The following is a 285,189-nucleotide window of genomic DNA, read 5'->3' as shown; positions in this document are numbered from 1 at the left end:
TTTCTAGTGGTCCTTGAAACTCTCCATGTACGACGTGAACATCAAACACCAAAAGGGCATTGACAACATTGAAGCTGATGCACTATCTCGAAGCCCGGTAGTTCAACTCCTATCTGCTGAGCAACTGCCAGAACATGACGACGACAAACCACCCGGAAAGCATACCATTGAGAACGGACTGAGTATAGTGACACGCAGGGGAATACGAAAAGTCTATGTGCCTTTTGCCCTCCCGTCTTCTCTTCTCCAAAAAGCTCATGACGCTTTCGGTCATGCCGGGGTAAAGAAGACGCTGCGGCTTCTCTCTCCACAGTACTATCGGCCCGACATCATCACCGACGTGAGCGAGTACATACGCCGCTGCGATACCTGCCAGCGCTGCAAGAAACCGAAGAACAAACGATTTGGTTCCTTGGAGTCTTTGCCACCAGCGGAACAACCGTTTGATCTTCTGGCCATGGACACTATCGGAGGTTTTGGCAACTACGGCTCATCCAAAAGATTCATTCACTTAGCCGTTGATCACGCCACCCGTTATGTCTGGGCTTTCGCACACAAGAATGAGACTTGCGACGCGTACATCTCTTGCCTGAAGAGTATTTTCGCTGCTGGAAAGCCGCGGAAGTTCCTTTCCGACCGCGGCACAGGATTCACTGCCGGCAAATTTAAGCAGTTCCTCAAGCACAACAAAATTCATCAGCTGTTAACAAGCTCACAACACCCGCAGTGTAATGGCCTAAACGAGCGCACTAATCAGACGATCGTTACTCGCCTCCGATGCAAGATCAACGATGAACCCCGAAAACCGTGGCCGCGTCTTCTCTCAGACGTTGCCGACAAGTACAATAGAACGCCTCACGAAGTCACAGGCTACCCACCCTGCTTTCTTATGTATGGCACACCATCGTATCCCTATCTTCTTTCAGGCGTTACCGAAAATCTGCAGGAAGCTCGTACAAACGCAGTCCGCAATTCAGTAGCATATCACGAGAAAAACAAGATCATATATGACAACAAGTTCCTTCCATTAGAGCTTCAAGTGGGAGACTTTGTTCTATATGAAACACCCTGGCACCCGAACCGCGGCAAACTCAGCGCAATCATGGAAGGACCCTTACGATCATACGCAAGATTTCGGCAGTTAACTACGAGATCGACCGCAGCGTGGCTCCACTCGGTCGCCAGACTGACATCGTTCATGTCGTGAGACTTAAACGATATCATCCGCCCCTGCACCTACACCTCTCTCGGGAGGGGGGGGGGGGGAGCGTGTGACGAACCACACGAGAACGGTGTGGTGGAATGGTAGAGAAGGAGGAAGACGAACACAAATGAATGGTTCATCGTACAGCCATCACGCCTCCTGCGCCATATATATATATATATATATATATATATATACTGGTGAAGGCGTATACCAGTGAGACTATCTCTTAGTGTGAGAAGCGCGAGCGGTGTACTTGAGCCGTGGATGCTGTACTCTTTGAGCATTTCTGTCTGTACCAGCTGTCTGACAACTACCTGGCGTCGTTATAAACTCCCTTGAAAAGTGGCAGAAGTGTGCTGGCTATACAAATCTGAAGCTTCGAAGCCGGAAGCTGTCCGCTACAATGCCTGATCAGACGACTGACCAAGGCGCCGCCCAGGAAAGCACGGCCCAACCTCAACTGGTCATCGTGCCTACCACCCTGCGCCAACAGGATACCTCCTTCTTCAGCGGCACCGAGGACCAAGATGTGGACGACTGGCTGCATCTGTTTGAAAAGGTGAGCGCTCCCAACAAGTTGGATGAACCCTCGAAATTTGAGCACGAGCCATTTTACCTCAAAGACATCGCCAGCCTATGGTTCACAGACAACCATGCTGAATTTACCATTTGGGCTGCTTTCAAGGCCACCCTTGCAGCTCTCTTTTATCAACCCGCATTGCGCAAGCTGCGTGCTGAACAGCACCTACGCCGACGTGCGCAAAGGCAGGGCGAAAGCTTCATAATCTATATCGAAGATGTGATCAATTTATGCTGGTGCTTGAACCTTGAGATGACCGAACAAGACAAGATCAAGCATACCTTGAAAGACAGAGACCATGATAGCTTTCAAATGTTGCTGGCAAAGGGCCCAAGTACCATGTCCGAACTTGTGACCTAGTACCAGAGCTTGTAAGAACTTACAAATTAACGTGCATCAGTTCGTAGGTCGACAACAGCAGACGGCTCTCTCACTGCCCTGACCGTCTGTGGTGAACAAGTTTACCAGAATTAACTCAGTTTGAAAGCTCTGCCAGAGAGGCGGGCCGCGTGGCAGTCACGAGAACTAGTGGCGCTGCAGTACGATATTGCTTTTGCTTAGGGTTCCTCGATGCGGCGCCCCCTTGGAGGGTGGAACCACTCTTGAAGGGGCGACGCCTCCTAAAAAAATTATGCCTAGAACGTGAGTCACGAACGCGCTGCCCGGCCCTCTGATTTTAGCCTCCTCCTTCGGTACAAAGGCGAGCGTCTCCGACAGCCGCTCCCTGCGAACACAGCAGTGCGCTCACAGTTGCCTTCGAGCCGCCGTGATGTCCCGTGACAGAGCGGTACGGTTATGTCAAGTGACTGAGAGGTACGGAGGCGAACGGTCTCACGCGGCTGCCGGTCGCAACACAAGGCAGGAGGCATGGCCTCCGAGATTAAAGGCTGGCAAGAGGCTCCCAATTGAAAAAGAGAGCGACGTTCCAGGCATAGTTTTTTCTAGGCATTAGTGCCACCTTCAGATCGGCGGCCACCATTCGGCCCCCCCCCCCCCGTCTCGTGGCGGCTGGTTGAGTGAGACACATGCGCGGCGCTTTCTCGGGCAAAATGCACAGGGGTTGCGTGCCACAGTGCACAAACCCCTCGCGAAATGGCTACAGGTACTCCGCTTATCTGCTCATTTATATGTATGCCTGCCCTTCAGTGAACTTCAATAAACTTCAAACTTCAGGTTGTTCAGTTTCTCAAAAGATCCGAAAAGGCGACTCTTGTGGCTTCTAAAGATCAAGCGCGAGAAGTGGCAACCCATGGAACGTTCATGTTTGTGCAGCGTAAGTTTTGTCATTTTAACATTTCGCGAGTTATAATTTAAAGCGCTGTCACACGGGCACTTTGAATCGCAATCCAGCCTGATGTGATTGACTCTCTTACGCCAGCTGCATAAGGTCGCCTATCACTGCTGAGAAGTTTGATTCCGATCGGGCTTCTTTGCAATCACCAGTACACCAGGTGCGACGCACGTTCATTTGCATGCTGTGTACATGCGTATTTACCTCGTTCATTTTGGAGCGCACAAAATGCGTTGTTCTCAATCGCTTCTTGTACACAAGCTGCAAATGCGCGAAGATGTGCGCCTACGTTGTGCGCTTGTTGCTGCCGGCGCCTTGAATTATTTCTTTTAAGGACAAAGCCCCTTACGCCGTGAGTCGTATGCCCCGCGTCATCGTAGTCATAGTAGTCGTAGTAGCCAGTTGCATTGCATTGCATGTCAAAAAAACGGTGTCACATCATATCCACGGAGTTAATGATGATGAGTGCGGCGAAGCATCCATCAATTCGTCCGTGCATTACGTGCGTCCATCCTTCCGTCCGTTCGTGCGTCCATCTGCTGTCCGTCCCTGCGTTACTTCGTGCGTCTGTCCATCCATGCGTGCATCTGTGCGTCCGTCCATTCGTCCGTCCCTGCGTTCGTCCGCACGTCAGTCCGTCTGTGCGTCTATCCGTGCGCCGGTTCCTAACGCCTACGACATGAAATGTGCTTTAAAGCTTGTATGCGTCAGCCAGTTTGTGCACATGCCGGCGAACTCTAGTTATGAAAATGATGACTCACAGTACCTGATTGACATAATTTCTCAAGGAAAAATACAGTATCGTGGAGATGCTGAAGAGGAAATTGATGATGGGAAAAATATTTTTATTGAAGCATTGACTTCAATAGAATGCAGCATTTTACACCATATAGGGGAATTTCTTGTGTAAGGAATCTTGAAAAAAACGTATTGTGGGCAGTGCAGGACTGAAATAAAGGGGTCGGTGAGACATGAACACGCATATTTAACTGCACTGAAGGAGTATGTTCAGGATGGCGAGAACTTTTGTTATGAGAGCGGTGGGGTAATAAGCTCGCACATATCTTGTAAAGAGGACTTATGAATCACATTCTGAGCAGACAACCTGTTCACCCTGATGTCCCCTCTCAAAGCTGTAACTAAATGTTTAATCAAGAGGGCGAAGGGCAGCGTGCCAGCATGCCAACAATAGCAGGGTTCGCTGGAAAAAAAATGTTCATATCAAGTTATGCACGAGTAAACCTGTGCACTCACCCGCGCCAGCTCGAAACAACGAGAATCAGGAAAAGTGGAAGCAAGACATGCACTGCGGTTAACTTGCAGTCAGTTATAACGCTTGTTTTTGAAGTATAATCAAAGTATATAACTTTGACTCTCAACTTTCATGGTCTTCCCACATAACTTCCATTTGTTCCAAGGCATCCAAAACACTAGGTTATTTACGTCGAAATCTCCATTGCTCCACATTGAGCGTCCGCAAATTAGCCTATTTAACATTCGTACGTCCACAGTTAGAATATGCCTCACAAGTTTGGTCACCTTATCAAAACTATTTAATACAGATGATCGAAGCCATTCAAAACAGGGCAGCCCGCTTCATCACTCAGAACTACCAATGTCACAGCAGTGTATCTCAAATTAAACGTGAGATCGGTTTACAACCATTGGATATCCGCCGCAAGATAGCCCTCCTTGTATTGTTTCACAAGTACATTAATAGCAGAAATCAATGCGCTTTCCCTCTACACACACCGGATCGCATGTCTGCACGCATGCGAAATCAGCGTAGCTTTAAGCGTATTTTTGGCAGAACACGCGCGTTCAACTTATCTGCTTTGCCACAGGCAATCTCACTGTGGAATGATCTTCCCGACGAGATAGTTTCAGTCACTAACAACAACGCGTTCCGCGAGAAACTACTCTCTCATTACATCTAGCATCATTTCATAGACATTTGTATGGAGGTGCATATACTTGGTGACTATATTTTCATTGTTCTATTACTGTGATTAGTGTCGCTGTTATGTTGCATTTATTTGTATATTTGAACTGTATACGTTCTCATTTTTCTTTCTTTTTTTCTGTAAGCCCCCCTTACCCTATGCTCTAACGAGAGCCTGTAAGGTATGTTAAATAAATAAATAAAAATAAATAAATAATAATGTTATCAATCAAACAAAGCTATAGCATCGAAAATTGCTGTATAATAAATGCAACTTGCTTGCTCATTGTTGTAAAGCCATGTGGTCACTTCATTTTAATGATTTCAATAAACGCTTAAAAAATTCATAATTTACCATATGTTCCTATAGAAAACACGCTAAACATGATTTGACAGTCAATGTCTGTGTGCAAGCCATGATTTAATGTCATAAAAGCCATATGTAGATCACCAAAAATAAGATATATTTTCATCCATTTTTTTTGCCAATCTGTTGTTTCCAGTAAGGCATAAGAGATGAAAACCACGTATAATATACTGCGCGTTGCAGGGTGTGTTCTGTAAATGAGGTAGCTATTGAATAATTCGAAAACAATATATGAAAATACGGTACGCAATCACAATTTCAGGGGCGAAACTTCTGAAGTCGTGAGTTAGTCCATGCATGTTTGTGACCGGTTCGTAACCACATTGTTGTATGACTAACTCACCATGTGGCGCATTGTGAGTGACAGACAGATGGACAGACACACAGACAGATACACGGACGGACGGAAGCAAGAACAGACAGACGGATGGACGCTTAGCCTTACTCATCATGCATGATGATGAGTGGAACGAAGCGTTCGTCCATCCGTGGTATGCTGTGCTCCGTGGATATGCTGGACGGACGGACGTATAAATGGACGTACGGATGAACGGACGCATGAACGTACGCACGGAAAGCACGGACGGAAGCACGGATAAACGCTTCACCCTACACATCATCATTCACTCCGTGGATATGCTGTAATTTTTCTCTTCTCTCTCAAGAGCACGTATTTTTTATGCTTTATTTTTCCAGCCAGCTGGCAAATAGCAAAGTGTTTTCACACTATTGTGGAATGCACACAGCACACAAACACATTGAAAGGTTATGTGACTTAGGTGCGCGTGTTTCAGATCTTTAAACTATATAAATAGTTAGCGACTAGTCCAAAAAACGCTAATTTAAGGTGCTAATGCAGCTTGCGTCGACGGTATTTTTATGCTGCGAGCTACCCCAGCTACTAACGTCACTTAAAAAATGAAAACTAGACACTCGATACCTAACACACTCCCGGTGTAAAAACTTTGTATTTCTCCAATGTTGTTTGAGTATCACACGTTCTGACGCAACAAGCTCTGTATGCAGCCGCGCAACACTCGTTCGCTGGCCGTCCTGGCTGTAGGTGGCTTGCGGAGAGTTCTCGTAATGGTGGACTCCATAGCAGACGACGCGGTTGTCTCCATTCTCCACAGGGGCGGAGGAGGGCGCGCGCATAGAGGAACCCTAATCTTGCTCTGGGACCACGGAGGAAGGAAAGGTAGGAGAGGGTATGCCCAGCCGGCGCAGGGCGTAAAAAATGTGGCGGAAATGACGTCACAGCGGCCATATTCACTGGGCACAATAGCGGTGTTTTGTTATTGATGTAGTGCGGTGCGGCACCGTTCAGGTGGTCCAGCGGCGGTGTGCGCGTTTTCATGGGCCTAGCACCTAACCGTGGCGTACTGCAGGTGTTCGACAGCATTCATTCTTTGTGCCGCATTGTTAGCTAGGCGATTTTCCTCCGGTGGTGGTTGTAACCAAGTGTCTGAACTAGAAACCACGAAACAAGCGCGCGTATACGTGCTCCAAATTTGGAGCGTCTGTCAAAACTATGTCAAGCCCACAGCCTGACCGAAAATTTCATAAAGCCTAAAAAGAAGCGAAAAAGGGAGAAAAAGTGATCTGAAAGAAGCTGTACAAATTTCGGTGCCCGGTTCGTCACGCGGCAGTGTCCGAAATATCATCTTTATCTTCACAAAGAACACATCAAATAAAGAAAAGCTTAACGCGCCACTTGCCGTGTTTATCGTAAACGCCGGCAGTGCAACAGTACAACACCCATACGCAGAGATTTCGTCAACCGTATCGCGGCAGGACAGCGTGTTGAAATCCGTTCCGTAGGTTTCGGGTAGCACGGGCACACGCGGCGCGCAGGCCACGTGCTTTTTGAGACAGAGTGGGAGTCACGCTTTCTGCTTCGCATTCATATGTAAACAAGAGAGGAGAATTTGCCCAGTCAATATGGCCGACTTCTGGCTTTATCGCGGCTTCACAACGAGTGACGTTAGGGCATCTCCTACCTTTTTTTCTTCCGTGTCTGGGACAGTTTTTTCGCATTTCGAGAAGTTTCGCCCACGTGACCCTTCCGGTGACGTCTCCGAAACGTCACGGCTGCCATGGCGCTCTTTTCTTTCTTTTTTTTCCCCTTCGCAGTCTGTTTCAAGTTGAGACACAGAACACCGTCAAGACAAGCCGGGGCGAGGTGAAAAAACTGTGATCTCACGCTGAAGAGATGCCATGAAGTGACTGAAAAAGCCTTGGATGTGAAGGTTCTTTCCTTCGTGGAACAAACGAACGTCGGCAAAAGGCACGTTCCGTGCCAGTGGTAGTAGTAGTACAAAACGTTATTATATACATAATCCAGACAGGCTTGAACTCCAGTGCCCCGAAGAATATACGGGGTGGAGAGCGAAGTCTGTCCGGCAGGGTGATGCCCCTATTCCAGGGCCCCACTGGTGCGAGCCATCCGTTCAGCGCTTTAGATCAGTCGCAGCTGATCCACTAGGGCTGAGCTAGACAGCAGCGCCTCCCATTCCTCCCACGTGCCGGTGGTGTCGTGCTCTTCGTCGTGCTCTTCACAGACCCACGTGATGTGAAAGAGTGTTGGGGTGGCTCCACACCACGGGCACATATCTCTGTACGCCGTGGGGTGGATAAGGTGAAGAGTGTGCAGATTTATGTAAGTGTCAGCCTGTATTTTTCTTAGCGCTGTTGCCTCCGCAGCGCTGAGCTTGCTGTGAGGACGTGGATACAGCTGCCTATTTTCTCTGTAGTACTTTGAAATTGTTGCGAAGCAAGGGTCCAGGGGTGTAGGGTCCTCACTTGCATTAGCTTGAGTAGCTCGGTGATTTGTGAAGCCTCGAGCCGCCTCGTCCGCGCGCAGGTTCCCTATCACGCCCTCGTGCCCCGGTGCCCAAGTCACAGTCTGTACGTATTTCACTGTGGAGTCCCATCCTGTCCCAACCAATATACGGAGCACTTGTGCTCCAATTTTGCTCTTTAGATAGTTTCTGCAAGCTTTTTACGAATCTGAAATGATTGTTAATGGAGCGTTTCGCGTCCATCCGTCTTTTATTGCGAGTGCTATGGCAACTTCTTCTGCTTGTGTTGTCGACGCCTGATCTATTGAAGCACAGACTGTAATTTCCCCTCTATGATCGGTGGCTACACACACATATCTCTTTGCATTGGTCTGATAAGGTGCGGCGTCAGTGAATCTGGCCGTGTTCAAAAATCTTGTCTTTTTGTCTATGTAGTCAGCCCTTGCCTTTCTTCTTCCTGCATGCAGAGTAGGATCCATGTTGCTTGGTATTGGCAATACGGGGTACCATTCTGTGAATTCGCTTGGTACTTCTTTAGTTTCTTGGTGTGTTTGTAATAAAGTATCGCGCCCTAGTTTTGCTAGGACTGCTCTGCCCGTTGGGGTCTGGAGAAGGCGATTTTCTTGCGCTAGTAACTGGGCCTCGGATAATTTTTCAATTGTGTTATGAAGACCAAGCGCCAGCAGCTTGTTGTTTGAAGTATTCCGCGGTAATCTCAGGGCTGTCTGGTAGGCCATTCTAATTATTTGGTTTGCTTTTTCCTTCTCTTCCCTGTTCATAATTTGATACGGAAGCGAGTATGTAATGCGACTGATGACGAGGCTTTTGACCAATTTTAGGGTATCTTGTTCTCCCATGCCTTCATGGTTGCTTGTTATTCGCGAGATCATGCGTGAGATCTGCTGTACTGATGTTATGAGTTGATTTAGTGTGTGCAGACATCTCTGATTAGCTTGAAGACACATTCCTAGGATGCGTACGGTATCTTTCTCCGGAATGACATTTCTGTCGAGCTTGACTTCCAGCTTTAGATTCGGGTCGATCCTCCGTGCTTTTCTCTTCATGAAGCGAATGAGCTCTGACTTTTCGGCTGAGCACTGAAGACCCCGTATCCTTGCGTACTCTTGTATGGTGTTAGCTGCCTGTTGTAACCTATCTTCTTTCTCTGCCAGGCTGCCTGTGGTTGTCCATACCGTAATATCGTCTGCATATATCGCATGTTGTAGACCAGCAATATCTTTGAGTTTTCCTGCAAGGCCTGTCATGGCGACATTGAAAAGTGTCGGTGAAAAGACCGCTCTTTGGGGTGTTCCTTTGTTTGGAGGTTTAATGACGTCGGATTTGTAATCTCCCAGCTTGATTGTTGCAGTCGTGTTACTAAGAAAACTTTTGACGTAGTCGAACATTCGTTCTCCACAGTTAGCTTCCTCCAGACCTTCTAGTATTGCTTTGTGACTGATGTTGTCAAAAGCTTTCTTCATGTCAACTGCCATAACGACGTTTTCCCCAACCTTAGAGATGTCCATTGATACTTGTTCTTTCAAAAGTAGCAGAACATCTTGCGTAGAAAGGTGTGAGCGAGAGCCAAACATAGTTTCGGGCATGAGGTTGTTCTTCTCGAGATGGTTGAGGAGCCTGGTGTTCGCCGGTTTTTCAAAGATTTTTTCTAAGCAGGACGTGAGGGAGATAGGTCTCATGTTCTCAATGGCAAGTTTTTTTCCTGGTTTTGGCACCTTGACCACAATCGCATGTTTCCATTTTGGTGGGACAGTTCCAGCCAGCCATTGTTTATGTATTTAGTGAGAGCTTCAAAGGCTTCGTCATTTAGGTTCCTGATCATACCATTGGTGATTTTATCTGCACCCGCGGCTGTGTTCTTCTTGTTACTAAATATGGCTGCTCTTATCTCAGCGTCCGTAAAAGGATTGTCTAAATCAGGTTGCGGTGATCCTTTATACCTTCCTTGATATGAAGGCGTCGCTCCATCTTCCCCAAAGCATTTTTATGCATGGCTTGAATGAGGTCCTCTTTTGTACCTGGATATGAGTACAGCAATCGTTCAACGGCTTTACTGTTTTCATTTTTTGTCTTCGTGGGGTCTATCATGGCTTTCAGTATGTTCCATGTTTTGGCCGTACTCAGCGTTCCATTGAGTGAATCACAGAAATTGGCCCAATTAGTTGCAGCTAGTTGATTGGCGTAATCCTCTGCGCGCTGGGTCATATCTTTGATTTTTTCTTTCAATTCACGGTTACGTTTCTGTCTTTTCCATCTTTTCGTAAGGCTTCTTCTTGCTTCCCAAAGATGTAGTAGGTGTGAGTCGACCTCAGGGGCATTGCTTGATCGCGTTATTTCTTTACCGTACCTTTTTTTTGACGCCTTATTTCGTCACACCAATCACTCAAGTTTGTTATATCTGAGGCAGTCAACCTTTGTTCCAGTGATTTTCTGAACGCGTGCAAATTAGTTATTTTGGCAACGCCAATCTTTTTACGTATCTGACCTGTGTGTATAGTGGTGCATAATATGTAATAATCACTGCCTAGATTTTCTAAGGTGTTGTGACATTCCACCTCTTGACAATTTTCGCACATAGTTAGATCCGGTGTCGTGTCTCTGCAGTTACTGTTTCCTAGTTTTCTTGGCATTGCTGGATCCGTCAGGAGTGTCATACCTGTAATTTCAATTTGCTGGGCTATGTTTCTGCCTTTGGCATCCTGAGTGAGGTATCCCCAACTTGGGTCTTTTGCATTGAAGTCCCCCACCACTATGAGCGTGTTCTGCTTCGCTAGTTTTGCTGAATCTTCAAATAGTTTGTCGAAAGTTGCCTTTTTTTGTCGAGGTGGGCTATAAATGTTCAGGATGAAAATGCTTTTCTTTTTCTTCTCTTTATATAGGATTTCCGTAATGATATGTGGGATTTCAATTCCTTCTATTGGTTTATGCTGTATTGCGGTTATAGATTTGTGGACTAATGTCGCCACTCTCCATTCGTTGTTAATATTCACAGCTTCACCATGAGTGTCATAGCACTGCATGCTTGGCCTTATTCCCACCTCTTGGAGAGCTATCACAGCAGGTGGCCTCGGCCGCATGGTCACCAGCTGTGAAAGCTGTTCCTTTTTTCGTCGGAATACCCGGCAGTTCCACTGCCATATGTCACACTCTTCCGTAGTTTTTCTTAGTCGCTTATGCATTGTCAGTATCTTCTTGTGTCATATTAAGTAGGGCCGGCCTTTTGTATGCCTTATCTGCTTTTTCCCTTATGTGGCGGCCATTGGTATGCTTTCTCAACGCCTTCGTGACTTCTATCTGTTGCGCTTGAATTTTTCTTTCCAACACGTCGAGTTTTCTGTCTACCTGCCCCATGACCTGTTCAACAATAGAAAGAACTATTTCTTTTACGGCTTCTTTCAGAATAGCTATCGTCACCACAGTGTCGCCGTTCAATATTGATACGCTTTGTTGCTGTTGCTGCTGCTGTCCTGCCAAGGAAGATTGAGTGGGTTTCTCTTGTGGTTGTTGCTGCTGCTGCTTTTGTTGGCTTCTAAGTTGCCTATTTTCTCTTTCTAAATCCCCCATTCTTACACGCATTAACTCTAGTTCTCGCTCGAGTCGCGCGATCTGTGTGTGTGTTCATTGCGCTTGGTTTGGAGGAGGTTGGGAGGCTGCTTGCTGCTGCTTGCTGCTGCTTGCTGCTGCTGCTTGCTGCTGCTTGCTGCTTGCTGCTGCTGCTTGCTGCTGCTGCTTGCTGCTGCTTGCTGCTTGCTGCTGCTTGCTGCTTGCTGCTTGCTGCTGCTGCTTGCTGCAGCTTGCTGCTGATGCTTGCTACTTGCTGCTGCTGCTTGCTGCTGCTGCTTGCTGCTGATGCTTGCTGCTTGCTGCTGCTGCTTGCTGCTGCTGCTTGCTGCTGCTGCTTGCTGCTGCTTGCTGCTTGCTGCTGCTGCAGCTTGCTGCTGATGCTTGCTACTTGCTGCTGCTGCTTGCTGCTGCTGCTTGCTGCTTGCTGCTTGCTGCTGCTTGCTGCTGATGCTTGGTGCTTGGTGCTTGCTGCTGCTTGCTGCTTGCTGCTGCTGCTTGCTGCTGCTTGCTGCTGCTGCTTGCTGCTGCTGCTTGCGGCTGCTGCTTGCTGCTTGCTGCTTGCTGCTGCTTGTCGCTACTTGCTGCTTCTTGCTGCTTCTTGCTGCTTGCTTCTTGCTGCTGCTGCTTGCTTCTTGCTGCTGCTGCTTGCTGCTGCTGCTTGCTGCTGCTTGCTGCTGCTTGCTTGCTGCTGCTGCTTGCTGCTGCTTGCTTGCTTGCTGCTTGCTTGCTTGCTGCTGCTGCTGCTGCTGCTGCTGCTGCTGCTGCTGCCGCCGCCGCCGCTGCCACCACTGCCGCCGCCGCCGCCGCCGCCGCCGCCGCCGCCGCCGCTGCTGCTGCTGCTGCTGCTGCTGCTGCTGCTGCTGCTGCTGCTGCTGCTGGAATTCGATCTGGACCTTGATCTCGAGCGGGAACTGGATCGAGATCCGAAGCGTGATCCCGCGTGGGACCCCTCCGTTAAATCCATATCCTGCCTTTCGGTGCTGAACCACCGACGCTTCAGTATTCCTGGAGATAGTTGTCCATTTTCGTGTCTAAGCTGCTGTACCTGTTCTTTTCCCCGTTGGGGGACTTTCTTAGGCAATTTAGTGCATTCTTTTGCCGCCGTTGGATGATCCCCGCCACATAGTGCACACTTGGGAACGCACTCGTGGTCGTTTGGAGGGTCTTTAAGCCTGCAGCCACCACACACATTCACAGTGGGTGTTGGACAGACGTCCGTTCTGTGGCCTTGGCTTTTACACAGTTTACAGTACTGTCTTGTGGGTTGGTATGGTAGACATGGCATCTCACCGCCAAAGTACTACACAAAACGCGGCACAATGGGTCTATCAAATGTTATCATTGCCGTCTCAGATTTTCCCAACATGCGTGCTTGCACGATTGTGACGCCCTGTGTGCGTACTCTAAGGTTGTTGAGAAGTTCTTCTTCCGGTGTTTCACGTTCCAGTCCAGGCACAACTCCCTTGAGAAACCCCTCGAGTGTAGAAGTGTAGGTATTCACGAGATGTCTGGTGTTCTTGAGGTCGAGCGCCTTGATTTTCAAAATTTGCTCGGCGACGTGCTCCTGCGGAGTACTTGCAATGATAATGTTGGATCCATTCCGGAGGCGCCGCAGGAATTTGTCACCTCCGCATATTTCCGCGTCTCCACATGCACGTGCAATCGCTCGTGCCACTTCATATGTTTTTAAGTCTCTCACCACGAGCCCTGGTTTGGGTCGTATAATAATTTTCCTATCATTCTTGGGTAGAGGCGTCGCACGTGAGTGTCGGCGGCCTCTCATGGCACCCGACGCGTCGCGTCTACTGCCGTGCGCCTGCTCAGGCGTTCCGTAACTGCCGCCCGCGTTCCTCTCGCTGTCTCTGAAGCTGCTGTCTGCCAGAGACGCTAGGTCATTAGTTGTTCTTTTTGTAAGATTTAGTGATAAAGTTTGCTGAAAATCACCAATTCGCCTGGGATCTTCCATGGCCCGCGCTTGCTTCCTTAGTCTCTTACGTTCGCGTAATGAAAGAGCAAGCTGCCACTGACCGTCTTTCGCCTCGTCGTCAGCTCCCTTTGATGCTTCATGGTGTTGGCGGGCGTCGCCGCTGGCTGACTCCACTTGTATTGCCTCGTCAGACGATGGGGAGTATTTGACGAAATCTTCTGCAGAGCCCAGTTCTGTGCTCAAATCTTGATCGTCCGTGTCCATGGCTTCCTTTGCCGTTAGCTCGTCGTCGTCCGTTGGTTTATTGGCTGCTGCATTGGCACGCCCAGGAGAGTTGCTGGTAGTCGATGCACTGCTCCCGCGTCCGCCACTAGTCCTAGCCTGGCGGCCGGGCATGCCAGGTCCTTGGTCACTTCAGAAGGGAAGAAAGCGGTGTTGTTGTCCCAATAACTTGGTGTCGAAATGATCACGTCATACTTCCCGACACACTCTACGTTTGCTTTAAAGAAGCCACGAAGTTTAACGCAAAAACAGGCAAAATTTTGAGGAGCCGAGACGAACGCGTCCGATCCGCTCGACGCCACCTAGCGTCTCCGTTCCGTGCCAGATTCGTCGTCATCCAGGTTTTCGCGTGCTGAGAAGTGTTTTCAATTTCTTTCGCACCGGTCTTCCGCGCGCACAAACATGCCACTTCGGTGCAAAGTGGCTTGTGCTTCTTCTTTTGTGAACTCTCATTGCTGTGAGATAGCCGGCCAGTGCCGTAATGTCCAGTGTTGCGACTTCTTATTGTCAACGTTTGCCGTTGCCGTTAACAAACGACTGCATCCGCTGCTTCCAATTTGTACGGACAAGCGCGAAGACACTCGGCTTATGTAAGCAAAATATGTTGAGGTAATTTGTGGTGAATTGGTGCAAATGTCTTATCATGCCGCTCGTTTTCTTGCCTGTCACGACGTGTCATTGCGCCGATGCAGCAAAGCATTCGCGCATGTTCAATTAGTTTGACCTGGCAAGCCAGTGCGAATGCTTTGTGCGCTGTTTTGTTGAACTCTCATCTTCATCAGTAAACTGGCCTGTGTATGCCTTGATCACTGTGTATCTGCTTGTTCTCGCTGTTATTTTGTTATCTCTTTGGTCCTTTCTAAGAATGAGCAAACGAATTATTTGATCGCGAAGACAGAACGATAAAGTTCCCTGTGTACGTTTTCCCGAGTCATGTTCATATTATGGTGCCCGTAACAGCCTATTCGCTGTCCCATATGACAGTGTATGGCAGTTTAAACTGGGATGCAACCACACGTATATTTTCTGTAGTGTCCCCTATTTCTGATGCGCTGTGATACAAAAACAGACTTTCAAAAAATACTTCAGTGATAAACCAGCGCGAGACTGGCTCTGAAATCTGTTTAGCGGCAGTGAACGAGGAGACGCACAGGAAAGTTCACGTCAGGGAGCCATGTACTATTATCCCCCGAAAAAAATTCAGGAATGCCAGAGGGCTCCAAATTTCGCCTGATATCACCTCTGGTATCAACTGTATTTATTTTGAATGGCCATTATTTAGTCTGAGAAATCTTTTTCATTTTTGAGTTGCCAGATTAGGAAATGTGTCGTTCAGGATGCCAGTTATACAGCACTAAATTTGGTGTGGAACTGTGAGAAACTTATTTTGAAGGTAGTCTGAATCGCTATATCTCACATGACTCCCTTTTCCCTTCACCATTAAACAAGCTTAGCCAAGGCAGTTTGAGAGCGCAGCTTTTAGGTGCCCGTTCCTGCGCTGAACGACGTCACCACCAGGAGGGTAACCGCACAGACTAGTGCGGTTACCCTCCTGGCGCGATGCCACAGGATGCAATGCCACAGAAATTGACCAAGCGCCACTGCCGTGTATATAGCTGGTGCAAGTGTCCAATGAAAGTGGGAGTATGTGCCACATTTATTGGGCAAGCAAAAAAAACATTGGTATAGCACTGGGTCATGCTAACAACATCAACAGGTATCATAGTCCCACCGCTGTAGACAATGAACTTATACCCTGCCTCGGGAAACTCGATTCATACAGAACGCAAGCTGATGAGTTTTGTCGGTTGCTGTCTCATAAACACGAAACTGCTAAGTGCTACGCCATGATTGAGTAGCACACTTCTTATTGACCTATGTTTGCTCTCTCGCCACTCATATCAAGGACATACATCACAATCCCTTTCTTTATCATTGCTCTGTACTTTGCCTCTCTGCTGAAACATGCATTGATTCCGAACAACCTGTCAATGTCGTAGACTATTAGTACTGTTGTTGTGCTCCCAGAGACCACAACAAAGTTGGGGGAATGGCTATATACTTGGGTTTAGAAATCTGTGCTGTGCCCATTGAAATATTTGGTACCTCAGATGTAGTTGGTGAAGTAAGGGCCGCAAAGTTGGACAAAGACTTGCTGCCCACTGCGCTTACGAAAGACATCGTGGACTTCCTGCGTCTCACATTAACCAGACATCAACCCATACCAATGTTCTATGGTTGACTGGACTCAAGTATAGACACAGAGACAAACGAGACCTCCCTGACACTCCATCGTAAATCATTCCACTGTTGTGATGACCTGGCGAAACACTTGTAAAGACCTCGTCTTTGAGAACCAGGCAATGGTGTGCAAGCTGAACATATCTCCAACCACAAAGCTTCCTTCATCAATAAAATACCGGCAGACATGCATTCCCTAGCAAGATAGTTGTGAAAAATAAATAGCGGTATGCAAGTGTACATACATAAATGACTGTCGCATTTTTTTGTTTAAATTGATCGCAATATAAAAAACTTAAACAGCTGCACTCGGAATTCGCAATATTGCCACATGGTTTGCTTGGGTGAGATCGAGGAATGAAAGAGGACAAAAGCTTGGCTAGCCAACTCAACGAGCCCATTGTATCAAGTTTGTCGTGAGTAACGTGACAAGACTGGTGGAGTTGCTGGGTACAACGTATCACGATCCGCCCGATGCCCAAGACTCCACCCAGCAGCCGGAACACAAGCCCTGCACCCGTGGACACTCCTGTTCATACAGTAAGCCGCCGCCAACGAGGCCTACCGCCTGAGACCCCAACCACTGACGCAGTGACTATGAGTTCGACACAAGATCCCGTGCAAGCTCCGACACCTTGCACGCCGATCTACTCCACTGTCCAGAACCCGCTCATGCCTAGCTCCTTTCACGGGGAGCAGCATGAAGATGTTGACGACTGGCTGAGTGAGTTCGAACGTGTCGCAGCGATCAATTACTGGCATGATGCCGCGAAGCTCCAGAACGTGTACACTTGCCTAAAAGACGGTGCTAAGACGTGGTTTTTGAACAGGGATGATGTTCTGACATCTTGGCGCAAGTTCCAGCGTCGCCTCCTGGAAACCTACAGGAGTCCTGACCGCCGCGAACGGGTGGAGCGTGCACTACAATCACGCATCCAGATGCCCAATGAGACCGTCTCGATGTACGTCGAGGACAAGACACGGCTTTTCGAGCAAGCGGATCCTGCTATGGCAGAACGAAAAAAGTTTCGCCACCTCATGCGTGGTATGAAGGAACAACTTTTTGCTGGTTTGGTGCGTAGTCCCCCCAAAAGGGTTGCTGAGTTTCTTACTGAAGCGGCAACAATGGAGCGAGTACTGCACCAATGGGCTGCCCTGTTTGAACGTCAAGTGAATGCTGCCTCAACTCCCGAAATTTTCACCACACCTGGGAGCAAGTGCCCCGAATGGACTCGCGAGATCATCCGATCTGTCGTCCGGGAAGAAATAGAAAAGATGTACGGTACGAGGCAAATCGATGTTGGTTCTATCACCAGTGTCATCAGTGACGAGGTCCAGCAGGTGCTGCACGCCCATCATTTTCCCCAATGTCGGTTAATCCGGAAACGGCTCCTGTGTCTACTGACAGTCGCCGTCGTACGTACGCGGAAGCCTTGTGATCTGCCACTCCTCTTTCTGGTCAAAGAGTCCCGACCCAGCCAGTGCCACACGTCCCAATCCATACAGTGCCTCACGTCCCGATCCAGACAATGCCATACGTCCCGATCCAGACAATGATGCCGTCAGTCGCGATTCAGGCAGCGCACGCTGATTTGGACATCGATAGTCGCCGTGCACCAACGCGCAAGTCTGATCTCTGGCGTACGCCAGACAGACGACCCCTCTGCTATCATTGCGGTGAGGCTGGTCACATTTATCGCGAATGCCCATACCGGCAACTTGGACTGCGCGGATTTTCCGTCAATTCCCCTCGTCGCCGAATTGGTCAAAGGCCAAGGGATATCGAAGAGTGTCTCGCGCAACAGCGTGCACCCTTTACACGACAGCAATCGCGGTCGCCATCTCCGAGGAGACCCGCAGCCACTGGGCCACGTTTCGGGGTGACGGCATGGGAACGCTCCCTGAGCCCTCGTCGGGAAAACTGAAGGCAGTGGCCTTCGGGGGCAAGATCGCTGGGACTCAAAGTGTGGAAGACCTCCCATTGACGCTTGCACGCAACGCCGAGGGCATTTCGTCAGAATAATCGCAGTACCGAAGAAACGCCGACATCCACCCACATCTGAACCTAGTTACCGCGTGTCATCGACATACCTGTGCTGAATGACAGTCTTCAGGTCAGTGCATTGGTAGACACTGGTGCAGACTATTCGATTATCAGCTGTAGGCTAGCGAAAGATCTCAAGAAAGTGATCCCGTCATGGAATGGAACGCGAATTCGAACAGCTGGAGGACACGTTATAACACCGCTGGGTCGTTGTACCGCAAAAGTGAAAATTCGTGCGTCAACGTTTGTGCTCAGCTGCCTCGTTCTTCGCGACTGTTCGCGTCAGCTGATTATCGGCATGGACTTCCTTCGGGAATACGGTGCCATCATAAATCTCCGTGAGCGCATCGTGGCCTTCTCGACTCAAGGCGCAACAGATCGAGACGCTGATAACTGCCGTAGACCTGCGCTGCGTGTTGCTGACGACAGTGTGACGCTGCCACCTCGAGCAACTGTTCCCATCGAAGTCACTTGTGAAGACTTCCAAGACTGCGACGTGGTGGCCGAAAGCAACCTATCATTTCTGCTGCTCCAAGGTGTATGCGCCGCCCGAAGTGTTGTGCGCATCTGTGACGGACAGTCAACGATACTAGTTACGAACTTCAATTACGAGCACCGGCATCTTTTCCGCGGAACCACCCTAGCTTATGGAGACCCTGTTGCCGACGTCACGGAATGCTTCGCGTCCGAGGAAACGCATGAGGATGAGGAATTTCTAGACCACATCGACATTAATTCGACGCTTTCAGACGAGAGAAAGCTGCTCTCCATGACCTTTTAAGGGAGTTTCGATCTTGCTTCGCCTCTTCTTCTAAAGTCCGTCAAACACACCTCTCGAAGCATCGAATTATTACCGACGATGACGACCGCCCCATCCGGCAGCAGCCTTATCGCGTTTCTGCCAAAGAACGCGAGGCTATTCAGACACGAGTAAAAGAGATGCTCGATGACGGGATTATTCAACCATCCAGCAGCGCTTGGTCCTCGCCAGTCATTCTAGTAAAGAAAAAAGGCAGAACGCTGCGATTCTGTATTGACTACAGGAAGCTTAATAGCGTCACAAAAAAGACATCTACCCACTTCCACAGGTTGACTGACTCCCTCGGCAGGTTGCGACGCGCGAAGTATCTTTCGTCCATCGATCTAAAAAGTGGCTATTGGCAAATTGAAGTGGATGAACGAAATTGAGAAAAAACCGCGTTTGTGACTCCAGACGGACTTTACGAATTCCGAGTTCTTCCCTTCGGCCTCTGTTCTGCACCAGCCACTTTTCAGAGGATGATGGACACTGTTTTCGCTGGCTTGAAGTGGCAAAGCTGGCATGTCTACCTCGATGATGTGGTCATCTTTTCCGAGAGCTTTGAAGAACATCTGAAGCGTCTGAGAAAGGTTCTGGAAGCCATTCGCACAGCTGAACTCACGCTGAAACCTCAGAAATGCGCGGCTATGACGAGCTGAAATTTCTGGAACATGTCATTAGTGCGGATGGAGTGCGACCTGATCTAGACAAAACTGCTGCTGTCGCCGCCTTCCCTGTTCCATCAGATAAAAGAGCAGTACGCCGTTTCCTCGGCTTATGCGCGTATTATCGCCGATTCATCACCAACTTCTCGAAGATAGCTGAGCCTCTTACGCGACTCACCCGAGATGACGTGCGCTTTACTTGGGGCGCAGAACAAGATACAGCGTTCACAGAGTTACGACAGAGAATGCAAACAGCCCCTGTTCTTGTCCATTTTGATGAGGACGCTGCTACGGAAATTCATACAGATGCCAGTAACGTCGGACTTGGCACTGTCCTTGTATAATGACACGGCGGCATTGAGCATGTGATAGCTTACGCCAGTCGTACTCTTTCTCGAGCCGAGACCAACTATTCTACGTCAGAAAAAGAATGCCTCGCAGTCGTGTGGGCGACGACCAATCTACGGTCGTCCCTTCAAAGTGGTGACTGACCACCACTCGCTATGCTGGCTGGCAAATCTCAGAGATCCATCCGGCCGTCTCGCACGGTGGAGGTCAGGGCGCAAGCACGAAGACGCCGACGCGCTTTCTCGAGCGCCTGTGGGGAACGCTGTCAGGGGCTCCGAAGATGAAGATGTCTTTCTCGGAGCAGTTAGCGACTCCGAATTTATGTCAAAGCAGCGGGCAGACGACGAATTACGCCCAGTCATTGATTCCGTGGAAGGCCACAACTCTCAGGTCCCTCAACACATTGCTCGTGAACTCTCTTCTTTTTGTCTAAGAAGAGGCATTCTTTACAAGAAAAACGCCCGTGGTAGCGACAAAACCTTCCTACTCGTTGTTCCTACCGACATGCGTGATGAGATCCTCCTTGCGTGCCCACGACGAGCCCACGTAAGGACATTTGGGCTATTCGCGAACTCTCGCCAGAGTACGCGAACAGTATTACTGGCCACGACTATCGACTAGTGTACATCGATATGTGAAAGGCTGCCGTGAGTGCCAGCGCCGCAATACTCCGCCTGTGAGACCCGCGGGCCTGCTCCAGCCGATTGCCCCACCACGGACATCGTTTGACCTCGTGGGAATGGACCTTCTCGGGCCCTTCCCTTTGTCGTCCTCTGGGAACAAATTGATTATAGTTGCGACAGATTATCTTACTCGTTATGCTGAAACAAAAGCGTTACCCCGTGGCACGGCCTCTGAAGTCGCGCAGTTCTTTGAGCACCAAATCGCCTTACGGCATGGTGCCCCGTCATGCATGATTACGGACAGAGGGACGTCGTTTACAGAACGAATGATCGAGGACATTTTTAAACTGAGCTGCACAAGTCATCGAAAAACAACGGCTTATCACCCGCAGTCCAATGTACTGACAGAGAGGCTTAACAAGACCATAGCGGACATGCTGTCAATGCACGTGGACGTACAACACAAAACCTGGGACGAGATTCTTCCATACATCACGTTTGCTTACAATACGGCAACGCAAGAAACAACACGAGTTCCGCCTTTCCTACTTGTTTACGGACGCAACGTTCGAACCATGCTCGATGCTATGCTTCCGTGCGACCAAAGCAATGAACTTGCTCAAGACGCTGAGCAATACGCTCAACACGCCGAAGAAGCTCGTCAGATAGCTCGCATAAACACCCGTCACCAACAAGATGCAGATGCACGACGTTACAACCTCCGCCATCGAAATGTAACCTACCACCCTGGGGACCAAGTGTGGGTGTGGATCCCTGTCCGGCGACCAGGCTTATCCGAAAAACTCCTAAGCCGTTATTTTGGACCATACAACGTTCTTAGACGAGTCACAGATGTTACCTATGAAGTATTTCCGGACGGCGCAGCGTCTTCTCGTCGACAGCTTCGGCCCGAAACCGTGCATGTCGTTCGGCTGAAGCCCCATTCACACAGTAGCCCTTGTGGTTTCACGTGCTACAACATGCCGAGACTTTGCGTTGCTGCTGCTGTTTGTGTTCTCCTGTGTTTTTATGCCTTTTCTTTTTGCGCTTGGCGCAAGCGTTGACGAAACTTCCTCATTTGCGCTGCGAGTACTGGCACTCTCCCTCTTTCGGTTCTCTATATCTGCGTGTGTATGCCTTCATTTTTTTTATTTACGAGCATCGAGTCGATGCCTTCAAAAGGGGGGGGGGGGGATAATTGCCACATGGTTTGCTTGGGTGAGATCGAAGAGTGAAAGAGGACAAAGACGATCTCTCTGAGCCGCTGCTTGGCTAGTCGACTTAACGAGCCCATTGTATCAAGTTTGTCGCAACTAACGTGACAATATAAAGTATTGTGATCGTCAGTGATATATGTTTCTTACTGTGGCACTGGGGCTGTACATGGGTATGCTGCCAATGCAGTTTGATATCTTTACCGCATGAGTCATGCTCAAGTGGTAGGGTAATTTTTTACACAGCGGCTGATATGCCTGAAGTCAAGGAACATTAGTTTCTGGTGCAGTAATCTATTTACTTATTTTCAGTACTGCCAGTCTCATATGGAGACCAAGACAGGTGGGCATACGGATAACAATGTGAGCACGAAAAAAATGCACACATTGCAGACTACATAGCATTTTGTACAACGAAGTGTGTCCTATCTAATACAACATTAGTGTTGATACTGAAACAATTGAGGTTAATAAAATTCAACATAAAGTCATGCAAACAACAAAACAAGTTGCCTTATTATGAAACTTTTTTTTTCTTTTCATGGTTGGGGCTTAATTTTTACCGCATCACAAAAGATGATTGAATGCTTTATAAGGCTGAGTCAAGGCGGGTCTATTCCCTAACTGCAGTAGGAAAATGAGTATTTAAATGTGTTGAGCTGTAAAAGTGTTCAGCTAACTGAATAATTTGTTAGAGTTGCAAAAGTATTCACTCTAAAAATTTTGCCTTGTGAAAACTTTAAACCTTCCTGGTTTGATTTTTGTTATCCAAGCACGTTGTTTCAGAACTTGTACAATTCACTGTATTTATGATGATATTATATACATGCAAAATGTACAAGACATCTGTGTTCTTCGAAACACGTACAAAATAAGTACAATAGTTATGACGTATAAAAGGCATCAAGGAAATCATGCTGAATTCATGTCAAAATTGTGCTAGGAAATGGAAAAATTATACCAACATATGCATATTTCTGTGCTTCCAAACCTCTCAAAGCCTACAGTACTTGATGAGAACAATACACTAAATTGCGAAGTTGACAAAGCGACCTCGGTAACCTGCTGCCAGCTTAAGGCTCATGAAAGCTACCTTTAGCATTATATGTTACAAGCGTTTTTCATGGCCTCCCTACCCAGCTGTGACTGATCTTCATCGCACTGCAATCAATCTACGTACACAGCAAGAGGCAAAGTAAGTCTGCTTGCAGCTAGATTTCCACTGTATGGCAAGTGTTTGAAAATATGCATTGGATTAAGCTTGAATATGAGCCGTTTTGGGCTCACCACCGTTCGGCCCATCCTCGTCCGCTGGCCGCGGAGATACAGATCTTTGAAACTGAGTTTATTCTGGTTACGTTGGGTGGTGACAACACCCTGCTAGTGCAGATAAAAGAATATGTACGCGAAGAGGTCGCTCAACAGCGTTCGTGTCTCTCGTATGTGCCGACCACCGAAGTACAAACAAACCACCTAACGCTGACCATCAGCTATTCAGGAGCAGGTCTCCGAGGCGTTGCAATTGCCGACGTCTGCCTCTCAACCGACACCTGTTACCTGTGGCCGTCGTGGTAACGCCCCCGCGTCGTCTGCCATTTTATACCCCACAACCTGTGCGACCGTCCACCGTGACGTTTCCAGCTACACAGCAGCATTCTGGAAATTCCTGGCGCACTGTTGACAACCGGTCCATCTGCTAGTCTTGCGGAATAACAGGTCACGTTGCACGTATATGTCGTCGGCGTTTCGCAGTGAACCCGGAGGCACCAAGATGTCCTGGCTACTCGCTGTGGTCTCCACACCACGTGCCTCACGTGCCACGTGAAGTTTACGAACGCGACGCGCAAACTGTTTCCGGTCCCCAGACTTCGACTTCTCGACGTTCTGCTTCCCGCTCGCCTTCCCCTTCAACAAGTCGTTATCCTGTGTCGCCTATGCGTCGACGACCAACCTCCATTGAGACGGAAATGAAACTGCCGCAGCTCCGGAGGCACGACTGCGTCATCGTCTAACCATTCAAGCCCCTGCAAATCTTATTGATTTCATCGTCGAAGGTGCACGAACACTTGCGCTCATCGATACTGGTGCCGCGAAATCTGTGATAAGTTAAAGACTCTGCCGCTATTTTCGTAAAGTGATGATGCTTTCTCCCGTGGTTTCCCTAGTAGGAATTGAGGCTAGCCCGCTGCCTTTGCGCGGGCTTTGCCGCCTTTTCTGCCATTCTCACGTCCCGACATGTCTCTCCTCCTCCGCTGTCTGCCGTGCTGGGAGAGTGTAGTGACGTTTAATTCCCTCCCCCGGTAGTGGATGTTGACTGTGGCACTGCGCGTGGAGTCTCCTGAGAGGTTTTGCGCGCGTGTGTCGTGAGCAGGCCAGATAAGTAGTAGTGTATAGGTGTTTTGTGGCTAGATACTTTTCGGGACAGATGACGGTGAGCCACGCAATTTTTTCTGTCCGTCGACTCCCATAGCTCGGGGCTCGTCGGACTTCGCTGACGGCGCCTCGCGCCCGATGCGAACGCTCACCTTTTGTTGCTCCTCTGCGTATGCTCGGCCGAAGGGTGGTACGGTGTCCTAGTGCGTGGCCAGGCTACGCCGACCCGTCTCCCTCCGAAGCCCACGCGAGCGCCTTTACACTCGCTCGAGCAACCAGGCCTTGGTCCAAATGTCTCCGCGAATCACCTTTACCACGAAGACGTGCTCGTGGCACCTTGTGTAGTACTTTTATGCCCGTGGCGTGGATAAGCCCATTTGCTTTCCCGCTGCACCTTTGCAACGGGCTGTACTACCTTTGGTGTTGCCACAGACAATAAAGTGTTGCGACCTTGAGCAGTAACGCGAGCCCTGTGGCTCGCTAAGACCGGACCTACGCTAGTGGCCGCACTCCTTCGTGATGCGTGTACACTACACCCTTAGCACTCCGCGCGCCCGACAAATTGATCCCGTTGCGGCATGTACAGCAAAAGTGATAATTCGAGATGTGTTATACGCCATTGTATTTCTCGTGTTGGCTTCATGTTTCCAGGATGTTATCCTAGGGTGGGATTTCTTATCACGGCATCGTCAACTGCGCTCAGGCCGAAGTGGAGCTGTTACCGTAGCGTGACGCGCCATCGGTTGATGCGGCCGTATTTAGTGTGGCTGACGTTGTCGTCGCGACGGACATAGACCTTCCTCCTTTTAGCGACTAGTTTGCTCCTGCCTTCTGTGCTTCACTTTCTTACGCTACCGTCCTATTCACGCCATCTGACATCTTCGGTAGCCGCCACCACACATCACTGCCATTCGCCATTCTAGCGCTTTGTCAACACGCTACCGGAATATTTATTTCCAATCTCAACTCATGCCCCCTCAGTTTGCACCGCAACGAGACGTTCAGCCAGATTCAGCTTATTGATGAAGGCCTTCATTATCGTGCCTGCCGATTTCTTTGACACCAAGCCGAATATAGAGCTGAAGGCGTGGTTCCTCCCCTTGCTTCGAACAGCGTGTGTTCCGAAGCATTTCACCATTCTATGACAGCCATCTCTGACACAATCAACACGGGGAAGAGTACTCCTTTGCGCCAGCGACCCTATCGTGTGTCGCCGGTGGAGCGTTGCGTAATTACAGAACAAGTAGACGACCTGCTACAGCGTAGAGTCATAAAGATTTCTTGTATTTCTTGGTCTTCCCCAGTTGTACTTGACAAAAAAAAAGTGGTTCCATTCGGTTCTGCGTAGACTACAGGCGCCTAAAGAACATTACGAGGGAATATGTGTACTCTCTTCCCCGCACAGACGACGCTCTCGATTGTCTCTAGGGTGCAGAACTCTTTACCTCGCTTGCCCAGCGCTAAGGCTATTGGCAGGTCCCAGTGACTGAGTCTGATCGTCTGAAAACAGCGTTCGTCACACCGGATAGCCTCTATGAATTCACCGTAATGCCATTCGGAATCTGCAATGAACCCGCCATATTTGAGCGAAATATGGACAGCTCTTTACGCGGTTGATTGACTGATATGTGAGATTTAACGTCCCAAAACCACCAAATGATTGAGAGACGCGCTAGTGGAGGGCTCCGGAAATTTCGACCACCTGGGGTTTTTAACATGCACCAGAATCTCAGCCCATGGACCTACAGCATTTTTGCCTCTGTCGAAAATGCCGCCGCAACAGCCGGGATTCGATCCCGCGACTTGCGTGTCAGCAGCCGAGTACCTTAGCCACTAGGCCACCGCGGCAGGGCCACCCTTTGCGCGGTCTCAAATAGAACACATACTTGTGCTATCTTGGCGACGTTGTGGTCTTTTCAGCCGATTTCACTTCACACCTCACTCGTCTTCGTAAAAGCTCATTCACACCGAAGGCGGCGCGGCAAAGCGGCGAAGCGGGATTTCCAAAGCGGCGAGGCAGCGAGTTCGTGCACCTGTTCAGACCGCATGCCTCCTTCGTCTGGCCGCGTGGCAGAAGAGGCAGGCATCTCGCGATTTTGTGTGCTTTTCCCAAACGTACACCCGCGCCACCACCGCGCCTCCACTGCATGGCGTTCTGATTGGCTGCGGCAAAGTGGCAAGACTCGGCAGGCGGCAAAAAGTTGCTCTGAGAGCGATCGGCCTTGCCGCCCTGACCACCGCCGAGTCCCAAGGGATTCCGGCCGATGGTTATGGGGATGATTGGGGGCAGAGGCCGAAGCCTCCTCCCCCGTCATTTTAGACGGGTGCAATAAACGTTATTTCTCTCTCTCTCGCTCTCCCGCTTTTGCCGCCTGGAGAGGTGGTTTTTCCCGCTTCCCGCGCTGCCGCTTCGCCACTTTGGCCGCCCCGCTTTCGTTGTGAACGAGCCTTAAGATTCTACAGTGCCTTACATACGCAAGGCTTCGGCTGAACCTGAAGAAATATCCCTTCGGGCCTCAACAACTCACCAAACTTTGTCATGTCGTCTGCAAACACGGCATTCTCTCCGACCCTTACAAACTTCGTGCTGCTGCCGAATTCTCTACGCAGACTACAGTTAAACAACTACGAAACTTTGTGAGCCTGTGCTCTTATTTTCCATGGTTTGTCCTGAACTTTGCTTCCATCATCGCTCCACTCACCAAACTCCTTGCTGGCCCTATTGAACTTTTGAATTGGACATCGGCATTTCACAAATAATTCGCAACGCTGCGCCAACTCCTTACCTCACCACCCGTACTGCGCCATTACGACCCTACTGTGCCGACCGAAGTAGGCACGGATGCAAGTGGCGTCGGCCTTGGTGCAGCACTTGCACAATACAAACCAGGTTTTAGGGAAAATTGGCGAATTTCTGCCTGAAGTATTTGATGACGTAAATAGTAGATTTTCGCTATTATACGATTTGATTCCATAGGTGAAAACTGCAAACTCGGAGCTTACATAGAGTTGATCAGTTGCATTATGTATACCGAGGTGTAATTGTAGGTCATACTTTAACGCCATTGACTTTTCATGCAAGTAACGTCCACCACTTGGAGTAAACTTGACTCAATCAATGCTATGTTATGTTGTTTTATGTTTATGTTATTGTATGCAATGTTATGTTATTTCTCCACCAAGTTAGGACGATTAAAAAACAATTCTGTATCACCTTAAGAGAAGCATCATCGATACTCGTACATCATGCATAAAAATATTCAATGCTGCCCGGGCAGCACTACAGCGCGAGACCCTAGTCTACAATTACAGGTATGCAACGCTTTGTTACAGAAGCTATTAGTGTAGTAGATTTGAGTAACGCACATTTCTCTGACTGGTAGATATTAAAACAGTGACGACATATATTGCTATGTGGAGAGAAAAAAAACTCCTCGAAAGGCACTCTAGTGTCCCTACGGCTCGATGGCTCAAGTTGTGAAATATGAAAGGGTGAAACAAAGCCAGTGGTTAAAACAAAACTTATTTATTGACACCATTACAATGAAACGTCCGCGCAGCTCAAATTGTGCACTGGTGATTGGTCACTGATATCTTTGTAAGCCATGGGAGCTCTTCTTCCACACAAACACGCACAAAAACAACCACTGTCATTAATTAACGTGTCCCCCGTTTTGTGACTCACTTCGGAGACGAGAACAGTAGCCGTTGAGTCGAGCGAGCTTTCGATGGCCCAAGGCCACGAACCCGAACTTGAAATCCCCCAAAAAAGCTGTTCACGACAAGCGTGACCTCATGTACGATTTTAGTACAGACAAATAAACAATATAAACTAGAAATATTCCTTCTAGACTGTAAGAATAAACACATGATAACTGTAGTCTTCTCAGAATTAACAGACCGGTTGAAAGTGCGGAAAAGGTACAGGCAAGCCAAGGTCAATACAGGAATCACGTGCTGCTTTACAGGTAGCAGAAAAACACGGAACGTGAAAAAAAAAGATGCAAAAAACATTTACTACTGGTTCTACGGCCCTGGCCACTCATGTATACTGCACACCACACAGAGCAGCACATGCATTCCCTCGAAAGCAATAAAATATTGGCAGATCCCACGAACAGTGGGAATCGATGATATGCGAAGCACGAATGAGAAATGTTGATATGTCACTTTACCATCAGCACAACGTTACGAGGGGGAGGTAAATGATGCCGTACATGACTTCCGTGTCGTGGCTATCATGTTTGGATGTGTCGTGTACCTTCGTCGTCTATTCACGTCACGTGGTACCAAATTTAGTAATTGTGAAGCTAGCTAAACGGCCGCGAGCACACTGTGAGCCTGGTATGTTGTCGGGTTCTTACACGACAAGCGTCTTATAATTATCCTGTTTGCACCAGTCATATATTTCGTCATCCATTGACATCGCGTAACACCAAATTTGGTATATTTATAGCTAGCAAAACGACCGTGAGTCCCACGGTCGTTGAAAGGCCCAATATACTTCATGAAGTATATTGGGCCGTTGAAAGGCCCAATATACTTCAATGTAGCGTTGACGCACGCGCACGCTCCATGGGCACAGCGACGCTGCGTTAGCATAACGCGAGCACTCTACAGTTGACGCCAGGTGCGACTAGCGTCCGTCGGCGCAGCCCGAAGGCAACCGGTGCGAAGTACATGCTGCATTTCGCGCCGATCCATTACCCAGACAACACTGCGACTCCCTCTTTTCATGACGGAGGGACGCCGGACGCGCTAAAACGCGCATGCGTCAAAGCATCGCAGCGCGGCGCGCGCCTTCGAGTATCTAGCAAGACCAGCGCCTGGCATGGCAACGCCGGCGTGACGCGACTAAATGAACGCCGGTGAGCACGCACACCGCGTCACGTCAAACTGTATTGGCGCCTTGACTGTGGCATGTAGTCAATTTTCTCACATAACACGCATCTCATAATTATCATGTTTGCATGAGTCACATACCTTTGTCATCCATTGGCGTCACGTAATACTATATTTGGAATTTGTTGGACTAGCTAAACGGCCGCGAGCGCATCATCAGTGTGGCATGTAGCCATGTCGTTACATGACATGCATCTCATGATTAGCATGTTTGCAACAGTCACATACCTTCATCATCCATTCACGTACTGTAATACCAAATTAGGTATAAGTGAACCTATCGAAATGGCCGTGAGCGCATAACGGGCGTGGCATGTAGTCATGTTGTTACATGACACGCATGTCATGATTTTCATGTTAGGGTGTGCCACTTGTCTTCACCATGCAATTATTCCAGACCATACCAGTTTAGCAACATTCCATGTGAACGAAGTCACCACAAGAGCTGCAGGACCATAAAATGTAAATCATGACATTCATGACATACATTTCATGATTTTCATGTTATGACTAGTCAAGCATGTTTTTCATACAGTCGTGTTATGCCATACCAAGTTTGGTATCGATACTATTATCGAAACGGCCAGGAGAGCTAAAAGTCATAAGCTGCTAGATAGATAGATAGATAGATAGATAGATAGATAGATAGATAGATAGATAGATAGATAGATAGATAGATAGATAGATAGATAGATAGATAGATAGATAGATAGATAGATAGATAGATAGATAGATAGATAGATAGATAGATAGATAGATAGATAGATAGATAGATAGATAGATAGATAGATAGATAGATAGATAGATAGATAGATAGATAGATAGATAGATAGATAGATAGATAGATAGATAGATGCGCTCAAAGTCGTCGAAGTTCGCTAAGAAATGCTTTGCATTTAAAAAATCACAGCTTTGCCGCAAAGGCGAAGCAATGAACGCGATAGCAACAGTTGGAAGGTCACGCGCAGAGTGGCAAGCAGATTAAAACGTGCCCCGCGTTTTTCACACACAAAAGATGCACGAAACGTACTCACAGGAATAGATGAACGCGAATAAGCGTTTCAGTTGTTACTTCACTGCGTCTGAAAAGCGCAGCGAGGAGGAAGGAGGAAAAAACCTTTATTGATGCTGGCTGTGCCAGATAGCCCTTATCTCCACCGGGCTGGTTGACATCCCTAGTTCGGGACGTCATTAGTCGAGGCCGCCACCCGAGCCCGCTGCACTAGAGTTCGCTGTTCCTCTAGTGTGGAGCTATTGAGTAGGGTCGTCTCTCAGTCCTCTTTGGTGGGGTTGGGAAAGGGGGTTAATTTTGGGTTCATTTGGCAGGCCTAGACCATATGGTAAGTGTTGGCCACTTCCCCACAGTACTGGCACTGCCCACTTATTTTAGGGTCATAATATTTTAGTATGGCTGGACAGAGCAGCGTATTTGTCTGTAGGCGCCGCAGGATGCGCTCCTCCGTTTTCGAGAGTCCCTTCGCTGGTGCGGGATACAAGCGGCGTTGCTCAATATTCTTTGATTTCTTGAAACCGTGTTGAAGGTGGGGGGACGCAGGGGGCGCCGACCAGCGCGGACGCGAGAAGATCGGCTCCCGTTTCTGTTAATGTTTTTGTTAGGATTTTTTTGGTGCCTGTGCTCGAGCTGCGTTTCATTCGACGCAGTTTCTGCTGAGGATCACGTCGATACCAGACTTTTTTTCGGTGAGTGGTCCTTTTGCCGAATTATTTGAACTTTTCTTGTGGAATGCGCCGCGGCTCGGCTAACCCTACCGGGCTCAGCCTAGCGTCGACGGCGAGGGCCGGGAGAAAAAGGGCAACATGCCCGAAGTAGAGATGGTGGAAGGAGAGGAAATCTCTCACGAAGAAGCCAATCGCCCGGGTTGGACGACAGCGCTGGGCAGGAACAAGAAAGCTCGTGTAGAAACGCCAGTTTCCGCGGGCAACGCATCACATGTGGGCTCGAAGGGAGGCCGCCGCACGGCAGCCCCGCAAGGTGCAATGAAGCGCCTCGCAGCTGCATCGAGGCTACCCTGGCTGCCGTGGGACCACATACGAATTATCGTCAGGCCGAGGGACGGACTTGACGTCAGAAAAGTAAGTCAAATTAGGCTCGCACAGGCTATTGCCATGGCGGCTGCTCTTGCCCCGGCAGAGACGGAAGGGGACATCGTTTGCCCAAACATCGCCCAGAACATTCTCGTAGTTTCCACACCGGAGAAGAAGAACGCAAACGCCTACGCCGCGATCCAACAGATTTGGATAAGCGAAGGAATGTACCATGTGGTGGCATATGTCGCGGCCCCTGATAACGCCTGTAAAGGAGTCATACGAGGAGTGGACACTGACATCAGCGAGGCCCAGCTCCAAACGATGATCATCAACTAGCGAAATCCGAAGGCCCTAGAAGCCAAAAGGATCAAGAACACCACCACTGTGGTAGTGCTTTTCGACGGCATGAAGGTACCAAACTATGTCATATGCGGCGTCAGCATGCTGCGCTGCACGCTCTACAAGCGCCAAACTGACGTGTGCTACGCGTGTGGAGGACTTGGTCACAGGGCCGATGTTTGCCCCAACCCCAACAAGAGGGTGTGCAGGGGCTGTGGGCTTGTGTCTCCACCCGACGATCACCAGTGCTCGCCGAAATGTGCCCTTTGCGGAGGCCCACATCCGACGGCGGACAGAACGTGCAAAGAACGCTTTCAAGTTCTTTACGTCGTGCGACGGAGGAGACGACGGCGCCAAAAGCGCGTCAAAAAGTCTCAGCAACAGCTGGCCGAAGAGGACCGGTCAAGGGATTCCAGTGTGGCAAGTGCTCCCAGGCAGGGGCGTTCCGTCACGCCGGCTGGCCGCCGGCGCGACCGCTCCAGGGGCCGCGCTCGCACCAAAGGGCGCTCTTGCTCCCGGGTATGAATCCAGGAAGTACCTACCTGGGCGGATCGAGCCAAGCCGAAGCCAGCGGCGCCGCCACCAGAGGTAACGCAGGTACCATTGCCAGAGCATAGGGAAGACCCCAGGGTAGCTAAGTTGATCCAAGAGAATGCTTGCCTTAAGGCAGAGATTCAACAGCTGAGGGCTGACCTTGAGTCGTTCCGCAAACATTACTCCTCGCAGGGTGAGAGACAACAGATTCCCCCACCAGGGGACGTGCAGGCGCGCTCGGGAAAACGTAGGGCCTCACCCCCCCAAGGGGAGTGGGATGCTATGGAGACAGAATCCAACAGCAAGGCTCTGGAAAGCATGCAGCAATCGATTAAACAACTGGCTGATAGCATGACTACCCTACTGAAAAGGGTGTCGTCTCTTGAAGGTACACAGGCAGCGCTAGCTACGGGTAGCTCGCCTCCGAAAGGCCCGAACAGGGCACAGTCGCCTGCAGGCGCGGTAACAGCCAACCCGACAGGAGATTGGCTGTCTCAGAACAGTAATTCTGGCGGACAACACTAATGAACTGGCCGTGTGGCAGTGGAACTGTGCCAGTTTCAAAAGGCGCAGGGCTCCACTGCTGCACTTTATTGCTTCTCAGGCGGTCAAACCGCACGTAATTATGTTACAGGAAACTCTCGGTGATGCGCTAACTGTCCCGGGCTATCGAGTCGTCTCGGTGCGCGAGCAAGGGAAGCGCGGTTTGGCAACCTTGGTCGCAAAAAAGTGCTCCTTTTATGAACACAAACTACAGCTTGGCAACAGCAAGGCTGAGGTCATTATCCTCGAAATAATCCCCAACAGCTGGCTCAAGAACAGCGTATTCCTCCTGAATGTGTACAGCTCGCCGTCGGACAAGCGGCAGGGGTTCGCTTCGATCATGGCAAAAGCGGTGGCTCTGGCCAGGGGGGCCCCATCGTGGTAGCGGGAGACTTTAATGCTCCGCACGACGCTTGGGGATACGCCAGGCAGTCCCCCAAAGGCAACAACCTCCTAAAGGCCGTATCTAGCTGTTCTCTTGAATTGATTACGGACCCGCAATACCCGACAAGAATTGGCACATCGGTGGTCTGAGACACAACTCCGGACTTGGCGTTCGTCAAGAACGTCGCCGAAACAAGGTGGCAAAATTTGCAAGAGAATCTAGGTAGCGACCACTTCATAGTGGCTATTACCCTAGCAGTCAATGCAGCTCCCCCCAGGGAATTTAAAGTAACGGACTGGGATGCCTTTCGTAAATTGCGGAAGGAGGACCAGGATGAATACGACAGCTTAGACAGCCTCTTTGCAAGGCTCAAGGAAGATGCTAATGCTGCGACCAAGGTTGTCAAAACGAACCTGAGGGTTGATCGGATGGATGCACGCCTCGCGCATCTCTTAGAGGCTAAGAATTCCATCCTGTCCCGGTGGAGGACGCAAAGGCTCAATCGCAGACTTCGAAAGAAAATTGCGCAACTCAATCGCGAGATCGAAGCCTACTCTATTGAACTCTCCAAACAGCAGTGGAATGAAGTATGCTCTTTGGTTGACGGACAGATAAGAGTGGGGGCCAAATGGAACCTCCTCAAACAATTACTTGATGAGTCACAGTCGAAGGGAAATCAGCGATTGGCTATTGACAGAATCGTTCACAACCAAAAAGCGAAGGGAGTGTCCGAAAAGGCCCTCCTGAAGAGGTTAGCGGACAGCTATCTTCCGCTGGGCCCTTCCGGCGATGCGGACTATCCGCATTACAGGGGTGGAATGGTGGCGGAGCTGGACGCATCTTTCACTGAACCAGAAATCTGGAAGGTCCTCCACGAGCTCAACGGGCGCTCTGCACCGGGCCCGGATAGAATCTCAAATAAGCTCTTACGTAACTTGGATGGCAAATCCATCGAGAAGCTTACCGAGGAAGTCAACAAAATCTGGGAGACGGGGCACGTCCCCGAATCCTGGAAGACAGCTTCGGTAGCCCTCATCCCAAAGCCAGGCAAACCTCTGGCTTTGGAGAACATGCGACCCATCTCGCTCACGTCCTGCGTAGGCAAGGTGGCCGAACATGCGATTCACCATCGGGTATCCGAGTACATAGAAAGCAGAGAGCTGTTTCCACACAATATGGTAGGATTCAGACCTGCACTATCCACACAGGACGTGATGCTCCTTATCAAAAGACAAATCATTGACAACAACACCAGGGATACTAGAGGCATCCTAGCTCTAGACCAAGCCAAAGTTTTTGATAATATCTCGCACAAGTTTGTGCTTGAGGCAATTTCGGTTATGGGTCTAGGACAACGGTTCCACGCATACGTTAGGTCTTTTCTCAGGGATCGCAGGGCTACCATTAGGATCGGTCAAATCCAATCCACGGAATTTACCTTGGGAGCGAGAGGCACCCCACAGGGGGCAGTTATCTCTCCTCTACTCTTCAATGTTGCCATGAAGGGCCTCTCGGAGCGACTCGCTACAATGCGCGGGGTTAACCATGCTCTCTACGCGGACGATATCACCGTGTGGTGCATGGGAGGGTCCGACGCCGAAGTAGAGCAGGCGCTTCAAGAGGCATTAGACATCACGGAGAACTTTCTAGTCGGTTCGGGCCTGAGTCTGTCATCGGCAAAGTCTGAGTTACTACTATACAGACCCACCCGACAAGGACTGAGGAACCTCACTCCTTTAGAACAGATTCCCATAGCTTTATACACACGGGATGGGCAGAAAATACCCAGGGTGGACTCCATCAGGGTCCTCGGACTCCTGCTAGAGTCCAAGGGGGGCAACTCACGAACTATAGCCCGCATCACCTCCAAGACGGAGAACATGCTTAGGCTCATACTCAGGGTCTCGAACCGCAGGGGTGGGCTGAGCGAGAGCAATCTCCTTCGGCTCTATCATGCATTTCTCATGAGCCACATTAATTATGTCGCTTCGGCGTTGCGCTGGTCCAAAAGAGAAGAGGCAAGAATTGATACACTAATGCGCAAAAGCATAAAGCGAGTTCTAGGCTTGCCTATCCACACTAGCACCGAGAAGCTCCTACAATTGGGCATGCATAACTCCCTCTCGGAGGTGATCGAGGCCCAGCAGATGGCTCAGGTCGTGCGACTATCGTCCTCGAGGGCTGGTAGGCGCATCCTGGAATCCATAGGCTGCGGTCCTACGGAGACTAACCAGCGTAATGTAACACTACCACCCTCGATCAGAGGCACGTTTTCGGTAGCTCCACTTCCAACAAATGTCCACCCACAATACAATGTGGGGCGCCGCATAGCTCGGGCCCGTTCCTTATTAAAATCAGTTGCAAACAGACCGCATCTCGCGACCTTTGTCGATGCAGCCCAGTACGGGCGTTCTGATCACTTCGCAGTGGTCTCGGTCGATCATAGTGGCACACTCCTATGCTCTGCCTCGGTTAGAAAGGTTTCGGCAATGGTGGCTGAGCAAATCGCCATCGCCATTGCAATGAAGGATCCATCGCGTCCTAATGTTTTTACAGATTCGCGTTCCGCAGCTAGGGCTTTCGCCTCGGGCTCGATCTCGCGTGAGGCAGCGGCCATCCTCGGCTGTGAGGGGGCTGCCGGGTTTCACACCATAACATGGTTCCCGGCCCACATGGGGGCCAACGTACATCCTGATGTCCCCAACGCCAATGAGTTTGCCCATGACCGTGCGCGAGGTATCGCTCACCGCGGCGGTCCCGGCGGATTCGCAGGCGGGGACGCCGGAAGATACAGGGACTCGCTACTCCCTTTCCACGAGATCATGACTCATTATCATCTATCTCGGAGGGCTTTTCCACTTCCTCATCCTAAACTTACGCGACCGCAATCATCGGCCTACAGGACGCTCCAAACGGGGTCTTTCCCTTCGCGAGGCAGTTTCAGTCATTTTTCGCCCAACATCGAGCCGCATTGTCCGGACTGCGGAGAGGCGTATTGCTCATTACCTCATATGCTCTGGCAATGTCCTGCGTTACGTGACGCAGAGTTCAACAAAAAAGAGGACTGGGAGGAAGCCCTTAACAGCGGTGACCTCTTGGTTCAACTTCGGGCTGTCCAGAGGGCCTGCGAGAGGGCGGAGGGCCACGGTCTTCCGGTCCCTACGTGGGAGCGGCCCGCGACTGCTACGGATTCCCCCTAAACGGGGCCGTTACAACGCAGTTCCTCAGGACCTGAATAAAGTTCTTTGTCTGTCTGTCTGTGTTAAAGGTGTGGGACGTTCAGGTCTATCAGGGAAACGGGGAGTTTTCCGGGAAGTAAGCACGCGGGCCGCTGCATGTGCAGCCTCGTTACCCTGTAGACCCTGATGTCCAAGAGTCCATATAAGACGTTTTGGGGTAGGATCGCGGTTCCTGATGCTGAATTTTAAACGTCTATTAGCCAATGGAGAGATTTCTCCTGCAAGATAGCTCTCGCAGGCTCTTTGAGAGTCTGTAACTATTTGTTTTGAGTTTGGATGGGATACTGCCGGTGCAATGGCCACCTCCTCCGCCTTCCTTGAGCTTGTGGCTTTGAAAGTGAGGCCGTACACCTGCGTTCCTTGATGTATTACCGCCGCCGTGTAGTATCCCCTAGGTGACGGCCCGGCCACATCGACGTAATAGACCCCATTACGGGAGCCAAGCCGTTGTTCATGTGCCTCAGCGCGCGCTTGCCTTCTACCCTGGTGCGCCTCCCTGGTCATATTGCGGGGAAGCGGGGACACCCTGAGTTTTGTTCTCCAAAGTTCAGTAATACGCTCCGCGTTTTCGATGTCGCATTCGTGCCGGATCAAGAGGTGGTCCAGTAGGCACGGCCCGGGGGGCGTCTGCGTAAGACGCGTATATTGATTTGTGAGGTGGGCTTCTTGGAGCTCTTGTATAGAGTTAAAGACTCCCAATGCAGAGAGTTTCTGATTTGAAGTGCTGATGGGTAAATCAAGTGCGCGCTTAATTACTTTCCTAAGAATAGCATCGACTCTGTTCTCTTTGTGTTTAGTCATTTGTAAGTAAGGTATTGAATATAGAATCCTGCTAGTTACAAAAGCATTGGCGAGCAGAATCGCGTCCCTTCCTCGTAGCCCCCCGCGTTTGTTTGACACTCGGCGGATCATGTGCCCTACCTGTTCTCCAATTTTCCGTAGCTTGTCTAGCGTGGTGCTGTTTTTTGTTCTGTTGTGAATCAGAAGGCCAAGGATTCGTAGTTCTGAAACCTCTCGTATTGTTGATCCTGATACCATCAAGTTCAGGGTCGTCTTATCTTTAATGTTTTCTCTGATATGCAGGAATTCAGATTTGGTTGGAGCGCACTGCAACCCACACTGGGCCACATAGTGCTCCACAATGGAGGTGGCCTGCTGCAGGCGGTCTTCAATTTCTCCTAAACTGCCCCGATTCGTCCAGATTGTTATATCATCGGCGTATATTGCATGATATATTCCTTCCACTACTGCCAATGCGTGCGGGAGCTTCATCATGGCAATGTTGAATAGCAGCGGAGACAGGACAGCTCCTTGCGGGGTTCCCCGCGTCCCCATTTTGAATGGTCCATGTTCCTCGTTATCTATGCGAATGAACGCCAGTCTTTCAGAGAGGAAGTCTCTGATGTAGGCAAATACTTTCTTACCGCAATGGACACTACTCAAGTTCTTCAGGATGCTTTCATGTTTAACGTTGTCGAATGCGCCTTTAAGGTCGAGTGCAAGGATTGCTCTGTCGTTCTGCGTCGAGGGAATGGGTTGGATAATGTCTCGTTTTAGTTGCAAGAGGATATCTTGCGCAGACAGGTGGGGCCTAAAGCCAAACATGGAATCTGCGAAATGCCCCTTGCTCTCGAGGTACGTGGCGAGACGGTCTCTAACCATTGTTCCCATCAATTCGCCGGCACATGAAGTTAATGATATAGGTCTGAGGTTGTCCGTGCTGATTTGCTTGCCTGGTTTGGGGATGAATGTGACAACTGCTGTTTTCCATTCAGTTGGCAGTAGTTGGCCATCCCAGATCGCGTTAATGTATTGCAATAGATGCCGATAAGAATCGTCTGACAGATTTGCTAACAGTTTTACCGTGATCAGGTCTCGGCCCGTGGCAGTGCCCCTGCGCATTTTTTTCAGTGCTGCTTTCAGATCGCACATTTCAAAAGGGGCATCGAGCTGACTGTTTTCTCTACCTGCGTATTCATATGCGTTCCTGTTGGGGTCCGTGGTGCCACATAGGTATCTAGCACACAAATCATCAGCCAGCTGGGAGTTGGTTCCCTGAAAACTGTGCAGGGCTCGACGGAGCTGCTTTTGCGCTTCTCCTCGGGTTTGGGCGGGGTCCACGAGAGTTCGAAAAAGGCGCCACGCTTTCTTTGTATTCATTTCTTTAGCTACAACATTGCACCGTTCTATCCAGTTGGATTCGTTCAGTTGTGCAGCATATTCATCCGCTTGCTTACTCAACTTGGCTATTCTAAGTTTAAGCTTGCGGTTGAATTTGTTTTTCCGCCAACGTTTAGTTAAGCTTCTGCGGGCGTCCCAAAGGTGGAGCAGGTACTTATCGACGGCGGGGGTGTCTTCCGTTGTCTTTATAGTTTTAAGACACTTGGAATTGGCTGCAAGGAGCTGTTTTGCCCATCCCGTATATCCTCCCGCCCCTGGCACAGAGGAATCATCTGTGAGCGGAAGGCTGTCCAATCTGTCAGCTTAGCTTGGCTCCATTTTCTACGGCCTATGTTGCCGGAGAGTGTGATTCTGAGGAGACAGTGATCACTGCCGAGCGTTTCTTCTAAGTTTTCCCATGTTGCGCAGGAAATGTTCTTAGTCAGTGATAGATCCGGGCAAGTATCTCGGTTTACAAGATTCCCGATTCTAGTGGGTTTCATTGGATCTGTGAGAAGCGATAGACGAAGAGTGGATATGAGTTCTGCCAATTTCCGTCCCTTGGGGACTTTGCGTGTGTAACCCCAATGATAGCTGGGGGCGTTAAAGTCGCCCAAAATCACTAGTGGGTTCTTATCTGCTTCCTTAATCGCTTTATAAAACATTTCGTTGAAGACACATTGCCTAGATTTTGGAGAACTGTATACATTTAGAATGCACAAGCTAGGATCTCGTCTTTTATTGGGAAGGACTTTGACCATTGTGTATTCATGCGCCTCTGACAGATCAAGGTCTATCTAACAAGCGGTATACTCCTTGTGTACGAGAACATAGGTGGACGCACTTCCCTGAAATGAGTTGTAACCAGGCAATTTCGCCTGTAAGCCGGTTTCTTGTAGCGCCAAAACTGCAGGGGTAAAATGTTGATTCTGCAGGAAAAGGTTAAGAGGGGCCCTCTTTTTCCTATCTTTAAACCCCCTGCAGTTCCACTGGAAAATATCGAGTTGCTGTTGTTTGGAGCTTTTATTATTATGTTTAGAATTGCCTGCCATCATGAATTTATTATTGAGGAGGTGTCATTTTCGCCACTGCATCCAGCGTGGGAGCCTGGAGAGGCGTGGGGGACTCAGGTTGGTTGGTTAACGACTGGGCTATGTTGTTCTCGGATTCAGAATTTGCCAGGTTACGATGAACAATTTTGCGTCGGGGTTGTTCTGTTGTCTTAATGCTAGTTTTGAGTTGGTCCAATTGGGGTGTGAGCCAATTTTGAACGGTTTGTAGTACACTGGCTGTGAGAATTGGCAAAATTCTTTGCTTGAGGTCTTGCATAGCGGCTTGAACTGATAGGTTCAGCTGCTGCGGAATAATGTCTTGTACTGTAAGCTTGGTTTGTTCTAGGATCATTTTGCTCTGCTCCTCAAGCTTAGCCTCTAGTCTGCTTAGTCGACCTTCTATGTCGTTCAAAGCACCTACTACAGTTTGACACACTAGTGTTACCCGATACGTCTGACTGAGTGTCCTGCTCATCGTCCGAGCAGTCGGAGGTGTGCATAGCCACCGGTTCCGACGGTGGTAGAGGAGTAGCAGCCTGCGACGCCTTCAGCGCCCGATTTTCGCGTTCCAAAGTTTCAATGCGTTTTTCCATGGCTTCCAATTGTTTTAAAATTTCAGAATTGGAGGGAGAGGCAGTGGTGGTGGTGAGAGACTGAGAGGAGACCCCTACCCAATTGCTCACCTGTTTGGGCGGGTTTGCCAGTGACGGGAAATCCTCGGCGCCGAAGGTAGGCGGCCTCGACTTCTGTTCGGCTGGGGCTTTGATCGGCTTGGGCTTGTTATGCATGGGCTTCGCTTTTTCGTCCGTCCTGAGAGGGGCTGAGGGCTCTTCTTGCTTGTTTTTTAGTCCACGTTGCCGCTGTGTTAGAGCGGGCTTCCATGCTTTCCAGAATTTTCCGATGCACTGCGCTGAGCCGGTGAAATGGTTTTCACCACATATAAGGCACTCGGGTTGACAGTCGTGCTTCGCTGGGCCCTCCGGAGTGAGTTCCGCCTTCGCACCACAGTGAATCCACCACTGATTGTCCGGATCGGGGCACGCATCCGGTCTGTGGCCCACCGTTCCACACCGGTAACATGCCGGAACCGTTTTCTCGTAGTAGCGCACTGGCACGTTTTCAGAGCAGTAGTGAATGAATCTTGGAACGCGGCGTCCTTTGAAGATCATCACTGCAACGTTGGATGTTCTGAGTTTTCGCACATACGAAATTTCGCCGTCGATCCACTCGAGCTTGCGTCGAAGGGATTCCGAAGTTTCATTATCTGCGACGGTGACGACACCCTTGCAGGTTTCTCCGGCTGATTTCAAATGTCCTTGAAATGGTACCTGGCGGTCCCCGATCGTCAGCGTGATGTCCCCGATGAGCTTCGACGCCAGGCTTTCCGTTTTCACACCTACAACAACGATGTTTTGGTCCCACACCGGCCACACGGAGATACCAGCGTTCGTGGTGCTGCCGGTGAAGCGTTGCACTGCTGTGCCAATCCTGCCTGGGCCGAACGCAGCGTGCAGATCCATGGTTATTTTTGGTTTAAGCACAATAACCAACTCGTCCGACCGGATTCGAGGCGTGTATGTTGGCTTCCACGTCGCCAGCTGCCGCGGGGACTCAACGCAAGCTGCGGGTGTTGATCATGTTTTGCGAGCCTGTGGCTGGGCGGCAGCCGTCGAGCCTCGGGGCTTCCTTTTAGCGAGCTTCTCTTGAATTTGGTGAACCATGATCTGAAGATATTCGTCTTCACCTGGTATGGGGTCTTCCCGTGTTTCTGCCACCTCGATGTCAACCCACTGCATCGTGCTGGGGTCGTAGCCTGTCTTCGTGGACGCTGCCATGGCTGGGGAGCCCGGGCGTAAGCCTCGTCGGTGTTAGGCTTAGCCAGGCTTGGGCGTCGCGTGGTGTTGAACCAGTCGTAGATTGGCGGAAAATGGGCCTACCTGGATAAAATAGGTATCCAGAGGTTCCTGATGGCTTCGCCGAAACGCTGAACCCGGTTTCTGGTGGATATTTGCCAAAAGTCCACAACATTCGTCGATTTCCGACGGAGCCGACGTGACATGCGTCTCACGCGCGCGCTGAAACGCCACGTCCAGCGCAGCGAAGTATCATTGGCGGCTTCTACGGCCCATGACGCCAACGGACAGTATCAACCAGCCTCTGAAACTTTCTAGAATTTTTAAGCAAGAAATTTAGTAATGTACTGAAAAGTGACTTGCATCTATAGTTTATCAGTTTGCGTGGCTCTTTTGAAAGAGAACTTAGGAAAGAACGTCGTGACCTGAAACAAAACGAAGTTTACTCAACTTGAGAACTTGGTGCGCTAAAGCCATATGAATGGTGAACCCCAACCAACTAGCGTGGCAATGTGCCTTAATAAACCTGCAAAATAAAATAAAAAGCTTTTAAGGCTCAGAATGTAGCACTTGTGGCTGAACAGGAGGAACTTAAAAACCCGGTCAGCCCACGTGCGGCACGCACTCGAGCATGTCGGCCGACGCGGTCGGAACTACGTTGTGTTCCGACATCGGCCAATGCATCGACATACATTACGCCCCTTGGGGATTGCCCCCAAGAGGCGCAGTTCTTTCTCCCGGGGTTTCGAATTCACTGCTTCCTGCGTACGGCACTTTTTTTTTCTCCTGGGGGAATATAAATAATAATTTTACTCCTTTATCTGACCTGCTGCTGCACTGAAACGCACCGCAGCAAGGCATTGCCCCGAAGAATGAAGGTCAGAGTTCAACTGCGAAGAACGTCAGGAGTGGGAAACCTGAAGGGTCAAATGCGTGCGTGATGAACAGTGATGCCAACGTAATAACGTTTCATCCCTAGATTGACTATCGAAAATTTTCTAGATTACAAAAAAATCCGTAGATTATCTTTTTAATGTAATTCAGGCTAATTGGCTTTTAACTAAGTTCTAAGATTGTCGCGCTGTAGCCAAGCTCTTGTGAATCTTGTCAGCAGTAAAAATAGCTATAGTAACCACTCTTGAGGTTTCGTTTTCTACTGTTCTGTGGTGTAACATAGTTTGCAATGACGTAACAGAGGCCTCTTAGGGTACCAGCTCGTTGAGATTTTGTATAGAACGTACGTAGCAAGAAACAGTGGCATCAGATAAGTGCCGATGCCCCCTCGCGTTCTCCCGTCAGCAGAAGAAAGCGGGGAAAGCAAAAAGGTGACCGAGCGACTCTCCTGCCCTGACACTCTGCAATGAGATTGTCACAAACGAACGCTCAACAAAGCGCGCGCCTCTGAATTCTAACACGTGAAATCAAGGCGCCAAGCAGACGCGACAGATGCCGGCGTAAAGAAGAAACGAAGTGTCAAAAAAAAAACGCCTCACGCGCGCCGCCTCTCCTCCTCGAAAGCACCGCCACTACGCTGACCAAGATCCTCGAAACTATTGCCGAACGAACTCCAGAAACATCGAAGACGGCGTGAATCACTCCGTGGTTGCGTGACGGATCACGGGAAGTTCGAGAAAAGTCTCGCCCCTTGCCCAGCTTTGGCTGTGCCGCGTGCCGACTTAACTTTCAGAACCCAGGGCGAACGCATTCAAGCGAGCAGGGGATGGTGGTGATGAGCACATGAGTGCTTTTCTGCCAGCGTGCGAAGGCTTGTCTTACAAGCAGGAGAGGAGTGTGTGTTTATCGCCAGTGGGCAAAGACGTGTTCTGCAGTCGCAGGGCGTGAGAGGCCGTGTTATCGCGGTGACGAAATTTTGTTATTGAAGTGCGGTCATTTGACGACGCGAGAGTTCCCGGAAGAGAAACTTCAGGAGCAGCGGAACCACAACCGGCGCTGGACTTCGAGTGAGTGTTTTCTTGAGGATGAGCATATCCAAACTTTGTTCTAAGAACTTTGGACTGAATTTGTTTGACGAACATTTTAATTCACAAGTGTCTTGGTCGATGAACAAGATTGCATCGTAGTGCGTGTTGTTGCTTGTGCCCATTGTTTTGAGGGCATATTGTGCTGTGTACCTCGTTGTTTGAGTATCTCGTGATTGGTGACGTATTGTATTGGATTTTTGCCAAGTGTGCATGCTTGTGTGTTGTAGGTTCCGCGTTATCTGAGAATATATTTTTGTTTTTGTTATCAACTCTTGCCTCCGCCTCGTTCTTTGGATCGCAGCCGACGTTCGCTGACGCGCTAAAAGGGACCAATTCTAAATTGTCCGTGCTTTCTTGGTGCGCTTGGGGGGCCGACATGCACTGCGATCGCCTCCCTAATTACGGGACCATCGACAAAGATAAAAGTCATCGTTGCTAGGGTACCCAACGCTCTCGGTTCGGTTTTCGTCACTTTTGCGCTCTATGTAAAGGGCACGACAGAAAATATCCAAACAATCGTCGCTTTTCATCACGCCGGTGCCGCTTTACCCCATGTTCAGTGGCACTTTCTATCTGTTCTACTCTAAGCCTCCTGGTTAAGTTATTTCACATTGCTCGGCAAAGGCACGCAGTGAGCGTAAACTTGACATTGTTTTTTTGTGCATACTACCAAACAAAATTTATCTTGTTGCACAGATATCGTCAATCACAGCCTTTTCAGTTGAAACGGCGTAATTACTAAGTAATGCTTTGAATCGGGCCGAGTAATGTGACAATCCCACCAGTCTTACAAAAATCACTAGATTCAACAAAAAAGACGCTATACCCCTAGAATAGATGGAAAATCCCTAAATATAAGGATAAATCCTTAGAGTTGACTTGTGGTGAATGAAAGCGCGCGAAGTTTGCTTGCGTGCATTTCACGTGATGTGAGGGTCACCTGACTAGCTGGTAGCGAGCAGCCAGGCAGGCAAAGAACTTTATTATTATCCGGAGGCGGCGCTCAATCCCCCTTAGGGGGCAACAGTCCCACTACGGGACGGGGAGGTTAAACTCCACGGCTATGTCGTGGGCCCTCTAGATGGCCCTAAGCTGGTCCCTGCGTCGTGGCTTGTGAGAAGACAAGTCCAGTCCGCCTTCGTAGAGGGAGACTCGCTGCTGTCGCGCAATTCAGGGCATTGCCACAGCATGTGTTGGAGAGTACATTTGGGATGACCAAAGCGCGGGCACCCCGGATCTATGCCATCTATGTATTTAGGGCAAGTTAGAGGCGATGCATACGCCTCCGTCTGTAAGAGTCATAAAGTTATGGACTGAGGTCTTGTTAAGTGTCGGTGCGGGAGTGGGTATTTCCGCCGCTCCAACTGGTAGTGTTTGCCAATTTCATTAAAAGTTAGCAACGGGTCTCTGAAGAAACAAGTGACATCCTCCGCCTTCGAGAGGTTCTTCCCGGCGTGGAACGTGAGACCTCGCGCCCGGGAGTAAGCCAACTCGTTGGCATTAAGGATAGTTCCGTGTACGTGTCGGCCAACGTGTGCCGGGAATCAGGTTATGTTCTTTTTGCCTGACCAATTGGCAGCAGAGAGAACGCGCGCGGCTTCCCGACAAACTGAGCCCGTCATGAAGGCCCGTGTGGCTGCGCGCGAATCCGTGTAACTGGCGGTGCGATCGGTGGCAGCGAGAGCTAGTGCCACAGCGACCTGCTCGGCGCGATCAGCGTTTGAATTTAATAAAGTCACAGACGACAAGTGTTCGCCTTTGAGTGTTGTAGCCACCGAGACAAAGTGGTCCGTAGAGCTGTACTTCGCTGCGTCTACGAAGGCCACGTTATCCTCCATAGCAGCTGCGGTACAGAGTAGGGCTCGCGCCCGTGCCTGACGTCTCCCAACGTTATGTGTGGGATGCATGTTACGGGGTATCGGGAACACTGTTAATTTTGCGCGCAGGTCTTCGGGGAGCTTATGCGGACATTCTTGGGATACGGGAGATTTGAGCCCGAGGTGGGCTAGCAACCGTCGCCCAGCTGCAGTGGAAGACAGCCTCACAATTTGAGATACTTTTTGAGCTTCTACAATTTCGTTGAATGTGTCATGAATGCCTAGTTCATTGAGCCTGACCGTACGGATGCTGCCAGGTAACCCGAGCACCTGTTTAACGGGCCGGCGGATGATCACGTCGAGACGGCGTATGTCTCCTTTTTGCCACAGGTGGGAGGGAGCCACATAGTTGATGTGGCTCATGAGGAAAGCGTGAAACAGTCTGCGGAGATCCTCCTCAGATAGTCCACCACGCCTGTTAGCTACTCTGTTAATTTATTTAGCCATTGCTTCGGCCTTCCTGGAAATATGAGAAATACTGACGTCATTATCGCCGTTGGCCTAAATTACCATGCCTAGAATGCGAACTTGGTCCACCATGGGGATGGGTGTACCATGCGCCGTCACGACATTGATCCCCGCGTATGCGTCTCTGCGCGCCTTGTGTTTCGGGCGGTATAGTAGTAATTCTGATTTCTCTGCTGATAGCGAAAGACCGGCCTGCCGTAAGAATATTTGTATCGTGTTTACCGCGTCTTGCAGTCGCTCCTCGATATGGCCGTCACTGTCGCTAGTACACCAGACGGTGATGTCTTCTGCGTAGAAGGCGTGACTGATGCCATCGATCTGTGAGAGTTGTTGCGACAGAGCGCGCATGGAGAGGTTGAACAGGAACGGAGAGATCACGGCCCCTTGGGGTGTGCCCCTCAGTCCCAGGTTGAATTTTTTCGAGCCCATCTGGCCGAGTTTGATTGTAGCCGTCCTGTCGCGCAAGAACGATCTAACATAGTTGTAGAAACGCGTACCTAATCATGCTTCGCGAATCGAGTCGAGGATATGAGAGTGCTTGACGCGGTCGAATGCCTTCTCGAGGTCGAGCGCTAGAATGGCTCTAGTGTCTCTGGTGACCTTATCATGAGCTCATAGTTGAGCATCAGCATAACAACTTGCGTGGAGAGGGACGAACGAAAGCCAATTTGGTTGATCAGTAGAATCTTCCGCTCCTCAACAAATTTTGTGACTCGATTGAGTGTTACGTGTTCGGCCACCTTACCCACGCAGGACGTGAGCGAGATGGGACGAAGTGAACCTAGCGCTAACGGTTTACCCGGCTTAGGGATAAGTATGACGGTTGCCTCGCGCCATTCAGGCGGAACGTCGCCAGTCTCCCACATTATGTTAATGTGCTCAATGAGAACTTTTATGTCCTCCTCGGCAAAATTTTTCAGAAGCTATTTCTTTATGCCATCCGGACCAGGGGCTGAGCGGCAGTTCAGTTCGGAGATCACAGCCCGAACCTCGGCGCAAGTGAAGAGGAATGCAAAGGGATCCTCCTCCGTATCATCCAGGGCAGGCGAGTAATCGGATGGGGAGCTGGGTTCGGTACATAGGTAACGCGTAGCTAACTCGTCGGGTGATTTGAGTGGCGGTCTTACCCGAGACTTTGAGTCTGTGTATTAGTCTGTCTATCGTGAATTGTTGAGACGTTTTCGACGGTTTGTCACCTAGTAGGTGTTTCAACAGGTTCCATTTGGCCCCGTTTCGCATTTGACCATCAACCGAGTTACACACTTCGTCCCATTGCTGACGCTCAAGGTTACGGCAATGTTCCTCGATTTGACGATTAAGCTCCGCTATCTTTTTACGAAGGTTGCGATTGAGCTTTTGCGTGCGCCATTTTGCGTGTCGTGATTTCTTAGCTTCGAGTAGGTGAGCTAGCCGGCTATCCATGCGCCCGACCTCCAGTTCGGTTTCAACGTCTTTAGTCGAACTTGCAACATCCTCTTTTATTTGTGCAAGGAGTTCTGATAGGGTTTCGTACTGAGTGTCGTCGCGTTTCCTAAGCTCTCGAAAGCGATCCCAATCTGTTATGCGAAACGGCCGCAGTTTGTGTGTAGATACATTTATGATCGTCTGTATAATATTGACGCAAGGTAGGCTGGCAACTATGGTAGCCAGCCTCTGAGGAGGAGAACGAAGTAGTTAGGTGTGCGCGTGCTCTGGTGCTCGCGTCTCTGGCCCTTGGGTTACGAAAGTAAACGCCCTATTTTGTACCTACGTACCTGTGTCTTTACGACATTTTCTGGTGGAAGTGCTGGGTACGGTAGCTGATACGGTCCCCTGAGAGCACCCCTGACGCAAGTCCATCGAGTAGCTCAGCCGAGCTTACCTTTGTGCACGTACGTTCCAGCCGTCGTCTCCAGGGACTCGAGCCACAGCACGGTTTGCTGCCTGAACGTCAGAGGACTATGAACCAAACACCGCCTAACGTCACCGCACCAGCACCAGCGCACCTGGTTATCAACCAGCCCAAGACGCCGAAGACATTTCACGGAGCTGCTTTTGAAGATGCCGACGACTGGCTCGAGCATTTCGACCGGGTCGCCGTCATCAACGATTGGACCCCAGAGCGTAAGCTACGCTATGTGTACTGCTTCCTGAAGGACTCCGCGAAAACGTGGTTTGAGAACCATGAATCAGCGCTTACGACATGGGATGAGTTTCGCCGGCAGTTCCTCAAGGCATGTGACCGAGCGGTCAGGAAAGAGACAGCAGAGCGTGCTATAGAGGCAAGGGTTCAAGGCCCTAACGAAAGGGTGACGACTTACATAGAGGACATGGATCAGCTTTTCAGGCGTGCGGAGCCCTCTATGTCCGAATCCAAAAAAGTTCGCCACCTAATGCGTGGTGTTAAAGAAGAATTTTTTGCCGGCCTAATTTGAAACCCGCCTGCGACACTTGCGGAGTTCCATGAGGAAGCCACTGCCATGGAGAGGGCCCTTCAACAGCGTGCCAGGCAGTATAACCGTGGTGTACCCCAAGTGAGGTCACTTCTGTCACTCTCGGCAATGACATCAGCGCGTTGCGAGAGCTTATCAGAGCTCTCATTAAGGAAGAGCTACAAAAGATGCAGATGACTGCTTCACCTGTAGAGCAGCTCTCCATTGCAGAGATGGTACGCGCCGAGCTACGGCAAGCCGTTCACGCTCCCCAACAGTCCGAGGCGCCACAACAGAGGCACTGCGTCGAGATGAGCTACGCGGAAGCAGTGCGACGTCCTCCATCGTTCAGTTCAACCAGCGTATTTTACCCCAATGAGCGACACGCTCAGCAAATGGAGGTAGGCTTCCGTCCTCGCAGCTCACCGTTGATCGCCGAAGCAAGACCGAGAAACAGTGGCATCTGGCGTACACCCGACCACAGGCCCCTTTGTTTCCACTGCGGGGAAGCCGGACACGTCTACCGAACATGTCCATACCGTCGTGTGGGTCTCCGTAGATTTTCGCCTAATGCCCCTCGTCCACGACCTGGCGAGCGACCATTGGAAATAGAGAGTTTCATCTCAAATCGTCGCAGTATCGAACATCGGTCGAAAGAGTCTCGCTCGTCGTCGCCTGCTCGCTACAGATCACCGAGCCCAGCCTATTCACGCGGCGCTCCGAGACGCCGTTCACCCAGTCCTGCAAGTCGGAAAAACTGAGTTCAGCGACCTCCGGAGATGAGGCCGCTAACGCTGACTCTACGGAAGATCCTCCACTGCGACGACACCGACGGCAGCAAAAAGATGTACAGGCGCAGTCAAACGTGGTACGAAGAGTGGTGACATCAAACATTTCGGTAACTGTGGACGACGAAGAAGTAATGGCGCTAATTGACACTGGAGCAGACACTTCCGTTATGAGCATGGGTCTTGCCTGCAGGCTGAAGAAGGTTTCCACCCAGTGGGCTGGGTCGCAGATGCGTACGGCAGGAGGCCATCTCACTCCGGTGGGACGGTGCACAGCACGAGTCACTATTCACGGATTTACGTATCTCGGAGATTTTGTAATACTGCCGAGTTGCTCGAAAGACCTAATTCTCGGACTGGACTTTCTGCGTCATAATGGAGCCGTGATTGATTTGCAAGAGTCGCAGGTAACGTTTTCTACGGCACACGCTTTAGCGCGCAACCCTCACGGCAGTTACGTCAATGCTTTGAGAATTGTTGACGATGACGTCACGTTGCCGCCGAAGAGTAGCGTGTTGACTTTAGTAGCCTGCGACGTTTTTGATGAATTCAACGACTATAAAGGTATTGCAGAGGCAAATATCCCGCTGCTGCTCAAACGAAACATCTGCACAGCCCGATGCCTTGTTCGGTTAGAGAATAAACGCTCTCGAGTTCTGCTGACGAACTTTAGCAATGAGTTTCAACACGTCCCTAGAGGCCCTACTGTCGCTTTTCTCAGTGAAATCGCCGACTTTTCCAATATCGGCACATTGGATATGACTTCACCGCATGCAAAAGCTTGTGCTGACTTGGGAAGCCGCATTCACGTTAATCCAGACTTGCCAGATTCACGAAAAGAACGGCTGCTAAACCTTGTGAGGGAATTCGCGGACTGCTTCTCCACAGCATCGAAAGTTCAGCGTACCACTGTTACAAAACATCGCATTGTTACCGAGGAGTCGGCGCGGCCTTTTCGCCAACATCCTACCGTGTGTCCCCGAAGGAAAGAGAGGTGATTAAGCGTCAAGTTCATGAAATGCTGAATTATGACGTCATTCAACCCTCGACAAGTCCGTGGGCGTCACCTGTTGTCTTAGTAAAGAAAAAAGACAACACACTACGTTTCTGCGTCGACTATCGACGGCTTAAGAAAGTCACAAAACGCAACGTTTACCACCTGCCACGGATTGATGATGCCTTAGACCGTCTACGCCACGCCCAGTTCTTTACATCATTAGATCTCAAGTCAGGGTACTGGCCAATTGAAGTTGACGAGGGCGACCGTGAGAAAACCGCGTTCGTGACGCCTGACGGGCTCTACGAATTTAAAGTGCTGCTTTCGGTCTCTGTTCCGCTCCCGCCACGTTTCAACGCATGATGGACACTGTACTAGCTGAATTAAAGTGGCAGACATGTCTTGTATACTTGCATGATGTCGTTGTGTTTTCAAGCACGTTTTACGAGCATCTTTCAAGGCTAAAAAGTGTCCTCACTGCAATAAGGAGAGCGAACCTTACCATCAAGCCCGAAAAGTGCTACTTCGGCTATCAGGAACTCAAGTTTCTCGGCCACGTGGTGAGCCCGCGGGGTGTTCGACCAGATCCGGAGAAGTTGGCTGCCGTTGCCGATTTCCCTCGTCTTGGAGACAAGAAGGCTCTTCAGCGATTGCTCGGACTCTGTGCGTACTACCGCCGTTTTGTCGAAGGATTTTCGAAAATTGCGGAACCTCTTGCAAGACTGACACGGCCATATGTGCCTTTCGTATGGACGGAAGAACATCAACAAGCCTTCGAAGAGCTACGCAATCGACTGCAGACAGCTCCAGTGCTGGCACATTTCGATGACACTGCCGACACCGAGATCCACACAGACGCCAGCAACGTAAGAATCGGAGCCATTCTAGTTCAATGGCAGAACGGCGCAGAGCGTGTGATCGCTTACGCGAGCCGCAGTCTCACAAAAGCAGAGGCTAATTACTCTACCACCGAAAAAGAGTGCCTAGCGCTCGTTTGGGCCATTAGCAAGTTTCGACCATACCTATATGGCCGGCCATTTCGAGCGGTCAGTGACCACCATTCACTCTATTGGCTTGCCAATCTACGGGATCCATCAGGCCGCCTCGCCCACTGGAGCCTCCGCCTTCAAGAGTACGACATAACGGTGGTCTACCGATCATGACATAAGCATACAGATGCTGACTTCCTGTCTCGTGCTCCTATTTCCCCGACGTCATCTGACACTGAACAAGATTTACCGTTTCTTCGCATCGTCGATGTGGTTCGGATGGCTGAGCTTCAACGTGAGGACACTGAGCTACTTCCAGTCATCCAGCATCTTCAAGGAGAAGACGTTATCGTCCCACGCCGGCTCTCGCGTGGTTTAACAACGTATTGCCTGCGAAACAATGTTCTCTGCAAGAGAAATCTAGAGAGCAGCCAGGAAACTTTCCTCCTCGCCGTTCCAACGGCACTGCGTGAGGAAGTTTTGCAGGCGTGCCACGACGATCCTTCGGCCGGTCACTTAGGCTTTGCTAGAACATTATCGCGCATTCGTCAGAAGTACTACTGGCCACAGCTGTGTTCGTCCGTTCAGCGCTATGTCCGCACCTGCCGTCACTGTCAGAGGCGTAAAGTTCCACCAGCAAAGCCCGCCGGTTTCCTCCAACCTTTAGATCCACCTCGAGCACCATTTCAACAAGTGGGAATGGATCTTCTTGGTCCCTTCCCTACTTCATCCTCAGAAAATAAGTGGATAATCGTCGCAACCGACTATCTGACTCGCTATGCAGAAACCAAAGCTGTGCCTTAGGGAACTGCAGTTGAAGTCGCCAGATTCTCTGTCCACGACATTGTTTTGCGCCATGGTGCACCTGCTGTTCTCATAACCGATCGCGGAGCAGCATTTACGGCAGAGTTATTGCAACAAGTCACCACGCTGACGCACACCAACCACCGGAAAACAACAGCTTATCATCCCCAAACGAACGGCTTGACGGAGAGGTTAAACAAAACACTGGCCGACATGCTATCTATGTATGTTGATGTAGAGCGCAAAACGTGGGATGAAATTTCGCCGTACGTCACGTTTGCTTATAACACCGCTGTGCAAGAGACCACTGACCTAACGCCATTCGAGCTTGTTTATGGCCGTCGCGTCACAACACCAATAGACGCTATGCTCCCCGTAGACCAGGACATCAGCGGAAATGACAGCGTTGACGACTTCGTCGAGAAAGCCGAGGGAGCCCGCCAGCTTGCACGGAACCGCATTCGCGCGCAGCAAGATATCGACGCTCACCGTTACAACCAAGGCCGAAGGAACGTCCACTATCAACCAGGTGACTATGTATGGGTGTGGACACCAGTTCGACATCATGGGCTTTAACAGAAGCTATTGCGACGCTACTTTGGCCCTTACGAAGTTGTGCGCTGCCTCAGTGACGTGAATTACAAGGTAGTTCCCCAAAGCTCCGACACCAGTTTAAACCGAAGACGTCCACGTCCAGAGGTTGTCCATGCAGTACGGATGAAACCCAGTGGCGTAACTAGATAGGACGGCGCCCAGGGCAAATATATTTCCGCGCCCCTCATTATGCCCGTGATAATGTTTGTTATTATTATTATTATTATTAATAATAATAATAATAATATTATTATTATTATTATTAATAATAATAATATTATTATTAATAATAATTATTACTACAGCTCCTATTAATAATAATATTATTATTATTAATAATAATAATATTATTATTAATAATAATTATTACTACAGCCCCCCCCCCCATTAAAAGCGCTAATGTAGGCTTCCGCGATTGCCTACTGGCGCGCGGCGGGCCATTTCGGAGGCCAAGGGCCACCAGTTCTGATTTCGATGAGCTACGCCCGCGTTTTTGTATAGTATTTTTCTTTTTTTATTCAAACTTCCGGAAGTCCCTTACCCGTCATTGTTCTCTTCCAGTCCACACTGCAAAAATCTTGACGGCACGGGCGCTTCCCAGGCCCAAGTTTCTCGTACCTAAGCTTTCGCGCTATTTGTGCATCCCAAGGAATGCAGGGTGAGTACAAAACAAAGCAACCAGCTAGACACCGCGCCCTCGGGTCTGGTATGGGGGTTAAACTGGTCGGAGTGTTCTGCCGTTTCGCTCCGTTCGCTGTTCCATTGATGGAGGTCATCCTTGTGCGGCCGCATTCTTTCAGGGAAGTTCTTGGTTTCTCCAACGTACGAAGCGGGGCAGTCGGCACATGCTGTCGGGTACACTACGCTCTGCGCTTTTTTCGCAGGTGCGTGTTCTTTGGGCCAAAGGATGAACCTGCCCATGGCGGTGGATGGCATGTGGGAAACGTTGACCCCCGCCCTTCTATTGCTTTGCTGGCGCCCGCGATGCAGGGAATCAACAAACGTCGCCGTCGTGTCACGCTTTCTCCGTCTTTCCTCCAGAGAACTCTGCGAATAAACGCCTTTGTTTAGCCTTTGGTGCCGAGGTCACGGATTATATTCGCCCTTCCTTCCGCCGCTGCGTGGACGATTAGTCGTTGGACGATCGGCTATTTCGTTGGAGTTTTCTGTTCTTACTCAAAAAAGGTGCATTCGAACTTTTTTATTTTATTTTGTTTACGTACGTGGTTGGTTTCAGGGAAGCTTTCAGTAAGTGGTTTGGGAGGCTGGTGGGGTTCGCTGAAACTCATCTAACCCAGTGCTGCGGAGCACAAAACAAAGCTTAGCCGAGGGTCATGGGAAGGCACGGAGGTAGCGCAGCAAAATGAAAATAGAGGATCCTTTTCCCGATGCAAAAGCCATTGCGGCAACCCTTTCCTTCACCACCATCCCCACTTCCAGTCGTACATTACAACCTCGCCCCTCCCCCCTTCCAGGCGGTTTTACGGAAAAAAACATTGACAACCTTTCCAGGGGGCGCCAACCCGAGGACTCGGCTTGGCGCCCCCTCCCTAGTGGCGCCCGGGGCACTTGTACCCCCTTGCCCCCCCCTAGTTACGCCACTGATGAAACCGTATCACGCCCGCGAGTTATGAACACTTCGAACTTTTCCTTATTATCCACAACAGTGTGGGCTTTTTTTTTTCGTTGACTTGATCATTTTTTTTCATGACCACCTCTAGCATCTTAAATCGACCGAGACAGTCGCTCTTGAAAGGGGGAATTGACGCAAGGTAGGCTGGCAACTATAGTAGCCAGCCTCTGAGGAGGAGAACGAAGTAGTTCGGTGTGCGCGTGCTCTGGTGCTCGCGTCTCTGGCACTTGGGTTACGAAAGTAAACGCCTTATTTCGTACCTGCTTGCATGTGTCTTTGCGACAATATAATGGTCACTTCCCAGATTCTCACCCAGGTTAGTCCACGTGAATTGTCCCGCGCACCTAACCATAGTAAGGTCCGGGGTGCTATCACGCGTAACCGAGTTACCTACCCGTGTAGCGGAAATGAGATCGGTTAAGAGAGTGAGTCTATATGCGTGCATTTGCGCTACCAGGGGATTTTCTTTTACGGGAAGAGCCGGGGTACCCAAAGTCGGGATGCGTGGCATTAAAATCTCCAGCGCTTATTAAAATATGGTCTCCTGCAATTTTGCTCGCTCGCTGAAAGAGGCCCTGAAATGTAGTTTGTTTGTTTTTGGGTGTACTATATACGTTGAGAATAAAGACTGACTGTTCAAGCATTGAGTTTGGAATTAACTCTATCATAATGTGTTCGTCTTTGAGATCGGGGCGGACCTCATGGCGAACATATGCGTACTTTTTGGAGATGAGCGTCGCTATCCCACGCGTTCCTGCTCGATGGTCCACTTCGGTGTGATAAGTACACAAAACGGGCTCGGCGGTCAGCGTTTCTTGTAATAGAATTACGGCACGCCGTTTGGCACTAGATTGAATTAATTGTTTCAAGGCTGCCTTCCGCTTGGGAAAGCTAAAGCAATTCCACTGCCAAATTACAAGATTTCTTGTGTTAGGCATGATTATTGCATAGCGGTTGTCGCACGAACCGCCGCGTGCTGTTCTAGTATTTGTAACCGGGCGTGAAGTTCGGTGAGCTGGAGGGCGTGTGGGGTCATATCGGCAACGTAGTCTGCTGCAATGTCTGCGCGTAGGCGGGCAAGTGCCTCTATGAAATTAGACATAGTAACGGGCTCGTCCGGGGGATCGTCGGCCGCGCGACGCTTCACAGCGCGATTAGCGTTCGACGAGTTAGTGGAAGCGCGTTCAACGGCCGGAGCGGCGGGCGTCGGCGTCTCGACAGCGCGTTCACTCGGCTGCTGCATGTTTCTAATGAGTGCTTTGAATTCTTCGTTTTCTTTGTGCAGCAACGCTAGCTCGCATTTGAGCTCACGAATCTCATCGTTTTCATGCTGTGGCAAGTTACCCGACCGCGCGTAACCGCGAGTCTCGCTTTTACCGGTGACTTGATCGGCCCAAGTAGGCGTTGCAGTCGGGTTCTTGGTGGTGGTAGGCAGGTGCTTCGTCGGTGGAGTCGGGGATGGTTGCTTGGGCGTCGGCTGTTGCGTGGCCGAGTCTCCTTGGGTCTGTTGGTTGTTGTTACGCCAGCGTCTGCAGCAGCGTCGACGTCGAACGACGTAAGGGACTTGATAGCGATTTGGGCATGTGCGGTCGCCCGTAATGTGGGTTTGGCCGCACAACGCGCACTCGGGTGTCACACACTCATAGTCAGGTCCGGTGGGTTTGATACCACAGTGTTCACAGACTTTCTCAGATGGGGTAGGGCAGACGTCTTGTCGATGCCCGACGCGGCCGCAGTTGCGACAGGTGTCGATCTGTCGCTTGTAGAGCGTGCAACGCAGCAGAAGCATGCCGCAGCGCACGTAGTTGGGGACTTTAAGTCCATCGAAGAGAAGGATGATGGTGGTTGTATCCTTGATTCGTCGTACCCCCATTAACGTGGGGTTATGTGATGAGACGAACAGGCGTTGTAGCTCTGAGTCTGGGAGGTCAGCGTCGACCCCTCGGACTACGCCTCGGCTGGTGTTGCCAGACGCCGTTACGTAAGCGGATACTGGATGTTCTCGCTCCATGAGAACAATTCCTCGCACTTTGGCGTACGTTTCGGCCGTTTATAGGTTCGGCGGGCTGATCACAAAGATATTCTGCGTGTCCTTAGTGCAAACAATATCTTCCTCTGCCGTCGTTGGCGCGAGTCGTGCAGCGAGTAGTAGAGCTTGCAAGGACTTAAACTTGTTGCACCTACGTACATCCAGGCCACCTCCGGGGCGAACGATGACACGTTGGTGATCCGTTGGGAGCGGGGCGAGTCGGCTGGCGGCTGCAACCCTCGTCACAGCTCCGGTTCGCCGGGCGCCAATGCAGGCGCCGGCTGGCTTGCCGGTGGTAGTAGTTGAAGACTTTTCTCGGCGTCGGATTGCGTCGATCCAGCCAGGCGCACTGGCTTCCTCTTCAGTGATCATTTCTCCATTCACCATGGCTTCGGTCATGATGACGGCGCAGGGGCGGGACGCGCCAGCACAGGGGTCCGTAGCCGTGTTGGGCCTACTCGAGGCTTAGCGAGTGAAGGCGAAACGCTGGTTGGAAAGGGAGAAAAGTGGAGTGGCCCGGGCCAAAATGGGCATCCGGGTGTTTCCCTAAACTTACCGAAAACGTTGATGCAAAATTAGGGAAGATTGAACTCAGCAGACCAGCAAGAAGTATAGCAGAAGGCGGAGCCGATGCGTCGGCGTCCGTTCATCTCGACGACCCCTAGTGGTCTCCCGGTAGCGAGCGTCCCAACCATTTTGTCAGCTCCGCGAAAGAGGGGGTAAAAAGAAAAGAGACGTCGACGGCACGGCGAGAGTGAGGCGGCGTAGATCAAAGACTGTCGCTACTTTGCAAAATATTGGATTTTAGTTTGTCCCTGTTTCGCGACGCGCTGCAAATCCCGCAAACCTTTGTTGCCGACATTACCTTGATCTACGCGAGTAGGTTTCCTACCAGATCCGTAAACGCATTAGTATCTGAAGAACACTCCAGTTCTTCACTTTTCGAGGGCTGATGTAAGAGATCACCAAGAACTAATTTGTAATTTTTTTTTCATTAACCTAACCTTAAAAACCTATCAAAGAACAAAAAAAGCCTTATGGCTGCCTTTGAGGGGACTACATGCAACAGAAAAAACAGCCATACTGCACCGCAAAGCTGGTATTTCATAGTCGTCTGTTATTGCAGACAAAATTTCAATTATGCCACACTCAAATGAGTCCTTCACAAGCAACATAACACCACCTCTCGTCTTACCATTTCGATTGGTGTAGGTTCGATAGCCGTGCATGCGGAGGGCTCCAAAATTTTCCCGGTACCAAGTTTCAGTGATCATAATCATCACATCAAATTGAAGAGTGAAACCGTCAAACAACAGTGTTATTTAATCTTAACTATGAGCATCTATATGCAAGCAATAAACGCTGGTCTTTTTTTTATAACACGCGGCAAAGACGACAATTGCCGTTCCACCCGGCAACTATCTATTCGAACAAACCTTTTGTGGTGTCACAACCGCGTTCCCGCGAGTGTTAAACAATTTTTTCGGGATCAGTGATACTGGTTATCTGAATCACTCAGTTTTCACCACTCGCCCAGCCAGTTCATTTCATTCTTTCTTTAATGGTAAAAAGAGCTTTTTTCACGCGATAACGTAAAAGTGCTCGTTTTGCAGACATTCCAGCGTCGGCGTCCTTAGTTGTGAACGAAAAATCTGCATCACCTTATGCGTGTCCGAAAAATCGAAAACGATGCAAATAAAATAAACGATAAAAATTCTTGGTCCCAGCGGGGGCCGCACCACGGTCGTTTGGGTCCGAATGGGTATCGAACACAGATTGTTTGCGTGGCAACCACACGGCCACGCATCTGCTTGTGAATACAGTGAAAAGAACTTCCTATACCTAGAAATGCAGTGAAACTAGCTTTACAAGCACACGCGTTCTGCATATATGCTTCGCAATGCAACATGAAATGTTGCAGTAATAATGCGTGATACAAGCTCCCATTCCCAGGGAAGGGATTCGTGTTTTAATGCCGGTCACCCACTACAACAGGCACACATGATACTGCACCTGTTTTCTTACGACCATGTAGTGGTGCATAGCAACTTCGAAAAAGTTCCATGCACGAAGTACATGATATCGCTTTCACATTCAACTCCCAAAGGCAAAGCTTTAGGGTCCCCTAATTTCGAGTTGCTGGCAAAGACACTCGTTCACGTACAAAGGCGATGTTTCAGAGGCCGACGTCAACAGCAGATAAACGCACTTTACGCGCTTGCCACCTCCGGATATAAACAAAGTTCTTTGCCTGCCTGTCCAAAACAGTATCACGTTTATACCACTTGTGAAACTGTGCAACAATGAGCAGATATGGCTTATTTTGGCGGGAATACGGTAGCAAACATCAACACCACTTTCAAGTGGTTCGTCTACAACTTCACCAAGTTTCTTTCCCAAGTATCTCTATCAGATTTTCATCGGGCGTGTTGAGAACATTCAGTTCAATATTCCCGTTACGTGAATACTGCTCGGGCGCGCTAATTCTCTCGTCATTTTAAACAAGGTTTTTAAGTTCCTCCTGTTCAGCCACAAGTGCTACATTATGAGCCTTAAAATCTTTTTATTTTATTTTTCAGGTTTGTTAAGGCACGTTGCCACGCTAGTTGGTTGGGGTTCATCATTCATATGGCTTTAGCGCACCAAGTTCTCAAGTTGAGTAAACTTCGTTTTGTTTCAGGTCACGACGTTCTTTCCTAAGTTTTCTTTCAAAAGAGCCACGCAAACTGATAAACTGTTGCTGCAAGTCACTTTTCAGTTCATCACTAAATCTCTTGCTTAAAGACTCTAGAAAGTTGTAGAGGCTGGTTGAGACTTGTCTGTTGGCGTCATGGGCCGTAGAAGCCGCCGATGATGAAGAACAAGCACGTTCATGACTCACTATACGTTATTAACGATGAAAATGATGACGATGAACATGATGATCACTCACAAAGACTGGCTTGTGCAGTAGATGACGATGCCCGACATTGCATAGAGAGCGTATCGACATTGCATAGAGAGCATAGAGAGCGATGCCCGACATTGCATAGAGAGCATAGAGAGCGTGCCCAGACCTCATTTTTGCCAACTTCAGGCTAGATTCGATACCACAATGCAGTAATAATAAAAGCAAAGCGAAATTCACAACAAACACAACATACCAGTTATGACCAATAAACATTTTACACCGCTTTGCATTCGCTTACATACGTGAGTGGTCAATGTCATATTATCGCCACTCGGCATGTCACTTCAACGCAGTTAATTCCCAATGACAAGCCTTCTAACAGAGTTAATTCACAATCACAAGCCCTTTTGGCAGTAGGAGCAGCGAAGGCACCAAAGATATATATTCTAAAAACTTAGTCAAGCTAGCCTGAATCGTAGATAGCGGTTTCAGTTTCTTGTGCGCGTGTCCCCTCCCGCTACCAAAGGGTCATGCAAAGAGCTCTGCATAGCTGCAGGCATATAGCGGTCTAAGTGTCGCTCACAGTGCCTAGATTACCGCCATGCCAAGTGGGGGACTTTCTACATAGGTGCGCACCGAAGGATACTAGAAAAATCATGGGATACTAAAAAAATCATAGTTGCCCAGTTGCTTGTGGGCAGCTGCTGCCAAAATGTTGGGCAAAGAAGCCCTCTGCATAAGTGCAGGAATATGTCGCCTAGATGAGTGCCACGCCCACAGTGGGGTACATTATACATTGGCACGCGTCGAAGCACTGATAAAGATACTGAAAAAAAATCAGTAGTTTCAGTCGCTCTCGCGTGCGTCCGCTGCTGCCGCTAAACTGTCGGGCAAAGCGTTCTGCGAAGCCGCATCAAAATAGCGGTCCAGGGGTCGCTCGCAGTGCCAAGATGACCACCGCACCACACCAAGTGGGCGACTTTCTACATTAGCACGCACTGAAGTGACGGCAATGAGTAAGGTAAAAACACAGTATACTGTACTTACATGAGCGACTTCAATGCCAAGGTAGGAAAGAAGCAGGCTGAAGCCCAGGCAGTAGGAGGTTATGGCATCAGTACTAGAAATGCCAAGCGGAGGGAGCTATTAGTAGAATTCCCAGAACACAATAGTTTACAAATCTTGAGTGCCTTCGAACGAAAACAAGGGAACCGTAAATGGACACGGAGGAGCCCTAACGGCGAAAGTAAGAACAAAATTGACTTTATACTGAGTGCACACCCAGGCATCATGCATGAGGTGGAAGTGCTTGGCAAAGCACCATGCAGTGACCGTAGAATGGTATGGTCTCGAATTCGCCTAGACTAGAAGAAAAAACGACAGAGACTGATACGCAAGAAGCCAATCAATGAGCTAGCACTGAGAGGGAAAGTACAGGAATTGAGAGTCTCACTTCAGAACAGGTACTGGGCTCTTATCGAGAAAATAAGTATAGCGTTGATGATAATCTGACTAGTATCATTACGGAGAGTGCAGTGGAAGTTGGAGGTACGGTACTTAGACGGGACACTGGGAAGCTGTCCCAGGAGACAAAAACCTCATTAAGAAGCGTCAAAGCACGAAAGCCTCAAATACAACAGACAAAACAGAATTCGCAGGGCTTTCGAAATTGATTAATAAGTGTAAGATATTCGATGTAAAAAGGTATAACATGGAAAGAATTGAACACGCTCTGAAGAACGAAGAAAGCGTCAAAGCAGTGAAGATGAAACTTGGATAGGCAAAAACCTGATGTATGCACTAAGGGACAGGGAAGGCAAAATAACTACCAATATGGATAGGATAGTCAAAATAGCGGAGGAGCTTTACAGAGATCTGCACAGTAGCCGGAAACACCACGACTTTAATATAAGAACTAGCAGTAACCCAGATGGCATCCTACCCGTAATCGTAAAAGGAGTTAGAAAAGTCTTGAAGGGAATGCAAAGAGGCAAAGCTACGGGTAAGGATCAGGTAACATCATATCTGCTGATGACAAGGACATGAAGAATCACAGGCCGATGAGCCTGCTCTCTGTCATAGACAAGCTATTTACAAAGATAATTGCTAACAGAATTAAGACAAAATTAGAACTCAATCAAGCAAAGGAATGGATGAATAGACTTTAAAGTCCGGCAGTTTTACCGGGGGAGGTAGGGGAAAAGGGGATTAACCCCTGTCCCTTCCCACTCTCCATTGATTATGGTGGCGGTGCCCCAGGTGACCGCTCGAAGTCTTTGAACCCAGGCGGCACCTTCAGCTTGCCGGACGGCCCAAAGCTGGTCCGCCAGCTCGTCGCGAGAGTTTCTGTATATGCTACCTTTAGGTAGCATATACCTAAAGGTAGCATATACAGTAACTCTAGCTACCTTTAGGTACCTAAAGGTAGCATATACAGTGACTCTACTTGTCGCTGGTGAATGCTGCCTCACAGCGGCAGCGCAGCTGACGCCGCCGATCGACAACAGTGACCGCAGCCGCGGCGAAGCCGGCCCCTGCCCTCGCGCGGTGGTAGCAGCAGCGATTGGCCTCGAATTTCGTTCCTGCCTAATATGCGTTGCGAAGGCAGCGGCAACGATCGACCGCATTCATATATCGATCAGCTAATAAGAGAAATGCTCAGAATACAGCCAACAACTATCATAGCCTTGATAGGTTACGAGAAGGCGTTTTATTACGTTAAGATTTACTGGCGCAAGGGCATCTAAGGCCAAAGTGCGCCTGTACAAGCGTTGTTTCATTTCAGGTTATTAGTCTAAAAATTAAAATAAATGATGCGTAGTAAATATTTATAAACTATTTAAAACACGGTGCGTTTAAAAGGAATGTCACTTTGTTAAAAACTTTCATTTTGTTGGCTGAAGTCTGTGACAATAAATTTGTCTGCAAGGCCCAAGACCCTCCTGGCTGAAGTCCTTGCCTGAGCAAGAACTGCGAAGGCTCAGACATACTTTTTATGCACCAGGCGGTACCTTACACTTGAGGTGCAGCCTGGCGGCTAGGATGGAATGATATCATAGTTAAAGATTTGACTTTCCCAAGATAATGAAGAAGTCTCTTAAGGTCAACCACTGCATCAAGTGATAAAAACAGCGCGGGATGAGGTAGGATATGATATCGGCAGAGCTCCCTGAAATGGTTCAGTCGTGCTTGGTGAAGCACAGGTCATTGAATGAGGACATGCAGAACGGTTAGACTCTCTCCACAATGTATACATGTAGGTGGATCAGTGCTTGTCAAAAGGTGTTTATGTGTGGCATAAATGTGGTCTATTTTGAGCCATGTTAGAGTGACTTTGGCGAATCTGTTGAGTTTTTGCAGGATAACTTTCTTCAGTAGGGTTTTACAAGGTAGAGTTTGTTGTCGACTTGTTTGTCCCATTCAGCTTGCCAGTGGTTGTGTAGACCTCTACGTACAACAGGTTTTAGATATACATCCCGAATAGAGCATACCATAATATCTATGGTATGCCGACCAGCGGCTTCTCTTGCTTTCTTGTCCACTATTTCATTGCCCGCAATTCCAGAATGACCTAGAACCCAGCAAATAACAATAAAAAGTTTTAGGTTATAGGCTGCATAGATTTCATTAAGGAGCTTGTTGAAGGTGGGGTTCTTGCTGTACTTGCCCCAAGACAGGGCCTTGACAACACTAAAGAATCTGTGTACACTATAGACTTATGTACCTTGTGATGTTTAATGTGTAGCATAATAAGCAAGATACCATAGGCTTCCGCCGCAAAAATGCTGGTATGTGTATGCATGGTTCTGGTGTCGGAGAACTTTTGTCTGTAGGCTGCACAAGATACAGATGTTTGATACTTTGAGCCATCAGAGAAGAATGCAGCTGAATGATATTTGTGTTTGTGTTCAAGGGCCAAGAAATTTTGCTCAATGAGTGCACTTGGATGATTTTCCTTTTAATGTCTTTGAAAGACCAGTCACAAGTGACTGGACACTGCTGCCAGGGACAGATGTGTTCGGCATGGTCACTTTCCTCTAAGTCATTGAAAAAAATTGCAAGTTTTTCTACTGCAGGTCTTATTGCCACTGGAAACGGTGGGGCGATAGAAGGACGGTTTAGGTATAACTGAGTAGTAGACACATCATTCATAAGTGTTTTGCATGGGTGCTGCCTCAGAGACATGATTCTAACTGCATAGTTGACTCCTAGATACGTGCGCTGATAGTCCAGTGGCCACTGATCTGACTCTGCATAAAGGCTGTGAATAGGGCTGGTACGGAAGGCACCAAGTGCCAGCTGGATACCTAAGCGGTATACAGGGTCCAATATTTTGAGTGTTGTCCTTAAAGCTGACTGATATACTATGCATTTATAGTCTATGCATGACAAAACCAGGCTTCAAAACTGAGATATGAGACAGTGCCTGTCTGTCCCCCCACGACTGATGCGATAAAATCTTTAAAAGGTTCATGGTCTTGAGACATTTTAACTTCAGCTGTTTTATGTGCTGGATAAAGGTGAGTTGGGAATCAAAAATTACACCGAGGAATTTTTGTTCTTTCGCGATAACTATGTTTTCTCCATTCATTAGTATGCAGGGGCCAGGATGTACACCTCGTCGTCTGGAGAAAAGCACACTAGTAGTCTTGTCAGTGTTCAACTTAAAACCATTCTCATCAGCCCATTTCGCAAGATGGTTAACACCTAACTGTATCTGGCGTTCGCATACAGTCAAGTTACACGATTTGAAACTAATTTGGATGTCGTCCACATATACGGAGTACGATATCGCAGGTGGAATAACAGAGCGAAGAGAGTTCATTTTAACTATAAATAGTGTGCAGGCTAATACTCCTCGCTGTGGCACTCCAATTTCTTGAAGGAATGTGTGCGATAACACAGTACCTATTCTTACACAGAACTTCCTTTCAGACAGGTAATCTTTTAAGATGGTGGTCAACCTGCCACATATTCCGAAAAAAAAAAGGTCTTGCAGGATACTGTACTGCCAGGCACTACGTATGCCTTCTCAAGATTAAAGAAAACAGACAGACAGTATTGTGTACAAACGCGTCACGTATATATGACTCGAGGAGGACAAGATTGTCAGTTGTGGATCTAGCTGTATGGAAGCCAGACTGGCACGGGTCCAATATACCATTGTATTTTAAGTAATAGACCAAGCAGCAGTTAATCATTTTTTCAAACACTTTGAGTAGGCAGCTTGTGAGGGCGATAGGCCTGTAACTATTGACCGAAGAGGGATCTTTGCTCTGTTTAAGGATTGGTAATACTATTGACTCTTTCCAAGCAGAGGGTATTTTGCCAATATTGAGAATCTTGTTGTAAAGTACTAAAAGGCAGTTCAGGGTTTCATCGGGGAGATTTCTATTCATTTCATAGGTAATTGAATCAGAACCAGGAGCGGAACTTCCACAGGACCTAAAGGCAAGCTTCAGTTCATATAGTGTTAGTGGTTTATTGTATCCATCTGATACAGGCTTGTTCCGGCACAGAGGTACACTTTCAGCTATGCTTTTGTGGCGTAAGAACTTAGCGGTATAATTTTCTGAGCTTGATATTTTCTCGAAGTATTCACCAAGAGCGTTTGCCTGTTCTTCTATTGTATTACTGCAGTCATTCACCAAAGGGAAGGGATTTCGACCTTGTCCTTTAAGTTTATGCACCTTATTATACACCTTGCTGACGCCTGTGTAGGAGTTTATTGAAGATATGTAGTGTGTCCAGCTTTCCCGTTTGGCTATACGGCGAATACGCCTGCCGTTCGCTTTGCAACTTTTAAAGTTTATCAAGTTTTCTGCTGTTGGGCAGCCAGAAAAAGTCCTCCATGCTTTATTTTGTCGTTTTTTTAGCAATTTCATGCTCACGATTCTACCATGGCCTTGTGTTAACCTTATCATTGCTGGACTGCGGTATGCACTTTTTAGCACAAGAACATATTCAGAGATATAGTTGGCCGTCTCTTCTACTTCCAAATGGTCTACCTCTTCGAGGCGTAGTGTACATAGCTCTCTAAATTTCACCCAGTTTGCAACATAAAAGTTCCATTTTTTAGGATAAGATGGTCGGTCATCCCGTTGTCTTGTTACTAAAAGAGTTGGAAAATGGTCACTTCCATATGGACTATTAATAACTTTCTAATCTAAGTAAGGTAGGAGTGACGGTGACCCAATGGCTAAATCTATGCATGAATATGTATTGTGTGTGGTACTGAAGTATGTTGGCTCTGCCTTATTGAGCAGACAGGCTCCAGATGTGAGAAGAAAGTTTTCTATTGCACGACCTCTCGCATCACATCTGGTATCACCCCATAGCAAACTGTGAGCATTAAAATCTCCAATTAACACATATAGTTCTGGAAGCTGATCAATAAGCTTTTCGAACTTTGTTTTATTGAATGGTTTGCCGTGGGGCATGTACATCGACGAGATAGATATAAGATGGTTAAACAAAATAGCGCAAGCAGCCACAACCTCAAGAGAGCTTTGTAGCACAATGTGCTGGCATGCTACGCTTCTTTGAGCAATGATGGCCACACCTCCAGATGAGAAATTGCCATTTCGATCTTTACGAAAAATCACATATTGATTTAAGAAATTCACATGAATCGACTTTAAATGAGTTTCTTGAACACAGAACACTTTTGGCTGATAGTCATTTAGCAAGTCTTTGATATCATCTAGGTTATTAAATAGGCCTCTGGCATTCCATTGTACGTAGTATTTGTGTGGTCATATTGAGAAGAAATGTATGTGTCCTGTGTTCAGATGAATGCACTAAAAATATGTGTTAAAGGGAGGCTACCCTTCAGGTTACCGACCCCTTGGACGGAGCGGTTACGAGATGTTTCCCTTTCTTTTGCGCTCCAAGGAGCACTGAGCTTTGTTCGTCGACGACGCTGGTGTTCGTCCATCGATTTACATTGCCTTCTCTGAGACACTGGAAAGTCGAGGACCGGGCACAGAGACTTGCGTCTCTTGTCCTGGAATTCGATTCAGCTTCGGGGCCTGCTGAGCTGAAGCCTGCAAACCCACCTTTCATGTTGGTGGCCCGGCAATAGCAGCAGCCACCTGGGGGTTGGACGAAGTGAATACTGGGCCACTGTTGGCGACCGCAGGAGACTGCCGAGGCACTTGTGGCACTAACCCCGTTGCACCACCTTGGCAAAACTTGTGTGATCAAGGTACGACAAACGGTTCCTTGCTTCTCGAAATGCTATGTTTTCTTTTACTTTTAGTGAGATTACCTCTTTTCCGATCTTCCATTTAGGACATGTTCTAGACTAGGCTGGATGAGTTCCATCACAGTTCACACAATAAGGAGATGATTCCCAATCGTCCGACTTGTGTTCATTGGAGCTGCATTTCACACGTCTTCTTTCCCCGGCATGTCTGCAATTCGTGCCCGTACCGCTGGCACTTATAGCACAGCCGAGGATTCCGGGATGTACGGCCTCACGCAAAGTTTGATGTAGCCTGCATCTAGTGTGGTAGGAAGCACACAGCTGTCAAAGGTTAGTATTATGTGCTTAGTACGGATCTGCTCATTTTTCGGCGAATCAATATTCATTCAACCTTTATAACATTTTGATTCTGGAACCCATCAAGAAGTTCTTCCTCACTAAGGTGCAAGAAGTCATCTCTGATATTACACCACGTTTCATGTTCATTGTTCTATGTACAGACACTGTGACTGGTACGTCACCAATACAATTCAACTCATTCATTTTCTCAGATTGATCTTTGTTCTTAAGTTCAAGTAGTAAATCACCGCTAGTCATTTTCGTGGCCTTGTAGCCTGGTCCAATGGTGTTTCCAAGGCATTTTGCCACCAGGAAAGGAGAGAATTTGCGAGCAGTTAGGTTGCCCTCGCTATGGATCACATGATAATTTAGAAATACGTCATTGCTTTTCAGAAAATAGTCGAAGGGTGCTTCGGTGCGCCCTCTTTTTTGAGGGCGATCAAGGAGTAAAATAGCTTGTTTAGCCGTGGGAGTAGTGCGTGTCTTTGGCGACAGCACCAACTGCCCACCACGGAGTCCAACAAAGGGACACTGCAAGACTTGAACCAAGTCTGCACAACGCCAGCTATACGCTATCAATATAACCGGATATAGCATACCCAAGGTTGGATACCTACACTAGTTTAACCCTTGCCACCAGGAAACAATGAAGTAAATGGAAAAGAGAAGAAAACAGGATAGATTTAAAGAGGAGAAAGGAGGATGTGGGGAGAGAGAGATAGGAAAAGGCGACTGCTGATTTCCCCTGGGTGGATCAGCCAAGAGGTGCCGTCTACATGAAGCCGGGGCCAAAGGGGTCTGTTGCCTCGGCCAGGGGGCCTTAAAGGTCCAATCACCCGGCGTCGACTCAACCCCCAGAATCCCTTTTTCCCCGGACACGGCAAAGCCACGCACGGCAAGGCGTGGGAGGGAGCCGAAACTCCCCCGTTAGCTCGGGTCCGTGGCGACGCTACGCACCAAATGCCTGCTCTTACAGACACCCCTGCAGGGTGAGAAGGCGTTTGATTCAGTAGAAATGTCAGCTGTCATGCAGACATTGCGAAATCAGGGTGTTTATGAAGCATATATTAACATCATAGAAAAAATCTACAGGGGACCAACTGCCACCATAATGCTTCATAAAAGAAGCGACAGAATACTAATCAAGAAGGGTGTAAAAACAAGGGAATACAATCTCCGCAATGCTATTTATCACGTGCTTACAGGAAGTTTTCAGAGACTTAGAATGGGAAGAGTTAGAGATAAAAGTGAATGGAGGGTACCTTAGTAACCTGCACTTTGCCGATGACATTGCATTGCCGAGTAACTTTTCATGATTACGGAGGTAGACAAGGAGAGCAGAAAGATAGGTCTTAAAATTAATGTGCAGAAAACGAAAGTAATGTGCAACAACCTCAGAAGAGAACAGCGCCTTCAGATAAGTAATAGTGCACTTGAAGTTGTAAAGGGCTACATCCATTTAGGACAAGTAATAACCGTGAAGCGAAACCACGAGATTGAAGTAACTAGAGGAATAAGAATGGGGGAGAACACATTCGGTAAGCACTCTCAAATCATGACTATAGATTGCCAATATCTCTCAAGAAGTATAGAGCAGCTGCATCTTGCCGGTACTTAGCTACACAACAGAAACCTGGAGACTTACAAAGAGTGTTCAGTTCAAATAAAGGAAGACGCAGCGAGCGATGGAAAGGAAAATAATAGGTGTAACCTTAAGAGACAAGAAGAGAGCAGAGTGGATCAGGGAACAAACTGGGGTTAAACATATCATAGTTGCAATAAAGAAGAAATGGACATGGGCCGGGCACGTAGCATGTAGGCAGGATAACCGCTGGTCAATAAGGGTAACTGACTGGATTGCAAGAGAAGACACGCAGGTTAGGGGCAGACAGAGAGTTAGGTGGGCAGATGAGATTAAGAAGTGGCAGCAGCAAGCACAGGACTGGCGGAACGTGGGAGAGACCTTTGTCCTGCAGTGGTCATAGTCAGGCTGATGATGATGATTATGATGAAGTGAGGATGAGAATACTGAAAAAGTCATAAATAGCAGTTTCAGTTGCTTGAGCGTGTGTCCGATGCTGCTGCCAAAGTTCCAGGATAATCACTCTGCATAGCCTCAGGAAAATGGCAGTCCAGGGGCGTAGATGACCGCCACGCCTACAGTGGCGGTCGTCTTCAGCACATTGGCATGTGCTGAAGTGTCAACAATGAGAATATTGAAAAAAATCATAGATAGCAGTTTCCGTTGCTTGTTACTGCTGATTCCAAAGTTCCGGGCAAAGAGCTCTGCATAGCCACAGGAAAATAGCAGTCCAGGTGTTGCTCACAGTGCCTAGATGACTGCCTTAGTCACAATGCGTGACTTTACACTTTTGCACACCCATAGTGTCAATGAGGATACTGAAAAAAATTGTAGATAGCAGTTTCAGTTGCTTGTGCACAAGCCCACTGCTGCTGCCAAAGGTCTAACAAAGCTCTCTGCACAGCCACAGGAAAATAGCAGTCCAGGTTCAGAGTGCCTAGGTGACTTCCTCGCCCACAGTGGGGGACTCTACACATTGGCATGCCTAGAAGTGTCAACGAGGGTACTGAAAAAAACCGCAGATAGTGATTTGAGTTGTGCGCGTGTCCGCTGCTCCTGCCAAATTGTCGGGCAAAGCGCTCACCATAGCTGCAGGAGAATTGCAGTCAAGGTGTCATTCACAGCGCCTAGTTGACCGCAAAGCCCACAAAGGGAAACTGTAACATTGGCATGTGCCGAAGTGTCAATGAGGATACTGATAAAATAATAGCTAGCGGTTTCAGTTGCTTTTGCGCTGTGGGGGTGCTAACACCCCCTGTAAAGCCGTTTGCACATCGTGGCCCACATGTTTCCGACATTGGCCACATTAAGGGGTCACAGCTATTGAACAGGAGGTGGCTGTCAGCTCGCCAGCATTTATCACCACCACCATCATCATGGTGAGCGCAGTCGCGCCGACAGTGATGCCTGGCAGCAAGCCTGGGTGGCGGCGCATGAGAATGAGCAGCCTTCTTTTGCGAGTGGCGGTTAGAGTGAGCGGTCGTCTCTAGCGTCGGGTCCACGGTAGACGGCACCGCGGGTCGTCTGCCATGGGCCCTCGTGTGGAGTCGAGCGTTGGCGACGCCCCCTTGTGTGCTCTTGTGTTTATTTTGCTGAGTGGTGTGTAATATTGCGTAAGGTTGTTTTAGCGTGTGGATCACACTTGATGTATATTATTTCGGCTGGCGATACCATCATTCTAAAAGCAGTTGTTTGGTTTGGTCCGATTGCGTCAGCTGTGTCTGTTCACTCAAAGAGCGTGGTGCTCTTCACATTGAGACCCCACAATAGCTACCCAACGTGCAACTCTTGGAGCATGAGACGAGTGTTCCTGCAGTTCGGAACTTTTTTTTTTTTAGCTATGGTAGCGTAAGCCTAGGGGGACTTCCATTCTTTGTGTCAGCAGTGTGCTTTGTAGAGAGGAATAATATCCGTTGCGTGACGGTCTGAACTTGTCAGCACATTGAGTTTTTTTCTGCTCCTAAGTAGCTTTTGTTTTGTTTTTAAGAACGTTGATCTGTTAATAAAAGAACCATGTGATTCGCATCCTGGAGTGAGCAAAGCTTAGAGCACGTGGACTGTTGGCCAAGCCTGAAGCGAGTGAGTATAGAAGCCTCGTAGGTCGTCCTAGTTTCTGTAAACATCTTCTTCTATTTTTTAGGACTCGGGGAGTCAGGTGTCGTTGCTGTCTTGCCTTGCGGCTCGACGCCTGGGAGTCGTGACACCGTCCGGGTCGGTGAAAGCAGATCGCTCGGTAGGCTGCTGTGTCCGGCGGGTGAGTAGGCCACCTCACTGAGTGGATGTCTCTTTGCCTTTTCTGTGCCTAGGCAGGGGGCTGGATGGAGGCCAGTTGTTGTCAAGCGACTCATTAGGCCTAAGGCTCTGCGCAGCCGTCTGTTGCACATGGCACAACTAGAAGGATCGCGGCGTTAAGGCGTCGCACTCTGCTTCCCTCAACTTTTTTTTTATCTTGCGATGCACTAGTTAGTAAAAGCGATTTCTGTTTTATTTGATCTGAGAGTTTCGGCCGCCGTTGATGTATTTGCCCAGCAGTACTGACCGTCGTACCACGTGGGCGAGGAGCCCGAAGCTCCCTTCCCTTTGCTTTACTGCCTTGTTCTGTCGAGTGTTATGAATGTATGCAGCGGGAGTGATGTGACCAGCGACTGGCTGTCTTCTGCACATGTGTCTGCGCTACTGGCAAGGAATGCCGTTGAGACATCAGGATTTGAACATGCCTGGGACCTGCGCAACTGCCTGCAGCCCGATGCTTTCGTGAGTGCTGGTCGCAGCCAGAAGACGTGTCGGCACGAGTGACAGTTTCTCGTGATGAGGACAACGGAGAGTGCAGCAGTGCCGACCGGCGAGGTCGTCATGCACAGACATTCTTCAGAAACATGTGTTGTCATCTTTTGTTAGACCTTGTGCAACTGATTTTTTCGTGTTTTTTTTTTTTTAGATATGGTTTGAATAGAAGTTGGAGGGATGTGAGAGCGCTAACTAACACCTCTTGTAAAGTCGTTCGTGCCTTGTGGCACCCGTGTTTCGCACATAGGCCACGTACAGGGGACACAACTATCAAGCGGTAGGTGGCATTGCGCTCGTGAGCGTTTGTCACTACCATCATCATTATGGTGGGCGCGGTCGCACCGGCAGTGACGCCTGGCAGCAAGCCTGGGTGGCGGTGCATGAGAGATGAGCTCTTTTGCGTGTGGCGGTTGGAGCGAGCGGGCATCTCTTGCGGTGGGCCATGATAGACAGCATCGCGAGTCCTCTGCCGTGGGCCTTTGTGGTGTGTTGAGCTTTAGCGTCGCCGTCTCGTGTGTGTGTTCTTGAGTTTTCCTTATGTTGTTAAGCGTTTTGTAATGTTGTGTAAGGTTGTTTTAGCGCGTGGATCACAATTGATGTATATATCAATTTGGCTGGCGATATCGGCATTCTAAATGTTTAAATAAATGTGCGTTGTTCGGTTTGGTCCGACCGTGTCAGCTGTATCCGTTCACTCAAAGAGCATCGCACTTTTTTCATCCAGACACCTGCGTGTCCCTGCTGCCAAAGATATGTCTGCAGATAGAAACGCTCAAAGCACCTGCAATTAGCTAAAAAATCTTTGCATTTTATATTTTAGAGATAGAACGGTTTTAAGATGAAGCTTAGCACGATACAATGTACAGCCAAAAGTAGCAACGGTGAGGAGTCTTTTAAACTAAAATGCTGCAACAGAACTGAAACTAACTCTTAAAAAAGCACTGACATGAGATAACAAATAACACAATTTATTTTATGTGTTACGAAATTAAAACACAGTCACTGAACAAATGTCTTTTGCAGGACTCCGTCGACTAGCACGAATGCAGCAGGAGGCACTCGGGGCTGTGGCTTTTCTGCAATTGTTCCAGGGTGTCGTGGAAGGCACGCACTATCAGCTGGTACATATCCCAGTTGTACACTGCCCGAGCCGTATTGGACTGGTCAAAGGGCTCTGGAAATAAAACAGTGCATTTCATGGCAATCTCCCTATTTATCAAAAAAAAAAAAAAATCATGACATGCCTCTCATACTTCACTACCCATCAGACCAATCTATGAATGCAGACAAATCTCGTCACAGCAAACATCAGATTACCGATATTCTTACATTAAAAACTTTTTTGAAACTCACTACTACAAATTTCAAAATACTGATTATTTCAGAGCAACACATCGAATTTCATCTCCCCCGTATATTTCCACAACACTTCAAAGTAATAAAGAGCAATTTTAAAAAGTTACTTGTGGCTGTGAAAATAATTACCAGCTTTGTACCTGTCACTGTCATTATCATCATCATCAGAACACCTGCATATTTCTCTATGTGCCCCAATAGCCCTAGCATCATCGCCTGGTTCTTGATTCTTGCATCAGGCTTCACCCCATTGCCTTTTTTTTCGTCAGACAGCTTTACCTGCGCGCTTGTTACACGGCTGTTTTCTAGCATTCTGGTTGGTGATTGAACGTTCAAGATGCCCTCTGAAAGCAGCAAGAAAGAAATGTTACGACAGTGAAAAATGCAACACAAGTGATCTATGGGATGAAGTGGCCGATGATTACCCGTGCATGCTTCACTAACGCTTAAAGACTACGCCCAGTATGATGATGCAGCATGTGCATGAGCTTAGCTGACGACCGATAAAAACAAAACAAAACAAGATCCATAGCATTTGTCGTTATTAGTAAATGCCGACCAGAGTGAACATGATGTTGAAACAGCACACGTGAACCGACGTGAAAAAATGGTATTTAATGGTCATGCTTCGCAGTGCGTAAGGAAGATGCATTTGCTTAAGAGTTTGTCTTTCAAATTCCCACATCAGAATAAATCATGCCATATGATGGTTTTGGGATGTTAAACCCCACATATCAATCAATCAGGATAGATCACACTATTTCTCAAATAAATGTAAACTGATTCTGTAATATTTCGGGTTTTCTTTTTCCACACTAATGAGCATGACGCAGTCCTGAATGTATACAAGCACAGTTAGGCCACTCACGTGGTTGAATTCAAGATTTTTGTGCAAATTCTGAATACTTTCACTACAATAACTTACAAAATGACGAATGATTTTAGGTCGTCCCATAAGATTCGTTGTATTAAGATTTCACTGTACTAGAAATGTCTAAGAAGACTTCAAACAACATTTAAAGATAGGGTTTACAACAAGAACTTGAGAACCAACTTCTAGGACCAGCAAATGTCTAGGAATGTTAAAATTTTTCTAATTGTTAGTAACTGAACTAAGATTCACTAGTTACCTTCATAAGTAATTACTAGGGATAAAAGAATATTCGAGTTTCAGAATAAAAGTGGGCCAACATGTATTTTTAAAAAATTATGTCATTTCCATACGTCATGGCTCTAGCAGATAAGACCAGAGTTCATCAGTCTGGGAGACTGATAAACTGCTAGTGTTAAAAAATAACCAGCACTCAGCTAAGATCCAATACCAAGAGATGCAAGAATACTCGAATGAGCTTTTGAACCAGAAAAAGAATGATTCTTTGCATTGGTTATCTCCATTCCTGCTACTGAGGCACATCTGGCGAGTGCATGCTCTTGACTAAAGGAAACACTGCAACACCACGGCGAGAAAGCTAGAAGTAAAGTCATGTCGAACAGCTTGTCTTTCAACACGACAATCAGCAGTCTTTCGGTGGCAGTCACTCACTGTGCTCGAGGAAATGAGCATACTACATTTTTGTTCGTTCTCTTAATTATCCACATAATCTTTGGTATTGGATACTTTCCTTGTCTGGCCACTATTTGATTCTAGTTCTATTCAGGATTAAATATCACTATTCCCACTCTGCCATGTTAGAACATAATGAGATTACTGAACTGTCACTCAGTGCAAAAGCACATCGAAATAGAATGGAATCTGAAGGCATGTTGGGTTATCGTGTATGTGTTATCAAAGCTGTAATAAAAATGTCTTGTTTTTCCAGTTAGCTGTGTACCAAAATGCTGTTTTGTACATAAAAGTGAAACACCAACTCGAATGTCCAAGCATTTTGTAGAATACTTTAGAAATGAATATTTCTAGGCTAATATTATTAATAATAATTATTGAGGTTTAACGACCCAAAATCACCATATGATTATGAAAGATGCCGTAGTGGATAAAACGATATTGCTATAGCACAGCTCAGTTTGAGTGAGAAGAAAAGATGCTATACTGTCAAGAAGGAGAAAAAAATTGACGAGAGTGTGAGCACTGTCATATGTTTGTTTTTTTCCCCTTTCTTGACCATAGAGCACCTTTTCTTCACGCTCAAACTGAGCTGTGCTAAACCAATACCATTTTACCATGCACCAACTCGCCCAGTCAGCAGTACTCGCCATAGTGGAGGGCTCTGGAAATTTCGGGCACCTGGGGTTCTCTAAAGTGCACCTAAATCTAAGCACACTGGTCTCAAGCATTTTTGCCTGCATCAAAATTGCAGCCCCTGCGGCCAAGATTTGATCCCGCGACCTGCGGGTCAGCAGCTGAGTGCCTTAGCCAACAGACCACCGTGGCAGATGCTGGCACCCTGAAGGGGGGACGTGGGTCTTAGGGCAATCGAAAATGGCCAAAAAAATGGATTTTTTGCAAAACTGATCTTTGGGGTGATTGCAACCCTGAGCACCTACTCTCAAATTACTAACGCTATATTCAGTTGAGAAACGAAATAAAATGGGCCTCCAACGCACTCTGGCACTAGTAATATGCCCCCTGATGTGACCGAAGAGCGGGGCAGAGCCGGAAACCCAGGCACTGGGAAAGCAGAACTCTTGCAAGGCTTCTTGCTCACAAAGAACCATGATTTATTTACATATTCACAGGTGTGATCAAACTAGGCACGGGGGAGCGCCTTTACACGAGACAGAAAAGGCCGTAACGAAGGCCCAGCGCACATGCGACGGTCCTTTTATATCCCCCGTCTGTGCACGCACACCTTGTCCGACGCCGACTGCGCGTCTCAGCAACACGATGCGCGTTCCATGTGGCACACATGATCATCTCTCGCCTTTCTTCTGGATGCGGACTGCGTTCGGAAGGCTCGCGAATGAGCGCCCCTTTCAGGCCGGGTCCATACACTGGCGGTTATAACACCCCAAAAGAGCAAAATTCGTTCGAAGCTCGCGTGCGCGCCATGAGCGTTGTAGCGGGTCGAGCACCGCCATCTTGAGCTAGATTTGAAGCTATTCCTTTGTGTGTAATCTGCGCCATCTCAAAATCGCGTGGTCCATGCAGAATGGCCGCTGTCACGAGTTTTCCGAAGGTCGTTCCTGGATTCCTGACTGACTCTCACTCAGCGCGCATTTCGAGTGCACCGTGTCGAGTCTCCTATTGGCTGACATGGCCGGCGCGCTTTTCAAGAGCGCCGTTACACGTTTGCCATTGACTGGCGTGGCCAAAGCGTATTCTTTTTTTTGCGCGTTCCTCATTGTGGCTGTCCAATCGTGTGCATGTTTGTGGATGCACCCTGCTTGTGCTTTGCGCCGGTAGTTTTTCCACAAGAGTGATATGCCCGGAGACTCTCGTTTGAAACCGCCCTCGCAACGAGCTTTTGGAAGCGGTGAAAAGCGGGCTTAGAACAAGATTGCGCTGGCTAGAAGTGCACCTTCGGGCTGATAATTTGGGGGAGCTGGTGCCCTTTCGGCATCTTGAAATGTTTACGATCCACTCCATAAGCAGAATGATCGCGCGAGCAACAAGCAGAGAGCGCATGTCACACTTCCCTTACAAAGCCGATTGAGAGAAGGGTCAAGGTGCTCCCGCTTGGTTTTGCTGCGACTTCGCAGACACGCTTGTCAGAAACGCGAAATCTATGCAGCTTTGAACACACCCTGTACTGTCTCGAGAGGCTACATCTGCGCGTGCCTGAGCGTAAGCGATGCTCAGCTCATCTTACACAGGGCAGCATGATGCATAACATCCAGGCGGTTAATTGATGGTGAACATGCAGGCAGAAAATAATGAGAATAGGATGTTTTATAACTTATGAGGTACCAGTGGCTTTAGTCTCACACCCCATAATTTTTTTTGCTTACGATAGTGGGGCTCAGATCTTGCTTTCCACATTGGGAATTTTAAAAAAATGATTTCTTGAATGAACTAAGACACATTCTGTTTCGTTTAGCAAAAAAAACAGATAAGGGACATCTATATAAAATTTATTCAATATTTCTTTCAGATATTTCTGCAGCGAGTCTAAAAACTTCAAATGCGATTGTCTCAGCTCTACATTTTTTTCCCAGCCTGACTAGCCTTACCAAACTTTTCGTTATATTATTGAGAGTCAATTTAAATAAATGTTACACTGTTGAACTCGTAAGGAAACAAACTGTAGAGCTATGCTATTTTTTTATCACTAAGTTGAACATACAAAACTTTGTGAACAATAATGTGGGCTAATTACACTTCAAAATTATGAAGCATCAATACAATTGAATATTTTTATGTGATGATGTATATCAGAATCAATACATATAACATAGCTCCACATGGCAGATCTTTGGCTACAGCTGCATCTCAAACTGAACCAAAAAATATTGAAGGAAAGTGCCTTAGTCACCTATAAGAAATGACGTAATTATAATACACTTATTTTCTCATAATCTGTGAACTAATTGAAGTGCAATAGAACTAAGTGCCTTTTCGAAAACAGTAGAAAAAAACACATAACAAGCCCTATTTCATCAAAATATCTCTAATAATAAAAGTTTCATTTTAAAGACCAGTGTCCGCCCTTAAACCTTCTAGGCCGCAAGATCGAGCAGAGTCGCCGCCTGGCCGCAACTGGCTAATGAGGCAATGTGTGGATTGCTTCGTGCGTCGTCTGCTAGCCACGTTGCATTTATATGTGCGCGTACATGTCAGCGCGAGTGTAACTGTTTATACATATGCCTGAAATGACGTACGAAAGCATGTGGTCTTGCTCAGCTGCTAATGCATTGTACTAATATCGGCGAGTGCAACTTTCTAGAATGCTCTTTATTGTTGTCGTACTCTTCTTTCACCAGAATAATTTCAGAGTGGGTGCCGCTTCCTGTTTCAAGCACATCGCAAAATGATCTTGGCATCCTCCCAAACGTGAGGACTATTAAATAGTGTGTGAATGCAGCGTTTTATAGCAGCAACTCTGTTGTAAAAAAAAAAAACAAACAAAAAAGACAGACTATAGGCCACGCACTTACGTGCTGTTGGTAAGTGTACAACTACGGCACTGTAGTTTATCAATAATGTGAGGAGCCTTAGTTGTGTTTATCTGGCCATGATACCAATACATAGAAATATTACTATTACACAAACTGCGACACATCGGTCATTTAACTGTACTTAAAACAGAGTTACCGTGCCCAACCGTGTGCTTAGATTTAAGAACACTTTAAAGAAAGAGCCCAGACATTGAAAATTAATTGAGACTGCATGCCTTATATATGACGTATAATTTGACTGAAAATTTCATCTTTTTTACATTGTCTTCAGCATTTGTGTGGCGTTGTTAGTGACGAAAAAAGGCAGTCATTTTTTGTCTGAAAAAAAAAAAAAAAAACCTGCTTGTCCTATTAACCACGCCTTTGTTGTAGCACTGTCATGCACGTAATCCATCGATGAAAGCTTTCTGCTGAACCCTTATATAAAATTTTTACATTTTGACTGGTGCAAGAACATGTGCGTACGCATGATAAACGCAGTGTAGCGCAAAGCGCCGTCAGCCACTAAGCTTTCCTGACTAGACTTATCGACTGTCCCAAATTCATGGTGAACAGAATGAAAGAAAAAAATCATATGCGTATAGGGTGCGATCAGTGGTACTGAATTAATCACCCAGATATGCGGGGCTTTCTATGATCATTCTTTCTCTCTTTTTTGGAGTATGCAGGTGACAAAGATGCAAATAAGTAGTCAAGTCATGCTACAGCAGTGTGTAGCAGGCAGAACACAAACTAACCACGTACAAACAAAACAAAGGCATGATTTAGGGCCAAAGCGTGGAAGAGAGTTGCCAAGGGCGAACATCCCAATAAAAGGCAGAATGCGCTTTACTCGGGGATAATGTTAAAGTTGCAGAGACGTGGTGCATTGATTCAGTAGAGAATAGCGTAAATATTAGCAGTAAACTGTAGTCAATGCATTTTATCCGCTGACAACGGCTTAGACCATACGCAAACAAGCGCCGCTGCGTGTATTTCTATATGACCCGCCAACCACGTATTCACACATGTGCAGAGACGGTGCTGCCACCTATAGCCCATCCGTGCTCGCCGCGAATAGCAAGCTCACTGGTTTTCTGTACGTGAATTGCACCATGCGGAATAATATTATTAATTGAAAGGTTAATCAGACAAGTTTAGCGATTCAATTACTAATTTATATGATAGCCTATTCTCAAAGGAAGAAGAAACAGCTTTGAATAGTCACAGGATTTGAATTTCGGTGGAATGCAAGTGATAACTTGTCAAATATGTTACATTGTAGAATTTACTATAGCACTTGGAGTACTTGCTCTAACAAGCTTTTAAACTGATGAAATGGGCACAATGAATCTATGTGATAGTAATATGCTCACTTAAACTTGTTTGTGGCAGAGCGTATTTTCTCTGAATAGGTGTTTTCACAGATTCTGTAAAAAATGGGGAACATAAAACTTCGCCTAAACACAGGACACAAGATACTAAGAAGTCATTCATTTCTATGACGTTTCTTTCCCACAACAGTAAGGCGCATACACAATGCTTGATGATGCACATGCGCTTTGCTATTGTGGGACGCCATTCAAGTAAATCAGTCTGCACTGCTCCCGTCCAAATCTCTTCTTGTGTCCTGTATGTACGTGCTTTATAATTTCCGCGTCTTCACGACCTCTTCACTGCAGTGAAGCAACTTTTCCAAGGGTTACATACGGACATATTCGTTCATTTTGAGTTGTTCGAAATTTTTAATAATAGAAATCCAAGCAAATTCAAATACTTTACTACTGTATATATTTGAATATTTAAAGCATTCAAATATTCACATAAGCCTGAACAAAACATAATGAAATAAGTTTAAAACTGTCAACATTTTATGGCTTTCTATTATGTCCCCATTTTCATTGTATGCTTAGAGCTTCTTTTATTGCAACAGATGAAAGGAAACACAAACTTCCCACTAATCTTTCACTTTTTCACATATGGATGAAATGCTTACTGAAATATTTTTCCTGAAAATGGTGGCACAACAAAACATTAGGTTATTTGTTGCTACATGCTATAGAGTCGCCAACTGTTCATTCAGACATCGAAATTCGAGACATGATCGTTTATTCAGGCACCATCAGCCTCTCGTCCCACTGAAGTAATGTAAACTAGCAACCGAAAATTCAAATGCAGTGCATCGTTTGATTTTTTGGACTCCGACTAACTGAATGACTGCAACGGCCAACGCAATGACACTCTGTCAGCGATGTTTACAATATTTTTGCTAGATTGCAGTGCTGAAGTGCAAATCTTGCTACGGAAGGATGTTGCGCCAGTGTCAAAACAAAAATTCATGAAAAAATTTCAATTGCCAATCTTGAAGGTTGGCTACTTGTAACGTTGGCGTTGAGCGTTAGCCACTGAAGTTTATCCACTGAATGTCTACAGTGGCCAAGCAAAGCGACACTTGTAGTGTGCTAGCAGTGCCATTTGAGGCTTTGAGGGTTAGTTTGAGTGTCTAGCTAGCTTCTGCAGGTAGACTTGCTGTGCATTTTTCGCTTTGTGTCTCACTCTCTTGCGTGCTCCTTGGCGTGCGAGCTACTTAAATGGCTCGAATGCCACCAGTACCATCTGCGCACTGCTGCGCCAGTATGCACCAATGCATACTAAAGATATGTTGTGTAAGTACTGGCCTCTTCTAGAAACAAGCCCGGCCAAAACGCCAACTACAGGACGTTTACAACAGGGAAGGAAACAGCCATTACTCACTAGGTGCAAGGCGGCTGACCTCAGCCTGAAGTTGCTTGGGAGTTTTCAATATCTAAGCATACTATTTTAAACTACCTGAAGCAGACGGATAAGATTCAAGAGGCAGCTGACAAAACTTATGCAGAAACACAGAAAAATTTCCATGATGACAGCCACCTAAACCCGAACAGGTGCACCACGGTAGCTCGGAAAATACCCGTATTTGGCAATCTGTTGAGACAAAAAGCAGAGACGCTCGCCCTGTGCATAGGTATTAGTGGCTGCAAGTTCAGTGATGGCTGGCTGTGCAACATCAAGAAGAGGTATGACCTGGCCTTCAAACAAATGCGCGGCGAGAGTGCTTCCATGGACCTATCCCTTGTGTCAAACTACTTCACCGACAAGCTATTTGCATTGCTGCACCAGCACGCACCAAAAGATGTCTTTAGTTGTGGCAAGACTGGCTTCCTCTGCAAAATGCTGCTAGACAAGATGCTTGCTTTGTCAAGCGAACAAAGAAAAGCACAGCAAGTAGCAAGTAACTCTTGTTTAAGAGGCAACAACACAGGGAAGGGGTAAACTTGTGCTTCTCATCACACAAAAATCAAAGAATCCAAGATGTTTTAAAGGCGTCAAATCACCCCTGCCTGGTATGAAGCAACAACTGTGGTGCCCAGAGGCACATCAATCAGCAATCTTCAAGGGCCAGTTAACAGGCTGACTTTTTTTTACACCCCCCAAAAAAGCTCAGCAATTCATATACTAGACTGCAGCAAACCCATTTTGCCAATATTATGGTGCTGCAAGGTGCGCAGAGCCTCCATTTTAAAAAACAATTCCTTGCGCTCTTTTCCTATGCCTTACCAATCTTCGTTTCATGTGCGGTGACACAAAGTTGCCGATTTTGTCAAAACCGGTCACAACGACGGGCTACACCTTCCCCTTGCTGTGAGGGAGAAGCGTGGCGAGGCGCTTGGAAGTTTGAAACCAGCTGAAACCAATGTTCTAACCCCTGTAACTTCCTTATTGTAGCACGTATTCGCTAAATTCTTGCGGCAACATGTTCACAAAGCACAAGTGCACATATTTTTTCTTATAACAATTTCTGGACCTCAGGGTTGTTTACTAGCCCTTTAAAGCTAATCGTGGAGCTTTTCACCGCTTGCCGCACATGGACCAGGGCTTTATTAAAAAACTTGAAGGTGAATTACCAATCTAGCGTTCTGAATCATGACAGTGACAAGAACGTGCTGTCTTGAATGTGTCTTGAATGTGCTGTCAGTCATCAGTATCTTGTCCAATGCTGGGAAGGCAGTGACTAAGGATACCATATGCAACTGTTTCTGCAACACAGCACTTGTGAACAGTAAGGCAGTGCCACAGTCGTGGACCCCACTTTAAATAATCCCCTCACTGCAACAGCAGACACATTGGACAACCTCGGTGCTAGTGTGATAGATGTGGGGACGTGTACGCTGAGGAGTTCCAAAACTTTAGTGCCATCCCGCCTTGCATTGAGTTGGACGATGAGAAGATCAGGTACTCGAGCTAGGGCAGGTGCACAGCGACTCTTACGATTACGCACCATCAAGACCACAGCCATCAAATGCGGACTTAGCGCAGGCTGTGACAGCGCTGTTGTCTGCTTACAGAGATGACCAGACACTGGCTGAGATACAGGTTGACTTGGTCGCACATAGGCGTATTTGTGTGCAGAGGCGCATAGATAAGTTTTTCCGGCCAGGTGCTTCTTTTTTTTTTTTTTTTCGGGTTAATTTTTTTTTTTTTTTTCGAGCTCTCGATTGTTCAGACTTTTTGGCAGTTCTCGCTAAGTCCGAATAAATGGTCAGCGACTGCAGTAGTCATTGTTCGAATAACCTAGCCCGCAAGATGTGTCTGCGAACCATTGCACGAGCAAAGGAGCGTCAATGTACTAACTCACACAGGCAGAAAGGTTCACGCATATATTTTTTAACATATGGTTTAGTGGAATCACTTTTCAGATCTGATACCATGATAAAGGCAAGCTAGTTATCCCTGAAATGTGTCTCGTTAGGCTAGTTGGTCAAATATGGTAAAAGAACAGTGAAAACTAGAAGAAATGAATGAAAAAATAACAGACAGAACGAACACTGACACTACAGTCAAACCTCAATATATCGAACACGGATATATCGAATTATTGCCTATATCAAACGGTTCCTACATCGTGCGGGAAATCGCATGCATTATTGCTTTTTTTATTTCGAACAAAGTTTGACATATAATGGATATATCGAACTCAGCCACCCCAAACCGCCCGCGCTCCATTGACAGGCGGCGAGCTTTCCCGCAACTCTCTAAAGTAGCGGTAGAGCGGCGGGCGTTTACGAATGCTGCCCACATCGATGGCGCCGAGAGCGCCACTTTAACGTAGCGGCGTATGCGTGCCGCAGCCTTGCGGTAGAGGTTCTTGAATGAGGAATGTGAAGAGAAAAGCGCGGAGCTTTTATTTTCTTTCAATACGAAGGCACCGACACGGCTTCGCGCGGGGGAAGGGGGAGTGGGAGGTAAAGATTGAGGAGGAAAGTATAGGAGGGAAAGGTCGCAGACGACCAACGCAATTTAGTCGGCGTTGAAACGACTGTCTCGAACGCGGCCCGCGCTGCTGCCGGGAAAGGGAAAGCAGTCAGGCGAGCCGGCATGGGCGCGCCATGTGCGCGCTTTACACCCGGACTCACGCCGCACCCTTGCAGCTTGCAGTCGTTGCAGTCTCTATGGTGTCAACGGCACACTGCGCACTTGTTGCAAGCTCCTCCCCCGTAGCATCGGCAGGCATCGGTCGTTGTGCTCGCAGTGTTCATGCGTTCGGAGTTAGGCCTGTAGCGCGCTGTTCGGAGTTGGGCTTGCCGCGCGCTGTGGTGCGCGACAGGCTTAACTCTGAACGGCGGAGCTCACGGATGTGGAGATTGTCGCCGAAGCTACTGCTGAGCAGCCAAATGAAGACTCTGCCGAGGTGAATCCCGCAAGCGCTGATGGTGCCCCGCTCCCAACATCAGCTGAGGTCGTAGCTGCCTTGGCCCTTGTGCGCCGCCACTGCGGCTCGATTGAAGGCAACGGCCTATCACTTATGGATCGCCTGTACTATATTGAGGACGCAGTCGTCAAACACGCCATGGCCAACAAAAAGCAGGCTACTCTTTTTCAATATTTTAAACCAACACAATAAATACTATGTTTGAACCTTCAAGTGAGTATTTACTGCACCACCCTTGAATGGTTCGTTGGTCGTTTTCAGAAAGCTGTTGACGCATTTTTTTCATGATTTTTTTATATCGAATTCTGGATAAATCGAACTATTTCGCGATCACCGCGCCATTCGATATATCGAGGTACGACTGTACAACATGAGTTGATAGTCAGTGCTCATCCTGTCTGTTATTTCTTTACTCCTCTCTTCTAGTTTGCAATGTTTTTACCTTTTGCTAACCAATTATGTGCCCTATTCATACAGTGTGTCACAGAATCTACAGAATAAAGCAAGACAACTTTTTGCATGCAGTACCTTCAACGCAGATGTACTTCCACTGAGAACGCCGTGCAGTGCCAGTTGCACTGACTGCTTCCAAGCGGCTAATGGGTGCACCCTGCCGCACCGACACGCAGCTGCGGGAGAAGCCAAACCGGTTGGCAAAGTAGTCAAGGAAGCCAATGAAGAGTGCGCCGAGGCTCTGTGTGTTGGCAGACTGCCAAGGCGGCAAATCCTCACCCAAGCGCAGCAGCCGCACATCCCCATCACTGCAGAACCGGCCCTGCATGCACAAATGCCAATCTCAAGGCACATCTTATAAACAGCACATTAATGGCTAATGACGAATGGCACAGCAAGGTCTGGAGATGGAAGCACAGAAAAAGCGTGGCTGATCCTTTTTTTTTTTTTTTTTCAGGAATCAGTATTAACACGAAAGCGAAAAGTGTCTTCACAAAGGTAGCTCAGTGTTTATTGTACATTGTTTCGCCACAAAGGCGAAGAAATTAATGCTACAGAAACAAATTGCGATGTCACGTGAAGAAGGCAAGCAGCTTGAAACTTGCCCCGCGCATCTTAAGCCGACAGCACACACAAAATGAGCATACACAAGACGAGTGCGGACAACTAACTGCCACAGCTTCACACTTAAAGCACGCTGCTCAAAGAAAAAGAAAACACGAAATGAATGCACAAGCATAGACCCTTTCACTGTTTACAAACACAGACCCTTGATGACATCGATTTCGTCCACCGATGTGCCTTAATAGCATCAGTGGCAAGAAGAGCTTTAGAAAAAAGCCCGCTCATTTTCTACACTTTGCTTCCCCCATTGGGCAAAATATATATGAATAAATGCTCTTTTGAGCTGCATAAAAATGATAAGATATTCCTTTGAGCTTTACACCAGTTCCTTTTATCTGAAAAAGTAAAGGGAGAATTTCCTTACCCTTTGAAAAAAATTTGAGAATAGGCTTTCAGTTTCGAAGTTAGCAGCTGGTAAATAAGATGACAGGAAGTTTTTTTGGGGTACTATGTTTGTGACCTTGAAACCGTCTATGCACAAGATGAGCGCAAACAGCTGTTACGATTCTTACTTCTTCATGTGTGAGCCGCATGCTCATTTTGTAAACGTGGTGAGTGAAGTAACATTTGCGCTCTCTTTAACTGCTGTAACTGCCAAGCAAACTTGCAGTAGAAGCACCAAAGGTACAAAGCGCCTAAATCCCACGATAAGCGCGCGCTAGTGAGTGACCACGCCAGATAGCTGCTTTCTTGTATCCACCAGCAACAATTTTCCGAACTGCTTCACACAGGGCATAAACTTCAGCTGAAAAAATAGAAACAACAATGAGGCACTCTCACAGTAAATGTTTCTTCCCCTGTTTTCTATTTTCGAGCCGTCTGTGTAGAATTATTTGTGATCCCTATACAGTCGAATCTCATTAATTTGAACATGCTTAATTCGAACTTCTGGTTAATTCGAACTCACGAGGAGGTCCCGTCAAAGCTATGTGTATTCCAATGAGCGAAAACGCCCGGTAAATCGAACGCGCAAGCACTTGTGACGGTTAAGGGGGGACACGGGTTTTAAAAGCCGAAAAATCGTCAAAAAGTTGATTTTTTGGAAATGGCAGTTTTGCTATTTCCATCCAATATTCTACCATTTCGCCAAGTTTTATGCAGTTTGAAACGATATCTTAGCCGTAATATCAATTTTAGCACCAGTGCCAGCTAAATATGAGCCAAGAATTTGGTAAATAAAGCGCCTTTTCCGTGACACGCGACGGCCGTCATATTTGTCCGACAGCCGCGAATCATATATCGTTTGAAAGCGCAGCCTCTCGTCTTGATTTTCGCGCCATTTTCGGCTCCGAGCGCGCGTTGGCTGTGAAGATATCCCGATTCAAAAAGAAGTCCCAACACGCGCAGTAATTGGCCAGTTACGGCACGTGACCCGCAGCGGGTCACGCCATTGGCCTGACAGGCATCGTCTGCATCACTCCGCGGCGACTGTGCGCACACCGTACGCGTCAACTGGTTTTCGCACGTGAGCAACGATGTCGACGCCGTCGCCGAAGTTCGCTACGAAGTACAAATTCGGAACAAAAAGGAAGAGGAAGACTCCGTACAACTTCCAGAAATGCGCTGCTGTGCCACCACCAGTTCCTGACCATGCGGAGAACGGCGTGCTTCCCGAGTCGAGCGGCGCCGATGCGGGCGTGTTAGGCCTAGTCCCCCAAAGCGCTCTTGACAACCGCCGCGGGTCTTCGTCGTCGTTTCGGCACGACACTGCAATGTTGCAGCCAGAAGATTTGCGGCGTATAGAGAGTGAAGCTCAAGAAAAACTTAATGTACTTGCTTCAACTCCTGCTACTGCCCGAAAATCTGACTTTTTGGATCGTGATGACGCTGCCACACAAGCTAGCAACGATCTCGCTACAAGTTTTTTCATCGCTAGTTACGACTCGATGAACGCGCTGCTGGCGTCTACCAGTTGCAAGTGTACAATTTGTGGTGGTAACCTCACGGTGCGAAAAGGTGAGCGGGATTTTGGCCTTGCTGTGAAGTTTGTTGCCGAATGTGCGATCTGCGGCGATAATGTGCAGGGATGGAGCTCGCCGCGCGTGAGCGGCAAAGCAAAGCTCAGGCCTTTTGTCATAAACATCCTTGCGGAGCGTGCAATGCAGAGCACCGGAAACGGGCAAACCGCAATGAACGACATTTTTGCGGCGATGAACATTTCGGAGAGAGGAATGCACAATAAAACATGGCAGGGACACTTGAAAACGAAACTCGTCCCCGCGGCAACCGATGGGGCAGAAAAGTTGATGGGGACATGTGCACAATTAGTGCGCGATTTGTACCGTGACCTAAATATAAACAGCCCGGACAACATCGCTATATCGTTCGATGGCACATGGATGACGCGCGGCCACTCGTCTCATATCGGCGTCGGCACCGTAATTGAGCTCTACACAGGATTTGTGCTCGATTATGTAGTGCTCAGCAATTTCTGTGCTGGGTGCGCACGGGCACCAAAAGAAGTTGACCCTGCCTACCAGGCTTGGAAGGAGGCACACGCATGCCAGAAAAACACGGACAAAAAAGCTGGGGAGATGGAGGTGGAAGCGGCACTGATCCTCTTCCAAAGATCGCTGCAGAAGCATAAGCTGCGGTACACGACCTTGTTGTCGGATGGTGACAGCCGCGCTTACCTTGCTCTTCAAGATGCGAAAGTCTATGGATACATACCCGTGGACAAGGAAGATTGTGTTAACCACATTCACAAGAGAATGGGCACAGCACTGCGAAATCTAGTTTCCAAGCAGAAGTCCTCTGGTACAGAGAGTCTCGGTGGGAAAGGAAAGCTGACTGGTGAGCTTATCACCAAGCTCAGCAGCTACTATGGCTGGGCCTTGAAATCGCACAAAGGTGATGTCAAGGCCATGCATAAAGCAGTCATGGCCACATACTACCACATCACCTCAAACGATGTCACTTCTAACCACACTCTCTGTCCAGAGGGCCCAGATTCATGGTGCCGCCAAAACGCAGCAAAGGCCAAAGGTGAGCCTGCTCCAAAACACCGCCACAATCTGCCACCCCATGTATGTGAGGCGCTTCTTCCAGTTTACAGACGTTTGTCTGATGAATCGCTTCTTCGGCGATGCCTAAGAGGGAAGACCCAAAATAACAACGAGTGTCTCCACTCAATTATTTGGGCACTGGCGCCGAAGGAGAAACATGCATCATTGTTTGCTGTGCAAGCTGCTGTGGCAGAGGCTGTAATGAAGTTCAATTCTGGGTATGAAAAAGCTTCTACAGCCATACTTCAAGAACTTCAGCTAAACCCTGGCCAACAGTTGACCAAGCGCATGAGTGAAAAAGATCGCCACCGTGCTGAAGCATGCGCACGCAAGCATGCTTCTGCAGAAAACTTGCAGCGTGTGCTACGAAAACAACACCGAAATGACTCTAAACAGACAGACTATGTTCCTGGAGGGTACTGATGCTAGGCCATTTGTGAACATTGTAAATAGTTTGTGATTTTCTGTATTAAATATGAGCCTATTTTGTTTTTTGACGTTTTCTCAGAATGTCATTTTCGATGTTTTTGAAACTTGCCAAAGCGATATCTTGGTCTTGAGGTCACATAGAGCCACAATTCTTGTGGTGGCATGTAGCTACATATGTCTCCTACACAAATGTAGGAACAGATTTTTCAATCTAGTCTTTCTAAATTTTTATTCTTGGTACTAATTTAATCGCTTGATAGAGATATCTGGAGATTAAACTTCAAATTGCTATAAAATTGGTAATACTTGTAATATTAAAAAAGTAATCCTACATTTGTGTTAATTACACTTCATAGTATCTAGCCATATGTCAATATTAATATTCTGGCCAATAATTGCCTTTCCATTGTTCTGATAAACAATATAGGATTAATTTTAATTATCTCTGCAACTGGCCAACCAATTTCAAAAGCAATTATATTTTTGAAATCAGCTTGAAAAACTCTGTCTGGGTTACAATTTTCATTGAATTTGGTCAAGAAATATAAAAAAAAAATTTAAAACCCTCTTCCCCCCTTAATTCGAACATACCGCGCTCCCAAAATGCTCTCAGCACCCCGCCCGATCCCGCGGCGGCACCTGCGACACCTCAACGCTGTGCGCGAAGGAAATGAAAAGGAGAGAAAAGGCTGCGGTGGAATGTTTGCTCTTTCTGAAATGCCAATCTGCGACGCGCCTGTGTCACGCTTCTCCGTATTCGCTCGGAGGATTTCAAGCTGGATGGTCGTGCCTCCGACAACAGCGTAGCTCCCGCATTGTGGTGCCCCGTTCTTGGACTGCTTCGACTGGATCCCCACTTTCCTATCTCCTTCTATTTTCGGTGGTCGCTTGCCTTCTCTATCTCTTCATCTATTTCCTTCTATTCTTTTTATCTCTCCTTCCCCCCCCCCCCCTTTGAGGCACTGCGCCGCCATATCGCCCCTGAGACAGAAAGGAAAGAAAGCTGTCGCTGGGTTGAATAAATGTGTGGTTGAAGGAAAGGAAAAAGGCACTATCTTCTCCAGCCTTTGCCCCTTGCGGGAGCAAGGCGCTGAGAGCCTTGAGAAGTGGGGGAAGGGGTCTCATGCGCCCACGCGTCCCCCTTCTTTCCCGTCCCTACCACGTAACCCTTCTCCTTTCAACGACGTGCACGAAGAGAGCAAAAAGAAAAAAAAAGCTGCCGTGGAGTGTTGGTTTTCTCTCAAATGCCAATCTGCTTCTCTCTACGTGGAGGTGCTCCTCCTTTCTCGTCACGAGCTGGCCATGTAGCAGCTGCGGTAGCGGAGAGACTACTCAGTCGTTGCCGTCTTCAGAAAGTGTCGGTGCTGGACATTTCCACGCGCAACTTCTCTTGCCAGGAGAATGCTGAAGCCGAAGTAGAAATGCTTTGCAAGCTGCGTGCGAAATTGATTGACTTGCTGCAAGGCAAACGTGTGCAGACGTGCATCACCGATTACTTCAATTAATAACGGATGTCCTGTGATTTGTGAATAAATGTGAATCTCCTGAAACTTCCCCCTCGTGTGTTAGCTCAATGCACATGCGCCACTGCATGGAGAGCCCTAAGTTTATTTAGTTTTCATTAATTTGAACTACTTTTCATTCGAACAAATTTTCGGGCCCCTTCGTGTTCGAATTATTGAGATTCGACTGTATTTATATTGAAGTGTACGGAACTCTTGCATTATATGTTATGGTGGAGTGGAGTGTCTTTTTTGTTGGAACGGCTTAGCGACAAATCGCAAAGGTGCTACAGGTAAAACCATGGTGGCAGCCTAGGTGGTTTAATGGTGGCATGAAATGTTTCTTCAGGGATAATGCACGTGTGGCAGTAGTTCAGTGGTATACCATGAATAGGAATGCTGCTAGCTAAGAGTTATACAGTCAAGCTCACATATAATGGCCCCACTTAAAATGAAGTTCCGCTTAAAACGAACAATATCCGCATGACCATGAAAATATACATTGGTTCAATGGCCCAAAATCGCACTTACAACGAACGTCTCCGAGTGCCGCTGATCGGTTACAGCGAACGAAGTCAGCGGTCTGCCGACTTCCCGGGAAACCGATTTCAACCACCGATCAGGCATCGGCGAGGTGCCCATACATTCTTGTTGTTAAACGCCGACCCTGCCTCCGCGCCCCTCTAGTTGCCGCGCCCCTCTAGTTGCCGCTCTCCCCAACCGCTCTTTGTTACACACCCCGTTGTCCTTTGTGTCCCTCCCCGCTACTCTGAGCACCCCCATCGCCAGATGAGGCCCGTGTTTTCACACTGCCGCCGATCTTTCGGAAGACTGGTCGGCCATCTACCCTTTTTTTGATTGCTGGTACTGTCGTTGGCCTCCCTGGCCTGGAGTGACCAGAACATTTGCCAACATTGTCGGCCAACGACTGTATCCGATAGTGTGCGTCTCGTGCAGGCGCTTACGCTACCCCACCAACTCTGATAATTTGCGATTCGTTTTGTGTTTAAGACTTGTTCTCGTTCACTTCGCACTCGGCTCAGCATGCCTTCCGCAGACGTGTGGAAGCGCGAAAACGGCTGTTAATTTGCGCGGAATGAATCGCATAATATCGAAGTTCATGAGGCCACGCAAACCCGCCGGCGCAACAAAACCATTTTTTGACCACGGCCGGCGATTCTTGGGAGTACATTGCCACGTGCCGATTCAGGCGACCATGCACTCTTTCCAAGTTTTTCTACGTGCAAGTTTCACGGACCTTTCAAGCAACCTCGCGGACCTTTCAAGCAAGGTCGCCCTCCCGCCGCATCCTCCCCTCTCTTTATCGCAACTCCTTGCCTTTCTCTCGCAAGTCTGCTCACCTCTCTTGATCACAACCCCTTCGCCCGTCTCCACCGCTCCGCGACGCCCGCTACGCTGGCTCGAATTAGTTTCGTTTTCTGACTGGAAATGGGCCCAGAGCTGTTCTACGCGGTCTGGCATGTGTGTCGCATGTGCCCGTCTTGCTCGCTCCTGGTGTGCGTGTGCGGTCATGATGGCCAACGGGAGAACTAGCACGCTTTTTCGTGCCGCTCAACAAAACGTCGAAAGTGTGACTGCTTGGCTTGAGCGTAATTCGCACTTTAAGTGCTGCGTTGCAGAGCGCTTGCTCGTAGCTATTGACCACCTGGCAGCCAACTTGCCGCTTCGGGGGTCCCGGTATTCAGCTATGGAGATGGTGAATATTTCGTGGGCGGCGGTGACGGCTACATGCGCGCGAAACTATTTTGCGAGGCTGACTTCGTCCGCGTCGGGCCCGATGCCGAGCCTGAAGCTTCCGAACAGGATCACTGCGGCGGCGATTTGTGGCAGCGCGTGATCAACTCCGCCCTGGGAGAGCGGGTGGGGTATTTGTTGCGATGCTTTAATTACGGCCGATGATGATGCAGACACTGCGGAACCGTGCACGAATTTGGGCATAGTGCATGAAGTACGTGGCGAGAGCGATTTGGAGGAATCGGATTGCGAGAAAGACAAAACTTTGGAGCCAGTGCCTCATGCAGCTTATGCCACGGGCCTCGGCAAACAAGCACCCTGCCATTTTAGATAAACTAGAGACCACCCTTATCGCTTCTGTTCTTCGAAACACGTGCATCACGGACTTTTTGAAGCAAAAAAAAAAAAAGTTTGTGTTTTCACTCCCAACTTTTTTTAAAAGCTGTGTTTCATTTACTATGAACTTCGAGATACAGCAAACGAATGCCGCATCATGCTCAGGTTCGTTATAAGTGGGCTCTCGACTGTAGTACTTTTGACTTGGGATATCACCTTTTTTTCCTGCAACCACAACTATGATCTTCAGCAGTGGAAGTGACGTGTGGCACATGATTGTGACCTGATTTGCCTGACCTGCCTGGTTGCCCATAAATTTCATATGATTTTAGTTTAATCACACCCTTACAAACTGCTATTGTAAGTGCAATCTTTCAAAAAGAGATAATGATATAACAGACAAATGGGTATTGGAGACGCTATTGTGCAGACAGCTAAATACGGATTGTTAAGAAAATGCACACGGGGTACCCTGCTTATAAGAGACATCTCACATAAAGAAACAGGAATAAAGGGGTTCAACTGTAATTACTGTATTTGGTTAACAAAGGCTATATGACATTACAAGTTTATAGATGACAAATGGACAGAATGATTGGGAAGGAACTTATGCAAAAGAGTGGCTACTTGGGCTGGTTGATATTGCATTTTTGAAAGAAATATGGTTGAAACAGAGTGATGCCAACACTGATCTAAAGACTTCTCTTTACAGTAGATGGGCTCAGCACAGTGGTCTGTACAACCAATAATAATACACCACGGGATATTGGCTACCAAATTTGCATAGTTACGGTGTTGCACGTCTTAAGTAGGCAGTCTATTACTTTGCCCCTCGTTACAATGTGGTCACCGGCGTTCATGAAGTAAGGCGCATTATTATTGATGCGCTCTTGCTGGCTGCATGTGCAGTGACAAGGCATTTCTGGTAACAAGCCATGATAATGTGTGAGTGAACAGAGTGCTGCCGAGCACACATGCTGCGCCCCAGCGCAAATTCCAACAACTGGCCTTCACTGTTCTGCCTCATAACATGCTCTTCCCTCATCAACAGGCTGCAGGTGGCCTTTTCAGTGCACCTGTGGCCCAAGACTCACCGGCTGCATCTTTTGAAGACTAGGCAAAACGGCTGGCTCACAACCACCTGCACAAGAATAAAGACGAGGAAAACACTCTTAGGTTAACCTGTGAGACCCACGCACAGTTGTGAATTTGCCAAATGAGCGTATATTGATACCAGTTTGAACAACATGTGCGATTGAACGATGAGCAGCCACAGCATCACAATCTTTTGCATGTTTTCTGAAGTGAAATTAACCACTTACCGCAATGTTCCTGCACCACATCATCAGTAGGGGTCGGCAAATAAACAAATGTTTTCAATGCCAGTTGAATGTTGTGTTACTACAATCAAACTCAATTATAACAAACTTAAAAGGGCCGCGATAATCATTGATTGATATGTGGGGTTTAACTTCCCAAAACCACCATATGATTATGAGGGACACCGTAGTGGAGGGCTCTGGAAATTTAGACCACTAGGGGTTAAGGTGCACCCAAATCTGAGCACACGAACCAACAACATTTCCGTCTTTATCGAAAATGAGCCGGCACAGCCGGGATTTGATCCCGCGGCCTGCGGGTCAGCAGCCGAATACCCTAGCCGCTAGACCACCGCGGCGGGGCTAAAAGGGCCGCGATAAATGGTCATTACACCGGTATGTTACTGTTGCACTTTTCAGACTCATAAATCGCATTCTTTTCCATTTATTTTTGTGATGCTTCCCTTACTCAATGCTCCCCGAGGAGCCTGTCAGGTACTAGTAAATAAATAAGTAGTTAGTTGTATATAGACTCGTCCTTAAAACTTGCACTAGGCAGCCAAACTGTATATATATGTTTTTTGTGTGTGTGTGTGTGTGTGTGTGTGTGTGTGTGTGTGTGTGTGTGTGTGTGTGTGTATGTGTGTGCGTGTGTTCATTTTTATTAAATAGTGCTAACAATTCCTCTGGAGACATGTTACGACTTTTCGCTTAACTTGTTAAGCAACACTCGATGTGTGCTCACGAGTAAATTAAATCACTGTTGCAATAAACTCACATTGTTGCACTGAAGTGCGATAACCCCAATTGTGGAAGCAATCATCCATGGCTAGTTAAGTGCAGCAGTTCTTTACTCGGCTCTCACCTTCGCAAGCCCGACGGTTTGCGGTCTTAAGTATGCATGCATTTGTGCGTTTTCCGTGCTTGCTTCCCACCTCATCCTGCTCGGATGCGGCACGTTGCCGGTTCATTCAACACAGCGAAGACATGCATTTTGCAAGCAACGCGCAAGTGGCCTTGTATTACGTGGTGGCGGCGAAGTTGCTAACGGCAGCATGATGTGCTTGTACATCGTCACTCCATGTGCATTTAAGACATGCAGTTGAGCATGTCTTAAATGCACATGGAGTGCATTTAAGACATGCTCAATAAATTATCGCAGTCATCCACAGATGACTGCGATAATGTTATTGGCGATGAGTCCAAATGGCACATTCATCGCCACTCGTCACTTCGCCTTCACTTTTTTCTGATACTTAGCCATTAGCTCTTTCGTTACCACACCTATTCAAAGTGATCACCGGTGATTGATGCTTTGGATCGCCAACTTTAGCATGTCAAATTTGTTTCTCGTGCACCCAACACATTCTAGTAGTTAGTCCAGCCACTCAACTTTCAGAACCAATTTAATTTGCCTGTTTGGGCAACATGGTGATTTTTGACAAACCTTTGCGTGAACCAATGCGTGTGTATTGTTGGCAAAGTGCACTAGGCTGGCGAGACTGACAGAAGTGTGTGCCTCCTCGTGATTATACTCCAATAACATCAAAGTTCTGCAATGAAAGGAACTTTTGCAAGCCAAATACCGAATGAAAGTGTCAGCTTCGCAATTAAATAATGTTTTGCAATAATATTTGCCAGAAATTTACGCCAGCTATTCAGTAGACAGCTGTGGCTAGGAGTGAGGAAAAATTTATTTCGCAAAAGATAGTTTCGATGGTACGCAGTATGTTTAATGTGTTCACATGACTATCTCAGCCAGTCTCCAGCAGTTTTGCTTTTGCTTCTCTCATTATATCAGACACAAGGTCGCATATAGTGTCAGTAGTCGCTCCTATGGCATAGTCGCCACGTGTGCATGGGTGCGCACCAGCTCTGCAAAACAGATGCGCCACTCCAAACTGCCTTGCATCTCTGCTGAATTGAGTGAGGACGGGCTTAGAGTTTGAGAATGACAGCATCTCAGCTTCAAATTTTATGAAGACGATGTTTTGCGTCAGCGTGAGACATCCACAGCTATTCATGTGTTTGTTTTGTTTACGGCCTCGAGTTGTCTCCTTTGCTGCAAGTGTGTAGCTGCTGACCTTTATGCAAAATCTTATAGCTACTCCAGTTACGTGCAAGATCCACACTTCACCAAGGTGCGATGAGCTGGCACCGGCTGCAGAGCTTCTCCTCACGACAAGAAGGCCACCAAAGCGCATCTCAAGTTGCACTACGCAGCAGCCTGAAACGTTTCAGAAGTGCTCGCGATAGTGTTACCTTTGTAATACGATGTGCAAAATGCTAAAAGAGATGTTTGGATGTATATAGTATAGGAACGCCAACCTCAGCAGAGTGAAGTGGCTCATGGAGAGGGGTGACACGAGACGAAATAGCGAAGTTCATTAGACATCTGATTCATGAGGGATTATTCACATCATGGGCTGGAAGTCCTTGAGGTTCTTATTCCAGGAAAACAAAAATTTACTGAGAAATGTGTGTACGGATTCACTTGTGTCTCACAAAAAAACCACGCAATGCTTCACTGCATGACTCAAGCAATGAAGCAGCACCTTGGTTATCTTCTTCGTCTATGTGAACAGAAACTTTTTGTACTGCATTTATTGTTTTTATACTGTTCCTAACTCATTTTTCTTCAAAATGTATATTCAGAAATTTCTTTGTTTTGAATATTTTTGCACATATAGTGTTTTTTCTTGCACTGTTTACCAGCTGGTAACCAAAAGTTACACACTTTTCACATTTTTATTCACTCCAAAATACTTTAGTTGCACTACAACATGTATTTTTTGAAAAGAGCGTTTCATTGCACGAAATTTACTATGCTGCAATACGTGCTGGAGTACTTTACACAATGACAAAAACAATTTTCTGGAGACATATGAAAAATAACCATTTTTGCGCGGTAACGAAAGAGTTGAGGCTCCACTGCAACTGCACAGAAGTCATTATCATTGACCAATCTCTGCCATTTCTGATAGGCAGAAGACTTTTTGTACATTGTGGTGTCGGCGAGTTGAGCATCGGACTGAACTTTTATACGACAAAATGTTTTCGCTCGTTCTATTTATGGCTTCTTGCAATTGAAGGTATTGTTTGGTTAGTCGTCGGTGGTTGTAGAAGCAGAGAACAGCATCAGAAAAGTTTGCCGTGAGAAAACTGACCACAAGTCTTAATGCTGCTTCCTGAATATCTTTCTTTTTTTCTAGAAACACCACCAATCAGCCAATGAAGAAATGCTTGGAAAGTGAGTGACCTTGCTCGCAGCATCTGAAATCTGCATATGCTGCTTGCCGACGTCTACGATATCTTTGTCACGAATAAACTGCAACGGAAGTGTTCGTTGTAAAAGCAGGAGGCACTAAAAACATTCACTATATGTAGATGCAGTTTCAATTGGTAGCACAGGAAAACCGCATGTGCACCAAGATATGGTTGTTATAATCGATAGATCGTTATATCTGGGATCGTTATACAGTCAAACCCATTCAGAGGAGACACTAATAAAACAGACACCAATGTGACTACAGTAAAATACGCGTCGATAACAAAATACATGCGAGATACCCTACTTATTAGGGACATCTCATATAAAAGAGAGCATGCCTCTTATAAAGAGGTTTAACTGTAAGTGGGTTGGCCTGTATACCGTTAATTCTGAGAGAAAAAGAGCAAATGCAATGGTTACAAAGAGAATTTGCTTGCCAGGGCTGGCTGAGAGATGCCAATGTTCTCTCTTAGATCAATAATGGCATTTCATGTGCAACAAATTTTGCATCAACTGCTCACAGAGCAGGGTGATGTGAGGGCAATTTCTTCCTCAAAGGAGCGTGCATCACTGCACTCTAGACAGATGTCATCAGCCAGATGGCAGGTACACACTTTTTATATACACACTTTCTTGTTGATATGTGAGGAGTGTGCATAGAAAAAGAGGGCTAACCAAAAAAGAAAGAAAGCACACCGCTACATGCCATATTGATAAAATAGATCTAGTTTTCCAGTCTTCCCCAAGCACCTATCTCACTTGCATCTCTCCGAAGACACTCTGTCATTGTTTTATATGTAGTGTAAGCACAATGTAACAATAAGCTGGGAAGGATGATGTCTCATTTACCATGCAATGGAAGCCAGGTGGGCACGTCCTAATCTGATAACATGCCTGAAGTGGCTCTAGTCAACACACAGGTGGCGGGCTGTACGCAAACATAGGGTTACTACAAATTTACTGGCTTGCAGCTTAAAAATAAAAAAAGCCCCATACTGCAATAGGAGTGTTCTTTTGGCCACTATAGTAGACTCCAAATAATTCAAACTCTGATAATTCATACTTTCTGTTAGTTCAAACAAGATTCAATGTTTTGGTTGGCCCTCTAGTCTTTCAATGTATTTAAAAGCCTCTTCCATTCAAACTCTAACAAGCCTCTTCCATTCAAACTCTAACATTTGGGTAAATCACCGTTTTTGCAGTTCTATACCGGAATAATCTGTGGCTTGCCCACTACTATTTCAAAATTTGCACTCTTGTTTAATTCTAACAGTCTAAAAATGAAAAATAAGTGCTTCAGGCCTTCAAGGAAAAAGGCTTTCCTAGTGAACAAATGTTTCAAAAGAAGCACACGTGTGGTAAATCGTCATGCTTCTCAACTGGTAGAGAGAGCTTTGGGCTGAAAGCACATACCTATAGCAAAGAATCAGCTGGCAATTCACGATTTCTTTAAAAGGTCTGATCAGCAGTAAAATGCAGATAAATTTGAGGGCCTTACACCTCTGCTTTCTGTTCATTGCATGCTGTTAAGGTTTAAAAACACTTAAAAAATTTTTAAATGCGATAAAATCAATGCCTAATCATTATGTGAGGTGTCATCTCACCTGGAGCCGAATATCGGAGAACTTCCGATAATTCAAACTTCTTGATAATTTAAATGAAATTCAGAGGCCCCTTCAAGTTTGAATTAACGCGAGTTGACTGCATTACACAAGCCACTTGATTGTAACTGTCATGCACTGAACTCGCTTCATTGCTGTTTGCAATTTAGGCACGCTACACATGTTCAAAAAGGGTTGTTTACAATGAGTCGAGAAGGCACATTGTGGAAGGAACAGCTGCTCACTATATTTAAAAAAAAAAACAGCATTACTTTGAGCAATGATTCTTTAAACTTAGAGCAAATAAGCAAGACATACACTGCAAGTACTGGATGACCATGAGCGCAAGCGAGTAGCTCGACAGGGTCCCATGCTTGGCCTCGTTGATGTGGCGTCGAGAGGCCCACGCCTTCACAGCTAGTACAAGGGGGGCTGTGCGCGAGTCCAGCTGTGCGTAGCACTGCAGCAGCCGTGTGTTACGCAACCCAACCACATTGTTCACGTTTATGTCCACCTCAACACCTGTGGTACGGTCACGGAAGCGCACAATGGGCACCTTGGCATGAATCACCTCTGGTCGCCCTCCCATGCACCAGCCTGCACACAAAACACAGGAACCAGCTCTAAACTATGTTCACAAGACCTAGAACCCACAATCTACGATCTGCCTCCCCTTCCCATTAGCCACAAACAAAAGATCATACGCACTACAAGTTTCACACATCAGCCATCACGAATCAGCAGACAGAAGCTACTGACATCATCCTTTACGTGGTCTATTAACTAGGGCAGTGTGAACAATGCTCATGTATATGCAGCACTCCCACCACCAGCACAACATTGTTTCTTGACACCGGGCATTAACATTCATTAACATTAAACAGTCATTAACATGATAGCAATTAGTACATGGACACCTGAGGCCGCCTTTGTCATGTTTGAATATCATGTCCAAATGGATTGCCCTGCATATTCAATGTGCAAGTGAAAGCATACAAGATCTTCCACTAGTAGTGGCTCATGCATTGTGTGAAGCCACATGAAAAGATACCAGGAGGGACTGTATTGCTTTAATCAAATAGGCAATGTTGCAAATTTGAGTGGGATTCAGCAAAGGACTCAAAGTACAGCAGAACAAACATTGGGTCTTTAAAATATATAGAACCGAGTACATAGTGCTACCTAAGTTGTCTTACTCAGTCTGCATACTGAAAAGGCAATACAGTGGACTGAAAATGCCTCATTAAACGGGCTCATACGGCTGGATTTGTATGTCTTGCGCAGTAAAATTCATCGGTTAGTCGAAGCAGTACTTATTGGTCACCTATGGTTAAACGGCACAAACTCTAAACACAGCATAGACTCGCTCATGCCAAAGGTAGTCTCACACACATGGCAACACCTCGAGATCGAGACAAGCCAATCTAGTGGCCACTCTCGCTTGTGGCTGTGGGAGCCGAGTTGGGGAGTCAATTGTGCGTTAGGCCTATTTGTACGGCTAAGTGGGGTGGATCACAGTGTTATTTCAGCCCGACGAAAAGGAAGCAGCTGCACCATAAACTCTTGCTTGAAAAAAAGCAGCAAATTCTTCAAGAGCTCGATCGAAGTGGCCTTCCCAAAACGCAGGTGGCAAAAAAATACATCCCGAAATCGACACTGTCGAATATCTGGAAAGACAGAGAAAAGATTAAAGGCACTGTTAAGAAAAGGACCTTTATATTTAAATGGATTCGGATGCGGGCGATGCCTTATGAACAACTAGAAAAAGTTCTTTTTTTTTTTTTGTGATTCAAGCATGCACGGATTTCCAATTTGCCCTTAAGTGGACCAATTCTCGAGCAGAAAGCTCGAGAGATCGCCATAAAAATGGGTGTTAAGAACTTTGTCCTAAGCGACGGATGGCTCAGCTGCTTCAAAACACGTCATGGCCTAGCCTTCAAAGCAATCTCAGGTGAGAGTAGTGCAGTAAACAGACATTTGCACCAACTGGCAACAGGGGCGGCTGAAGAAAATTTCGATGAGCTTTGAGCCACGAGACATCTTCACCGTTGTCGAGATGGGTCTTTTTCATAAGGCGCTTCCCATCGAAGACTCTCATCTTCAAAGGCAAGCCTTTAGTGGAGGAAAACTCAGTAAAGATCGCATCACTGTGCTGGTGGGTGCAAACATGGCAAGAAATGAGAAATTGAAGCTGTTGATAATAGGAAAATCAAGGCACCCACGTTGTTTCAAAGGCAACCAAAGGTCCCCAGTGCCTTTGTCAAGCCGTTCTCACGGCTTTTAGCCTTGGCGACCTTCCAGTTTTTGTCTGGTAAATAAATAAAGTTTGATCATTGATCATTGAGTTCGACACCTTCCCGTTGCGTACCATGGGAACCCAAGAGCGTGGATGACCGTGGCCATTTTCGAAAATTGGCTTCGGGAGGAAGACTCGAGATTTACGAGGCAAGGCAGGAAGGTTATCTTCATTGTGGATAATTGCGAAGCCCACGGTCAGGTTCAAGGAATAAGCCATCACTCTGGAATTCTTGCCAGCCAATAACCCCTTGATCCAGCCGATGAATCAAGGGGTTATTCAGAGCATTGAAGTTTATTACCACAGACAATTGCTTCCTCAAATGCTGCTTAGAGCAGGCAGCGGGAAATGCTACAGCATGGATTTATTTGCAGCCATCCACATTTTGGCTTGTGCCTGGGAGCAAGTGAAAGCAACAACAATACACAGATGTTTTCACCATGCTGGCTTTCAAGCGCAAGAAAGCTGTACCTGATGAGAAGAAAGCCCTGCTGATGCCGACAGTGAGACAGTATTCAGTCAGGTCGTGCCCTCTGCCCCTTTCATGCTGCAGGACTATGAATCAATCCATGAAAATGTTCGCACCTGTCATGAAGACACTGTCGAGGAAATGATTGCCGAACTGCAAGATGAGGATCAACCTTCCAGCGATGAATGTGATGACAACACTGCCAGTGCAGTGGTGCCAACAGACCAATCAGCTAAAAAGGCTGTTGAATTTTTGCAGCGCTATTTCGAGCATGAGGCTTGTCCAGAATTTCTAGCTAGTTTGGCAGGCATGGGTGCGTACCTTGTGAAAAAACAACTCAAGCTTGCCAAACAAACCACTCTTCCTTCCCTTTTTTTTCTCCTACTCATCCACATGAGTAAGGTGAGGTTTGTGCAATTCGAATAAAGGTCTCAGTTCACTAAATAGGTATGCTTTACTTAAATGAAACTTCTAATAAATGGAACAGTTTTATGGATCCCCTTCCAGTTCCATTTAAGAGGAGTCGACTGTAATGTGTAAAGAGGCTCTTACTTGAATATGCCGGCTCTTCGATGTCCGAATTGACATTCATGTCATGCAATCATTCCTTTTCTTTAATCTTGGAGTCTGCTCTATGGCCAGATGCGCTGCTGCCATTGACTGTGCACAAGCAGGCCATCGTATAGCTAGCATGACCACTAGGCCAGTTAGGTCTAACGAAGTTGTTGTCTCATTCTTGCAGCATAACGTTCTACCGCCGCTGACATGGCTCTCCGGAGATTGTTTCAGCGGCCAGCTTAGAAGAGGGCTTGCGTCTGCATTGTTGAGATGCCTTGCTTGAACGCTGTCAAGTGTGTTGGCCAAACCTTGCGACACCCACGTCACAGGCTGCAGGCTCCACGGCCACTACTTCAGCTGGCGATACAAGCTTCTTCTGCTAAGCCCACATAGACAATGGCAGCTCACTGCTTTTTATCTTCCTTTTTGGCTCAGTTCATGCCCCTTGAGCCCTCTGAAATTTTCAGAGCATGCACTCAAGCAGCTGACACGCTTCACCGTCCCCTTCTTTTTGCCGTATAAGCTCTTTATCGTGACAATGATCATGTGTTATCTTCTTGAAGATTAGCATATGGTTCATACTTAAGCACTTTTTGTGCTCTCACTACTTACTTTATGCTGAACGGATGACAGTTGCTTCGTTTTTATAAGATGCAGTCACTGTTGTGTTCCCTTACACCAGATGGGTGTCTAAATAATAAAACATTCAAACTTGCTGCTGTTACCTTTGTGGCTTATCCCTTGAGACAAAACTGAACTAAGTGCAACATTGCTACAACACATTTCATCATCATCATCATCATCATCATCATCATCATCATCAGCCTGACTACGTCCACTGCAGGACAAAGGCCTCTCCCATGTTCCGCCAGTTAACCCAGTCCTGTGCTTGCTGCTGCCAATTTATACCCACAAACTTCTTAATCTCATCTGCCCACCTAACCTTCTGTCTCCCCCTAACCCGCTTCCCTTCTCTGGGAATCCAGTTAGTTACCCTTAATGACCAGCAGTTATCCTGTCTACGCGCTACATGCCCGGCCCATGTCCATTTCCTCTTCTTTATTTCAACTATGATATCCTTAACCCCCGTTTGTCCCCTAATCCACTCTGCTCTCTTCTTGTCTCTTAAGGTTACACCTACCATTTTTCTTTCCATTGCTCGCTGCGTCGTCCTCAATTTAAGCTGAACCCTCTTTGTAAGTCTCCAGGTTTCTGCTCCGTAGCTAAGTACCGGCAAGATACAGCTGTTATATACCTTCCTCTTGAGGGATAGTCGCAATCTACCTGTCATAATTTGAGAGTGCTTGCCAAATGTGCTCCACCCCATTCTTATTCTTCTAGTTACTTCAATCTCGTGGTTAGGCTCTGCGGTTATTACCTGCCCTAAGTAGACATAGTCTTTTACAAGTTCAAGTGCACTATTACCTATCTCGAAGCGCTGCTCCTTTCCGAGGTTGTTGTACATTACTTTCGTTTTCTGCAGATTATATTTTAAGACCCACCTTTCTGCTCTCCTTGTCTAGCTCCGTAATCATGAGTTGCAATTCGTCCCCTGAGTTACTCAGCAATGCAATGTCATCGGCGAAGCGCAAGTTACTAAGGTATTCTCCATTAACCCTTATCCCTAACTGTTCCCATTCTAGGCTTCTGAAAACCTCCTGTAAGCACGCGGTAAATAGCATTGGGGAGATTGTGTCCCCCTGCCTTACACCCTTCTTGATTGGTATTCTATTGCTTTCTTTATGAAGCACTATGGTAGCAGTTGATCCCCTGTAAATTTCTTCCAGAATGTTTATATATACTTCATCTACGCCCTGATTCCGCAGTGTCTGCATGACGGCTGATATTTCCACTGAATCAAACGCCTTCTCGTAATCTATGAAAGCTATGTATAGTGGTTGGTTATACTCTGAGCATTTCTCTATTACCTGATTGATAGTATGAATGTGGTCAATTGTTGAGTAGCCTGTTCTAAATCCCGCTTGTTCCTTTGGTTGATTGAATTTTAATGTTTTCCTTACTCTGTTAGCAAAAACTTTTGTATATAGCTTGTATACTACAGAGAGCAACACATTTATAAAACTAAAATAGCGGTGATGTTATCTGTCAAGCTCTTTCTATGCCAGGCTCTCGTAAAATGGCAGCTGTTAAAAACGCCCCATATTCGTGCGGCAAGATGCTCATCTGCAACATGAGTTCCCTACAGCATTCACTAAGAATGATGAAAGTGGGCACGAGGATAAACCGACAATAAAGAGTTGGGCCGTGCACTTTCAAATAATGTTATCTTGCTTGTTATCAAGGAGATTAAGCAGCATGAAGACAGGGTATTAGGCATTGCTGAACACTGACAAATTTGAATGTAATGTCAAGTGCATTGTTTTGCAACTGTCATAAAAGATACATAACTAGTAAACTAGTTGTGTAATCAGATCAACCAATCGCATTCTAACAAATTTTTCAGTAATTGCTTAGAGCTCGAGTTTTTGACTGTACGTAGACACTACAGCAGTCTCCCTCACATCGAGCCACAGACAACAAGACTATCAATGGTTTGATGAAGCATCGCCTCGTCGGGAAGAAACATAAAGAGCGAAATGAAAGCTAAGACTACCTTACGGTAGTTGGAATGTCTACTTTTAATAATTGTTTTGAATAGAGCTGATTTAACAGTAAAATTTTGAGTGCGGAACGAATTCAATGGCTGAAGTGTGAAAGTGAATGGAGTATCTTCGAATATTCATCTCATATTTTTCTAATACTTCGAAGCAAATTTGCAGGAAAAAATGTTGGGAAGGATTCCTAAGCATGTTCTTATAAGGTAGCAGCAATATCTTCAACTAGAGGGGTGGTGCTTCATATTTGTCTAACCGAAAGCTAGATGATGCAGAGGCCGAATTGTATTAATGTACCTGACTTGGTGTGACTAAATTGTTGCTGAAAACACTTTACACATGAAAGGCATATAGATGCTATTTCCTTCAACTTCTGTGGAAGCTCCACTGACGTGGTGGACAAGGGTATGCTCCCTCAAGTCCGGAGTTCAAAATATAAAATTTTGCATGCTAAATAGTTTCATCATCCAATTTTTTACGCCCGAATTTCAGGTGCAAGACAATATTAACTGAGCCCCACCACATCTATCATCTCCATGTTGGAACCAGTGTTTTCTTGAATTCATTTACAACTGTAGCAGAGCCTGAAAGGCAGCTTTGTCACAATTCAAGTGTAGTTGAAAAAAGCATATTGAAAATCTGAAGAGGCCACTGCCAATTTGACGTTGACTGTATTTCTCATCGGGAAGTTTGCATAGTGAAAATTCTAGTGCAAGTCGAGTCGAATAACAAACGCTGTTAGAAACATATTCGAAATTTCAGATATTCACACAGCTCTAGTTTGCAAACTTTTTCATTTTGGTCGGTGCTCTTTCATTTTATTCTTCAGACAACAAGACAGAATCCAGGACAAACAGTTGGAACCTTAAAAGGCAACAATTGCAAATTTCTAAATGCTACCAGATCGAAACAGTGTTTACATGCATGAATTGTGGTGACTCATACGATACAAATGTGGCTACTGCACGTGTACTACCTGTCTTGGTCAAGAGGCGGGCCACACGTGTCAGGATCGCTTTTGCTTGTCGCTTCTGATCAACCTGCACAGGTGGTGAGAATGCAACACAGAAAAATTTCTCTCGTATAAGCTTTTCTTATGTATTACAAATCCACCCCCACCATGAGAAACCAGAAAATTTGCTATGAGGAAAGATAACTTGCAAGTTCCCAAACCAGCTTGCCATGATGTTAAACACCTCTTGGTCGCTATTTTGTAGACAAAAATAGGTCACAATGCACTCAGAATGAAGTTGAGTTGATAATTTATCTTAACTGAGTTGCACGAAAAATTGAAGTACAAAACGAAGACACATGGACACAGTGCACTGTCCAAGTGTTGCGCTGTGTCCGAATGTCTTCCTTTTATACATCAATTTTTTGTGCAACTCAGTTGAGAGGAACAGATTTAATGTAGCATGTTCTTTTGTTTTTCTCTGGCTTTGAACATCAACAGCAGCCAACGTACTACAGAGAGCTAAGTTGCACCCCTTTACGAAAAACAGTGATGTAGGCATAGGAGACACTAGTGTGCCCACAATGAAATAAAGGTTCATAAGAAAATGCACATGCACATAAGAAAATGCACATACATAAGCAACACCTTATCGAAAAGACAGTAAATGCTCCCAGGTACATGTCTCTTATAAAGGTGTTATAATGTATTACCAACACAGCACCAATAGGCCATAATCACTTTGCAACAGAAGACTGTGACGATTTCTGCAACTTGATAGCACACCCAATTCTCGCTCCGCTAGTTACTGGCGCGTAGAGGAACTTCTTATGTAGAAGCGAGGTGGCGGGGGTATTTTGTCGACGGTTTGTTTTGACACTTCAGGTATAGCTAGCTGCAATTTTGGTTACTTGCTACAATGTTAACGGAGTCATCCCGGTCATTGTGCAAGGTTGCCGCGAACCTAGCAAAGTGCGTTGTAGCATCGTAGCGCATGCTTTTGCCAGCCCCTCGAGATCACAGAAGATATCACTGTTGCCATTAAATGATTACGAAAAAAGATGGTCGTAAAACGCTTTTATGGCGTGCGCGGGCGGCCCGGGTACAGCTTGCAGAAGATAGCGCCACCAACCACCAAAGATGAGTAAAGTGCAACAAAGAAGCCGTTTTCAAACTGTTTACGCGTATGCAAATTGCAAAAAACTAAGTGAACTAACTTTTTTTTGCATGACTGCATTTCTTGTTTCTTGTTCATTACCGCATTTCTTGTGCAGAAGTTTTCATAAAATTTACCCAGGGTAATAAACGCACCCCTCAACTTTGCTCCAATTTTTTATGGAAAAAGGGCGTTGATTACGCGAGTAAATACAGTAATACGCCTGTAGCAGTTGCCTAGCTATTTGGTCTCTGCTTTTGATGATAATCCTAGCTCGCTCAAAACCTGGCGCACACGAGCATCACCTGACTTGTGCAGGAAGATGCACACCATGACTCTTGCCAATACTATTGGCATGCTCCGTGAGACAATCGTTAATACGCTGTCTCATTTGTCCAATGTGCACCTTGCCACAGCTAAGATAAATTTAATAAAGAACACTTTCGGCACACTGCCGGAAAGGTTTCATGTACCTCTTTAGGCACCCTTGCTGCTTAGCATAACAGATTCATGGGCACAAGTGCACAGTTTATTTTGCACGGAAAACACAACAGGAATTGCAAACCTAGTGGCTACCACCCTAAGGCTACGACTCAGCTTATGCAAATAAGGCACCACCTGCCGCACCAGCATGTTATTAACAGCATGCTCTTTTTAACAGCACGCTCCCTTTCTCTCAAATGATCTTCCCTAGGTATTCAGCTTTCGTAGCAAAGATTCAGCAATGGCATGCAAGACTGCCTGAGAAAAGCCAGCCTTCTTGAGTCCACCAATTTGATTACCTTGTCTGGTCTGCTTCATTTGTGGACACAAACTGTGCTGCAGCGATTAAATATTAAAGACAATGCAGGACGATTCAGTTAAAACTGGATATAATGAAATTGAAAAATTCTCATAAATTTTCATTATAAAGAAGATTTCATTATATGCAGGTTGGGCATGAAAATTCAGAAAATAAACACACAAAGTAAACAAATGAAGTACTCAAGGCAATGCCAGATCACAACACTAACTTAGCGGTACAAAACTACGTTATTATTGCGATAGAAATTATATGAATACTCTTAGTAGGTTTTTGCCGTTGCCGCCAGGTCCTACAACAAGTCCAAATTGGTAACAGGCCCCCTCGCATCATAACTTTTACGAGAAGGTAAAAGGGCGCGAGCGCTGCTGAATTAGTGATAAAAATGAACTGGCTCATCTCTATCTCCTGCCGGGCACATAAGATAACATCCTCTTGCGTGTTTGAACTGCCATTGAATGCTCAAACAGACAGGAATCCACCCGTCTTGAATGTACATGAAAAATAAGGGGGGGGGGGGGGTAACTACATTAGCAACGGTGAAATTTGGTTAACAGGGTACGGTCTTGATCACTGGTGCGTCTGCTATCTCGGCCAGTATCAATGTACTTTCAACACAAAGCGACTGTGTGGAAAGAGCACCTCTCCCTGGAGCAGCCGTATTTGCTCACACCAGTGTTTTGTAGAAGTTGCGCAATGTCAGATCCAAAAGATTTGCTGCCAGCCTAACTTCTTATAACATTCATCGTAATGCGAAGAACTTTCATTTGTCAACTAAAGAATCGCTTTATAAAATGTATGTGTGTTCCATTCTCGACTATGCGTGTGTCGTTCGGGACCCCTCTACAATATGCGACACAGTGAAACTTGAAAGAGTGCAGAACATGGCCACTCGATTTGTTTGTGAACATTTTGACAGGAACTTCAGTCCTACGCACGGGGAAGAACTACTGAGATGAGATACACTAGATTGTTGAAGACGAAGACTTTGCTTGAAGCTTTTGCTTGAAACACCTGCCGCGCGACAGGTGTTTACTAAAAAGGCGTCGAAACATGCGCGGCACAGCGCCCCCAAGTTGAGGCTAGAAGGCCTACCCCTGAAAAAAGACACAACATGACTAAATGTGTGTGCGTGGTGGTTTAGCACGCTCCCTTTCCCTCGAGAAGTGCCTTATCTGCACAAGCCGAGCCATAACCTCAAGATGGTGGCCACTAGGTTTTCAATTCCTGTTGCGTTTTAGACCCCAAATGAACTGGCGCACTTGTACCCATGAAACTCTCATGCTAAGCAGCGAGGGTGCCAAAAGAGGTACGTGAAACCTTTCCGGCGGTGTGCCGAAGGTATTGTTTATTAAGTTTCCCTGTGCTGTGGCAAGTCGTACATTGGAAGAACAAGACGGTGCATGAACGAACACCTCACGGAGCATGCCAATAGTATTGGTAAGAGTGATGGTGTGCATCTTCTTGTGAATGTCAGATCATGCTCGTGTGTGGCACGTTTTGAAAAAGCTAGGATTATCAGTAAAAGCAGAGACCAAACAGCTAGGAAACTGCTACAGGCATATTATATTAAAAGTAATGGGTCGGCTTGTGTCGATGACACATCTATCGTCCCCTATCAATCTGAGTAGTCCTTTATTAAACTGCTCATGTGATGACATGTCTGTGGTAACTCTTTCACGCCAGTGCACATGGGTGGAAGCTTACCTGTTTTTTAGCATGCACTCGCAATAAACATTCGGTAGTTTGGCACCCATCTGCCTCGTTCCTCCCCTCTCTTTCATGTACCTAGTATAGGGCCAGTTATGAAATGTTCAGCAAACTAAGGCACCGATTCCCCCGAAAGCAAGTTCTTTATCTATAATCTCCGGAGGCAGATGCGTAACGCACTTCTGTCTTGCACCGCGCTGCGAGTTCGAGGGGCCCAAGTTTTCGCAATAAGCCAATTAGCTCTGGCAACAACACGATGTTGCATTAAATGTACAAACAAATTGTAATGTTATACGAAGTAAGGCTGGCAGCCAACTCTTTTGCATCCAATATAACGGAACACCAACAAAACGCTGCTGTAAGCAAATATGAACGCTTTATGGAGAAGTGCTCTTTTCAGATAGTTTTTGGTGTTGAAAGAGCACTGATGCTTGCCCAGATAGCACACATGCCAGCGGTCGTGACCGCGCCCTTGACGGGGCCCTGTAACAGTCTTACAACAGCCTTATTTAGCATCAAAACCCATGTAGCAATGATTGCTGAGACAAATGCAACACCATTGATGAAAATTGGTGTACCAAAGATGAATTTATAAGTCCTCAAAGTTCAAAACTCGAGCAGACGACGAGGAGAAACATTTTCTTTCACAATTCATTTGCCTGCTGACATCAAAGACCACTGCCAATCACAGCGTGCGTCTCATAAAGACATACAGGAAGTGTCACCTCACGGTGCCTTACACACACAACCTCACTACTGCTCTTTTTAACAGTGCCGTTAGATTATTACTACGAACCATAAGCGTCGGGCAGCAGACGCTCCCATGGTCACACTGTGTAAGATGCATAAATATGCTTTGGGCGGGGTCATTTCAGAACTTACATGCAAGATGCGTTCTATGACAACGCCGGCACCTGCCGCATGTTGCACCTTTGACTCACTAAACACACGGCATGCGTTTCCGCCTTTAGATGCTGGTGTACCATGGACTCCTTCGCAGACTAAGTGCCGTGTTCATTGTTCTGAAAATACCACATGATTTGGAAACAGCAATTATTTCTCCTGAGAAAATATAAAAAGGGTATTTTACTGTTGTTAGCATTCACTCGTATGGCCTGGCTACCACCACCTGAATATTGCACGCTGCTTGTTGCGTCTACAGAACTGTAATCACACAATCGAAAGCGAACAGTCTTAGCTGTCACATCGCGAGACACGAGGAGACTTCTCATCACAAGAATAGTGTAAGTGTGTCGCCATAGCATGAAATGAAGGTAGTTTGTCGAGTGAATTGAAACTATAACAGCTTCGATTTCGGTGTTGCCACTTGCGCAACGATATTGGTGCATTCCACAGCGCCAGAAGAAACGATGAAAAACACATGCTCGAATCGAGTCACAGGCAGACCTGTGCGCCGGTACCAAGATTGCCGGCGGTAGCGCGCCAGTGTTTTTTCACCTTCTGCGGCCGCGTGTCAACGGCGGCGGCGTTCAACGGAGCGGGGTCTATCGGATCAGCGGCGGCGCGGTGCGGGTGGGGGAGGGGCTTGCAATCACGATTCAAAAGCTAGTGAGAATAGCAACTTGTTTCTTGAATTTTGAAAAAAAAAAAATCTGCTTGTCGTAGCTTCTATTCTGCTACAGTCAACAGCTTTCGCACCTCGTACAATTCCTAATTCAACTGCTGTTCTTGCAACTCGCCCTGCACTACCACGTCTGCCTGAGCAGCTTTCTGCATGAATTCTTAAGTTGATATTCCAATTTTTCGCGGTTTCGCCGCTTTTCGAAAAGCAAAAATTCAAGTTTTGTTATCTTGGTCACATTATCGCTCTGTTCCCATTCACAGTTAATTCTCTCCTCATGCAACAATGATAGCAACTCGGTCAACCTGGCTTCCGGCATTGCTGCCTGCTCCATGTTCCTATGAACTTCAGCTTGACATAGTGCAGTATCTTTCTCATGTATGAGTCGCTTGCTGTTATCATAAAATGCAGGCTTCTTGTCGGTCTCTTCTGAGGTGGCAGATGTCATGGTAATAAGCGCAGTCGAACCATGATCTTCAGAGGTTTTGTTCTGAGTCGTATAGCTAGGAGAGCTCGCCTCCTCTTGACCATAACTGCTGATGTCTTCCTTCGTTCCGACTTCCTTGCGCTTTTCTTTTTAGTTGTGTGTCGATTCGGCTTCCTCACATGGTCTTTGGTGATGTTTTGGTGTGAGGTCCGAGTAATCCTCCGTGGATCACACATGCTTGAGGCATGTTGGCCTTTGCACCTCAAGCAAGAGACTTCGTTTGCAGTCACATGCCCTGTGGCCTTTCGTTGTACACGTGAAGCGACGTTCATTGTTCGACAGTACTTGTTTCTTCTGAGTCAAGGACATTTCTGTCAGACACGCTTCCGTGGAGTGCTGCTTCGATGTGCAGAACACACAAAACTTTCTTTCACCTTCAAAAGCTCCAGCGCAGTTCGTCAGCAGAAGAGATGAAGTTGGGAGGTCCCACCTGTGACTACAGGCTGGCCGGCTTGAAGGATGTTGACCACCGCTGTCTCGTCCGCCTCTATACTTGCAATCACTTCTCTTGAGGCTCTCTAGTTCAATTGAAATGAAGTTCAGTAAACAATCAAGCCCCGAAGGATAAGCAACGTGGTCCGTAGCCCCTTGTGTAGCATAGGTACGATAATGTAGGACCATGACATCTCGGGGCACTGCTCTAAGTATAATGTCACAGAGCACTGGCGAAAATGAAGCCCGCTGTACACCCAGTGACTTTACCCCTCGAATGTTGACGAGCACTTGGTCAATAGAGTTGTCGGAGGGCTCTTGTGTCACCAAATGCACGAACAGGAGTCCAATGACGCAATCTTGCAAAATATTCTTGCTCCTGGAGCGTCTTGTCATCAAAGCGCTTCTGTAGAATGTCTACAGCGTCCTTGTTTCCGTCATCGGAAGACCAGCCACCACTGAAGCAACGTCTCCCTTCAAAAACTGCCGCAAATATAGGAATTTTTCCGTAATTTTCAGGGTGGCATTGTTATGAATAAGCAGGGCAAACTGCTCTGAGAACTCCATCCATTTAAACACATCTCCAGAAAAGGGCGCAATCATGAGCTTCGATAGCTTGGCTCCTGTCCTGTAAGGTGGTGGAGTAGCGATCGTATGGGTAGCCGTCACCGATCCATCTTCTGCTTGTGTCTTGAAATGCGTTTCTGCCTGCTTAGGAGCTCGGCCAGGATTCGCGTCGCGTTGTTCTCGTATTCCAAAATTGTGTTCTGCTTGGCTTTGAAGTCCTCGTCTGAGATAAGACTTTCCAATTCAACGTAGATCTTGTTCAGCTCATCATTATTTGTCTTTAGCCTCTCGTATATGGAAATGAGCAGCCTTAGAAGTACCAAAATCTGTCGAGGTAGTTAAAAGAGACTTTATTTGCAGGTATGAGGCCATTGAGACTTTGCTAATACTTGGAGAACCCCATTTCTCTTCTCGTGCTTGCTGGCACTTCTTCATCATTTGGTTGTCTGCCAGTGCTCGCGATAAAATTAATAGGCCTATGATTTGCTTTTCGCTTGTTTCCGAACTTAAGAGCACGACGTTTGCTGATTTTCGCAGTTGGGGAATTGTTGCAGAGATTTACTTTTTGAAATATTAGAAATAATTTGCATATTTTTTATTTTTATTTTATTCATAGTGTCAGCACATAAGCCAAGACAAGAGTTGGGGTTACATAACTCTCATGTAGAAACGTAGTACATGCTAAAACAATTTTAACATAAAACACTCAAGAATTGCACAACATATCCAAATAAGAAAACAAAACATGAAATTATATTAGAAAACATCCCGTACAGCTCCCTGACATTTGTAAAATAACAGGTTCGAATACATCTGGTATACGTCGCTAAAAAAAAGAAAAAAACAACATTTGAAGTGATATAGTACATTGAACATGTTTAGGCAACGGGTAACCAACAATATGATTGAAGGGCGAACAAATGCTAAAGCAATACAAATCATTCACAAATATTCTAATAAAGCCTTTTCAAAACTTTGTAGATTGGAACATTCGACTCTGTTTTGAGGTTACCGATTCCACTCATCAATGCTCCAAACTAAAACGAATACTTGAATAAATACTGAGTACCACTTTAAAATATGTTTGGCACACGGTCCGGGCCAGAGTGTATCGTAACTTCAAAATAGTATTAGGTTATGCACTTCAGAGGAACTCAATTCAAAATTAGAAAGAGCGGGTGGTTTGCCACACGCGACAATGAAAGAATAATGCCATTAGTGGTAGAAAAAAAAACAGATTTGAAGCAAGTAATAAAGGCATTTGCTAAAGCTTCCTGATTTGAAGAGAATTGGCCACCAAGAATAGACAATGAGGGCATAAATGATACCGGAGTAATCTCTAGAACTGCGATGGATTTTTATTGCAATATTTTCCTAAGTGTAGCGCAGACATTGCTAAGGTAGTAGCTGTTAGCTTCTTGATGTTAGCTTCTATTTACTTCTTAATGCATTAACTCAAAAAGCATTATCATTACACTTGAAATGACGATTCGAATGCTGCCACCGAGGTCTTCTAACTTGGAGTAATTTTTTGGAGCAGCAAAATTTTCATTTTGGAGCACTTTGAAGCAGCGAAATTTACCATTTTGGAGCACTTTGGAGCCGTAAAATTTTCCATTTTGGAGCAGCAAAATTTTCCAATATGGAGCAATCTAGAGCAGCTAACTTCACATCCTGGAGGAGAAGCAAGTTGCATTTACATTCAAGGGCATGAATAATTATTTGCGGGCTCTTGTCTCCTATGAAAAGCTAGAGATATTTCCATTCATTCTAAATTTCCCGAAGCCAGTCATCGCAGGATCACTCCCTATTTTAGTTGATGCAAAAAAAAATGGGATCATTATGTTACCCATCCTAAAAAACTTGTTTAGTGATTATTTTTGTAGCAAATAAACAGAATACTGGTTTATTAAAATTGTACTTCATGAAATGCCATTCCATACACCTATGTAGTTATCAGTATATGTGGTAGATAAACGCTGCACGTAAAACACTAAAGACACAAAATAATGAGCTATAATATGCCATGAAATAAAAAATATTTTGGGGGGAGGAGGAGGGGCAGTTCCAAATGTTCCCCCCCTCCACCTGGCTATGCCACTGGCCGTCGCCGTCATGTTTTGTGTAATATCCCAATCGATAACATCCCCCCCCGCATCGTGTGTTTTACAAGAGGACAAAAGCGCATTGGTAGGGGTGACGAACACCGCTAAAGCAGAAATAAAAAGTCAGATCCAGCGCAAGGGCGAAGCAATGAGTGTGATAGCAACAACTTGGAATGCAATGCTCAGAACGACAAGCAGACCGAAACGTGCAGCGCTGCTTAAGCACAAATGGCGAACGAAAAGAATATACACTGAACGAGAGGGAACTGACAAGGTTTACAACTTGTCACTTAATGCGCGGTTTAAACAAAAGCAACACACGAAACGTAGTCACAAGTACAGATGAGTGCAAACTAACAAGTGTAACTGTTGTTATACTTCGCTGTGTATGAAAAACGTGCTCTTTTCGCTAACGGTGCCTGTGCAGCCAGCGATGTGACCTTTGTGTTAATTGCCGGGCTCAACACAATCGTTCCAGTGAAAGTTGAAGGCACACGGTTCTCCTCACTGAAGTATAAGCGTGTGCGCACAAGCAATAACCCCCCCCCCCCCGCCCCACCACACACATTCGCTAGGCTAAGTATGCTCGAGAGATAAGCATGTGGCGGCGCACCCTGACGAGCTATGTGCCGAATACGAGCAGTTTTTTTTTTCTTTCTTGAGTTTTCATATATATACATACGTATACATAAACGGTATGACGACGGCGGCAGCAACAGCAAAAAACCAGCCGAGACTGTCCATGTAATTGCTATCGCAATAAAAGAGCCGACCTACCACCTTTGCACGAAGTGCAGATGCGATAGCATCACCCGGTGTGCCAGGCCTGCAATCTATTGTGACTAAAACAGAGAGAACGCGCCACTCATCTTCAAAAAGCAGGAAGGAACTAGGAGCGCGAGGAGAAGGGGGGGGGGGGGGGGGGCACTGTTATGAACCTTGGGTGTAATCACTGGCCCTCGTGCTACCTCAGCAGGCATTAAAGACGGCTGTTCTAAACTTCTTGTACTCTAAGTGCAAACAGACTGTTGGTATCGCATCCATTGCTGAGAGCCTAAGTGAAACTAACAAATAGTATCTTTTGGACACAACGTCGCATAACTCAGATGAACGCTGGCTAAAGGGACAATGATCACTGCAATCGCCGAAGCGGTTTCTGCAATGTCAGTTATCTAAACGCGAAGCAGAAGTTATAGTAGCAAAGAAAGTTTATGAGCATGACTCCTTAAGCCCAAACCACACGTACGCTGCCCGAGCACGCGCGGTACGTGCTCCGCTGGTTGCGCATGCACGTATCAACGTTACTAAAACCAGATCAGTTTTGCCGTTCCGCACGCGCCGGCACAAGCGGCTGACGCGTGAACTAATGGCTCTGCTGTTCCGCTTTGCTGCACATGCTGTGCCGCGCGTCGCGACGCACGTGTTGCCGCTCAGACACATCACGTTTTCGGCACTCGCTTGCTTCTTCGCGCCATTATTTAGTGAACTGTCATCTCTTATGAAAAAGTTCCAACTTGTGACGAGTGACGCCAATAAACAGTGTTTTCTAGTTTTGCGCCGGGCTGCAAAAGTGTCAAAAGAAATGACATCGAACACCCTTTCTTTGAACCACCCCGAGAATCCCATGAGTTTAAAAATTGGAAAACCTTTAACATTCACCTATAAAAGTTGAACGCGACAGCGATGTCCTGTACCAAGTGTGTGCTTCAAACTCTTAGTGCATGAAATCTTTTTGAACTTTCTATGCACTCATTATGTGGCCTTGAGGGAATAGACGCAGTATTGTGTGTGCCTCTTGTAGTGGGTGACCGGCTTTTTTTTAAACCATCAAGCCATTCCAATAATCTCATGTTCTGACACCTGATGGCAATGTATGCTTATACCACATGTTATTACTGCAACAATTCATGTTGTACTGTGAAGCACCTATAAAGGCTGCGTGTGTTTGTAAAGCATGAAAGTTACTTTCGCTGCATTTCTAAACATATTTATACCATGGCATATTTATACCATGAACGCATGAATATCCTTCATTTTGGGGAGGGCACCAAGGTAAATGGTCATTTCTTGCTCTTTATGCCATGGCGAAGAAAATTTCGGGAGGGGGGATGGGGGGGTATGAGCCCAGAGTGCCACCCCCTGGCTACGCCCCTGCTTGGACACAATCTGCACTCTGTGTGAAAATCCAGGAACGAGTGAACACGCCGTCATTGACTTCTGTTCCAATATTCTTTCAAGATGTGTTACAAAGAACCTTGAAGAAAGATATTCCGATAACACCTCATGGAATACGTTATCTATAAACACAGAATTAGGGTAGTGTTTCATATGATATGATATTGTTACTGGGTCCTTTACAGTCTCTGGATAACACCATGAGGCTTATAGATCCTAAAGCAAAGTCAGCATGGGACACTTTCCTGAATGTGTAACACATGTGCGCGAGATATGTCAAACGTTCAGATTGTATGGAGGTGTTTGATGAGTTAGTGAAAATGAACTATTTATAAACCTTTACAATGATGGAGTGGACCAGTGTGGTTTCTATAAAGATAAATTTTGTAATTTTGAAATAAAAATTTTATAAAAGAACAGGCACGAAGCTGTGTGGTAGAACACCCGCTTGCTGCGCAAACGCCTCGGGTTAGATCACCCCCCCCCCCTTTGACCTATCGTTTTTAATTTTCATTTAATTTGAATATTTCTCAATTTCTCAGTCACGACCAAGATGATTTTTCACTCACAACCAACTACGTCAACGTCAGAATTTCTGCGAAATGACCTCTTACATGTTGTCGTATTAAAAGTGGAAACAGATGCTGAGCCACGAGAAAAGGCGGCTCAATCACAAGTACAAGGTATGTGAGAAACATTTTTAGGTGGATGATATTGTAAAATATTATAAGCACATTATAAATGAAAATGAATTATTTCTACCTCGAGGAAAAGGGGTGCCAGGTGCATTGCCTCGCCTTTTTCCTGATCTTCCAAGCGCATTTTGAAGCCACAAGTGATGAAAAGAACAAGCAGGCCGCAAAAAAAAAACATGCTGGGATTATTTCATGCCAGAAAATGAAATAGGGCTGTCATGGAGTCCGTTGAGTGATTCTTGCTACGATGCATCACCCGACGTCTCAGACGTCAGCTACACCGTTCGCATTCAAATAAGTGATGAAGATCTCGTTGCCTTCCGCGTCTTGTCGTCAAGAATTAATCGATGACGCCATGTAAGCGATGACATGCGGTGTTTTACATTGCAGAACTCCTGTGCCAAGAGGACTGCTAGTAGAAAAAACTTTTATTGTTGAACGAGCTGGCAGCTACACATTTAACGGCTACAACAAATTGCACAAGCAGCCATTGCGCACTCTGACCACTGTCGCCCATTTGAGAAGTATACGTAGACAGACTGAACATCTGTGAACGCATACCACCAGCCGAGGTGTGCCCACAATTGATACTCTTCATTATGAACACTGCACAGTGTTTACAAAGTGGTCCACTTGCTTTCTCTGCTTGTGCCTACGGCGACCATTGTGAACCTGCAAAGGTGGTGAAAACCAGAATACAAAAGGTTCACAACCTCTCAAAGATGTTTGCGCATGCGGCTGCCGCAAAAAAAGAACAAAATGAGGAGATCTTGGCTCTTAAGCCTGGCTGAGTTTCCTCCATTGCGAAAGCTGTCGTTTATGATATCGCTGAAGTAACGAGTGCTGGGTAATAACCAAGCAAAAATGTATGCAGTTGAGATGGGTAATATTTTAGCCATCTTTCTCATGAGAGAAGGATGACAACAGCACTCTCTAATTACTCTCACGAGAGAATTCTCTCCCGACAAAGATAGCTACACGTTCAAAAAAAAAAAGTAACAACAAGCCAACTGGATTTCTAGTGTTTCCGTGATAGCACAGTGCCCATTTAGTTGGGAAATTTTACATGCCGATGAACACTGGAAAGATGCCCAGCTGATTAGAAAAATAAACTGCGTTTTAAGACGAGTCACCAGAATACAAGAATGATCGCGGACAAACAACTCGTCCTGTGGACTTCGATTCTTGTGTCTCGTCTTTAGAGCAGTTTATTTTTCTAATCATGTCTTACTTACAGTGCCCAAGAGGTGCTTCTCTTGGGCACTGTAAGTAAGACATGATTAGACATGATTTTGGAAAAATAAGTGAGTAAAATATAAATAAAAAATACGGTCCCCAATTAGAAAAGGTTCCCGAATTTTAGTGGTGATTATGGAGCAAATATTTCACAAATATAGGTTTTTTAAGTAGTTGAGTATACTGCACAAGTGTCAATGGCGAATCTTGGCTCTTGCGACTGGCTGGAGCTGCTACAACGCAGATCATTCGCGGTGCAGCAGAAGACGCGCGCGGCTTGAAGCAAGATGGCACAACAGCACCACTAGTTTTTGCGTCGGCCAGGCCACTTCGAAGAGCACGCGCCTACAGGGAGCTGCGAAACTGACCTGGTTCTAGTAACGTTGTGCACATATGTCGTAAGTGCACCTAAACGCTGTGCGTACACGAGTGTCTGCAGCGATCTGATTGCGGCCTTGAGACGACATGCGTCTAGCTGCGCTGGCCACGCTTGGAGCTCCGCATATACGAAACGCCGTGGCTGTACTCAGACATCGACCTATTCAGCATGTAGTAACCAATTTAGATTGCCTTTTCTTTCCTTTTCGTGCACATTTTACATCCCTACATACAGGAGAATCACACTCACAGCCATATGTATTCATTTACGAGCTCTATTCATATATGTTTCGTCACAATACATGACTGCATGAGACCGCTTAGCTCTATTTCGCACAGCGTGTCGTGTACATCGTACACCAATGCACACCATGCACTCTAGTGTGTTCTCATGATCGTCTGTCCATGCTTTGTAGTGCTGAATAGTTTTAACCAGCAGCACTCAATGGGCTTGATCACATTGAGGCGATTTTGGTGTGTACCTGCGGTGGTGAACTGCATGCCGTGCACGTAGCAGCTATGTGCTGTGCACTCGGTACGGACTCATGTTTGCTTTGTTGTGATAAGGAATGCGGTATGGCTCGGTCCAGCACCACCTGGACTTACGAAGAGTGGTCAAGTTCATATAAATCACTTCGAAGCTCACAGACAGCTCAGTACGTGGCCCCACCCGCCTATTCCCGCCTGGTTGGGGTAAGCGCGCGCCGGCGCACGCCTGCCCAAGTAGTGTGTGGGTGTAAATCGCCATTCCTCGCAAGTCGCGCTAAGGGTGCGCGCGCTGACGCGCTCCTGCTCGTGCTCGGGCCGCATATGTGTGGCTAGGGGCCTCGAGATAGCACGCTCGTGAATGCGCCCTTCAAGCAACGCAGCTTTCCCCCCTCCCTTCAAACAAAAAAAAAAGCTATGATTGCGATGACGTGATGTTTATTTTTTTAACCGTCAGCTATTGACCTTCAAAAGCGAGAGGTGGACGTGTAACAAGGCGTAGCCGCTTCATCGTGAGCCATCCGACCCGAGTTGCCATGCAATAGCCTCCCTATTAAAAGCTGCGCATATTAAAACTGAATTCCCGATGCTCCAACCAGGAAGCATGCTTTTAATAATGAGATGACATTAAAAAATCATGCGAAAACTTTGAATATGAACACTAACTATCTCGAGTTCGAAATGGCTTTTAAAGGAGCTGTTACCGCGACAGGGATTACAAACGCGGATGTGCTGGTGGAAGGAATTACGAAAACAAACTTCTGAATGAAGATCCATGAATAAAGTATATCAAAGGAAAAGCGTCATCGCGTTTCCACCGTGCACATGTTTTTCTGTAGACGCGAACCGCGGGGAAATTAGGCTGCGATACCAACAAATGCACCAAAGAATCATTGCCAGTTTCGCACTTTGATTGGACTAGATGTCACGAGCCCTTGCAGAGAGCGTGTTTCACTATTAAGCGAAATTCCACAACAGAAGATGCATCAGCATCAAACATAGCATCATGGATCCCTAGGATGCAGGTGCAACCGCTGTTAATTCAGCGGAATAATTCTAAGCACGTGATTGTGACTTTGGTAGCCCCGAGAACAAAATGCGCATGTTTTGACGCGCCGATGTGGATATTGCTGGTGATAGACGTTCCCAAACACGACTTTGGAGCAGTTTGGCACAATTTTCGTTGATATTATCAGGATGGCGCAGTAAATCTGATTTGGCACACATTGGCGCAGTTGGCGCAGGAGTTGGATCACTGCGATTCTTACTTAAGTGCTTTACGCGACGAGTGAGATGGATTATATTTTCATGGTAGCATGGGTGTCTGGGGTTCGTTGTAACATATTTGTGTGAAACATACTTTAATAGGCATCATCACAAAACTTAAGAAGGAGCGCATCTACATTACCAAATTCACTACAACTTTCAAACTACTCAAAAGATGTGGCTAAAGTGTCCAGTATGGAAGCGTTATCAACTTTAAGAAAGTTCGAAACAGTTTAAATCCAGGTCTTTGAGCAGAACTAGCTAGTTGAAGGCAAACAGTATTTTGGTCAGAAAACTCTTCGACGACTTCACATTTTACAGCGTGCGATCGGAGCTCGCAGCCTCATAATGAGCTTAGGCTGCAGCTAACTCTTTTTCATCTGATATCGCGAAACTGTGTATGGAAATGCGGCTGCGCCCGAGAAAAAAAAATCTGAGTTCGTACAGTGATATCATAGCGTGTACAAAGGTAAATGAGCCTTTCGCTAATGCCTGCTGAAATAGTGAACATGCTAGTGCATGCAAGCACTCGCGACCACGCCCTTATATTCCAAAGTTCTCAGAGACGGATCGAGCCACGCAGCCTCCTACCTGAATATCTATACATACTCCTTCGTCTCGCAAAAGGCAGACAGGGCTTCCTTTTCGGTTGAGAAGCAATAGACGGCAATAGACGGTAGAGAGTTGTTGAGAAACAATAGACGTTGCTGTATGATGGAGATGGGCAGCTTGTTTCATCTATGCTTTAGCAGTGTTGCTCGCTAAAGTGCTCCTGAAATTTTATCTTCGGGAACAGCATAGATTGTGTGTACAAAAGTAGTTTATTGGACTTTATACGGGATATGACAGGAATGATGGAAGCCTGCAGAGACTGTCTATTCAATTCTTCTAGCAATCAAAAAATATACAAGAACTGTCGAAGCGGGCTGGCCTTTGTTATGGAGAGCTGAATTGTCTTCACTGTAAAGAATTCGTATGATGGGAAAATGGTATATTTCTAAACTTTTTTCTTTGGTTTCGTTCTCGATTACACGGCATTACCCTCTCTTTCCTACAATTCTTACAGGCTCTTCGACATTTATGTCTTGACGAAGCATGTGTGCAATGTGAGAGCTAAGCGTTGGGCGAGCCTATCAGGATTTCGAACTGCTCAGCTTTACTTTTTCCATTTCCACTTGCACTATCGGAAACTCACAAAATTCAGCGAAATCACAAGTTCATCGCGCATGATAACTCTGTGAATTGCGAAGAACAAGGGTGACAGGTGGCAAATGCATGGAAAAGCAGGGTAGAAAACAATTTACAACTGATATTTCTCGTATATGGACCATTCTACAGTATGAGTCCTAATCATGTCTCGTGCATCACTGTTCTGGCGTCACAGAGGGTGCCAAAAGAACGAGCATGGCCAAGAGAGAATAACACGCTAGACTGTCTCTTCAGAAGCTGCTTTAGGGCCTTTACATAGACAGTGCATGTAAACACGTAAACAAGAGAGCAGTCACGACACTGCAAATGCCACTCTCAGAAATCTCAAAGCTGCTGAAAAGAAGATGAAGTGATGTATTTTATGCCCAGATTCTTCGCTTGGGTAAAAATAAGACAAACAGCGGCGCTCTGCAAATGATTTTCCGGCAGCACCGTGGTTTTTCTCAGAAATTCGGGGGCCACGCGAACGGCATGAGCAAGAGCAAGCGGCGGCGCACAGCTCTAGTCGCAGGACCCCTGTCAAATCTAACTTTACTGTTTCTACTCGAGCGACACTCCCTCCCTGCTTTTTCATGCTCGTTCAATATGGGTGGTATATTTTCTGTTTGAGCATTCGGTGGCAGTTCTTTTAACTTGTGGAGGGATGTTATCGTATGCGCCCTCCAGGCAATAGAGATGGGCCGGCTCGTTTGGTCTGTGCTTCAGAAGCACATGCATGCTTTTACTTGCTCATAGAATTTGCAATGCATGGTGGCATGTTAATTATCAACTTAGACTTGTTATGAAACATTGCGGCGACAGCAAAAACTTGCCGAGAGTGTCTATATATGCTATCGCAACAATAATGCAGTTTTTACGGCTAAATAAACGTTTTAGGTTAGCTATGGCTTCAGCTACCTTTTTGCTCAATTTGTGCATTCAATTTTTTAATTTTCACACTGAATTTGCATATAACAAAATCATCTTTATAACTAATCTTTCTAAGAATTTATCAATTCCATTATATATAGGTTTAACTATATTTCATTTTTAATGATTTAAGTAGACACGTTTGCCCTGAACTCTGGGTGTCCTCCAGTATGGTCTTTTCATTGCTTTTTTGCACATGAGTAGGCTCAATATCTGCCAGCAGCAGTGTAATTAACACTGCACAGCACACTCACCTGGTCCATGGTGATCACGAGGCACATATCAGCATCACTTCTATTGGACCCAAATCCAGTCAGTGAGGATCCCACAATGTACAGGCAGCACTCTGCACCAATAAGAAATTTGCCAATCACTGGACAGAAAAGCTAAATAATTGTTTTGGGTTAGCTTCAGTTCCCTTTTTATTTAATAAGTAAGTTTATTTTTTGAAGTTATGCACAAAATCTGCATATAACAAAATCATCTTTATAACGTATTTCGCTGGTTCAAGTGGGATTAAAGTTAACGCACAGTCATACAAGTGTTTGCAGCAATAGCATGAATGACAAAAATTATAGGCGAGTTGCTCTTTTTGATTTATGTGAATGATATCAGTGATAATATTGCTCCTTTTTTTGTACACGCGCTTACAGATGATCGTGTGTTTTAGAAAGTAAGTAATGACACGACTTTATATTCACGCACGAGGTAGCAAGCAGGATAATCATATCGCTTTTTCCGGCAGGAAGCTCGATGTGCACTTGACAAAGACACGATCTCACGTGTGGCGCATGCGGGCAGTGCAAAGGTCACTATGACACCCAGGCAACTGACCTTTTCCTCACTAGTGGAGCGCACGGAGCTGATGCAGAGCTGCAGAGGCTTTTTTTTTTTTACATGAAAGTGTTTTATGCTGGAAGTCCACCTCAGCTCTGCAAGCGTGTATCTGTCACGGATATGACATTGTAAAATATATATCAACAAATTAAAATGAAACCAATTGGAAGAACAAGTTTCATAGCGAAGCGCCGAACCAGCAGCCTCTCACTCCGTAAAGCGTTAAGCAAACCACAAAGCATACGTTGCTCAACTTGTTAACCACGAGCCATTTATATACATAATGTACCGCTGGCAAGTCTGCCAGTGGTACATGATGGCAGACTTGCCAGCTAAGCAACTTTAGCGCATTTTCATCATCAATTAGCGAGCGAGACGGCAAGTGCGCGTTGAGCGCATCTGCTTTGAAGGTCACTGCCCCGCGCCTTCCCACGCGTTGCTATGCGATCAACGAAATGCTACGGGACATTATGCAGTTTTCAAAGAGTCCATGGGCATGACCCGTTGTGTTAGTGAAGAAGGACGGAACCCTACGCTTCTGCGTCGACTACTGACTACTGCCGCCTAAACAAGATTTTGAAGGAGGACGTGTACCCTCTCTGCCAGACAGACGACGCCATATATCTACTTCACAATGCAGGGTACTTTTCTTCAATGGACCTCAAGACCGGCTATTGGCAGATTGAGGTCGACGAGAGAGACCGATAAAAAAACCACCTTCATAACACTGGACAACCTGCTCGAGCTCAAGGTCATGCCCTTTGGTCGTTTCTCGGCTACTGCGACATTCCAACTAGTCATGGATAAAATCCTGGCTGGCTTGAAGTGGCAGACTTGCCTCGTTTACTTCGACGGCATGGTTGTGCTTTCCTTGAGCTTCAATGAACACCTCCAGTGCCTTGAATTCGTACTTCAAGCAATCAACAGCTCTGGACTCACTCTAAAGCCGGAAAAATGTCGCTTCACATACGAGGAGCTCTTGTTCCTAGGCCACGTCATCAGCTATTCCGGAGTTCGCCCCGACCCGTAGAAAACAGCTTCCATCGCCACCTTCTCGCTGCCCAGAAACAAGAAGGCCGTGCGTCCATTTCTTGGCCTGTGCACCTACTACAGGCGGTTCGTCAAAAACTTCGCCTGCATTGCAGAGCCACTCCCTAACCTTACCAGAACCGAAGTCAAGTTTAAGTGGGAAATGCCGCAGGAGGAAGCACTTCAAGAACTGAAACAACGCCTGCAGACGCCTCTGCTACTTGCGCATTGCGACAAATTCGCCGCGACAGAAATACACACCGACGCAAGCAGAGTAGGACTAGGCGCAGTTCTTGTGTAGAGGACTAACGGACTGGAAAGAGTGAATAGTTATGCTAGTTGGTCGCTATCAAAGACAGAGGCCTACTATTCTACAACAGAAAAGGAGTGCCTTGCGATCATCTGGGCTACATCGAAGTTCCGCTTCTACGCTTACGGCAGACCCTTCAAAGTTGTGAGCGACCACCATGCCTTAAGTACAGTATCTTGAAAGACCCTTCGGGTCGCTTCGCACGGTGGAGCCTGATATTTCAGGAATTTGACGTTACCGTCATTTACAAATCTGGAAGAAAACACTCTGACGCCCACTGTCGGTCTCATGCCTCCGTTGTACCACCGCCGAAGGACAACCTGGATGATTACTGCTTCTCGGTAACAATAAGTGCCGACGACTACGCTGAGCGACAACGAGCGGACTCGGAACTCAGGAGCCTTGTAGAATACCTTGTGGGCAAGGCCGCCCTCGTTCCAAAAGTTTTTAAACGAGGAGTTGAGTCATTTTTCTTGCGGGATGGCGTTCTCCTGAAAAAAAAAGAAAAGCCTTTTGCCGCTTTGAGCCAACTACCTCGTCGTAGTACCTTCAGCACAACATGCAGACGAAGACAGTAGTTAACAGCGCAAACAACAGGAGGGGGTAGAAGAGACGAGAACAGGCTGCTCTCATCTATTTTATTCCCTCCTGTCCTTTGCACTGTCAAGCACTTTCTTTGTCTACCATGCAGCACCAACCAGCCCAATCAAGCACCATATTACAACATCCAGAAGTTTTGGATGCTCTACACAACGAACCGAGGGCTGGACACCTCGGTGTTTCCCGTACGCTCGCAAGATTACAGAAATACTACTGGCCATGCCTTTCTGTCGACATCACTCATTATGTGAGGACATGCTGGGACTGCCAAAGACAAGACACTGCCGAGTAGGCCATCATTATGTGAAGACATGCCGGGATTGCCAAAGACAAGATAAGACACTGCCGAGTAGGCCAGCCGGACTTCTCCAGCTCATCGAGCCACCTCACCGGACATTTCAGCAAATCAGCACGGACTTACTGAGGCCGTTCCTGACGTCGAATTCCAGCAACAAATGGATCATGGTAGCTACCGACTACCTCCCGCGCTACATGCTGAGGTAGCAAAGTTCTTCGTCGAGAAGATCGTCCTGAGTCACGGAGCTCCAGAGGTCCCCATTACTGACAGAGCTCTTTACGGCGGACAGAGCCTTTACGGCGGACTTAACTCAAAGGATCCTGAAGTACAGCCAGACAAGTCACCGATGCTATCCACAGACCAACAGCCTGCACATAAAAAATCAGCAGGCGACTGACCGCCGTCGTTACAACTTCCGACGAAGTTTCGTGAAATACCAGCCTAGTGGCCGTGTTTTGGGTATGGGCACCGATACACCAACGCGGTCTCAGTGAAAAACATCTGCGACGCTACTTCGGACCCTACAGGGTGGGGTTTGATGTCTTGGTACACTCGACTACGAGGTTGTCCCCGACGGCATCACGAACTCGCAACGATGCCATGCATGACCTGAAATTTTCCAAGTGTGAGTCTCAAGCTATTTCATGTGCAAACCTGAGGACTGTATTTTGTTAATGTTGCTGTGCGTTATTGCAAGTTTTATTATTTATTTTCTTAATTTATTACTGTACTTTTGTCTTTTGTTGAAGCATCGGGACAATGCTTTTTTGGGGGGGCAATACCACTCTCCCTAAGTTTTGTTATTGCCTCGTTTCACTGACGGTAATCCTCAGCGGAAACCGCGTCTGCAGTGTTCGAAAAGCTTCGGGACTGCAGTAGATCATTTTGTTAAAGTTACACTAACTTCGCGAACACTGCAGACTATTCTGGAGCCTATTTGGACACTAGCGATAACACTGGAATATTCTATGAAACGTGTATAAATGCTGAGAAGCTTCACTGCTTGTCAATTGATCAACGGCTGACGCTCTGTTCATCGCTATCGGCACCAGTGCGTATTGCTGTAATCTCACTTTGTTGACAGGCCACAAGTTCAGTCCAAATTAACGGTTTCATCTTCGACCTACAGTCTCTGTCTTCGTCGATACTAAAACCCCGTGACAATATAATGTGAAGAAATTGAAGTTAACGAAAAGATGCTGTTGGCAAAAATCCAACCTGATATATTTGAATAACACCTCCGATGCTCTACCAATGGAGATATGGCAGCAGTCATTTTCCCGAACATTTTATTAGGTATATATTGTAAACGTAGGGCGAAAAGCAGTAGCAGCATCTAGGCAGAAGCAACAAAAGCTGGCCGGGTATACGAGCAGCGTTGCAGCAGCAACCAAGCAATGCTAGCTCGCGCTTTGCGCCAACGTGTCAATGTCGCTGCAGTAGTGGGCATTCTTCTTCACTACGATTCGTTCCCCAATCATAAAAGGAGCCATATTGGCGACTCACGGAAAACAGAGTACGAGCAAATCCTAATAACGTCGTGAACGGTTTCATGACCCCGAAAGTGCTGGTCTGTGGATGGCAAAACGGGTTCAGCTATGTAGTTGACAGGCGAAGCCTGCGAGACAACACAGCAGGGTCCCTGGTATTTTTCAACAAACTTCGAGGAAAGGCATGTTGGGACTGCTGGTACCCAAAGGCACACAAGGATGTTCCCAACAAAGAAGGTGCAGGTGGTCATCGTCACGCCAAGATTTTTGTCTCTTGGTCAATGGTTGTGAATGACTGGGCAAGCTTACGGCATTCCTTGGCGCGGCGGGCAGCTGCAGAAACGGGTGTACACTCGGAGAAAGCGGGGTGGTAGAGCAGAATGGTATCTAGTGTGGTAGGAAGGTCTCGGCCATGTAAGAGCAAAAATGGCGAAAAGTCTGTAGTCACCTGTGGAGCAGTCTTGTATGCGTACATCACAAAAGGCAGAATAAGGTCCCAATCGGAGTGGTCTGAGGCAACATACTTACATATCATTTCACCAAGGGTGTGGCTGAATCTTTCCATCAAGCCAGTGGTTTGGGGGTGGTAGGTGGTGGTAGTCTGGTGAAAGATACGGCATTCGGCACGGGGTGCGTTGACGACTTCGGAGAGGAACACACGCCCTCTGTCTAGCAGGAGGAAAGATGATACATCGCGTGCTGTGGCAGCAGGCAAAGCCGCTGTTTCTATGTATCATGTCAAGTAGTCGACAGTGACAACGATCCAACGGTTTCCGAAAACGGTGAATAGAAGAGGCCCATACAGATCAATTCCTATGCAGTCGGAATGCCTGGCTGGGCACGGGATTGGCTGGATGGGACCAGGGGCATGATTATGGAGAGGTTTGCATCGTTGGCTCTGTGGGAGCCGCTTTGTGCGCAATGTACTTGCGCACAACGGTGTACATGTCTCGCTAATAAAACCGGGAAGAAAACCGAGCGTATGTTTTGAAGATGCCCGCATGTGCGCACTGAGGATCAGCGTGGAAAGCTGAACGTATTGCAGCACGAAGATGGCGAGGCATGACCAGTAAACACTTTCGGCTGTCATTAACGTAATTCTTATGATAAAGGAGGCCATCGCGGATCTCAAAGTGAGCTACCTGACAACACAATGTTCAGCAAAATAGAGAAGTAGAATTGTCTGAACGAAATCGCAGAGCGCTGATTCAGTCATCCTTACGTTGCTCAGAGGCCATGTGGCAGTTTGTTGGGAATGCAACTGTTTTGTCCACGGCAGATAGACAGCCAGAGCTTTCGCATCACACAGGTGAGCGCAATAAGGCATCTGCATTAGTGTGACATCGGCCAGTCCTGTAGACAACACACATGTCGAGCTCTTGCAATCGCTAAGCCCAGCGAGCTAAACGGCTGGAGGGGTCCTTCAACGTGGATGACCAACAAAGGGCATGGCGATTGGTGACTACGTTGAAGGGGTGGCCATATAGGTACGGTCTAAACTTACCTAGAGCCCAAATAATTGCCAGACACTCTTTCTCTGTAACAAAATAATTGTTCTCTGCTTTGGTGATGGTACAGCTTGCGCATGCGACTACGTACTCTTGGAATCCAGATTTGCGCTCATGAGCACGGTGCAGAGTCCAACACCGCTGGCATCAGTGTGTGGCCCAGTAGAAGCGCTCGGGTCGAAGTGACGCAAAATCGGCGGTGAGGTCACCAGGTGACCAAGCGTAACTTTTGGAGTCACTTCGTATAATTCATTAAGGCGATAGTGATCGTTGCAAAATTTTGATTAAAGGAGCAGAAATACGAGCAGAGGCCAAGGAAGCTGCGGAGCTTCTTCAGAGATGCAGATTTAGGGAACTATGCATTTGCCCGAAGCTTGACAGTGTCAGGAAGATTACAGTCTCTAGAGACAACATGGCCGAGGATGGTGAGGTGACTTGCGCCGAAGCGGCATGTCTTCAGGTTGAGCTAAAGGCCGGCGTCAGTTAGGCACTATGGTACTTCATCTAGCCTGCGAAGATGCATGGGAAAATCTGGTGAAAATATAACCATATTATCTAAGTAGCACTGGCATGTTTTTCATTTTAGGCCACGCAAAAGATTGCCCACCATTCGCTCGAATGTTGCGGGTGCATTGCGAAGACCAAAAAGCATGACGCGGAATTTGTAAATGCCATCCGGTGTGACAAGGGCTGTCTCAGGTTGATTTTCAGATGCCTTAGGAACTTGCGAGTAGCCGCTCTGTAAGTCAATAAAAGAGAAGAACTCCTCACTTTGAAAGCAGTCAAGGGCATCGTCCATTCTCGGCAAAAGGTAAACGTCCCTTTAAGTTATTTTGTTAAGACGACGGTAGTCAACACAGAAGCGAATTGGCCCGTCCTTTTTAATGAGAACGACTGAAGATGCCCAGGGGCTACTCGAAGACCAGATGACACCACGCTTGAGTATGTCAGCTTCTTGGTCGTTGATAACCTGGCGCTGTGTCGTGGACGCGCGATAGGGTCTTTGACGCAGTGGCACATTGGTACCTGTGTCGATGCGGCGACACACAGCTGACATGCAGCCGAGGGAAGTATGCTGGCAGTCAAAGGAAGAACAAAACTTGTCAAAGAGACGTAGAAGCTGAGCCAATTGCGAAATGGTTAACATGTCGGCGATAGAGCTGGTTAGTACATCAGGCGTGGTAGTTTGCGGCGAAGAGGCACAGGTAACTCCGGCAACTTTGTGTTAGGTGGAAGGACCAGTCAGCATGTCGATAATTGCAAAAAGTTCGAGACTATAACACGCCCAACACACTCACCCTGAGGGAGCGTTACAGGACATAATAGGTTCGAGGTGAGCAGTCTGCTGACGCCATCATGAAGTTCTAAAAGGGCATAAAGTAGAGGTGAAAACGTGCGACGAACAAAAATAGCAGATGGCGTGAAAAGGGCACTCAAATCGGTGAGCGAGTTGTAAGACACCGTGGCAAGGGCAAAAAGAGTGCAGTGGTATGCTAACGTCTTCAGCAACAAATAGTTTGTCACAGATTTCACGAGTGTCAAATAACAGAGCGTCGCCAAGCACTTTAAATACCAGCTCAGCGTGAGAGCAGTCGATGACGGCCTCATTAGTGGAGAGAAAGTCCCAACCCGAAATGAGGTACTGGGAGCAGGAATCCAACACTAGCAATTTGACGACGTAGATGAGGCCATCAATTTCAACGCGAGCAGTACAGGCAGCGGCCGGCATAAGGGGCTCTGCGCTGGCTGTACGAAGCGATATACTTGTTAGTGGCATCAGAAACTTTTTTGAGCAAGCGGCAGAGTCTGGCACTCATCACTGAAACAGAGGCACCAGTATCGACAAGGCTAATGCTCTTGACATATACGTCAAGAGCATTAGCCGGAAAAGAGTGAGGCCTTGGTCTTTTTGCGGGAGACGCAGTTCCTGCCTCCGGAACCGCAGCAATCAGTTTTTCTGCTCCGGCGATGAAGGATGACGATGCATCGACGATGGTGAGTGGTGTCGAGGTAATGGCGAGCGGCGATTAACAGAAAGGCAGTGGTCGGCGTACGATGACATCTGGTAGGAGTGCTGAGAGCCTGCGAGCGCGGTGGTACATAAGGAGCAGGTTCGAAGCGCTGGTGGTAGTTCTGGTGGTAGTTCTGGTGGTAGACAGAGACGTGCCGACGGAAGTATCACGCTATGTGGCCAGGCAGGCCACAGGCAAAGCATATTGACTAATTATTAAGAGTACGTTATTGTCTACTACTGTGCAGGGACTTTGACCAAGTGTACCAAGGAGTGGGTCGCAGCGGCACGGCTGATGGCAGTGACGTAAAAGTCTGAAGAAGTCACCGTGCGGCAGCTTCAACATAGCTTAGAGGTACGGGCAACAGGGGTGAGCAACGGCGAAGTGTCGTAGGTAGATGGCAGAGCCACGCAAACTTGCTCCTGGATGACTTAATGAATGTTTGCTGGCAGAGGTGACGGTGGTTGGCTGGCTGTTGACAGCAGCAACAGCTGAAAAGCAACCACAGCCCAAACAAACTCCTTGATCTGCGATAGCAGTGACAATCTCAGACGTGGTAGTCAGGCTCTAGAGGGTGTCGTTTGGAACGCAAGGACGTCGCGTGAGAAAACGCTGTCGTTGGAGCTCATTGAGTTCAGAGACAATGGCAAGGTTCTTCGAGAGCAGCATTTGAAAGGCGTCATCAAAAATGCCTTTCATGATGTGTCATACCTAGTCAGTTTCCACCATCATCGGGTTGACACGCTGGCAGATGATGTCCTCAATGCAGCTGGTGAATGTCTCACCAGTTTGTTGGGACTAGCTTCATAGTCATTGTTCTGCCCAAAGTTTGCACACCCCAGGGCGTCCAAACACAGCTGCGATGTAGGTTTTGACGGTAGTCCAAGTGGGAATATCCACCATGTGGTTTCTCTACCACAGCTTGGCAACATCCGTTAAATAAAAGATCACGGTACCGAGCTCCATGGGATCGTCCCATTGGATGGTAACGCTCGCTCGTTCGTAGGATTCCTGCCAATCCTTAATGTCTTTCTCGTCGGTGCCGCTGAAGATGTCAGGTTCTCGCTGGAGCTGGGCACCAGGACAGCCCCTGGGTGGTGAAGACGATGGGGGTGTTGAGACAGCATCATCAGACATGACAGACGGCAGCTTTCAGCTACGCAATTCCAGGGCCGAGGAAAATTGCAGCAGCCTCCACCCAGATATCGGATGCGATACGCAGTTCTGTATTAATATTTAAAATAAACTTGCTTTTATTGACTACTCATGTAACTGTATTGCAAGCGTACGTTGCTCTTGGTCCGCCTTTTTTCCTATTTTGCGACAGTTAGTCGAAAATCACTTCGATGGCACTCAACGCAACCAAAACCTTTTCCCTTTTTAGTGAAACGCAGTTACTGCTTTTTATTTTGGCGCACTTAAGTTCTGTGCATATTTTGACGAGCACTATATATTTGTTCAGGCCATATCGCATATGCCCTAATATAGCACCTCCTTGAAAAAAATTATGCACATTTGAAAATGTACAGTTTCATGCAGTGACCAAATATACAGTTTTATGCCATGCACATATAACCTAGAATGATATTGTATCAAAATTATCCCCTGGTTTCAAGCATGAAATAAGAAAATATAGCACGCCCGCTCCCTGGCAAAGTTTAACATGCAGGTGTGCCACTGGCTGGGTTTGTTTTCTTAATGAAATAGAAAATTTAAAAAGTTGTCACCGTAACTTGGTGACGGCTACTCCTTTCCACTAAATTGTTACAAATGGAACCATTTCACTTGGTGTTACAAATGGGCCAGATGGAACCATTCAACGTTTCCACGAGTGACTGGGCTTTGTACAAAGAGCGGCTAAAGTCATTTCTAATCGTCGACCGTGTTACCGAAGGTGACAGAGTACATGCATTCCTGAGCATCATCGGTCCGAGAATTTAGTCTTCTGAAATCACTGATTGCCCCAGTGCTGCCTTCAACGAATAGCTTTGAGGTACTGAAGAAGACCCTGGGGGACCATCTGGGAGTCATTGGTGAGCAAGCGATGTTCCATAGGAGGAAGCAAGTCCAAGGCAAGTCCATTTCTGATTACGTTGCAGTGTTACGGGAGCTAGCTGATTTGATTTGATTGATTTGTGGGGTTTAATGTCCCAAAACCACCTTATGATTATGAGAGACGCCGTAGTGGAGGGCTCCGGAAATTTTGACCACCTGGGGTTCTTTAACGTGCACCCAAATCTGAGTACACGGGCCTACAACATTTCCGCCTCCATCGGAAATGCAGCCGCCACAGCCGGGATTTGATCCCGCGACTTGCGGGTCAGCAGCGGAGTACCTTAGCCACTAGACCACCGTGGCGGGACTTACGGGAGCTAGCATGAACCTGTGATTTTGAAAGCTCGTTAAACGAATCCCTCCAGGATTGCTTCGTGCGTTGTTTGTTAAGAGAGGATATTGCCACATTTCTTATTTCAAGTTTTATTATCACCCCATTTCACTACGTCCAGCGCAAACTGCCCCTACGCTGTTCAAGAAGCTTCGAGGCTTTATTAGGTCGTTTTGTTAAGATTACGCCCACTTCGGGAACATCACAGATTATTCGGGAACCCACGTCACTGCTAGCAATAACGCTAGAATATTCGATGGCAAGGGTATAAATGCCGGCACGCTTCGCCACTTGTCAGTTGACAGACAGCCGACGCTCCGTTCGCTGCTATCAGTACAAGACCACTACTGGAATCAGACTTTTCGTTGACCGGGCACAGGTTTGCCCAAATAAAGTTTGATCTCAATCTACAGTCTCCTGTCTTCTGCCCCGTCAGGACCCCATGACAGCTGGTGGAGGTGCTGCTTCGTTCATGTGCCGCACACTCCTGTCAAGCCGTGAACCCATACCACGTCACGAAAAAGACACCGATGCCAGCCACAAGCTTCGAACAAGCTGCAGGCAGCAGGACTAGCCACCGGAGTACAGTCCTCTACAAGACAAGGCTCGAAAGACCAGGATCATGACATTGACCACGGACAACTGCGGCGCCACAGCCCGTGCAACAGCCAAAGGAACCACCGATTTTCCCTGGGTCATCGTTTGAAGATCTGGAGACCTGGCTAGATACCTATGACTGGGTGGCTGCTCTGAACTACTGGGACACAGAAGAGAAGCTACGCCGCGTCTACTTTTAATTGAAGAACGCGGCTAGGACCTGGTTAGAGAATCAGGAGTCTGCCTTTCAAACATGGGATCTTTTCCACGGCGCATTCCCGAATACGTTCAGGAGCATCGCCCGCAAGGAAAGAGCCGCGACACTGCTGGCAATGAGCGGGCAACTCCCAATTAAAAATGTAAAAATTTTGGTGGAAGAAATGACATGACTTTTCCACCATTCTGACCGCGACATGCTCGAGGAGAAAAAAAGTTCGTTTTCTCATGCAAGGGGTCATGCAAGAACTCTTCGCTGGACTGATCTGAAACAACTTGAAGACGGTCCAGGAATTCCTATCAGAAGCAAGAAATATCGAGAAGACGCTGGAAATGCAAACCCGCCAGTACAATGGGCCAACGGTAGAAGACAACCTAGCTTTTCATGCTCTCGGCTCTGACGACCTTCGCGAAAATACGAGCGATTGTACAGGAAGAGCTGCGTAAATTGTTGTCGGCCTCATAGCAACTTGTCCACCTGATGTTTGCCAGGAAGTCCAGCAATTTTTCCGGACACCCAAACCAGCGCAGCCTGAGCCACAAGCTATGAGCTATGCTGCTGGAGCCCGCTGTTCCGCCCCTCCTCCACGGCCACGCCAAAACACCGCCCCACCGTCCCACATCTGTCGTCAGACCCCACCCCCGCCACCACCACCGCCTTCGTTCACCAGCGGGCCAGCGTAGCCCGCCGAGAAAAACCGACGTTTGGCGGGCACCTGACAAACGCCTGCTCTGCTACCACTGCAGTGGGGCCGGGCACACATACCGTCGTTGCCAGCACCAATAGATGGGTCTATGGGGCTTCGACAAAATGCGTCACGCCTACAATGGGGTGAACGACCCCATGACATTGCGGATTACCTCGTGGGAATGCAGTTTACACCCCGACCACCTTGTCAATTGCCGTTGCCAGGCCGCTACGCCTCACCGCGCCGCGGGCAGTACACTGGCTCTGTTCGGGGCCGATCTCAGAGCCCTTACTTTTGAAAACTAAGGGCAGTAACCAATGGAGGAGCGGTTGCTGTACAACAAACTACCCAAGATCCTCTGCCACCGACGAGGACGATAACACCACGAAATTGAAAACACCTGCCGCAAGAAAAAAAAGGTCTTCATGTCGAACCTTCGCAGCATGCAGAAGACGTCACGTCGCACGCAATAGACGTAGCCGTGACCCGACGCCACGACCAACCACAATGCACGACGACGAACCAGCGACCTCGATGTAATACTCAACGGCCACCTCGTCACTGCGCTTGTCGATACAGGAGCCGACCATTCTGTCGTCAGTGGGTCTTTCGCGACGATGTTGAAAAAAGTGAGGACCGCATGGCAAGGCCCCGAAATCCGGACCTCTGGATAATAATAACTTAATAATGCCGACTGGAGTACGCACAGCATGAATCACCATCAATAACCAACTTATCCCGCGAGCTTTGTAATCTCACAAAATTGCTCCAGGGCTGTGATACTTGGAATGAAAAAACGGCGCTATCATTGACCTGAGGTCTGAGTCAATCACACTAACCTCAGAAAACATGCTGCCAACCCCTATAACGTCAAGGAACTACGCATTGGACGTGCTAGAAGAGCAAGTCACCATGCTGCCTTGCTCCAGTGTCGTCGTTTCCATTGGCACTGAGAAAGCCAAAAACTTTGAAGGTGTCGTCAAGGGCGATAAGCGCCTTCTTCTGAACCGTCAGATTTGCAAGAGGCATAGCTAAGCTGCGTGACGGCAAAGCAAAGGTGGTGCTTACAAACTGCAGTCACGAATATAGGCACCTCAACTGTAGTACGGCAGTTGCCCACATCGAATTCGTGGAGGCTAGCAATTCATTCGCCCTCTTCGATGCTGCCAATGCTGCTTCGATGAATCAAGCTGCTGAACCAGCTTTCGATGTCAACCCGAGCCTTTCGAAGTGCAAGCAAGACCAGCTCAAGTCTCTGCTCTTGCAATTCAAGGACTGCTCCTCGTCGTCATCAAGAATTCAACAAACCACAGTCGCGAAACATCGCATCATAACAGCCGAAAGTGCCCGACCAGTTCGCAAAAGCCCGTACCGAGTCTCAACACATGAACGCAACGCCGTGAAGAAACAAGTCGACGAAATGCTACGCGACGACATCATTCAGCCATCCAAGAGTCTGTGGGCGGCACCCGTGGTATTAGTGAAGTAGAAGGACGGGACCCTACATTTTTGCGCCGATTACCGCCGCGTGAACAAAATCACAAAGAAGAACGAGTACCCTCTCCTATGTAGAGACGACGCACTGGACCGTCTCCACAAGACGAAGTACTTTTCTTCAATGGACCTCAGAACGGGCTATTTGCAAATAGAGGTTCACAAGAGACATCGAGAGAAGACGGCCTTTATCACACCAGATGGCCTCTTCGAGTTTAAGGTCATGCCATTTGGTTTTTGCTCGGCGCTTGTGACGTTTCAGCATGTTATGGACACTGTGCTGGTTGGACTGAAATGGTAGACTTGCCTTGTGTACTTGGATGACGTCGTCGTGTTTTTCTACAGCTTCGACGAGCATCTCCGGCGCCTTGGAGCGGTAATTCAACCTATCAACACCTCTAGTAACCCTAAAGCCAGAAAAGTGCTGCTTCACGTACGAGGAGCTGTTGTTGCTAAGTCTAGAGCCCGTTCGAACCCACGGAAAACATCAGCCATCACTGCTTTCCCGCAGCCCACTGACAAGAAGGCTGTACATCGATTCCTCGGATGATGCGCCTATTAAAGGCATTTTGTCAAACGTTTTTCACAGATCACTGAGCCGCTAACTCACCTAACAAAAAGCAATGTCGAATTCAGGTGGGAAACGGCCCAGGAGGAAGCATTTCAGGCACTTAAACAACGCCACCAAACACCATCGATACTTGCGCATTTCGATGAATACACTGAAACAGAACTACACACTGACGCAACCAGCGTAGGACACGGCGCCGTCCTTGTGCAAAGGACTGGCGACGTGGAAAAGGTCATCAGTTATGCCAGCCGCTCGCTGTCCTAGGCCGAGGCCAACTTTTACACAACAGAAAAGGAGTGCTTTGCCATCATCTGGACAGCGTCAAAGCTTCGCCCTTACCTTCACGGCAGGCCTTTCAAAGTTGTGAGCGACGAACACACCTTGTGTTGGTTAGCTAACTTGAAAGACCTTTCAGGTCGCCTCACACGATGGAGCCTCAGACTTCAAGAATTCGATGTGACCGTCGTTTACAAGCTGGAAGAACACGCTCTGATGCCGACTGCTTGTCTACTACCCGTCGATCCACCACTCCCCAACGGCCTGGATGAGGACAGCTTCTTAGGAACAATAACTGCAGATGACTTCGCCGAGAAACGGCAAGCTGACCCGCAACTCAGAAGCCTTATGGAGTACCTCGAGGGTAGCAGCCCGACCGTTACAAATGTTTTCAAGAGAGGGCTGGAGTCGTTCTTCTTGCGAAACTGAGTTCTCTTAAAGAAGATCATCTCGCCCCTTCGAGCCAACCACCTTCTCGTGGTTCCTTCAGCAGTGAGACTGGAAGTACTCGAGGCCCTACACGACAACCCGATGGCTGGACACCTCGATGTTTCCCGTACGCTCGCAAGAATACAAGAAAAGTACTAGTGGCCACGACTTTCCGCCGACGCCACCCGCTATGTCAGGACCTGCCGCGACTGTCAACGACGAAAGACATCGCAAACTAGGCCAGCCAGACTTCTCCAGCCCATCAAGCCACCTCGCCGGCCGTTCCAGCAAATCGGCATGGACTTACTGGGGCCGTTACCAACGTGGAATTCCGAGAACAAATGGATCATCGTAGCTACTTACTACCTCACACGCTATGTCAAAACAAAGGCCCTCCCCAAGGGCAGTGCCTCCGAGGTAGCAAGGTTCTTTGTCGAGAACATTGTTCTGCATCATGGAGCTTCATAGGTCCTTATTACTGATAAAGGTACAGCCTTTCCGGCAGACCTAACTCAGGTGATCCTGAGGTACAGCCACACAAGTCACCGCCACACCATCGCCTACCATCCAAAGACAAACGAGTCACCGCCACACCATCGCCTACCATCCAAAGACAAACGGCCTCACCGAACGTCTTAATAAGACCATCGCTTAATAACGAACGTCTTAATAAGACATTGACGTCAAGGACAAGATGTAGGATGAAATCCTTTCATATGTAACCTTCGCGTACAATACAGCCATCCAAGAACTGGTGCAGATGACGTCGTACAAGATGGTCTATTGAAGGAGCCTGGCAACGACGCTTGGCGCTATGTATCAAACGTCGCTGACGAAGAGAACATCGACATCACCACTTACCTTCAGCGTGTGGAAGAAGCTCGTCAACTCGCCCGCCTGCCCATCAAGAATCAGCAGGCGACCGAGAGCTACCGTTACGATCTTCGACGAAGCTTCATTGAGTACCAGCCCGGGCACCGTGCCTGAATATGGACACCGATACACCGACGTGGGCTCAGTGAAAAACTTCTGCGACGGTACTTCGGACCGTACAGAGTAGTTCGACATCTCAGCCCACTCGACTACGAGGTTGCTCCCGACGGCATTACGAAATCTCAACAACGCAGTGCTCGACCTGAAGTCATCCATGTCGTATGCCACAAGCCATTTTAAGCGCGAACCTTAGGACTGCATTTTGTTGTTGTTGCTGTACCTATTGTTTACTGTCTTTTATATGTACCTTCGTCTTTTGTTAAATCATCGGGATGATGCCTTTTTTAGAAGGGGGCAATGCCACATTTCTTTCCTCAAGTTTTGCTATCACCCCGTTACACTACGTTCAACATAAACCACGCCTACAATGTTCCAGAAGCTTTGAGGCTTTAGTTGATCGTTTTGTTAAAATTACGCCCACTTCGGAAACGTCACAGATTATTTAGAAACCTACGTCACCGTTAGCGATAACGCTAGAATATTCGATGGCAAGGGTATAAATGCCGTTACGCTTCGCTGCTTGTCAGTTGGTCGACAGCCGACGCTCCGTTGGCCACTATCAGTGCAAGACTGCTACTGGAATCCGACTTTCAATTACCAGGGCACAGGTTCGCCCAAATAAACAGTTTGATCTCAACCTACAGTCTCCGGTCTTCGGTCACGTCACGACCCCGTTACAATATGCAATGAATGTCGTTCACTGACGACAGCAAGCTCACGTTTCAGAGATAGTAGAGCGCGTACTAGCTATGGAGGCTGCAACGAAAAACACTGTTGAAGCATGTACGGGAAAGCCTGCAGCCAACGCCATGCATAAGGTAGAGGCCGGTTCGAGTGTCCAGTCACTGGCATGTTTTCGTTGTAGGTCGCCCAAACATTATGGCAAAGCATGTCCCCACTTAATCGACAAATGTTATAAGTGCAACAATAGGGGGCACCTCCAACGAGTCTGCCGTAGTGCCTCCGGCATATGGCGTGGAAAACGCCCCATCATAACACCTGTAAAAACTTTAGCGATGGTAAGTGGTTCAGAAGTGGTAGCCGCAAAGGGTGTGCCTGCTCCCAGTATTGAGCCTATCATGGTACCGATAAGAGTAAATGATGGGGCAGTCTTTATGGAGCTAAACATAGGTGCCACCGTCACAGTATGCCTTTCAAACAATACCGCCAATTTTTTTCATCAACCGAACTCGAGCCAACGAAAGTCAAGCTGCGCACCTACACAGCAGCTTTAGTGGTCCCAAAAGGTGTTCAACAGGTCAAGGTGCAGCACGGCGGCAACACGACGAGCCTGCCTTCGTACACAGTCGACCAGGAGGGACGGACATTGCTAGGCCAGGAATGGCTTCAGGTAATCAGGCTGGAGTGAAGCAAAATCTAGAATGTCCACTATCTGCCAAGGTCAGAGCCACCCATTTCTTGTCATTTAGAAGAAAGGCTACACGCTTTGATCATTAAGTATAACTCGCTTTATAAAGATGAGCTAGGCATGATTACTGAAGAAAAGGCCGAGCTATACTTTCAGTCTAATCAGGCAACGAAGTGTCTCAAAGCACGAAACGTGTCGTTTGCGCTGCAAAAGGCGGTCAAGGCAGAGCTTTCAAAGATGGAAAAAATGGGCATCATAACAGCTCTTGCTACATCAGATTACGCCACACCAGTAGTGCCTGTTCTCAAAAAAAAAAAAAAACTCCCAAGCATTTCTCCGAGAGTGAACATGGTTAAGTGCAAATGCACGGGGTGATGCTATGAGGGGGAGTAAAGTTAAAATCCGTTGGCATTCGCCAGTGAGTTAACGTGAACTCCCTCGTGTGATCACATTGCGATTCCCAGAAACCATTAGACCCTCTTGGGACATCTTGGTGAGTTTACGCGTATATGTGAGAGTAAATTTGCACTATAATGATGTTCATGTCCGCGGCCCGCTTCGCCCGCTTGCGCTCGGCATCACGGGCCCTTCGCCGCGCTGCCTTGTCTTCAACCGGCGTGACATCTTCAACGGCGCGTGCAATGCTCGCATTCGATTGCGTTGTACTCGTTGTTGGAGGTATCGCAGTCGAGGTTGATGCATGCGCTGGATCCATACCTATGACGACTTGCCAATCTCCAAGCCGTGGCCGCGCGTGCGCAGCCACAGAGCGGAGGGCGGAGCGCGCACAATCACGTGGTGTGTGACGTTGCTGCGCCGTTGCTACAGACGCCCCTCTCCGCTCCTCGTGCCGTTGCTAGGGGAGAGGAGGAGGCGCACCGCAGAGGGCGGATTCAGAGTCTCTTATAAAGTTCATTCGCACTTAAAAGATGGTGGCATACGCCTCTGTGGCGATTATAAGGTGACAGTGAATCTGTGCCTTGATGCCCCCCTTTATCCGTTGCCGAACATCGATTACTTGTTCGCGGCTCTGGCTGGAAGCACACAATTTTCAAAGATCGACCTAAACCGCGCTTACCAGCAAGTGGTAATGTCTGATGCCTCAAAACAATACCTAACCTTGAATACGCACAAGGGATTGTTCGTTGTCAACAGATTACATTTTAGAATCTCTTCCATGCCAGGGCTTTTCCAGAAGATAATGAATACTATGTTGGAGGGCCTCAAAGGTGTTTGCTGCTACCTAGACGATATTTTAACCACTTAGCCAATCTCAAAGCACTGCTAGAGCATCTTCAAAGCCGAGGTGTCTGCATAAAGAAAGACAAGTTCTCATTTTTCCAAAGCGAACTTCACTTCCTTGGCCGCAAAATCAGCACTGAAGCTTTTTCTCCATTGTCAGATAACGCTGACGCACTTCTCCAGGTACCAGAACCAAAGTCAAAGAAGCAGCTGCAGTCTTTGTTGGACGTTGTCAACTATTACAGCAAGTTCGCCCCCCCCCCCCCCCCAGTTAGCTACGGCAGCTCAACCATTTTATAAGCTTTTTCCAAAAAAGGTAGTGTGGCACTGGGAAGAGCATGCTCAAAAAGCGAACAAGGAAATGAAAGCTCTACTCGCACAACCACCTACACTCACACACTATGACCCTGAAAGATCACAGGCTGTCATGCGAGGCGTCTCAGTATGGTGTAGGAGCCGTCCTATTTCACGTCTATGATGACGGTAGGGCAACGCCCATAGTTTAGGCTTTAAGAACGCTAACCGAAGCGGAAAAAAAATACAGTAAACTGGAAAAGGAAGCATTAGCTATCATTTTTGGTGTAAAGAAGTCAGTGATTGAAGCGACATTTTGCTTTTTGGAGCAGATTCAGGAGCAGAAAAATGGTGCTTTGGAGCAGCCTTAACTGCTTTCGAAGCAGAAAAGAATGTTATAGCTAAGGGTTGCTATTGGTGTATTCGGAGCAGATATGTGTTCCTAATGACTCCTGATGTCTAAAACACCGATTTAGGCATCTATAAAATTTTTATATTTCTTATTACGCATGCTGTATGCTAGTATGCAACTAGTATTCAAGCCGTATAGTAGCATCATTGGGTAAATCATGGTTGGGAGGGGGTCAAGGGAGTCCGGACATTTCTTGTGTTCAGGATGGGAAGGACAGCCCTTGCAAGTGTCCCGCTTTAGATCTAGCTTCAGCACGTGATATAATTGAGTTAACACTTACGTATAGCGCAATGAACTTTTCAAAAGGCTATTTATCTTTTACTGTGTACCTGTGTTGAAGGCCCCTCAGCTGTGTGAACTATGGAAATCACAAAAAGGTGAGAAAATAAAATGAGAATATAACAATGCGATTCCTCGAGCTTGAACCCTATGCTCCTTTTTGAAAATTCTATTTGGAGGCATGATTTAAATATTATATAAATAAAAATACAACCTGTGTTAAAAATACGAGTTGGCCACCATGGCCAGATATGTGTGACCCCTTGTAATTTTTCTGGATTTACACCACTGATAGTGCGTATACAGCTTGCTTTTCGTTTCGCTTAGGCTCAGGGGATAGTTATCATAGATTAACTTCACTCTCTTTAGTTTGCCAACACCATTTTGGAGCAGGTTTGGAGCAGTTACAAGTAAATATTGCACTTTGGAGCAGCATGGAGGAACATTTCTCTTTCCGAACAGTTTGGAGCAATCGGAGCAGCACTTCCATCGCTGAGAAGTTCAACTTCTATCTATAAGGGCGCTCATTCACCTTGGTCACGGACCATAAGCCTCTCCAAACAATATTGGGCCTGACTACTGGAATTCCTTCTATCATGGCTGCTCGGTTGCAACGCTGGGCCGTGGCATTGGCAACGTACTCGTACAATCTGATCGTCAAGAAATCAAGCGAGAATGCGGAAGCAGATTTCTGCTCGTGTCTGCCGCTGCCAGATGTTGAAGCAGAAAGCAAAGAAACAGAAGAAGCATTTTATTTGCTGTGATTGGACTCGCTGCCTGTTTCTAGTTGAGACATCGCAGCTGCCACAAGTAAAGACCAAATTCTTTGTCAAGTGAAGAAATTTATGAATGTTGAATGGCCCACATCGATCATGGACGATCAGTTGATGCCTTTTTTTCGCAGGTGCAATGAGCTGACAGAGCATCAGGGATGCATTATGCTAGGAACAAGAGTAGTTGTCCTGGCAAAACTACAAGGGTTCGTCCTGAACGAACTCCATTACGGCCATTCTAGCATCGTGCGTAGCAAAGAGCTAGTGTGCAGCTATGTGTGATGGCCAACGCTTGAGACAGACCTCGAACGTTTCATCAAAATCTGTGCTAGCTGTCAGGAGCAACGTAACACGCCAATCAACGCACCTATTCTTCCGTAGTCATGGCTTACATCACCCAGGCAGCGTGTTCACGCAGACTTCGCAGGACTTTTTCAGAATGCAAGGCTTTTAGTGGTAATCGATGCACATTCCAAATGGGCAGAGGTTTTCGAAATGCGCTCGACAACTGCAGAAAGCACGATTTGTTGTTAGACCGAGCTTTTCACCCGTTTTGGTTTCCCTGAAACAATTGTTCCCGATAATAGGCCTCAATTCACTTGGCAAGAGTTCAAGCACTTCGTGCAGGAAATGGGGGCATGACACATCCTCAGGCTCCCTACCACCCTAGCTCCAATGGGCTGGCAGAGTATTTCATTCAGACTCTAAAAAACGCCCTCTGCAACGATGGCACAAGAGAGACACTTCAGGTAAAGCTGCATAAGTTTTTGCTATCGTATCACGTGTCGCACGCGACAACTCGTGAATCACCGGCAGCATTGCTCCTAGGACGATGCTTATCCAGTCGGCTAGAAGTCGTAAAGCTTTCCATGGGGGAAAAAGTAGCCCAAAGACACTGTACTCAAGTACTGAGTGGTCCTAGTCGCGAACATCATTTTGTGGTAAGCGACAACGTGTTAGCCCCTAATTATTCTGGAAAACCAAAGTGGACTCCGACTGTTATTGTTGCTCAAACAGGTCCTATCTCTTTTCAAGTGCGTGCAAGCACACTGAGGGGCACCTCTACCTGGCGTTGCCACCAGGATCAGCTGCTGCACAGACCTGCAGAGGACATTACGTTTATACATGGAACAGCTGGCGAAGCTACGACCAGTGAGTTCCTGGTTTTCCCCGAGACTGGTGACGCACCAGTTCCTCCCAGGGCAACTCCAGTTACGCCACAGGCAATACCAGCACCGGCCGAGGTAAGACGTTACCCCATGCGAAATTGACCCCCACCAGACAGATTCCAAGCTGAGAAAATGAGAATATAACGATGCAATTCCTCGAGCTTGAACCCTATACTCCTTTTTGAAAATTCTATTTAGAGGCATGATTCTATTTGGAGGGGAGGTAGTGCTGTGTCTGCTGGCGCTCCATTGATAAGAGCACTCTTCGAAGTGCGCATGCACGAATAGGTTTAAAAGCAGAGAGCCGCTTTGCACCGACAATGAACGTCGTTCACCCGGAACTTGTCTGGTCCTTTTCGGCACATCTGTTGCAAACGTAACAAAAACAAAATAGCATATATACATACATACAGTCCCACATAAGTGAGAACAAAAGTTCTCATATGGGCAACACAAACACGTAGTTGTTACGTTCACTTTTAACCTAGTCTGCTCAGCAGTGATCACAAATCTTTGTTCCTTCAAAAAAAAAAAAAAAAATGTTGCAGCACCTTCATTAGCTATGCTAAAATGAAATTGTAGTTTATGTATTTTTGTTCCACCTTGGTTGTTGCACATCAGATAGTATTTTCAATTGGCATTACTCCAAGTTTGCACTTTGCATATTAATTAAAAATGTCTTTTCATTTATTTTGATTGGTTTATTACCTGGTATACGTCAGCAGAAACAGGTTTTCCTATTTATTTTTCGCTATCTTTAGGTCAGTGAGAATGTAGTTACACGGCTGCTGCGCATATGCACAGTGCCATAATGGTAAACGAAATTAAGATGCCCGAAGCTTCTGTTCCTGATGTGGAGCTCTTATTTACAAGAGCTGAAGTACAACATCCAGCCATTGCTTCATGCACTTTATTTGTTATGTGAAACGACTCAGATTCAGTTGCTTGGCCCTCTGCCGCTTTCCGGCTTTGTCGCTGTTCAGTCCTTTCACATAAAACTTCATTTCCCTCAATAATGTGCCCATGGTCTCTGAGTACATAGCGTGGCTCGGAATGGAGCTTGCACACTAGTGTTTCCCAGGGGCTTTTCCGCTCTGAGCAGATTGTTATCCCATTTTTCCCGCCTATTTTGATCCTTCGAGATGCTAAACAACGACGGCTTCCGCCTATGCTTCATGAACACGTAGCCTGTCTGGCATGCAGGCACGAAGCAGTGGTATTGCCCATGCTGAAGCATGACTGATTTCTGGCATGCTGGGCCCTGCTAAACCCTGCCGGAAACAAACTCAAAGCCACAACGTCTCCAGCGATAGACTAGCGCTGACTCGCAACTGAAAGCTTTACTTGAAGAAAATCACGAAGAAACAAGCGTATCAATGTTGCGCAGAAGTGTCAGAAAGGAATATAAAAAGATACATAGCATATCACTTGACGGCACATGTGCTGAGCAGATATGCAAAGTCTTCTTCCGCAATATATATCGATGCCTCGCCGACGCATGCATCATCTCTTCATTTAACATGGAACGCCTCTATCACTTGCCTGGTTATCTGGGATGTGTGTTTTGACAAAATGTTTGCATCGACAAGGACAGGTGAACAGCCACACGTGCTGCAGTGCCATGCCAGATGCGAAGCGTTCGGATTCTTGAACGAATTTCTATGCTCTCTTTTAATGCACGCGTTTTGCCCCATGTACAACCGCCCACATGTAAGAGCAAAATAACAAGCGAAGAAGTGTGGAATGAATCAAATTAATCATGTTTCCCGACCCAGACTGGCCGGTGCTTTCAGGTGCAACGCTCCTCCCAAGTTCTATTGATGACAATGCCAGTGCCGCTGCCCGGGCACAAATTGGCAAAGTTTGCGGAGCCACCCAATCACATAGCCTCCGCCGGAGAGTGAGCTCACTGCCCTCTTTTAGTACACTGTAGCCCGGCCGTGTGGCGTGTTGCGAGTTTGCCACCCGGGTCTTCTTTTTTTGCCCCCGTTGAAACGACGACAGCACACCATTGACAGCAGCAATCACAATGACACCTAAGCCTTTTTTTTATCGATTTTATTTGTAACACTCGTCAGTGAAATGCATGACTGTTTCTCATATAATTTTAGACATTTAGAAGCATGATTAGTGCAAATGCATAGATTGAAAAGTGGCACACTTTAAGTGGCAGCATGAACCAACTGAAAACAAACACTCACGCCGCACTATTCGTGAAAGGCCCATGGATCTGTTGATATCCATTACAGAAAGTTGCCAAATACAGTTAACGAGGTGTTGCGAAATCTTGAGCTATAGAAGTGCAGGGATGTAAACAGTACACCTTTACTTACACCAGCGAAGGTTTCAAGCAGTTGGATGTATATCTTGCACACATACTAAAGTATGCAAGATGTGAGCTTTTACTAAGTAGTTTATTGCGATGCACTATATGAAAATGAGAAGAATTGAGGCAGCGGGCTGCTGCAGCGAGCGAAGGACAGCCATGACGCAGAACCAGATGACGACGGTGTCGTTTGCTATGCAGAATGCCATAACGAAACGCCCTCCTGCTTTTGAAAACTGTTTCGTTTTATGCGCAGTTATAAATTATTCGACCAACATTTTTAGCTGTTATTTCTTTGGGATAGTTATTTGAGAAGAAACGAAAATAAAAACTTTTTCAGTTACAAGTAAAGTACGAGTTATTTTTCAATTTTTTTACAACTGCCACCAGAATTCAGACAGCGCTATCATCGCGTCCAATTTTCCTCCCCATTGGTACAGTGTACTAGTACATTACAAATAGCTCTATGGGCATGTCACTCCCTTGACTAAAGTGTTTTCTAATCTTCTATGCATCTGCACTATTCATGTTACTGAATGCTTAAAATTGAATGAGAAACAGTATTTTATGCGTACGATTTTTAAGTCTTACAAATAAAATCATCAAAAAAAAAAAGGCTTAGATGGCGCTTCGCTTGCTCCTGCTGGCAGTGAGCTGTCGTTTCGATTGGGGCGACACCTGAAGGCCCATACTGGAAGCTCGCAATATGCCACTGGTAGGGTCAACGTTTATAGTTCCTTTTAGGTTTCGGAACACTTCCATCGCCTTCAGGGAGCAGGCGGCAGACTGCAGTTCCCGCCAACACAGCACTGCAGTCCAACTTTGCGCCAAGCAAACGAAGGCCATCTGCTACAACTAGGCACGGTGTAGCCGGTACGCAGCATTTACATAACACCACAACTTCTTGATTTAGGCACGAGATGCATGTGTCAAGCCTAGATGCATGTGTGGCGTCTTTCCAGGTCCTTTGTAAAAATAACAGCACGTGTAAACGTGGTGCCAGGGCAGCATTAGTGGATTAAAGAGCCAATTTGTCACTCTGTACCTTCTTGTTCTTCCAGGTAGCAGAAACAAAATATAGCCCTCAATTGTGTTAGCCACACCTAACCGAAGCCTCGGTAAAAGCTGTGGATCACTTGGATCCAGCTTAGTTGTTTAGAAGCTATTTTTCAAGTCTTAGCATAGGAATCTTGGACCTTGTGCACATTAACTTTGCGCAGCAATAATCACCCCGGCAGGCCATACCTTAAAGGAAGTTGAAACCAAGCCATTTCTGTAAGATATGAAACCAAGCCATTTCTGTAAGGTATCAGCCACGTTTAAAATTTCACTGAAAGGGCGCTATTTCTATGGTGGCTAGAGGGGGAAATGTGATGGGCGAGAGCGGATGGCTGCACGATTTCACAATGAAAAATAGCTGCCATACCAGATGGCACTACTTGCACCATAGGTGCTTGCACATGGTCATCACTTGCACATGGTCATCACTTGCACATGGTCATCACTTGCACATGGTCATCACATGGTCATGGTCACTTGTATGGACATAGTCATGGTCATGGTACTTGCACATGGTCATCACTACCACAATACTGCCAAATTATCCCGAAATAATTTTCTTGTTTGTCCTGGCTTAGTAGAGTGGTGAAGATGTACCTGACTGGCATGGTCAGCAAACCAACCATGAGCTGGTTGGCAGAACACAGGCCAGAACATGTGGCCAGGCAAACAACGACGGTGAAGGCGAAGTATCCGAATGAGGCAACGGCACAGCAAAGAGAGAACCAACGAACCCAAGCATGCGTGGCGAGCACCTTTTACTACACCAGCGCCCCTAAATTTTCACTGCGTTTCGCGCAACCTTCTCTTACGACGAGAATGCAGTGCCCGTCGCACTACCCCCCTCTAGCCACCATACTACCAGCGCACTTTCTTCTTCTGAAGTATTCAGATTTATGGGTGTCCATGAGTGAATAACACTTGGGATTATTAAAGAAATGCAAATTCTATGAAAATGGGGAAACATCAGTGCCTTGACAGAAAAACACTTGTCCATGTCACACACTAGTCACGAGCATTCGAATTTCCAACAAGCGCATAGCTGAATTCGTGTAACGATTCGGGTTTGTGAGCAGCAACAAAGCATTCGCCAATCTGTTTTGTACCTTGCATACCAGCCAAGTTGAAGAATTCTGAATCCGGGAGATTTCCACAAGGGGGGGGGGGGGGGGGCATTAAAAAAAAACCAAGGACAAACAAGCAAACAAAAAAACATCACAAAAACGAAAAGAGATGGGAGGGGAGTCGTCTCAATCGCAAGCGCCAACATCAGTGTTGCAGTCTTATAGCGGCTAGGAGTAGCCGAACCCACGAGGGTAAAGTTTTTCACTAAGGTGAGAGTCTCAAAGGATCAACACAACTAGCAGAATCTACTTATCTATTTCGGTCAAAACAACTCGCGTGTGTCATCTTGGGACACACATGAACAGACAGGACGGCGCAGCTGGCTGGCCGCAAATACGCGGGTCAAAGATTTGCTCACTAATAGATTCTTTTTGACAGGAACGCCAAAACGCGTCTGGCCCCTCTTTATTGCGACAGCATTTATATGGACAGTCCAAGCTGTTTTTTTTTTGCCGTAGCCACCCCCGCCGTCCTTCGTCGTATATGTATAGGTATCTATATATATATATATATGAACACTTAAAGAAAAAAAGCCGCCCACGCTCGGCGCCGACGGCTGCTTATCTCTCACGTGTACTTTGACCCATGGATGGGGGGGGGGGAGTAGTAGCCTGTGCACGCGCGCTTATTCTTCGGTGGGCGAATCGTGTGCCTTCGGCTTTCACTGAAACGAAAGCATTAGTTGCCGGGCCCAAAAAGGTCACTTTGGTCTCTGCACAGGCCCCTTTCTCAAAAAGAAAGCGGGCTTTTCATACACAGCGAGGTATAACAACTGGGGCACTTGTTAATTTGTACTCATCGGTATACCTGTGATTACGTATCGTGCAGCACGTTACGTGTCGAGTGGTAAACGTTGTTAGTTCGCTCTCGTCCTGCGAGTATCGTTTTCGCGCGTCGTTTGTGTGTGTGCAGCGCGCTGCACGTTTCAATCTGCTAGCCATTCTCAGCGTTGCACTCCAAGGTTGTTGCTGTTGCATTTATTGCTACAAAACCAACTTTTTTTTATTTCCTGCGTATTTACTGCTTTTAACCTACCGCTGTGTGCCCTCGGAGCTCGTAGATTGCTCTCGCGTCGCCACGACCGCGGTTTCGTGTGCGGCGGTTGCGGCAAACGGTAGTTAATTTTACAATCCCCATGCGCTTGGCTACGCACGCACCTTCAAAACTAAGTCCTTTTATGCCATCTACAATAGCATCTGCCGCAGTTTTGTCCGCAGAGTTTGCGGAAAGCAGCGTTGCTTGACTGGCTGAGCGCACACTTTCGGTGTTCTGTCAGTAACGTCATCGCCATACATTATCGTATCAAGAGCGACCGTGGTTTCGTCCACAGCAGTTGTGGCAAGGACAATCACACGCACTGTAAAAGACAATGCGTGCGCCGGTCGAACGCGTACTACCGAAGCTTTGAGTACGCTGCTCTCGGCCTTCGTTCGACGGTTTCCATACTAAAGTTTGTATCACCCACTGCGATTAGGAAATGTGTTCGGAACATTCGAATTGAGGCCCAATGAACATAGTAAAGTTTGACTGGGGAATTTCAAGAATTCGTATCTGCCGCGGTTTTGCATCACTGAGATTATACTGTACCATAGTTATAGCGCGAGAACAGAACGATGACAAAGAGACAAGAAGGACACGAGCGATTTGTCGTCGTTCTGTTCTCGCACTATAACTATCATCACGTCATGTCAATTAGCCCAAACTGCCACATTATACTGTATGTTTATATGAACACCTCTTAAACTCATTTATAATAAAATGGGGTAGCTTCGAAAAGCCTGGAGCAGATTGAGCTGCCTTTTTGTCAATGCAGCCAGATCACGCACAGAAGTCTCGATTTCCGGGAGATTTTCATGATAATCGTACATTTGGAAAAAACGGTCAAAATCCGGGAGTCGCCCGGCCAACATGGAAGACTTGGCAGGTATGCTATACCCGTTCAGTGATCTTGCTTGCTGCATGATGAATGTACATTAAATGGACACTTTCTGCTGTTCAGGTAAATCTTCAACTAGATCATTGAGAGTCGCTGGGGATGCAGTCTTCATTATTTTTTACTCAGCCGGCTCATCTCAAGTTTTTTTTGTTCTCCAGCAGCGGTGGCACAGATCAAGCGTTTTCTTCATTCACTGGCTGAAATCTGCTCCTTCTTGGTTTTTTTTTTATTGCCAATCTGTTTTTTTTTCTCTCAGTGTTGTCACTAAAATGATAGAAGACACACATACCTCTGTTAGCACCAGTCATGCCCACACAGTCCTTGCAATGAATATTTCTTAGCGGTGCACTTTCTGCTTTCACTGGGCCAGTAGATGTATTCTTTGAATTCAGCATTATATAAGATTATTACCGGAGGTATTTCCGCCTCCTAAAGGACCGCCGAACTCTAGTTGGAGGGGAGTTGAAGCACGCTTTTTTTTCCAATCGCTCAGAAAAACTGGAGTCCTCCAAAGGAGCGAGTACCTGTTGCAAGGATTCTTCGGGTAGATCTTGCGGCCGCAGCAGTTGGTTGTGGTACAGGTACCCTTCTTGCGGTTTCATGACAAGCACACTAGGAGGTTCGAAAACAAACAAGGAACTGCATCACTCCTCAATGCCCATGCACCTTGGTTAATTTCGACTTCTCCTTTATGATGTGCTTATATCTCTTCAGAATGTCACTTTTTTGAAAGCAAACGTTCAAATTTGCGAGTCTTTCCCGAACTTTAGTCTATGCATGGAATAAATCTTTCCTGCTTCTGCAATAACAGCGAGTCAAACAGCAGAAAGAAGTGGCGTTTCTCGAACTTTTCCCATACCCCCTAGTGTGCCCGGGCCGATGCTTATGCCTGCTGGTCACAAGAATGTGGTAGCAACTGCATTCTGTGTCGAATTGTACAACGTACAGCCCAAGTGATTAGACGCCGGTGCAGCGGGTGTTCCTATACAAAGATTAGTGTTCAGTAAGAAAGTAATAAACGCTGGCTCCTTTTTATCTATCCACAGCACTGCAAAACTTGCTCTATTTGTATTACTCAAAGATGCAATGAACTTGTTATACATGAAGAGTTGGCCGGAGTATGTCGGCTGCAAACATCCAAATCAGTCTGATGGCTAAAATGCTAAAACTAAAAGCAGAAGTTGAACTATGCAAATCGGCAAGGTGTTTTTCAGCTACTGCGTAAATTTAATGCGGCTTTCAAACCTTAAGCGAAAGGAATGTTGGACCCGACAAGGGTGTTGAACAACGGTTCACCTCGGCTGTCGTGAGCCGCGATTGTATTACGAGCATAATACGAGAGCTGTGCGTGTTTTTCCTGCGCTATGGTTGAAATTTTCTTGATGACAAATAACCAACTCGCCGAATACTCACATTGATTGGTGTCATGACTCACAATGATTGAGTGGTAAGTGAGAAAAACAAGAAAGCGAAAGCCACTCAAGTACTGCCTGACAGGCTCCAACCATGATGACGGCACTCACGAGGAAAGAGGGTGCGCAGCTTTCCAAGCAGGCGCTCATGCAGCTCTAGCTTTCGTGCCAGCAGGTCTTCCGTATGCCGATGCTGATGGTAGTAGGCCCAGAGGGCTGCAGACACAGAGGCCCACTCATCCTGCATGGACACATGTTGTACAGTTTGAACTCCAAGAAGACCGTAAAACTGTTGAGCAGACTTCGAATCAGCGAGGGGGCACTGAAATGAACATACACTACACCATGCTGCATGGGCAGAATGCAAAAAAACCACCTATTGCAAAGTAGCCGCTACTATAACATGACTCGCCGTAGGTAGCTTGCCCTGCCGCCAGTCCCCTAGCCCAACTTCAGCAAAGAGGGAGGCGCTTTCCTAGAATGACATCACAAAGAGGGCGAGTTTGTACAAAAAGTATTCGGCATGAGTCTGCCAACACTGAGGCAGCAACAACCTGTGTCAGCAACACCCGTCAATGATATGTCCTCCTGCCACAATGCCCTGGTAGCCCAATTGGCGAACACCAATGCACCACAAAAGAGAGGACAAGGATTGCGAATGCACTCAGGCCACGCGGCAACCGCTGGCAGCAGGCAGTTGCGGCCGAGGTTTAGAGAAATAAACAAGGTTCTTGGTCTGGGTCCGCGTCTTCCATGCGGGGTTCTCGGCCGAGCACCCTCAAAACCCCTACATCTGACACCCATTAAGAAGAACCCCGCGCCTAAGCCACGGACATTGAGGCAGTCTATGATCATGGCCCCAATGACGCCGCTGCTCATTCCCACCTTTACCAGCCAAGACACGAGGGAATCGGTCATCGATTTCATTGACGATCTTTTTGTATACTCGACCGTTAGCGGCTTCTCGGAGTCCGACGTGCTCTAGCGGGTCCTCCCAGTCACCCTGCGTGATACCGCAGAACCTTGACGGAGTTTAAAACCTCCCTTTAAGTCCGGGAACCAGTTTGTCGCGGCATTCAGGGAAGAGTTCCTGCCGGTCGTCCACGACTACTCACATAAGCCAGCTGAAGTGTGGGTTGGGACGCTTGATTCATGAACATGACGAGCTCAAGCACACGCACGACGTCTACAAATCCAGGGCAACCACCATAATTGACGAGAAGAACCGCCATATTTCTGGCCTGGAAGACAAGGTTCGCATTTGGGAAAAGCTGCTCGCAGATGCCCAGCAGCACCTGAGGGATCAGCAAAAGCAGTCTGCCCAGTTCGAAACGCAGTTGCTGAAGAAGGACACTGAGCTGGCGAACATGTGGCACAGTTACGAAGAGAAGCTTCAGCGGCAGCGTGCACTCCAAAAATCTCAGCTGGGTGAGCTAGGAAAGCAAGCAGCTGACCTCCGTGCCCAGATCACCCAGGCCAAGCAGGACCGTGACCAAGAGGCTAGTCAAGCGCAGGCACGAATTGTGGAACCGAACAACAAGGAGGCCGAGTGCAAGAAGAACCAGGAACGGATCCCTGAGCTCGAAGTCGGCCAGAAGAGTTTCTTGGCAAAGGTCTCCAAACTAGAAACGCAGCTTCGTCTTGTGTCGCATTCTGAGATAACCCTCAAGCACAGCTTAAGAAGGAGAGAGGATGAACTAGAGACCATGAAGGAAAAGCTAGCGAAGATGAACAGGTGCTGGACTCAGCTGAGATGGAGCAACTTGAGGCAAGGAAGCAGCATTCGAAAAAACCACAATCCAGACTGCGAAACGAGGTGACACAGCTGCAGGAATCCATGAAGAGGGTGAGAGAAAAGGTGGAGGGGTTGGAGGAAGCTGCAGATAATGCGAGCAACTGCGTTTGCATGTCTGACCTGGCGTGCAACGTGGCTGTCCTCGAGGAACAAAGCTGCGTGGAGAGAGAATGTAAAAGGCAATCAGGTATCTACATCAACGAGCATGGGGAAGTGAGCACCGGAGGCGTTTGCAGTCTGAGCTTCGGCGGGGATATCACGACCCCATGTCTGCCGAGCTCGCCATTGTTTGACGACTGCGACATGGAGGAGTGGCTGCCACCGATACGCGACTGGTCCAGACAGCTACAACTGAAACAACCCACAACAACGACTTATGACTTGCCGTGACCTGCGCTGCCCCAGGAGCATTGGCGTTATGTCATGCTCTCGCCGATAATCGCAATTCGTCACCCTAAGCGAGTCTGGTGCACGGCAACGAATCTACTGTGCCGGCATGTGGTCTTGTGTACCACGTGCGGTCCGTTGTGGCCAGGACTAGCAGCTACTGCAGCACCTACCTCTTCCATACTGCCCCCTCCCTTTCGCCGAAACGGAGGAGGCAGTATGGAAGCGGTGACCGGGAGTGCGCCAATGAAAGGTAGAAGAGAAGGACGAGGATCGCGAGTGCGCTCGGGGAACACGGCAGCCGCTGGCAGCAGGCAGTTCCGGCCGAGGCTTAGAGAAATAAACAAGGTTCCTGGTTTAGCTCCGCCTCTTCTCTGCAGGGTTCTTGGCCGAGCAGCCTCGAAACCCCTACAGAGCCCAAAGGGGAACCAGACTGGTGAAAAGTCGGTGTCCTTTGAAGAGGTGACTGCTACAGCCAAAAACACCTGCAATCGTCTAACATTAGTGGCAGGTAATGACATCAATAAAGTTCATAGAGCTTTGGCAGCAAAAAGAATTGACTAGTGCGTGAATGATATGCAAGAAAGCACTATCATACATTCATGCGAGCAGTGTGCTTTAATGTAAAATAGATTGCGCTATTTATGCTCCAATGCACATTAATTATGTCGCACAGTTAACCCAGTCAACATTACACCACTCGCCAGGTTCGACAATTTTGAGCTGATCAGTGCAATGCGTAGATAAGACGTTCTTAATCACATCTGCCAAAATTTGCCCCACTACGTGCCGCGAAAATGGTTCAAATTTCAAAATGAACGCTGCTCCCCCTTCCTTTTGCGGACGTGCGCCCAGAGAATAAGGGCATGACGTGCGCATATTAAAGGCCCTATGTACACGGCAATGCAGTGGCGTTGGTCCTCTACATAGACGACTATGCTCTGACGTTGCCAACAGTGGCACAAGACATGACGAAAATTATTTTGCATGACATGTGCAGTTTATGTATTTGTTGCTTGAAGAGATTAATAAATCTCTAAATAAATTATGAGGCGCAATAAGAGAAAGTGAGCATCCTTTCTTTTTTTCATTTTCTTTCCCCCGCGAATTGCAATGAGATGCCGGGCTAATGTGTCGGTGTTTCGCATGCTTTCGTGTCGCCGCGGTATTGCAGGCAGCGCATCGAGCAGACGACAGCTGTGGAACACTCCTATGCGTTTACGCACTCATTGTGCTCATCTATTCCAGCGCCTCCTCTGTCTACTCTACCGCGTCTAAGCCAGCGTTTCCAAACCATCCCACAGAAACAGGCAGTCAACCTCAAAACAACGCTGATAAAAAAAAATGCCGCTTGCGCGCACGGGGGTTGGGATTGTTCGGGCACGTCATAAGCACGTGACCTCTTGGTTGGATGCCGGAGAAGGTAGGAAAGAGATTTCGCTTGTGAAAGCTACGCGGAGGAGCGGCAAGGGTTTCGAGCTCGCCTCCTCTCATCCTCAATTTGCGCCGCTTCAGAAAAACAGTTTTCTTCAGCTCGTGATGAACCGATTTAAAAAATTTTTGTGGAAAAACGTTTCTCATTGTACACCCAATAACTTCTGTGGTCTAACTAAGATTTGGTGTGGGGCCTGGTGATGACCCTTTATAATATAATCAGTAATTTACATTTTCTTGCATTCCTTCTCTTGCAACTCTATGACTATTGTTTGCAGCTTTCCCAAGAGATCCAGCAAAGGGCTCGAATTCTGATCTGCGGAGGCATGCTGCTGTTTCATTGTTTCGCATCTCGTAAGTTTCGTTTGGTCTTGTGACACAATGTCGTCCCTCTGGGCCAACTTATTCGAGGAGCAATGAAAATCAGGCGCACGCAGTTCCAATTAACCGTGGGGAATAACTACGTGTTCGACCGAGTTTCCCCCGATAGAACTGTACGCGGCTGTGCCGGGACGTCGGTCTGAATTACCTGAGTTTGAATTAACCGAGTTCAAATTAACAAGCTTTTACTCAGCATGGGAGACATGCAAGGCAACTTCAATAAAAGATGAGTGCTGTTAAGTTTGCACCATCTGAAAAACAATAGTGAACAAATGCATTCATAATCGTAGCACAAGAAATAACCATAAACATGGAAGGAACGCAAAAACAGGACAGGCACTAGTCCTGTTTATGCATTTTCTTTTGGTTCTTTCTTGTGTTACGAATATGAATGCAAGTGACCCAAACCAATTAGCCTCCACCACTGTTTTGATAGCAAACAAATCTAAGCCATGCTGAAGCACATCGAAAATCCCTGTTGCACCAACAATAAACGGTGTAAGTGGTTCGCCATTAATTAGCTGGAGGACGTATGTGTGTGTGGTCAAGTGACCTAACTATGGCGCCATAAAGCAATGGCTTCAAATCCTCAGTTGCAAGCTTGGGAAAAATTTTTTTCAGAACAATCCTTCTTTGTGCCCTTCGTGTCCCATCCCCTTCAGGGGCAGTCTGTACACCTGTACACATCAACTACAAAGGCACGTGTGCACCGTGTTTCTTCAAATGGCTTGAAATGCAGTTAGCAGATTTATACATGCTTCCTAAGGGAGCAATTAGCACAACTTCCTTTTGCTATGTATTGCTGCAGAGGATCATTTTGCTCTGGACACAATCGTGCCAAACAATTATTTAATGTGTCACATTCCAGGACCAAGCATATTATTTTTATTTGCTCAAAAGGTATAAAACCAAAAAACAAACTGGGCATGCATTTTGAGCCTCATACATGATTGTTCTAATTCAAGAACTAAACGTGACTGCTCAAAAATAATCAGACAATTAATTACACACTGAATACCATTCACAGCAATTACCAAACAACATACTGTTGCCTCTATTTCTTTCTCCAGCCTACACGAATTGGACACCATAATACTTGCAGAAAGAGGCTAGAGATACAAGCAACTACCTGAGGTACCCATATAATTATTATTACAATGAAATGCACTGTATCAAATTTTGTATCTCATAAACTGTAAATCAACTATAACTATCACTTTTGCAAAGCTATTATTTCGTGCCCATACCTATTGTAATATGCTATTTATTAAGTGTCAGTTTTTCATATCAATTGTAACGCTGTAGCTCCTTCGCTTATTTCTGTTTTTCTCTTAACCGGGCAGAGACCTTGTAAAGCTGCTTTAAAGACAGCTTTTTGTTACAGTCCTTCTTTTTGCAACAAGAAAATGAAAAATAAACTACAGTCGACCTTCGTTAGTTCAAACTCGAAGCGATCTCTGAATTTCGTTTGAATTATCAAGAAGGTTGAATTATCAAAAGCTCCCAGATATATGAAGATGGGTGAGGTGACACCACACATTATGTGGTGTCACCTCACCTTGAAGCGTTTTGAAGCGTTTTAAAACATCTTGAAGCGTTTTTAAACCCTAACTGTATGCAATGAACAGAGCGTTTTTAAACCCTAACTGTATGCAATGAACAGAAAGCAGAGGTGAAAGGTCCACAAATTTATTGGCCATTTACTGCTGATTGAACCTTTTAAAGAAATTGTGAATTGCCAACTGCGTATTTGCTATATGTACCTTCAGCGCAAAGCTTTCTACCAGTTGAGAAGCATCAAGGTTTACCGTGGGTGAGCTTCATTTAAAACATTTGTTTCCAAGCAAGCAGTCTTTTCCCTTGAAGGCCTGGGGCACTTATTTTTCATTTTTAAACTGTTAAGATTATATAACCGAGCACACAAATTTTTAAACTGTAGTGGGAAAGCAGCAGATATTTTCTGGTATGGAACCGCAAAAAACATGAAATAACCGAATGATGGAGCTTAGATTATGAGGCTTTAAAATACATTGAAAAAATAGAAGGCCAACCAAAAATTCATTTTTGTTTCAATTAATTGAAAGTATGAATTATCAGAGTTTGAATTACTGTAGATTGGATAAGTACATAGTTTTCACGTGGCCTTTCCCTCCCATGGTCGTGCAGAAAACGTGCATGCCTCACACTCCATGCATCTATGAAAATCAAGCGCATGCCCAACACGATGCCGGGATGACCCTTGTCTGCCACTGAACTCACTTTACTCATGCACGACCATGCATGCCAAGAGCCGAGCCAAAATTTTCGAGTCAATTTACAATTCTCTACTCAGCAGGACAAAGACTGCGTAGCCAGACAGGTGCTTAGGAGAGCTAGTTGGTACTAGAGAATGATAAAAGAGGGCAAGAAAAACAGAACATAGGGAGAGGTGCACACATGAACTGCTGATGCATTATTTTATTGCACTAAATGCAAAGTTTTTATGGGACACATCAGATAAGTAATTATCTTGTCAAGAACTTGTTCACAACAAAAAATGAACAAAGAAAGGGGGAGAGCAGACTATAAATCTAAAAAGTGCACTCATGCTGGACAAATAGAAAGCCACACAGAAATGTATGTACAATGGTGATCGAAATTTTGGAGACCACGGGAGCGCGTGGCAAACAACGTGGCACCTTCTCAGCAAAAAAGCTCGTAAGCGTTCACTGGGCAAGCGCATCTTTTTCTACCTGCGTGCACGCCAGAAAAATCGCAAGGTGCCATTTTAGCAGTCTCGGCACAAGCACTGAGCGACAAAAATATCTAAATTGTACTGGCTGTGCTCAGTGTGTGCCGCTCCTGCGCCATAGTTCCAAGCACTCCGCGGGGACAAAAACAAGCATATTGCGTCTTCTTTTTTTTAATTGACACATCTGATAAGATTACCAAGCACTGTGGCTCTTGGCGAAGTACGCGTGCTTTCACCACAATATAGAACGAAGGCAAAGAGGTGGCATGCATCAAGCACTGGCAGCACTGCCACCATAAGTTATGTATTTTTGATGTGATATCATCACTCAGTGCTTCTGCAGACTGCGATTTTTCTGGCATCCTGGTGTGCTTGCAGTTAAAAGAGAGAAAACGCAAGCTGGCAGGCAGAAAAGAATGTGCTTGTGCAGTGAGCCCACACGAGCTTCTCTGGTAGCCATGAGACGGTGCTGTCTGCTACGTGCTTTCGTGGTCTCCAAAATTTTGATTGCCCCAGTACACAAACAAATTCTAAAAACAACGGAGAAACAAAAAAAAACAAAAGCCAGATAGCTTCCAAATGGGGGATAATAAAATGCCAGTGAGGAGTCATGAGCTGAAATTGTGGGCTGCTTTCTTTTAGAGCAAAAATATGAAGACCCTTTTGTGTTTTTTTTTTTCAGTTTCATTTTCGCTATGTAGCAAACTAACACATTACAAAATTGTCAGTGTGAATGCCTTTGTTTTGTTTACCCCATCTGTTCTTAAACTTATAAAACTAATATTCTGATCTCTTCCTCTTTATTTTTGAAGTCATTTTGTTGTAGCACTGTGTCATTGGAAATGTTTGCGTGGCTATTGACAGATATGGTACAGCATGACCGTGGTAGCAATCTGAAGGGTTTGTTCAGAATGGTGCTGGCCCTTCATTGTTTCATGCATGCACTTGCTTTAAGCCGCTTCCTATGCATGGCACTGTATGGAGTGCGAGCCGTACTCTCCCATGTTCACTGTAACAGTGGACCGAACCGTACATGTTGCACCTATTTCACAGCTCCAGGGAAGATGAGGAAAATATCAACATTTCCATTGCAACATGTTTACCCCACCCCACGCTATTGGAGTAGATGACAGTTTGTTTCGCTATCAAGCGAGACCAAGAAGCAAAACAAAATTCTGCCGTTCCAGAAGGACTCGAGTGGGGTGGCAGCACAGGGCCCCATTGTAGTCACATTGTGATGGCCAGTTGCCAGCTCTGGGAGCAATTCCCTGGTGATTCAATGCAAGCAACTTGGCAAGTACAGTCAAACCCACTTATAACAATATTCAAGTGCCACAAAAATTTCATTATTATAACCAATAATTACAATAAACGGGATGTACTAAGAAAAGCAAACTGCGAATACAGCAAGCTGCTGTGAGAAAACAACATTGAATTCGATATGCCCATATACATGAGTGATAAGGATAAGAAAGCTGCTAATTTTTTAGACATGCTTGAAAATTCGAACCCTTTCACAAGACCACCATACATGTGAACTTTTTAACTCTGAGCCTCTTTGAGGTTTCAACTTTGTACACGAATGTCCCATCTGAAAGTACATTAACAGAAAACTTGTACCCTGTCAAACTTCGTAAGTCACCTTTGCCACAATTTCATACCGCAATGCAGTGACACATACCGAAATTCTGAAGGGGCGTTGGGTGACATTGGGGTGGTGGGCGGGGTTTAGCAGCTTGAATTTCTTGCTTTCTTCTTTTTGTTTCAGAATTTTGCATTCCATTAACTTTCAGCATGAACATTCAACAGCCAGAATTAGTTGTTATAACTGAGATAGCATGCGGGCATTGATGTAAGCAGATTATTTTACCATAGAAAACATACAAATGTTGATCGTCCAGCAGCTTTTTATTGTTAAATTGACATACAGTAAAAAACAGCATTGTTTATAAGTCTGTTCTATATCAGAAAAAAAAAGTGATATTGCCCTGTATCCAGTGTTAAAATTTTGTACTATTTCCCCCCCTCCCCACTGTAATGCCCTTGGGTGCTGTGGGTACTATGATAAATAAATAAATAAATCTAGTAATTGTCTTCAGAATATATGAATCCTCAGATAGACACCGCCTGGTGGCTGCCAAGTTATCTGTGATGTAAAAAAATAAGAGCTATTTTAGAATGCTGGAGGCATCAAAGACTGCTGGGCAAGCTTCCTACCTGAAGCAAGCTGTGGGAGCGGGCTAGTTGGTATTCGCTATTTTTACCCCTAAAGTGCGAAAAAAAAATACAGCCAATATACGCCAGCTGAAGTTTTCAGCTCTTTACACGAATGTCATGTCTGAGAGTACATTAACAGAAAACTGCACCCTATCAAACTTCATAAGTCAGCTTTGCCGCAATGTCATAACGCAATGTTCTTACCTGATCTGCTGCAGTGAGTTGCCGTTTGACTCGAGGCCTCTCGTCTTCTTCGCCATCCAACCTTCGCCTGTAATAAAATAGTACCATGGCATTGGCAGCACATTCTCAACATACTGCTGTAGGCTGGGCCACTGTGTACCCAAGTCTCGGCCCTAACAGTGGCAATATTTCTGAATGACAAAAGAAAGAGTCCCACAGAACGATTAATCCATATTGGTGTTTTCTTCTTCCTTAATAGATTAACAGGAAGTGAGAAGAAAATTGTAGAGTTGAACTTAGAAAAAGCAGTGACTGTGATGCTGTCACACATGACAGGCAAATTTTAGTCCCTAGTGTTGATTGTGTTTGTCCTGACCGATCCATGCGAATCAAGTGCCCCACACTGCACATTCATTCCATTACAAAGCAAGGGCTAGCAAGCGAACTCTGCATGGAGGCCTCGAAAACTTACTGATTTGTTTATTAACACAGAAGCCACAGCACCCGTGAGCATTATAGAAATAGGAGGCGGAGAGACAAGGAAACAGTAACACCAACAAAAATACGCTGAGTGCAGAAAAAAAGGAAAGCGATCAATGCTGGCAGCAAAAAAAAAAAAAGGAAGTTGGCCTGGTTTCTTCACATTTCACCACCAAAAATATGACGTATGAAAACATTTTTTGTTCGCAGGGACGGAAGCGGGCTTCAGTTTTTTGGAGCAGCTTTGGGAGCAGAAATATTGTGGTTTTGGAGCAGCTTTGAAGCAGTAAAAATAGAGTTTTGGAGCAGCGCTGAAGCTAAAGAAAGGCGCGTTTTGAAGTATCGAAAGTTAGTTCCTGAGCAGATTTCTCAGGTCACACAACACTGGTAATTAAAATTTTTACTTTCTGGTAAACATAAAAAAATTCAGTGGTTTTTACTAAGCATGCAATGCTGATCAAGCGACCAAAATTACCCAAAATTCATATATATATTAAAACTTAGAACATCGATGCTGAAAGGGCAGCAACTGACAGAAAGACATAGGCGGCACTCAGGACAGCTACTAGACCTCATATAAATGAAAAATTTTAAAGGGACACTAAAGAGAAAGAACGAATTGCTTTAGATTCATAAACTGCACTCTTGGAACTCTAATGCCATAAGTTCCACTGACATTGACATAAGTTCATTGTCAGCAGAGAAAATCAAGCTGCGTAAGACCCCGTAGACGTCTTCATAATTCTATGAGGTCACAGTGTTTGACGCAGGAGTCTCAGAGTTGCGTCTCCCCCCACAGTTTCTTTTCACGCGTTTTCTCGCTTACCAAGTGTTGAGATGCGGTAAGAGTGGTGTTTTCAAGATTCCGAAGTTGTACTTCACTAATACAGAAAAAAAGTCTATTGCACTTTAGTGTCCCTTTAATATTAAAATGTTGCAATGTTCAAAATGTGATCAAAATACCGTATTTAACGTGAACAGCAACTCAACACTAGAGATGAGCTAATATAAGAAATCTTATCTTCATAGTAAACCAATAAGGTTCTATAAAAAATGAATGTAAAAAACTTATGTACCGGCCATTGTAGCACTACAGTAGACATGAGACACGCGAGGAAATATAGATGCACTTACGGTGCCATTGCTAGACAATTAAGGGAAATTTTTTTTTAGATGTGCAGCAGCTTTTTGACTAACCTATGTAAGGCTGCCCCTTCCGTACCAAAACGACGCGTGCCGAAAATGTTGGCACGATTCCAAGTAGGTCACGTCGCTGCTGCGCATTGACGTCACACTACCCTTGCAGTTTGCGCTGACGTCACACTTTCCCTGGCCTGCCGCGCTCTCGCCATGGTGCCCGCAGCTGCTGCCTGCTCCTTTTGCGCACAACATCTGCCGCGACTGCCGCTCGCTACACCGCCGACTCATCAGTTCACGCGCAATAAACTTGACACGGGCCTAACGTATGCGTTGAAACAAATCTGTACGTGTCACCTACAGGACCTTCGCCAGCCATCCCTTCAAATAAATCTTTCAGCACTCAACCCGTGACACCACCCGTGCACAATGCTGCTGCTTCGCATCTCATTAGAGTTCCCTTCAGTGTAGGTAAGTAGGTAATAAACTTTATTAAGGACCCAACGAGGAATCACTAGCCTGGGCTAGGCCTCCAGGAGTCGTCGTCCGGGGAGCATCGTGCGATGTCCTCGGCAATAGCCCTCGCTCGCTGGACAGCCCAGCTTCGGTCCATTGCACGTGGGCTGATAAGGTCCTTTGGGGAGATGGTTCAAGTTTTATTACTATAGACATTACATGGACACTCTACTGGTTTTATCGTCACCACCATGTCCTGCGTAAACTACAAGTTGGTAACATTCCCCACCCAACGCACATTCTACCCGCACGTAAAATTGCGCAAGCTGAAATGGGAGCGCTGCTCAAGCAGAGATCAAACGAGACAGTCGATCTCCATCGCTCGGAGGGCCGATGCGTTAGCATCCACTGCGTGCTAGAACTGCCATCAAATACTCAAGCAGAGGGAACATGCCACCCGCCTTGAACAAGTATAAACAGACACAAAGGAAAGGTGGCCGGGTCGCTCCAGCAGCCGCTGTGAGCTTCAAATCTAAGGGCTTAGTTGCGATAGCCGGCGCGCCCGCTATTGGCAAGCATCAGCGCACAGACCGTAAAATGTTCAATGTCGTGCGCTCTCGTAGGAAAAAGATCGTGCGATAAGAGCGTTTCTCCTTAATGCGGTCATACTTCTTTTCTTACATGAAGGTTTCATAGTGTGCCGCAATGTTGGATCCAAAACATTTAGCTGTGAGCCTTCATATTGTCACCGGTTCGTTATGTTGACAAAGCAGCAGCCGCGGTTTTCACAAGTGAACTTTTTATTTGGGCGAACCTGTGCCCGGATAAAGAAACGTCACTCTACAGCAATACACGTAGCAGACTGATAGCAGCAAACATACAGCACCGGCCATTGATAATCTGCCACGCAGCGAAGCGTGTCGGACTTTATACATGTGCCACCGAAGATTACAGCATTATCACTAGTGAAACATGCGTGGGGTCCAGTTAGAACATAGCAAAATAAGAAGAGAACTTCTTTGGAGCAAGCAGTATAGAAAAATAAAAATATAAAAAGGATGTGAGGAAAGAAAGAGTTGACGCCAAACTAACAACAGCTTTATTCTTCTCACAGCATCGCATATATATGCCATAAACCACATACATTGCATGTGCACACACAGCTTCATATTGTATAACAGATAAAATTCCATAATACATCACACCACCACACCTGAATGTACATAGTGTCATATAACACACGTAAAACATGTTATCCTAACCAAGATGTGCACGCAAAAATTCATATTCTGTGGCATGCAAAGAAACAGAGGTATCGCTGATACAATCGACTCTGCTTTTCTTAACGTGATATGCTTCCAAAGCAAGCCGCGGATCTTCATTCCTGCTCCTACCTAGAATCAGCGCATCATGAAAGCGCGGTGAACAGCCAATGCAGAAGTAAAAATGAGCAACAAGAAGTGCCCCTTTGTCAACTTTTTTAGTTATTTTTTTGTGGCTGTTCCTTAAGATGCTCGTTTATGCATCGTCCCATTTGCCCGATGTAGAACTTCCCACATACTAGAGGTATGGCATATACCACACAGGTGATTTAAGAAATGAAGCTGGCACCGTGTTTTATTTAGCACCCATGTTTGCTACTACCCCAAGTGCAGGAACAGAACTTCGAGAGCTTGAAGGGCGCGGAAAACACCAAGGAGACGCCATGCCTCTTAGCAACTTTTCGAGTTGATGCGTGACATTATCTAAATAAGGCATTAAAACAGGCCTGAACGGGTCTTGTTCACAAGTCGTCTTATTACTGTTTTTTTTTGTTTTTTTTTTCGAAGCAGGGCTCCAGCTATGACCGTGAGGAGCGTCATAGGATAACCTGCAGCCAATATACAGCATACCTGATATTCAAAACTCTCCTGCATTTAATGTGCGCACTACTTTTTGAGATCCGAATCTACAACTTGTATCGCATCTTGCACCGAGTGCGCCTCGTGTCACACCCGCCCACCTCATGATATGATTGTTTGGCGAGTGTACACACCCTTTCTCGTTCTGCCCGGCATATAAAGGCCACCCAAGAACGACATGAGTTCTTGTTCAAAGCACACTCTCGCATCATGTCTCGCTCGATCAACAAGCCTGTACATGTTGCCAAGTCCACGACTTCATTGGCAGAAGGAGACAACGGAACAACCATGAACTTCCCTAAGCACCGGACCCCCTGCCTCTGTCAAGAAACACCAGCAAGAATTGGAAGTTGTTCATTCAGAGGCTTGAACTTTTTTGACTGCATTAGACCCCCTGGAAACCCTCGGTCGAGCACGACGAAGGCCGCCTTACTCCTGGGTGTTGCCGAAGAAGAAGCGCTGAAAGTTTGTAACAACTTCATGTTCGCAGAGGGTGCAAGCAAGAACTATGCTACAATCGTGAAGAAGTGCGAGAAGTATTGCGCTACGCAGTACAGCAAAGTTCATGAGCGCTACATATTTCGGAACATGAGTCAAGCCCCCCGGTGAGCCACTGGAACACTTTATACGAGATTTGAAAAGGCAGGCCTCTGAGTGCAACTTTGGCGCACTAACAGAATCCATGATCCGGGATCAGCTTGTTTTGGGGCTAAGCGATGACAAACCTGCGAAAAGCTACTGAGTGACAACAAGCTGACCTTAGATAAGGCGGAGCAAGTTTGCAAGGCAGCGGAGGCAAGAGCGGCCCGCCAATGAATATGGGAAAGCCAGCAAAATCAAGTAAACACTGTGCGCAAGATAGGGCAGAGGCAGGCCAACCGTACATGCTTCAAGTGCGGAGGCACACATGCTAAAAGAAATTGCCCGGCGTACGGTCGAACGTGCCGACAGTGCCAACGCGAAAATCACTTTGCCATATGTCGCAGAAACACAGCGCAAGTTGATGAAGTGGAAGAAAATGAAGAAGACTTTAAAGTGCTGAATTGTGTCCGTAAGACGGTGGGACAGTGAACGTGACTGGACCGTTCAAGCAAAAGTCTAAAACGGCGCAGTTACGCTGAAGACTGATGCAGGATCGCAAGCAAATTTGCTGCCTTTTAGAGTTTTCAGTAGGATGAGTCCGAAGTCGGCACTGAAGCCCAGCGGCACAGTACTTAGCTCATATGGAGGCGGAGTAATCAAGCACGCAGGGCTGACACGACTGTTAAGGACCGCACCACTACACTCGATTTCTTCATGGTACACAAGGGTCAGGCTATCTTGGTTAAACGCTAGCAAGCAACTCAGACTGATCCCTTGTATACACGCAGTGTATCGCTCAAGCTCCGAAAGAATTGTCAACGAATTCCGTCACCTCTTCCCCAGCACGAGGCGCGTTAAACATGCCTACAAAATGGTTCTCACCAAGGGAACCGTACCAGAGGTCCAACCAACTGGATGAGTACCCCTATCTCTCCAGACACCACGCAAAGCAGGACTAAAGCACATGGAACAGGCACAGATCGTCGCAAATGTCGACAAAACGACGGACTGAGTCCACTTGTAATTGGTTGGTTGCGAAACTTTATTGTGGTCCTGCAAGGTGCACGTCAGCGTGCAGCGGGCGACCCCCACGTCGGGACCGTTAGGCCAAGCCTATCGGCCGCTCCGCGGACCTGCTGAACGGCCCAAAGTTGGTCGGCCAGTAGCGAGCTGCGTAGGGCCGCCTCCCACCTGACGGATGTAGTGTTGTGGTTAGTGTACATTGCCTTGCACTCCTAGAGCATGTGCACCAGCGTGGATACATCCCCCATGCGGGGCAAGCGTCATTGGGGAACACGTCAGGAGAAATAGCATGAAGGGATCTCAGGTTAGGGTACGTGTTGGTCTGCAGTAGTCTGAGCGTAAGGACCTGTGGCCTATTAAGTTTTGGATGAGGGAGTGGATATAGTCTTCGTGCGAGGTAAAAATGTTTTGTTATTTCGTTGTACGTGGCAGGCACGTCCCTGTTTTCCGCAACCCCGTTGGCCCCGAATCGTTGGCCGGAACTGGCGCGGTTGGTTAGCGCGCGCACGACCTCGTGGGCGGACTTGTTGAGGTTGGGGGGAGCGCCTTGGACCTGTCCAACATGTGCAGGAAACCAGATCAGTACGTGGTGCTTGATACCGTCGTGGCCACCATTCTGGAGCACGCGCAGGGCTTTCTTGGAGATTACCTGGCGCTTGAAAGCATGAATAGCTGACCTAGAGTCACTAGAGATGAACTCCCTTTCACCTTCCAGGATGGCCAGGGCGATGGCCACTTGCTCGGCAATCGTCGGATCGTCAGTGTGAACCGATGCGCAGTTGGTGATTTACTGTTTAGAGTCGACGGCGATGGCGGAGAAGGCGCGGCTCCCACGGTACACTGCCGCGTCGACAAAGCTAACGCCGCGCTCCTCACTGTGAATCTGCTTGAGAAGAGTGGCAGCTCTAGCCCATCGCCTACCACAATTGTGCTCAGGATGGACATTCCTCGGTATCTGTGCCACGGTGACGAGGTCACGAATCTCACGGGGCACCTGTCTCATCTTCTCGTCCACTTCAGCCGGAGAGTGACCGAGCTCTCTGAGTATATGTTTGCTGTTCTGGGAGCTCGAAAGGCGCGCGAGCTGGGCCCGCTCCTGCACTTCGGCAATCTCCTCCAACATATTGTGTACTCCGAGCTGGAGCAGGCGCTCGGTGTGCGTCCTGATCGGGATAATGAGGGCCCGCTTGGTAATCTTTCTGAGCAAGACGTTGATCTTGTCACGCTCGGCGCGCTGCCAATTGTGGATGGCCGCGACATATGAAAAATGACCGAGCACAAAGGCATGGTGTGGAACCAGCTGAACCGCATTATCCGTCCTGATGGCGAGCTTGAGTATAGCCTCGCCGTTGGAACTATTGGACTCGATGGTCATGCTGAGGACCCGAATGGAGTCAACTCTGGGTATTGCGCCGCAATCTCCGGTGTAGAGCTTGATATCACTATTCGAGATCGCTGCCAGTTTTTGGGCTTGGGCCCTCGCCTAGTGGGTTGGTAGAGGAGGAGCTCGGACTTGTTTGGGGAACACCTCAGGCCTATAGGACGGAGATAATCTTCCGTGGTGCCTATGGCCTCCTGCAGGGAGTGCTTGACTTGCCCGTCACTGCCAGCTGTGCACCAAATGGGGATATCGTTCCCGTAAATTGTGTGGTTAATGTCTTCAATACATGAGAGCTTCTTGGGCAACCCGATCATGACAAGGTTGAACAGGGTGGGCGATATCACTGACCTTTGTGGCGTGCCGCGCGAGCCCAGCTCAATCTCCTCGGAGACAAGGCCTCCCACTCTGAGGGTGCCTCTCCTACGGGTCGGTCAACAACGATTTCACATATTCGTAAATCTGACTCCGAGGCTGAGCTCAGCAATCGACCGCAACACGAAAAAAAAGTGAGTAACATTGTCGAAGGCTTTCTCTAAGTCAAGGCCAAGAATGGCTCGCATGTCTCGAGTGTTGCAGTCGATGACTTGGTGCTTGAGCAGCTTCATAGCGTCTTGTGACGAAAGCTTGGCCAGAAAACCAATCATGGTGTGCGGGTAGAGCCCATTGTCTTCCAGGTACCGAGTCAACCTATTCAGTACCACATGCTCAGCTACCTTTCCCACGCAGGATGTGAGCGAAATGGGGTGTGGCCTACTTTTGTAGCGCCCTGCTACATTATCATCGACATTCATCATCATCACCATTGTCATAGCCACCGCGCCGCGCCTCTCGCGCAGCTAATGCATAGCTCGAGCTGCGCGAGGACAGAATGAGCTTCTGACCTGGCGGTTTGGACGCTGCAGCTGCTGCCGCTCCGCTTCGGCAAATCGCCTTGGATAATAAAGTGGCAACAGAACGACACGACCACGTTGGCCCGCAGTACTGTCCTCCTCTTTCGCTACATTGGTGACCCGGACTTCGAAACGCGACCTTCTATGGAGCTGCATGAGCATCTCGACAGCCCTGGTACCGCTGCCACTGCACCCAGCCATGTACCCTCTTCGTGTGTTGTTGGAGGTACTGCTACCATAATGCTACCACAGCTGTGGCTTGCCGATCCCTCCTTATGGTTCATTCAAGTCGAGAACAAGTTCCGCATTCATCGCATCACGTCAGAAGTTCGCAAGCATGAGCTCCTCGTTGAAGCGTTGCCGCCACAAGCAATGGCCGAAATACGCGACATCCTCGTGGGCCCGCCTGGTGACACTCCATATACGACAGTCAAACAGGCTCTTCTTCACAGACTCATTCCGCCTAAGCATCGGCACATTCAGCAACTTCTGTGCAACGAAGAGCTCGGGGACCGCCGTCCCACACAGTTTCTACGTCACCTGTAGCACCTGCTTGGGGACCAGCCGGACGGCTCGGAAACATCCATACTACGTGAGTTGTTTTTACAGCGTCTTCCACCTACCATGCGAATGGCTCTTGTCCCAGCTCAGGATAAGCCACTGTCGGAGCTTGCAGAAATGGCCAATGACATGATAGACGTTGCTCCAGCAGCCATAAACGCTGCCAACACCTCTCCGATTTCCGAAGCAGATTCCCTTCGAGAAACGATAAAAGATCTCTCAGCTGAAGTCGCCAACTTGCGTCTGCAATTGGTGAGCATTCACAACTTAAATGACTAGCCACGTCCACATCGACCATCTCTCACGTTGGCTGCTCCGCAACGGCCCCTCCACCAGCCCGAGCACTGCTTTTTGCTATTATCACCGGCGTTTTCGTGCCGCAGCTCGTAGATGTGTGCCACCTTGCTCATGGCGCATGAGAAACGCTCCTGCCGATCGTCAATAACAGCAGCAGGCGATCAAGGCCAAGCATCAAGCCGCCTCTTCCACATCACCGATAGAACAACAGGTCTGCGCTTGCTGGTGGAGCAGAAGTCAGCATAATGTCTTCGCGAGAAGTCAACTCTTTTACAAGCGCTCAATTCTTCGGTCATCACAACTTACGGACAGTAGTCTCTGACCCTTGATCTCGGTCTTAAGAGGAAACTGCAGTGGTTATTTTGGATAGCAGACGTGCGCTACGCAATTTTAGGCGCCGATTTTTTAAGGCATTTTCATCTGCTCGTGGATATGAGCCGCTGTCGCCTGGTGGATAGCTATACCGGCTTATCGGTCAATGGTTTTCTGTCACGCGCTACGGCCCTAAACCCCACTTTCGTGAAACCGCCCACGTCACCATATACAGCTCTGCTCAACGAGTTTCCAGAGATTACAACGCAGTCTCCCATGAATAAGACCCCCAAGCACACTGTGACCCACTGCATCGTTACCACAGGCCCACCGGTTCACTGCCGCCCTCGACGACTTGGCCCTGATGAACTTCGAATTGCTCGCAACGAGTTTGAGCATATGTTACAGTTGCAAATCATTTGTCCGTCATCAAGCTTGTGGTCGTCGGCGTTACACATGGTTCCCAAGAAGAACAATGACTGGCGGCCCTGTGGTGATTATCGAGCTCTCAATGCAGTCACCATTACAGATCGATACCCGTTACCCAATATTCAGGACTGTACTGCCTTTTTAACCGGCACAATTGCATACTCGAAGATTGATCTTGTGAAAGCTTATCACCAGATCCCTGTTGAGCCTTCTGACATTCCCAAAACTGCAATAATTACCCCATTTGGGCTCAATGAGTATTTACGAATGCCTTTCGGTTTGAGAAACGCAGCTCAGACATTTCAGCAATTTATAGACGAAGTCATAAGAGGCTTGCCGTTTTGTTTCGCCTATATCGACGATCTTCTCGTTGCCAGCAAGGACGCTGAAACGCACAAGGCACATCTACGTCAGCTTTTCACTCGACTGCGTGATTACGACCTTGTCATCAATGTAGAAAAGTGTCAGTTTGGAGTCTCGGAGATCGCATTCCTTGGATTTCACATCACTAAAGATAGCATCACTCCTCTACCTGACAAGGTTCAAGCTATCCTCGAATACCTGCCTCCCACGTCCATACGCAGTCTACGACGTTTTCTCGTCAATATTTATCGCCGCTTCATCCCTATAATGCTCTACACTGCTGCAGCCTCTGGAAGCACTACTGTCGACTTTTGCAAGCCGAGTCAGCCCCACTTCCCTGGGACACGGTCGCGGATCAAGCTTTTGCCGCCGTTAAGACCAAGCTCGTCCAGGCCACCCTCCTGCACGACCCTTCACCAACTGCTCCCACTAGCCTCATGGTGGAGGCTTCTTCATAAGCAGTTGGGGCCCCTCTTCATCAATGGATCAATGGTGCATAGGCTCCGATTTCCTTCTTTTCTCACAAGTTACGCGACGCTGAGCGCCGATATAGTACTTTCGGACGGGAGCTCCTCGCGGCCTACCTTGCCGTGAAGCATTTCAGGTACTTCCTTGAAGGGCAACAATTAGCCATTCTTACTGACCACAAGCCCCTTGTTTCGGCTTTACGTTCCTGCAGTGCCACGCACACTCCTAGAGAACTTCGACACCTTGCTTTCATTGTCGAATTCACCACAGACATACGTTATGTAAAAGGCAGCTTTAACAGTGCAGCTGACGCTCTCAGTCGTATTACCCTCAATGCCACGACAGGCACCACCGACCTTCATTGTCCTCGCACGCGGCGGCACAAGAAGTAGACGATGAGCTTCCACGACTCCGATCCTCTACTTCTCTCCGACTGGAACAAGTCAACTTTCCCGACGACGACGTTACCCTCTGGTTCGATGTTTCACACAACTGCACTCGTATCTATGTTCCTTCACAGCTTCGTCGTGCTGTTTTTGACACCCTCCACTCCATCTGCCATCTAGGCGCAAGAGCTACGCAATATCTGGTCAACATCTGGTTTAAGAAAGGAACTTAGTTCCTTTCTTAAAGATTCTAAATTACTCGGTTGGATTGCGGATTACTTGCATTCTCGATCTCAGTTCGTTACTTTCAACCAGGTGCAGTCATCCCCTGTTGAAATCACATCCGGTGTGCCGCAAGGCTCTGTGCTAGGGCCTCTCTTGTTTATTATATTTATTAATGATGTTGTTAATGTCATCTCTGGAACCCCTGTAAACATACGTCTGTATGCCGATGATTGTGTACTGTATAACTGCATTTCAAGAACAGTCAGTCCTCAACAACATATTCTCGTTATTCTGCGATTGGAGCTCAACGTGGCAAATGCCCATAAATTACAAGAAAACTGTAGCTATGACTTTCTCAAATAAAAAACAGCCTCTCAGTTTCAGTTATAACTACAATGGGTCCACCCTAGCACATGTGAGTGAATTCAAATACCTAGGCATCACCTTTACACATGACCTTAAATGAGGCAAACATGTTGATCAGATAACTTGTCAAGCTCTAAGGAAACTTGGTTACTTAAAGCGAAGATTGAAAAACTCGACCAAATATTGTAAGTTAACTGTCTACAAGACACTAGTGAGACCGATGCTCGAGTACGCCTCTGTGGTTTGGTCGCCTCATCTTGAGCAAGATAAAAACAGGTTAGAATCGGTGCAGAATAAGGCTATACGGTTCGTTCTTAACCGTTATGATCGGGACTTCTCCCCGTCTTTACATGCTCAATTGTTGTCACTTCATTCACTGGAACACCGCCGTACACGTGAGAGTATTATCTTGTTGCACAAGATTGTACACAAAATGACCAGCGTACACGCGCCCTTATCTTTCGCTGATATACCAGCGCGTACAACACGTAGTACAGACGCTTTGAACCTTGTACCCTTCAGGTCTCATTTGGATTGTTTCAAATTCTCTTTTTTTCCGCGTGTGGTGGAAGTTTGGAACAAGCTTGATGGTGCATTGCGTAGACTGAACACTGCAGAGTTCGGGAAAAATTTTATGTGTTAGTCACATAAATTTGTGCACACTATTGTTTGTTTCTGTGCTTTCGTTGATTTTTCTGTACCCGCTCCTGCAATGTCCCAGGCATGGGACAGCAGTACTTGTAAATAAAAATAAGAAAAAACGCTATTCTTGCCATTACGCATCTGGCCGTCTACCGAGTTGCACACCTCGTCCCACTGCTGCTTGGAGAGAACGCGGCAGTGCTCCTCGATGGTTTTGTTTAGGTCGGAGATTTTCTTGCGCAACCTGCGATTGAGGCGCTGGCCTTTCCAGCGGGCGAGAGGTGACTGCTTGGCCTCGAGCAGGTGGGCAAGGTGGCTGTCCATTTTTTCAACTGGAAGGTCAGTATCAGTGGTGGAAGTGGCTTTTGGCATTTCGGAGCAGCTTTCGGAGCAGGAAAAATGGAACTTTGGAGCAAGAATTAGTGCGCTTGGAGCACAAAAATGTCGTGTTTGTAGCAAGCTAACTACTGTGTGGAGCAGTCTCGCCGCAGCAGGTAGGTACCGATATGTGCATGGAACACGACAAATAAATTTTATTTTAAAAATAATTGCATTTATCATTCATCATATATTGCACTTAACAAATTTTCCAACTAAAATATGAACACATTTACTGAACACACAACATTTGTAGAATGCCTGCCATTTTTGCACTATCAGGTATCATTTTACAGTTATTACAATGCAATACTATCACAGAAAAGCTCTCACATGAGTCTTTAAACAGAGTACTTCAGCTCTAAAAAGAAAGTAAACATCACAGTGACATTCACATGCAAACCTCATAACTGAGACTAGTCCTATAGGCGCGCACAGATTTTCTTTTTCTTTGAATCTTCAAGCTTGCTAAGACTGCTAGCAAGTTTTGCCTGACCCTCCTTGAGCAATGCTTGTCCACTTTCAATATCATCAAACTTCTTAGCTTTCATCCCTTCTGCAATAAGCAGTTCTGCATTGGCTAGCATCTTCTTAGCAGAATCGATATCCATCTGTATACTTCGCTGCTCATCCACTTTGCTTCCTACGGAGTCTTGGTGAAGCTTGGCTTTCTTGGCTGAGGGTTCACATTCTGCAGACACACGTTCCTGGTACTTTTTAAATGAGCCCTTTACCGCTTTGATCATATCAGGCTTTAGAGGAACGGCTGAGGCATCTTGGCCATACCGGCTACAAAATGATTTAGTAGCACGCAATCCATTTACACTTGCAATTGAAAGGTTACTTCGCTCATGGAGAAGACGGCGATTTTCACTAAATCCCCTTTCAACGTCAGCATTGCCATGCGCAAGTGACAGCATAGCTTTAACAAATTTCACTGTTCGGGGGTACTTGGGACCACCGTCTTTTGACAAGAGGCTGAATATGTGTTGCCACGCATCGTCGAGACGCTCGTGTGGATTAGAGGAAAACTCTTCTGTGGAGAGGAGCGTTAGTTCGTCCATCAGAGCAGACACTTCCTGTGGTGGTACCACTTCTGGCACTTGTTGTGCCAAATTCCTGAGTGCCACAATGGCGCTCTCCTCCTTCACAGCACTTGGATGAATGCTCTTGAGATCTTTAAGCACCTGATTGCCAAAGGGCAGCCTTGAAAGCAGATACTTCGCAACGTGAATGTAAAAGCTACGTGCACCTATTCTAAACATCTTCTTCTCTTCAGGCGTGAAAGAATTAATGGAATTTTCAGTGTCTCCCCCAATTTCAACTACCTGTTTCCAATTCGCAGAGCACTCTACATTAAGGGATTGAAGTTCCACTCCTGTGAAGTCCCTGTATGCACCGATCAGTAGGAAACGTCCCAGAATTCTTTTCACAAGCTTCACCATTTCTTCATACAATATATGGAGGAGTGGCTCCCGTCGTTGAAATAACGTCAAGAACTCAACAAACACATCTGCGACATTTCGAAGAAAGATTGCCTTGGGAAGTAGATCCTTTTTCATTAGATTTTTCTTCAGACGCCTATAAATATTGCCACCCGCTCGACTTTTTTGTTGGGCACCCAGAACTGTTTCCTTGACAGCTTTATGTTGCTGGATAAATCGATCCAAAGCTGAACTCAGCGTCAGCCATCGCGAGCTCACATGCCGCAGAAGGACATTTTCAGGCAAGCCTAGGAATTTCTGTGTTGCCTTCAGCGTAGCACTTTGTACGGCTGAATTTTTGAAAAAGTGATATATGTCAAGCAACGTTGTTTCTACAGTATCACCAAATGCTTCGAGACTTTTTGAAAATGCATTATGCACCTTGTGCAAACTACATTCACCAATGTCCAGCAAAGCTGGATTCACATCTTCTTTCAAACATTTTTTCAAACTTCGCATGACGTAGGGCCCGTCACTGTAAAAGCAGAGCATGTTCCTTGCAGGCAAATCTTGCAGGGCTTCTTTGACATGTGCCAGCAAGATTTCTGTTGTTGCAGAACCCAAGTGATAAGAGCGCAAATGCTCAACAACAACACGCTTCTGTGTATCAGAAAAATATCTGGCCATCACGTCCAGCTGTTGGCAGCGTTGCTCTGGGAGCGGTGTTTCGTCGATCTGAATTGTGTAATATGTGTGTGACCTGTTCAGTTCATCTGTGACTGCCTTCTTAAAATATGGACCTAGGCCATCTGAAATTATGTATGATAGCTTCTTCCTACCACACTGAAACTACTTGGCTATTTTAGAGTCTGGAAACATCAACGGCATCATCTTCGTTGCTGCATCCCCGTATATATAAGGGATCCCAGACAACGCCACTCCAAGCGCAAAATAAGTATCTGCTCGAGCAGCACGGTCTGCCTCTGAAAGTCCTGGCCCAGTTGCAAAGCATGATTCCAGCTGAACTTGCTTAGTAGCAGGCTTCTTTAGAACACCAAAAACATCTCTATGTTGAGTGCACAACTCAACGTGACTCTTATCGGCAGCATGACGCTTGACAGCCGCTACACCATGCTGTGCACAGTTTATGATAGTGTTGCAGATGGTGCAGAACGCTTCTTCTTGTTTTATCTCTTTTCTGCACCAAACAGAGATGATGTCACCGTTGGAATCAATCTCATTGAGCACTTGGTTATTAAACTTGCTTTGACGACCTGAAAGAAAATGTTGCCCTGATCACACAAACTTCTGATAATACAACTTAAACACAAACTTGGATATCTATTTTTGCAAATGCACGGTAAATTGAGCAAAAGAAAATAGTGTCTGAAATTTCGAGGCAAAACTATTACCAGCATTGTAAGAATCGCCTTCGCGATGCCGTTCTACAGAATTAAAACGGACTCCAAACAACGACAAAATCGCCGCGTCAAAGGCGCCTCTCCGCGAACGAAAAGTCGGGCATGTTGCGCCTGATTACGTCCCACTACCCTCAGACGCTCGCGCTCAGTCCTGCCTGGTACAAATGCGCGCGATTGCTTACATATTAGGAGGCACAATTCCGACCGACATCAAACCCCGCTGCGTTCTCGTTTGGCTTCTCCGTGCACACCGCTCCGCCGCAACTGATGTACTTTAAAGGTCGATTGCCCACTCGGATATTCGACTGAATTCAAGCTCTGGTGTTCCCTGCTTGGTGATGCGCTGCCACACTAGAGCACAAAGAATAATTGAAATAGGTATCGCAAGGCGCGGTAATATCATTATACAATGCTATGATTATATAAAAATCCACGGCAACAGGCGCGCTGTTAATTTTCACAACCGCGTTTCATATGCTACCGACCAATTTTAAAAAATCAAAAATTCGATATATTATGAGTTCAGTCAGTACAGATAAGCGCGATATGGCCCAGATCAAGGTTACACGATATTAACTTCATGCGCACATCAATACATAACACGTGGCTGCTGATGCCGCACGGTCACTTCGTGCGAACTACAGCCGCTACTGCGCTGAACCGTGCTGCGTGGAGACAGTTACAAATCGCAAACAAACATTGTAAAATAATGAGCTGTGACCCGCAATACAAGTCTCCACGAATAACTTGCTAATAAATGCACCTATTGGCACTCGTGCCTTTTATATTTTTGTTCACGTCAGTTCAGAGCTAATAATGTGCGATATAAAAATAGGACTTATGTCGAACGAAGAAAAGACGAGCCCCTCGATAATTCCGGTACTTTTAGGGGCTACTGGTGTCAGAGCAGGGGACATTCAAAGCAAATGCGCCCAAAAACAGCACGAAATGTGCGTCAAAAACGCGACAATAAACAGTAGGTTTAACAGCACAATAACATCAAGGGTTTTATAAAGAATAACAATCAGAGGCTCGAACACTTCAACTTTAACTTTTCAAGCATTATATCCACATCAGCCAACACAAAACAGGCGTCAACGACACATGTCACAGGCTTACCTTTCCTCGTAAAAGCCATTTCGTTGCCTGCCGGAACAGCCAATGCGCCCAGCACGTGTCACTGGTGCGACGTTCTCTGGCCACTAGCCAACGCTTCGCACACGACTAGCAGTGGCTGAAGATAGGCTTGGCTTGGCTGCTTTTTCGGCACTATTTCAGTTTCGGAACCATTGGCCGTGGAGGCGAGCATCACAAAACGTTGGCCTCGGCGCAGGCATGGCGCAATATACGCGAAAAACAGCCATTTGGCGCAGCATGTAGCAGCATTCCTGTCTTGGCGCAGTTTGGCGCAATTGGCGCAGCACTTCCATCACTGGTCAGTATTAATATTCTTCGTGGTACTTACGACGTCCTCTCTGAGCTGGCTAATCCACTGCTCGAGGCTTTGCTTGGTTGCAGGTAGGGGTCGGTCGTTGCGGACTTTGCGAAACTGGTCCCAGTTTGTCCAAGAAAACTCCCGCGCCTTCTTTCGGACCACTAAGAACTGCGTCACCAGTACGTAAAGGTCGCTTCCTAAGTCAATGTTCGGGTTGGCCCACTGTACATCGGGGAGATTCTTGACGAAGGTCAAGTCGGGAGTAGAGTCTCTGCAGGATGAGGCGCCCAACCGAGTGGGAAAAAGACTTGTCGGTAATTAGAGTCAGGTCAATGTCAGTCGCGTTCTGCCACAGTTCCGCGCCCTTGCTGGTATTGTACAGGTAGCCCCAAGTGTGGTATGGAGCATTAAAATTACCCGCCACAACCAGGGGGTTGAGACCCACCAGGTTGACGGCCTTTTTTATGAGGGCCCTGAAGCGCTGTCGTCGGTCCTTAGGGCTACTGTACACGTTGAAAAAAAGATGCTGCTTCGGTCCGAGCTGCGTGGCAGAATCTCGGTTATGACATATTCGGCGCTGCTGGTGGCCATTTTGAGGTCGTGAGAGATGTGTGTGAACTTGTTACTGACCAAGGTGCAGACGCCCCGGCCATCAGAATAACAAGAGACGGGCTGGTAACCAGTCAGTGTGACGTTTGGGGTTAATGTTTCCTGAAGCAGAATGATGAGGGGTTTTTCACTAGAGCATCGAATTTACTGCTGCAAGGACGCCTTTCTACTGGGGAAGCCCCTGCAGTTCCATTGCCAAATGAGAAACGTCTCACTTGTCTTGGTCATCTTGGTGTTTTTGTGGGCTGGTGCTGCCCTCAGATTGGCTTAGAATAGCATGGACGATGGGGCCCGTAGCGCCGGGCTGGAGTTCTACGACGGCGGTTGAGGTCAGTGTTGGTTTCACTATGCTTTTGAGAAAGGACTCTACCTTGGATACCCGGTCGTTTTGCGCGGCTAGGGTGATCTGCAGTTGGGCGAAATTCTCCCCAAGCTTATTGATGCTTTCACTGAGCGCGGATAGCGTGTCTCGAAGCTCAGACCTGACTCGAATCGCTACACCTTCCTGTTCATAGGCGATGGCCCTCTTCTTGGGAGCCCTTTGACCCTCACTGCTGCTGTCACCGGCTTCAGTGCTGTGCACCTCCATGGGTACAAACATTGTATCGGCGATGCAGGCGGCGGCGGGTTGCGGTGGTGCGTTCCTCACGTTCTTAATCCCGGCAACTTCAGACATAAGCCTGTTTATGGTTTCCCCCATCACAGCGTTCTCGCATTTCAGCTGCGAAATCTCACGTGCGCTCTCCGCATGCTCTGGGAGTGACCCCGACAGTACCTCAGCTGGCCCTCCTCGGACCGTGTCGGCCCAGGTTATAGAGCCCGACTTCTTGCTTCTCGCTGACACCCCGCTAGGCATCTGTTGACGCCTGGTAGACCTGGATCGAGACCTGGAGCGGCTCTCAGACTTGTAGCGTCGCACTCCTCCTCGAGACCGGGAGCGGCTCTTGGACCGGGAATGGCCCCTGGAACCGCGTGACTGCTGGAAGTCCTGCCCATCCATGGGGGTGATGGTGGTTCCGTGGCTTGGCCTTGATAGGTGGCACGAAACTTTTCCCAGCACCTTCGTCGCACGACATACGGGATCTAGAATCTTTGCCTACAGTCCTTGTCAGCCGTGAGGTGTTGCCCACTGCACAGCCTGCACTTGGGTGTACACTTGTGTTGTGCGTCAGGATTTGAAGCCCCGCGACCTCGACATACAACGTCACCTGGGCTGGGACACACATCAGCACGGTGACCGAGCCGACCACAAGCGTAGCAAATGTCTATTTTCTTGCGATAAAGTGAACATTGCACAAGAGTGGGGCCGTAGCGTACAAAGTTTGCGACTCTATGACCGTCGAAGGCGACGATTACTGTACCGGTGCTGCCTATGCACTTGGCTGCCAGGGCGAGCGTATTTTTTTCATTTACGATCATGTTGTCAATATCATTCAGGCCGCCGACGAGTGGAATACCTCGGATCACGCCTTTGCATGTGGAATGAGGGGCGGCCTCGTAGGCACTGACCTCATATGTTCCGCCCATGACGACGATCTGCCAAACTTTGACGTAGTGATTGGCATTTTCCCTTCTAGATGTGCTGACAACCATAATATTCTGCTGTTCATTGGGGCATAGCGGGTCGCCCCGCAAATCTTCGGCGCAGATGCTTGTGGCCGCCAGGATTGCATCAGCCACCATGGTGCAGCCGGTCTGGACAATATTGAGGCCCCCGCGGGGCCGAATCACGATCTTGGTATCCTCCCTGGGGAGCTGGGGCATCCGGTCAGCACGAATGATCCTAGCCTTGATGTTATTGCCACTGTTGCGGCCTCCCGGGGCCTCGGCCGTTGTCGACTTCGTCTCACTGAGAGTAGCACCATTAGGATTAGCGCCTGCCGAGTGCGTGCCAGCTCTTCTGGCGCCTGCAGACTGCCAACCATGGTCTTCTGTCACCTCTTCGGGGGTTATGTCCTCCCCCACCACCTGATATTCTATTTTTCTGGAAATAAGCCCTGAGAAGAGTGAAAAGGGCACCTAGGAACGACGACGCGGCTGGCGTCGCGCCAGCGTGGGCTTACTTCGTTAGGCCCAAGTGGCGACCGGCTCCAGAGAAAAAACGTTCCAAAACGTGAAAATAGTCCACTCATGCAGCAGGTTTTGGCATCAAAATAGTCCTGGCACTTTCACTGATGCGACATAAACAAAGCTGAACGCGCATTCAAAAAATTCACTTGAAAATCATTGTAGGAAGCAGGAGCCGCTCGAAGGTCGTATGAACAACACAGACCAGTCCACTTGTAATTGTTCGGAAAAAATACGTGAAGCTACGCATTTGCATAGCCCCAAGAAAACTAAACCAATGCCTGAAACGAGAGCACTACGAGATGCCTCGATGTGAGGACATAGAAGTTGAACTGTCTGGTGGGATGCTGTTTTCCCACTTAAATGACCCCTTCCCCCCTTAACTAGGGGTTTCACCAAATCTCACTCGATGAGAGAACTTCTAAAATTTGCATATTCTCAATGCCATTTCGCCGGTACCGGTTCCTAAGGTTACCATTCGGTACAGCATCTGCATCAAAGGTGTTCAGAAAATCTTGACAGAAATTTTTGAAAGTCTTACAGGCGTACAAGTCTACGATGACGACGTTCTTATCTGGTGCGCAAAGCAGGAAGAACACGACACACGTCTAAGATCAGCGTTAGAAGTAGCCGAAAAAGCTGCCCTAAATTTAACCCGGCCAAACGCACAATTGGCGTTGAAGAGAGAATATCTCGGCGATGTGATCGGCAAGGACAGCATCAGACCAAGCCCCTCCCTAATAAAATGCACGCTGCAGACTCCCGCGCCAGAAGACAAATTAGCTGTCCTGAGAATGCTAGGGGTCGCCAATTATTTTGGGAAATACCTTCCATTACTAACACAAAGAACAACGCTCTTCCAAAGCCTGCTGAAACGAGATATGATGTTTGAATGAACTTTTCTGAAAACCATGCGATAGAGTGGGAGCAACTATGTAGCTACCTTAGCAGGAAGCGGCACTGCTCCAATGCAAAAATGAGGTATGGAAGCTTGTTGCCTATGCATAATGCATACTAACCGAAGCTGAGCAGCGTTTTTCGCAAATAGAGAAGAAAGCGATGGTTATCATTTATGGCTTGGAACGCTTTCACCACTTTGTGTATGGCCCAAAGGTTGTTGTAGAGACTGATCACCCCCCTTTGCTCGCGATCACTCAAAATCCTGCAAAGATTCTTTTTTTGCAAATGATGTGCTATGACATGGACATGCGGTTCGTTCCAGGAAGACATGTTCTACTAAGCTGACATGCTGTCACGAGCTCCCACCGCACGTCTTGCCAGTGACCTCGGCAGCGATGACGTGGAAGTGCACGCCATGAGCGTTGTTTCATCTCTCATCAGCAATGAAAACTGGGAACAACTAGCTACCGAAACGAGTCGAGACGCCTACTTGAAAGTGGTACTGTACAATTTAGAACACGGACCACGTATAGAGGGTCCGCTGAGGCCGTTCTTTTCAGAGCTGATGCAGGTAAAAGGTTTGCTGCTGAAAGGATGCAAAGTAATCATTCCCAGTAAATTGAGAGCAGACACCTTAGAGAAAATTCACCAAGGGCACATGGGCATCAATAAATGCAAAAAAAGGGCAAGACGACTTGTTTTCTGGCCGGGCATTAACACCGACATTGCAGCATTTGTGCAAAAGTGTGCTATTTACAGCACGCGTACATAGAGCCATCAGAACCTTTGCTAATGAGCCCTGTACCTAAAAAGCCATGGCATATAGTCGGCATCAATAGCTTTGAGTATGGCAGGCGGTCCTACCTCAGCGTATATGACGCCCTGTCAAATTTTCCAGAACTATAAGAGCAATGAGATACACCGGTGAGCTTGGTTATTCAGGCAACCAGTGCCATATTTTCGAGGTATGGTATACCAATGGAAGTCCAGACTGATAATGGCCCTCAATTCTCGTGTCATGACTTCAGATCCATTGCGAAGTCTTATGACTTTTGACACGCCACATCTAGTCCAGGATTTCCGCAATCGAATGGTTTAGCCGAGAAAGGCGTCCACGTTATCAAGAGAATTCTAAAAAAACGCATGAAGCAAAGCAAGACTTCTGGCTTGGTTTTCTTTCTTCCAAGACAACACCGCTGCAGTGCCCACAGGCCCCAGCGAAGATATTACAAGGCAGAAGACTGCGCAACACCTTGCCGGAGGTTGGAACTGGACCAGAGTGCGCCATCATGAAGCGCTCTCAGACCAACCATCCCAGAGGACTGCTGCCGCCACTTGAAAGAGGAGTCACAGTTCGTCCACGTTCAAAAGGGGCGTGGACAACCAAAGCTGAAGTCCTTGGGCCTTCGATACCCCAGGCCTACAGCGTCAGGACAGAGCAGGGGCGGCACCTGCGACACTTGCTGCTAGCCAGCTAGACCTTCAGCCCGGACCTTCTCGAATGTAGCGAGGGTGAGGTGCAGTCTACAACAGCGCAAGAGGGCCTTGCAGGGTCCCAGTGATATTGCCACAGAGACTGTTTACAATATCCGACATTATGAAGAATCAGCGTCCACAGTCTTATGCGCACTCTTGCTTGGGGCCGCACGACTCATGCCTTTTGTCCACAGGCACGAGTCAGCGTTGGTTGGAGCTGCGAAGAAGAAGAAGGTGCGTTGGCAGATGAACAGTTTTTGTTTTGGAACGCTCTAGCGGACTCTTCCATCTTTTCGCACATAATTTTCAGGGCACAAGTTCGCCCATAATAAACTAGTTTCTGACTTTTCTTCTCTTGCACCCGTTACATTCTGGTGGACGGTGCTGGGTATGATTGGAAGCCCCCTTGGCACAAGAGAGCGAAGCCCTGATTCTCAACGATTAGAACCTGGCGAACTGACTCCGGTACACCAGCGTTCAAGCCGCCGCCTCCGAGGAGAGCCGCCTGAATTCGCACCCCTCCCCAGTGCTCCAGCAACACAAGCAGCGTCCACAGACAACGGAACGATGGCTTACCAGGTGACATCATCGGAACTTATTCTGTCCCCACCGTGCTTGCCTGAGCCCTTCCACGGCGACACGTTCGAGGATGTGGAGGATTGGTTAGAACACTTTGAGCGGGTTGCGAAAACCAACGGCTGGGATGAAGCAAGGAAACTGCGTCGCCTGTACTTCGCATTGGAGGATGCAGCGAGGACGTGGTATGAAAACCACGAAGCGTTCATACCGACATGGGAAGAATTCCGATGACAAGTAGTAGCTACATATGCCAGCACCGATCGTCGGGAGAAGGTGGAGAACGCTCTAAAGTCCAGAAACCAGCGCACGAACGAAAGCGTTGGCATGTATATTGAGGCCATGTCCCGCCTTTTCAAACGCCCTGACCCGAACATGAACGAATAGAAAAAGCTGCGTCACTTGATGCGAGGTGTCAAACAGGAGTAATTTCCTGGTTTGGTACACAACCCACCTCGTACAGTCGCTGAATTCTGCAACGAAGCCACCTCCATAGAGCGGGCATTGCAGCAGCGCTCCCGTCACTACAATCATGACACGAGTAGTGTTCCTGCGGATGTCCTCTCAGCACACCTGGGAAGCAACAGCGAAGCATTGAGGGAAATGGTGCGATCCATTGTGAAGGAAGAGCTCCAGAAGCTGCTGCCCCGACAAGTCACAACGCCAGTTTCGTCTCTGACTACCATGATCAGAGATGAAGTTTGGCACGCCATTCTTCAAGCCGAACCCGAGGCGCAACCTGTTCGACTTGAACAGCAATTGCAGGAACGCCCCGTACCGACTTACGTTGATGCCGTACGCCAGCCCGTCGTGCATACTGCTTCATTTGCAGCTCCCAGTGGCTACCGACCGGCTTCGCGTGGCTCAAACTATCCAGCTAATTCGAGGCCACGAAAAAGCGACGTGTGGCGCACACCCGACAGGACACCTCTCTGTTTTCACTGCGGCGAAGCTGGACACCTGCACAGAATGTGCCCATATCGACGAGTTGGTCTCCGTGGGTTTTCTCCGAACGCGAAATGCCCCTGAAATGGCGAAAGACCCGTTGAAATTGATGATTACTTGTCCGGCCATCTGTTTTCAACTGCCGGTTTCCAGCATCAGCCTAGATCACCAGCGCCTGCTCCCTATCGATCGCCAAGCCCTCGACGATTTAGTTCACCTTCTCCACCTTCAACCTCAACACACTGTCGTTCAAGCAGTCCCCATCAGGAAAACTGAAGCCAGTGACCTATGGAGGCAAGGCCGCTGATGTCCGACCAACTGAAGATCCTCCGTCAAGGTCCCAGTGCAGCAACGACGAGCGGAACACTACAACTAGGTCAGGTAAAGACAAATTTTCTTCAGACTTACGCGTTACCGTAGACGGGTGTGAGTTTACCGTTTTAGTTGACACAGGTGCTGATTATTCGGTTGTCAGTTACGCTGCCGCAAAGGATTTAAAGAAAGTCCTGACGCCTTGGAGTGGACCCCAGATACGCACGGCTGGGGGTCATCTCATCACACCTGTGGGAAGATGTACCGCACGAATCGGAATTCAAGGCGCTACTTACGTTGCTGACTTTGTCGTACTTTCGGAATGCTCTAGAGATTTAATACTCGGAATGAATTTTCTGCTAGCAAACGGAGCTATAATCGACCTGCAGAATTCTAGTGTCTCTTTTTCGACCAAACTGACCATAGACACAAATGAGCCAGAATACACTGCATTACGTGTTATAGATTGTGGTGTTACCGTGCCGCCACGATGCAGCATAATAGTCGGTGTAAGAAATGAAGCATTAGTTGATTCTGAAGGTATTGCGGATGCAAACATTGAACTACTGCTCAAGAAAGGCATTTGTATAGCTCGAGGCATTATTCAATTACGTGGTGGATGTGCCGATGTATTGCTCACGAATTTCGGAAACGAAATTCAGCACGTTGCAAAGGACACTGCTATCGCCTTCCTGCACGGTTTTCAAACAGTGACGGGCTTATGTGGTCTGGTGTCAGGGCCACCTACTTCGGAACCTGCGCCCGATGTTATGGCAAGAGTTGCAATCAGCCAAAATCTATCCCCAGCCGAGAAGAAAATCATTCAAGACCTCCTAAGAGACTTCACCGGATGTTTCTCTACCTCGTCAAAAGTACGGCGGACCCAGGTTGTTAAACATCGAATAATAACAGATGAAGCTACAAGGCCGGTACACCAAAATCCGTACAGAGTATCACCGAATGAACGTGAGATCATAAAGAGCCAAGTGAAAGAGATGCTGGAGGATGATGTGATACAGCCATCCAATAGTCCGTGGGCATCGCCTGTAGTCCTTGTGAGGGAAAAGGACAACACACTGAGATTCTGCGTTGTTACAGAAAGCTGAACAGCGTGACCAAGCGGCATGTCTACCCATTGCCGCGTATTGATGATACGTTGGATCGGCTACGGCACGCAAGGTATTTCTCTTCATTGGATTTAAAAAGCGGTTATTGGCAAATTGAAGTGGAGGAAAGGGACCGTGAAAAGACTGCTTTCGTAACCCCGGATGGTCTATATGAGTTTAAAGCACTCCCATTCGGCCTCTGTTGTGCGCCTGCAACATTCCAGCGCATGATGGACAGCGTCCTTTCAGGCCTCAAATGGCAGTTGTGCTTAGTCTACCTGGACGACGTTGTGGTGTTTTCAGCAACGTTTGAACAGCATCTAGAGCGACTACGTTCGGTACTTCAGGCTATCCAGTCAGCCAGCTTGACGATTAAACCGGAAAAATGACAGTTTGGATTCGAGAAGTTTCGTTTCCTCGGTTATGTAATCAGCGCTCAAGGTGTTGGCCCGGACCCGGAGAAGACTGTGGCCGTGGGGCTGTTTCCCAAGCCAAAAGACAAGAAGGAAGTACGCCGATTTTTGGGTTTATGTGCTTATTATAGGCGGTTTGTGAAACATTTCGCGAAAATTGCCGTACCTCTAACAAGGCTCACAAAAGAGGATGTGCCATTTATTTGGTGCACCGAACAAGACAGTGCATTCAACGAACTAAAGAAACGTTTGCAAGCCCCACCTATCCTGGCCCACTTTGACAAAACCGCAGATACGAAAGTTCATACAGATGCCAGCAATCTTGGCCTAGGCGCGGTCCTGGTGCAATGGCAAAATAGAGAAGAGAAAGTGATAGCATATGCTAGCCACACCCTCTCAAAAGCGGAAAGAAACTGCTCTGCAACCGAAAAAGAGTGCTTGGCAGTCATATGGGCGATCAGCAAGTTCAGGCCATACCTCTATGGCAGGCCGTTCCGTGCCGTCAGCGACCACCACTCACTTTGTTGGCTGGCGAGCTTAAAAGACCCATTGGGATGGCTTGCGAAATGGAGTCTGAGGCTCCAAGAGTATGACATTACGGTCGTATATAGGTCTGGCAGAAAGCATGATGATGCTGACTGCTTATCACGTTCACCAGTCCACTCGACTCTTTCAGAAGAAGAGGACTTCCCACTCCTTTGTGTGATAAAAACCTCAGACATCGCCGAACATCAATGGGCTGACATGGAAATGCTCCCATTAATAAAGTATCTCGAAGGGCACGACGAACAAGTTCCTCGCGTATTTAAGAGAGCGTTATCCTCATTCTGCCTGCGAGATAATGCACTTTACAAGAGGAATTTTGAACACAACAAAGAGAAGTTCTTACTCGTACCATCAGCCATGAGGCATGAAGTCTTAGAAGCCTGTCATGATGGACCGCCTGCGGGTCACTTGGGCGCGAGTCGAACTTTCGCCAAAATTCATCAGAAATACTACTGGCCCAAGTTGCTAGCGTCCGTGAAGCATTACGTCAAGACATGTCGCGAGTGTCAAAGGCGAAAAACACCACCCCTCAAGACGGCCGGCCTTCTCAAGCCTATAGAGCAACCTGCGACTCCATTTCAACAGGTTGGAATGGACCTCCTCGGACCGTTTCCAATGTCGGCACGAGGAAAAAGGTGGATAATAGTTGCGACTGACTATTTGACACGATACGCTGAAACCGGCTGCCTTGAGCGAGGAACGGCAACGGAAGTCGCGAAGTTTTTCGTTCAGAATATTGTTCTTCGTCATTGAGCCCCACTCGTCGTGATTACCGATCGAGGAGCAGCATTCACGGCTGATTTGATGCAATCCTTAATGACAATGACTAACACAAGCCGTAGGAAGACCACTGCATACCATCCCCAAACCAACGGGTTGACAGAACACCTGAACCACACCATCCCTGACATGCTGTCGATGTACGTTGACATTGAGCATAAATTGTGGGACGAAATCTTGCCATACGCAACTTTCGCCTACAATACGGCAGTGCAGGAGACCATCCGCGTCACACCATTTCAGCTGGTCTACGGTCGCACTGTCACTACGACACTCGATGCCATGTTGCCAGTAGACAACGACAGTTACGAGCCATCTGAACTTGACGACTTTCTGCAAAGGGCTGAAGAAGCACGCCAGTTGGCACGACATCGAATACATCAACAGCAAAACAAGGACGCAAGCCACTACAACCTGTGCCGCAGAAAAGTTCAGTACAACCCAGGCGAGCGAGTGTGGATATGGACACCACTCCGACGCTGCGGCCAATCAGTAAAGCTTCTTTGTCGATACTTTGGCCCCTATAAGGTTCTCCGAGGAATTAGTGACCTAAACTACGAAGTCATTGCCGATGGACACATCTGTTCAAAGCGGCAAAACAGTGCAGAAGTCGTATACGTCGTTCGTATGAAGCCCTATTATGAGAGGGAACGAAAGCGCTCCCTTTTTCCGTTTGCCTCCCTCCATCGCGCATCGAGACAATGCGTATTTCGAAGGGGGACTAATGCCACAGAGACTGTTTACAATATCCGACATTATAAAGAATCAGCGTCCACAGTCATGTGCGCACTCTTGCTTGGGGCCGCACGACTCATGCCTCTTGTTCACAGGCACGAGTCAGTGTGGGTTAGAGCTGCGAAGAAGAAGAAGGTGCGTTGGCAGATGAACAGTTTTTGTTTTGGAACGCTCTAGCGGACTCTTCCAAATCTTTTCACACATAATTTTCAGGGCACAAGTTCGCCCATAATAAACCAGTTTTTTACTTTTCTTCTCTTGCACCCGTTACAATATGATGCCAAGCACGGGTATAAACGCATCGCCGATTCTAAAAAGATCACAGTGACATTACAAGCCCCCTAAACGCCTAGCTCCTTAATCCTTAACACTTTAACATCCTTGAAATCCCTACCCCTTTTTGAATGTACTGCTCTTCAATTACCCTTGTTTTATGCAGCAAGGAGGACGTAACGTATCTTGCACAGAGTGCGCCTCGTGTCATACCTGCCCACCTCATGATATAGTTGTGCAGCGAGTGTACGCACCCTCTCCCGTTCTGCCCTGCATATAAAGGCCGCCCAATAATGACATTGGTTCTTGTTCAAAGCCCACTCTCACTTCATGTCTCGCTCGATCAACAAATCGATACAATACTATTCGTGTTTTAACAACTTTCGTGTAGGCTGATTTAAAAAGTACCAGCTCTTTTCATACGCAGGGACTGTAAGCTCAACACACATGCCGGTCACATACTTCTAGACTTAGGCCCATTGCTTGTAAAACATTATTTTGGGGTTGCTCACGCGTGAAAGTAAGCCCGTGTCCTTGTAGCTCGAAAACATTTAAAATGTCAATCACCGTCTCCCGGTAGTCAGAGGCAACATTTAAAAATGCAATAAAACCATCAACGTATCTGAAAACTCTTAAAACCTTCAAATCATTGAAAACATTTTGTAGTGACCTATCAATATGAGCTCAAAAAATATTGACAAGTACAGGAGCAACACAGGATCCGATGCAAATGCCATCTCCCTGAATAAAAGGCTGGTCATTAAAAACAATTAATGTGACTTGAAGATTATATTCTAACAAGCTCCAAAAATTTGCCACAGTCAGCTTGACTTCATTCTGAAATGGGATAGCACCATTCTCTTCAATGCATTCATGAACAGATAATAATAACCCTTGCTGTGGTACAGAGTAAAATGAATCCTGGACATCAACCAAGAAAACATAACCCACTTTTTTATTCCTCCTACAAAATTGAACTATTTATTAAGAATTCCTAGAGCAGAACGAGTCGTTAACCCTTAGCAACCTAAGCTGCTTCTGCGAAAATTGGCTTATGTTGCGTTGCCAACATCCAGACTCACTAATAATGTTTCTAAATGGCACATCAGGCTTGTGCGTTTTAGCTGTGAAGAATACAGTTAAACAATTGGCTTTACTTCTATGAATACTTTTCACGAGCGGCGGGAGTGCCAACTTGCTGAAAAATTCCACTAATCTTGAACCTCACTTTTCTTAACTGGTACGACGTTTTTCGTCACCGTTTGTACTGCTTTTTCATTCATTAAAGCCCCACTGTCTACCACAACAAAGCCACCTTTCTTTCTTGCAAAAGACATAGGTTATTATTCTTCAAGTAGGACAACGTCTGTCTAACACTGGCATCAATCCGCTTTGCAGCTTGCTTGGATAAAACTTTATCTAGGCACTCCACCCCTTCAAGTAGGCATCGTTTGCGTACTTTTTGCTGTGCCTTTGAGACTACACTTCTATTGAAAGCCACCAATTCATGCCAAGAAACATAAAACATATCCCATTAAGAAAAGCGGAGCTGATTTTATCAGCGATACCTCCGTTCTTTTCGATGCCACTGAATATGAATTTTCACGTGCACATCTTGGTTAGGATATCGTGTTCTACACGTGTAATATGACACTACGCGTGAACATTCAGGTGTTGTGGTGTGATGTATTATGGAATTTTATGTTAGTACGTGTACACTACAAAGCTGTGCATGCACATCCAATATATGTGGTTTTTGGCATATATGCTTTGAGAAAAATAAAGCCGTTGCTAGTTTGGCGTCTATCTGTTTCTTTCCTCACCTCTTTTTTTTTCTTTTTTTTATTTTTCCATATTGTTTGTGCCAAAGAAGTTCTTTTCTTATTTTGTTATCACTAGTGGCCACGTAAGTTCCAGAACAAACTCAAATGTATACGCTGTGTGTGTAATCTCATCGGTAGGTGCTAAGATTACCTAGATGATTCCCGGTCATTAGGACGCCATTTGGGCAGGGCAGCGTTACACGCATTATGATGTGGTAACAAAAATAGAAAGAAAGGAGCGCGTGTGGCATTACCATTATGACATTACAAATTGTCACTATGCCAATCATCGCTTCACCAGTGACACTGATCTTTATTTATTTGACTATTTATTTATTTTTCAGTTTATATGGCAAAAAACTAGCTGCACTATTGCCGAGCAACCGCTGAGTGCGTGCTGTGCTAGGCCATGCACCGAAGAGGCGAAGTGTGGATTGCTCCGTGCGTTGTCTGCTAGCCCTGTCATATTTCTATGTGCACATACGTCATGCACGTTCTCAAAGTCTTTGTATTTTGAACGACTACAGAAACAAAGCCCATACTGTTGTGAGAACAATTAAGCAAGGGAATTGCACAAGGCTAATACCTTACGTACACGCGGTTTCCGATAATCTGAACAAGATTGCGCAGTGGGCCAAAGTGTGTGTGCTTTTTTCAGCGCCAAATAGTTGAAACGGCTGAGCAAGATCACGACGAGCAATCCAAGCGAAAGAAGGGGGCGCCAAATGAAGCACAAAAACAAGCTTGTTGATTGTGCTCTGCGTGTAGTGTAGTGCCTGCTGTTATCTTGTGGTCGCTGCAACGTCGGTCAGACCGGTCGTACCTAAATGAACGGCTCCGTGACTACAATTACAATGTTAGAAACGTGGCAGGCAGTTTTTTAGCAGTGCACTGTAAGAAGTGTGGTAATTTTCCTCTCTTTGACAACTGCAGAATTTCGGCACGAAATGGAAATCAGCTTACACGTGAAATCATAGAAGCCGGAGAGATAGAGAGGATGGGTGACAAGTGTAATAGCATGCCCTCTATCGCACTGACCAGAAAATAATTAGATTTTGTAGGTGTTCGTCTTGATGCCTAGTAATAATCCTGTTCTACCGCGCAACAGATGTGCAAGCTAATTGAACTTGGTTGGGATCGCATTTCGTATTATGATTTACCTCTTTGTTGAAGGTGTGGAACTAAGCTGATCGTTCATATTCTTCACCCATATGTGGCTCAATGGCGATCGATTATGCACCGTGTGACAACAGTACAACATTTTTGCAATAAATGTTAGGATCGTGCCGCAGAGAAACTTTTCCTCATGTAAAACTTTACCTAGTTACAACTCTGAATTGGGCAAGCGGGTGCGTGTGACTTTCGCGTTTGCCCACAATCATAACAGAAAGGTTGCAGCTGCATGTGACTGTAAGAATGCTGTGTAGCTTCCCACGAAACGGGGAATCCGTTTGCGCTGTGCTTTGTAAGGCTACGTGTGCTACACAAAAATGCAAACTTGTACATGCTTGTCATATCAACCGACACGTCTTTATATGAAAACCTGCAATGAATGAAGTACTGTGGTTGTGTGCATTTCTTTCAGCAAAAATTAGTCTTTGCCGTAAGCATGCATCAATACCCATTTGGTGCTTCAATGCGACACGGAATGAGTCGTTACCTTTTTTAAAAGCAGTGTTCTTGGTTTTCATATAGGTAGCCATAGCTGACAATGCCGGCAGTCAGGCATTATGAGAAGCTCAAGAATGTACCGGAGCAGTTGTTTGCACTTAGTAAAGTCATTGAAGAACCTGCAGCAGTATTTTACTGATTTTGTTGAGTGAAGTACAACAAGATCAATAATAAAAAAAGGAGACGTGAAAGTGGCTGCGGGCTGCGCGCGAGAAGCCTGGCGGAGAAATCCAACCACGCACGTCACAGGAATGCGTGCGCATGGTGGTGCCACGGTATGTCCTCACGCCCAATTTAGAAAATGATATATTGCTAATCGTTTTGAGATTATAAAGTTCATTTATATAACAAGGCACTGCCGATTTCCTGGCCAATCCCCCATGGTAGGTCGCACCAGTTTCGAAAGGGTCAACCAATTCACATCTCAACTTGATCCTGCCGAGTGCGCATGGCACTGGCAGCTAGTTGTGTTTTCGGTAATGTGCTACATAACTCAGCAAAGCAATAATTGACCTCGCATCGCATTCCCCAAAACTATAAAGGGTAGATGGCAAGTTAATTATTAAGGTCCATTAAAATATTCCATCAACCTTGAGCGGTATCGAAATGCCTTCTATACTTTTCTCTTCTCACCCTGGCAGCTTTTCTCACCCTGGCTATGGCAGCTGGAACACCACGTAACATCATTGCACTTGCAGAGGTGGTGTCTCAGACCAATTCAAGCATGCAGCGGCACAACTAGAGATGGCAGAGAGAGCGGGAACGAAACACTTTTTATGTTGCACTGCCGTGATCCACTTATTTCACTGACCAATAATGCAAAAACGAGTCCAGAAACAATAATGCCGTTCCCGCAGGACATGTTGTGTACCTGTTAGTACAATCGACTACACAGCAGTTCATGATTCCGATGAACTGCGTGCTAGCGAGTGTTCTCAGAGCGTTTGGTTCTGCTTGGGCACTCAACGACTGTCTGCTCTGACGGCCGCACAGCAGCCATGCAATCGCAGTGCACAGGGTGTAAAGTACCCTGCAAGCACAGCGGCACGAGAAGAAAGTAAAAAAAAAAGGCAGCATATCCACGGGGTAAATGATGGAGAGTGGGGCGAAGCATCCGTCCGTCCATTCATTCTTGCTTCCGTCCGTCCATGCGTCTGCACGTCCATCCGTGGGTCCGTCCCTGCGTTCGTTCACGCATCCGCCCCTGCGTCCGTCCATGCATCCATCCGTCCGTGCGTCCGTCCATGCATCTGTCTGTCTGTCTGTTCGTTCATCTAGTCAACCCTCCAAGTACCACCATCTCGCATCTTTTCATCATATATTCCGCATATAGAAGCACCACCATCCAGCAGATATCCCAAAGACTAAACGAGAGGTGGCACATGCACACTTCCTTACGGCTTGTGCTTCGTGTCTACTTCCCACCCTTAACCACCTCGAGTTCACGGTATATACTAGTTCACTGTATTGATGGCAATGCGGCCCAACGCTCGCTAAACCTTTTCAAAACCAAGGAGGTTACGTCCAGCGAGTATAACGTAGCAACGCTTTCTTGTCAGATAGTGCTCAATGTACATGCCAATGGCTGCTAATGGGGAATGAGAGACAGGAGAATCCAGCTTTTAGTTAACGCACAATATTTTTTATTGTTCAACAACGCACAGGAGAAATCTCCCACCGGCACCATCTTGCAGGTCAAAGCGTAAGACATGTTACATACTATGACGAGGGTCGAACGGGTGCCGCTTTAAGAAGCTTCGCCCCTAAAACAAATGCAAGGCCTCTGAGATGACGAGAGCGTGGCGTAGAAACACGCCCCTCGCTAACCATCCTGGTGGCTATGCAAGGCGCCCACTGCGTCTACAGCGCCTCGCCCGCGTCATTTATGCGCCGCCATCCGATGCTGCATACTTGTTGTCGGGTTTGTCGTAGTAAACTTAGTTCAGGGCATCTGTTGTGCAGAGTGTGTTCAGCTAGTGCGCTAGCTACACGGCTGGTTTTAATCTTAAAGTTGGTCGAGCATGCACTAGAACATGGGAACCGAACGGCTGGACGACATTTCGGCATCGATCCGTGCGCATTTCTCATGGGAGAAAACAAGAGCTTCAAGCTACAGAAAAATTTGTCACACATTTTGTAGGCCATAACAAGCAAAATTGTCATGCGAAATTTTCGCTGTTATAACATCTGTGACTTTTTTTCTCCTGCGTAATAAACCCTCCCCCAAATCGGAATCAACTTTTCTGAAAAGAAGATGAGTTTATTAGGCAAGCAAAGACAGTATATACTCCAGCTTAGAGATGCCAGAATACTGATAAGAAAGCACACACGCTAAGCAATGGTGTACTCACCAAGGAGAATTAAATCGGCACAAGCGAATTGATTGAAACAACACAGACTGTAGTGTCCGTCACCTTCTTTCCAATGTGTAAGTTTTTATTTGTGCTGTTCTCCGTCACGCGTCATCTGCATCTTTCGGGAAATGATAGAATGATATGTAAATTACCATCTTTCCACCACGATGCCACACATTGCGACATATTACAATGGTCTTTGGAGATCGCTTTCTACTTTTTCGGGCAAGACTGACCCTGCTAACACTGTTGCTAGGTGCGACCACTAGGTGGCGAGCGCTCACTTGGAGTCGTGAACAGATGCGGGCCGAATTTAGGTACAAAACCAATCACATTACTGGCGATTCCGTTTGCTCAAAGCCTATTGCAGTCTCATCCACCTTTTCTAGGCGGGCAATAATTAACATGTTGTTTGTGTGGATTTGTGTAGGCCTTAGATTTTGTAAAGTCATCAGTTCTTGAACACCACTTATCAATGTCCCAAAAGCTTTGCATTTAAAAAAAAATGTCGTCTCGTATTCATAATGCTTCTATTCAGTGTTTTTTATTTAGTTTTTTTTTTTTTCAAGTGTTTGAGGGCATTAGGCAGGAGGCTGCTGGGAGCTATAGGTAACTTGAAGGCTGTGGAGAAAAACATTGCGACGTATAACACTTCTCTGCGCTTTAGGCATAGGCATTCCCATGTCGAGCCCTTTCAAATTTTCTACACCGAATCTTTGCCCCCCTAACCCGGAAGACACCAACTCATATCCGTGACTCCAGCCACTTCGTGCAGCTAGCATCAGATGTGAGCATCGACGATGACGAGAGCCTGGTCTCATTTGACATCGTTTCATTGTTCACCAATGTGCCAGTGCCCTTAGCTGTCTCCTCTGCCCATTCTGCGCTTGAGGGGGACGCAAGTCTGAGTGAAAGGACTCCTTTTGCGGTTCGCAAGCTCTGCCGTCTACTGCAGTCCTGCCTGTCCAGTACGTACTTCTCCTACAAAGGAACTATTTTCAGGCAGAACAGTGGAACCGCGATGGGAGCTTCCATCTCCGTCACGATGGGAAGCCTGACCATGGAGTACATAGAAGAAAAAGCACTCAGCTCCTTCTCGCCGGGACCCAAGCTTTCTCTCAGTTATATGGACGATTGCTTTTGCGTCATGAAGACGTCTCAAATTGAAAACTTCAGACAGCATCTAAATTCCATGCACCCAGCCATACAATTCACGACCGAGTGTGAAAACGACCACTACCTGCCCTTTCTCGACATTCAGGTGGCCAGAAAGCGCATCGGCCTGAAGTTCTCCGTTCACAGGAAGCCAACGCACACTGGCCGCTACCTTCAATTTGATTCGTCCCACCCCGCCTGCCACAAGGCCTCGGTTGTGACCACGCTACTCCAGAGAGCTAAGAAATTATGCTCCAACGACACGGAGCGCAAGAAAGAAGAGGCCCGCATAATTGCAGACCTCAGAAAAAAAAGAATACCCAAAAAACTTTATTTGAGCCACCACCCGCCGCGCAGAGCAACAGAGGATACGAAAGCCCTAATCAACACTAATTGGCAGCCTTCCGAAACGCCTACCGGTCCCATACATTCAAGGAACCAGCGAGATGTTGGCGCGGATCTTCAAGACGGAAGGGGTTCGCATCGCGCACGTGCCTTCGTGTACGCTGGGCCACCTCCTCCCCCGCTCGAAAGACCGGCCAACAATGGACAGGACCTTCGGTGTCATCTACAAAATTCTGTGGGCTGAGTGCCCCTCTTCATATATTGGCGAGACGAAAAACCTACCGAAACGACTGAAGCAACATGCCAACGATGTGCGGAAGCTCTACAAAGAGCGCAGCGCTGTCGCCGAATGTGCTGAGAAATTGGATCACCGAATAAATTTCGAAGCAACAGCCATCCTTGAAAGCGAGCCGAACTAGAGGAGACGGTTATTACTCGAGTCGTGGCACATAGAGAAAACAGCCCATAACATCAACCGCTCTCTCGGAACCCTTCTCCCAGTGTACACACATGGACTGCGCTCCACGGCAAAATGAGAGAGAAAGAGGGGGCGTCATTATCCACCCCGCGAGTGCTTTGAAGATGCCGCTGCTACGTAGCTCAGCAGTTACCGCTGAGGAAGGAACCAACGCCGGGTTTCTTCAAAACTTTTGGTTGGAGTCTAAATCCTCTCTCTGCATTAGTATGTCTCATGTCTAGTTGAAAAATGAAAGGGCCAGTAAACAACACCAAGGTCCAAAAATTGTTATAAGGACAAATATGCCCACTTTTGCTTTGTGAACATGCTGCCACAAAAATTTTGCGAATATATTAAGGAAGTCACAGGGGTCGAAACATGCTGGTCAGCTGGTTTCAAACTTTCGTGCAGCCTCGCCACCCTTCTCCCTCACCAAGAGGAGAAGGCATAGCCCATCGTCAATGGCTAGTTTAGACCAATCGATGAGCTGCGTGCTAGGCCAAGTAGCCGATTGGCGACTTTGCGTCACTGCTCATGAAAGGAAGATTGATCAAGCGTAGAAAAGGAGTGTGGAAATCGGTTTGTAAAATGAAGGCTCTGCATCGCGCAGCGCTGCAATATTCGGAAAACGTGATCGCCGCGTTCTACTCTACGAATTGATGAGCTTCTTAACAAGGTGTCAAAAAAGTCAAAGCCTGTTGACTGATGCTGTACGAGGGTCTTAACAGATTTATGTGACCAGTGGACAAGCATTGTATAACAAATCAAAAGGAAGCCATGACAATCTTTATCCAGCAGCATGTATACTTTGTCAAGTTCTGGAAGTGATGAGGGAAAATTAAAAAGGTTCAGTTAATGCTCTCATAGTACCTATGCTAATCCCTGCCTCCCTGTGACCTGTCTGTGATGCCACAACGTGTTGGCATAGTTTCCAAAATGAAAACTGCTGTTCTGAAGCATCTTCTGTTGAAAATACAATAAACGCAGGCAACCGGTGAAGGCAAAGAAGAAGTAGACAACGTTCGAAAATGGCGAAAATGGCTTTTGGCTGAGTTCTTCTGTGCCAGTTAACCTTATAGTGTCCACATATTTTGGTGCCGAAAACCCACGTGTGTACAAGCCTTCCTTCTACGCACAAACAGGGCTTCTACTCTCACTTAGCGACGCAGGCTGTCAGGACTCGACGGATCGTGGATGCAAGGATCTGCGTTGGTGCAACGAGGTCAGCCAGTAGAGGTTCTCTCCCAATGGATCGTCTAAGAAGGCGAGCGATCTGCAGGATGCGTGCAGAACTCAAAGAATATTCAGGAAGTGCAAATTTTACTCGACTCTGCTAGCGTCGACATCACGACGCTCACAGCTTTAAAGCAACGACTCTCTGCTAGTAATTATGAACTTTTGCATATCAACGAACAGTACAAGGAGTATATCCCGAATGAACATATTGAACAGGAGTATACAGCTATAGCGGAATACCAAGATGAAGTGGTCAGCATGCTCGCTGAGATAGGCCGTAGAATATCTTAAATGTAACGAGCTCGAGCCGACCATGTGCGAGCTGCCAGCGGTGAAAGCACAACAACAATGGCTTTCAGGGACGAGGCTCCCGCAAGATTTATGTCACCCTGGTTGCCGCGGCTGCAGATTCTAACATTCAAGGGTGACTCTGGGAGCAATTTGAATGGCTCATTCACCTTAATAACGACCTGACACCATCCACAACGTTCTACTACCTGAAGAGCTTCGTATCGGGTGACGCAACAATAGCGATTGCGGGTTCCCCCACAACCGAGTCTTGCTAGGCCGACGTCATAGCTATGTTCAGGGAATGATTCGGCGATAAAGCTACAATTATTCAGCACCATCTGACGGCACTCAGGAATTTTCCAGAGGTGACATCGGCTAACAACATTCATGGTTTCCAAGAACTGTATGATGCCACGCAGCTGAATATTCGCTGCCTTGGAGCCCTGAATGTGCCGACACTGACGTATTCTGCTATGCTTGCAAACATCTTGCTACAGGCTCTTCTGTGAGACATCAGTCTTTTTTTTTTCACACGAGAAAAATCACACCGCGCCTTGACACGGCCTTTTGACGTACGTGCTGCTCAAGCCTTATTGTCGAGAACACTAGTACAGGCGTCAGCTGCGTCAGACACCCAGCTGAATGACCTGCTATTATTCATACGAGTGGAACTCAAAAGACGAGAGCAGCACGCATTACCACATCAGAGACCTGCTTTGGAAGATCGCTCAGACCGAAGAAATGGTGGCATCCTAGCGGCACGAGATTTTCACACCACATTTATACCAAAGTTCAAGTGCTTCTTCTGGCATACTGATCAGAATGGAATGCGCAGCTGCAATGCTAGTTTTCCACTCGCGGTCAAAAAAGAGCAGCTGTAAAACGACAACCCGTGCTTCCGCTGCACATCGAAAGGCCACCGAGTTGTCCGATGTTGGTCGAAGTTGTCCGATGTAGAGACGTACCAGGCCTAGTGGCAATGAAGACCATCTTCGGTTGCACATTCGGTACAAAAGCCTATAACTAAGTACACCCTTTTGGACTGTGGAGCACGTCTGATCAGTAGATGCAGCAGAAGAATCTACAGCAGAAATTGGAGAGCCCTGCTCCAAGCATCACTCCTGCAGAGCATCACCTACTGCAGACAATGCCCTTCAGATAAACCTCCACAGTTTGAGCAGACACTAAGGCAGTCTGACGCCCAACATTGGGTAGCTCTACCGTACAAAAGCGACCACAACCATGCAACCACGACAAGTTGTAACAACGGTAGACTGTGCTTTGAACACGGCAAGCCGAGAAGACATCATATGTGGCAAGCAGAGAAGACAACATATGTGTTCCAAATTGGAAGCAGAGCTTATCTGTTGACGACTGGAGGCACAGAGCTGACACTATTGACGAAAGACAATATACGTACAACACAATGCCAAATGTGGGTGACTCCCAAACAATCTTCAAGAATTTGAACACAAGCCCTTTGAAGATATCTGATTTCTCCCGTGGATGCTCTGCGCGATTACTCATCGAAGAGTCGCTCCTATCTCATCCGGCTCCCAGCTCATGTGACACGTCAACTGTGCCACAGGCTCCCAGGAATGATTCTTTCGAGAAGCTCAGCTACCATCAGAGACTATGGTATCGTCGTTGCAAAAAAGAAGTAATGAAGTATTTTAACTTTCCTAACTGTATCATCAAACTTCAAACCGAAAGGGAATGCTGAACTATATCGTAGTAGTGCAACATGACAATAAGAACCGATGTTTTCAAACACTGTTACGAGTAATGCAGGTACATCATGGTCATGGTGGACTGGTGTTGTTGTTCTCCACCTACACACAAGCCAGCAATGTACTTAAGAGGCCCGTTCATGCTGCATGGACCAGACCTCTTTCATGCTTTTTCTGGGGCGGGGCAGGATGTTAAAAATATAATAAACGCAGCCAACCAGTTAAGGCAAAAAAGAAGTAGACGTAGTTCGATAATAGAAATGATGACTTCTGGCTGAGTTATTCCGCTCCACCTAACATTTTAGCGTCCGCATCTAAGTTTGTTTTGTTTCAGAACTTGGAAATCATAAATTGAGTAATGTAAGTAGTCTTCCTTGAGCTTCTTAACATGCTCCCAGCATCTGTCTTACATGTTACATGTATAAAGGATATGTTTTCTCCACGAAAGCCTTCTAGGACAGAAAACTGAGTTAGCTGGTGCCTATTCATAACAAAGAAACACAGGAGAATAAGCAAGACAACACAAGCATCATTTGTGTTGTTTTGATCCATTCTCTTATGCCCGTATTTGCATGCCTTTCGTTTATGACAAAATCTTTAAGCTAGTCGCTAGACATATGCTGTTTTGTACTACCTATTGTTAATAAAATTACAATATTAGATGTCTGGGGCCTCATTTTGCAGTTTTCTCGCACTCCTTCAGCCAGTGTAAACCAGAAATACAAGTTTTCTCGCTGTAGCCTATAGGACTATGGTACTGCTCATTTCACCACTGGCAGGGGTTCTAGCAGTATACCTGAAGTGTGGGGGCAACGTTTGTGGGCAGTGATATATATATATTGTAACGAGCGTGTTCTCCAGAAGAGTTCCAGCAAGAGACGCGCCAAAGCAAGCAACACAGCTGCAGCACAGAAAACAGGAGGCCGAGAGCGCAACACACGAACATCGTCGTCTCTTTGGCTGGTCGACGTCAAAAGAGCCACGAAAGCGTTCAAGCAGTTGTACATCTTTTGTACGCTGGACTGGCGTAAGCGTGTTATCGATGCTACGCAGGAGGATGTCTTGGACAGAGGAGGTGGTAGCCGCGGCAGAAGTGATGGCATTTATCGTCAACCGTGTCTTTTCAGACGTTGCATCCAAAGGGAAGATGGCGTCAAAACTGTCTAAATGTCCAACACATTCGCCGCGTAACAGAGTTGCCGAACAAGGAAAGGGATTGTACGCATAGACCACACCAGCACCATTCACAAGGGTGATGACGGTAAAAGAAAGTATGAGGTTTCATCAGCCTGCATAGTCTTCAGACGGTGTAAACAGGGCGGTCGAATCACAAGAGTTAGAGGAAACGGACAACAAGGGGGCAGAGAATGGAGAAATGATGGCGTTAGCAGCGACAACCAACTTAAGCACCTGGCTGGGGACGTCGACAACTGTGGTACTGAAAAGGGACAAATTGAGTCGCGCTCCAGCGCAGTCAACGACTGCATCATACGTAGAGAGGAAGCCCCAAACGAGGATTAGAATGGAACGCATGCGGTAGGACAACGAATTCCACAACGTAGAATGCGTCATTGATAAAAAAGACAAGCCATGCACGCCGCCAAAGGCGAGCTCGCTGCGAGCTCGCCGTTCGTTATAAAAGATCAGAAACGGGTATCGTCACTTTCTGCAGTTTGCGTCAAAAAAGTTCACTTAAAACAGAAACGACAGCTTCTGTGTCGACAAGAGCGTTTGTCGCGACACCATCAATAATAACAGGGATTTCAATTGGAGGCGAAAGAGGGGGGCCTTGAAATTTTCGACGAGGGCGCAGTTCCTGTCTCAGGAACTGCGGCTCTTAGTTTCCCTCTTGTGCGGGGTTGGAACAGCGGATCATGGGAAAAATGGAGTGGCACAGGAGAGGAGGAGATTAACGTGAGGGGGAACTGGCACGGCACGAATAAGCACCCGATGAGTCGGCAGGTATGGTCTGCTGGCTGCTGCAGCATGTAGTTGAGGTTGGGGATGTCATCGTTGGCATATAGTGTACGGTGATGACGAGTGATGTGCAACATTGCAAGGAATACCGCAGGCGTAGCAGATGGGCCTATTGTCTAGAGTGTGCCAAGGGTTGTGAGGTGGTCCAGGAGATGACAGGGGTTGCGCGGGAACAGGGTGTATTGGGTGACCAAGGCGTGACAGCAAGTAGAAGTTGTTGACTGGGGCATATGGTGGTGGCGTCTGTCGAGAATAGGAACGGACAATGGCCTTAGCATAGATGTGAGGCGCCGCAAGCTTCGTTGGTGGTACAGGAGGTGGGAGCGCCTCACGAACTTGAAACTGAACGACACGACGGAGCGAGTGATCCAATGCCGTGAGACTCTCGGTGACAGATATGACAATGGAGAGCTGACGAGCCACTTGCTCACGAATTTATTGCTTAATTTGCGGCAGCAAAGTGGAATATTCAGCGCCAGTGCTCCTAGCTTCCAAATATGAGAATTCCACTGTGGGAATTCCAGCGCAATGGGTAGAAAGGCGCTATTTGCGCAGCTAGTCAAAGCTTTGGCACAGTTCTATGAGCTGCGCTACTGTCTGTGGGCACTCAGCTACCAGCGTATGAAATGCATCATCATCATCTATCCTTTTCGGTATGTGCTTATTTTGTCCGACTCCACCATCAGTGCCTTCACCCACTTACAGAGGTCGATGACGTCCTCAATATAACTTGTAAAAGTCTCACCCTTCCTTTGGGTTTCGCCACGGAGGCGATGTTCAGCGTGAGGCTTGCGCAAGCCAGGCCGATCGAAGAATGAAGAGATGATTTGCTTGAATGCCTACCAGGTGGTGAACTCGGCTTCATGGTTGTTGTACCATAGCTTGACCCCATCAGTTAGGTAAAAGCTGACGTGCATCAATTTAGAAGGGTCATACCATTCGTTATGACCGCTAACACGCTCAAACTCTACCAGCCAGTCCTCGACGTCAAGTTCGTAGTGTGCAGCTGAACATTGGAGGGTCATGTCGAGGAAGTACCCTAGCACACATGACCGACGTGGGCGTAGGTGGTGCTTGGGAAGGAGTGGCGTCCTCGGCCATTTCAGAGGCAGACGGCAAAGTCCGGTTGCGGAACTCCAGGACGAGGAAGGGAACTACCCAGCACCTTCACCAAGTGTAACAAGCATGTTCTTCGGAAGAGTTTAAGCAAGAGACGTGCCAGGGCAAGCAAAGACAGCTGTAGCACAGAAGAGAGGAGGCCGAGAGAGCGACACACGAACGTCATCTTTTCTCTCATTGGCACAAAACTGGCACATGCTAATATATATCTATATATTTAGTGGGAATGTTCAGTGGGTCTCAAACACAAATATATATATATATATATATATATATATATATATATATATATATATATATATATATATATATATATATATATATATATATATATATATATATATATATATAGAAAGAGAGAGAGATGGGGGCATTAATGCATATATGTTTTTGCTAAGGCAAGAGAACGAGGGGAAGGGGTCGTAGCAACTGTTAGCGGGGGGCACGCCCCCCTGGTTTCCAACCTGTAAGAGAGGTGCCCCCCCACCCCCCGTTCCAGAGTCCCTGACCACTGGAGTAACAAATCACAATGTGCATCAATGTCGCCAACTAAAACAAAGGGTGTATACATAGTTTGTAAAGTTCTCTGAGAGTGATATTTGTATGGCAAAAGATGCTAAGTGAGCAGACAGTAACAATTTCAAACAACAAGATGTTAATAGCCTCGAAAGGGCATTCAGCGCAACTTCAGAAACATGTACGACACCTAGCAGCGAATCCTCCAGAGTGTCAATAAGAGTGTTCGCAGTGCTTTAAAAAAAAAAAACTTTTGAAATATTGGGCCTACATTGTGATCATACAAGCAAAGCTTTCTATGGGAAGTTAGTATGGCTTATAAGTTAGCTACATTGCATATAAACGCTCTCCATGAATAATAATCATATTAAAGAAAAATGAATAGGAGCTACGAAAGCAACTGTTTTTGTTGACTAGACCTTAGGTGAATGCTTTTCATATTAGGGCATTATTGAGTGCTCTATCCCTTTTTGTACCACTAAAAGAGTGCAGCTCATTCGGTGCTCATACTGGAATTATTGCATCCACTTCTAGAGCTCATTCGGTGCTCATACTGGAATTATTGCATCCACTTCTATCACTTGTTCAGAGGACGGAGAATCGGGCCCCAGGACGTGTCTCAGGCCTTCATGTGCTGGGTCCCTTCAAGACTGGCAGGCACTACAAAAAAAAAAATAGCACCACAGGAGATGGGACTCCTGTGTGTGGTCTTGACTGACTCTTTTGTGGCGCCATCTATCCTTAGTTTTTGGAAATACTATCCAGATAGGCAAGAGACTCACTTGCATTGCATGCCAGCCTGTGGCAATCCCCTAGTTGGCAGTATGCCATCTGGCGGTCTGTGGGACTCTGGATATGGGCGCCGTTCTGCGGGAAGTGGCCATCCCCAGGGCAACAGCCTTTCTCTGGGCAGCATGGTATTGACCTGCAAAGAAATACAATGCACATTTTGGCATCTACATAAAGCAGTCAATTTAAACTTATGACCCAAGTTTGCTCGCTTCTTCGAGATAATGCACTACGGTATACTCTTGGTGGCTCCCTATACACCGAAACATTGGTGAAAAACTATCAAAGGTTTTACTTTCCTTATAAAAAGAATTGCCATGCATTTATGTTTTGAATTTCATGTTTGTTTACATCAAATGTACTTGCCATGCACCACCCTATCTCTTTTAACAAGGGTCGTACCAGATTTTTAAGAGAAAATTCGTTATATTTTAAGGCATCCTCACTCATTTTTCAAAGGCTAAAAAACAGCATCCAAATGAGCAATTTTTGTTTTATTATTTTTACAACTGCAATGTTTCAAACTCCAACTAAATTTATTGCACTTATAGATCGGAGCTCAAGTGAATAGTCATTATCATGCCCAAAATACTTCGTAATATCAGAAAGTTTGTGAAACCAACAAAGTAATTTTTGAGTTCTACGAAAACTAAGATTGCATTGTAGAAGGACCTGAAATCTACCACACCATTGTTCTTGTCGCTAACCCACACATGCTCGTGTGAAAAGTCTATTCTGGTGTACCAAACACTAAGCCGCACAAATGTGGTCTAGACGATACAGGCCAGGTAGACAGTCATGTGAAATATGATATGCAGCCAAAATGAAGTCACGCACAGTGGCATGCCAGCTTTTTCGTGAGTGTGGTGGGAGAAGGGGGGCAAGCCTCTTGTATAAATATATATATGGGAGAAAGACGTTGAATGGTTCCACTAAGAAATGCAGTCAAAAAAGACAACATCAAACGTACAAAAAACTTTTACCAACGTTTTGGCAGGAGGGCCTGCCTTTGTCAGAGTTTTATCCTCACAAAGGCAGGCACTCTTCCTCTTGCCATAGAGTCGGTAAAAACTGCATTTTATACATTTGTTTGTCGTCTCCATTTCTGTTTCTAACTATATATATATATATATATATTGTGGGAAACGAGAGCGCCCTCCTACCTGGCGCCTCGTTCCTAGCTGCCGCACGCGTGCCGACAGCGTAGCCCGGGTGCGCATAAGCGCTGGCATCCGCCTAGATGGCTGCCAAGGCGCCTCTTGGTCTGGGCCAGCCAACCGTCGGCTTCTTCCCGCGCTGGCGTGTCCGGGCACGCTACGCTGGTGCGCTGCGCGGGCCTACGTCACAACGCAGCGCCATTTCCCATTGGGCGCACGTGACATCCTCTTCTCCTACGAGCTGTGTTGCGCTCGACGATTCGCTCGTCGTGGCAGATGCTCTCAGGCCTCCACGAGAGGTTGACGCGCTGCTTAGCAGGCGGCTTCTCGTTCGAGCATTCGACTTCGGCCCTTGTGCGGGAGTCGTAGCGCCCTAGGCAAGCGTACTTGCTCGGTCTTGCGGAGTTCCCTATGCGGCCAGCAAGCCCGTGAGTGTCGCACTGTGCTGCATCTTGACTTAATAAACCCGTTGTTGTTATCCTGCCTCGTGCGTGGTTTCTGCGCCGTGCCGGAGAAAACGACGGACCCGGCCGCACCGTCTTCGCACGCAGCGGCAGTAGGGGACGTCGCATCCCTACACGGTTGCGCATAGTAGGTAAGCCTTGTGCAAACCTATCTCCACAATATATATATATATATATATATATATATATATATATATATATATATATATATATATATATATATATAGTAATATTTCAATAAGCCAGTTTGTGTTCGTGAAGATATGGGATATAACACAACGGGAGCGTTGTCAACAAGGATAAATATATTTCCCAAGAATTTTGGGTGGTGTCCTCCCTTCGTCAGGGGGTGATATATATATATATATATATATATATATATATATATATATATATATATATATATATATATAGAGAGAGAGAGAGAGAGAGAGAGAGAGAGAGAAAAATCACACGGACCCCGGTAGAATAAAAAAATAGTAAATAAAGACTTTCGTTTTTCGTTGATTTCGCACTATATTTCCACCAACGTTTCGTCTGGTGAGTCAGACTTCGTCAATGTAACAAGTATAATGAGGTAGGTTTCTTTATAAGCACGCCTAAATGAGATATGTTTGCAGGGGTTATTGATATCAAGATTGACAATTAAAAACACGGTCACTGACATGCAACAAAGATTCATGCACGCACAATGGTTACTCATGGCAGTAAAGTAAGATTACGAACAATAAGATATATTACACACAAAGTTGATATGGCATTACACAGTAGTGATGTGGCAGTAATAATAAATTGCATGTCCCATTGAGGCAAAAAAAAAGGGGGGGGGGGGGGATGACGTAACATATACACTTAACCTAACTTTTTGTAGTAACGTAGTAACATGCTAGCGTTGTACTGAATATTGAGATCGCAAACAGTAAATTGGCACACACCATTAAGATCTTATCTTCAGATCAATTGTTCTTTTTCTTTTTAGCTTCCCCTCAACCACACTTCAAAGACGTTAAGATTGGTTGTTTTTTTTTGTGTGTGTGTGGCACAAGGGCCATTTGATGGCCAAAGAGTACCAGTTCATGGGTCTAGAGATGTGGACAATGATTGTGATAAGCGGCTGTATAAGGGCATTAAAATGTCTCACGCTAAGGCGGGTAAAAACATGAAAGCAATAAATTCATGACCATGTCGTGAAAGGTGTATTGTCGATGATGCGAGTTTGTGACAACAACAAAAACATGGTGGACATGTAAGGCATTAGCACGCCTCATTTGTTCACACCCTTGCATCTAAAGGCCATTAGGCAAGTGCTTTGTTGAGTGTAGACATCACACTGAAGACTTCCCTGGAGAGGTCATGCTCCGGGATGCCTGGATATATGATATGAAAGGTACGAACTTCTTTCAAAACAGCTAACAACGATTTATGTGTGAAAAGTGGCTCCCTATCGACAAACATTGCAGGATGAAGTGGTATCTATTGTGGGTAGGGTAATGGAAACTGTTGTCTTCTCGGCATGTCTGATTGTTTACATTGGACTAAAATGTGAAGTACGGTGAGTGCTTCTCCGCATCTATCACACAACGGTGGGTCGCCACCAGACAAAAGAAATGAATGTGTTGTGTGTGTAAGTCCTGATCTTAACCATGTAATTATTACTTCTGTGAGGTGTTATTTTGATACCAGCAGCCAATGACCAAGTTTCGGCTTGATAACATGCAGTTTATTACTTGTGTGTGTGTCTCATGTGCTCTGCCAATAACAATAGAGCTTTCCTTTTGGAAAACGCTTCAAGTCAAGTGCAGGAATAGGTATCGACGTATTGGTAGTGGTTTTGTTGGCGGATCCAACTAGCTGGTCAACCAAAACGTTGCCTTGTATTTCACGGTGCCCTGGCACCCAGCAGACTACAACATGCTGTTTGAATGAGTAGACTGTGCATAAAAGTGAGTAAAGCGAAACAAGGACGGGGTTTTTGTGCTTTTTAGGAGTTTTCAGAGCATTTATTTTACTACACTTAAGGAATCTGTGTATATCATTGCCTTCTGTAGGTTTATTTGTTTAATGTGTTCAACGGCCGCAAGTATTGCATAAGCTTCGCCGGTGAAAATGCTTGCATCAGAGTGCAGGATGCCGGCTTCCGAAAAGAATGGGCCGATGGCTGCGTACGAGACAGAAGTGTTGGACTTCGAAGCATCCGTAAAGAACTCAGGACATGTGTATTTATGTTGCAGTTCTAGGAAGTGTGTCTGAATATGTGCAATAGGCACGTTCTTTTAAGAAAAACACATCGCAGTCTATCGCTTGCCACTACCATGGTGGCAGGCATGCTGCGGGAGCCATCAAATGGTGTTCAAGTGCCACACTGGTTTCCTTCGCTAGGCCCCTAACACGCAGTGAGTAGGGCTGTCTCATAGAAGGCCGGTTTTCAAACACAGTAGAACTTGACATGTCATTATTTGTAGAATGTAAAGAGAGTGCTCCTTGTCTGTGTTCAATATAGATTAATATTTAAAAGACACGTAACATCTCTGTAGGTGGAGCGACCATTCGTTGAATTCCACGTACAGGCTTTCCATGGGGCTAGTGCGAAAAATGCCCGTACAGAGGCGGATGCCTAGATGATGAACAGGGTCAAGCATTTTTAGGGCAGTAGGTGTCGCAGTCTGATATGCTATTGCCCCACAGTCTAGGCAGGTGCATATGAGGCTTTTATATAAATTCATTGAACACTTCTTGTCCCTTTCCCACGTAGTGCGTGACAACGCTTTTAGAACGTTCATTGCTTTTATGCACTTGTTTTTTAATATATCATGTGTGGTATAAAGGTTAGCTTGGTGTCCAAGATTAGGCCTGAGAATTTGTGTTCAGTATTAACAGAAAGACGTTGCCCATGCAGTTGAACATCGGGTTCGGAATGAATGCCTCTCTACCAGAAAACAAGACACACATGCTTTTCTGTGCATCAAGATGGAACCCATTTTCTTCTGCCCAATTGCAGACTTTTTTCAAACCAAGCTGAACCTGCCTCTCACGATAATTATAGCGCGAGAACAAAACGACGACACAGAGACAACAAGGACACGAAGGACTTCTTGTCTCTGTACCGTCGTTTTGTTCTCGCGCTACGACTATCGTCATGCCATACCAACTAGCCCAAGCTGCCACACTGCCGCTCACACATGGCCGGATTACAAGATTTGAAACCAAGCTGGACATCATCGACATATGTGCAATAAAACATATTGCAAGGGATGAACAAGCGCTAAGAATTCATTTTGATAATAAAAAGTGTGTAACTAAGTACAACACCTTGCGGCACTTTTATTTATTTATTTATGTATTTATTTATTTATTTTACCCTCAGGGTACACAGTACCTTTCAGAGGAGAAGGGCATTCACAACAATGAAAAAAAACAAGGATTACAAAGCAAATGGCATAAAAATGTTGTCACTTATTGGGGTAGAAAAATTATTACTCCTAACAACTCACATCATAATAAAGCAAATGATAACACTAATTTTATATTTATTACATGGTGAAGGCACAAAGCAATACAAATAAACTGTTCAACAAACATACAGGGGGTAATTAGGTAATCGTTGTTTTAAGAATATTCTTAAATTGAATGGATTCAATAATGCTTGTTATTGATGCAGGCAGGGAATTCCTTTCATTACAAGTTCTTGGGATATATGATTGGGCAAATGTTACTGTGTTGCAATGGGGGACTGTGACTTTTTGTTGGTGATTACGGCGAAGAGAAATGAAGAGAGCAGCTTGAATTAAACGGGAACGGAGTTTCAGATTATAAAATATTTTATGAAACAGGCAAATGCGAGTGCGCTTTCGGCGGGTAACTAGTGGGATGAGGTTTAGAGATGCCTTCATTTGAGTAACACTAGCTTAACGATGGTAGTTAGCCAAAATGAAACGAGCTGCACGATTTTGAACGGATGCCAACATGTGTGATAATGTTACCTGACCGGAGTCCCAAACAGATGAAGCGTATTCCATTTGAGGACGGACGTATGCGGTATATAGCAATAACTTTAGCGACGATGGAGCAAGAAAGAAGTTTCTTCGAAGGTAACCCAGTGTTTTATTAGCTTTGGATGCTATATGTTCTGTAAGTAATTTCACGGACAAAGTGTTAGTTATGTGGATGCCGAGGTACCGGTAACATGTTACAGTTTCAAGTGGGTGACTGTGAAGAAAGTAAGTTGGACAAGTTGTACTCGACCGAGAAATCCTCATAGACTTGCATTTTTGAATGTTTAGTTCCATTTTTCAAACATGACACTAATGAAGTATGTTATTGAGATCAGCCTGCAGAGAATGAATATCATTGTCATTAGATATTTTACGGTAAATCACACAGTCGTCAGTGAACAAACAAATTTTGGAAGTAATAGTAGAAGGTAAGTCATTTATATAGATTAGGAATAGCAGGGGGGCAAGTACTGATCTTTGAGGAACCCCAGAATCAACCGGTGCAGTGGAAGAATTAACATCGTTATAGTGCTGACAAATTGAACACGAGAAGAAAGGAATGCATGAATCCAGTTAAAAACTGCAGGGTCAATTTTTAGAACACTTAGTTTATATAAGAGCAAGGAATGGTTAACTTTATCAAACGCTTTAGCAAAGTCAAGAAATATACAGTCAGCTAAAGAAGCAGAGTCCAAAGATAAATACAAATCATTAGTAAAAGAAATTAGTTGAGTATCACAAGAAAAAATCTTTTGAAAGCCATGCTGAGCTGAAGAGAAGAAGCTATTATCCTCTAGAAAATTAACAAGGTGAGAAAATATTATATGTTCCATTATTTTGCATGGTACACATGTGAGAGATATAGGACGATAGTTAGATGGACTCACCGCCTTTATGTACTGGAATAATCGCAGCAGTTCTCCAGTCTTCAGGTAGTACACCATCATGATACGATTGTGAAAATATGCATTTCAGGATGATGGAAATGTATTCTTTGGTATTCTTTAAAAATTTACTAATAATTCCATCAATACCGTGAGAAGACGTTAGTTTCAGGTTGTCGATAATCGTGACGATGCCATACGAGTCAAACGTGATGGGATCCATCGCAAAATGATTGTACGACTGAAGCTCAGGACATTGGGTATAATTAGATGAAGAAAACGACTTAATGAATGTATCGTTTAGCACAGTAGAACAAAGATGGTCGGGAACAGGATCGCCGGTGGGTGTAACCAATGATGCTTTACTGGTGCTAAGTGGTTTCATTATACTCCAGAAACGTTTAGGGTTAGTCTTCAGGATGCTCGGTAGGATTACATTGAAGAACGAGGATTTAGTAGCCTTTAGCGCTCGCGAATATGCTAAAGAGGCTGTTTTGCACTTTGTCCAGTTGGCCGGTTTAAGTGAATACTTAGCGATTCTAAAAAGTCTTTTTTTCCTGTTAGAAAGTCGGTTTAAGTATCTGTTATACCATGGAGCTTAATTATTGGAGTACACCCGACGAAGAGGGATATGGAGATGGATTAGTTTAGACACTTTATTACGGAACAAACACCAATAAGTTTCTACTTCGCACCCAAGATAACCTGGTAAGAAAATGTCTAAAAAGGAGCATAGTTCATTATTAATGGCTAAATAGTTACCCTTGTTGTAGTCTCTGATGTTCTTGGACTGTTTTACTGATGGTGCATGCGACAAATCGAATGTGAAATGCAAAATATTATGGTCGCTCAGGCCAGGCATGTGGAATACGGGTGACGTGAAAGTCTCTGATGGCGTTAGTACTAGGTCTATAAGGGAAGAAGAAGTTTGAGTGACACGTGTGGGTGAGGTGACGATTTGTGTTAAACCAAAATCCATGCAGGTGGTGATAAACTGGTTGGCCTCAGTTGTCAGTGCGTTGATAAGTGGGCATGCGTGCAACCAATCAATATTCGGGTAGTTGAAGTCCCCCATTAGTATGAGTTGTGCATTGGGATAACGAACCGTGACTTGATTTAAGCAGTCGAGCAGCGATAGCAGACCCCAACAATAACTTTCATGAAATTTACATTCAAGCAGCACCACACATATTCAATGTTCGAAATAATTGGTATGCAGTAGCAATCAAAACGCTCGTCCACGGCCAGCAAAACTCCGCCCCCCACTCTGTCAGAGCGGTCACTGCGGTAGACTACATACCTTTTTTCACAATGAAACAATTCGGTGTTAGATATCTTGCTTCTTGAACAAATGTTTGGGAAAAAACGCTGCTCGCTAGGACGCAGAGTGTCCGGTTTGATAAGTAACTTTCGATTATGGTAAACATTCTGCCACGCACACCAAGATAGGACAGGTCTCTTAATATTTCCAAAGCGACATGTTGTATCAGAAGCCTTTTAAATATCGAGGAAGACAGAAAGAAAGTATTGTTTGTGTATGGAAACGTCTCTGATCTGTGCCTCGATACAAACAAGGTGGTCGATGATAGATCTACCCTCTCGAAATCCACACTGGAATGGGGCAAGAAATTGTTTGTTTCAAGAAAATGTACAAGTCGGCAGTTTATCCTTTTTTCGAGGAGTTTGCACAGGCAGCTTGTAAGTGCTATAGGCCTATAACTCCAAACTAAAGGGTCCTTGCCCTGTTTCAAAATGGGAATAATGATAGCCTCCTTCAAGGAAGAAGGGATAGTACCAGAAAACCAGATAGCATTGTACAAGCAAAGAAATGTCTTGCATTTCGATTGGGAGGTTTTTCAGCATTTCATATAGCACACGGTCGGAACCTGGGATGGAATCACTGCAGGAGTTTAGTGATGTTTGGAGCTTAGCTAAGCTGGAACCTTGGTTGTATGCCTCGTATTTTGAACATTTGTGTTCTACTTTCTGCTTTCCTATTCTTGTATTGTATTTTTGGAAAGCGTCAGCATAGCGGACGAGCTGGACACCTGTTCGAAGTGTGCACCCAGGAAGGTCGTCTAATCTTTCAAGCTATCACCATGTGTGTTTACGAGAGGGAGTGATTGTACTTGTCTTCCTGCTATTCTACCAACCAAAAAGCCAACGTTACAGTACATTGGCTTTTTCCTATTCAACAGACAGGCACCGGAAGAGAAGAGAAACTGTTCAATGAGACGACCTCGTGCATCACAGCGAAAATCGCCTCCCAGACCGCTACGTGCATTCAGGTCCCCAGGGAGCAGATAGTTCGTGTATTAAAGATAGTTCGTCAGGTAGTTCGTCTATTAAAAACTGGAATTCACGTCTTTCGAGACGGTGGTGTGGAGGCATGTACAGAGAGTACACCGTGACGAATTTGTTTAGAAGAACTGCTCGAACAGCCACCACCTCAAGGGATGTCTGGATAGTAAATGTATACACGCTACTCCTTTATTAACCATAATGACCACACCACCGGATGACGCCACAGCATCATCTCGGTCCTTTTAGAATATGACGTAAGCACGTAGAAAATTTGTATTGGGGAATTTTAGGTGTGCTTCCTGTATACACAGCCCTTTAGGTGAGTGTTTGTGTAAGAGCTCTTGGACATCATTGCAGTTTTTAAGCAGTCCTCTGACATTCTGACAAGAGTATAATTTGTGTTTCCATATTGGAAGTAAAGTAATGCTATGTGTACATTAAGGGAGTGACTTGTTCAAGCTGAAAGTTTGAGCTCAAGTAACAGGGCTGTCATAAGGCCCTGTTATGAGCTTTTTAGTTCTCTTGGCGCGCTCCAGAGAGCCGTGCCGCCATATCTATTGCCTCTTCCGAGGCATTGGATACCCACACATGCAAGCTCAATGTTCGAAGTTTGAGCCTCGCCTCGTGAGGTGAGGCTTTGAGACCTGAGGATCCTGGAGTCTCTAGTCTCTGTTCAATAGTAGGTGGAGTAGACTCAACTACTGTCGCCTTGGGGGCAAACGCTACAGCCGATGGCTCGCTCTGCACAGGCCGAAGGAGTGGCGAGGGCTGGTGCGACGCTGCCCCTGACGCGCCGCATCACCATATGTGAGGCCATAAAATGGCGAGACTCTTCCTGCTTCTTTAAATGTGACATTTTCTTTTACCTTTAATGTGATGATCTCTTTTTCTTTTTTCCAAAATGAACAGGACCGTGAGTATGCGGCATGATTCCACCACAGTTCACACAATGTGTCAATTCTTCGCAGTTGTCGGACGCGTGGCTCACTCCTCCACATAGAGCACATGTTTGCCGGCCACGACAGCCTTGCAAGCTGTGGCCATATCCCTGACATTGGAAGCGACGGCAGGGGTTGGGAATATATGGCCTCACGGAAGTCTTTGTATACCCGGTTTAAAAGGTTTCCGGCAGATCGCTCGAACCAAAGGTCAGTATTAAACGTTTTGTTGGTGTTTCCTTTTTTTTTTCTCTTCTTATCTTAATACGCTGTACCTTGGTCACGTTCTGGCTGTTCTATCCTTCCAGAAGTTCAGCTTCGGTCAGGTAGAGCAAATCTGCCTCCGAAACTATCCCGCGAGCCAAGTTCACAGACCTGTGCAGTGTAATACTGACGACTGGTGTGTCGCCAAAAGTTCTGAGAGAGTTCAGCTTTTCGAATTGGTCTTTTTCTCGTATCTCAAGGAGTAGGTCTCCGCTGGCCATTTTGGTAACCTCGTACCTGGCACTGAGAGTTTCGGTTAAACACCTAGAAACTACGAAGGGGGATACTGTTGGATACAGTTCTGGCTTGCTTGTTACTTTTCTCGCAGTGTATAATCAGGAAGTGAGGAAAAATTTGTCTTGGCCGGTTGAAAAAATTGATGTCTTTGGAGCGTACCCGCTTTGAGAAGGCACGATCACTAAGCAAAAAGAATGCTTTATGCATGCTAATTGTATGTTGTTCAGCAGCGTTGGCGGCCACCCACCACGGAGCCCAACGAGGGGATGCTGCAAGTATGCGGATGCTGAAAGCTTGCAGATGTCAGCTGTACAACACTGCTATAACCCAATGTGCCTAGACCAAGGTAGGCTATTTGCCCAGGGTTAGCCCTTGCCGCCAGGAAAATTGGAAGTAAACAGAAGGGAGAAGTAGACATGAAAGATAAAAAAGTGAGAAGAACGAAGATCTAGGGAGATGGAGGAAAAAGTGACTGCAGATTTCCCCTGGGTGGGTCAAGCCCAAGGGTGCCGTCTACGTGAAGCTGGGGCCAAAGGAGTGTGTTGCCTCTGCGTGGGGCCTTAAAGGTCCAATCGCCCAATGTCGGCTCAAACCCCAGAATCCCCTCTTCCTCGGACACGACTGAGCCACGCACGGCTAAGCGTGGGAGAAGATCGAAACCCCCCCGTTAGCTCCGGTCGGTGGTGTTGCTACACACCAAACGCCTGCTTCCACAGACACCCCTGCGGGGGAAGTTTAGGTTAATACAGCAAGACGCTCAAAAACAAGTCAGAAGAAAAATCGGAAATATATAGCACAGACACTGATCATGATCCAGCGCAGTACGTCAGTCTGGTACAATGGATATGGCAGGTAATGGGCGATTGTGAAATTAACCTTACAGGAAGCATGCACGATATTAGGACCGAAGCTGCCTATCTCAAGGAAGACAAGATTATGGCTGATCGTGCTTAGTGGGGACGCTCGTAAGTATGCTTGTGCTTTCGTTAATACCAAATAAGACAGTGTTAGACTTAAAGATTAGGTAAGACTCGCGGGCCTCCCAATTGTGATGCAAACGAAAACCTGACTCAAGTATAGTGGCCTGAATATTTTCAAAAGAAGGTCCCAGTAACCAAATGTGTTTTGATAATGGTAGGCTAAGAAGCTTATTGGCATGCAATCTATGGTTATTGAAGCACAACCACGATGAAGTTTCCGTGTGACCAATGTATTGTTCTTTGCAGACGATACATTCAACCATATATATAACGTTAGAACTATCACAATTAAACAAACATTGAATGTTAAGAGTGAACTCAGAATTTCCGCTCTAATTTATCTGCTCTATCTATATATTGTCATCAATTAACGCCAATGGATATTGTCATTTTGTGAGAGAAGTTTTCAATTGTTCGCAATTAGCAACAAAATCTTCGCAGTTGGAGCGAGATGGTATAAAGCGGTGGGCCTGGCTGTAAGGAATCATGGTCTTGCAATGTTGTACATGACTTCTCTTGAAATGTAGAAGCGGGTTTTTATCAGTAGGTTCGCGGTATAGTTTAGTAAGCAGTTTTCCTTGGCATATCGACACAGTGACGCCTAGAAAGTTTACCGAGAGCAAAGAGTGATTATGAGACAGCTTGATTGAAAGATGGAACTTATTAAACGCATTCATAAATTTCAAAATGCTTTCCTGCCCATTGGTACAAATTAATAAGATATCATCAATGAATCATTTATAAAAGAAAGGCTTTATGTCAGAGCTAGATAAGAAATCATCCTCCGAAATACCCATAAATATATTAGCATAATTCGGGTCTATACAAGTTCCCATAGAAGTATTGCTAACCTGAACGTAATTGCTATTATTGTATTCGAAGTTACTAAGTTCAAGAATAAGCTTCAGCATCGATGCCAGGGTTTCTTTATTTACAGAATTTTAAGAACAACCATCTTTGTACGCTTCAAGGATTGCTGAAATCTCATCTGCATGTGGTATGTTAATGTAAAGTGAGGTGACGTCGAGGGTTATGAGGAATGAATTATCTGAAATGGTAACGTTTATTATATCTTGGAAAAAACTATTGTTATCCTTTATGAATGATGGAAATGTTCCAGGAATTTGGTTGATAAGGGAGTCTACAAAATGTGAAAGGTTTTCCGTTATAGTGTTCACACCAGAAATGATCGGGCAGCCTGGGTTACCTTGTTGGTGAATCTTTGGTAGCAAGTAGAACCTACCACCCTATGGGACTGAGTGGTATGAGAGACCTAACAATTTTTTCGTTTAATTTTTAATTTGCTTTAGTAGTTTTGTGAGCTGATCTATCAAAATGGTCCTAAAGTTATCAGTTGGATTGCTAGGGAGGGGTTAATAAAAAGTGGTATCCGAGAGTTGTCTGGTCGCTTCCATGATATAGTCACTCTTATTAAGAACAACAATTGCTCCTCCCTTATCCACAGGTTTTGTGACGACATCTTGATTGTTAGAAAGTTCTAAAAGCGCTGTTTTTTTCGTCCTTTGTCATATTCTGTCAGTAACGAACACGAGTCTTGTATGCCTCGAGTACTTCTCGTTGCACTGCACTTATATACAAATGTAGACATCTATTGTGCTGTGACCGTGGGGTCCAGTGCTTGTATGACGGCATAGGTAGTTAAGCACCACTAATATTTTCACGGTTATGTAAGTACTTTTTTAGGCACATGGTTCGAGCAAAACTGTCCAGGTCTTTTAAAAGCTGGAATGCATTGAATCTACCAGAGGCTGGAAAAAAAGTAAGGCCTTTCGATAAGGCAGATATGTGAGCACCAGAAAGTACAATCGCCATCTACACAACCCGCACTAGTCTTTTCATCCTGGCCCGTTAACATCTCTTCCTTTGCAGTTTATCAAAATCAGAATGAGAAGTACAAGAGAATTCCTTAAAAAAGCGTATTCTGTCTCTACACCAGCAGCAAGATCCAACTCTCTCTGAGGCAGGAACTTACCAGCCACTGAAAAAAAAATTTCAGAAAACTAAAGCAGTGTGTGTCATGCCGTCCGTACTGTACGGCAGCCGCATTATTCCTTCCACACCTTCTTTCATATCGCTATAAATATGTTACAATATAAGGGAAAATGTCAGAGCTGCAGCATCACCTGTGACACACAATTATGCTAGCTCTTTTGAACTCATGCTACAGGTTACTTTTTTTTTCGTGAGTGTACATAATGCCTATATGAAAAGGTAAAGGTTCATCCCTACTATCTCAAATATTATGCTTGGCAGAGCAGCAATGCCTGAATACCCTGACAAAATTTTATAGGATATTCAAGATTCCAACCTAAAACCAGCGATGCAAATGTGCGTCTATTTGGGAAAGCCCACGTACTGAAAGATATGCTTGATGGGATGACTTTGAGTAAGCGCTACTGGATGGTGAACTCATGCGAAATTCTATGTGGCAGTGACTCGAATATTTTGGTGTTTGTTCGAGTCAACATAATAAGCAATTTTGATAAATTGACAGTTGTGATTGGGCTGTGCAGCAAGTGTCCTATCAGTGCTCTAAGTGAGTAGCCATTTTAGGCAACGCTGTCCTCGCACTCTCCACCACTTTGCATCCGTAAATTTTTGTGTCTCCAGACACGTAGACATACTTGTATAACACCACATAGTTTCATCGTGAGGTTGAATTGCCCAGTTTACCGAATCATACAATTGTCCTGTAGGGGCTCACGTTGCCCCACTCCTGAAATGCCCACTGTACAACAAAAAATTATTGCACATACATATACATTACTAGCTGCTTGGTAGGTTAATGCACATAGTTGTACGGTATGGAATTCAGGCAATTGAACATGCCTGACACTTGGCATGCTGCAGCTACATGCCTATTTCTTCTGAACGTGTGGTTGTCATTTCCTTACTAATTCATCAAAGAAATACACAATTTGAAAAGTTGTAAGCAGTGCCTCATTAACACAAGATCAGGCATGTTTGTGTACACAGAGATAAGGAAATATGTTTCATATAGTTGAGTGTTTATATTTAGATATATTCCTCTTGTTTTTATACTTTCAATATTACAGTATATTTATAAATGTGTTGCTGTGTTCCCAGAAACTCCTTTGCCACTGGCAATGCTACACAGTGCAACAAAAGTGCAGTTTTTGGCACTGTTGCCCATTTCAGCTTTTTTTTTACCGCTTGCATATTTCTTTTCAAGATCATCTAGAATAATGTTCCTTTTAGAGAAATAAAAGTCCCATTATATCCATGATGACACAGTGATATTAACGCCTGAGTAGTTAGTAGCAACAGAATCAGGAAAGCTAAGGGTGCTCATTGACAAGCAAATGCATAATCGATATTTTCCTGTGACCACTTCTCAATAGCTAACCAGGGGTACAACATGACAGTATCATCTCTTGAGAGTATCCATCTATAATCACATAACATAACAATAAATCAATGTATAATCTTAACAACGTGTAATCCAAGCCACAATTCAAATGCATGTATAGGGAGTACGCACTTGACGTGATCCGCGAGTAGCGCTAACGACGGGGTGACCATTTTGATGGTCCGCATGCTTGCCGCACGCCCATATAATTTGCTGCATGCGCTGTGTTCGAAATCTACACAGTAACTTGGACGGTTGAAGACTTCCAACACTCTCTGCATGCCGAAACATGGACAGCAGGATGGCCGTATGAACAGACCTTCAAAATGGCACGGCGATGGTGTTGCCCGCTTGCGGATCAAGGCTCATTGAATATTTTCTATAGTCAGCTGGTTTTGCCAGAACTGCTGTTAACTTCTACTGAACTAGATGTATGATAAACAGTACGCTATGTTGGGCCAGTTGGTGCATCGTTGCTTGAGAGGCTGTCTCTTCTCATTTTTTTCGGCTTTTTAAGCTTTCACCACACCTTTCAAGTACATGTATGATGTTTCCAACAGTGTTAAACTCTGAGCACCAAATAGATATCTGGGGTTTAACGTCCCAAAGCCACCGTATGATTATGAGAGACACCGTAGTGGAAGGTGCCGGAAATTTTGACCACCTGGGGTTCTTTAACGTACACCCAAATCTGACCACACAGGAGGCCTACAAGATTTCCACCTCCATCGGAAAAACTCTGAGCACCAAGCCATCTGAAACAATTACAGAAACAATGAGTTACACTGTTCTTAATAGCACTAACCAGAGCAGGCCACACATTGAGAAGGTATCACATACTCAGGAAACTGCAGGTGGGTTATGGCACAAACTGAAAACAAGTGCTCTGTGAAGACTATATTCTTTCACCAACATAGTCCACTTCGTCATATGCACTTGGCATGAAAGGAGAAAACCGTCTTTGATGGCTACAGCTGAAGGTGCAGCAGTGATGCTACCTGGTGCTTCTGTCTGCATTCATTCAAAAGCGACAAACTGCTTCTAAACGGCCACTTCGCTGTTTCCTAAATGCACATAAACACAAAGCACTTGTGAATGAGATATGATGAGACACAAGCAGGCCAGTTACTAAGCTCGTGGCCTACACTTGGGATTTTCAAAAAGTTTTTGCACTGACTTTGTAACCTACTGCTCTTGTGCATATGCATTTATATATGAATAGGATTTGCCTTCACCTTTGTTAGATGTTGAGATCGCACGCCAGGAAAGGTTGAGAATAAGTTTCTTTTTCTTTTTTTCTTTTTTTCATAGTCTCGTCTTTTCTCCTTTTATACATCGTCTGTAGTCTTACTTTGCAGACTTTTGGTCATTTCATTTATTTAAGATCAATTCCGACAACCACGGTCTTGGAAAGAAAGAAGATTGACTGGGGCCTTGTCACCGGTACGTTGCTTTAGCTGTGACAGGGTGCCCCGCCGCAGTGGTATAGTGGCTACGGTACTCGGCTGCTGACCCGCACGTCGCGGGATCGAATCCCGGCTGCATTTCTGATGGAGGCGGAAATGTTGTAGGTTCGTGTGCTCAGATTTGGATGCACGTTAAAAAACCCCACGTGTTCGAAATTTCCGGAGCCCTCCACTACGGCGTCTCTCATTATCACATGGTGGTTTTGGGACGTTAAACCCTACATATCAATCAAGCAGTGACAGGGTATAGAAAATAACAACCCCGCAACCATTGCTTGGAATAGTTATCACATTCAAAGTATGGCACTACTCGCCCAACAATCCCGGACTGCCTACTTGCAAAAATTTATGCCAGCACCTAGTATAACTGACGTCTTAATAAAAAATAATCCTGCAAAATTAAGACCATCAGCGTAAGGCCTCTCCATGGACAGGAAGTCGTACCAGTGCCACAGCCCCCGTAAAGCGAGCAGGAGCATATGAGCCCGACCACGTTGCTTAGCGCAAGTATCGCAGGACGGCGTAACGCACGCAGCGTCGTCGCTCACTCAGCCTGTCAGCGTAACGATGACCGGCTGAGTAACGATGACCGCAGTCGCGAAGTACGCGCCCCAACAAACCTTCAATCAACAGCGCGCACACAGGAACGGCAACACGCTTCACATACCTCGGCCGTGCTCTGTCGATGCAACCACAGATTCCGATATCAGGCACTCAGATGTCACCCACTATTCAGCTCACCCAGGGGTTCATCACAGAACACTTATACGACAATCTTTATTCACAGAGTTTCCTATAAATTTTAAGAAACTCTATGCTTTAATCCCCACACTTCACTGCAGTACACCATTCCAGCACAAAACAACAGACAACACATACAACTCAGTTCTAGTGCTATCACAGAACTACTAGAGTGTACTAGAACAAGGGGAGTGCCCGGACCAAGCTCCGAAAAGTGAAGCCCAAAGAGGGTCAATCCGCTTGTGGCGCTGCAATCGCTAGTGTGTAATGTGTCATCGTTTTAAGAGGTGCGTGCAGTTCCCCCGAAGTGGTCGAGGAGTAGAATGCTCGCTTCCCACTCAAAAGACCCAGGTTTGCATTCCACTTGTGGACGATAAGTTTTTTGTTTACTTTTATTTGCGAAATGTCTTGGTTGGCTTTTATTTTTCTAAATCTAGCTTCAGTTGCTACATAGTGCTACGAAAAATTCCACGAAATATGAAGTAAAAAACTTGACAGCGAGCGCATTTATTTATAGCGCTACCACATGAAATCCAACAAAAACCTAAAAGCATGGTTTCCGAAATTTTAGCGAATAAGAAAGTGTGTGTCACTCGCCAGCGGTCGTCGCCAACTGGCTCGCTTAAAAAAAAAAATAACTGAAAGTAAACGATCTTCGGTCAGCGGGAAATTGCGAAGGTTTGAATACTGGTAAAGCTGCGATGATCTGTCTAAGTTTTCAGTGTTCCTTCTGACACAAAAGACAAAATCTATTGGCGTGTAACATTAATTACAGCGATCACCAGTTGTGCGGGAACAGAAAGGCGAACGTGTTGATATTTTTATAGCAGACGAAAAAAAGCGCTGTCCACAGCGCTCGTGCGCGAAACTTCATAGTTGCCGCAGCGGGCCAACGGTGGAGCCGAGCAGACGACACGCGTGTTCCCGTTCAAATGTGGACCCCTCTGTACAAGTGAGAGTCTCACATCCTGTTACACCTTTTTGCAAATGATACCAACGCGGGAGGGCCACTGCTGTGTGCCCGGCTGCAGGGTTACCTCCAGAGGATCGACTGAATGCACTAAGTGTTCGCTAATCGCCGTTCCAACATGTCCGACCCAGAGGGCGAAATGGGAATACAGCTTACGCTTACCAAGAGGACATGAAAAGTTCAAGTGTGGTCTGCGAGGCACATTTCGAGCCGCATCATGTGCTTTGAGACTTCGTGCACATTGTAGGCGGTAGAGAGGTCAGGTTGCCCCGTGACCGGCCAAAGCTTGCAGTCGGAGCAATGCCTGCTCCTCAGCTGATAACAACGTCCTGACGGGGGGGGGGGGGGGGGGGGGACAGGAGACGAATAATATGACAAATCCTCAGCATGCGAAACAATATGCCTCCGGGCCATCGCGCATCCCGTGATAGACTGCAGTTCGGAGACACAAGACGGCCACACAAATGGAAGACGAGACCTTCCTTCTCTGACGATGCCGTCAACCTCCGGATAAACACGTTCACCTGTCTGTTCCCGCACAACTCGTGATCGCTGTAATTAATGTTACACGCCAATGGGTTTTGTCTTTTGTGTCAGAAGGAACACTCAAAACTCAGACAGACCATCGCTGCTTTACCAGTATTCAAACCTTCGCAATTTCCCGCTGACCGAAGATCGTTTACTTTCAGTTTTTTTTTTTTTTTTAAGCGAACCAGTGGGCGAAGACCACTGGCGAGTGACAGCACACAGTCTCTCTTATTCGCTAAAATCTCGGAAGCCATGCTTTTAAGTTTTCGTTGAATCTCATGTGGTAGCGCTAAAAATAAATGCGCTCGCTGTCAAGTTCTTTTTTACTTCATATTTTGTGGAATTTTTTGTAGCATTATGTAGTAACTGAAGCTAGATTTAGAAAAATAAAAGCCAACCAAGGCACCTTCGCAAATAAAATTAAACAAAAAAACCTATCGTCCACAACTGTAATTCGAACCTGGGTCTTTTGAGTGGGAAACGAGCATTCTACCCCTCGACCACTTCGGAGGAACTGCGCTCAGCTCTTAAAACGATGATACATTACACACTACCGATTGCAGCGCCACAAGCGGATTGACCCTCTTTGGGCTTCACTTTAATTGCAGTGGTGCTGCGGCCGTTCCGGGTTCTCTCCTTGTTCTAGTACACTCTAACACTACTACAACACAGTGTACTACTACACATTGTACTAGAAGGGGGCAGAGGAGTGAACGAGGTGCCCGCGCTAGAGTGTACTAGAAGTTCTGAATGGGACGAGCAGCCGGCTCTGCACCTGCATCGTAGCGAAGCGCGGTTCGTTGACAGTTGGTGTGGCGGCGCTGCAGTCGCAGTGGATTGGTGGTGTTCGCACCGGCGGCACTGGTTTGGACGTGTTCCAAGTGTGTTCGTCGTCGCATTTACGTATTAGCTGCGGTGGCTCGTAATGTGTGCGTGAGCGCTGCTGCTGTTTCGTCTCTGTGTGCTACTGTGCTGTGGTGGGAGCCTTGAATGACCAAGTGAGTGAGTGCCAACGACTTCGGCATGACTAAAGCTAGGCTTCGCCATTGCTACGCGCCGGGATGCCGCACAGGCTATGCCGGCGTCAAAGCAGATAGGAAGCTGTCGCTTTTTAGCGTTCCAAAAGATGAACGTAGAAGAAAAATCTGGGAACGGAACCTCCATTGCAGCGACAAAGCTCTCGAGGAAAACTGTGCAGTGTGCGAGCTCCACTTCGAGGACCGCTACATACTGCGTGACTACGTTCACATCATTGACGGCAAAGAAGTGAGAATCACCCGTGGTGTTCCCGCGCTAACGCCAGACGCAGTGCCTACAATCTTGCCCAACGCTCCGAAATATTTGAGCACGAAACTGCCTCCTAAACGCGCCCCTCGTAAACGGGAAGCGCCTACCGTGCCGGGACCCCAGAATAGCAAGAAAGCTTGCACGAGTACGCCTGTCGACGATGACTTTGAAAGTCAAGACGACGTGCCCGACGTGCCGACAGCGTCGTTGAAGCTAGAAAACTTGCGAGAACTGAGGACTCCGTCTAAATATTGGTCGGTGCACCAATTCCCTGGCTATGAAGGCGCTGTTTATACACTGTCGCAGTTGGATACGTGCTCTGGCACTGTCACTTCAGAGAGGGCAGTCCTTTTTCACATGAGCGTGATCGAGCAAGCCAGTTACAAAACATTTCTGAACGGAAAGCCAGTCTCTGAAAGACTTGTGAAAACTGTATTGCAGGCAGAGGAAGCCCTTCTTCAAGCATCTAAATTTATGAAATGTCCAGGTGCACTCAGCACTTCGTCTATCACCGAAAAGGATTTAACGACAAAGCTGCTGGGCCAGACAACTGTGTTAGAGGGCTCATTCTACAACAAGAAGTGCGCAGGAACGACGGCTGCCGAAGGTAACCTGGAATCAAAGTCGCATGCAAAGTAGTGTTCTTTTGAATGCATCAACCGTTGCACGCTTCCCGAAATGTGTATGCTTCATGTAACTTAATAGATGATTTAATTTCAGCACAAATATTGATAGAAAAATATTTGTGTTCACCTTTTTGTACAGCCTCGTAACATGGTCAGCAACATGTAAATCAGGCTGACCCCTGCAATACGTACATGCTAACATAGTTTTTACTGCATACTTATGCAATGGGATGGCTACCCATTACTCTAAAGGGACTTATTTGTGGTGGAAGAGCAGTACTTACTTGCTTCGATGCATCTGGGATACCACATGTCTTGCTGTTATAGAGCCTGCATGCAACTTGATGGTCTAGTCTAGGTTTTGCTGCATTGCGTATGGAATGATATTCTGCTTTGTAATGACCGTAACCCCATACATAAAAATTTAGATGTTCTAGATATGCATGGTGACAAGGGATTTTTGGCCATTTCTCTAAGGTTGTCCACTGCAAAAAGAGGGTAATTTGTGACACGTTGCTTTTTTGTTGTTTAGGAGCACCATGCCTACCATGTCGCTACCTACGAAAGTCCCTGCTGACACGACTATCTCGTCTGAGGAATCGTCGTCACAAACAAGCCATCACAGCAGCGCAAAAGCTTAGATGCGCATTACAAAGGCAAAGACGCTTGTGTAAGAAACTGTTGAGCTTACATTGCCAAATAGAAAGAATGAAGGCTCAAAATGCCAAAATAAAAATGGAAGCGCTAGAAGAGAAGATAGCCATGCTACCAGAAAAGCAGCAAGAGAGCGTGCGTCACTGCTTTGCAGCCTCAAAACGCAAGAGTACAAGAGGCATGCAGTTTACGAAGGAATGGATGCTTGAATGCATACTCATGAAGATGAAGAGCCCCAAGCTTTATAGGCATATCAGGAAACAAAATATCCTTGTACTTCCCAGCAACACTACACTAAAGAAGTACACAGCAGCGTACAAGACAGGCTTTGGTTTCTGCAGAAAAATGTTGGATACCTTAAAAGCAAAAACCAGCTCAATGGACTCCTTCAAGCGTCATGGTGTACTTCTCATTGACGAGATGAAATTGTCGGAACACTTGTCTGTTGAGAAAACTGGTAAGCTGCGTGGCTTTGTGGATTTAGGACCATTCACACCTGCCAAGGACGTTGGCCTTCCATGCGACCATGGAATGGTTGTGATGTTTGTACCGTTTGCCGGAAAGTTTTCCCAAATCCTGGGAGTTTTTGCCGCAAATGGAAATGTAAAAGGGGAACTTCTGTGCAAAATTCTTGTTGAGGCGACAATTCTGGCCGAGCAAGCGGGACTCTTTGTACGGTTTGTGACATGTGATGGGGCCACATGGAACAGGAAGATGTGGACGCTAATGGGTGTTCAAGGATCTGCCAGCAAGATTACATGTAAAGTCAAGCACCCTGTTGATGGAAAAAGGGAACTTCATTTCCTTTCAGACTTCCCGCATCTGACGAAGTGCTTACGTAACTCCCTGCTGAAGGGCGGCTTCAACACACCAGATGGACGGGTAAGGCTCTTTTTTCCTCTTGTGGAGTTAACCTTAAAAAGTCTGGGAAGTGACTCACCATGGCTTTCTTAATGCAGGTCTCTACATACTTCGTCAAAGAAGCCTTCAATCATGACAAGGATAATGTGATGCTGAAGGGAATGCCAGGGTTGACCGCTAGCCATCTCGAGCCAAATGTATTTGAAAAGATGCGAGTCTCCCTAGCTTTTCAGCTCTTTGGTGACCATGTGTTGCGTGGTCTGCACAACTACAAAGGCACTATAGAGTCAAGTTATGGAAAAGGAGCCATACATGTGACAGAAGCATTCTTCATGTATTTTGGTTGATTCAGTCACAAAAATTATGACCTGCTCAGGCTGTTGTTGTTACCTTGTCTTCCTAACCCACGTACTTATGATAATCTCATGTTTCTGTGATCTATTTGTTTCAGAATGATGAATGAACTGATTAAGGTGATGACATCCCGCTTCAAATCCGAAGCACTGTGGCCCAACTCAAGAGGAGTTGCCGCGCTGTCAAACTTCCTTAAGTACATAACAAAGTGGGAGCAGCACGTTGGCAACGGTGTTGGATTTATTAGCAAATCAACAGCTGTTGGCTTCCGGGTGACGCTGTCTAGCGTACTGTCATTGCTGCAGTATGTCACGAAGGAGCTTCACTACCAGTACCTGATGACTGCAAAGCTAAGTCAAGATCCAGTGGAGAACCTGTTCGGGATTGTGCGGCAGTCATCAGGCTGCAATGATCATCCAACACCAGAGCAGTTCCTGATTACGGTCAATTGCCTCAGCTTTTATAGTTTGGCAAGACCAGTGAGTGGTAGCAGTGTGGAGCCAGTAGTGTTGACAGCACTTCTGGACACAGGGGATGCACAACTGCAACAAGCAAGCTTGCAAGAAACAATTGAAAAGCATGTTGCACTAGGTGACCTCGACAGTCTGGACGATGCTGCCTGCCAGAAGCCAACTTTCCTCATTGAACATCACAGCCTCGTGCAAAAAAACAGCAACTCTCGTCTAGTTTACCACATGGCAGGGTATGTGGCCAAGAAGTGTGTGGAGAAGACTGGGTGTGATACATGCCGCACCCTCCTGCTTGTTCCGGCGTCAGAAGGCAGAGCCGATACACAGGCTGCATTTACAAGTTTTTGCGACAAAGGTGGATTGCTTTATCCGTCAAAAGAGCTCTTTGAATTCGTCAACTACCTAGAGGGCGTCTTCACGGGCTGCTTCAGCATGAACCGCCTGCATGCCGACAGCATTTTGGACGTACTGTCACTTGTGAAGGGCAAAGACAAAATTATTGGCTGTGCTGCGCATGAAGCCGAAGTGAAAGCAAAGATTTTGCGATTCTACATTGTCACTCGTCTGCACTTCCTAATAAAGGGTGTCGACAAGGCAAAAGAAGAAAGGCGCAAAATGGCACAGCTTTTGAAAGTGCGCAGGTGCACATGACATCACAGGATTAGTCATAGCATCAGTTTTTGAGTGGAATGACATTTGGCTCTTGTGAATAAACACGTTGAACGGCATTTGCTTGTTCTGTTGACTCAAATGGCCGAAAATTTTGTACATTTGGTCCAAAGCCAATAAGGGTCATGATTTGCAACAGAAGGCCCACTAGACCATAGTCAAGTGGGCTTTCTGTTGCAAATCTGGACACTTATTTTCTCTTAATTGATTCAATTACAGCAATCTTAGAAACCCTTGTTATCAGCCTTTAATTCTGTCAAAGCATTATTCTCGGTTATTCACTCTCACTCTGCACTCCCCACTTTGGTAGCCTACACCATAGCGTTTATTATAACATTTAAGCTCCACATTTTTTTTGAAACCGTGGTTAAAAGCAATAAATTGTTTACAAGGTTAACGCTGGTAGTTTATTTCTGTGATGCACATTATCGGCATATCTGAGTAATCTTGCGTGCTGTCGCAGCATGCTCAAAATATTTTAAGTGATTGCAATAATTAAAAAGGATACTAAAGTATCACGACAGTTTCGAGGGGTGTGCGAGAAGCTGTGCAAAAGTAGTACGTCAACGGCAGCTATCACTCTCGTGCGTTCAGACAAGCGAACGACTGCCGCTGAAAATTTCCATGATAGAAAATTAGCGCACTGACACCGCATTCACTTCTAATTTATACAGTTGCCACCACGACAATTTTTAGTGGGCCATTTCTTAGAGAAATATGACCCGATCAGTCAATTGGTATCATTGACGCATCGCTGTCCGTGTTCTAGAGGGAACACGGGAAAGAATACACGGCACGCTTTCGTTGGAAAGCCTTATAAGTCACTTTGAATTCATTCTCAGTTGTTTTCTTCTACTCTAATGTCTGTATGTAGATCCTGTAAATAGAAAAACAGGGCGAAACGCGAGAAAGCGTAGCCGGCGCACCCCGCCACGCTCGGTCGCGACCAATCCACTTCGCCCGCAGCGCCCTCTACTCCGTAAACGAGTGCCGCCTAGCCAAGAGCGCTCCGTCCGTCCCACGTCAGAATCCTTCTAGTACACTCTACCTGCGCCGCATCTCGGCTGAGTATCCAGCTGGTGACAGTAGCGGCGGCGCTGTAGTTCCATGGTACTGAACCATGGAACTGTAGTTCCATGGCACTGTAGTTCCGTGCCCATGGTATCAGATATGGGATGGACATCATTTGAGGGCAGGCAAGCTAGCAGCAAGATAAAATTTGAGAAGCGATTGAGAGAAATGGGGGAAGAGCGTTGGGCTAGGAAGGTTTTCATCAACTTGTACATGAAGAATGTCGATACAAAATGGAGGAAGCGAACCAGGAAGTTGACTGGTAAATACTTAGAAAACAGCAGGTGGCCAAACCAAAAAGAACTATCGGTTAAGAAGAAAGTGAAGGAAACGGAGACTGACATGTGGAGAATGTGCATGATTAAGAAGTCCGCACTAGAGATCTATCGAACTTTTAAGCAGGAAATTGCCAAGGAAAGGATCTATGATAATACTCGGGGTAGTTCTCTACTGTTTGAGGCCAGGACGGGAGTACTGCGAACCAAGACATATCGGGCCAAGTACGAAGGGGTAGACACAGTATGCAGTGCGTGTGGAGAGGAAGAAGAAACTGCCGGACACTTGATAATGTTCTGTAAAGGGCTTCACTCTATAGTTCAGGATGATGGCGCAGAGTTTTTCAAAACACTGGGATTTAGGGACAGCGAGGGCAAAATAGACTTTAAGCGGGTAGACTTAAATAGAAGGAGGTTATCTGATTGGTGGCTAAAGTCAAGGCACGAGTGAAAATTAAAATTAAACCCTTCACTGCGAAGCACGAATCCTCAACTTCATTATTTAAAAAAAAAGATAAATGTAATGGTTAGTTCACTAAGTATTACGGCTAGGTGGCGTTAGCTGCCGCCCGATCTAAAGGGTACAGCCACATCCATCCATCCACTGAAGATCTCTGGAGCATCTGCATTGGCAACGCACGCGCCCGAGCCTGCGAAAGCATGTAATTGCTCATTTTCAGCGTGTTTAATGCGTTTCTGAGACTATCAGTGGACGCAGTGATACGCGCCGTGGTGCATGAGTTAATATGCAGGCATGCCGAAATTGCGTCGATACATTCACTGTTTCAAGAGCCTGCCGACCTACACACACACACACATACACAAAATGTCAATCGGAATTTGCACGGATCTGCCTAGCTTCTTACTCAATCAGCCCTTTGAGCTGCGCTACTGGCGAATTACAAAGAGAGAAGTATCAAAACCGCGATTAAATCATACGCTCGTTTTGTCGGCAGTCTCTACGATATCCAGAGCACAGTGTTCCTGATATGAGCCGACATGCGCTCGATTGTTTCACGAGAAACCCGAGTATAAGCAACGTTGTCACAACATTTATATCGCTGACGACTCTGTTTTATCATGCCAGTTTTGCGGTAGATAATATTTATTGCTTTCGGAAAGAATTCATTGTAAACAGTTCTCATTTTGTACTGACAGCTTAAATTGTGCTGCTTTCCAATTATCCTATTGGCGTAACGCCATTGCAAGCGAGCAATTTATGTTTTGTATTGTAAGCGTAGTTTTAATATTAAGTAGCAAAAGTGTAGGCAGGCACAGTGGTGCATCTTGTTTTGAGAAATTTACCTTCTTTGTATATGTACGCATGTACACAGTAAACACACACACATATTATATATATATATATATATATATATATATATATATATATATATATATATATATATATAACAATGCCCCTTAATTAGTACTGCTACTATTTTTAGGTGGTGCATTCCTCGTCCGACTACATTAGACTTGAATTAGTTTTGAGACCTCATACTGTCGAAAAGGTGAAATACAATATACAGTGCGCATTTGTAGAGACACGCTATATTAAGCTTCCCCAACTGTGACCTATTCGCGCAGAGCTACCCATGGCAGATTTTTTTTTTTTTGAGGGGGTGGGGTGTGCAGCAGAACGCCAAACTTTGGCACATAGTGGTCGCCGTGAATGCGGGTAAATATTTTAGTATACCCTGAAAAGTTAAATTACGAAAAGATTTCGTGGTGTAGGGGTTCAGAATCCCTTCCTCAACCCTCTTCACTTACGACCTTCTGGTTCTGCGTGCGAGTCAAACAGTATTTGTTTTTTAATCTTACAGCTTTCTGAGCACAGCTAACTTCCAATATATCGGCTTAGTTATTCTGAATATTGTAGACGCCTAACCAACGAAGAAAGAGTTAAGTGAGAAGAAATCAGTATAAGACACATCCTTTCTGAATTATTTTCGATCTCTCATAAGGGCTTTTATGGAGCTCGAATTCAGTTGGTTGGCGTGTCGTACTTCAAAGGCTGTGACATCATGTGATAGACATGAATGATGGGCAGGTACATAGAAATCTGCGTCAAGAAAGCGCGACGGAGGAGCCGAAACGCTCAGAAGTTACTGCACGCGGCGCACAGCTCTTTCAGTACGGATGGATGGAGGGATGTGGCTGTACCCTTTAGATCGGGCGGTGGCTAACGCCACCTAGCCGTAATACTTAGTGAACTAACCATTAAATTTATCTTATTTTTCCTTTACATAGTGAGGTTGAAGATTCGTACTTTGCAGTGAAGGGTTTAATTTTCACTCGTGCCTTGACTTTAGCCACCAATCAGATAACCTCCTTCTAGTTAAGTCTACCCACTTAAAGTCTATTTTTCCCTCCCAGTCCCTAAACCCCAGTGCTTTGCAAAACTCTGCGCCATCATCCTGAACTATAGGGTGAAGCCCTTTACATAACATTATCAAGTGTTCGGCAGTTTCTTCTTCCTCTCCACACGCACTGCATACTGTGTCTACCCCTTCGTATTTGGCCCGATATGTCTTGGTTCGCAAGACTCGCGGCCTTGCCTCAAACAGTAGAGAACTACCCCAAGTATTATCATAGATCCTTTCCTTGGCAATTTCCTGCTTAAAAGTTCGATAGATCTCTAGTGCGGACTTCTTAATCATGCCTGTTCTCCACATGTCAGTCTCCGTTTCCTACACTTTCTTCTTAACCGATAGTTCTTCCTGGTTTGGCCACCTGCTGTTTTCTAAGTATTTACCAGTCAACTTCCTGGTTCGGTTCCTCCATTTTGTATCGACATTCTTCATGTACAAGTAGCTGAAAACCTTCTCAGCCCAACGCTCTTCCCCCATTTCTCTCAATCGCTTCTCAAACTTTATCTTGCTGCTAGCTTCCCTGCCCTCAAATGATGTCCATCCCATATCACCTTGTACTCCCTGATTTGGTGTATTCCCGTGAGCTCCTAAAGCAAGCCTACCTATTCCACGTTGCTTAATTTCTAATCTTGCTTGAACTTCTGATCTCATGCACAAGACCGCATTGTCGAACGTCAGCCCAAGAACCATGACCCCTTTCCATATTCCTCTCACAACATCATAGCTATTGTAATTCCACAGTGCCCTATTTTTCATGACTGCTGCATTCCTGTTACCTTTATTCATCACGTATATTTCGTGTTCCCTTAGGTACTCGGTCCCATTGCTTATCCATACGCCCAGATATTTGTATTTATCTGTTATCTCTAGCATGGCCTCCTGTATTCTAAGCTCACTACCTTCGTTGTCATTGGAAATCATAACTGCTGATTTTTCCTTACTGAATCTAAAATCTAACCTATCTCCCTCATTACCGCAGATGTCCATCAATCTCTGCAAATCTTCCTTGTTGTCCGCCATTAGCACTATATAATCTGCGTATATTAATGCTGGTAGTGCCTGATCAATGAGTTTTCCTTGTTTGACTAAAGAGAGGTTGAAGCCCAGTCCACTTCCCTCTAATTTGGCCTTTAATCCTTGTAGGTACATCATGAATAATAAGATTGACAGGGGACACCCCTGCCTAAGCCCCCGTTTTACCTCTGCAGGCTTGGATACATGTTTTTCCCACTTTATAACTGCCTTGTTACCTTTATAGATATCATTTAAAAGATTAATGACTCCACTTTCCACACCTAGTGTGTCCAGTATTCTCCACAAGTCCTCTTGAACCACGCTATCGTATGCTCCCTTGATATCCAAAAATGCTTGCCACAGGGGCCTCTGTTCCTTTTCTGCTGTTTCGATGCACTGCGTCAATGAGAACAGATTGTCTTCCAACCTCCTGTGTTTCCGATACCAATTCTGCAGTTCCCCCAGCACCCCCTCATCATCTATCCATACCTGCAGTCTTTCCTTTATAATCTGCATCGCCAACCTGTAGACCACTGATGTCACTGTTATAGGACGGTATTTGTTTATGTAAGCTTTGTCCCCCGTTCCTTTATAGATCATGATCATCCTGCTAAGTTTCCATTCATCGGGAACTTCACCATCAATTATTAGTTTGCTCACTGCCTCTCTCAAAGCCTGCTTAGACTTCGGACCTAATGTCTTTATCGGCATAATTGGAATGCCATCTGGGCCTGTTGATGTACTACTAGGAACCCTATTCTCAACCCTTTCCCACTCTCGTTGTGAAAATGGAGCCATTGCACCACTTGATTCCTCCTAGTCTATTGTGGTGCATAAAGCACATATTTGTTGAAATTTTTCTGTCACCCTTGTTCTTATATATTCAATAGCTTCGTACCCTTCTAGCATAGCACCTTGGGCTGTAGTTATAAACCTCTGCTCTAGGCTCGTCTCACTTCTTAGGGAGTTTAGATGGTTCCAAAATTTTGCAGCTGTCTTTCTATCTTTTTTATGTACTTCTGCCAGCCACTGAGATCCCTTTCTTCTAATCTTTTCATTGATGAGAAGGGATGCATCCCTTCTACAGCTTAGAAAGGTTTCCCATTTTCTTTCAACATCATCTGTCGGTTCACCCCACTGCTTAGCATGTCTGTGTTTCCTAGAGGCTTCCTGACGTTTTCCTATGGCTCTCTTAACTTCGTTATCCCACCAACTTTTGGGTTTGTGTCTTCTTTTCCGGGGTGACTTGTCACGCATCTTAGCAAGCTCTGGCTCAAACAGTCTAATTAGATTCATGTATGTCCACACTGTTTTATTATCCTCCGTGATTACTTTTTTAATTTGTTTAGAGGCTATTTCAATTAGCCTTTCTGGATAAAAATTTTCCTGTAGTTGCTCAACTTGTCTCCTTCCCGCTTTCACTGCTCTTCCAAAACTTAGCTTGATACGTTTGTGATCACTACCCAGACTTCTGGAGCCACCTTCATCTATGTGCATTCCCCTGAGCTTATCATACATCCTATGTGACATCAGTGCATAATCTATCGTCGACTGCAGCCTTCCTACCTCCCATGTTATTTGCCCTTCACACTTCTCGGTACTGTTGCAAATGATCAAATCAAGCCTTTCACACATATCCATGATCATTTTGCCTGTCGGGTCGGTATACCCATCTATACCTTCTATGTGCGCATTCATATCTCCTAGTATAATTATCTCGCAGTCTCTTCCTAACTCCTGAATATCCTTTGATATACACTCTACCATTGCCTGGTTTTCCTCTCTGGCCTTTGCTCCCGTCCACAAGTACACAAAACCAAGGAGTGTCATTTGACCTGCCACTTTCCCTTTTAGCCACAAATGTTCCTTGCACTCCTGCTTGACCCTTCGCCAATCTATACTTTTATGAATGAATCTCCCAATACCACCCCCCTTTCAGTACTATTCGACTGCAGCGCCGCCATTGCGGGCAACGCGGAAGGGATCAGGTGGCGAGGCGCGGTTACGCCACTCAACACTTCTAGTTAGAGGTGTGCGCCGACGCGACTTCGACCGGTGGTGGCGTGGGTGTCGTTCAGAGTCGGCGGCGGCGGCGTTGTCGGCGCACGCCGGTTATTTCATTGGTGGCGGCGTGTGGCCAATTTGCATCGGCGGCGGCGGCAGCGCGGAAACCGAAACTGAAAATTCAAAAGGTTCTTCTGCCACAGGTTACTGAATCAGTTGAAATTCAGGGATTTTCATGCAAATAGCACTAATGACACTACACAGATGTGTCGACATCACGATGAATGCAAAGCGTTTTGTAAAATAGTTTTTATTTCGCTTTCATAACAAAATACGCCTATTTCAATATATGTCCATGTTCTACCACGAATGCGCAGCACTTTGCTTGTTTTTTTTTTTATTTAAGATACAGCGGTTTGTTTCTGTTGTTGGCCACGTCATACTTCATGAAACCTTCTTTCATTGAACATTGAGCAAGCACAGACTCACGTCACTCAGTTCGCCTTTTCCGAATCGGATCTCACTTTTACATTGTACGCGTCACGAAAAAAGAAGCACCTCTGCTACGAGTTTTCTTAATGTGATTGCAGAAAACCACTCTTTTGAGTATCTGTCATGCCTTGAATGTTACTTTCCTTCAAACGAATCGAAATGCCTACTTTTCACAATATGAGAAGAGGAGGAGGAGGAAAGTTTAAGCGGAAAGACAGGGAGGTTAGCCAGTTCTTAGATCGGCTGGCTATCCTGTGCTGGGGAAAGGGGTGAGGGGAATGAAAGATGTTAAAAAGAAATGTTGCGAAGAGAAAGAGAAACTACAAAAAGTTGCGACAGAGGAAAGGCAACATCAAAGAGTATAAGGCACTAAAGTCTGTCTCTTGGGCCAGTTGTCCGCAAAAAGTGCAGCAAAGCTTTTAAAGCCTTCTGGGCTGAGGACTGGCTCAGCCAATGACCCAGAATCCTTTGTTCCGACAAAGGCCGATCGTCTAGTTCATTCCGGAGCTGCAGTGAGTTCTTGTCTTTGCGCGTTGAAATGGGTGCACTCACACAGAAGGTGCGCAATGGTTTCTTCGCAACTGCAGTAAGTGCATGTAGGAGAGCTGGCCATCCCAATGAGATAAGAGTATGCGTTCGTGAAGGCCACTCCAAGCCACAGGCGGCATAGAAGAGTCTCCTCAGCTCGAGATATTCACAATATGAGATTGTTTAATGTAGCGGTATAAGATGCGGAAGAAAACACATCATCGCATTTAGTCAACTAGTCCTCACCGCAGTGTTCAATGAATGAAGTGTAGACATGGGCGTGGGCGAGGCGGGTGGTGCAAAAGGGGCACTTGACCCCTTCAAACCGCACCAGCACTTGCTACCCACTCTAGCGACACCAACACGACCCCCTCCCTCAGCCATAATGCAAGTTGATAGAAGGGTTTGCTTACCCCCAAGACAAAAACTTGTCCATGGCCATATGTGAAGATGAGAGCAAATGTAATATTTGCTCAGATACACAGTCCACACTGGTCACGACCTGGGGGCCGTTGACCACACCTGCAGGGAACGTTGACTCCCCGACCGCTTTGTGCTCGGTCAGGGGAGGGGAACACCCCTTGCAAGTGGGCCCCATTAAAATTTCTCTTAAAAACGTTGCAAATAAGAGTGCTTGATAATTATGTATAAAACATTCAACTTTTAATGCTTTTTTGTAGCGTGCACACGTGCTCAATACCCATCAGGTGTGTGAGACAATTGAAATCGCATCTGCCACTCTCGACTGGGTCTGGAAAACACTAATAGAAGAATGAAATTACGAGTGCTGAGAACCTACGTTCGTTTGTCAATTTGATTTCCAGGCATGATTTTATTTTTTATATAAACAAAAATAAACCCTGCAAAATAATAAAACAAAAAGGCTGCTATTGCAAGATGTGTGGCCCTCTTCGTGATTTTTCTAGACGTATGCATCTGCAAGCCACATCTGGTGTCAAAAACTTGCAAGTGCCCCGCTCCTCCCCACAACATCTCCCAATACCCCCTCCCCAATAAAAAGGCACCAATGTAGGCCTCCGTAGGCCTCCGTGATTGCCTACTGGCGCACGGCGGGCCATTTCGGTTGCTAGGACCAACAGTAAAAAGGCACCAATGTAGGCCTCCGTAGGCCTCCGCGATTGCCTACTGGCGCACGGCGGGCCATTTCGGTTGCTAGGACCAACAGTACCGATTTCGACATGCTTTTTTGAAGGTGCTGAAGGATCAAGAAAAGGCCGATTGTTGTAAATATCATAAGAGTTCAATGATAGCTTCTTTGTGAATATCGTAGATTATTGAACCTTACTTTGTGTATAATGCTCCAATGAAAAAAAAAATGGTTTCACATTGTGTCACTGCAGAGTCAAAAGCCATCACATGGGCAGGCGTCATTAAGCCTCTATATAACATTGCTAAAGTTCAGCACATTTGTACAAATAATTCTCGTCAATTCAACTTTGAGTACAATCCTTGCTTGGGTTAGTATGTGTGAAACATAAATTCGAAATTTAAAAATTCTCATTGTGGGTTTCTGCAGCAAAGACACATTGATTAAAACTGATGATTCCGGAGCTACGGCAGAGGTAACACTCGTTATGTTTTTTTTTCAGTTACGGTAATGGTAATGCGTTACCTTTTTATGTATATATATATATATATATATATATATATATATATATAACGTGGAGCCGTGAAACGTTCCTTTTTTATTAGAGTAACGAGTAACGTATTGAGTTACTTTTTTACTGTAACGGATACAACCCTAAATATATAGACTTACAGGAGTGATGTCGGCCCACACCGTCAGTTGTGGTTGCGGTCTATAGGCTGGCTGTAAACAATACATAGATATATTCCTATCATCCAGCACGTGATAGTGAAGGTTTGCTCGACCATTGATGATCTCGACCTTTGAGGAATACACAACAGCTTCTTAATAATATGCATATCATCCAACCGAAGCGTGCACTTCGTTTCGCTAAAATTTACAGTCAACGTGAGTGCTGCCGTCACGCCGTATGTTTAGGTAGAAATTTAGCCTACTCAAAAAATACCCAAAGACGTCGATCCACCTTGCAACGCGTGACCACCCGCTGACGGTTCTGTATGAAAATGGCATCCACAGTGAAACATGTTGTATCTGTTGAAATTTCATCGCAACATAATTATACTGCCACGCTCGCTTGTATTTTAATGTCACTGTCTTGCGCAAAGGCACTGCCGTAGTGGTTCAGTAGCTAAGGTACTCAGCTGCTGACCCGCAGGTCGCGCGATCAAGTCCCACCTGCGGTTGCATTATTTTCGATAGAGGCGAAAATGCTGTAGGTCCATGTGCTGCGATATGGGTGCATGTTAAAGAACCCCAGGTTGTCAAGATTTCTGGAGTCCTCCACTTTGGCATCTCTCATAATCATATTGTGGTTTTGAAACGTTAAAGACCACATATTATTCACTTGCCTTGCGCAAAGCACGCTTGGCTGTCTGCAAAAATTCTAGATTATTTTATAATCTTCTGGTAAGCTTGAGACACCTACAATACTGATGATGTTCGATGCCACGGGTATATATAGCGACGTACCTTCACGCAGATCATAGTACCGACGACCAATGCTCTAATTACCGCTATCTGCGTAAAGCGTGAATTTCTATAGTACTTTGTACTTTTCTAGGCACACGTTCACGAAATAAAAAGTGTCGTCTTGAGCAACCCAAGTACCATATTTTTTGCCGTCGCAACCACGTGGCAATGTGGTGAGATGAGAACGGTGAAATGATTGATACAAAACAGTGAGATGGGGCGTAAGTACACGGCCAAGGTTTATTTGGGATGCGTATACCACAAGCTATTTTCTTCTATAGAACCAATATAATGCGATTTGTTAAATTACTGTGAAGTTGAATGTCAAGAAAGGAAGAACACGAACTTGGAAAGAGACAGTGGAGACGAAAAGTGATAGGTATCGACGTAAAGTTTGATCGGTCATTCCACGCCGAACGTACAAGGCGTTTGGGTGACTACCTCAGGTGTATTAAAAAAAATGTCGGGCTTATTTACTCCATGAAAGCAGTCTATTGCGAAGATGTTTTGCAGAGAAAAATGTTTTTGGTCACCTATATGTGACCAAAATACCGGCTATAGGCTGGGCCCTATATCGAGTCCTAAGATAAAAGCACATTTACTGAGCGAGTCTATATATCCATTTATTTTGCCGACCTATATAGTTCCGAATATTTAAAACCTCCTACTATAGCGTGCCTTGTTGTCGTATTGACGTTCCGGCTTGTAAAGCTGAAAACATTATTTTTCAAATGATAAAACTGTTCATATCTTCCCCTCCCTGGAACTCATTCTAGGTCCTTTGATAAACACCGGTCATGTATCTTTAAGAGGTTAAAATTACGAGAAAATAAAGCTGTTACTACAAAAAATGAACAGATCTGCCAAACTTCTTTTTTTCAGGGTTCCTTGTATCTTTTCTTGGTATGTTTTTATTGATAATGGCTATGCATCATAAATCAAAATAGATAACGGCACTCTACACACCTTGAAGAATGTGTGTGCCAAGTTTCATCGCAATAGGACAACTTTAAGGGGATGAAACTATGTGAGTGAAATGTGACCGTGGCCAAAAATTTCAAAATGAGAAAAACACGTTTGAAAGTTTGAAACATGTTTACTAATTAGGGCGCACTTGCAAACACTCAAAAGTGTGTCTAATGCACAGGCAGTATGTCCAGGAGCTGGCCACGGTGACTAGAATTCACCCGCACTGTATGTAACTCCTTCGCGGTCCTTCCGAGCGGAGTCCTGTAGGCGAGCTCTCTTGGCCGATGTGCGGCGGTGAGCCCTCGCCTCAGCAGTCTGTTGGGCATTCATCTTCTGAATGCGCCTCTTGTCGCTGTAGTCCCCCAGGGTGGTCAAGCTTGCTGGTGGTAGAACACCAAGCTCCTCCAGGACCACCTCGAAGCTTGCATGGCCCCGGTTATACCAGAGCACAGCAATGGCTGTGGCAGTCTCCACAGCACTTCGGGAAGCAAACTTTGTTTTAGGGCACAGCAGTCACACCTTGCTGTTGAGAGACTCAGCAGCGTTCTGAGTTTTCCCTCGAAGGCATCGGGCCAGCAGCTTCTCGTCAGAAAGGCGCTTGTATATGGGCAGCAGTGCCCGGCACTGTGCCTTTGTCAGAAGTGGTGTATGCTGTGGTGCAGGCTCGCCCATTGCTTCAGCACGCTTGTGCTTGCACCACAATTCTTGGCCTGGTGGGCAGAAGTTGTGGCTGCCAGCACCTTCAGTGGAGCAAGAGTGAAAGTAGGACGCCCATATGGCAGTGTACATGTCCCGTAGGTTGCCTCTATTGCCCGTGATGGCGATCTGATAATATGTCTGCAGCTTTTCAATGGTGGCAGGCTTGAGCTTCTCACCTCTGGGCAGTGGTGTCGGCAATTTGCGTATACCAGTGCCTAGGCGCTTCGCAACATGATTAGTGCAGTCCTCCTTGCAGATGGCACCTGCACCGTACACCTTGGCATCACAAACTCTGTTATATGCTTTGCTGTCGCCATCACTAAGAAATGTTGCGAAGCGAAGTGGAGTCTCATACAGCAAAGTGCGCTCCCATATCCGTAGTGCTGCTTCAGCTTCCATGCCATGAGCGGAGCTGTCGGTGTTCTTCTCACAGACAGGTCTGTGGTAGGCCTGCCAGATTTCCCCTTCAGAGCCCATGTCGTTGTGTAGACTGCAAGCGTGGCAGTAATTCGACAGCACTTCGAAATCTAAGCACAGGCCGGTGTCCAAGGAGATAGCCGCGCCGACTCCGTTGTGGCTTTTATGGCCCCGTTTCTGCCAAGTTCCATCATACATTACGGCCACGTCACTACTACCAACCACCTGCTTTGTTACGGCTCTTGTCTGGTTCAAATTTTCGGTCACGGCCCTCATAGCAGCATCGTGAACCTTCTTGCTGATTGCCTGGAAGGTTTTGTGGTGCATGGGCTTCGCTAGTCCAACAATCGCACAAAACCGCGAAAGCTGGTCATGTCCGATGCCTATGGCACGCGAGGCTACAACAGCTTTCACATTAGCCGCGAAGCTATCGCGCGAGCTGCCGTTGCCGTAGTGCCCCACCTCCGCGCAGTCGTCAGATGCTGCGGCGGCTTCGCCGGAGGCAACACGCCTCGACGTATGTGTCGAAGAGAGAACACCAGACGCGCACTCACTGTTCTCACACCGCAACTCGAGACAGGACGACAGTCCTTTGCGCCGTTCTGCCACCTCGCGAACAACAAGTTTGTGTTCACGGCAAGACGGGCACTCCGCTCCCCCCACAAGTGCCGTCATCGCATCGATGTCGCACAGCACTGCTGATGATACGCCATCATGCGCACGCCTTTGGTTCTTCTAAAAAAACTCCAGTTTTTTTTTATGAGGCGCTGACGAAGTTTGCGGCAGCGTCGAGGCCGCCGGCGAAGTCACTGTCGCGATAGTTGCCGACGCTGGGGTTAGGCCTAGACCTCTCCGGCCCGTTCACCTTTGCCGCAGTCTGACAACGCACTTTACGACGTTTTCCCACATACTTGTTTATCGTCCGGTACTTTTTCACCTTGTACACCTGCTTTTTGGCAGGATTCATCGCGTAACTGATTGAATAAATCCTTGCGAAGTTCAGCTTGCGATGCAGAGCGGGGCCGAAGGGACAAGCGGGCACTGCTCTAGCCAATGGCACGCTCGCTACGGCACCACGTGACGCGCCGCGCGATTCAAACGACACGCAGGGGCGTTCAAAAAAAGGATTTTTTATAGTATTTTTTTTTTCTTTCCGGACGAGACTTTTCGAGCCTGTGTTCGAGAGAGCATGGACAACTCTAACCGCCTCAGTGATTACAAATGGCGCACGGTGCCGCTGCCTCGAGATACCGGGGCCGGCAAAACGTCGATTTCGGCAGATTTCAGCGATTTTCTAGGTCTCCGGGGCTTACTTGAGCGCATTTTTCAGTAACTTCTGACACGAATTACCGATTGAAATTTATTTCTGGTAAACATGAATGTTTAAAGAATCTAATACGACTGAAAACAAAAAAGTGAAAATTTTCGGAAAAAACGCGATTTTTCGACCCGCGTCTCCCCTTAAACAATGCTTGGATATCAACTATTCATAACTCTCATTTAAGCATGTGGAAATGAAATGACTGTCACTAAATGACCGATGAGGTGAAATATTAACATTAAAAAGCATAGTAAACGTGATTAAAAAGCTAATTCTACGCTAAAACAATGTAACCTGAACTACTGATGTCACCACACCTCCAAAACCTCATGCAATGTATATTGCATACCTGGAAGGTGCAGTTATTCGAGCGCTTTTTGCAGCGAAATTTGGCCATGGAGTAAATCCCGTTCATGGTGGGGCTATTTTTAAATTTGACGTTTGAATATATAACGAAGCATTAGGAAATTCTTTCCGTGAAACCCGTATTTTTTTGGCGATGGAATTGAGGATTGTATGCATTGTGTTGGCACGAAGTTTAATGTAGGCGATGTGTTTGTAGAGTACACCGTCCGCAAACGGTGGTGAAATAGAAACAGCACTTTATGTTAATTCGTGCTACAAAACTCACGTGATCTGCTCCCAGAGAACAGAAGAATACATAACGAAGTGCGTTACTAACGAACGGAGGAAATAAATATTTCTCGGTCTTTTAACGTTGTTTCTGTAATCCAATCTACAGACGTTTGTATTAAACGAGCATGACGGTACAAAGGCATGGAATTGTGTTCTGCAACTTGTTGCGACACGTGTGCCACTCCAGGTCACCTTTATTACGTGACATCGAAATTTACACTGAGCGTGATCTATGATTATGTACCTAATCAACGGAGAATAAGCGCTAAGCTCCAGATTCATTATTAATGTGGCTTCAAAGACGAGAAAGCAGCACGATTCGTGAACAATCGAGCACCCGTTCTCTCTCTCTATTGCGTTGAACTGCTTGTGCCCTCAGATGCCACTTCAGTTTTTTCTTGAATAAATGTGGCAATTGGGGAAGTTGTGAGCGCTAATAAAGACGTGAAGACAGGATGGGTGCTTGTGAACGTCTTGAGGAAGCATTACTTTGCGCTAAAAATTTCCCGATAGCAATGCGCCATCTGGCTGGATTTCAAGTTTTGTTAAATGGTACGATGACACAGACCATGGGCTTTTGTCATGTCATTTGCTACCAATTAAACAGCAACTGCGTAATTTAGGGTACCATAAAAATTCTCGCAGCCATATTTCAAGAAGGAAGGAGGCAGAAACGCACCGTTCATGCCGTACGTGACCCTTCATCACTCGCGGAAATAAATTTATTCAAGCTGAAACGTGATCGAAGAATTCTTTTACCTCTTGGCAATCAGAGAGGTTTTTAATTCACGAGTATCTTTATGAGCTATTGCTGCCATCCTTTTCCAACAGGCCTGCAGTTCTGTTGTACCGACACAACATAGCAACGCCCGTGTTTTTGTAGATTTTTTTTTAATTCCCATTGAAACACTTTTCTATTCATAGTCATCTTTGAAGCGCGTAAGAACTTCCTGTCGTCCCTCAACCGTCATTGCGTTTTTCCAGTCTACACTGCAAAAAGCTTGATGGCATAGTCGTTTTCCACGTTCAAGTTTCTCGTACCCAATCTTTCGCGCTCGTTGTGCTCTTCAAGGAATGCAGAAAGACTACAAATCGCAACGAGCTCTACACCGTGCCTTCGGGACTGGTATGGGGCAAAACATGTTGCGAGTGGTGTCGCAGTGTTCTGCCATTGTGCTCCGTTCGCTGTTCCCTGTACTCAAGTTGGGTCGGCATGCCGCGTCGTTGCAGTGCCATTGGTGGCGTGTTTCCCGTGTCTTTTCTTATACACAGTGTTCTGCGAATAAATGCCTCTGTGTAGCCGCTGGTGCTGAGGTCACGGATTACGTTTTTCCTCCCTTCCGCAGCTGTGGTGACAATAGGTGGTTGGATTAACGGTTGTTTATTTATTTTAGTTTTCTTGTTTAGCTAGTTTCCTGTATTATTGCCCAAGAAAGGTGATCTAGGACATTTTTTTCTTGTGGGAATGGACATAGGTGTGTGCGTACGTGGTTGCAGCTCCACATTTCCAAGTCGTACGACTCGTACTGCCCTGCCAATGGCCCCTATTCTCTTTCTGCTCTGGCAACCAAGGTTGTCACGTTCTTCGAAACCTTCTCCTCCTTCCTACTTCTAAACTTTTTTTTCCACTCTCCCCCCCCCCTCTCTTCAATCCACTGAGCCCTGCTCTCGCAAGGAAAGATAGCGTCGTTTTCCTTTTCTTCAACCACAGATTCATCTATTCGGGAGAAGCTTGCATGCAGTAACTGGTTTGGAAGGCAGGTAAGGTTCGCGGAAACTCACCTCACCCTGAGCTACCGAGCACAAAACAAAGCTTAGCCGATAGTCATAAGAAAGGTAGGAGGTTACACAGCAAGATGAAAAGAGAAGATATTTTGCCTAATGAAGTATTGCGAAAGCCACTGGGGCAACCCTTTCTTTCACCGCCATCCCCACTTCTATTCGTACATTGAAGTAATGAGAAAAGTGCGACTAAAACATATTAAAAAAACGACGTTTTGAAGCCAATCTCTCACCCCTGAGGAAGAAGCCGGACCAGCTTCGAAACATTGATTTTTTTCCTTAAATATATTTTGGTTTGAGTTCTCATTCCTTCAGTTTCTATCCAAAACAGACAGGCTTATGTCGAATGTTCACCTTTGATTCCTGTCGTACATTATATCCTCGCTGCTCCGACAAACCCCCTCACATCGAAACATTTAGAGAAGCAATGACAGGTGCGCAACCGTAAACAGCCCCTCTTCCTTCTTGGACGCTTATAGCTCTGGTGTGCGTGTGTGTGTGGGGGGTAGGGGGTAGAAAGAGGAGTACTGTAACAAAAAAAAGTTGCATCTTGTTTTTTTATTTGTTGCAGCAGGTAGCTAAGACCTAGTCATTATTTTCCTTTTGAGGAAGCAGCATACAGTACAACACAATCATGCCCACCTAAAAAGACGCAAACACAGGCGCTGTATTGCAACTGATGAGTTTATGGTGAAAGACTCAGCTTATGTAGTATTACACGTACATGTGCACTAACCACAGGTCCTTCTAATGAAGACAAGTTTTTTTGCAGTGTTTTGCAGGAGGACTTGATGAATAATGAACCATGAATGCACCTTACCTGATACGAAACTCGGGACAGGTAACAGACTTTTTAAAGAACGCGACCCTGTCAAGTCATGATTCTCAGATTTTCAGCTGACAAAAATTTTATATTACAGCATTCCGCACAACGACCAAATTACAAGCGTGGGCGAATGTATATACCAGCATAGTATCACCAAATTTCAAAATAGCACAGGTATTTACAGCAGCCAAATCATATGGTACTTATTGTAATTAGTGCTGTCAGCGCGCATATGCCTGTCGCGGAAATGGCATGTAATGTTAAGTTTCTCTTAAATATTATGATTTGGAGGCAGTAGAAATAACTTGTTTTTGAATGTTGAAAGCTCTAAATAATATATATATATATATATATATATATATATATATATATATATATATATATATATATATATATATATATATATATATATATATATATATATATATTATATTTATATATAGGTTGCTTGGCAATTGCAATTCTTTCACATGTGTTTTTAAATGGTCTCCTTTGAAGTTTATTGTAGGAGCCGGACCAAGTCGAATATTGCTCATTTTCAGTCCAAGTGCGTCTGTTTTAGAAACATTTTGCGAGTCTCAGAGTCCCAGTGAGTCCGCTGGAGGAACGTTTTCATCAGTCTGAGTATGAGTGGGTATATTTGAGGAAAGTATTAGTGGATCCGGCTGACAAAAACATTGGCCAGTCTGAGTCTGAGTGAGTTTAAATAGAGAGAAATTTCGTTAGTCTGAGTCCGAGTGAGTCCAAAGCAAAATATTTTTATATATGGTTATTGAGTTAGTCTGACTAAGTTCCATTTATTTTGCCAACCTATGCCGTACGTGCGATCTTTCCGTATTTCGCAGAGTGTAGTTTGAGTGTTGTTTTCGAAATTTACTATAAACTTGCTAGTTTGAAGGGCGAATTTGGTTTTCATGTTAAGCAAAATCGTTTGTGCCAGGTGTTAAAAGCTGAACAATATTGCTGCTATTTTTCTGTCATACAAGCATCCATAAATCTTGCCGAAATGTTCTGTTTGCATTTTTTCCAAGTAGCGGCGCAAGGGGTGGGCACGGGAGAGCTGGAGCTCCCCCCCCCCTCAATTTTCACTCGCCCCCCACTGCCCCCCCCCCCCAAGAGAGAACATAGTCACAACACAATGGCTAAGTTTCCTGCCTCTCTGCTCACCCATAAGGAACTCACTTATCATGGGTGGCGCACCAGAAAAATAATCCTGACGCTGCCCCTGATTTATTTCTTTGTGTTGTTGCGCTATGCATAAATACCTGAGTAAAGAAATGCTTGCTCTGGGGAGAGTATAATATGCCTATATTTTTGGGAGACTAAAGTTTTTTTTTTAATTTTTCGAGAAAAAAATACGGGCTTAAGAAAATCGTTATTTGGGTCCACATTGAGACGAAATTTACACCACATGGGTGTAAATTTCGTGAAAGTTAACTTTATACCTCAATCTAGAGCAAACAAACAGCTTTATGTGGCAAGTGTTATCACTAGGCTATTCCACGCCATCTCTCTAAACCTTGGCGCTAGACCATTAGAGATTAGCTTTAAAAAATTGAGGATCATCTATTTATAGAGCAAGAGATTTTCCCCTGAAATGTTTCTTGACATACATTTTTCAGTACCGTAGGACGCATGCGAATTGTTTTCGAAAAGTTTTAAGCTTGACTCGTAAAATGTATTGCCAAAAAATCCGTTCTACATTCTGAATAAAATTTTTACTACTTCACTCCTTTATTAAAATTGAGAAAAGCTTGTTCAATTGAACAGGGGTGTCCTTTTAACTTGAAATAATTTTTACAAACCCTTTCACGGATGTTTATTGCTGCCTTAAGGAAGAGAAATATGGCGCATGTTGGAAATTTTTCCATACACGGATAATAGCGAAATAAATAGATTGTATTAACGAATTGTCAAGTAATTTTTCTGTAGGCGAAAAAGATTGTTAAACTTACGTAATGCAAAATAGTGTGGACAACTGTCATCAAATGTTGCTAAAAATTTTTTTGCTCATAAGTGGTCGTAAGTTTACCATTGACGTGTTCCAGGTAAAATATACTGAACAGTCGATTTACTTTTTGTTTTAGGTGAGAAAATCATTCACTAGTTATCTTCGGCTTATCTGAGTTATCTGTGTGCTTGCATGTGTTCATACCTTGTAACATTGGATCCTAGCATGAAGTACAAGCTTTGTGGAAGCGAGGAGCCTTTAGAGAACATATTATGCTTTGTTCAGGCCAATGGAATAGATTTATTAGGGAGTATTAGCTTGGATTTTTATCAAAATGTCGAAAATCAAGACGCCGATTTATTAAAAGGTCGAATGTCAAAAAGCTTAAAAAGTTGAATGCCACAAAATCGAAACATCTAAAACAACGAATGCTGGAAAATGAAAATGTTGAAAAGACGTATCGCCGAAAATTTCTTGAACCATGGGCGCGAATACCCCCGATTCGGAGGAAAATGGACGAAGATGTGGCGGGGTGTGTTACCAAAAAGGAAAACCAATACTTTGTTGCGGTTGTGAATATGTTTATGTTGTTGACAAGAAGGTGTATCCTAGGCACTATTGGAGGTGCGAGAAGTGAAGAGACTGCAACTCCAGAGTGGCTACCGACCTTCCTGTAGAAGGTACTCGCATGGCAATCTCGAAGAAAGTGATCTACGACAGCCATGCACTTTCGGCTTATTGCTACCATGAAGAGGAAGCAAGCCAGACTCGAAGCCATCGTCAAGGGAGTGACAACCCCGCCCTTTACTGAGCAAGAATCAAGGTTTTGCAAAATCGCTTGATGCTACTCTGGGCAACCCGGACAATGACGTTTCAAGTTTGCGACAACGAATTGCACACAAGCTGTTTGCGATAAGCAAGAAATCACTATGATGTGTGATTGGAGGTGAAAAAGTATATAGCTTGCTATTTTTATGAAGGCTTGAGATAAATGTAAAGGGACTACTGGAAATGAGGGTGAACGAGTGTGCTGGCGTAACCTCTAATTTAGCTAGGTACTTCATCTTCCGGTATAGCTAGGTGACGCAGACATTTTGATATTTCGGCGTTGGGATAGTTAGTTGTTTTGATTTTTTTGACATTTTACACTTTCTGTATTGTGTATAATGGGCTTTTTGATTTTTCGGTGTTCTAAATTTCGGCATTCCGAAAGTTCGTTATTTTAATTTTTGGCATTTCGAGTGCCACATTATTATAGCTTTAGTCAACAATAAATGGGAACCCTACACAGGTGCACTTAAACCATGCGCAGCTCTCCGCTTACCGGGAAGTAATACCAACCTGTGCGACAAAAGCAAAGAGTCTATAAAATTGAAAAAAAAATGTTGAATGACAGAGAAGTCGCAGTTATAAACTAACTGAATAGTATTTGAGAGACCATGTTTAATTAACCAGTAATCATGTGTTCGTTTATAATTGCAACTTATCCGTCGCGAAGCATACCTTTTTTATTTTCGCGGATTCTTTGCATGATTGTTGTTCTGTATCAATTTATAAATCTTCGGGTGTAATTAACGAGGAGCTTGACACGTCGGTATCCCTTCCGAGTGTCACAAGATGTCCACGTTCTGCACTCTAAATGTATTCGAATTCCTCGTTGACTAAAGCTAATACTTGCAAAGAAATAATTTGAATAAGTACTTAGAGAGCTAGATATGCTGTCTAGATGTTTCTCGCGTCCCCTAAGCTTGCACCTAATGCTAGGATGCATTGCTTATGGTATAAGCCAACCACCTTCATTTGAACACACGCGAGGACTGGGATCAGTATAAAGCCAATTCAAAATTAGTTAACTTACTAAAAACAAAACAAAAACTTTCTTTGAAAAAACTGACAGTTGGTACACAGGGCAAGCTGCTAGCAAATGCGCTATTAGTATATTTCTGTCTGGACACATCAATGTTAAATTTAGAACTTAATGTGGCGCGCCATTGGCTCAAAATCTTTCTGCAGAACACCAAAGTCTAGATGGTGATGGTCTACAAGTCCTTCAATTAGCAGAAGTGGTCTCTTACAATATGCATTACTTCTCCAAGTTTTTCAGGCGTATAGTCTGCTATGCAGCCCCCTAGCATAGGTTTAATTGAAGGTTTCATTGAAGAAGCGATCCAAACTAGTTTTCTTTTTGTACCAGCACCAAATAGCACATCGGCACTACTGCCGCGTGCTCCACATAGCACCACTTAGTTAATATACAAACGCCATGATGAAAAATAGCAATGGGCAAAGTGCATGGTTTAACCGAACACCCTCAAGACTGAAGGGTTTCGTTACACCGGCCGTACAGACAACAGCATAGAGGCTTTCACTTGCCGTCTTCGCGCTCGCGATGATCAAGAGTTGCAATTTGTAACATCTGTGCACCGGGCCCCAGTGCATAAACCGGGTTTTCAGCAAAAATATGTCGCTTCTTTCAATCAAAATATGCCGGAGGGAAAATTCCTGGTGATCGAATGCTTGGTAGTCTGTAGGAAATCCTGTGACTGCGTTGATATGGCTTAGCGTACACCATTTTATAGAAGCAGCAGCGGGGCTTAACACTCATGAACCATGGAAAAGCGCAGACAGAGAACAAGTACTCTCACGTGCGAACATAGTTTAAAAAATATTGGAGCTTCCTATTTTTTTTGGAGTATCATTTCCAGAAGTCATGCGCGGCGATTAAATATTTGTAGTATTTTAACCCAAATATATGCGAGTAACAACCGCCTCATACCTCGGCTATATAATGAAAATCTACTAGAATTACAAGACTTTAAAAAAAAGCTATCGCATACACTGCACGCCTTTTTATAGTAGATGCACGTTAGGTACGTCATTGCGACCACTACCAATTCCCTCTCGGAGTGAAACTGTGCGTGCTTATGTGCGTGTGTCTGTAGAAGATGTTAAGATCGGCCTCCCTGGCTGGGCGCCGCTTGGACGCAGGGGACGATTACAGCTAAGGCTACCCTGATTTGTTCCGGATCAACGCTCTCGAGGTGCGCCAAAAGCAGCGACAACCCGAAAGTCAGACTTCGAATTCTTTAGGGCTGTTGGCTCCCCTCGTCAAAAACTCTTTGGACACGCCTGACTGACTGACGGCCTAGGAAGAGCTGTTTGAAATCGAGGCTGCTTGATTTGTTCGACGTTCCAAGAGGCACGCGAGCACAAGATCTCAAAAAAAAAAAGGAATGGCAAAAACGAAATGAGCGAGAAAAGCAGCCTGTGAACGTGAGTTCTTGGTTGAAAAACTAACCTTACAGAAAAGCTGCCTAGCAGATCATTGCAAACTGCCCACTGTTTTCTCCTGCAGATAATTTTAGGAAGACCAGGGCGTAAAGCTTGAGCACCGAGACGCTCTGAACCATCCCTGAGAAGCTCCCATCACGCTTCCATGATGCTACCATCAACATATAGCTACCTTTAGTGTGTAAATAGTGTATATAAACGTTCCTCTTATCAGCCCCGGCTACTCTGCTCGACTTCTACCCGAGACTTGGCTAGCTCCTTCGAATACTTCACGAGCAAGCAAAAGGGCACGGAGTTGTACAGGCAAATATGTGCGACATCACATCGCTTTTATTACGTGACATATTCGTTCTCCGCTGCATTCGCCTGCTCGTGTCCGCAGATAACGTTCCAGTTTAATAGCGACCACACACCGTCGATTGCAGTCACGTTATTGAATATCCATTTAACAGAGGTTGCATTATTCACTTGCGAATCACTTCACCATAAAGATTGGTGAAGTAATTTATTACTTGGCCACCTGAGGAGCTTTCTAACTTGACTAACTTTTTTATCAAGACCTGAATATAAAGTTAAGATTTATTTGGTTAATTCTGAGCATTACCTTCGCAACAGAAGTACATCACCACTGTCCACAACAATTATTATTCATCTTTCCCGGTGCCAGTAGGTCCGTTCAAGTTACGTGATGAAAACATGTTTGCTGGACTACGTCATATATGACATGTCGCTCAAGTGTCTGTCTCCGCATTATTGACGAATCCAGCCGTCTTTTGTAAACGTTTTGCTGGCAAGTTTTTTTAAATTTCATTTTGTTCTTTTTAAAACTGGTGGCCTCAGACAAACTTATTACGCCTCTGCTCACCACTTATATAGCGTTGTTACACGCGGCGCCTGGGCCGACGGGGGAGAGCGGCGTTCATTGTTCGTCAAACAAGTCACCGAAGGGCTGCCAGCCTGCTGTTCGCCGTGTTTTGTCCATCTTAGCCGGGAAGTGAGGTGGCATTCCGACACGATAAGACGTTCGACGAGACGACCACAGGGTTTCTTGGTGTCACAGATGCAGTGTGGTGGCCACGCCCCAATCAAAGACGTTGACTTGAGTGAGTGTGAGCGGCACCGTCAGAAATAGTGCGTGTCCCCCGTCATTCAACAGCTCATTCTGGACCCATTCCCTGATTTAGTCAAAACGCACACTTTATAATGAGCCACCCAGCTCATTCGCAAGAGATCTCTCGCCCTGTCTGTACAGAATGTAATAAATCCTCTGTTAAGTTTGCCATCCTACTCCTGAGTGCATATGCGTCTTTTCTGTCTCTCTACTCCCCCTTTCTTGCCCCTATTTCTCCACCCCCAGTGCTGGGCAGCAAACTGGATGCAAAGATCTGGTTAATACCCCGGCCTTCCTTTCTCTCTCTTGCAATATTACAGCCTTGGCATCTTCATCCCGGATATCTGATGCCTGAATTAAAAGGCATCAAATATTTTCTGCAGCATGTTGAGACGCTGCATATGAGTGGTCATCCTCGAAAATTATCAATTTTAACACCATGGACAGGTGATGATATACCCTGAGTAGGTTCGAGCATGTATTATGCCTCGACGCTTCTAATCTCCATTAAACTTCTCCCTTTCTATTTCATCCTTCAGGCCTTTGTGTAGTTCTTCTCCTAACGCGCTGCATTCGTGCTGCACTGCTACCATTTCATTTCTTCTGTGTATACGCCGTGTTTCGGGCACGATCATAGGCTGCCATCTTGGACTGATCATGATGCCGTTTTGCATCCATATGAATATTCGAATAGTGCTACGGTGTACTCGCACGCATCAATACGCTGGACCGGTACATTCAACGTTGTATGACCGAATTCATTGCTAATTACGACATAGAAAACCAGCAAAAATTGATTTTAAGCCTAAGATGGCAGCGTCCAGACATTACTGTAACTGTTACATTTATTTTTGTCAATTTGTCCAATATGTCATTTCATTCAGCGGCCGCCGAACTTGTGCCGCTGTTCATAGTGGTACTCTCGGTCTCTGAAGCTAGATGAAGATAGCTAAGAGGCCTGTTTTTTACTGGCTACATAAATGTGAAACGAAGCAATAAATCAAGATGAAAAAGAAAAAGACAAATCTGTGAAAATTCGGCACTCGTGCATAAATGGCGCGCTGAGTGCGCCGATGAAGAACGTCGGCGGCGGCGGCGCGGCGAAAACTCTCGGCTGCGGCGCGCCGACCAGTCGGCGCACATCTCTACTTCTAGTACACTCTACTATGGTGCTGTCTGTTAATTCTTTTGGAGCGAAGTCGCCAGACCGCTTCTTAAATGTCGCCAATTTCTGCCAAAAGTCGCAAAGTGTTGATTATGTTGTTTTTCCTCACTTCTATAGTTTTTGGCTGGTAAAGCACGTCAAGGATTTTTGAATAAGGTTTTAAATAAGTTTTTGCTGTGGTTAATAAAGTGAACAGTCTAAATAATATAATCATTTCTAGTGTCGGACTGCACTGTTCAGTTTTGGCCTGGACAAACAACTGTGGGTCTGCCGAGAGACGCGAAATGTGCCGACTAAACTTCTAGGTCGGTACCACCGGTCGGAACCCAGCGCAGCACTCTGCCTGAACTTAATAAAATTTTTCTCTCTCTCTCCGCGTGGCGTGCATGCATAAATTTTATGCACAACCCGCACGCTTTTTCCGCATCATAAAGGTACCGCAATTGCACCGGAGTGCCCATACTTCGTCAATTTGCTTTCAGCAATAACCTACTGCGTACACAGCTGCTATCTAAATTTTGATGTAATATATTACCACAATGTTGGGAACGAGTAAAACCTGAAATTATTTTATTGGACACATTTCACTCAAGTAGATCGTTTGACCAAGTATCGTCTGGTCGGGAAGAAGCATGACGAACAAACGAAATGAAAGAGTGCCGGCAATTGATGTTCCGGCTACCGTAGCCAGAACATCAATTTTAGATGTTTTAAATCTTTTCATTCTGGCCGGCGCTCTTTCATTTCAATTGTTCTTCACATTTCACTCAAGTCACTTAAGTCTATATGTCAAGTTCCACCTCATCCACACCTCCCCGTCTGCAGACTCTCGAGCCAGTGCTTTGCGCGCATGCACTGCTTCTTGGCGCAGACGCTGAGGAGTACGCTTGGATGGTTCCAACTTTTCTTGTCACTGTGTCAGGCAGGTCAGGTGTAGCAGCACTTTCCAAGACGGCGAAGTCCACTGCGAACACTTAAAACCATGTTTGTACTGGCAGTGCTGAGAGAATTTCAGAGTTTTGTCTTAACCACGTTTAGTTGGCTCTTTCCACTTCTGCGTTTGAGTGCGGCAAGGAGAGCACGTCAACAGCGAGCTGCGCGAGCTCGTGAAACAGGTTTGATCCAGCTGCACCACGATACGCAATGGCCTCGGACCAAAATGCAATGGTGTTGGTGGTGTTGGCCCAGCCCACCAGGGTCAGTTTCTTTCACTGGTTGTTCACGGGATCTATCTCGTTTGGTTGAACAACAAAATGTTTCGCCTACTACGTGATAGGCTCCTTGAGCACTCGCAAGCATGCTCCCCCAGATAGCCATGCCATGTCCTGCAACATTTTGAAGTTCGAAGGCAGACGTTGCCGGAGCTTGACTGTTGCCACTCAACAGTCAAGCTCCAATTAAGCCTTAGTTGCCACTCAGGCTTTATTGTCTCGAAAATACCGTTGTTGACGCCCGTATTCACCGAGGTGTTGTCAATTTCAATGCCGAGGAGATGCTTCTTGTCAAGTCCCATACGCGTGAGGAGGTTTTCCAATGCCCTGACGATTGTCACAGCTGTGCCATCGTCCAATTCGATAAGCGCAAAAAAACGTTGTCAAAATGATCTTCCGAGCAGACCTGAAGTATCGCACCACCACCCTCAGTAGTGGTCGAAATATCTGTAGCCTTTTGGATTGTCAGGCTGTATTTCGAGTCGCCGATGTCAGCTGCCAAGAGCTCCACGAAATGCAGAGATAGCAAAGATAGCAAAAGAGATAGAAATAGAGATAGCAAAAAGTTGCTTCACTTCTGCCGCAGGAAGACTCAGTTGCGGCTGAATACTGCGGTTTCTTCTGCCGAGAAGAACTGTAGCATGGTTTAGATGACTTCTTGTGCTTGGTGGTGGCGGTATGCTTCTTGTTATCGAACAGCTTCGCATAGAATTCACTCATGCATACAGTAGGCGAATGATGTTTTTGTTCTTTCGCTCTCCACACGACGTTGTCATCCTTTAAACTCGGGCAGCGACTCCCAGCTTTTTTGATAATGTTGCTTATACTTTGAAGGCATGATAAAGCTAGAGTCAGCGATTTGGCACGCTACACCTAGTTCTAGAGTGTACTGGAAATAGGGACGTGTCCCTCAGGAGTGAACCGGATCTCTTGAGCGGCTGTTTCTACAGAGCAAGTGTTTCGCGGCTCAGTAGAAGTGAACGGCGTTACAGTGTACTAGAAGGAGGCAGTGGAGTGAATGAGGCAGCTGCACTGTATCTCGACTGATTCTCCGGAGGGCGATAGTAGCGGCGGCGCTACTATCGCCCTCCGAAAGCGTGTATTTGCTTGTTTTTAGCGTGTTGTTTATTGCGTTTCAGAGCCTTTATTGGTGTATGCACACCTGCTAAGCGCAATGGCGCACGAGTAAATATGCAAACACGCAGAAATTGCGTCGGCACATTCACTGTTTCAAGAGCCTGTCGAGCAAAAAAAGAAAACATGTAGTAGAATAATAATTTGCATGGATCCGCCTAGCTTTTCAGCCAAGAAGCACTTTGAGCTGAACTACATCAGAAGTGTCTACTGGCGAAGTGCAAAGAGGGAAGTATTGAAACCGCGAATAAATCATGCGCTTGTTTTGTCGGCAGTTTCTATATCAAGAGTACTGTTCCTCATATGAGTCCATATGCATTCGGTTGTTTCATGAGAAACCCGATTATAAGGAATGTTATCACAACATTTATATTGGTGACGACTTAGTTTTATCAACCCGGTATTGGGGAAGATAATAATTATAGCTTTCTGAAAGGCTTTCTTGCTTTAACCGCGTGCGTTCGCCCTCACTTTGCTTCTTATAAGCAAGCTCGAGGAGACCGAGCCAGGGAGCCGAGCTGAAAGAACGCATGTACCTCCTAGTCAAGAACTCTATGTGAAATGGGTTATGTTAAATATAGCCCGTCTGTTACTCTGCGTAAATTCACTGTCACCAGTTCTCATTTTGTATCGAAAGCTTCAACTGTACAGATTTCCTAATATTATATTGGCCTAACGCCGTTGCAAGCGAGAAAATTTATGACAATCTTCAGTATTATAGTTGTAGTTTATACTGGCAATCTGATCGGAGGAGAACCTCGTCTTTTTCTCCCACTGCGCATGCTCTTTGTTGTTCTCTTGGTGCTGCATACTCAATGTGGCAATATATATATATATATATATATATATATATATATATATATATATATATATATATATATATATATATATACGCAGGCATGGTGGTTGAGTGGCCGTAGCGTTGCATATAGTCCAGTAGATCCTCCGTGAGCGGTCATAACGTGGTTTATTTAGACGTTTCGGCCTAGAGTCTGGCCTTCATCAGGATTAAAAATACAGTTTGTTGGTGCTCAGCTTTATACAATCTCAAATCAGAGGGCAAGGAAAGAGGAAAAAAAGACAGAAAAAAAGAAAAAAGAAAAAAAGAAAAAAGAAAAAGGAAAGAAAAAGAAGAAAAAAGAAAAGAAGAAGAGAAAAATAATATACAGTGGACGCCCCGGTGGACGTTCTAACGCCCTCCTTGAGGCATCTCTTAAATCAACAGAAATCGCTCTTAATCACAGTGATAAGCAGGTAAAGAAACTGGTCGCTATGACCAACACCATTCTCCGCCACACTTTATCGAACGAAGAAATCACGCAATTAACAGAATTTGAGCAGAATAAATACCAAGCCATCATGACCACAAAAATTCATAAACTCGAAAGAGACCATGTTGCCAAACCCGCGTTCCCTGATATGGTTCCTTATCACTACAACACCACCACCCAGGAAATCACTAATGGTACAAACCAGCACCCATCTAGGAACACACCCTGTGACACTGTGGTTGTAAACTTATCGGACACGAGCTTGTCACCTGACGAAGAAAAACTGCTATCTAAGGGACTAAGCTTCTGCCCGACCACAAAATTTTTCGATGAATTCCACTTGCTCCGAGACCTCGACAACTTCGCTCGAAGCTTAAGGTTGCGCGAATATTTCTTGGACAGGCCTTCTAACCACGAAACAATTCACCGTCGTAAATCAAATGATTGGACACCGAACAGTAATCGAGACAAGTGTTTGGACCTTTATATCACCGCAGTACAGAAAGACATAGTACACGAATACCACAAACAGAAAGGAAACCGAGAAAACTTGACCAAATCTGAAAAAATAAGTATGAAAAATTTGGCATCTAGGACAGACATAGCAATAAAACCCGCTGACAAAGGAGGAGCAATTGTAGTCCTTAATACAACCAACTGCTTACAAGAAGCATACCACCAACTAGACGACTCAAGATTTTACGAACGCCTCCCAGGTGATCCGACAGACGAATACAAACGTATCGTATCAACAGAACTAAAGAAACTGTTGGATGCAGAAAAGATAACCAACACTGACCACAAACTGATGCAAGCAGCATACCCTCGCCCAGGTCGCCTCTACATCCTCTCAAAAATTCATAAACCCGGTAACCCAGGTCGACCAATCATATCAGGCATCGGTACAATAACTGAACCCATATCAGGGTACGTGGATAAACTAATAAGCCACATTCCATGCACCCTCGCGTCGTACATAAAATACACCACACATTTTCTTCGACACATTGCGGGTATCTGTGTGCCGAAAAACTCGTACTTGGTTACTCTTGATGTCTCTTCATTATATACAAATATTGCTCACGATGACGGCATAGCTGCATTACAAAACATGTACACAAACCATAGACAATGTAACACCCCAGATTTCTCTGCCATTGCAACTTTGACGAGGATGGTCCTCGAATTAAATTCATTCGAGTTTAACCAAGAGTATTTTCGACAAATCAGCGGGACCGCTATGGGCACTAAAATGGCACCTAATTATGCCAACATATTTATGGGAAAGCTAGAATCTGAATTTCTTGCACAAAGTTCCTTGAAACCAATGTTATACAGAAGATACATAGACGGCATCTTTCTTATTTGGACCCACAGCGAGGACGAACTTCTCAGCTTTATCGACACTTACAATGCTGTACATCCTAACATACACTTCACACACACATACTCGCAAGTTACCGTAAATTTTCTTAATGTTACCATAACGATAGAAGAAGAGAAGCTCTCTACAACCCTATATTGCAAACCAACGGGTCGACAACAATACCTCCATTACCAAAGCGATCACCCACGCCACTGTAAAAACAGTATTCCTTAAAGACATTCTCACCGGTTTAAGCGAATCTGCTCTAGAGACGCTGACTTTGACACGAGCTCACAGAGGCTAAAACTTATGCTCGAAAAACAAAAATACCCCCCACATGTAAATAATGACGCTGTTCAAAAAGCGAGAAAACTAAAGCGTGAAGACTTACTTATGAAGCGACCACCACGAGAAGACCCACAACGAACAAACCTCTGCTTGACTTACAGCACAAACTTCCCCAATGTAAACAAAATCCTTAAATGACATTACAACATTCTGGAACAAAGTGAACGTCTGAAACGCGCATTCCCATCCGCTCCAGGCGTCGTTTACCGACGACCACGTAACCTCAAAGACACCCTTGTCCACTCCCAAATTAACACATCACCCCCCAATAATTCATGCCGCCCTTGCGTAAAGCCACGATGTCTTGTATGTAAGGCGATGCGAGAAACAGACAAAGCAACCAGCACGCAATCCAAGTTTTCGATTAACATACGAGGAAACCTAACATGCGATTCCTCTAATGTGGTATACCTACTCGAATGCAACGTGTGTGGTATGCAGTACATCGGACGAACAGAAACACCATTTAGGATTCGCTTCAGTAATCACAGAGCCCATGCGAAATCAGCTCCAAGTCTACCTCTATCAAAACATCTCAATCTTCCCGACCATGCATTCGACAAACTATCAGTAACGCTCTTAGAGACGAGATTTAAATCAAATCGAGAACGTGAACAACGAGAGTCATACCTTATTTACCGATTTAACACCCTCGATAGAGGAATAAATGAGAATCCTGGTACACTTGCAGCAATTAAAGCATTAGAAAACAATAACGGCAACAATGAAAATAGTAACTGAGTTCACGGCACTGCAGCTGCGAAGGGCACTGGACAACCCAAAACAATTCCAAGTGTAACTACTCTTCCTAAGTGCAGCTGTCGTCTGTTTTCTGTTTTATTTTACTACCCAATCAATTGTGCCATGCACTACATGCCCAACAGCAACCCTGTGCACAGCCGGGAGGCCCCCACTACACGCGTAATTTAGAAGCGGGCAAGGAATTCGCAATGCACCCGCTTGCACAGCCTACCGCAATACGGGGCACCCCTATTTTTACGACGAAATGTTGACAGGGCGCGGAGTAGTTAAAGGCTTAGAACTTCCTAAAATGCCCGCTTACCAGCCTCTGCCACAATACGCGACACCCCTCCTTCTACGACGAATTGTTTACGAGACCCCGAGTAGTTAAAGGCTTAGGACTTCCTGAAAAGCTCTTTTTTGCCCCACACCGAACCGCCAGTGCCAGGAGGGGCCGTCTGATCGGGAGGAATGCGTTAGTGAACGGAAACATACACAGACCGCTGACATCAGAAAGGTGAAGGGGAGAGGGGGGAGAGAGATAAAGGGGGAAGTGGAAGGAAGAATGGAAGGGGGGCACCCGAGGGGCGTCCACGTATATTATTTTTCTCTTCTTCTTCTCTTTTTTTCTTCTTTTTCTTTCCTTTTTCTTTTTTCTTTCTTTTCTGTCTTTTTTTCCTCTTTCCTTGCCCTCTGATTTGAGATTGTATAATGCTGAGCACTAACAAACTGTATCTTTAATCCATCCTGATGAAGGCCAGACTCTACGCCGAAACGTCGAAATAAACCACGTTGTGACCGCTCACGGAGGATCTACTGGACTATATATATATATATATATATATATATATATATATATATATATATATATTGTGATGTAACGGTGAAGGCAACCTTTATTAGGCCCAGAAGACACGATGAAGCGACCACGCCCAAGGCACAGAACTCAGACAAGCCAAGTCCCGACAGCAGATGAAGATGACGACCACTCATGATGATGAATATGTGTAAAGAAAGTAGATGTGCTTAATGAGTGCCTACACTAACTCCCCCCCCCCCCCACGTGAAAGCGGTCATTCTGACCGCAGTTCTTGGCCGCAGTTTGAAGCGAAGATGAACGCCGTATGAAAGGCTTCATGCGGGATACGTGGACTATATCTGCTGCCCTGTAGCGGCGGTTCGTCGGAAGAAGAACGGGTGCCACGCGATAATTCACAGGAGACGTTTGCTCCAAGACAGTGTAGGGGCCAATAAAACGTAATTGAAACTTCTCGCACAGTCCGGGAGTGCGAATGGGTAAAAGAAGGAGGACTTCGTCACCAGGGCTGAAATACACGGCACGATGAGAGGCATCATATTCAAGCTTGCGATCCTGTTTCTTGGCCTCAGTGTTGACGCGAGCCAGCTGGCGGCAATGAAGTAGACGAGACACGTATTCTTCACTTGAAGATGAACATGGTTTGACAGGCGCAGAGAAGAACGAAACATCGAGGAAAGAAGAAGGGAAGCGACCGTGGACGAGGTAGAACGGCGAGTAACCCGTTGTGCGCTGTACAGAGGTATTATACGCAAAAGTGACAAGTGGCAAAATGGTGTCCCAGTTTCTGTGGTCGGGTTCGATATACATCGCTATCATATCTGACAGTGTACGATGAAAGCGCTCAGTCAGGCCGTTCGTCTGAGGATGGTAACTGGAGCTTGTTTTGTGTGTAGTGCCTGATGCCTTGAGCACTTCTTGAACGAGTTCTGAAAGAAAAACTCTTCCACGGTCACTCAGGATTACACGAGGAGCTCCGTGTCGAAGGATTATTGCTCGAAGGATGAAGTCGGCCACTTCCGAAGCTGATGCAGAAGGCACGGGAGCTGTTTCGGCGTAGCGGGTCAGGTGGTTGACAGCTGTACCTATCAATTGCTTGCCCGTGACAGTCATAGGAAGCGGACCATACAGGTCAATGCCACCTACCTCGAATGGTTGCAGGGGACACGGGAACGGTTGTAATTGTCCACTTCGAGTTGATGTAGGTAGCTTGCGACGCTGACAAAGGGCGCATGAAGCAACGTACTTCGCGACACAGGTGGACAAGCCCGGTCAGTAGTAGTGACATCTTATGCAGTCATACGTTTTCTGGAAGCCCATGTGTCCAGCAGACATGTCGTCGTGTTAAGTTTTGAGGACTTGAGCCCGAAGAGAGCGAGGTAAAACGGGCACCCAGCGTTGACCATCAGGGTGGTAGATATGACGGTACAGGACGTGGTTGTTGAGCTTGAATTGCGTCAGCTGTCGGCGAAGACGGGCGTTAGGGGGCCGGCAAGTCCCGTCAAGACGGTCCATGATGCGGCAACAGTAAGGGTCAGCAAGTTGGTGAGATAAGAACAAACCACACTCGCTTGGAGAAGTTGGGTCCACAGTAGCTAATGACGAAACATGTAGGGAAGGGACGGCTGAAAGCTTCTCGAGTGCAGCAGTGGCGGGTTTGTCAAGTGGCTCCGAAAAGAGCGGGCAACGCGAAAGTGCGTCAGCGTCTTGATGTTTGTTTCCCGACTTGTATGTGATCGTGAAGTCGTATTCTTGTAAGCGAAGAATCCAGCGACCAAGGCGGCCGGACAAGTTCTTGATTGTTGAGAGATAGCACAAGGCGTGATGGTCCGTAACCACAGTAAAGTGGCGGCCGTGGAGATAAGGTCGAAACTTTTGTATCGACCATACGACCGCTAGGCACTCCTGTTCGGTGATGATATAATTCCTTTCGGCAGGGGTCAGTGCACGGCTAGCGTATGCGACGACTTTCTCACGTGAAGATTTGTCTCGTTGTAGGAGAATTCCACCAATGCTTCGACCACTAGCGTCTGTATGCAGGAGCGTAGGCGCAGTTTCGTCGAAATGGCAGAGGACTGGTTCGGACGTGAGTGCACACTTCAGTTGGGCAAACACCGCTTCACATTCAGGAGACCACACAAAGGTGACGCTTGATCCGAGCAACTTGTGCAATGGTGAAGCTATTGAGGCGAAGTCTCGAATGAATCGGCAAAAATAAGAAGCGAGGCCGAGGAAACTGCGTAAATCTTTGGCTTTTTCAGGACGCGGGAAGTGTTGGACAGCGGAAATCTTGTCAGGATCAGGACGAATACCGTCCTTGCTTACGATGTGGCCTAACACTTTAATCGTCTCTCTCGCAAAACGGCACTTCTTGGTGTTCAGCTGAAGGCCTGCATTTGCAAGGCACGTAAGAACTTCGTCCAGTCGTTGCAAGTGCTGAGGGAAGGTTGACGAGAAAATAACGATATTGTCTAAATAGCACAAGCAAGTCTTCCACTTCAAGCCTCGTAAAACAGTGTCGATCATCCGCTCGAATGTTGCTGGAGCATTGCAAAGGCCGAATTGCATGACGTTGAATTCGTACAGACCATCTGGTGTTGAAAACGCTGTCTTTTCTTTGTCATCCCCGTGCATGGGTATTTGCCAGTAACCTGAACGCAGGTCTAGGCTTGAGAAGTACTCAGCTCCTTTCAGTGAATCCAAAGCATCGTCTATGCGCGGCATGGGGTAAACATCCTTGTGGGTAATCTTATTAAGTGCTCTGTAGTCCACGCAAAATCTCACGGAGCCATCTTTTTTCCTCACTAAAACAACAGGGGATGACCAAGGGCTCGCGGAGGGACGTATAATGTTCCGTTTCAGCATGTCGGCTACATTTTGTTCAATGATCTCACGCTCAGACGAAGAGACGCGATATATGGTCGATGGCATACGATGGAAGTGCCATCGGTCTGGATACGATGCCTAATAATGGACGTCTGTCCCATAGATGAGGAATGAGCACCAAACAATCTCCTATGCTTTTGTAGCAAGGCAAGCAACTCATCTGTTTGTGAAGAGGTCAGTTCTGGACTAATAGTCGCAGCAAGAACAGAAACGCTTGATGAACGTCCAATAGAAGGAAGATCAGAGCACGCTGGCATAAGCGGGAAAACAGAGACAGGTTGAGATTCAGAAACGCAAGCCATTGTGGCGCTTTTAGGAAGGAGAATTTTCTCAGAAGTCTGATTTGTAGCGTAGAGAAGTCCGGAGTCATTGTGGAACCGTGCTAGACCTGAAGCAAGGGCTGTAACTCTTGCGAGACAGCGTGCAGATTGTTGGACAAGCACGTCACCAGAGTCGATCACATTAGAACTGATGGCAACTATCCGCTGATGACCAGGTGGTAGCTCGGTATCTTCAGCAGCGAGCAAGCGAACGGGCTTGTCATCCGCATACAGGGCATAGTCAGTTTCCATCATATGAACAACATTTTCTTTACAGCAGATGGAAGCGTTCGCCGTAGACAGAAAATCCCAGCCTAATATAAGCTTGTGGGCACACGAACTCAGCACAGCAAATTGCACAAAATGAAGAAGACCAGCTATGAAAACACGAGCGGTGCACATAGCGGCAGATCTAATGGCGTCCCCTTGAGCAGCGTGCAGTGTAGGTCCATCATAGGGGGTGGTGACTTTTCGCAAACGTGAGCACAAAGAACGATCAATCACAGATAAACAAGCACCAGTGTCTATTAAAGCGTCCACGTACACACCTTCTATTAAAACAGATATCGTATTATATGGACGCACTGGAGGAATTTCTGTCTTTTCGATCGATGCAGCTTTTCCTCCAAAAGCTGCAGAGGTTAGTTTTCCGGGCGTTGGTTGGTGAATTGCGAGACAGGTCGCAATGGAGACGTGGAGCGGCGGAGGGGTGAGGGTGAGCGGCGTCTAGTAGAGCGGTAAGAACTGGTTGGCTCAGATGTCGCAGTTGGAGACGGTGAGCGACGTAGCGGCGGGTCATAAGGACGACGTTGGAAAGCGTACCAGCTTGTCCCATCATCCCGTCCGTAGGTGTCGAATCCACGACGTTGGTCCTGCTGAGGCTTCCAACAGACGCGTGCAATGTGGCCCCGGTAGCCGCAGTAATAACAGATTGGACGAGGTGGCCGCCACGGTGGGTGAAAGGGTTGGCTAGGCGCACTCGGAGTCAACGAAGCCAGCGGGACAGGCGTCGAGTGTGCGGGCATCGCTTGTACGACGGGTGGTGATCCAGCGAGGACTTGTGCGTACGTCGGCTGGGGTCGAGGTACTGGAGAGTCTGCATACGCTGGCCCAGTCATGGACGCCAACTCCTCTTTGATAACGTCGCGCAAAACAGTGTTGGAGGGGGGAGGTGGACTCGGTGTCATTGAGAGGCCGAAAGATTGCAGCTCTTCCCGAATAATCGCCCGGATGATGGCACGCAATGAGGCAGCAGTCGTGGTGGTGTTTTCAGCGCTGTCCGGCGGTAACCCTTGGGATTCAAGTTCCTCTAGGCGTTGGCACGTGGCAACAACGTCAGCGACTGTAGTCGGGTTTTGAATGACCAAGACATTGAACGCGACCGTGCCGATCCCTTTCAATAGATGACGAACTCTCTCCTGTTCAGACATGGACGTGTTGAAACGGTGACGGAGAGCAAGCACATCCTCTATGTAGGATGTGTAAGACTCACCGCATTGTTGCTTCCGAGCATCTAGTGTCTTCTTCGCGAGAGCTGAACGAACCCCCGGGGTGCCGAAAATTTGGCGAAGCTGTTTCTTGAAACGTGTCCAGTCCGTAATGTCCATTTCATGATTGAAAAACCATGTTTTCGCTACGCCTGTCAGATAGAAACAAACACTGCGAAGCTTGGTAGGATCATCCCAGTTGTTAGTGGAACTCGCTCGATTGAACTGGTCCAACCAATCCTCCACATCTTCACCTCGAAGTCCGGCGAACGTGGGCGGCTCACTTTGGTGCGCGGTGATAATCCACGACGGATAGGCCGCGGTAGCCGGGGCCGTGGAGGTAGACGCAGAAGCGCCGGTTGGCTCGTCCTGAGGCATGTTACCGGACACCTGGCACAAACGACGACCTGAGATCGGGCTGGGAGAGGACGGAAGATCGTAGAGCACACTCCACCACTTGTGATGTAACGGTGAAGGCAACCTTTATTAGGCCCAAAAAACACGATGAAGCGACCACGCCCAAGGCACAGAACTCAGACAACCCCAGTCCCCACAGCAGATGAAGATGACGACCACTCATGATGATGAATATGTGTAAAGAAAGTAGATGTGCCTAATGAATGCCTACAATATATATATATATATATATATATATATATATATATATATATATATATATATATATATATATATATATATATATATATATATATATAAGGGAAAGAAGTGTATACCTAAGGGCTCGTTTTTCCGTGTTTTTAACACAATAATAATGAGATATAACAGACAGTAATGCCAAGGAATGTACAGGGGAAGTTATTAACATTAATGGAATGTAAATAAGAAGAAAGAAAAGTGGATGAAAAAATTACCAACTGTAAGCAGGAATCGAACCTACGACCTTCGAATTACGCGTTCGATGCTCTAACCACTGAGCTATTACAGCGGCACTCCCTCCATCCACTTTTTTTGGGTTTATCTGTGAATTTAGAAGTAGGAGCGACAGTCAGCGCCATCTATAAGCCAAACAACGAGTGTGAAAACACTCTTATGCGCATGTTTGGCGTCACGTAGCACGTGAACTTATTATGAGCGGGCAGCTGATTAATTGTCCCTCTTATACAACCTAAACACACCAAGTCTGCCAGTACGAGACCCTCGTTCAATGAAATAAGGGAAAGAAGTGTATACCTAAGGGCTCGTTTTTCCGTGTTTTTAACACAATAATAATGAGATATAACAGACAGTAATGCCAAGGAATGTACAGGGGAAGTTATTAACATTAATGGAATGTAAATAAGAAGAAAGAAAAGTGGATGAAAAAATTACCAACTGTAAGCAGGAATCGAACCTACGACCTTCGAATTACGCGTTCGATGCTCTAACCACTGAGCTATTACAGCGGCACTCCCTCCATCCACTTTTTTTGGGTTTATCTGTGAATTTAGAAGTAGGAGCGACAGTCAGCGCCATCTATAAGCCAAACAACGAGTGTGAAAACACTCTTATGCGCATGTTTGGCGTCACGTAGCACGTGAACTTATTATGAGCGGGCAGCTGATTAATTGTCCCTCTTATACAACCTAAACACACCAAGTCTGCCAGTACGAGACCCTCGTTCAATGAAATAAGGGAAAGAAGTGTATACCTAAGGGCTCGTTTTTCCGTGTTTTTAACACAATAATAATGAGATATAACAGACAGTAATGCCAAGGAATGTACAGGGGAAGTTATTAACATTAATGGAATGTAAATAAGAAGAAAGAAAAGTGGATGAAAAAATTACCAACTGTAAGCAGGAATCGAACCTACGACCTTCGAATTACGCGTTCGATGCTCTAACCACTGAGCTATTACAGCGGCACTCCCTCCATCCACTTTTTTTGGGTTTATCTGTGAATTTAGAAGTAGGAGCGACAGTCTTCTAAATTCACAGATAAACCCAAAAAAAGTGGATGGAGGGAGTGCCGCTGTAATAGCTCAGTGGTTAGAGCATCGAACGCGTAATTCGAAGGTCGTAGGTTCGATTCCTGCTTACAGTTGGTAATTATTTCATCCACTTTTCTTTCTTCTTATTTACATTCCATTAATGTTAATAACTTCCCCTGTACATTCCTTGGCATTACTGTCTGTTATATCTCATTATTATTGTGTTAAAAACACGGAAAAACGAGCCCTTAGGTATACACTTCTTTCCCTTATTTCATTGAACGAGGGTCTCGTACTGGCAGACTTGGTGTGTTTAGGTTGTATAAGAGGGACAATTATTCAGCTGCCCGCTCATAATAAGTTCACGTGCTACGTGACGCCAAACATGCGCATAAGAGTGTTTTCACACTCGTTGTTTGGCTTATAGATGGCGCTGACTGTCGCTCCTACTTCTAAATTCACAGATAAACCCAAAAAAAGTGGATGGAGGGAGTGCCGCTGTAATAGCTCAGTGGTTAGAGCATCGAACGCGTAATTCGAAGGTCGTAGGTTCGATTCCTGCTTACAGTTGGTAATTTTTTCATCCACTTTTCTTTCTTCTTATTTACATTCCATTAATATTAATAACTTCCCCTGTACATTCCTTGGCATTACTGTCTGTTATATCTCATATATATATATATATATATATATATATATATATATATATATATATATATATATTGTAATGAATTTGAATAACGGACGCTCTGCTGGTAATGAAGAAGACGAGGATGATCGGTGGCTGCAGGAGTAGCTCGCGCACGCCGTTCGCCATTAGCCAGACCTGCCTGTTAAAGCTCATTTTCCCAAGCTGCGTCTGAACCTTTCTCGACGTACAACACCTCTATTTAGAGTGGTGGAGGAGCCGGGGTTCCCATCAACCTGGAACTTCGCAATCGGACGCTACCCTCACCGTTCACCATGACTGCTCCTGGCCCTTCTCAAGCTGCCTTACCAACGACAGTCTACTGTACTGGCGTGCCTCGGCAACGCGACCCACCAATTTTTTGCGGCAACGACGAACAAGACGTCGAGGACTGGCTCGTCGAGTACGAAATCGTAAGCGCTTCCAACAAGTGGAACGCCTGCGACCAGCTCACAAACGTGCGCTTTTACCTCGATGATGTGGCCAGCCTCTGGTTCAAGAACCACGAAGGCGAAATCACCAACTGGTCCGCCTTCAAGATCACCATCGCCGCGGTCTTTGGTCGTCCCGCCGTGCGCCGGCTTCACGTGGAACAGCGTCTCCGTAGTCGAATCCAGCGCAGGGACGAGACCTTTACAAGTTACATTGAAGATGTCTTGTCTCTTTGCAAGCGCGTCGATGAATCTCTAACCGAACGTGACAAAATCAAGCACATCATCAAAGGAGTTGACGACGATACCTTCCAGATGCTCGTCGCTAGGAATCCACAGACCATCACCGATGTTGTCCAGCTTTGTCAGGAGTACGACGAGTTGCGTAAGCAGCGTGTCTCGACGCGCAGGGCCGCTGAAGATACGGCTGAAGTTTCCGCCCTCGTGCACGATGTCGCTGCTGATCACACGTCTTACTTCCCCACATCAAACAGTTCATTCGTGAAGAAGTTGCGCGTCAGCTTTCTCTTGTGGCCGAAGCATCCGCGCCAGTGACATCGTTAGACCCACGTCTACGCCAGGTCGTTGAGACACAGGTCACGCAGGCACTGCCTCCATCGCCATCTGTCCCTACGCCGCTGACCTACGCTGCCGTCGTTGCTAGACCCCCCGCCCCACCTGTCTCTGGCGCATACAGGGGCACCGGGTCCTCCTACCCTACGACGCTGCCTACATACACGGCACCCCATCCCGTTTCGCCCCCTGCACCTTCTGTCGTTAACCCATGGCGCACCTTGGATAATCGGCCCATATGTTTCGCATGCGGTTTCGTGGGACATATAGCACGCTACTGTCGCCGTCGTAGCTTCCAGCCTCCAGACCACGGGAATTCTGCAAATTACCAGGCTGCCCAGAATCCCCGGCGACCATCTTCTCCTATCACCGACTCATTGTCCCCACGACGCCCTCTCGATTCTCGCCGGTCATTACCGCCCCGTCGCCGATCTGTCTCCCCGATGCTTCGGCGCACGAGCCCCGCTCGAGAGGAAAACTGACAGCCGCAGTTCCGGAGGCAAGAACTGCGTAGTCGTCGAACTTTCTAAGACCTCCTCTTTGTCCGACCAACGAAATTGATGTGCTAGTAGAAGGTGTTGCTGTACGTGCACGTGTCGACACAGGCGCCGCCGTTTCTGTAATTAGTGAAAAACTGTGTCGCGATTTGAGAAAAGTTACAACGCCGCTTACGAATCTCGCTTTGCGTACAGCCACCTCCCATTTCATCGCGCCGACAGCTCAGTGCACAGCACGTGTTTTTATTCAAGATGTTTGGTACGCCGTCAACTTTGTTGTTCTCCCACGTTCATCTTACGACATCATACTAGGATGGGATTTCCTTTCTACCCATCAGGCCCTCGTCGACTGCGCTCGCGCTGAACTCACGTTGACGAATCCGTGCCTTGATATTGACCAGCACAGTCCCTCCAAAGTGTTTGCCGCAGCTGACGTCCGCATCGCGCCGTTGTGCGCCTTCCTAGTGCCTGTGTTTTCCCCTGCTGCCACTAACTCGACGCTCTTGTTCCAGCCAACTATAGCTAGTGTGCAACACAGAACCATCGTCCTCCCGTTTGCCGTCATCAACTTTTCCAATGGTTCGGCGGTACTTTATGCGTGCAACGTTTCTGCATGTCCGTACATCCTGCTACGCGGCGAGTGTCTGGGAAGCCTCGAGACCTTAAATTGTATTTTCGAAGACCCGATCTATCCAGACAAGCCATTTTTACCGACTTGTGCCATTACACCCGCAACGGACGCTAATGAACCTATAGATGTATTCCGCAAGTCCATTGATTGTAACCTCACCCCTGGGCAGCAGGAACAGCTGATCAAGCTCCTACAGCGTTTTCGAGCCTCGTTTGACGACAATCAGCCTTCCTTAGGTCGAGCGTCATCTGTTGTTCACCGTATAGATACCGGTCAAGAGACGCCAATACGGCAGCGTCCATGTCGTGTGTCGACTACCGAACGCCGTGCCATCTATGAACAGGTTGACGACATGCTGACACGTGGCATAATCGAACCGTCAAGCAGTCCCTGGGCCTCTCCAGTTGTGTTGGTGAAGAAGAAGGACGGATCCATCAGGTTTTGCGTGGACTACCGGCGTCTCAACCGAATCACGCGCAAGGATGTCTATCCGCTGCCACGCATTGACGATGCCTTGGACTGCCTACAGGGAGCCGAATTTTTCTCTTCTTTAGATCTGCGCTCTGGATACTGGCAGGTACCCATGGCAGAGGCCGATCGTGAAAAAACTGCTTTCATCACGCCCGACGGGCTTTACGAATTCACAGTCATGCCCTTCGGCCTTTGCAACGCACCAGCTACTTTCGAGCGGATGATGGACTCTATCCTTCGAGGCCTCAAATGGAACGTTTGCCTTTGTTATTTAGATGACGTTGTCGTCTTTTCAACCGATTTCGCAACCCATTTAACCCGCCTCGAGAAAGTCCTCGCGTGTATTTCTGCCGTGGTGCTGAAACTGAATGTGAAGAAGTGCCATTTCGCTGCTCGAAAGATTACGATCCTTGGCCACGTGGTTTCAAAAGACGGCATTTTTTCTGACCCTGCCAAACTTACAGCTGTTTCAGCGTTTCCCAAACCGACCACCATGAAAGAGCTCCGAAGCTTCATAGGCCTTTGCTCTTACTTCCGGCGCTTCGTCCGCAATTTCGCGACGATCATCGCTCCTTTGACCAAGCTCCTCGCCGGCTCTAGAGACCTTTCCGCCTGGTCTGCCACCTGTGACGATTCTTTCAATGAACTGCGCCGCCTCCTCACGTCGCCACCTATTCTGCGACACTACGACCCATCGGCACCCACAGAGATCCACACCGACGCTAGTGGTGTCGGGCTAGGCGCTATTCTTGCACAGAAGAAAGACGGCTTCCAAGAGTACGTGGTTGCCTACGCAAGCCGAACTCTTAGCAAAGCCGAAACCAACTGTTCAGTCACTGAAAAGGAATGTCTCGCCATTATTTGGGCGATAGAGAAATTTCGACCTTACGTGTACGGGCGCCCTTTTGACGTCGTGACTGACCACCACGCCCTCTGCTGGTTGTCGTCACTGAAGGATCCAAGCGGTCGCCTTGCCCGATGGGCATTACGCCTCCAAGAATATAATATTCGCGTGGTCTATCGCTCTGGCCGGAAACATTCGGACGCAGACGCCCTATCCCGTTCGCCGCTACCCCCCGACCCGGACTGCTGCGAAAGTCTAACCTGTGATGCCACTGCCGTCACCATCGCCGAGATGCCATCTGAGCAACGCAAGGACCCTTGGGTTGCTTCGATTCTAGACATCCTGGCTGGGCACACGGCTTCCCCCCCTTCTCGCACATTGCGTCGGCAAGTCGAGCACTTCGCCACTCGCGACGACGCAACTACGCACCCGGTGGACGTCAGTGGCTACTCGTGATTCCACGTCATCTGCGATCCGAAATTTGTTCCACGTTTCATGACGACCCCCAATGTGGCCACGCAGGTTTCTTGAAGACTTATTCTCGCATACGTCTCCGATATTACTGGCGTGGCGTGTACCGTTTTATACGACAATACGTTCGGGCCTGCTCGATGTGCCAGAGACGAAAAACTCCCCCTTGTCACGCCAGCGGTACCTTGCTACCCTTACCATGCCCATCCCGACCATTCCACCACGTCGGCATCGATATCTACGGTCCCCTTCCCAACACCGCTGACGGTAACCGCTGGATCATAGTTGCCGTCGACCATCTCACGCGGTATGCCGAAACTTCATCCCTTCCCTCGTCTACAGCAAAGTACGTTGCGACTTTCGTTCTTCACAACATCGTATTACGGCATGGAGCACCTCAGGAGTTACTGAGTGATCGTGGTCGCGTATTCTTGTCAGACGTCATCACAGCATTGCTGCGTGAGTGCCACGTCGTTCACCGCACTACAAGCGCCTATCATCCCCAGACCAATGGAATGACAGAGCGCTTCAACCGCACCCTTGGTGACATGCTGTCTATGTATATCTCGTCAGACCACTCCAATTGGGACCGAGTGCTCCCGTTTATCACGTTCGCTTATAATACCGCCATTCAAAGCACTACTGGGTTCTCTCCTTTTTTCCTCCTGTACGGACGCGAACCTTCTTGCACTATGGACACCATCCTTTCGTACAAACCTGACTCCTCAGAGTCCACGACTTTGTCTCAAGCCGCTACATACGCTGAAGAATGCCGCCAACTGGCAAGATCATTCACAACTCGAGACCAAGGACGCCAAAAACACCACCATGACGCATCAAATAACGCTACTTCCTACGATCTAGGTTCACTCGTCTGGCTGCATGTCCCTTCGGCTACACCTGGCCTTTCTACCAAGTTGGTCCCCAAGTATCACGGCCCATATCATGTGCTACAAAAAACGTCACCGGTGAATTACCTCATCGAGCCACTGGAACCATCTTCTGACCAACGTCGTCATGGCCAGAAAATTGTCCACGTCTCGAGACTTAAGCCCTGCTACGACCCTCCCGTGTTTACTTGTCCATAGGTCGCCAGGATGGCTCCTTATTTCGCGGGGAGTAATTGTAATGAATCTGAATAACGGACGCTCTGCTGGTAATGAAGAAGACGGGGATGATCGGTGGCTGCAGGAGTAGCTCGCGCACGCCATTCGCCATTAGCCAGACCTGCCTGTTAAAGCTCATTTTGCCAAGCTGCGTCTGAACCTTTCTCGACGTACAACACCTCTATTTTAAGATAATAGTGCAGTATAGGAAACAAAACAATAAAATATTTATTTAATTCTAACAGTTTCGACTGGTGGACCAGCCTTCTTCGGAGGATGTAAGTGAAATGATACAAGTTCCCGTAGCAGAGGGTCACCCTCACAGTTTAAAGACCCTCCAAAAAAAAGAGACAAACGGGCGAACAAGGTAGCAACAGACAACAAGAAGCAGAAGAAGGAGAGAAACTAGAAAGGAGCGACGGAGAGCCGCCGGAAACGAGCGGGTAATTCTGGCATTGTTACTGGGTATAGGTAAGACGCGCCGCCAGCGGAGGCGACCAAGAAAAACGAAAAAAAACGGAAAAACGGAAAAATGGAAATAACTGTGACTCAGCCAATGTGGTATACAAAATTCGCTGTGAGGTGTGCAAACAGGAATATATTGGACACACGGAAACCGCGTTCCGTTTGCGTTTCAACAACCACAGGGCACACGTAAAGGGCCTCCCCAATTTGCCGTTCTCCAAACATATCAATCTTCCTGGTCACTCTTTCGAATGCGTTAGTGTCATACTCCTACAATCCGGCTTCCAGAACACACGGGAGCGCGAACAGCGGGAGTCATACTTTTTAATGAAATTCAGATCACTTACCCACGGAATCAACGAGAGCCCTGGGCGACTGACGTGCCTCCGCGACGTTTCGTGAAACACAGAAATTGAATTACTCAATTAATTTATTTATACATACGGGAAGTCGCGTACGCAAGTTGGTCAATATAGCGCGTGAAACTAAACGAATTCGATGCTACGTGAACCAAACGGCGTGTGTTAGTATTATTAGACTTTATTTTCATTTCTGAGTACTTTTTTAGTATTATTTATTTTTATATATTTTTTGTTTACGTTTTTGTTTGTTCATCCTTTACAAGAATACCCATTCATTTATTTTCAGTATGACTGGTTGTACATTTTTCTGCAAGAGAGGGCAGGTGGAGGGAGGGGGAGAGGGCACATTAGCTTTCCAACGTGGCCATTATATTCCGAAAGCTGGAGCGGGTCGTATGCTTCTTGTGTGTGTGTGTGTGTGTGTGCGTGGCCCGATGCCACGGGCCAGCCGCCGAACCACGTGAACTTAAACTCGATCCATGTGTGGGATGCGAGTAAGCGGCAACATGTTCCACATTTTTCCGTTTTTCTTGGTCGCCTCCGCTGGCGGCGTGTCTTACCTATACCCAGTAACAATGCCAGAATTACCCGCTCGTTTCCGGCGGCTCTCCGTCGCTCCTTTCTAGTTCCTCTCCTTCTTCTGCTTCTTGTTGTCTGTTGCTACCTCGTTCGCCCGTTTGTCTCTTTTTTTGGGGGGTCTTTAAACTGTGAGGGTGACCCTCTGCTACGGGAACTTGTATCATTTCACTTACATCCTCCGAAGAAGGCTGGTCCACCAGCCGAAACTGTTAGGATTAAATAAATATTTTATTGTTTTGTTTCCTATACTGCACTATTCTCGAAGTTTATAGCTTTTTTTACGGTAGCCGGAAGAAAACCTGATCATCTATTTCATCTATATATATATATATATATATATATATATATATATATATATATATATATACATAATTCAATGGGCCAGTTAGTCTTCGTGAAGGTATGGGATATGGCACAACGGAAGCGTTGTCAACAAGGATAAATATATTTATTTCCCAACAGTTTCGGGAGGGGTCCTCCCTTTATCAGGGGATGAGTCCTATGATGAAGGGAGGACTTCCCCCGAAACTGTTGGGAACTAAATATATTTATCCTTGTTGACAACGCTCCCGTTGTACCATATATATATATATATATATATATATATATATATATATATATATATATATATATATATATATATATATATATATATATATATATATATATATATATATATATATATATATATATATATATATATATATATGATATGGCACAACGGAAGCGTTGTCAACAAGGATAAATATATTTATTTCCCAACAGTTTCGGGAGGGGTCCTCCCTTCATCAGGGGATGAGTCCTATGATGAAGGGAGGACTTCTACCGAAACTGTTGGGAACTAAATATATTTATCCTTGTTGACAACGCTCCCGTTGTACCATATATATATATATATATATATATATATATATATATATATATATATATATATATATATATATATATATATATATATATATATATATATATATATATATATATATATATATCCACCAGTACACGCATTTTAGTCACACGTCACGACCAACTTAACAATGTCCATGCAGTGCCCCTTTGAACAGCCGCTACTTTTTACGCCGACCATTTTTTGTCCAACTACGTTAGACTTGAGCTAGTTTTAAGAGCTAATACTGTCGAAAAGGTGAAATTTACAACGCACATTAGTTTAGCGGCATGCTATATTCCGCTTCGCCAACTGTAAACGTTCGACGCAGGGCTACCCAGGATTTTTAGGGGCGAAGCTCCTTATGGCATGGCTTGTGCGTCCCTCGTATTACGTAACCACCATTGGCACATACCCGAAATAGCGGTCCTTACAATGTCTGCTGGATGGGGACACTTGTATATGATGAATACATGATGAAAAGATGTGAGATGGCTGTGCTTGGAGTTTTCTCTAGACATATGAACGGACGAACGGACTGACACACGCACGGACGGACAGGCAGAGGGGGGCACGGACGGATGGACAGACAGTGGGATGGCCGCAAAAAGAGATGGACGGACAGACAGACGAATGAACAAACGGATGGATGCACCAAGGATCACACAGATAGGCGGACGTAAGAACGAATGGACAGACAGACTGACGGACGCTGCGCCCCACCAATCACCATTCACTCCGTGGATATGCTGTGATTTTTTTGAGTGGGGGGGTGGTGCAGCAGAACGACTAGCTTTGGCAATTGGTGGTCACTGTGAATACATGTAAGTATTTTATTATACCCTGAAAAGTTAAATTACGAAAACATTTCGTGGTGTAGGTGGTTGAGATTACCTTCCTCGCCACTCTCTACTTACGGCCTCCTGGTTCTGCGTGTGTTTGACACGGTATTTTTTTTCATCGCACAGCTTTCTGAGCGCAGCTAACTTCCAATACAACGACTCAGTTATTCTTAATATTGTAGGCGCCTGTCCAACAAAGAAAGAGTTCAGAGAATAAATCAGAATAAGACACGCCCTTTCTAATTAATTTTCGATCTCTCACAAGGACTTTTATGGAGCTGAAATTCCATAGACTGGCGTGTCATACTCGAGGGCTATGACATCATGTGCTAGACATGAATGATAGGCAGGCACGAAGAATTCTGCACCAAAAAAGCGCACCGGAGAAGCTGGAGCTCATAGCAGTTCCTGCGCGCGGTTCTTTCAGTACTATTTGACTACAGCGCCACCACTACGGGCAAAGCAAAAGGCATCAGGTGGCGAGGTGCTGTCATGCCGGATGGACGGATGCATAGATATGGCTGTACCCTTTGAATTGGGCGGTGGTGAACGCCACGAAGCCGTACTACTTACTTACCCAAAAACTAGATTTATTTTTTTCCCTTTGAATAGTGAGGTTGAGGACTCGTACTTTGCAGTGAAGGGTTTAATTTCCACTCATGCCTTGACTTTAGCCATCAATCAGATAACCTTCTTCTCGTTAATTCTACCCGCTTAAAGTCTATTTTGCCCTCCATGTCCCTAAACCCCAGTACTTTGAAAAACACTGCGCCATCATCCTGAACTATAGGGGGAAGCCCTTTATAGAACATCACCAAGTGTTCGGCAGTTTCTTCTTCCTCTCCACACGCACAGCATACTTGGTCTGCCCCTTCGTATTTGGCCCAATATGTCTTGGTTCGCAACACTCCCGTCCTTGCCTGAAACAGTAGAGAACTACCCCAAGTATTGTCATAGATCCTTTCCTTGGTAATTTCCTGCTTAAAAGTTTGATAGATCTCTAGTGCGGACTTCTTAATCATGCCGATTCTCCACATGTCAGTCTCCGTTTCCTTCACTTTCTTCCTAACCGATAGTTCTTTTTGGTTTGACCACCTACTGTTTTCTGAATACTTATCAGTCAATTTTCTGGTTCTCTTCCTCCATTTTGTATCGACAATCTACATGTACAAGTAGCTAAAAACCTTCCCAGCCCAACGCTCCTCCCCCATTTCTCTCAATCGCTTCTCAAATTTTATGTTGCTGCTAGCTTCCCTGCTCTCAAATGATGTCCATTCCATACCACCTTGTACTGATTTGGTGTATTCCCGTGAGCTCCTAAAGCAAGCCTACCCATTCCACAATGCTTAATTTGTAATCTTGCTTGAGCTTCTGATCTCATGTACAAGAGTGCATTGCCGAACGTCAGCCAAGGAACCATGACCCCTTTCCATATTCCTCTCACAACATCATACCTAATGTAATTCCACAGTGCCCTATTTTTCATCACTGCTGAATTTCTTTTACCTATATTTATCAGGTATATTTCGTGTGTCCTTAGGTACTCGGTCCCATTGCTTATCCATACGCCCAGATATTTGTATTTATCTGTTATCTCTAGCGTAACCTTCTGCATTCTAAGCTCACTACCTTCGTTGTCATTGAAAATCATAACTGCTGATTTTTCCTTACTGAATCTAAATTATAACCTATCTCCCTCATTACCGCAGATGTCCATCAATCTCTGCATATCTTCCTTGTTGTCGGCCATTAGCATTATATCATCTGCGTAAATTAATTCTGGTAGTGCCTGATCAATGAGTTTTCCTTGTTTGACTAAAGAAAGGTTGAAGCCAAGTCCACTTCGCTCTAATTTGGCCTCTAGTCCTTGTAGGTACATCGTGAATAATAAGGGTGACAGGGGACACTCCTGCCTAAGCCCCCGTTTTACCTCTGCAGGCTTGGATACCTGTTTTTCCCTTTTATAACTGCCTTGTTACCTTTATAGATATCATTTAAAAGATTAATGACTCTATTTTCCGCACCTAGTGTGTCCAGTATCCTTCACAAGTCCTCTTGAACCACGCTATCGTATGCTCCCTTGATATCCAAAAATACTAGCCACAGGGGCCTGTGTTCCTTTTCTGCTATTTCGATGCACTGCGTCAGTGAGAACAGATTGCCTTCCAACCTCCTGTGTTTCCGAAACCCATTCTGCACTTTCCCCAGCACCCCCTCATCATCTATCCATACCTGCAGTCTTTCCTTTATAATCTGCATCGCCAACCTGTAGACAACTGATGTCACTGTTATAGGACGGTAGTTGTTTATGTCAGCTTTGTCCCCCTTTCCTTTATAGATCATGCTCATCCTGCTAAGTTTCCATCCATCGGGGACTTCACTATTGAGTATTATTTTGCTGAGTGCCTCTCTCAAAGCCTGCTTAGACTTCGGACCTAATGGGTTGTTATCAGCATAATTGGAATGCCATCTGGGCCTGTTGATGTACTACTGAGAACTCTCTTCTGAGCCCTTTCCCACTCTCGTTGTGAAAATTTAGCCATTACGCCACTTGATTCCTCCTTGTCTATTGTGGTGCATAAAGCACTTCTTTGTCGAAAATTTTCTGTCACCCTTGTTCTTATATATTCAATAGCTTCGTCCACTTCTAGCCTAGCACCTTGGGCTATAGTTATCAACCTCTGCTCTAGGTTCGTCTCATGTCTTAGGGAGTTTAGATGGTTCCGAAATTTCGCAGCTGCCTTTCTATCTTTTTTATGTACTTGTGCCAGCCACTGAGTTCCCTTCTTTCTAATCTTTTCATTGATCAGAAGGGATGCGTTCCTTCTACAGCTTAGAAAGATTTCCCGTTTTCTTTCATTATCATCTGTCGGTTCACTCCGCTGCTTAGCATGGCTTTGTTCCCTAGAGGCTTCCTGACGTTTTGCGATAGCTCTCGTAACTTCCTCATCCCACCAACTTTGGGTTTGTGTCTTCTTTTCCGGGATGACTTGTCACGTGCCTCAGCAAGCTCTAGCTCAAACTGTCTGATTAGATTCGTGTATGTCTACACTATTTTATTATCCTCAGTGATTACCTTCTCAATTTGTTTAGTAGCTTTGTCTATTTGTCTTTCTGAATAAAAATTTTCCTGCAGTTGCTCATCTTGTCTCCTCCCCACTTGCACTGCTCTTCCAATACTTAGCTTGATACGTTTGTGATCACTACCCAGACTTCTGGAGCCACCTTCATCTATGTGCATACCTCTGAGCTTATGATACATCTTATGTGACATCAGTGCGTAATCTATCGTCGACTGCAACCTTACTACTTCCCTTGTTATTTGCCCTTCACACTTCTCAGTACTGTTGCAAATGATCAAATTATGTCTTTCACACATATCCAAGATCATTTTGCCTGTCCAGTTGGTATTCCCATCTATATCTTCTATATGCGCATTCATATCTTCTAATATAATTATCTCGCACTCTCCTCCTAACTCCTGAATGTCCTTTGATATACACTCTTCCATTGCCCGGTTTTCCTCTCTAGCCTTTGCTCCCGTCCACAAGTACGCCAAACCAAAGAGTGTCATTTGACCTGCCACTTTCCCTTTTAGCCATAAATGTTCCTTTCACTCCTGCCTGACTTTTTGCCAGTCTGTACTTTTAGGAATGAATGCCCCAATACCACCCCCCTTTCTGCTGCCCTAAGATGTCCTAAGATGTGTTCTGTCCCTAAGATGTGTTTCTACAAAACCGTACACCATCGGCATTTCCTCTCTTAACTGTTCTTCTATCTCTTCCAATTTCAGCCTGTTCCTGCCACCCTACATGTTAATATACCCGATGTCTGTATTGGCTCGGCACTCGTGGCTACGTCTATTTCTGCTCCGAACTCTACCTATCTTAGATACTGGTGCCCCTTTGGAATCGTATCTGTCCACACCACCTGTCCAAAAGTCTCCTTGGTTGTTTTCCTCGTTACTAGCTATCCTGCACACCGAAAAGCCTGCGTGCCCCCCCCCCCCCCAAAGGAGAGAAAAGCTACTGCGCGTCCTGCAAGTAGCCAACCCACCTCGCCACCCAGCCGCCCATCGAAGTGAATTCTGTCTCGTTGAAAACCACCCCACCTATGCACCTCTCTATTTATTTCCACCGCTTCAAAGCCTTTCTCTCGACTCATCCGCCATATCTCTTGATTTGCGTTGACAACTGCTCTTTGCAGGTTGCCGTCACGCACCGGTACCTCTGGTAGCATGCATATCTCTATCTGTACCTGAGAAGAAGTGCCGCGCATGGCATCGACCCCTTTCGCCAGTGTGGTCACTAGTCCTGCCGTATGTTCATTTAAGACGTCGTTTAAACCGCCTGAAATTCATTACGAGGTTTCGTCTATCAGCTGTAGTTTTTAGTTTTGCGCTCACTTGCCTCATGACTGCTTCCAGCTCGCGACCTGGGAACGTCCCTACTGCAACCCTCCTGTCACCTCTTACCCTCTCTTTGATTGCTTCTGCGCATCGATTTAAATTCGAGTCCCCATCACATGCTGTTACTTTTCAGCTGGAGCGTCCTGCACGTGGGGGTTACATGAACCTGTGACACCGGCTGCTTTGTCCCCTCCCGGCCCCACCACTTCTTCGCTGAAGCTGGGTCTTGCGACAATTGAACCGGCTGAACCCGTTTTTTCCAATCTTGCTAGCTCTTCCTTCCCCGCTGTTCTGGTTGCCTGTGCCCTACTGTTTTCTTTGTCGGCCGCTCCTTTGTTCACCTTGGCTAGTGCTTCCTCGGCGGACTTTAGCCTTTCAACCATCGTTTTCTCCATTTTTTCTTCGATCTCACATTACCTACACTTCGCGTCAGCCTCCTCTTCATTTGCTTCTGCACTTGGGTCTATTTTCAAACTCACTCCGAGTCCTGAACACTTTACAGCCTTTTTAACCATGTATTTATGGCACCAATTGTCCTTATGACTTGTCTCACTCGATAATTACAAAACTCGATCCCTGCCCTACGGAAAAGAGAAAGCCTAAGCTCTACTACAGAAATTTGCGTTTTCACTGTGCGTGCACCTCCCCACGGGGTGGCAAAAGAAAGAAAAAGCACAAAGAAACAAACACACACACGCGCACAAACTAGTAAATACCTGCAGACTGACCTCCGAAAAAGTTGTACAATGTAATAAGTGCTACAAAGATTTTAACTGCTGCCTTATAAAGATAAAGGCAAGCTCGAAACATGCAAAACCACTTATCAGCGCAGTCGATCGCGAGCGCTGAAAAAACACGTCCATCATGCACCGTTCCAGTCCGAACTGAAAGGCCAATCAACACTTCTAGTAGACTCTAACGGCGGTACTTTGGAAATTGGGAGACGGTTCACTGACACCGAGTGCTGCTTCTCTCTCGCTCAGTGAGCCGTGTTGAACCAATTCTACCAGGTGTTGTAGGTTAAACCGGTTGAACCACTCCGTTTGAGTTCGCGCTCCGTGAGAGAGGTAGGCTGAGTGGGCCCCTGCAGAATCGGCCATGAACATGCCCGGGTTTTAGAACCCGAGGAGCGAGAGGGATGGTGTGAGAGATTGGCTTGCCGATGCTCGCGGAAGCACGTGGCGCACACGTGCGCATTCAGAACTTTTAGCAGGCGGTTCATAGTCGAGGGGGGAGGGGGAATCCAGCAGCGACCAGCGCAGGCATCGTTTCTTTCGAGCTGCCTGCATAGACAAAGTATTGGAAACTCCAGGAGAAAGGGGGGGTAGGCCAGCTTTCCTGTTGCTTCCTTTCCCTCCTTCTATTTTCACTGTCCCGTGTTTCGCGCTGTTTTTTTTCGCTTCGTTGATCCAGTACCAATAGGCCCAAATCAGCACCTTAGCCCTTGTATTTTCCCTTCCTTTATGGAGATTGCAAGCTGCTGTTCGCCTGAGCACAATACCCCGACTTGTACCCGGCGAGGACTATTATTCGTCACCCCTCTCACTCTGTTGTCAGGCTGCTCTCAAGGGGATTTTCGCTACTTACGCCACGAATGCGTTTCTTTTTTCCGAGGGGAACACGCTCCACGCACCCACATCATTTTATTCTTCACTGCCCGCGGGTCGTCCTATCTGGGAACAGCAATACAGAACACCTATACTAGTACACTGTACCTATACATTATCATTTGACTGCACATTCAGCGTCACCGAAGGCGCTGCCCTACTGTGCAGCGCTAGTTTCGTATGGTATTAAGGCGGGCGTTTGAAATTGAAGCAAAATCATTCTGAACTAACGACGCTAGCATCAATTATAGGATGCCTTAGAGCATTGACGGTTGAATTTTGGCATTACCAGAGGCAAAACTACAGAATACTCTAAAAAAGTCGCAAACAAAACTCTGCTGTCAGGGGTCTTTTAAACACTCAACTTCAATTTTTCAAAGCCCCCCCCAAAATTGCTGACTCAAAAGTAATAGAATTGTCGCTAACACGATTGAAAAGACGCTAAATTTAGCGGCTTTCTCGCTAAGTTAATAACACTGATACAACCGTAGTATGTTCACAGACGTCACAGAACACCTTGCTAGAGAGGGAAGTGTGACGGACGAGAGCGGAGGGTGCCACAAAACGAGCGCTAAAAAACAGGGCACGCCGCCAAATTCTCGCGATAAAGCGCGGGAGAGACGCCACGAGGTCAACGATAAAAAAAAGAAAACAAGCATCCAAAGACTCCCCGGGCGCGTGGCCCTCTCCCCTCTCGGAAACGTAGGTTCGCCGACGAACCTCCTCAACCCACATCGACGGCTGAGCAAGCCCTGGAAATTTCTAGATGGAAAGGTCAGTGGTGAGGCCGGGTTGCGTCATCCGTCGCGGACGGCCTTCAAACCGTCTCGCCCTCTCTCCAGCCTTCGCTGCGTATCGCGCCGACGAAATGATGAGAACTTTCTGGAATCTTGCGCGGAAGGTATTTAATCGAGCAGCCGAGATGGGAGATCAGGGGAAGATGGAAGTTAGCGCCAGAGCGCGTGGGGTATTCCGCCGTGTAGTCAGCGAAGGTTTTGTCCGTAGTGACAAAGCAGGAGAAGAAGAGGATTTCCATCTGAGGGGTGAAGGCTCGAGCTACAGGCAAGAGCGTGTGGCTACCGCTATCGAGCGAAGACGCGTGGCAACAGCTGCGTGTGTGAAGCCGACGTGTTTCCGGCGAAGTTTGAAGCTTGGAGACAATTGAAGACGCGAGGTTTCCTGGAAGAGAAACTTCGGGGGAAGCGGAACGACAACAACGCTGGACATTGAGTGAGTGATTCTCGGAAGAGTATCATCCAGACTTTTGTTCCAAGAACTTTGGACTCAATAGGTTTTCTATCTTTTTAGTCATTAAGTGTCTTGGTTGTTCAATGCATGCGACTGCATTGTAGCGCGTATTGTTGTCTGTGTCCGTTCTTTTGAGTGTGGCTGATTGTACTGTGTAGTACGCTGTTTGATTGGTGACATATTGTATGCAACTATTGTGGAGTGTGTATACTTGTGTATCGTTTTTGATCTGTCATTATTGAGAATATAATTTTGTTTTGTTTATCAACTCTCGGCTCTGACTTGTTCTTTGGGCCACAGCCGGCGTCCGCTGGCGCGCCAAAAAGGACCACTTCTAAATTGTCCACACTTTCGTGGTGCGGTTCGGGGGGCCGATACTTCGGCCCTTGAAATTAGCCCGGCGATCGCCTCCCTGATTAACGGGACCTGTGACAGAGGGCTGCACGATAAGTAAGTAGTTGTTCCTATTGCGTTTTGACACAGGACAGACGTTTCATGCGCCACATAAAAAAATAGGTAACAATAATAAATAACTAACAATAAATATATCAATAAATATTAAAAAAATAGTTGGTCTGTTTGTGCTACAGTAAACTTTATCAATTTTACTCGTCCCGGACGGCTCCGCGCGGCCCCGGAGGCCGGCGCTGCATTCGTTTTTCTCGGGGACCAACTGGAAGTTCCGCCCACTGGTATGGGATCGCTCGGACGCATGTTAGTTTCTGGCGTGCCTAGCGGCCTGCGGGCGGTCCGGGACGTGAGTTTCCGTATCATATCCCAAGAGATGTATGGAGAAAATGCAACGTCGCTATTGGCTGGAAATGGTCACGTTATCTAAACGCATTTTTGGTACTTTTTGTTTGTGTTTTTTTAAAGCAAGATGGTGCCACAGGACGGGGGGGGGGGGGGGACAGAGCACCTTGAGAAAAACGAGCGCGCTCTGGCAGCCAGCGGGTGGCCAGAAGTGGAAAATCTAAGAGCCCTAGTAGTATTGAAGCCGTGTGTAGGCACAAATTACGCCGAAAAATGTGTGTGTTGCCGTTTCGTTGATCGCGGATCGTTTTACGAATGAACGCAATGGTGTATGCGTGGATCGCTTTACGACGGACTGAAGGTGAGAACGCAGAAAAATGTTTATACTGCCTATTTGCCACGCTACAAGCGTTGCTTCAATCGAACGGGGTGTGTTTTTACGCAGCTGCTCTTCGCTCCGATTTTTTCTCCACTACGCCTTTGTTTGGGGGCTGCCAGTCGGCACAGAAGACGTGGGACCTTCCACCTGTACTACTTTGGACGTTAGCTGTTTCATGGTAAGTATCGTGAATACATTGAAAGGCTGACGACAAAAGCTGCATACAAGTAGCTTGACAGGCCCGTCAGCCCAATTCAAACGTCAGCAGCAGACGGCAGATATGCATGCTGTAGAAATTTAGAGTAATAGACACAACACACCAAAGTATCGCAATTCTATTGCGATAACAAAAATATGCAAGTAAAAAATATATCCACGCTAACAACTAAACAAAGAAACGATATTGTATTCGAAAAACATGGGAACGCTACAAACAAGAAAAAGAGAAACGACGAGGCAATACTGAAACATACAAAAGTGCAAATAGTGTCAATTTACAAAAAAAAGATGCACCGGTAAAAGAAAGACTGATAATAAAAAGTATACACATGAGCTACTGCACACAACAGAACAGGAATAAGCGCTTCAAAAAAAAAATGGTTACACCAATCAGGGTATCACCCACTCCGAGATGCATATGCACTAAAATGCTACACATAGGAAAACCAACGGCTAGTAATTGAAGGCGCGAAAAATTGGATGCATAATGCATTAAAACGGTACACACAGGAAAAAAAGTAATGTTTGTTGTTGAAGGCGCGAAAAATTTGAGTAGCAAAGAGAAGGAGTAAAAAGAAGGTCTGTAACGAAGGTCCGCAAGGCAGAATCGATAGACACTTGGCGATAACAAAATGGGCGACGTAAAAAAAAAAAAAGAAACCTTACCAGGATGACGCTATCAATCTACGCACTTCCTTTTTAGAAGTACGCGTCATATCTATGTTTCTTGCTTCCAGTTTGTTCAGTAAGCATGGCAAAGTATTAGATAATGTTTGCAGACCGTATGATGTACGAAAGGTGGGCACGTGCCATCGTTCAGTGTTTCTGCAAGTGTATACATGCGCATTCGGGAAAAGGCAGGCCAGCTCAGATAAATTTTTGCAATTTTTCGCTAGTTCTTTCTTGAAGCTAAGAGCTAATTTTACATTATAAAGATTGAAAATTTTGGTAATGCAGTATTTCTGAAATAAATGACCAGTGTGGGCCGAGAAGCTCGAATTCCAAATGGAACGCAAGGATTTTTTTTGCAGTAAATTGAGTCTATTTTTATTAGCAAGCGTAGTAGTTCCCCAAACTTGGTGAGCGTAATTTAGATAAGATTCAAACAAAGATTTATAAAGCAGTAACTTAACTTTAAGTGGAATTAAGTGGCGGTGTTTGCTAAGAATTCCTGCAATGCGAGACAATTTTATCATTACAGAATTAACGTGGTCATCCCAAGTAAGGTGACTACTGAAGTGCACTCCTAATACCTTCAGGCATTCCACAATATCTATTGAGTCAGAACCAAATTTAACATACTGCGGAACAATGCCGAACCAAATTTAACATACTGCGGAAGTTTCACCAGTAGAATTGACGTTGCGGTCCTCCGTTTCGCGCGTAAAGTTTCGATTTTGTAGGGCAGAGGTGCGCTTATCCAATCGGTGCCGTTTAAATGTTTACAGATTTGTGGTACATTCGCAGCTTGTCATTCGTAAGCGCACAAGCCTTTAACACTTTGCAAAATCCGCGTCAGCAATAAACAATATGAAACATGTATTTTTTTTTCGTACATGCTCTGCGCTGTTGCATGCATGCAACATTATGTGATTTCACTTTGTCGAATCTATTAGGTGTAACAGCTACCAATAAGTGCGATTAATACACAAAATATGCTATACTGCGCTTCAAAAAATATGTGATTGGGCATCATTTTTCAGCGTCTTCTGCATACCTGCACGTTGCCATCTAATGCTCACCGACATTTGACAACACTGGCAGGGATTACGCAATGCCAGCAGGTGCTGTGCGCGCACGCATTTCTAGGGCCCCACCCACATCGACGCCGGAAGATTCAGGCTCTCCGCGAGGCTCTCTGGACAGCCCTTAGCTTCTGGTCCTTTGCGGAGCTGGTGATGAGCTGTAGCCAGTCTTTCTCAGTGAAGGGAGACCCTGAGCCCCCGCGCAAGTCGTGACACTGCCACAGCATGTGTGGAGGGGTGCACCTGTGATGACCACTGCGCGGACAGCGTGGGTCTATTCCGTCTATGAATTTTTTTTTATGTGGCACAGCATTTCAGCAATCTGGACAGCAAGATGATCATGAAAATGAATCTGTGAAACTACAACATCATCGGAAATCTGCAGTTTAACCTGCATCCAGAGAGAAAAAGAGGAGGAAAATAGAGAAACAGTCTCACCAAGACAAAAATACATAGACACACACACACACACACACACACACACACACACACACACACACACACACACACACACACACACACACACACACACACACACACACACACACACACACACACACACACACACACACACACACACAAAAGATGCAATATAGAAACATTACGACAGTTATGCACTACAGCTGTGAGGACTGAAGAAGCGGCAGTGTTAGTGGTGTTCTCCTCACCCTCACTTCCCTTGCTTACCTCTTGCTATAATACTGTGCTGTGTGTCATCTCTCCTCCTCACTTCTCTTTTCCCCCCCATCCACACACAAGACTTATTCTATGCTCTGCTTTCTCCATTGCTGCTATTTCTTCTTGTCGTACCCACTTCTCATTTCCTCCTTCTTGATGTACCATACTCTATAACGTGGTTTCTTAAAATGGGCTCCGTGGAACCAAAAGGTTCTGCAGGCCCGCCTTCAGAGTTCCACGAGCCACTCAGAATTTTACCTGGTTTCACACCCACCAAGTCACTTAGATGGTGAAACAGAGGTGCGATCCATTTCCATTGCCCACAGGCGAGTGCCAATATGCACATCCCAGCACATAGCAAAAACGCATAAGCCGCACAATAAATCCTGCCAGGAGCTTGTAGACAGCCTGACTTCGAAGACCTTTTAAGACGGGTCGCATGCTTGAGCTTCCACATTTGAATCTTGGAGGCCCTATTTTGTCTCCATGCGCATTTCCCTTGTTTGAGGATAGGCGCCGAAGATAAGGCAGTGGACATGGTGCTATTATTTGCAACAACAATACTTGTAAACAGGCATCCCAACAGCAGCTTTCCCGAAAAATAAAGCACAGGAATAGGCTGAATTCAGCAGCCTAGAAGTTGTGGGCCCTGTGCATTAGTGAGTCTCTTATCGATTTGTTTGTGTAAAGAAAGTGCTACCAGTGATTAAGTTTTTTGTGTACCCTTGCTTTAGAAGTTTTGGCACAGAAAAATTGCTTGCATCGAAATATGCTTACATGAAAACGGGGAGGGTCTGGGCACTTGATGGAGCTTAGTGGGGTTCCCTTGGACCCATACACTTGGAAACTCTCCTCCGCTATGCTCTGCTAACGTGCCTGGATAGCCAGTTCATTACAACGCTTGCATTCACATCGCAGAGTACACAGGTCAGAACATCGCTTCACCACCAGCTTCTTTCTTTCCTTTTCTCTTTATTTTTCTGCCTTCCTTTTCGTTTTTTATATCTAATTCTTGCTTTCTATCTTCATATATTTCTTTATATTCCTCGCTTCTTTTTCTTTTCCCTTTCCTTCTCTCAATTTCTCACTTCCGCTTTCTTTCAATTCAATACAATGCTTTTGCATGGCGAGATGGGTCATCGTTAAAAAAACAGAGTGCAGAAAAGAGAAGAGAACTTGTTCTTGTGTGCAGTCAATTTTTCTTTTCATTTTCAAATGGTTAATTTTTTTCACCTACATTTTGACGTTTTGTCAGGGCAACAGCAATCAGTAGCAATAGAGAGCTCTGTAAGGCTTAGATTTAGCTGATGTTCGTTCAATACACATACAGTCAAACGTCCTTATAAAAGGCACTTATGTAAAAGACAAATGGGTATAAATAAATACGGGATGATAGGAAAATGCACACCAGGACCCCTGTTTACGAGACACTTCATATAAGAGACAAGACTTGCTCCCTTGTGCATGTCTTTTACAAAGAGGTTTAACTGCAGTTCTCTTACGGAGGTTGATTCTGAGCTCATTGCATGATCATTTCTAAACTGCTGCTTTCTTTTAAAACAACCTGAAGTGTCCTATGTCGTATACAATTGTGATGAATTGGTTAACTTTGAAAATATTGTACAGTGAAAAGTGAACACATATTTAAAACATTAAGGTATGATTTTGGAGTCTCAATTTAATAGTTGACTGAGCTACAAATAATCTGGCATTTATTTTAAACAGTAGTTTGATGCTTGTAGTAATTTTTGAAACTGCAAGTTTGGATGTATGCCATTCGC

General features: G+C 46.5%; 2 protein-coding genes and 5 non-coding genes across 8 annotated transcripts; 2 read left to right on the top strand and 5 right to left on the bottom strand.

The window, feature by feature from the left end:
* Positions 1 to 71,671: 71,671 nt before the first annotated feature.
* Positions 71,672 to 219,270, bottom strand: LOC119168266 (poly(A) RNA polymerase GLD2). 2 transcript variants are annotated; one of them, XM_037419673.2, is made up of 10 exons: positions 219,021 to 219,270; positions 202,270 to 202,412; positions 159,540 to 159,606; positions 150,502 to 150,631; positions 121,514 to 121,605; positions 104,089 to 104,152; positions 97,493 to 97,771; positions 92,078 to 92,124; positions 83,408 to 83,654; positions 71,672 to 71,893 (listed from the first exon to the last, which is right to left on the bottom strand). In XM_037419673.2, exons 2-10 carry the CDS (start codon positions 202,401 to 202,403, stop codon positions 71,754 to 71,756), a joined length of 1,200 nt encoding a protein of 399 aa, XP_037275570.1. In that variant the 5' UTR covers positions 202,404 to 202,412; positions 219,021 to 219,270; the 3' UTR covers positions 71,672 to 71,753. The 2 variants fall into 2 exon arrangements, with proteins under 2 accessions (XP_037275570.1, XP_075747101.1); XM_075890986.1 differs by lacking the exons at positions 150,502 to 150,631; positions 219,021 to 219,270 and having other exon boundaries at positions 202,270 to 202,409.
* Positions 219,271 to 235,587: 16,317 nt separating this feature from the next.
* Positions 235,588 to 241,518, bottom strand: LOC142804246 (uncharacterized). Its single transcript, XM_075890985.1, has one exon. It carries the CDS (start codon positions 238,605 to 238,607, stop codon positions 237,330 to 237,332), a length of 1,278 nt encoding a protein of 425 aa, XP_075747100.1. The 5' UTR covers positions 238,608 to 241,518; the 3' UTR covers positions 235,588 to 237,329.
* A 20,951-nt stretch (positions 241,519 to 262,469) lies between these two features.
* TRNAT-CGU (transfer RNA threonine (anticodon CGU)) lies at positions 262,470 to 262,542 on the bottom strand. Its single transcript has one exon. It is a non-coding gene; the product is annotated as a tRNA-Thr (tRNA).
* A 384-nt stretch (positions 262,543 to 262,926) lies between these two features.
* TRNAT-CGU (transfer RNA threonine (anticodon CGU)) lies at positions 262,927 to 262,999 on the bottom strand. Its single transcript has one exon. It is a non-coding gene; the product is annotated as a tRNA-Thr (tRNA).
* A 384-nt stretch (positions 263,000 to 263,383) lies between these two features.
* On the bottom strand, positions 263,384 to 263,456 carry TRNAT-CGU (transfer RNA threonine (anticodon CGU)). Its single transcript has one exon. It is a non-coding gene; the product is annotated as a tRNA-Thr (tRNA).
* A 109-nt stretch (positions 263,457 to 263,565) lies between these two features.
* TRNAT-CGU (transfer RNA threonine (anticodon CGU)) lies at positions 263,566 to 263,638 on the top strand. The gene has a single exon. It is a non-coding gene; the product is annotated as a tRNA-Thr (tRNA).
* Positions 263,639 to 264,022: 384 nt separating this feature from the next.
* Positions 264,023 to 264,095, top strand: TRNAT-CGU (transfer RNA threonine (anticodon CGU)). Its single transcript has one exon. It is a non-coding gene; the product is annotated as a tRNA-Thr (tRNA).
* The last annotated feature ends 21,094 nt before the right edge of the window (positions 264,096 to 285,189 follow it).

This window comes from Rhipicephalus microplus, chromosome 3 (assembly GCF_043290135.1).
Source record: "Rhipicephalus microplus isolate Deutch F79 chromosome 3, USDA_Rmic, whole genome shotgun sequence".
NCBI classification, from domain to species: domain Eukaryota; kingdom Metazoa; phylum Arthropoda; class Arachnida; order Ixodida; family Ixodidae; genus Rhipicephalus; species Rhipicephalus microplus.
This window is presented reverse-complemented; position numbering and strand designations above follow the sequence as displayed.

What these genes read in the sequence shown, in the direction of transcription:
- LOC119168266 (XM_037419673.2), bottom strand. Translation starts at nt 202,403, where the DNA reads ATGCTGCCCAGAGAAAGGCTGTTGCCCTGGGGATGGCCACTTCCCGCA. An exon ending in AACTCACTGCAGCAGATCAG is followed by an intron (nt 150,632 to 159,539) that starts GTAAGAACATTG and finishes GTGTCCATGCAG; the next exon opens with GATGAGTGGGCCTCTGTGTC. An exon ending in GAAGTACATCTGCGTTGAAG is followed by an intron (nt 71,894 to 83,407) that starts GTACTGCATGCA and finishes TTTTATTTCCAG; the next exon opens with AGCCCTTTGACCAGTCCAAT.
- LOC142804246 (XM_075890985.1), bottom strand. Translation starts at nt 238,607, where the DNA reads ATGACGGCACTTGTGGGGGGAGCGGAGTGCCCGTCTTGCCGTGAACAC.